A 288,358-nucleotide genomic window follows, 5' to 3' on the forward strand; every position below is an offset into this window, starting at 1 on the left:
GTGCATCGTGGGAGTCAAGAAGAGGTGATGAGTGCACTTTAGCTCCAAGCTTACGCGACTTATTTATTAAATCTAAGGGGGATTCATAGGATGGAAGACAACACAAAACGGATCCTTTGCTGAGAAGAGATTAGCATCTGCATCACAAACTGTTTCGTGGAATGAGACAAAAAGCAGTCAAAGTCAACATTACACTGAATGGTCATATTTTTTGTTATCATAAACCATGACAACGAAGCAGTTATCTCAAGATTTCTTTTGAGTCTTTGAATCCAAACAATTCCAATAATCTTGAGTTCTAAGTAGTAGGAGGTTATTCTTTTAGTGAATACAAAGTGCAGCAATGTTCCGAATTGCAGTACCTAGTAATTGTTTAGGCATTGAAACACTGTTAAGTGCACCCCACCATGTCCCCAATATCTATATGGATAATATAGCAATAATAGTACATACATAGAAGTGCATTTGCCTCACATTTGGTAGATGAATCCTCTGGGCAGAGCTTTTCGTAATGAATCTCAGTACAGTGGAGCCTCAAGTTACGAGTGTCCCTTTTTACGAACAACTCAGGTTAAGTAGAAGATGTTAATAGAAAAATTCCCTGCAAGTGCTATTTTCGATTGGCCTTGTCACGGACCAGCGGATGGAACCATGTTGTGTTTCTTCTCGTGCTGCGTAACCATTGGCAACGTGCATAATGAACTGCTGTAAACTGAAAACTAATTTTGTACGTCCCCGGCGTAAGGCGGTGAACCGCAAATGTAGTTTCACCTCCGCATCCTTCATCATCCGATCACAAATCTTAGCGGTTGCGTTTGTGAATGATGTAGTGAAAGAAGTCTGGGAAAAAAACATTTCATCTTTGTCAAAATAAATAAATAAATGCACATTTACAGCGTGCATTTTTTTAAATATAGTGTCTCATTAAAGGGATACTTTACTTATTTAGCCATTTTTGGCAGTCAAACTAATATTTTGCCTATAATAAATTTGATATTTTCATTATTTTTCATGTACAATTAATACCTTTAAAAACACATTTTGCAACTTGCTGTTGACTGAAAATGACATCACAAGGGCTCAGGTAACCAATCACAGCTCAGCTTGTGAATGTCACATGACCAAACCTAGAAAACAGGTGAGCTGTGATTGGTTACTTGAGCCCTTCTGAGGTCATTTTCAGTCGACAGCAAGTTGCAAAATGTGTATTTAAAGGTAAAATTGTACGTGAAAAATAATGAAAGCATTGAATTAATTATCGACAAAATATTAAATTTATATTGCTATAATGGGCTAAATAAGTGAAGTATCCCTTTAATTTAGACAACAAACATTTAATGTCGATGTATCATCTCAAAATGACATAAAATTAATATAATAATTCAATTAATGACCACGACTAAATTATTTATCATTTCTTTTTTAAATTTTCTGCAAACATTTCACACCCGGCGCCATGACCAGGTATCGATCCAGCAGCAATGACATCATTGTTTTTCTCCCTCGCCTGAGATGCCAGATCAACAGAAAGTCAAATATTTATCTTTTGGAGTATATCTACTCCTGCTAAAACAAAGCGTACATTTTGTTGACTCACCTCTAATTGATTGAGACATAGCGACGCTATTCGGTGCCATTAAATTTCAAATAAAAGAGAAGAATAACATTCTGGAGGTGCACAAGCCCAATTTTCAAAGTACTTATTTTAGGAATGGCACAAAATTGCTTTTCTTTTGTTATCTTTTATTTCAGTTCTTGATAACACTTTTCACCACCCAAATGGCAACTTAGCAATTACATGCAATTTTAATATGACTGCTCCTTTCAGAGAAAATGTTACATTTGTACTCCAATGTCATCATGCATTCACTGGCTCGTTAAATCACCATCAGCGTCTGTGTGATTAAACAGTTGGCTGACATATTGGACTGCAGGGCATGTCATTAGATTGACATGCGGCTACTGTATCAAGCGGATAATATACTTTTTCAGTCAGCTAAAGCTTTTCAAATAAGAACTGACGTGTCATCTACCACTCGCCTTCATCCCGCGAGGCATTCTAGTTATTATTTATTGTAAGGACAAAGAGGGCATCCGCTGCATTTATGGGAGACGCCGAGCGATTCTTATTTATCCAAATAACTTTCAAAAGGGTAAAAAGCATTACGTTCGGGTTGTTTTATCTCAGCAGCTCCTGCGGAGAATGACTCATGCAAAAAAAAAAATAATAATAATAATAATAGTAATAAAAAAGTGGGAAAAATTTACAGCAAGTAAATGCATGACGCATGTTTTATTTATGATAAATGGTACTTCATTTATATAGCGCTTTTCCACCTTAAAGGCTCTCAAAGCGCTTTACAGCCGACTCCCTATTCACCTACAGAAGCAACTGGGGGTTCAGTATCTTGCTCAAGAATACTTCGACGTGGTCACATTGCATGGGATCGAACCCGCAACCTCTGAATTGGAAGACAACCACCATAACACTGAGCCACATCGCACCGCAATTTATGTGGGCATTTGTTCTTCAAATGTGACATTTTATGCCCTTGTCAAAAACAATAATAATCATCATCATCGTCATCATCATCATCGGGTGTACCTAATGTTGTGACTCATAAGTGCTGGTGTTTTTTTCAAAGTCTCCAGTAAGTTTGCAAGTCTTCAACTTTTACAGACTTCCTGCCACGGCAGATTCGTTACTGTTTTGTTCCAACTCGACATGACTGAACTACAAAATAGCTCAAGATGTCTCAGAACAGACCCAAGGAGGGTGATGTTAAAAAAAAAAAGTAGAAACTTGTGCTTTCTTTGGGATTGCAAAGTGGGATATAAAAAAAAAAAAAAAGAAAAGAAAAAAAAACACCAAAAAGAACTCCTTCCATTTCAACTTTAGGTTCAGCCCGTACGAATGGTACGACGCCCACCCCTGCAACCCGGGATCAGACGTGGTGGAGAACAACTTCACGCTGCTGAACAGCTTCTGGTTCGGAGTGGGCTCCTTGATGCAACAAGGTACGGCGTCGCACCCTTCGCTGTCAAAAACAATCCCATCACGCCGCCGTCCCGCCCTCTGTCTCCACTCTGGTAGCTTCCACTTCCTGCCTCACAACTGACAAGCCGCTGGATTTTTTTTTTCTCCCCCGCCCCATTCTGCGATTGTTTTTCGGCGAGATGTTCACCCGTCAGGAACGAGCGGCAAGCGGTGCTCCGTCTTACATGACATAGCAGGGTGCTTGTCACCCACCTGCTGTTTCAAAAAGAAAAAAAAAAAAAACTGAAGGAAGCGGGAAGCTTGTCACGCATTGTCAGCCGAGGCTAGATATTGTTGCGGCGTTTATTTCCCGCCATAAAGCTCGTCGCTGACCCTGAAAAAACGTCTTGAGGGTGCTGGGGACGAGAAAAAGGATTTGTTGAGGGACGCGTTTGACAAATGCCGGCTGTCACCCATGCTGCAACTGGCAGGTGTGATGGATTCAGAGAGGCTTAATTGCACTTAGAGTGACCCGCTGTAAAATTTCCGTATATCTCACTTGTAGTTACAATGTCTGACAATGTCATGGCGTCTGATGCTAATGCTTTGATTGACTACAAGTCTGTGTAGTTTGTCAGTTGATCCGGTCATTGGAATTGAGGAAACTGGACTCTTGAAGATGTTTCACCTTTCGTCCAAAAGGCTCTTCAGTTCTAAATTTTAGGTCTGGAGCACCCCTATTAACTGTATGTCTCTGATGGGAGTGACAATAGGTTTGTTGTTGTTGTCCTAAACTTCTCCATCTGTACGTTGGCAAGACGAAACAACCCTTATACAAACATGTGGCACAACAAAGGAGAGCAGTTTATTTGTGTCCATAGTCAGCAGTTCATCTGCATCTCAAAAAGCAGCTCCTCTGTGGACAGTGATCAAAACGGGGTCCAAATTCAGGATCGGGAGGATGCTCTAGAAGCCATCTCACCTTGTCTAAACCAAGGAGGTTTTGCGCCATCAACTATCGTCTGCATCCAACAATGTCCTGACATCTTTCATTCCGCTGGAAGAGTTGCCACTAATGAGCTGTTTTGCCACCAGGCAGCTAAGCGCCCGGTTGGTATGCAGGACGGTTCTTCACCAGCTGGCGAAAACTATAAGAACACTAGTGTGACCACCCCTCGAGAACACACCCAGCAGAGATATAAATAGGGAGACTTTACACGTAAAATTGTAGAATTGAAGAAGCCTCTCAGATTAAAGTCACAAGAACAGTCTAGGGCTATGCAGCTTATAAAATATTTTATCACCCTTGGCTGGTGTTATAGCCTTTATTGACTCCTGCTTTAATATAGTACATGTAGTAGTGTAACTTTTAGTAGAGGCAATTATAAACATTTCATGGTGTGCTCAGTCCCTATTACATTTACTGTATATATACACCTTTCGTGACATTTTTGTTTGGAGGCTTGCCGTGAGATTTTTCTAATGTCAAATATCTGCCTTGGCTCTACAAAGGTCAGGAAACACGGCTATGAAGTATTTCAATGACTGCCTTTTATAGGGGTGAAGTTGGACGAAATTAAGACTTTTTCTGGGAATTAATTTAAATGAGCCAAAAGAATTTAAGTCATTTCAAGGGAAAGGTAAGCAAATTGTGAAATCAATATCATACAGACAAAAAATACTCGAGAATGTTCAAGTAGTAGCAACACGAATGAAGGAGGCTTTAGTCAGACTCTGCAGTTGTGCTTTTCCCCGCCGGGGCAGTAAATGCATTCTGCTATTCATTAGGAATGTCTGGTCGGCGGTGGTGAAATGGCACGGGGGTTCTGCCAATTTGCTGGCGCAGGCACCGGGAGGGCTTCGAACGCATCGCCGGAGAAAGCCACGGCCAAATGAGCTAGTTAGACGCCAGTATTATGAAACTAAGCATGCCTGAACTCACCACTATGATTTGTGGTAAAGGCACAATGCTTTTCAGATGCGATGAATCGCATACTGATGCATGATGAGGTATGTAGCAATACTATGTGCGGCAATAGCGCCGTCTAGCAAACCAACCCTCTGATGTCATTTAACCAAGGCAGAGCAATGAAGAAAAGATCATAAATGGTTGAAATAATTAATGTACACTTCTTACGTACTAACATAGTTTCAAATTGTCAGTCAAAAAGACATGATGTGACCTAAGTTGCTTGAAAGGGAGGTGGAATGCCAACTGTAAATTACATTTCAATGGGTAATTTGATAAAGAATTGACGTGGTGGAAATTCAGACAGTGAACATGATCATTGAGGGACTGGCTAATTAACTAGCCTTCCTGTTACTCGGATTAATGGCACATATGTGCTCAGATAAATTAGATTTGTAGTGATAAGAAAGAAAAAAAAAAAGTGCCGGTATTCACTGTGAGGTGTAGTTCGTTGATGTCTCAAGTAAGCTTCTTCACTGCGCTCGTCTGCCAACCTCGGTGACAGCAGCTGAGACGGACGACATTTCCTTGACGTGTTTAAAATGCAAATGACTGTGTTTAAGTGGAGGGAGAAGTTTTGTTTTTTGTTTTTTTTTTAAAGAAAAGAAAACTAGCAGCTTGTCTGTGGGAGTGAGGTGTCACAGACAACACAAAGAACACAGAAGACGATGAGGTGCAAAAGCAACAAAGCGCTCGAAATGTGGTCGGCACCAGACAACAAACATATGTGTGATCATTTCCTGCTACCTTGACTCCATGTTGGAAAATGCATCTCAAATGATGTTTGTTACTTAAGCTATTTTATTTCAAATTAAGGAATTAATTTTTAATTTTAATTAATTGTAAAGACGCGGTGCTAAAAAACTATTTCTTTGTTATTATACTAGTCATTAGCATTGTTTTTAGCATTAGCATTCTGTTCATAGATGATGGAAAAGTCTTGGCCGTCTTGTTTTTTTCATCAGAATTTAAACACAACAAGAAGACTTTGGTAGAACAACAACAACCCTAATAAAAAGTGGTCGCACTTCAAGATTTGTAGCTCTGATGTTTCTAAAATCATACAGTCTATGCCAGGCTTTTGATATGTTACCTTTTCTTAAACAAATGTAGCTTTCCACATGGTAGTTAAGAACCACTTTGTTTCTGAGAAAGTCTGCAGAAATTATTGAGCTAATACTAGAAAATTAACGTCTCGTAAAGTAAACAGTAGCTTTAGCTATGTTAGCTTAATTTTCTCTCAAACAAGTTTGGCTTTAAATGTAGTGGCTAACCAGCTTAGCCTATTCGCTCACTAGTAAAGGAAACTAGACCTTACCATTTATTCTCTGCTACTTACTAACCTGATAGCAGAAAATTATCCTAGTTCACTAACATAAAAAATAAAGACAGCAAAGCATGCTCGAACCGTGTGTGCACATATTTAGATTTCTGTTGCCCCTTTTATGCCCCAATGTACAGCTTGACAGAGTGTATAATGATTTTTCCATAACAATCCACATAAATTACTCAACTAATATCAGAAAATTACACAAACACAGGTCAAGGCCCATTTCTTTAAAATAAAGAAAAGCCTGTTTCCCCAGGTTTTCATGAGCGTTAGCATGTGTTATGCTCTCGAAGGAATTTAGCAATGGACACAATCTTTCAAAGACAGTCCACACTAGTTACTAAGCTAATACCATAACATTTTCCAAGCTTAGCATATACTGTACATTTGGCACCCCTCGTTTATTAACTTAAGCAGCTAGTTATCATTATCATAGCTTGCAAGTTTGCTTTCTATCCCTGTGAATGTAGTAGCAGTCATAGCATATTGCACATCCTGAAACAGCAACAGTTCCCCTTGTAAGAACAAACATCAACATTTTTATAAACCTGCCACCACTTGACTGATCTACTTTTTGCATTTATTCGAGAGTTCCAATGCACCTCTACACACACTGTATACCTTCCCCGCGGTGCTGACAGCAGCTTTTTACAGCGTGGAATTTAATCCCGCCGCTTCTAGCGGTTTTCAGCACAACCGCGCAAAGACACGCTGCTCGTCCCTCCCTGCAGTCACAGTGAATTAAGGGATGGCACCGTCGCTCCCTTGTTTGTAACCACATCGAGCCTCCGTCAAGCCACAAAGGACGAATGCAATCAAATTTGGTGGAAGAGGTTAAAGAGCGGAGCACTCGGCCCACCCCCTTCATTCTCTATCCCACCTTCCTCCCTCCTCCCTCCTACACGGGCTTGTTACTCTTCAGAATTGCTGTCATAAATCTTCTCAGGAAAGTAACACAGTGTACACGGACCGCAAGGGTATTTTAAAGGTTGTCAGAGATGAGATATAAAGTAACTTTAGCATCAGTCAGTGGGCCATTGCTGAAGCTGAATTGCTCAGCGGAGGAGATGCGGCGGTTTACGGTCCATATGCTTGGATATTGGAAATGACTTACTATATACAGTACCGTAGTCTTGGAATACAACTCATGGAAGCACATATAGGAATGATACCTGAATAAACGTCTGCAATGATTTTGAGTACATACATTCCATTATTTAGTTTTATATCCTCATCCTCATTAGTGCCCCGGGTGAGCTAGACCTAACTTTGGCTGAGAGGACTGTTTTCCCGTCAATCGCAATGTATATGAAGACAAACAAACTTGTATTGAGCACAGAGACCAGCGCTAACGTTAGCATCACGACTTCTACAACGAGCAAGGCTAGTTTGTCAGAAAGAGGAACAGAAATTAAGCCTGAAAGTTGATTTAATTGTACTTAATTACATGTTATTGAGAACATGTATGTCAAGATCATTGAAGACTCTAAATTGAATGGTGGCGATAGACTGGGCTCGACTCGAGCTTACCAGTGATCCTAATGAGGTCAAGCGGGATAGAAAATTGATGCTTTATTACAAAGCGGCAGCACATTTCAGTCACAATGTGCTTGCCTACTGCTTTCTCCCACATTAAAAAAACAAACAAAGAAAAATGCTTCATTGGAAACTCTAAATTACGCATATAGGTGTGAATGTTTGTCTGTTAGCAGTGACTGAGCAAATTCAGTTGAGAAAGACACGGGCTCATCTGGGACAAAGGAGAAAATGAATGAATGGATAATTAAATAACTTTTATGTAGTAAGACCCAACTCTCGTCAAAATCACTAAATCACTTCATGCAGTATTAGAACACCCTTAGTGTAGACTGAATGCGATGCACAGGTAGATGATACACATTTATGACTGCCATTTAATTCTACAGGATTCCCAGGAACTACATAAAGGCTTTTATTCCTCGTGTAAATCTCCGCATGCGATACAGTTTTACAACCGTGACCTGCTTGTTCTGCTAAACATCTCCCTCACATTCATTTTTTCCTGGAACACCGCACAATTACTCGTGCCTGCTAATTAACAAACACGGAGGAGATTGTCCTTGGTCAGACGAGTCTCTTTAGAGATTAAAAGGCTCGAACAGCATCTGGCTTGTGCACAGGCTCCGAGCTGATGCCCAAGGCCCTGTCGACCAGGATCATCGGCGGCATCTGGTGGTTCTTCACGCTCATCATCATATCATCCTACACGGCCAACTTGGCGGCGTTCCTCACCGTGGAAAGGATGGACTCGCCGGTGGACTCGGCTGACGACATCGCAAAGCAGACCAAGATCGAGTACGGGGTGGTCCGCGACGGGGCCACTATGACTTTCTTCAAGGTACGCGAAGATTGATTTAGGCTGTTTTAATTACGTCATAGTGTATAATCAATCTATTTGTTCCAGTCTAAGCTCCTAATGACCATTCGAAAAAACAAATGTGCACGCCGAACTACTACAAATGCAAAGGAAGCAAAGTTACTCTTCCCAACCTTAGCTTTAAGCAAAATAAAAAGTCTGATATGATTGTAATTATGCCAATAATTGAAAATGAGTCATTAAAGTATGACTTATTCCCTTCTTAAATTCTGACATGAATATCATAAATTCTGAGTAGCTCCCTAGACCAGGGGTGTCAAACTCATATTAGCTCAGGGGCCGCATGAAGGAAAATATATTACTAAGTGGGCCGAATCGGTAAAATAATGGTATATAATAGGGATGCACGATATTGGAAAAACATGCGATATGCGATATACTTGCTGAACATAGCGATATTGATATTATTGCGATATTTAACATGTACCTAAAGAAATTACATTTTTATTACCTAATGAAAGAAAAACATTTTTCATGTGGCAAAATAAGCAACCTTAATGTAATCTTAGTTAATTAAGTGTAATTATGTCTTGATAATTTTCAACTATTGAATGGCGATGCACATTTTAGTTAGCGTCTGACTGGTCAAATTCAGATAAAAAGCATAAAATTTCATATAAAACTTATTGCATGCCTTTGCGATATGCATATTGCAAGGGCCAATATAGCGATATCGATATTTTTTCGATATATTGTGCAGCCCTAGTATATAACTTAAAAACAATTGCCGTCAATTATACACATATTTTTGTTATTTTTGGGCCATCCCTAAATTACGGAGCTTAACTGTAATCTATTGTTTAAAAAAATAACACAAAAGCAAGTGAAATGCGGCAACACTTTGCCTGTATGAGTTCCGCACGTGTTAAATCTACCTGTTTTGCAAATATATAGTTCCCAGAATGCATTGTGTGGCACAGTTAATGAATTTATAAGGACGTTAATCCTTGTCATATGTATTTGTGTTACCAGTAATTGAATGTGTCGTATTTAACACTTTTATGTTGGTCTACGATTCAAAAAACAACAAACTTTTTTTAAACAAACCATAACTTTAAGTTGTGTGTAAAATAATGACTCACAGGGTGATTCCGTGTACAAGTTACAGTACTCATATGAGGACTGCTTGTGAAATTACAAATTTATATATTTGATTGCGGCTGGCTGATTAATTGGTCCGACATTACAATTTTGTTTTCACTTTATAAAGTCGTCTCACGGGCCGGATTGAACCCCTTTGCGGGCCTGATCCGGCCCGCGGGCCGTATGTTTGACACCCCTGCCCAAGACCAAAAAGTTTGACAATTCTTGACACAAAGACTTGATTACATCCGCAAAATTGTCTCTTCATTGAAATTTTATGAGCTAATTACTCCAATCAACATCTGGTGAAAAAGTCACATTGGTGAGTTTTATTCCTGTTAAACTGCTGTGATACTTGCAGATGCTTCTTTGTCCAAAGTTTGTTTGTTTTTTGCCTGCTGGGTCTTATAACTTTATTTTATTGTTTCGAGCTTTGGCTTTCAATGTTGCTCTTGAGTAACACGTGCCAAAGTTCCTGTATAAAGTCTGTCCAAGTTGAAAAAACAGCCAAACTCCATTTTATTAGTTTGTTAGGAAGCCAATTTTAAAGCGACATCTTTTTTTTTTTTGTAATGTTATTCTTAATCTTATGAGGCAGTGGTTCTCAAACTTTAAAAATCACTGTTTTTCATCTCAAGCATTTGTCCATCAGTTGCATTTTCCAGTGGATTTTTAAAAAATCCTCACCAATTATTGCTGAATCATTGTCCCGTATGTAAGCAAGAACACTGTTGGTTTAATAAGCCATAATCCTTGTCACCTGTCTGTAAAGTTCTCATTGCCAAACATTCTTCGAGCGTTGAGGGATGATTGCCAGAGTCACATTACTCGCTTCGTCTCTGCCAAGTTTGCCTTTCTAACGTCTCGAATGAACACGTACGATTAAAAACTCATTAAACTTTGCGCCTCAGCTGCCACTTGGCATCGCTCGCCGTATCTCCAAAGTGTCACTTTTACGTCCAAATATCAACATTCTCGTTTTAAGCAAACAGGAGGGCTCTTTTTAACGCTCATCTCTGGCAATTTGAAATGGCTCTCAGTCGTTAAGACGGCAATTATCCTGGATTAGACACGGCATAAATGTGACCCTGGTATAAAACGGCATGAAATACTACAGGACGGCCGCCTGGCAGGATGCAAGACTAATGGAGTGGCTGCTTATTCTTGCTCGAGTAGCACTTATGAGGATAAATGTGTGTGGTGCTTCAGTACAATGTGTTCTATAATCCTGTGACAAAGCGAATAGAATCATGTTCATTGGTGGCTTTAACGGATAAGGAACAAGATGGTGGTCAGTAAATATGCTCAATACAATCTTTACCTAAGGGAACAGGATTATATAAGTTTTGGATTTTTCTTTACACTTAGTGGTACAGTCATTTTCTACGTCAGGTCTTCTCACTTGGTTGTTGTCATTTCTGCTCCTACTAGAAATCAAAGGTTTCCACTTTTGAGAAGATGTGGGCCTTCATGAGCAGCAAACCGAGCACGTCGCTGGTCAAGTCCATTGAAGACGGCATCCAGCGGGTGCTCAAGTCCGACTACGCCCTCATCATGGAGTCCACCACTATCGATTACATCACCAAACACAACTGCAACCTGACGCAGGTGGGGGGCCTCATCGACAGCAAAGGCTACGGAATCGGCACTCCCCTCGGTAAGACCCGAAAATGATCAGAGGTTATTGTCGCTGTTTGATGACGACCATGTATGTCCAGTTACCGGTTTTCAGCAATAAAAAGGTTTAGGAATGGTTGGAATCTCCAGTTTATGTTTGTCTCAACTTGCAATCATGTTACTAGTGGTTGGGGGGAAAAAAAAAAAATCGGAAAATCAGTTTTGATTTACAAGAAGCGAGTGCATCGAATCAAACTGAATCAAATCATTCCATATCAAGATGTGGATGAATCTGATTTTATTGGCGCCATATGTCTTTGAAGGAAAGTGCTTCTACTCAACCGGCAGGTCAACTATCTTGAGTAGAAGCACCTGTGGCTAAAGACAAACTGTGTCAGGGTGTATACTGTCTGGACCTGGATAGCCCATCTCTGTCGGTGTCTGCTGAAAGTAATTAATAAAGTAAATAATAAAGAATTTTATTAAGAAAATAATAAAGAAATTTGTAATGTTAGTGACTTTTAACTCATTTGCTCCCAAAGACGTATTAATATGTTGTATTTTAAATATTATCAGTGTTACAAAAACATATTTATACTTTTATTTTTATGTTTATTTTTATGAGGCTAGAGCATACAGAAGGCTCGCAACCAGTTCAGAGTGTACCCCACCTACTGCCCAAAGTGAGCTGGGATAGGCTCCAGCACCGCCGCGACCCTAGTGAGGAAAAGCAGTTAAGAAAATGGATGGATGGTATACAGAAGGCTTTGATGTAGCCTCTAAACTGAAGAGAACGGCTGAAGAAATGGTAGTTATTACAAAAACGGCCAGCAGGTGGCAGCAGAGTATAAGAGATCCACCAGGACCATATTGAAACAAGCTGTTTCCCCCACAGTTTTATTAAACAGATTTGTGAATAATGGTGAAACTTAGCTATATTCTATAATGCTAATTGCTGCAAAACGTAAACAGATAAAAGAAGAAATTCTCTTTTTGTAGGTTCCATGTTTTTATAGCAATAGAACACAATATTCTGTGGGCCTTGCATAATCTGTCAAAATCCAGTAAAACAGCCGGGAGCGAAGGGCGTGCTTCTGCGAAAATGGCTGGGAGTGAATGAGTTAAAATCAAGTAATCAGTTACATTACTAAATTACTTTTAAAATCAAGTAATCAATTAGGTAACTAAGTTACTTTTTCAAGGTAACTATGGCAACACTGCACTTGCAGCTGAAGGAAACTCATCATAAACCGAGTAACCCCTGTACATGTTTTTTTTTTTAATTTTTTTTATTGTACAGCGCTGAATTTGAAGTGGAATCTTATGAAAGCCTTCCCTTTTGAGAACGATGGACAGTTACTTAGCTGCATGAGACCTTTTTTTTAGCCGCCGCATGTGTACGGAGCTCATTATCGCGCCATCCATCTGGCGCGCCATGCAAAGAAGTCAAAGCGGCCTTATGCGTGTTTCCTTCCAGGCTCGCCGTACAGGGACAAAATCTCCATAGCCATCCTCAACATCATGGAGGACGGTCGCCTACACATGCTAAAGGAGAAGTGGTGGAGCGGGAGCAGCTGCTTGGACGACGAGCGTCGAGAGACGGGCCCCATGGGAATCCAGAACCTGGGCGGCATATTCATCGTGCTGGCGTCTGGCCTGGTGCTGTCGGTCTTCGTGGCCATCGGCGAGTTTGTCTACAAACTGAGGAAGACGGCGGAGCGGGAGCAGGTATGTGTCCCTGTGAAACTCGCCCTCCTCGAGTTCATTAGCGCGTCATTTTTTTTTTTTTTACAAAAGGTTTGTTGCGATAGCGAAGCGCACATCGCCAACAGCGGCGCGCTCGTCACGGCATTTAGTTCAAACATGATCTAAAAGGATTTGCATGCCCCCGGCTAATCTAATTCCTGCTTGGCCACAATATTTACTTATTTTAATAGGCATGAATGCAAATTAGAGCAAAGAGAATTAATCCATTACTAGATGCCGCAGATGACCCCTTTCCTGTTTTAAGGCGCTCATTTGAGTCTTAAGCGAAGTATGTGGCATGCTCGAGTACACAACTCATTCACAGCGGCGCTAATGACTCGAGGTGTCACTTGACACATACTCGCACACGCACACACGCTGCCAACGTTATGCACTTTTTATACGCATTAGCCGCATGCTACATATTTATGCTCCACATGCAAGCTTGCGAAGACATGCATGCTGACACAAACAAACACAAGTCGACTTCTCACATGTTCACTGTAGACCTAAAAAATTGATCAGCTGGGATTTCAAAATTCGGACACATGGACTTTTCTATGTCTTTTCCAGCTGGGCTTCGTTTGACTTTTTGTGGGTCAACTCGTGATAAACATGCTGACCAAATTTCATGTTGCAAACTGAAATTGGCTTCAGGGTCTGAATTTCAAGGGACTCGAGTTTGTTCATTGTTTTTATTTATTTATTTATTTATTTATTTATTTCAGCGAGCCATGGCAAAAATTCTTGGTAATTTAGTCACCTGTCTGTCTCATATAATTAGTTCAAATGTGATAGGAATGGGATATAAATCTGTAAGGCAAGTTCTTTGAAGCTAAATGGCCAAATATAACCATAACATATCCAAAACTGCAAACCAAAATGGCAGATTCCCTCCATCTTTTCAGGCATTGGTTCTTAAGACTGTTTTGTACGTCTAGTCATGATAGACCAAATTTCATGTTTCATGCTAATTGTCAGATAAAAGGGAACCTAATTTGCTTGTGAAGCGATCAATGTGTGCTTGCATTACCAAGTAAGTGCCTCTATATTGTTATGAGAGATTGTAGGTGGTTTATATGCATTGATGTTATGTACAAAATCACAATATTGTTGTTTTTAGTATGAGCTCTCTTTTTTACAATATTGTGATCTTTTTTAAATATCTTCAAAGCCCCCACAATATCGTGATAATTATCGTATCGTGACCTTCATATCGTGCTAATATCGTATCGTGATGTTTGGATATTGTTACATCCCTAGAAATGACAACTGTGAAACCGAATCAAAATGGCAGACTTTTTGTTCTTCTCGAGACTTTTTTTGTGGGTCTGTTCATGGTCAACATGCCTACCAAATGCATGACACACACACACACAAGATGCATGCTCCACACAACATGAATGTGACATTTGAATGCATTTTGTGGACACTCTGTGCTGTCAGAACAAATTAAAGCTAAGGCCTTTACCCGCCCGTCCCTCCCCCCCCTTCTGCCCATCTCTCCCGGCTCGTCTCCCCCCTCGCGCTCCTCCTCCCTTTTTGCCCAGAGGTCTTTGTGCAGCGCCATGGTGGACGAGATCAGACTGTCGTTCACCTGCGAGAGGCGGCTGAAACACAAGCCGCAGCCGCCAGCCGCGGCGGCCAAGACGGATGCGGTGATCAACATGCACGCCTACAACGACCGCCGTCTCCCCGGAAAGGACAACCTGAGCTGCAGCGCTGGGATGACCCCCGTGTTCCCGTGACCCTGCGCTCCCCGCAGGGCAAGAGCCTCCTGAGCAACGTGTCAGGGGCGCTGCCCGAGACCAGAGACAACGGCATCGACGGGCTCCTCCGGTTCACCATGAACCACAGCGACATGGGGACGCTGACCAAACACGGACAACTCAAAATGGCGGCGTCGGCCACGCAGGTATGACATCACGGATACGACAAAACAAACAAACAAACAAAAACAAAAAAAGACATCATCCTGAAGAAAGTATCTTTTCGTTCTGTTCCTCGGAGAAGAAGTCATCGGTCCGACGTTTATGTGTGCGACACAAAAACACAAATCAACACGCAACAAATCAGCTGAAAGACTGGACTGGGAAAAAAAAAAAAAAAAAAGAAGGCAATAAATACCAGATGTACTACCAATTATGGTTGTCGTAACGTTTTCTCAAACAGACTGTTGAGTACCGAACCACAAGATGGAAAGACGAGTCATCCTGTGCCCACATTTTGAGGTTGTGTCATTTCATAACGACATTTCGACGCAAGCAATTAAATCACCGCCTTTGTCGCGATGTCGTTACGGGATTGAAGCCCAAGTAGGCCTCACGCGAACATGACTTTGTACACGAGTGGACTGTTTATCTCTTCAAAAAAAAAAAAAAAAAGTTTCTTGCCAAAGATGTGACCTTTCAACAGACGACCAGCGCGCAAACTTGGGTTTAATTCAAATGGATCGTGAACGTGCAGCTTTTGACGGCTAGAAATAGATCATTCGGATTTACACTGCAGGTGGAAATAGACAATTTCAATTTCATGCCTCTATCAGATTTTTATCAAGTGACAGCTTTCCCTATTATGATTTATACTTACTGTAGTAACGTGACAAGGGGCTGCCATCTTTGCGGAGTTTTCAAAAAAAAAAATGGAATGAGCACTTCCAATTCTTCTAAAATCCTCCAGCACAAACTAAATCACAAAAATATCAATTAAGTGCGTGACCTACACGTATTCTACTGCTCTTTTCACCAATAAACTTACATTTGCGTTCGTTAAGTCGAGTTTTTAAGAGCAAGTGTCGGCATTTGACCTGGTGACGTCTCAGAATTTTGACCTGCCTGCGCAATTGGTGGATATTTTGAATTGAAACTTATCAGCCAATTGGAGGTGGGTTCGAGGAAAATGCTAACAAATAATTCATTTTACTTTAATTTGAAGGTATTTATTTGACCAGTTTTATCTGTATTTCTTTAGGTGGTTCTCCAAAAAGCCCCCCATTTTCCGATTTTCAAAATTCTTGGTGCATTGGACCTATGCTGCATTCACACCAAAAGCTGGGGAAGGCGTTTCTGCGGCGCGTTTGCATTGTAGTCAATGGACCGAAACGCGCACCGGAACGAAAGTGTGTGGGGCGGCGCGGAGGACGCGTTTGGCGCGCTGTGACGCGGAGCGCAGCAGTGAAAATCCGCACATTCGTGACGAAAATCCGCACGTTCACATATTCGCCAAAGTTAAAAAAAATTGAACTTTTTTCGCATTTCGTCTCGCGCTAGCCAATCGGCTTCGAGTACGGGCTACGTCACACACAGCGTCCTCTCTATTGTCAGCCCGAGCTCAACAACACGGCCAGCCGGGACAGAATGGTGAGCAAGGAAGTAGCATACAAGTGCTGGTAAGTCTATTTAGTTGCTATTTAACTGTACCGAGTTAGCAGCAGTGTATCATCCATGCCAAAAGCTATTTTTAGCGCAACTGCCGGCCGCCAGATTGCAACTAACAAAGCAAAAGTGATATCACGTACTTCAAAAAAGGAGAAAATAGTGCCACGGCTGTTCAGTCCCAGGAAAGAAGTTGAAGTGGAACTTTTTGTTGATTCGCTAAAGTGCTCCACGGTCGTTGTTCACCAAGGGACACGCCTCCTCGAAAACACGTATGAGCGGCAATCGTTCTAAACAACTCTACGCGGTGAAACGCTCGCGAAGGAAGCGTTTCAGATCGCCTTTTCGGTTTTGGTGTGAACTCAGCATTAGGTTGAAGTGGGCATTCCAATCATCATTTTTGGGAACTCTTGATACGTTGCTACTCACAGTACATACAAAACAATTTGCAGATGCCCAAATTGCACTCCAACTCCACAAGCGGAATTGCTTTTAGTTGACTTCTTTGTTGTTATTTTGGGGGATGCTTGAACAGATGAATGGCTTTTCTATTCATTTCAATAGGGAAAGATTATTTGAGATACACGTTTTTTGATACGTCATGGAGCTAATTAAATTTAACATTTAATTATATATGTTTTCACAGTTGTCTTTACGAGATAGTTTTCAATTGATTTACACAGTTTTTATTTATTTTTACATTTTTACAGGTGTTGTTTGGGCAAATGCGGGTTTTTATACGTTACTGATCGTGTATTTCAATGTATCACCGATCTCCGTGTCAATGGTACACTGGGACACATCAGATTTTCCATGCATTTGAAAGCGGCCTGATTCTGATCTGAAGTTGGATGGTCGGGGAAGAAATGGAATCATGCAGTGTAAATCCGGTTTAATATTCCACGTTCACTTTTTGAGCTAAACTTTTGATCGGGTGAAAATCTGTCAGTCCGTTCCAGAAAGGGAAGAAAAGTCGGAATATTGTGTTAAGAGGCCTTTGTGTCAAAATCAATTAAATGATCGTGCAGAATTGATTGTTGATGAAGGAGGAAAAAAAAAAAAAAAAGTCCACGACTTGTTAGCGACTAGCTAAGGCGTTGCTGATTCTCTGTCACGTAGTTTGGTGTCTAAAGGAGGTGAGTCGGCCGCAATGGGTCCTTCATTTGCGGAGGAGTTCGAAATTTGTACACAAGTCAGAACGCGCCAAAGTTATTTCATAATTACAGTAAATAATTGTCATTAAATAAACATTTCAAGGCCATATATAAAAAACAAATGAAAATGAGTTAACTGAGCGTACATACGTATTCTTAAGTACGGTTGGTAACTTTGGAAACCTCGTATCTGGATGTCGTCTTAAACCGCCGACGCCATATACGTACCAAACAAGAAAGTTCCAATCATCACGTCCTGGCGCGTGTGCAAGTGGACCTATGGGCAAGTATCGCCTCAACACGTGCGCGAACCTCTGTGAGGTTTGCAAAATACGTCAATATAAGAATAAAAATGTTTAAAAAAAAAAAAATCTATCTTATATGAGTGTGTAAACTTTAGCATTGGTCGAGTTAGAGACCCGTTGTATAATTGTTTATCTGATCCCTTCTGCAAAGTAGAGTGTGTAGATAAGATGAGCAGGAGACAAATGTATTTTGCTAAAATTTATAATTGTTATAAAGGAACTCACAGTCAAAGTGTCATAGATGCTATTTATTTCAATAGAGAGCGCTCACTTGAACCTACTTCCTCACTTTGTCCCACATCCACAGAGCCCTCAATCATATTTATTATTGAAAGCAAATATTATGGTTATATTATGGTTTGCCGTCAGTCAGGTGGGAAAAAATGTTAATGTTTTTTTTCTTTTGTTTTTTATGTTACTTGGTTGGGTCCGACCAATACAGTTTTTTTCTAGGCTCATGCCATTTACGATATTTGAAGGAGTAAAATTCTGATATCCGATTAATCGGCCGATTCATTATATAACATTATGTAATAATTAAGGTGAATTACATGCAGAACATTCAACTGTTTTACAGTACTTTGTCCTATTATTTAACTTTTCAACAGAGGAGAAAAAAAAATAAAAAATCGGCCAATTCTTTTTGGTGCTTTATTTATTTATTTATCTGTGAGTATTTGAACATCATTACCTTTTCTTATGCTGTAATGCATTATCATTTTGGCTGATTTTTGCCCATTTTTAAAAAGCTAATATCGGCCGATTTAATCGGTTGGTCTATTAATCGGTCGGGCCCTACTATTTGATATATTTCTAAGGAAAAATGTAAGATGGAAACATTGAGCTTCCCTCTGAGAGAAGAGTATATTTCTCGGGTTTGAGCTTGTCTATGGTTTACTACATATGGATTTTCATGCAGATGATCAAAAGACTGTCAGCATAATTACCTCCACCAAGGAATTTACATTTTTGTTATCGTTACTTAATAGTTAGCAATATTACCTTCAAATGTTTTTGTTTTTTGTGAGTCAAGGAACATATGAGTGAGCCCAATTGTAAATAAATAAATTGGCTGCTAAAATAACTTAGTTTTAACAAAAAAATATCCCAGAGCTTGTTAAAATTTCAAGTCAGCAAAACAATAACAGTGGTTCTGAGTCTGAAACCACTTCTAGTTTTTCACCCTACGAACTGAAATGTAATAAAATGTTGCCTTTACCGTAGTTTTTGTAATTTTGCAGTTTTAAAAAAAATATAGTTTCGGGGAAAGCCCTGCTTCACACTTTGATACTGTTGCTTAAATAGATTTCTTGGTAGAGGTAATTCACTCATTTATTTGATTTACATTTCTGTTTGAATGAGTGTCAATAATAATATCATCATTCTACATGAAACTGTACGAAATGTGAGGGAAGTTTTGTTTTGTTTTATTCTTTTTTTGGGGGAGGGGGGTTTTCTGGGTGGGTACAGTCACAATGCTTTTCCTTTTTGAGTTGTGCTGCTTCTAGCATTTGTCAGAAAAAAAATGAGAAGAAGAAAAAAACATGTTGGTGCCAACCAGGGTTTTCTTTGTGGACATTGAGAATTTCTATGAATATAGATTTTGTAAGGGTTTTGTACAAATAAAATAAATACAAAATAACGGGTGAAAGAATTTACTAGTAACTGTATGTGTTAAGAGAAGATTAGAATTACCAACATGCAAGTAAAACACTGGGACTTTCAGCTACATAGCATCAAGATAAGGGAAGTTATTGAAATACTGTATTTTCTTTTTAACACACTGTGAATTATTCAAATTGTACAGTTTGCTGTATGGGTTATATGACGTTTTAAATAATAAAAAAAAAAACATGACCAACTGTATCTTTTTGTGAAAATGTTTACATGGGCATGGTTGGAGAAACCTGAACAATTAAAAAAATAAAATAAAATAAAAAAGAATTCTTTAATTAAATGGTGCAAAAACAAAAAATAAAATAATAATAATAATAATGATGATGTGATTATATTATTATTATTATTATTATTATTATTATTATTATTATTATTATTTGTAGCACAAGGGAAACATCTAAAAATCCTTTATGAAATAAAATAAAATGTCAGCATCAGAAAGAAAATTTCTGAAAAATAATCCAGATTATTCATAAAAAAAAAATGTTAAAAAATTGTCATTGATGACTGATGTCCAATCGCTGGCTATGAGGAGGGATTAACCCTGCTGCTGTCGTATGTTTAAGATGGCGAGGAGAGAGGGAAAAAAAAGAAAAAAGAAAATCACATTATAAAGGCAGGAAAATCCCCAGCTGTTTGGTGTGATGTTAAGCAGCAGCAGCAAGCGCATAATGAGCGATGATTTATTATCTCTTCACTATCAATTAATCCCCTCGGACCGAGCGGGGCCGGCGGGAGTGCATGAGGAGTGCGTAAAAAGAGCACCAGGGTCGGCGCAGGAATAGCAAACGAGCCATGCTGGGAGAATCATAAAACTTAAGGAGAGTCCATTTGACCGCAAGCGACTTTGCACACATTTAACGGTGATTTACGGCATATAACATATTTTGACATTTACATGACTGAAAAGCTTTTCGAAAAAAAAAAATCTCCCTCATGGTTGGGGGGGGGGGGGGGGGGCGGGGGGGCTGATGCTTAGACTGACAAATCCCGACTACTGCCATCGCATGTTGATGAGCAACGACGCGAGTCCAACAACACACGAGTACCTGTTGACGCTATTGTTTAGTTTAACACCTCACCTGCCTTGCCTCTGGGTTTGCCATCTTTTGGACTTAATCCCACAACAGACTAGTGCAAACAGTCTGGTGGCTATAATTTTCTATAACAGTAAATGTTTGAAAACGTAATAAGTGGTGCAGGTTTAACTGTTTACAAGGTATTTCGATTGGCCGAGCAGCTATAAGGATGATCATGATCGTACTTTACGAAATTACGTTTGGTTGGTTGGTTGGTTGGTTGGTTGGTTGGTTGGTTGGGTAATGAAACTTAGTGGAGGGGACAAAGAAAGAAGCCAATTACTGCGGACCTCACAAACGCAGAGACCTCTATAAGGAACTACCAGAGAGTTCTAACCCTAATTAGCCATCCCGGTTGGGCCAGGTGGTTCCCATGATTCTATACAGCACAAGATCAGATGAAGGGAAAGTGGGGCAACCCCGGTGCTTAAGGCCACTTGGATTGGGGCTGCTGAAACAGGACGACCAGTTACCTGCCACAGTGTCCGCCCACCCAGGCCAGCTATCTGCCTCCCCAAGGAACAAAGGGCCAATTGGCACTAGATGACAAAATGAGTGCCTGGGAGTGAGGGACCAGAGCAGCTCAAGGACACATCTACTCCAACATTGCCAATATCTCCAAATCTCCTCTATTACTTCCCAGCATTTGGCTTTTCATGGGGAAACGTTTTGGTTATAAGATTTCATTCACATCTAGGAAGTGATGAGGTTCAGGGTCGAAATATTGGCTTTACAAGTGCAGATTTTGCCTGTGTGGGTTTCCTTTCCGAAAACATGCATGTTTGGTTCATTCCAGGCTCTAAAATGTGAGTTTGAATGGTTGTTTTTCTTTATTTGTCCTGCGATTGACTGGCGATGATTCTGTGTACCCTTCCTGTCACCCATAGTCAGTTAGGCTTCACTCTAATGAGAAGACATAGCTTAGAAAACTGGTGGAGTTCATCCCAAATTTAAGAACTGTGGTAAAGCAAACCAATAAAAAAAAATACCTCTCAGTGGAGTCACCAAACTACAAGAATACTCGTGGAATAACTGCTAGCACAAGCTCAGCATTTATACCCAGGCCATGTATCTTCAAATAAATTGAATTGTCAGTCTTTTGTCATTGTCCATCACTGGGAAATCAGTGCTAACTCAAAAACACAAATACAGAGCAGCACCATTTTCCGGTCCACTTTTGTTAAGAGTTTGGCCGGGGCGAAGGTCCACAGTTAAGTGGTTTTCTGATGACCGAGTGAAATCCAGAGTGCTTTTCATCTCCTAAAAAGGAACCTCTCATTGACCTTGGTGGAAATCTATGAACTCAAAGGAGTCGTGGCCTGGTTCCAACGCTTATCACATTGATGTGGTGATGTGATATATGATCAAGAGTGTTCATCTTGAAAAGCGCTCTAATGATATGCACTTGCTGGCTTGTTTGAGCTGCTTTTTGTGGAGTAGACTCTTTGTATAACATGACAGAAAAGCACTTGGGAGCTTTTGGTTGCATTGAGGAATCTAAAAGGTTGAAGTCACGCTCTGCTTTCGGTACAGTAGTCCAGAACAAAGCTATTTTGGATCCTACATACAATCCTGGTTCAGTTAGCGTTCACACAATCACCGGGCCAAAAGTTACCCTGCAACACTGTTTGGAAAACTTTGTGGGGCACCTCAAGTTCACTTTCTCTTGTCTGAATGAACAAAAAACTCCAAATAATCAACAAAAAGAATAAAAGCCTCTATAATATAATACACAATTTAAATGTTTATTTGCATCGACCGACCTCCATTGTGCTACACCGGCGCTAATTTTTGCGACAATGCCGCTCTAATGTTAATGCAAATGTATGCCCCCTGTTTGGAACTGATTGTCAGTTGAGTATTCACGAGAAAGGCCAACTTGAAGTTGCGTGTTGCGTGTAATTATGCCACATTGTTGTTCAATGAGGCTTTGTTCACGCATATAACGGTGCTTCTACTCTTCGCGGGACGACAGCAACATGGCGCAAGTGTGCTCATATTTTGTACTGGTTGCTAAGCGACCAAACAGGGTAGCCCGGTGCCTTTTCCTGCCAGTTTGGAGATGAAGCAGGTCGCAGTTCATCCAATTCTAATGGCATAGCACGATGTAGGAGAGTTTAGGCTCATCCATGAACTACTCAAAGACTGCTTCGAGGTTCTTATGGGTTAACTTGAAGAAAGAGGTATTTCTTTATTTCCACGTCATGGTACGGCCGGAGTTCAGAACGCTAGGACATAGCATTAATAACTCTTTCCTCTATATTCTCCATAGGGATGCAACGATAAGGGCAATATCGTGATATCGTGATATTAAAACTGCCACAATATCGTCGTCGTCATGTTCACAATATTTAAAAGGAACACATCTGTTAAAAAAAAGTCAGGCTGATTTCCATTTGTTCAGTTCTAGCACCCTCTAGTGGCTATTTTATTAGTGCAATTTAATTTTCATTATGGATGTTTTGGCCTTCTATGTTTAAAATCTATGCTAATTGTCATATGAAGGGGAATGTAATTTGCTTGTGAAGCAAAAACTGTGTGCTTGCATTAGCAAATAAGTGCCTCAATATTGTTATTAGAGATTGTAGGTGGTTTATATGCATTGCTGTGATGTACAAAAGCACAATATTGTTTTGTTTTTTTAAATATTGTGATCTTTTTTAAAATATCGCCAAGCCCCCCACAATATCGTGATAATTATCGTATCGTGACCTTCATATCGTGATAATATCGTATCGTGATGTTTGGATATCGTTACGTCCCTAATTCTCCATGCTGTTTTCAGCTACTCCATAAAATTCTCTTGCAGTTGTCAATCTCAAATCATTCCACCACCATCTTGCCTCTGTCCAGATGTCATCACAGCACGCTGCTGCATGAATTGTACATTTTTCAAAACGGGCACGCCAACCATGGTGGCTGGCGCCCATGTCATGTGCACACATGCTGTGGTTTGGTCGACACACTGCACTCTTCTAAGTACAATGTGAAAAGGCTTTCAAATCACAAGATCTCAATCAAAAAAGATCTCAACTGTGAATCTGTAGAGGATTGGTGGGGAGGGGTTTGGTGGGCTGTTTTTACGGTAATGAGGAGAATTTACATGATGGTTTTCAAATTTAAGGAGCAAAAGTAAAATGACATCAGAAAAATACAAAACTCAAGTACAGATACCAAAATAAAAAATAAAATCTACCTAGATACTACAAAAAAAAAAGTCAGCATCTATGGCCCAGCATGAAATTGACAATATTGCTACCTCGGATTGATTAAGTGAAGAGGGGATAGAAATATTCCCCAAAAGCTTGACCATTAGGAAGCGTCACTTGGCACTAGTTGACTACTTTGCCGGTTTGGAGTCAAATACGAGGAAGTCGTTCAAAAGGCACGGCACCACTGGGGGGCCACGGGCTGCATTCTAATGAGGTCATCAATAACGGCCGACTGCCGCCACGAGAAAGAGAGCTCATCTGTTGAGCCGCGGTCTACCGGTGGCTTCGCCTCTGACCGGAAAATAATGACACTATTGTGCGCTAATGGTGAAAACTGCTGTGGCTGTGCACGCTTTAGCGATTTAAAAAAAACTGTCAGTTTTTCAACATGAAATAACTTCCAGAGTGAAAGGAAGCTGGCTACCTAAAACACAAGGCAATTACAAATAATTCTGGAAATAATTTAGTGTTAACTAGTCGCAGTGGGAGGGAAGTAAAAATAAATACTCGGTTACTGTGCTTAAGTAGATTTTTCAGGCATCTGGTCTTTACTTAAGTATACACTTTTCTGGTGACATTTCCTATTCTTTCTACTAGTACACTTTGTCAAAATAGGTGTGTTACTGTTTTCAACCGTCACAGATGATGGCACGACGTAAAAAGGATGGAAATGGAGCAAGATTAAACTAAGCTAAGCTAAAACTGTCCTAACTATACTAGCCTTTGTTCCATCATTGCTAACCTGGGTTAAGTCATTTGCTAACTCCCCTTACCTGTGTACTAACTTCACTAGCCTGGGTAAACTCATGCGCTAACTCCATTAGCCCATCTTCTAACTTCGCTAGCTTTGGTAAACGCATGCACTAACTTCACTACCCTCAGGAAGAGTCATGTGTTAATTTCGTACGCCTTTGTGGTAAGCTTGTGAAACTAGTAATGTGTTAACTTTACCAGCCTGGGTAAACTAATGAGCTATGTTCTCTTATCTTTGCGCTAAGTTTGCTACCCTGCATAAATTCCTGTGCTAGCTTCAATTGCCTGCGTGCTAGTCTGGTCAAACTTCACTAGCTATAGCCTAGGACGTAGGTGAAGTCCTGTCCTAACATCACTTGCTTTCATGCTAGTTTTGCTAACCTGTGTAAACACATGGATAAGATCACTAACCTGTTTGCTATCCCAGGTTAGCAAGGTTGGTAAGGATAGCAAGCTTGTTTTGTTTTGTTTTTTTACAGTGACTGCATTTGAATCCAGACCTGGTTTAAAAACCCACATGATAATGTTTTAATGTTAATTCCAAATAAAGCATTCACTTGAGTCAAAGGTTTGCGACATTAATTTATTAAATGAACCGTCAGTACATCGATCAGCCGCACAGTTGACGGCTTTAGTAGTGCTGATAAAACAGTGGTGGCGCAATAAATTCTCCATTCATGAGGATTATAATGTTTTGCATTTATTAAAAATCTCCCTGGGAGAGGTGTTTTCATTTATTTTTAACGTTCAGGCCGGAGGCTATAATTTAGCGTTCCTAATTCTCCCTGCTAGAATATTAGACTCTCAGTGTGATGCATTTCTTTCTACAAGCACAACAATAAACATTATTAATATGAAGCAATTATATTTCCACAGGAAATATTGGACATCAGTTCATGGGTCAAACTATCACCATCATAAAATCTTTAATGGTACAGTGAAAGCAATTTTAAGCAACATTTTCACACTGTTTAACATTATACGAGGATAAAAATAAGCTAACCACTGTCAACAGTACAACAGGGGGGAAAACAACAAAGAACAGTAACCAAAAAATGTTTGATAGAACACAGGATCCCATTATACTGTATAGGTGTACCTAATAAAGTGGTCATTACATTTATAATGCGGTCTATAGTCTACTAATACAAGTTTACAGCGAATAATGTTATTTTTCTTTACAATAAACCTTTAAAGTCCACACCACGTTTTCATCTCCTCTTTCATCCTGCTACTTTTAAGTCACGACTTTAGCTTTCTCCTTGAAGGCCGAGACTCAGGGGCGACAATGTGAATACAACTCGTGATAAGCCGCTTTTTCTTTGTACCGCAGCCAAGATGGCTGCCACGCAGCGAGCGAGTGGGAAAGCTGGCGGAAGGATTATCGGGAGGTCGGAAGTGAGGCGGCCGCTCCAAAGGGGTTCCGGGCCACGTCATACATACTTTACATACTCAGTACGCAAAAAAATTAAAAACAAAACAAAACAATAATACAATATAAAAATGTATATATACACAATATAATTGGGCATAAAGATACACAAAGAAGAGTTTCACAACTAACTCAATAAGCAATATATAGTCGCAAAGAATCTAGAACTGTGAGTATTGCTATATTTTGTACAAATGTTGCTATTCAAGTGCTACAAAAAAAAAAGAGGAAAAAAAAGTTCAAATCATATTCATAATTAAAAGTTATAGGCCTTTCTAAATAAAAGTGTTTACAGACCTGATTTAAAAGAGTCAAGGCTCCGGGTGGCTCTCAACTGGGTTAGGAGGCTGTTCGATCATTGAATCATACGATAAATCCATTAAAAAGGGAATCCTACTGTTAAATTCCTTCCTATTTAATTCCAAATTTACGTTTGTGTTCTCATTTGCATCTAATTGGTAGAAACTAGCACAGCTTCCTTTTTTGGTGCCAGAGAATCATGGGAAATGTAGTCCTACTGCTGCCATCGCAGATGGTCAACGCGGGACCGGTGCGAGAAAATTTACAGACCAAGAAAAAAAAGGTTGGATAATGGTGAGTGCATTGTTTTTTTGTAGCATTTTAGCATTAAACTGTCTATCAAAATAGCATATAGCATTAGCTAAAGTAATAACTCCTGCCTTAGATGAAATCGAGTCAACCTCGATATGAGTGACCCAGCTTACGAGTTTACTGGATAATATTTTTACAGCAAGTTTTTCATGAGAGCTTCCAAGTTGAGACATTGTGCGCCAGATGAGACAGAAGAGAATGGAACAGGCAGTCTGACCTCTCCTTGTCCTCACTATTACTTGGCCAATAGTTAACATCATATTGCCACTATTTATGGCCCGCCGTTAAATAAGGCAATATCTCACCATCGATTTTGCGGCCGCTCCGGCTCCCCTTTGGCAATTTCTTCCCGAGACACGTTGGATTTGATAACTCAAGACCCATTGATTTTTCCATAAGGAAAAAAATAGTCTGTGCACTGAAATAAACAAAATATATCGAACATGTCCACATGTTTTCTTCGTTTAGAGATCAATATTTGAAAGTTATTTGGTTGGACTGTGTTTTGACATTCACATTCATGCATGAGAGAAATAAAAAAAAAACAAATGCCAGATATCAAAGCTGCAGGCATGTATCCTTTCGCTGTGCTGTGACTCAGGTTTCTGTTTTCTCCTTCCCACTTAAATCTAAAAACTCCTCAGTTATTAGTATTGATGGAGTCAATAACCACCTTATATCAATCATTACCGGCAGAGCAATTTGTTGGTTGGTTCTGCCAATGTCTTTTTTTTGTTTTTTTTTGTTTTTTTTAAGCCATTTAGCCTACATACTAATGGATACATGTAGCTACACCAAGCTAGCATCCGAAATGTACATTAAGTGGGACCAAAAACAGAAAATAAACCAAACAAGATGCCTTTTTTTTCCCCTTTTTTTTTTAAAAGCGGGAACTCAAAGAGACGGGGCCCCAAAAATATTCCTGGATCCGATTGCGATCTTGCTTCTTGAGCCGTGGAGGAAAAAAAGTGACAGAGACTAATGGGTTTGTGTGGCTGCTGTGATTAAGAGGCCGTGCTAAACCTGAGATAATAGGCCTGATATCCGCCGGGAGCCGCTTGATGCTGGCTGATGGCAATCAGGAAATGACGGCGGAGAAAAACAGCCGTCACCTCTCCGACGCGCTCGGGGTACGACTGCTGAAAGACACTCCTACCCCCAGTCGGTAAAATCAATCGTGTTCGCAAACATTCAATAAGAAAACGGGCTGATTTATAATTAAACATTGGAACTTGTGTACAATAAAGTGTAATTGTTTCACAATTCAGTTGTTTGTTTACATTCAGCCATCAAACTATTGTGACATCATGCATGATGTGATTGCGAGATTACAAATTCGGCATCTCAGCGCCCTCATACTGGTCAGTGGAGACTACAATCATGTTCCTCTTTCTTATCTACTAACAACATCACACAAAATGTAGATTGTGCAACAAAGAGAGGAATACAAATCTAAAATAGCGGTCTGTATGCCAATTTAGCACACCTCTCTTCTTTTCTTCTCTGGGGAATCTGGCCACAGCTTAATACACCTTGATACCACCAACAGGTTGATGATGGAACAGCAGGCAGCCAACAACTGCAGGAGAGTTTGACGTCGCTGACTTTTTTTTTTAGGAATATTCTTATTAAATAGTACCTATTTCTATCTATCTAGCTAGCTAGCTAGCTAGCTATAACACGGGAAGTAATTTTTGCACCAGCTATCGCCTTCAACCTGGCTGTAAGAGAGTTGGCGCTGTTGTTGGAGATCGAGACAAACAACACAAAGTTTCTCCAAGTAAACACAAGCGTTGGTGCATTAAATATTGACGGCGGTCTCGGGCATCCTCCGGCCTGGCCTCACTGTACTCTCGGTTGCGCCTTTTTAATTTTAATCAATGTTCTGCGGCCTAATGAGAACACTGGTTCTTACACGCTTGTTGACCTGCCAGATGAGGATGTACCAAATGTGATCAGAGGCTCATTAGCCAAGGGGTGGGACCGCGAGCCTCCAACGCCGAAGCGGCCAACCCCCGCAGCGCTAGCTCCCGCCAAGGCAGCGCTCACCGCGCCGTCTTTGATGAGCCAGGATGTCAAATTAAGAAGGCTACAAAAGCCGCGAGTGGGCCTCCGGAGGGGCATCAGCGGAAATGCGACGCTCGTCAATTCATTCCGAGCCGCCGTTACTACTTGGACTGGTCCGACGGGAATGTGTTTACTGCGGAATAATGCGTCAGTGTTTTGCAGCCAGCATATGTGGCGAGGCCTCCCTTGGGGAAGATGCTTCCAGCTGCCGGTGTTGTTGTCAGTTACAGGCTGAAGCAAGCTGACAGCTACATGTATCTACCAAGACGGATTGGGACGAGATAGCATACTGTCGATAAGTGCCAGTCTGATCACCCCTGCGTGAGCATCAATTGCAGGTAGGTTTACCAAAGCGGACCCTAGAAGTTCAATATAATACCACAATATTTTTTGGATGTCAAATTGACAGGAAAATTCATGCTAGAAGAAGTGGTGAATGACATCTGTGCCTCCTTTTTCATGGTAAATCCATAAAATGATCATCATACTTAGACATTATAAGATTCATAATTCATTGTCAAATATATGTAGAATGTGTGGTTTTGGGATTGAATTCCCTAGTGGGGGTTCGCCAAAGTACAAGTTCTGGAATTCATTAAAATCATGAGTATTCGGACACTAGAGGGTGACGAAGATGAGCCACCACTGTCAGGAACTTTTACTACAGGCTTCACTATTTTATCCATTGTTACATATTAAATTGTAAATATCGTATTTTTGCAAAGCAAAATATATACTGTATATATGACTTTTTTTCTGTATAGCCACACATTAATACCGAAATATTTTACATAAACCCTGAAAATTAATGCATGAAATTCATTTATAAAGATGACAATTAAAGACATTTTATCTATAATTGTTACGTTTTCATTTAGTTTTTTTTTTTAAACACTCGTTTTTATTTAATTTCACTATCGAAAATGCTTTTTCAATTTTAGTTGTCGTTATTTATCTATCCATCCATCCATCTATTTTCTTGACCGCTTACTCCTCACAAGGGTCACGGTGGGCAGTGGGCGAGGTGCACCCTGAACTGGTCGCCAGCCAACTGCAGGGCACACAGAGACGAACGACCGTCCACACTCACAATCACACCTAGGGACAATTCAGAGTGTTCAATTAACCTGCCAAACATGTCTTTGGAATGTTGGAGGAGACCAGAGTACCCGGAGAAGACCCACGCAGGCACGGGGAGAACATGCAAACTCCACCTGGGACGGCTGAAGCTTGGACTTGAACTTGCGTCCTCAGTACTGGGAGGCGGACGTGCTAACCACTCATTCATCGTGCTGCCCTAGTTATTTATTATTATTACGGGTATTATTATTATTATTTATTAATTAATTTATTTATTTTTTATAACCTTGGCATCCCGTTATGACAGACACAGTTCCTTGTGGATCGGTGAAACTAGCCACCGGTTGTGTTCAGGACCCCTAAAATACAACTTTTTTACTTCCATATACGATAATAAAAATAATTTCCAACTAAACAATAAAAAAAAAAAAACTTTGAATACATTATCAAAACAGTGGAAACAAGTTACATATTGACTCATATAACATATCTATTGATGATGCAAAGCTCCTCCCGTTGGCGTGACCGCCGTTGTGGATAAGAGCTGCTGCGACTGACCTCCGATTACTCAATGATGTGTCACGCACGCGTGTACACCCAACTGCCTTTTCCGCCCATTTAATAGTGATTTGTATGCGTCGGCTGTTTAATCATCTCATGATTAGACTCTATATTGCCACTGTCAGCGGCGTTATTGGTGTCATACGTTATACATTATACTGACGGCTCGTCGGCACGGCAAATGTTTGAACGGGTTGACCTCAATTTCCAGGGGAACACTTCACTTGGATCGGGACGTGCTTCTAGAGGATAATGTTTAGCCTGGTCCAGGGTTTCTCTCGGAAGTAAAGGAGTTCATAAAATAGTCAGAAATAACTGTTCCAACATCGAACTGGATCAAAAGCAAGCCGTTTGTCTATGACACTCAAAAGAAAAACTAGCTTTTAGTTGTACGAGTACTCCATATCCCCGATAAGTGCTCTCGGGGCCTCCCCTTAGCGTATATGCTCGACAGTGGGATCTATTTATCCCGCGATGGCGTCTTAATTGAACGCGGCTGTAGTGTACTTAAATGCACGGCTCAGACGACGTGAACAATGCTTTTCGGGCGTAAATACGAGCAGACAGACACACTTTGTCAAAAGCGACGTCTGCAGTGGAGGAGAGTGTGCTATCGTTTGCAGTAGTCACAAAAAAAAATAGTAAACAAAGCAAATACGAGCGGCAGCCGGTGCTTAATGGACGTCCTCACAATATCAGTCACTGCTGGGCCCCCCTCGGCTCGGCAAGATTGAAGACGCCATATGTTCTCTTCCCCATTGGATGTGCCAACCGTTTTTTTTTTTTTTTTGTTTTTTTTTTGGCGCAACTCATTTTTGACACCTTTAAATATGGTGTTAAATCACTGCTTACAGCCATGTTGTGTATATTATATATACAGTTGTGCTTATAAGTTAGAAATTGTGAAATAGTATTTTTTTGGGCGGGGGGGTGATGACTGATCAGGTGGAAAACCTTTATTTTATTTAAAGAAAGTGGTCAAGTGAAGCTATTCATTGTTCCATAAACATGTGGCCATCATCCAAATAGTGCTGATTAAAAATTGACACACACCATCTGCATAGCAATAAGATGGAATCCAAGGGCAGCAGATAGAAACAGAAAAACAAGGGCACGAAAATTGATCCCTGAGGAACGCCACAACTTAAATCGGCGGAGCAGCGAGTAACTAAAAACTACCAAGGCTTATTCTGCTAGTTGAACTTTAGAATGTTCGGATTAAAGAAAGTAGTGTTCAAACTCTGATAAAGAAGTTAAAATGAGTGGTTCTATTCATACTGAGCCAACAAAGTACAAAAATTCTGCCATTTAATATGCATACAGGTTGATTTGAGCACAGTGTCGCGTCTGATGCTTTAAAACTTCTTCAATCACAGCCAATCACACGCAGTACATTTCTGCATCGCTGCTAAACTTGCAATGATTGTCCCTTGTCCCGCCTGAGCGGCTCTCCCCCGCCTCAGTCCCCTCTCCCGCTGCCCCGCTCTGCCATTTTTAGCGCCGGTAATTTCCTCTGCGGCGAGTTTGGTCAGGGAGGAAGACTTCTATTAAGCGGAATGTTGTACACGGAGGGAATTGCGGAGTCATAAAGCACCGTCTTGTCAGTCTCCCAGGTGAGCTGTAGCATGAAGAGCACAAGGCCTCAATTCCTCCCAACAGATTTTCACCAAAAGTTTTGTAGCCTGCGGAGGAAGCCAACAACTTTCTTCGTGGAGGGCTTGATTTGAAGAACAACTTCCTCAGTCTTTGTGTTCAAACTGCTGTCAACTTAGCTTATAAGAACTTCACACTATTAGGGGCAACTACATAATATAATCTATAGGTGTTTTTAAAATCAGTGATATGATTACTAAAAATGGTACAAAATGTGAGAAATACTAATCAATGGGGAAATATTGCATAACATGGTATAAATGATATAGTAACATTAATAATGGTGAAAAGTTTGTAAATGAGGAGCTTTTTTTTTTAATGGGAAAATGGTAGTAAAGGGGAAAAAAATATAGTCAATGGTGGATATTGTAGCAAATGGGGCAGCTTGTCAAAATGGATGAAAATAGATCATCTTTATTGTTACATATCAAAGACACTAATATTTTTGTAACAATGGGCACAGACGGGAAATAAAAAGCTTTGTTGTTGTATTTGTAGTATTAACTGAAAAGTCCTTAGCCGGTTTAGCCAATTTATGATAACCAACAGAATAAAAAACATCACAAACCTTGAAATGATCTTTTTTCACTTTGTATGCAGTCTTTCTTGAACTCAATGAAGCATTACGAGGCATCACAAGTCATTTTATTGCATATCAAACATCTAATGATGCGCTACTAACCGCAAATTCATCAATGTAGCAAATACTTTTCTCTATTAGCTCTGCTAGGCTACGACTGATGTTCTCTTCGATAATAATGAAAATAAATGATGTTGCCAGACAATAACAGCAGTGACCTTTTTGATTTGATTGCTGAACAATAATCCAGCAGTTTTATTTAGCTTACAATGCAACATTTTGTTTCCACGCACCTTTTTAAGTACTAAAGTCCGCAATACAAATAATTAAACATTTAATAAACACAATGATGGAAAACTGATACAATGAAGTGCTGACATTAATTAAATGGGGAAAGTACTATCTCAGCAGCAGGGTCTTGCTGAGCCAGGCTGGAACTTTGAGGGGGCGGGCTGCAATGACCACGGCTGATTGGTTGGTCAAATTTGGAGATGTGTTATTTTTGCATTGGCTGGACTAATCAATCACATACGTCATCAAACTCATGTGAATTAATTACCAAGAACTCTAACACGCTGCTGAACTTTTACAACTAAGAACTCCATTTACCCGGAACGCAAAGATCCTGGGCTTGCTGGTGGAAAAGCAGCTAATGGTGACCAATGGTAGTAAAATGTGGGAATATACTGTAGAAGGGGTATATATGCCACGCAAGAGGCGGGACTGTTTTTTGCACAACAGTTTGTTTCTGGTTCGGTTTGCGCGTTCGCAATCCGGACCGGAAATAAACTGATGTGCAAAATCATGTCCCGCCTCTTCTGTGGCATATACCCCATTGGGAAGCAACTGGTAGTGGATGGGAAATACTGTAGCGTAAATTGGAGAGGGAAGAAATGTGGGCAAATAGTAGTAAATGGAAAAAAATAGTAAATGAGACGAAACAGCAGTAAATAAGGAAAGATTTAACTCATTCAAAGTCTCTTCTTTCATCAGGAAAAAAAAAAGTATGTTTCCATCTGTTTCCGTTTTGCAGCAATTAGCATTAGAAGAGCGCTAAATTTCATCAGTTTTCACAAATCTACTTAAAATTTTAAGTAATTGAGCTTTTTTTCTAGATGGCCCTGGTTGATCTCCTTTGCTCTGCTGCCACCTGCTGGCCGTTTGTGTAATAACTACCATTTCTGCAACCGTTCTTTGCAGTTGAGAGGCGGCATCACAGCCTTTTGTTTCCTCTAGCATGAAAAAAATAAAATAAAACGTATAAATACGTCTTTGGGACACTTAAAACATTAAAAAAAACATATTTACACGTTATTGGGAGCAAATGAGTTAAGTATATTGTAAAACATTTTATTCAGGGTGTATAGTAAAGTTTTTTTTCCTCCCCACTGCCAGAGGCCCGTTTCCGCAAGTTTTTTTTTTTTTTTTTTTTTTTTTTTTTTTTTTTTTTACACACCATCATAATCCACCAGTGATTTTTTTTTTTTTTTTTTTTTGTGTAATTAGGAAAATGAACAAAAATAATTGCAATAAATGCTTACTGGATAGCAGAATTTATTGTCAATCGGGGAAATCTTAATAAATAAAGAAATTGTAGTAAATGCTATTAACTAGGGATACCGCCGGAGGAGCTGGTTGAAATGGCTGGGGAGAGGGAAGTCTGGGTTTCCCTCCTAAAGATGCTGCCCCCGTGACCCGACCTCGGATAAGCGGTCGAAGATGGATGGATGGATGGATGGATGGATGCATTGTGTTATTTTTTGCAAGTGCTTGGTAAAAAGCATAGGTTCTTTCTATTCATATCTATCTAACTAAGCAAGCTAAGTAGCATGTATTTTGCAACAAGAAGGTGAAATAGGCTACACTCAGCGAAGCTATCAAGGTGCAAAATTTAAATTTATCTTTGTCTTCCATATAAAAAGATAACAAGAGTGGTAACTAAACCCTTTCCTGAGCCTCACACCAAAATGCAGGAGAATAATGTGCATCCAATCTAACCAAGTTAACTGGATTTGCTTATTTGTCAAGTGCCTCGAGTCTTGCTTTTTGACCTAATCACATTAGTATTAAACCCAACTTGATCTTGGTGTCAAGTAACAGAATTATGCGGACGTATATTACATTATAGGATCAAGGCATGGTATTGATTTTCACTCTGACTTCCTTGAAATAAATATGATGCTTTATCCGTGTGAATAAAACAACACAAATGCTCTTGAATGTTCCTCTGCGGCCTTGACTGGGAAAAACGAGCCGGATGGAGATGCAAAGCCATTCCGCCCACGTAACGGCGCCGGCTCCTATAATTTGCTTGATAACCTCTCGTGCCACGCTGGCAGTATAACATCCCCAGCAAGCCGGCGACGTATTGTAAACAACGGTGATTAAAGGCCGTTATCTCGCCTGCCGTTTGACACTTGTATATCTGAGCTTTAAGAAGACACGACTTGTCGGGCAATAAATCTCGGTCGTTCGCCGAGGTGTTTACATTTAGATTCTCAGCTATCTGCTTTTGCAAACGATGTCAAACTTGATGTCAAAACATTTTTATTTTTTTTTTATTTCACTCCAGCTGGGATTTGGTAGATCGACTGTCAACAAAGCCCACAGGCGCCATCCGTTTGCAAGATGCAACACGGGTTTATACACCTTCTCAAAGATCATTTAATCTTCATGTTAACCCATTCGAAAGATGTTAAAAATGTAGAGGAAAATATATTTTTTTCATTTATTTTCTTCGATAAATATACAAAAAAAATGTTCAATGATGATGCTATCTAGGTATTGAGTTTCACCATGCTTATTTTTCAATCAGCTTACCTGTTGAAATGTAAATTATGCATTTGTGCCGTCTACCATAGAAATGATCTGCCTCACGTAGCATATTTGACTTCACACATTCAAACTAGAGAGGGAGAGAAGAAGGCTTAAATAAGCATTGAAGAAAATGTCTTCTAAGCAGGGAATTTTCAATATCGTTTTTTGTTTTTGTTTTGAGTTTTGTTTAGTAGGTTTGTTAGTTTTTATTAGTTTTAGTTTTTCTTAAAACAAAATCTTTGTTTTAGTTAATTTTGTTAGTTTTATTTATTTATTTTTAATTTGTGTATTTCTTGTGTGCAACATTTACAAAAAAAACAAAAAAACATCATGGTAAGTATTGTACAGTAAAAAAAAAAAAATCAACAAGAATTTTATTTTAAAAACATTTTAAAAACAACCAAACCAAAACAATTTAAAATCAAGACGATTCTTTGCTTTAATTAAAATGGCAGTACTCCATTTGTCCAGAAGTAACATGAAGCTGGTGATCAAATCTTATACCTTGGCTAAAGGTAAAAAAAAAAATCTCAGTTTGATACATACCTTGATTTTGAGGTCAAGGTTTGGTTCATTTAAAATGCTGACATAATTTTTTTTAGCTTTAATCTTTTTAGGAATTTAAAAATGTGTCTTAATAACTTTGACTCCATTTGAATATTTTCCATAAACCCAAAAACTATATCTCGAACAGAGACTGAGCTACACTGTGTTTAGACGCGTACTACCATAAAACCTTTGGATCAGGTATCTGCTTCTGTGAAATTTGTATTTCAACTTAGAAAAAGCGCGGCTTGGCCATCATCCATTTTATTTTCGGCTTCTGCTGCATGTCAGAAATCATTCAAATAATTTCTGGTTTATAATGGAACGTTTCAGCAAGAACAACAAGAACGCTCTACTCACTTGATGTCCTGTTATGAAATTGAGCCGTTTAATCTGAGTATATTACCATTATGACATACATATTGTACACGAGTTGCCTGTCACATTGCATTCAACTCCCCATCCTCTACCTTCCGCGGTCTGACGTGTGCTCATTCTGGAGATGCCGCCGAATCAATCAATCAAAAACTCCAGCGGCATCGATTCACTACCAGGAAATGGTGTTCATCATTCATCACCAACTCCAAGGACTGGGGACCGCGACGGACCACCGAGTCTCATGCATTGAGTTGTCCTCGTAAACCCACTGGAGTGTGAGCATGTTGAACTGCCTTTTCGTAATGGACTACCAGAGATTTCAACATCACAGCTGAATAGAAATAGAAGTATTGATCGTTCTCCTCTCCCACGAGTGGAATCCATAACCACGAGCACGGGAGCTGAATGCGTGGTGACCCACGCCTGATTTTGTGCCCAGGGTAAACACGGGAATCAGTGAGAAAGGGGAACCTCTCGAGACGGGACAAAACTCCGCAATGTATTTCTATCCTGGGATTTGTCATGTAAACAATAAGCACCCCATACAATGTTTTGTGTGTCTGTGTTTATGTTCCAGGGAGCTATACTGTTTGTTTTTTTTCTTGCAATTCTATAGCGGACAACAACACTTAGTAACTTTCTCCCTGTGCATTTTGGACTGTTTTGAACAGCTCCGTTTCTTCACCCTTATTTTACACTGAGCACTTTTTTTGTGTGTGGTTCTTCTGAGCATTTTGAACTATTGCAACATTGGCCTTGATATTTTTTTTAGTGGGGAATATTGGCTTTTTTGTTGTTGATTATGCCACAGCAGTTGTTGTTAAACATGAGTTGACTCGTGACTAATTACGAATGCACCAATCCAGCTTTTTCCGGACCAACGAATGCTATTGCTAACCAAAACAGCAGCACTTATCAGAAGGAGGTAAAACCGTGCTAGATGGCCTTGTCTTATGGCATTTTAATGGTGATTATGGCTCGAGTAGAGGAGGCAAAAAAATGTGTATTACCCCATTATAACCCCCCCCATTATAAACGCCACTTGACATTAACACAGTCCTTCTCAAACAGGCGGGCGTGGTCCAATGCTAGGTGAGCACACATCACCTGGGGAACACTATTTCCACATCCACTACATGAGGTGGCAGAGACCCTCATTTATTTTATTTTCAGGTAAATTGTGCATTTCAAATCTTAAAAAAATAAAAATAAAAAATAAAATCTTTTATATTATTATTCTTTGTAGTATTGTAAGTTAGTCTATATTTATTTCTCTTTTTTTTCCATTCAATATTAATATAGGCTTCGGTATACTTACGATTTTTTTTTTTCTTTCTCTTAATTTTTACTTGCTATTTGTTTATGTTTATATGTTATGTTTACATGTTCAATAAACTTCAAACTTAGAATAATTTTACAAACAAATGACACTTTACTGTATAGTCATGGTGGAAAGTTGTTGTTTTGTTTTGTTTTTGTTTTTTGGGTTTTTTTTGGGGGGGGGGGGCAAAATGTTTTCTTTTTCCTGAAGGGTTGTAACAGAAAATAATTGAGACATACATAATTAACAGCAATACACCCAAAATATTATTCATTAATATTATAATAAACTTATAACTGATCAAGGCTTAAAATATTTAATTGTGATCTTTCTTTTCCCCTTAATATTTTGCATGCCCTTTATTCTAGGTCTTTTTCCCATTGATTTTTTTTTTTTTTAAACGAGCACAAGTTATAAATTAAAATTTATCTAGACACCATATAAATAAATATGCATGCATATAAAAAGCCTACCATTTGACTGAAATGAAGCCTTTTTTTCCCAAAATTGCAACCTTTGGAATTTGAATATTGAATTATATTTTGCAATGCCGATTTGACTTTGATTAATTGCTCATCCCTACAATTAATTGACAAAAGAGAGACACAACACTCAGCCAGTGAGGCGAGCTGAGCGTTAAGTGTACACAAGACCTTTTTTGTGGGCTGACATGATGATGGAGGGAGTCCAGATGGGACCTTCCTACAGGGCATCGACCCGGCTGGAGGAAGTTGTCACTGTGTTGCCTGTTAAAACGGAGGCGAGGCAAGGACTTTAAAACAGAGTCGGTGAGGGGGATACCCTCAGGCGTGGAAGTAGTGCACCGGATGGACAAGCCTCGCTTTCAATGGAGCCCCTGCCAATTTGCCAGAGTTGGCTCGGGCGATTAACATTTGAACCGCGTCACATCCAGACGAAACCAGAGATTTTGGGGCAAGGAGGGACTTGCTGTACAATACTTCTAGCTGATTGGACAATGCGGCATTTTTTTTTTTTACCAATCAAGGCAACGGATGAAAATGTCTTCTGCCTCGTCGGGGGGTTAGATCGCATGAACATCTTCATTTTACCAGATAAAAATGCACGACGCGACTCTCGCGGTGAGTATTTCTGCGATAACAGAATTAATTTCAGGGTCTATTCTTCTGTTAGGTTTTTTTGTCCCCCCCCCCCCCCCCCGCCATCGGCGCTCGTTGGTTTTGTCCCGCCCTAAACAACTGCTGATTAGGTCCGACCTAAAAAGCCCCCACAAAAAATAAATAAATAAATAAATAAAAAACATCTCAGCAGGAGTGGTACAAGATGTATTCTCCGGAGTTTGTAAACTCACAATATACAATATCAATACAAAATCAGCTTGCTGCAAAGGTTAGCTCAGGGGTGTCAAACTCATGGATGATGCATGGAAGAAAATATATTACTAAGTGGGCCGGATAGGTAAAATAATGGTATATAACTTCAAAACAATTGCTGTCAATTATACGAAGATTTTTTCGATTTTTGGGCAAATTACGGAGCTCAACTGTAATCTATTGTTAAAAAAAAAATAACACAAATGCAAACGAAACACAGCAGCAGTTTGCCTGTATGAGTTCCGGACGTGTTAAATCTGTTTTGCATATATATAGTTCCCAGAATGCATTGTGTGGCACAGTTAATGAAGTTAATGAAGATGTTAATCCTTATCATATGTAATTGTGGTACCAGTAATGGAATTTGTGTCATATTTAAAACGTTTATGTTGGTCCATGATTAAAAAAAAATTTTTTTTTTTTTTTAAACAAACCACAACTTTAATTAAGTTGGATGTAAAATAATGACTTCCAGGGCGAGTCACTAAGTTACATTACTCATCTTAGGACTGCTTGTGAAATTACAAATTTATATATTTTATTGTGGCTGGCTGATTAATTGGTCCGACAATATTATTATTTATTTTTTTCTTCACTTTACAAAATTGTCTCGCGGGCCGTATTAAACCCCTTTGCGGGCCTGATCCGGCCCGCGGGCCGTATGTTTGACACCCCTGGGTTAGCCTTTGTTGACTTAATTGCTCTTCGGAGGCCCCCTAGTGGTCACAGGGTACTAAACAGGTGCTTATTTCGCTTATGCTTTGACTTGGCTCTGCATGGGGCTCACAAACAGCGAAAGTCTCGAAGTCTTGTTCACCAGTATGAGTGAGCCAAAGTCAACAACGTTGTTTGAAGTCGATCCTCCTGGCAAACAAAACACTCACAACCGAGATAAACAACAAGGATGGAGTGCGCGATAATCCCGACCTTTTGTGTCGAGGTCCGCGGCCTGATAGGCTGCAGTATGTCAACAACCTGTCCGCCTTCGCGCCGCTGTATTGCTCTTCTTTTGAGTCTTCTGCCATCTGTTTACTTGGCACCCTCGCATAGAAGAGGACTTTTTCACTTGAGAGCACTTTAAATTGCTCGTACGTGAAGTGGCGACAACAGCTGTTGACGGACGACACGGCGCTATCATCAAGACGCGTGTGAAGAACACAAGCTTAGATGGCTTCATTAAAAACATTCAGAAGGCTTTTTTTTGTGTTTATATGCTCAACAAATACAATCGATTGGATGTAAAATAAGTAATAATCCATTCATGGCAGTTCTTATTGTGTGAAACCCCACCCCACTACGAAAACACACACTGGCGTGATCCTTAGATAAAAGTGTAACCAAACTGCTTTTCAAATGAAACCAGAGTCATTTTGGCTCATATTCATCCACCTGCAATCTCTTCTCTTCTGCAAGTGCCATCTTATTTGATAGACACGTTTACTCAAGTTCTAGATGGAATTCATTAGGCACAATTAAATGTTTACTTGATCAGGATGGTATAAAAAAAAAAAAAAGATGATGTGAAGTCACATTTAAAAGGGAAAAGAGATTATCAAAAGCTGCCAGGCCATTTTAGGAGTGCATCCGCTCTAATCTAATATCTGCTAGCTCGTTATGTGTTAGTTAATGTCCAGAACAAGCGTAGATTTATGGCCGCTCTTTAGCAGGAGGAACCCTCCAGATGTTTTACTGCTAGATTGGCATATACTAGATTCAGATGCATCGTGGTAAAGATGGCAAGAATTTGGAGTCTGAAACTTAAGGTGAAATAATGCCTGGGCAAAAAACAAGTGTTATTGTTTTGTTTGTTTAGCAGAGCAGCACAATGTCTTATGAATTGAAGCAAAAAACAAAAAAAACAAAAAAACATGAAGTACAATATTATAAAGCGATAAATTTATTATCTGAAAAAGAACATTGACATTCTTGTTTTTATTTCAGGAAGGCTGGAATAGATTGACATTTCCATTCATTTCAATGGGAAAAGAACTTTTGAGAATTTTTGGAATCATTAAACTCTTATTTTATAGGAAATAGTATAGTAAATAATATGTTATAATAATCATGTCCAGGCTGCTTAGTAAAATATGACCAAGTCAAAAACAATAATGCAAATAAATAAATAAATAAATAAACAAATAAATAAATAAATAAATAAATAATAACAATAAATACTACAAATTACGAAAATATAATAATAGAAAAGCAAGTATAGGAATTTAGTCTCCATTTTGGCTCTAATATTATTAAAGTCAGAGTCTTCCGTTTTTCACTCAGGAAAATGCACTTTATAAATACAGGATGTATACCTATGAACTCCTTCTCAATCTACACCTCTGGGCTTCTGTTAATGTGTGGTGGTGATTTTTATCCTCTACATCTAAGCTAAGCTAAAAGGCTAATGTTGTTTTGAGCTATTAACCCTGTCAGCAATCGCTGAGTGCGGTCAGAGGGAGGGGGCGTGAACGTTGAGTTATGGAAGGGGTCCATTTTGAAACGAACAAGCAAACAAACAGAAACGGTCAAAACTCCGGACCTCATCTTTAACACCGTTGGAGTGGATTGTATTGATTTGTCATCTCCTATTGGTCAAAATGATTATTTGCATATTTCAGTTGTCTTTCTCTAGATGAACACGACCACATTTGCCATTTCCAGCGGCATCAGCATGTATCCCCACACACACATAATGCAATGTTTGCATGCTTGCCTAAACACACACCCACGCACACACTCCAGTGAGCAAACTACACCAGGCCATAACAACTCCCTGCATGTGGAGGGGAAATAATTAAGCTTGTACTTGAATATGTGCACATCCGAGTAAAGCTGTCGTGTTGCTGTAATTACAAACATGTAGCCAATCCACATCCAAGCCCAACGTGTTTACTGAAGCTCACACGTCGGACTTTCCCCTCTCAAAATTCTGCTGTTAGTGCATTTCTTTTTTTTTTTTCTTTTACCGAGGACAACAAACCCTGGAGAATTTTGCGCACATCTCAGCAAATGTGAGGAGTTGACATCAAGGGGGTAATGAAGTGGCTGAAATAATAGCACAGTACGGCCATGATGATGTTTTTATGATGCGTAATCTTCCTCGGGATGCTTTTTTTTTTTTTTTTTTTTTCTTCCAAACGTTTCATTTAGTTGTGACACACGTCTTTAGCACTACTGCCGATTTTTCTTGCTCCGTTGGACATTAAAGGCACGATACACTTGAACAAATGCCATTAACCCAAGACATGGATCACAATTCCACAATTTATTTTATTTTATAAATTTTTTGGGGGGTGGGGGAGGGGGTGGGAGTTGTTGATCCAACAGCCTCCTCATTCAGTGAGTAGAATGCTTATTTTAGCCTAATGTAATGTAGCACACAAACATATTATGCTTATATGATGAGTGTGACATTAACAGAGATGCTCTGGAGTTATTATTGCAACTATTTGTATCTGCTCCTGTTTATATTAAATTTCAAACAGTCATTGAGAGTCCTGGAATCAAGGGCCGGTCCGAATAATTGGTGCCATGACCCAGATACGGATATTTTTATGTGTCGGTGCAAACAGTGGTGATTTTTTCAAGTACCTTCAAGGCTTGTATTAAATTATAAACTCATTTCACAGCCAGCTGTTAGAATAAAATAACCTTGGTAGACTTCCATTCTTTAAAAGGGGCCAGTACAAACAATTGGTGCCATGACCCGGATATGGATACATAAAAGGGCTGGTCTGAACAGTAGTGATTCCTTCGAATAACACAAGTGGGAGCCGTTATAGACAATTTAGGACCATCATACTCTCTTTTGACCAGTAGATAATGGGCAGCCATCTAAAAAAAATATATAAATGTAATAAATCACGCTTCATAGTACATAAATCAATAAATGTGTCGTTTAAAGGCCTATTATGGTCTTCCGTGTGGCTGCGTAGCAGGATTAGGCGGCATTAAGTGTGCAGCGCTGCAGGGATACATGTCACGTTAGGTTAGGCGTGAACGGGAAAGCGCGTGGCTCGAGGTTGTCAGGCCCTGGCAAACATTTCATGAATTCTTTGCATGCGCGGCTGTGGCAGAAGCAGTAGGGTAAAACTCAAGAGAGCGCGCTGCCCTTCCAAATACCCCCCCCCCCCCCCACCCCCACCCCACTTCCCCTTCTTTCTCCATGAACCCCCCCCCGAGGCCCACCCACTGTCACTGTCACTCAGGATGCAAAGTGGGTGCGCCGCTTTGACGTCTGCACTCTTTTAAGATGACTTCTTGGAAAATATTAGATCATATAGGCGATGTCTTCATCTCAATATAAATACAGCAGCCTATTAGTACGTTCTTTTATTGCTTCAAGCAGTTGTAGCTTCAACGATACAATTGGAATAACATGGGGCGCCTGTAATCAGGGAAAGTCAAATTCCTCCGTGATCGCCTTCCGGTTGCCATGGCGACCGAGGAGTCCTACCAAGCGGAACAACGCTGTCACTCTAAATTACCAAAAGGAGGCTGATTATGAATCAAGGTGCTTGTGCGAGAGGAAGCGGCGCAGAGGCTGTGAAAACCCTGGGGGGGCAGGGGTGGGGTAATCAAATCCTCTGATTGCCCCCCCCCCATGCCTCCTCACTTTTGAACTCTGTCTTGCAGATCACCTGAAAATCGTGGTGAAAAATATTATAAATTTGGAGGCGATAGACGAGTGAGAAAATAAACTTGGTTGACAATTAAGTGAGTAGTTACTACAATCTATGAGTGTGGAGACATGAAACTAGATTAAATACTCATTTTCACTCGTGGTGACAGCACTTCATCACTGATCCAAGGAATTACACTGCATTAGCATGATAGAATAATTGCCTAAGTCAACTAAATGTTATACAATAAATAAACAATGTATTTACTGAAAATTGTTTTTTTTCTTGTTTTTCTAAAAATAATGCAAATGTGACCAAAAAAACAAAAACAAAAACGTGTTATTAAGCTAACTAGTCAATGGGCAATATGCCACGGAGGAGGCGGGACTTCCGACTTCCGTGATTTTGCACACACGTTTGGTTCCGGTCCGGGTTGCGAACGTGCACAAAGTCGGAAGCACAAGTATTTTGACGCAGCCCACACTTCGCAAACCGAACCGGAACCAAAGATGATGTGCAAAAACAGTCCCGCCTCTTCCGTGGCATATACCCCATTGGATCGGTAGATATGATAAAATTTAAAAAAAATTGTCACATTTTTTAGTTCAATTCAAAGGTCATGATGCTGCACCATCTGGTGTGCCATATGGATATACATTGAGACAGATGAGACAACCCCTCAGCAGTAATTTTAGTCATTCATCACAGAGGATAAAGAATATACGCCTATGAGTATTTATAGTTATTACATTCTCTGTCTACATGTGTCACTCCACAGTTTGTGTTCATTGCTTAAAGTGTTTTAATACCACAATCTATGGCCTTTCCTATTAACTCATTCACTCCCAGCCATTTTCACGGAAGCAATCCCGTTCGCTCCCGGCTGTTTTACTGAATTTTGACTGATTTTGCAAGGCCCCCAGAATATTATGTTCAATTGCTATGAAAGCATGGAACCTATCAAAAGAAAGATTAAAGTCTCTTCTTTCATCAGAAAAAAAAAGTATGTTTATATCCGTTTCCATTCTGCAGCAATTAGCATTAGAAGAGAGGTAAGTTTAATCAGTTTTCACAAATCTATTTAAAATTCAAAGTAATTTAGCTTTTTTTCTAGATGGCCCTAGTTGATCGCCTTTGCTCTGCTGCCACCTGCTGGCCGTTTGTGTAATAACTACCATTTCTGCAACCGTTCTTTGCAGTTGAGTGGCTGCATCAAAGCCTTCTGTATGCTCTAGCATAAAAAAACAAACAACCCCGCCCCCCCCCCCCCAAAAAAAAAAAAAAAAAAACGTATAAATATGTCTTTGGGACACTTAAAACATTTAAAAAAAACGTATTTACACATTATTGGGAGCAAAAAAGTGTTAGCATTAGCATTAAGCTAGCAGAATTAAAGGTGTAGGTATGTGGTTGTTTTGAATACACAATGTGTAATCGTCTTTGTTTTATATTCAGTTTGACAGTGAACTAACTGGGAATGGAAATCAACAGCTTTTAGTCTTGAAAAAAAAAAAAAAAAAAAAACTAATGCTGTTAAACTTTTCACCATGCAGCGCTCAATTAAAACTAACTAACTAAATAAATAAATAAATAAATGGCCAAAAGGTTCCATAATCTGGGACATTTAAGGTAAAGCATTTCATTGTTTTTTATATTTTATATTAGCAGTTAATTGATTTATTATGACATTGACATTTGGAAGAGATTAGTCGAACTGTCGTAGAGTTTCAACAAGTGAACGTGTCAGGGGAAAAGACGACGTCTAGTCACCCCAGCTCATTGGGGATCTGTCCCTCCTTCGCGGTGAGTGATGTGCGGCGACAACTAGCGGGGCTCTTTCACGAACCCTGCCGTCCTCTTTACGGGCGCCCACCTAACGACACCTGACACCTGACATGGAGCATGAGGCCCCAGCGGCGGACTGAGAGCGTCACGGCGCTCGGCGGTGGCCTCGAGGGCCCTCCCACTGAAGAACTCGATATAATCCCGCCGAGAAGAAGTGTTGGGCCCCGGCTAGCGCTGGCCCGAGACAAAAGCCTCGGGAGTTGCGGTGTCACATCTGCACACCTGATGTCCGGCCGAGCAGAAATGGCAGAGGGAGTGTGCTGACAGTGCACATGTCAGTCAGAGTCTTTGTCTGCGGCTAAGATGCTGCAACTTGTTCGGAGTTAAGATGGCGCCATTATGGATACTTTATTAACGGTACCTGTTGCATTTTAATGGTTCTACACCTGTTGTAGACTCATTTCACGGTTGTTAGAATAAAAGAACATGGGTGGACTTTGGCCAGTCTAAACAACGGATACGTAAAAGAGCCAGTCCGAACAGCAGTGATTCCTTTGAGTACCACAAGAGGGAGCCCACTTTGAGAATCACCATTGTCGAGGCTAGACACATACGCTAATACTGTAAGTGTGCTACAATAAAAAAAATGAATTTTCCAAAAATAATTTTTTCCCCAGTGACTGTCATGAATTGAAAGATACAAAGAAATAAAACAGATGACGCACGGGCAAATATCATCGGAAGAAGTCATTTTATACGAGTCCAATTTATCATTTCATGCGCAGCGCGGAGAGGTTAAAGCGACCTGCCGATATCATTGCGTGACGCTCTCATGACTCCCCCCGCCAGTCGCACCATGTCGCTTCAACTGCAGGAGAAAGAAAAGAGACGGGTGACTTTGTTCTTCAGCTTGTGATTGGCGCCAGTGAGATAAAGTGAATTGAGTGATGATAAAAGTGAGTGTTTTCTTTTTTTATTATTATTAATATTATTCACAGGTTTTGGGATGGACAAGGTCACTTTGCTCTTGAGAGCAATGGGAATTCCTGCACTGGCTGCTCTTGCGCAATAAATATTGGACGGAATAATACACGTCGACGATTTAGCAGCCTGCTGTTAATTTTTCTTTATTTACTGCAAATGAATAACATTTGGAGCAGTTTGTTTTAATTTTGTTTATTTTTTTATGTAGTTCTAATTGGTTTTTAAAGTGAATTTGTTAATTTTGTATTATTTATATTTTAAATGTTTCATTTTAGTTGAGCTTTTATTAGTTTTAGTATTAGTTTTTTTGGGTTTTTTTTTTTTTAAATATCTGCCAAATTCACAAGAATAACACCTTTCAACCATTATTATAGCCAAACAACATCACTACGATTAATTTTTGGCAGTCTTTGATTTTGCTGTCTCGATAAATCTCTGTCCGGAACTTCGACATTGCAAGTCATCCTTCTACAACCTAATTGGTTCCCCCCCTAGCTCAGCCCCTCCTCCCATGTTCACCTTGCAGCTGCGCACGTAGTCACTTTATGAGGTAGCACATAAATTCTGTGTCCGCGTGCGAGTTTGCGTCAGCAGGGTTGGGTTTTTTTTCTGGGAGTGCTAGCGCTGTCCACCTGCTCCGTCCGTGTGGCGGTCCATTCATCTGAGCCGCTTTAGGCAGGTGAGCTGTGGGGATGCATGAAGGTAATGCATCCTCATCAAGGCCGCGCTCTCCTAGCCAAAAACATTGTTTGTTAATTATGGCAACTTTTGACTGGCCCGCTCATTTATCATTACTTCCCGCTGTAAAGACCATAAGGTGTGAAGTTAGGTAGTGTGTAATACACCAACCTTCCACTTCTGCCATTCAAGGGTAAAAGTCTTCAGTGTCCCGCACTGTTATTTATAAAACGGTATAAAATATATTTCGGGGGAACATGATATTATGAATGTCGTTTAAATTCATGCTTGTAAAATGTCTTACGTATTGTCAATGCTGTGTAACTAAACAACTAATTATCGTAAGTATCACCACAAAGTTGTGGGTGAATCAGCTCGAACCAGCATTCTGGCACAGCTAAGCTAATGTTAGCATGTGTCTTTATCCACAAATATTACAATGACTAATCTGATTGCTATTTTTTTTATAATTGGAGACTGAAGGAATTTCAGTCAATTGGAAACTGTGGAGTACAATCAAGCAGCATCCAGTGCTAAGAAACAGCTAAGGTGATGTTAGCATGAGTGTTTGGCCTCAACTTTTAGAGTGACAGATCGGGCAACTCAGAGCAGCAAGGAAACAGGTTACCGGAATGAATTTCAGCCAAATAGACTTTGGAGTATAACCATGTAGCATCTGATGCTAAGGTGCACAGCTGATGCACAGCTAAGCTAGCATTAGCATGTCTCTAATTTTTCAATGACAAATCAAAATTTTACTCAGAAGGAGATTGAGGGCAACCAGGAAATTGCAGCCAAGTTTAGACTGCGGCACATAGTATCCGCATCTAAGGCACAGCTAAGCTAAGGCTAGCATATGTCCCTTTTAGCTAGTTCTTAGCGCTCATACAAAATTGAATGTATCATGAATCAATACAAATGATGTAAAATGTGATTATTTTGGTGATTGTAGGCAATATAAATTGACATATATGTAGTGGATGCACACCATTAATGTGTTATATGTTCTGCAGAGACAACAGGCGACACGGCGGGAGACGGGGAGTTAATCTACACAATATCCTGACAAGTTTCTTAGTCAACGAGAGTGTTCCGAATAAATTAACATAAACATTTCCCCCGAGGACCGTTCTAATCAGAGTATACTAGCATTTTCGGCTCCTGCTTAATGAATCATAGGAATTATAGTTGTATTATAAATGGCAAGTCTTTGCAGGGCTATTAGTTTGTTTCTTTAGGGGTCTAATGGAAGACATGCTTCATTTGGGGTGAGGGTGGGGGGGCTGGCGGGCTTCGCCGCGTCCCCGCAGCAACACGAAATGAATTACATTATTTCCAACAGCTGCCATTTTGCGATGATCTTATCAGCAGCGCGCCAACATAATGTGGCGGAGGAAGTTATTATTCCGCACCAGCCGCCTCACAAACCCGCCCCGCCCGCCGTAATAAGATTCATCGTTCCCGAGCAGGTCGCCCGCCATCCTCGTCGCGCTATTTTCCTCGCACATTCCTTGGTAATTACAAAAGATGGATTCCATCAGTAGATACATTCCCCGGTCGAGATTTATATTCAACAAGAGTTGCCCTTTAACTTTCATTTTAACGCCCGTGCTTTGTGCTTCATGAACTCCCTCCGCCCTCCCGGCGAGTCAATGGAGTTGGCTTGGAGGCGAGGCCGACGGAAAATAACTGTCTCATTCAGTGTGTTGATTAAATTTAGGGGTGCTTCTAAGAGAAGTGTCTGCGGAGATTTCTGGGACAAACAATATTCCCCTCCTCCGGGCTTCCTCGCAGTCATCACGGTACTGCATTGTCCTCGTTGCAGCTGATGGAGAAGAAAACAAGACGCCTTCAAGTGCACCTTTTACCGCCGGGCATCACGCCGTCCTAATCAGGCCCGCACTCGACACCCCGCTTTGCCTTTCCGGCTTGTTTGTCGAGACGCGCGGTTGTAGGTTTCCACTTCCCACCAGTCAAATGGACTTCTTCAGGGAGATAATGGGCAACTGTGAAACCTCTCAGGTGAAAGTTGCTCACATTACAAAACTTTTTTTTGACAGAAATACAGTGGCAATGAACAGCATGAAGTGTCTTTTGGAAGAATTGTACACTAGCTGTTGCTTGTTATGACGTGAGTTGAGTTAACTGTCACCATACAGCATTCATATCCAATTTTTTTTGTCAAAGTCAAAGCAAAGCTGAATAACGGCTTGTATGTCAAAAGTCAGGTGGCTTGTATCTCAAGGCACCATTATATTCACCATCGAAAAGAATTGGAATGTCAACCCGTTCCACACCGCAAAAAAATGTGTGTTGTTACATGTGTGCCTTTAAGGGGTGTGGCCTCATGGGTGATGTCATGAACATTGCTTGTTTGTCTGCATGTTTTAGTCAACTAAAGCTTCTAGCAAGTGTTCTAATTTTGTATTTTTCATTTGCATGGTTAACTGTTTGTCCTGTTCAAATAATGGCTGAACGAGAATTGGCGACTGTGGCAATATATATATATATTTTTTACATCACTCGGGGCATTTAAAGAAAAAGAATTACTACATCCAAAAAAAGGACAAAAATGTGATATGGTAGTGTTATGTACAAAAAAATAACGTATCATTCCCTTAAGAAGTCAAAATAAACTCGTCTCGTTTGTGGATCAAAGCAGCCAGTTGTGACAAGAGTGCAAGGGCATTACGCCATGATTAGTTTAATAAAACATGAGGAATCCGAATGAACATATTCCGAAAAGTGGCGTGTCACCCATGCGTGTAGCCCTAAAAGTGCTGATTAAAGTTGGCCCGTTTGGCATTTGAATAATGAACAAACACGGCACAGAAATGTCAGCCATTAACCTTTTAGCCCGTCGCCCCTTATTCTAAAGCCTTTGCCGATTTCTTATTTTCCACTTCATTAGCCCAACAAACACTGTTGCAAAAAAGTCAGCGGCCAGGTATAGCAAGGAAATTTCAAGTGTACCAGTTATAGGCTCCCCCTGCTGTCGTGGAGTGTAACTGATTTTTAAACCGATGCAAACATCAGTTAGCGCTAGGCTAATGTGACTGTACAAAATTCCACTCTTAAAAATGCGCGGTCAAAAAAGTAACCCAAATTGGGTGAAGTAGCTAACCCAGCAATTAGTGACTGTGCCAATGTTGGGTTATTTCTACCCAGTGTATTGGTTTGAGGGCATAAGCCAGTACTGTATATTGTTGCTCCAATAAGGGCTAAAAGCTATCCTTACTGATGAGCTAAAGCTACCAAGAAATAGGTCACCAGGTTATTACTATAACTTTTATTTACCAACCTTTTCTAAGATAAAACAATTTTTCTTTTTAAAGTTAATGTTTGGTTTTCGTGGGAATACAATACGAAGACCCCACATATGGCGCAAAGAGGATATTAGTTGCGTCAAACCATAATAGCGCGCTAAGAATAACATGCTAAGGCTGACAAATTACGCTCTTGTGTAGATAACAGAAGGCTTGAAGGAAAACCGTCAGATCTGGTGCAAGCGTTCAACATATGGTCGCGGCTAAAAATAAAAAAATACATGTTTGCAAACCGTGTGACGTTCCAACGTGGCGAGGTGTAAACTTTCCCTGAACAACAAAAAAGGCTGCCATCTGCGGGCTATATAATCGCATCAAAGATGATTAAATTAGTCGCTCTCCTTCAAGGTTCACCCTCCCGTGTTATTAGTCTTCCTCCAGCAAAATAATAAGAGCAGGAATCAAAGAGGAAGTTGGGGGGGAAAGTTGGAGGAACTACTGCGACTACGCTTCTTGGGGGGATGTTTTATGTCAAAAATAATTGGGATATTGCCCTGCAAAATGGTGTGCCCATTGTGTGGTTCGAAAGCAGTCAAGCCGCCTGCTCTGTGGCTTCTTCTTCGGCTACTTAGACAGGCAGTGAGAAAACTGCCCTCTAAAATACACTAAGCAAGAGGGAAAAAAATAAATAAATAAATCTAAGTTAAACAATGAGCTTCATTCGTAAAGTTCAAGTCGCGCAGCTCTTTTGTACAGAATTTACATTTTACATTTACATTGTTACCTGTAAATATTCTCCAGAAATCTCATGTATAAGGAATCCCAGTTGCATCTGGACACAAAGCAATCCGAATCTCGCCTCAATTGTCATGCTGACATGGAGGTTGTGATAAATAATGTCACAAACGTCGCATATGAGCTGCAGATCACAAGTGTACACGCTAAGAGCGCAAGAGCTATATTTACCACTCATGTTTGACTTTAGAGCGCAGTAATCCTATTTATGTTTGCTTCATATGCTCTCAAAGGTGATTCACACGACCATCTTTTCCCCCAGCATGCACAGATTGACTGAAAGGAAATCTACGGTATGATGTTTTTATGGACGTGGATTAAACCAGGGAACCTAAAAGTGGCACATGTACTGACGCGTTTATTTTAAAGCTGAAGAGTTATTGCTTTTGAATATAATCATTTCCTGATTTTTTCCAAGAGCCATGGCCAGATATTTGAAAGTTTAAAGACTGATTGGCATTGATGCTCGAGCGGCGAATAAAACATGTATTTGGCCTCCTCTATTTTGGACGGCATTCAAAATCAATACGATTGTTGTTTCGACAGAGAACAATACCTAAAAGTTTAAAGACTGTTTGAGTTGTGCTGCAACTCGAGTGTCGAATAGAATCATATCTTGAGCTGACCATGGATATTTCAGATATCATTCACAATCAATAATGCTTTCAAAGTTTAAAGATTGGTTGAAATGTGGTACTGCTCGAGTGCCGAATAGAAACATGCATTGTTTTGCCCTCTGCTACTTCGGCCAACATTCAAAATCAATTTTTTTCCTGGTTTGACCAAAAACAATATTCCCTGAAAGTTTAAATATTGATTGAAATACGTCGTTGCTTGAGTGCTGACTAGAAACGTGCACTGATCTGCCCACGGCTACTTCGGCCAAAAGTTTGAAATCAATGTTGTTCTATCTTAAACCGAGAGCAATAATCCAAGAGTTCAAAGATCAGTTGAAACCTTTTACTGCTCCAGCACCGAAACGTGCTAATCTGACCTCTGACATAATTTAAAATCAATATGAGTCCGCTTTTACCAAGAACATTAATGATCAATTGGAACGTGTTGCTGCTCAAGTGCCGAATAGAAACATCACACAAACTATTACGAAGCATTGTGATGGTTAAGAGGTCAACTTGTGAACAGTCTCGCTACAACCATGATTGTGTGGAAGCTTCAAGATCTGTTGCTGCTGCTCGAGTTCTGAAAAGAACTTCTTGATTGGATCATGATCTTTTTTTTTTTTTTTTTTGCACAGTCGGTTACAGTTATATCTTGAAGAAAAAGAAACTTGCTAATCACGGGACGTACTGTATACTGGAAGGAAACCCGGAGGTTATTTCTATTTTCATTTAAATCATTTTCTAATTTTGATGGCGCCGGCCCTTTGAGGATTTAATTGCTATGAATATTAATGTGGATTAGCGGCTGCGGCTTTGCTTAAAAAGCAGCAGTTCTGGCTGTTGTTCTTAGATAAAGAAAATAGTTAATATGTTTTATTATGTGAAAAAAATGAAAGTGGCAAATGAATGAGGGGGAACTTTGTGCCGTTACTGCAGGGCAGCTCTGGAAAACAACAGATAAAACTCACATTCTGACAGATAGGCCTGCCGTTTAAATGTCTTCATTGTTTGAGACAAGTTACTGTAATTGTTTTGCTTTTTTTCGTGGATGACTAAAAACACACAGCTTTTTTTTTTTTTTTTAATGACGCACAATGTTTTGGTTTTTGCCATTGCTTTTCTTGTGAAAGTTTCTTCTCAAAAACTTATACTTTCTGATAGTCATGACTTTGTTCCATACAATTAGGACATTTTTCTTGTACTATGCATTTTTTTCATAAAACAATACAGAACTATTATCCTTATATTTCAATACATTAACTGTTCTAAAGTTTTTCTTTTTAATCTTGAAAATGTTGACTTGTTTACTGGCGTAAATTCATGTACGTTGTATCAATTATTATATATATACAATGTGTCAATGGCAATACGCACATGATATACATTTTTGCAAAACTTGAAAATTTAGCCTTTCATTCCGATCTCAAATAAGCCTTCAATCTGTGTTAATCCCGTTTTATGATATAGGACGTTAAACACAACCAAGCAAACATCTCTCACTTTATCCGCCGCAGCCCTAAAATAGCGAGCGACTCGGGTTTAGCCTCGCGTGGAGTTCAAGCGATCGTCTGCGTCCAAATTTCCATCGTTGTCGTGATGAAGTCTCCAATACACACACGGAGAAGAAGTCCTCTTACATTATAAAAGATGATCGACTCCACTCTTGTCCGGCCATTGTTTCACGACGTGCACTCGTAAATGATCCCAAACCAATAAAAACCATCATTACCGCAAAGAACATTGGGCGCGGAATTCTTTTAGGGGGGACTTTATCGAAAACGCGGCGGCGCGGAATAGTGAGAAAGAGTGATGCATGTGAAGTCGGGTCTGCGGCCTTAATGGAAGCTATTACAAGAAGAGCCGTAAATGTCAAATCCAAGTTGGGTGACTTACTCACAGAGATGTTAGACTTCCTTAAAACTCCACATAACTCTTCATTTTGTTTTTAGGGACAAACTGCAATGAATAACTACACACTATATATCTATACTACAAAATCTTTTATCCCTACTTACAACATACAGTAGTTGAAATTACTTTGTGTTAATGAACCACGTTCATTTTTTTCAACTTTTCAAATAAACCTTGTGCTGACCAGACACCATACGACAAATGTCTGTGATTTTTATCTTATGCATAACACAACCAATAAATGGGCAAACTTGTTACTTTGTTTTAATTAACTAATGTTGAGAACCTTAAAATAAACGGTGCTCTTTCAAAAAAAAAAAATAAATAAAAAAAATCACTCCATAGTCATCCAAATGGATTAAACATGTACTTTGTGTTAAGCCAAGTGTGGATAATAATAATAATAATAATAATAATAATAATATTTTTTTTTAAATCTGTTTGAATTTGCACACCTTCAGGTGACACCGTCAGGAATCGGGCGGACTGTTGCTACTTTATTTTACTAAACTAACTAAGTGGTGCCAGTGTTGTTAAATGAACACTGTTTTGTTGGCAAGTTACCAGGATAATATTTCTCTCAACACTATCAAGATTGGAGCCAACTGATTTTACTTTGTGTTAATAAATCCAAGTATCAATAATCCAGGTATATCACAAATCACTCAGTGGTTCCCACTCCTGCTACCAGCACATTGATAGGGCAAATTATTACTTTGTTTTAATAAACGAAGTACAGACCAACTTGGAAAATGAATCTTGTGTTTTGTCTTAATTGCATTATTATTTTTATTTTTATTATTATTATTATTACAATTAGTCAGTGATTCCCAACTCTACTCACAAACCAAAAAAGACTGGGAAGACTATCATTACTTTGCTTTAATATACCAAGCATGCTTTGTTTCAATATACCAAGGGCAGACATTGACCAATTACCCTTAATATAATATTACTAATTATTTCATGAATTTTATGACCACATCAAGTCACCACAATAATATTGTATCGCAAATTACTCCGCAATTAGCACTGCTCATGAACATCTCTGAAGAATGGAACTGATTGCCCTTTCTTTGTGTGAATAAACCAAGTGTTGGCAAACTTGTAAACTGAATGTTTTAACTGGATTAGATAATTACTCAGCGATTCCCACCCCCAGCTAACAACACATCACGATTTAGGCAAACCGTTGTTACTTTGTTTTACCAAACGAACTGCAGACAACCGTGGAAATATGATCTTTTGTTTTTACTGACTGTATAGTCATCTTGGTCATATACTGCATCATTGTTAATTTGTGTTAATATACCAACTGCAGGCAATCTTGGAAAAGTAATGTTATGTTATAAAAGTTTTGTTTTCACTGCACTGAGTCACAAACTCAGGTGTACAGTATAAAGTACTCTTTCTTCCAAAATATCCCATAATTGCTGTATCGGAAAATTAGCGTTGCATTGTTGTACCGCAAATGACTTCATGATTCCCACCCTGAGTGCACAACAGGGGATGAAACTTCATCTTCAGGCTGTTTTTCCCTTTGTGTCAGCATCCCCGCACACTACACAGAGAAGCAGCCAACTGTTCCCCAGATGCTGAGTCAGTGCGAGCTCCTAATTGGACGCTACCTCATTCTCGACACAAACGGCCGGCGTCGGTGCTTCAAGTGTTGCCGTGTCGCTTTGTTGACGAGCTTATCAGTGGAAGTGTGCCTTTCAAACGCGGCTCTCATCTTTCACTTTTGGTTTCTCTGAAGTACACCGCCATTGAAATCAGCAGATATCCTTGTGAAGTCCTGAGAAAAAGTGCGAGTGAGTGGAAAGTTGCAGGTTTTCGAGCTACGGCGGTCGAGTCTTTTGTTGCACTGCGACAAACCAATTTCCTCAATCTATTGACTCATCATTGCGCTCATTCAGGCCCATTTAAGCACCGGCGCAACACGTCGGAGGCTCTTTTCAATGTGGTGATATTTCTTATTAAATAAATCAATTGTCAAATTCCTCACCTGCCCGGCGACAAACGGAGAGCGATCACAATACCGAGCAGAGTTGTTGTTTGCAGGATCGAAATTGAAAGATTCCATTAAGTTACGGGCGCCTCATCGGGTCTGAATGATAATCACATTTTGGGAGGCTTTCTCATGTGAAGTCTCTGTGTTGTAGTCAGCTACGGGGCTGAAATTGAATTTGCTTCATTTCCTTTTCAGGTATCTAATTCCTTTGTTACCAGAGCTAAAGTTCCACACGTGATGGTGGGTGTGGCCTGACTAGTTCTGTGGAAACTTGATATGGATTTGCACCTCTTCGAAGCAAGGTTACCTATGAGAATAGTTACAACTAAAATGTCCACAAAATAAAAAAATAAAAATAAATAAAATCTAACTGAAACTACTTTTGTTGATAAACAAGCTAAAAGTAACAATAATTACAGCTTAAATGTCTGTTTTCATCATTGTCAATTACTTTCATACATGAGTTTTGGACATTATTTAAATGTGTTTATTTCCATATTATTACTTAGCGTTGTAGGAGGAGGAAGTTTCAACATTGATTTGGTTTCTCTAAATATCAGCTTTACATATGCCACGTCAAACACACTCTTTAAACTCCACCCTAAACGTCAACACAAACTTCAGCTTGACAGATGCTGTATGGTAGCACCAGCCAAAACTCAGTGGCATCACATTGTTATTTTTAGCCAAAAATAAATCAACTGAATCTGCACTGCTTTTTTGTTCAAGTGGACTTTCCATTTGATGGTTTAGAGCAAGTAGTCCTCTCCGATTGTATTTTTGCAGGGCCCAGCATTTGCCGTCTGATTAGTCCTGTCAATAACGATCTCAGCGTGCATTTGAGGTGATCCCGCAAAGTCTTTAGTAGCACTTTGTTTTACATCTCTCCAAGGATGCACACAATCCATACTTGGAAAGAAGTACAGGCTTGCAGCTTCCTGTGGATATACAGTCAATTGATTACGAGCTATACAGCTCATTGACTTACTGTTTAAGGTGGGGGGGGGGTAAAGAATGGCTTCCCTCTTTAATCCGGATCGCGAAGAATTCATTTTGCTGCTTTCTCCAGTTTTTTTTGTCTTGAACATTTTCATTTATTTCATTAAATTATTTGTCAATTGAATCATTGAAAATAAGACAAAAAATAATACAGCTATAATTGATTAGAAAACTTTGTGATAAATATTATTCTATTAGTACAGAATAAAAAAAATGGATGCAAGTGATTAGATTTAGAAGGATATGGAATGATGTGAAATGATATGGGAATACATTAATGGTGTGGAATGGGAATGAATGGGGGAGTTTTATGTTGGACGTGAATATTTTTGGCATGTCAATACCAAGGTGAATTAAATGTGCTGAATATTTTGAATTTCAAATGGGAACAATGATGAGAAAGATCAGTTTTGTTGAATGTGCCATTGAGAATGAATAGGGAGTATTTTGTGGGACTTTAATGTTGAAAATATTGAATTATTGGTCAGTATGAATTTTTGGCAAGGTGCACTGAATGAGCTGATTATTTTGAATTTAAAATGTGAACTATGTGAATCTGTTATGTTGGATGTCTCATTAAAGAATGGGGAATTTTTGGTTGAAAATGTAGAATTTTGAGGAAACTGAGTTTTTGGAATGAAAAAATAATAATAGCCTGCAAGATGTGAATTTTTGGAATTTGTTGCAATTATGCGACTCGGATGAATTATGTGGAAGTAGATGGATGTCAAAACATTGGGCAGAAGAAAAATGTGAATAACATTAACATTCACACAATGAATGCTTTCAGCGTTCACAAAATTCATTGGTTAAACATTTTTAAATAAAGTGGTTCAAAATAAAAACAAATTTAAATTGATTGTGATGAATGATTAAATCCAACAATTTTACATACCCATGTATGTTTTTTAACCTCACATACAAAAGGCCATGGTCCATCTGTGCGTTTGATAAATGCAATGCAACCCGTTTAAGGACGTTGCCTTTGTTGTTTTCCACAAATACTACTTGGTGGTATTTCTAGAAAAATACCCCCTGTTGCTTTTCCTACAACCTTTTTTCATTTGTCATTGGGCTTTTGGGCGATGGCTGCTAAGGCGACATTAATTGGGTCATACCTGAAATGCAGCGAGGGACTTCTGGTGGTGAAAGCCCGACCTCCTGAGAGAGTGTGCTGAATTCCGATAAGCGCTCCCACCGCATGGATTCTCCATCTTATCTGGAACCAGAAATAGGAGCGGCAGATTGAGTAATTTGTGGGAAGGTTGAGGAGCAATAGCTCAAGTATACTATACACCGACCCACGAAAGCCAAATCTGAAAATGTTTTCTTTCGCTAATAAGCCAGTGAGCCGTGGAGAACAAAAGGGGGCTAACTCAGTTATTGTCACTTTACAGGACGGTAATTAAAGGTTTTAAGGCTGCCACTAAAGGTTTAGTACAGACTTAGGCAAACTTTATGTAAGATGGTTGACAACATCCATTAACCTATACAAACATCCAGATGCAATGTCTGGATTCAAAACAAAAAAACAAAACAAAAAAATGAGTCGTCATTTATTATTAAATTCATTGACATGGCATTAATTGCGTTATATTTGGCTTTTTCATTCTAATATATGGATAGATGGTGTATTAGACCACCAGCATTAGCCTCTAGTTGCTAGCTAAACAGCTTCCAACCAGGTGGCTGCTAAAGGTGCCTTCCAGCCTTCTACGTTTTGCATCTTTTACACTCCCACTCCAAGCACTTATTTGGAAGACGGACGACACAATTAAGGGCACACCCATGAAGTATCGAATCAGCAGGAGGTGCGAGGGTGCTTCAGCCGTGTACAGAAAGAACTGAGTCTTTTCTTTTCGGGACTCCTTCACAACTCCGCCGGACCACCTGCCGTCAAATCTGATTTAGCGCAGGGGGAAATATTTCCTCCCCAGAACCCCGGGCTTCAGTTTTAGAAGGCCAGGCGGCGTTTTGTGAAACGAAGTAGGCTGCCAAACTAAACGGGTTGTCATTTGCCCACGTGGCGTAGCTATTGATTTACTGCTGTTGGGTTCCTGGAGGGGGGGCTGTCACCTAGCGGAAAAAAAACTCAAGAAAACCTAAAAGAGAAAAAGTGTCCTCCATTCAAACCTTCAGGAAACTCCACCACTAAAGATTGACACCAACAGGAGAGAGATAAAGGACAAAAAGAAACAACAACTTTACCGTAATAAAAGGACTATAGCTATGGCTAGCATTTAGCGATTGTCTTCTGTGGGACTTGTTTGAAAATTTCATTAGATGAATTCTCTTTTTAAGTAGTACTAAACAGCTTCTAAATGTCTTATATACGTGAGTTAGGAACTCTACTTTTGTATTACAGGTCCATCTTAACACTTTCTAATCATGCTACCCTTGCTACATATCAGCAACACCATTTTTTTTTTAGCATGTTGGCAATTAAGTTATCAAGTCCCATTAGCCCGTTTAGTACCTGTGAAAAGGGCATGCAGTAAAATCCTCATCTAGTTGCCTGAGCACCTTCGGTACTTGGGTTGCTATCTTGCTATACTGTATGTTAGCATACCAACCTCTAGCATGTTAGCATTCTACATATCTATGCCTATCTAAGGCAGCAATCTCCTGCCCAGTGCATATGGGCTGTTCACTTCCACATCTGCAAGTATTCGAGTCGTTTGTTGGGTGTACATGTGGCTGTTTGCTGAGGTATTTTTTTTTTTTTTTTTTTTTTAATTCTATACTGTGCTTCTCTCTTACAGGAGTATAGTCTGGAGCTGTCCCCCCCACCCTTTTTTTTCTGTCTTTCATCTGAGAAATTGTGGCATCGTTTTGGCGAACCGTCAGGCTTCTGATTCTGTCTCCCCCTGTTCGCCATTGTTTTTTATATCTCTTGGCTGGGTTGTAAGTGTTACTCTGTCCTTCTGACATGTGCAATGAAAATAAATTTGATTCCATTCCATATAATATTAGGCTGTCCGTTAAGGCAGGAGCTGCTCCCATATTAAGACAATAAAAATTCAAATAAGGTGCAAGAACAGGATTTAATGGCATTTTGCAAAATCTAAAGGTGTTAGTGAAAAACAAGACATAAAGCAGTTTGAGATTTATAGACAGCTTTGTGTGACTAAAATTCCTCGTAATCGTAATCAAAAAGTGCAAGCCTGAAACAAGTTTTTTTTTTTTTAATATATCAATATGAAGTAGCAATTCATTATGATTCATCACAGAATTTCTTGAGAGGTGCTAATTAATCCGCGCAAAGGATTTAATAACGGCATCTTCATTCATTAGGCGTCCACACAGAATCATTTGTAGACGTCTCATTTTCCAAATAATAATATGTAACGCGTTAAATCTTTTTTCACATCAGGGGGATCGTAAAAACGAAAGTAGAGCACGGCCCGCCGAGACCCTCCGAAGGTGCATCACCTTCATTCATTTACCAGCCTCCAATTAGTGCCAAGGCGGCGGCATCATCATCAATTCACGCGCTAATTGTCCTGCGAGGCTCACGTACATGTACTCGCCATCTGTGCACATCCTCTGACTCTGGAGCTCTAGTTCCATTTAAAAGCGACAGTCAAAGAGCTAATAATGTCTTTAAAACATGACCACTCATTCATGGCCGAAAGGTAAACACGGTGTCCTTTTAAAGGCAATGAATTGAAGTATTTTTTTTTATTAATATAAAAAGGAATCAAATGAGATCTTTCTAGCAGTGACTTTCAGAAATCAAACGCTGACATTTCACATTTATCTTTGAATTTTTCCCTCAAAAGTCAGTGGAAAAAAAGGTTAGCTGTACCAGCTATCAAGAGGATGAAAGTTTATTTTGAGTTTTGAATAAGAAAAGGTCCATTAAACATGTTTCAAATGTTTCTGAATTTTAACATCTTAATCCTAATCTGTGCTCTTACAGCTATTATGGTATTTTGTGTACTCTAGATGTCAACACAGCAGGCTACACGTTAATATCTACAAAAACAGTCCTGAGCAGTGGCAGTTTGTGCTTCATGCACCCATATCCATTGTTCTGTTGCATTCTACATTGTTATTTTTATTTGTGAAATGTTGAGATTTTACTTGTAGCTGTTGAATTTTAAATCTGTTCCACTTCTCTAAAAAGAAAATATCTAATACAAACGATTAAATATAGGGTTCTTTATCAAAAACCTGATTAGATAAATTACAGTTAGGTGGAGTATTTCGAATCTGTTCCTGTTGTGCTTTGTTGGAGGTGAAGTGTCTTTTCCAGGATGTCACATATCAGCCCAGAATCCAGTCGAATCACGGGTCGTCCAATCCCTTCACTATGAAATAAATGATCTTTTCATTTCTTTCAATCGCATCTGTCCCGGGTCAGCCAACCCCATTTCAGGTTGTCCCCTCTTCAATCTTTACGGAAAATGTCTTCCCTCAGAAAAAAAGAAAAAAGAAAAGCACTCTCAAAAGAGAATAAATCCTTTGAATGTGTTGATTGTGTCAAAAGAGGATTAGGAACAATAATGACGAGGATTTTCGTAGACTTGTATTTTTGTTCCAAACATTCACTCGATCTCCGAGTCAATGGGAAGTGAAAGGTGCAAGGGCGATAGTCTGGTATTGTTCTCATCGACGTTTGTTGGTTGGCTAGTTGGCAGGATGACGCAAAACTGACACAAATTGCAAGAAGCATCCGGAATTCAAATCGTAGTCCTATTCTTGTAATCTTGTTGTCACTCTCTATGAACCAGAAAGTAGCCTGCAAACTAAAATGAGCCTTTACCAATTTTGAATATTTTGCCTTTCATCGGTAACAAATTAAGTGCTGAATGTCATCAAAAAGATAAAATACCCCCCCCCCCCCCACACACACACACACACACTTTTTATTTTGTCTTTTTGCCATTTATTCTCATTAATGCAAACATTTGTGTTGACTTTTTTGGTAAACCGCAAATGGATTACAGTATGCCCCTTTTTGCGGATGTTTTTTTGTAACAGCTATTACAGTACAGTAACTCTATTTTAGTCTTTCGTTTATATCAAGTCTAACTCTGGTATCGACCAACATATGGCAGCACACTAGTTTGTGGTGGTGTAAATTTGAAAGAACAACAAAAGAGGAAGTACTGTATTTAGTACAGCCTAGTTTTTGTAGAAAATTATTGAAAGTCATCTGCTGTAATCCTGCTTTTTATGCCTACAGACAGGTTACTTTATGTATCTTTCTCCTGCATGATTATTGATGTATATTGTAAGATGATTGTTTGGGGGGGGAGGGAACGGAATTTGTTTACTGTGTTTACAATGAGGGATAGTAGACCCTTAAAAAATATAAAAAATAAAAAATAAAAAAAAAAAATAAAAAAAATAAATAAATAAAAAATAAAAAAGTCCCGTAATATAAACATTCCTGGATGCAGGTGGGAATACTGTAAAGTAATTTCAATGGTGGCGTTCTCTCACTCTCTCTCTCACACACTCTCTCACACGCTCACTCTCACTCTTTCTCTCACACTCTCACTCACACTATCACACTCTCTCTCACACTCTCACTCACTCTCACACTCACTCTCACTCTCTCTCACACACTCTCTCACACTCTCTCACACTCTCACTCTCTCTCTCTCACTCACTCACTCACTACTTGTATTGTAATGACAACATAATATGCTGCACAGGAGTAAACTGCCCCCATCTACTGCTGCCTTGTTCCCACCAGAGTGGCCACTGCTAATTGCTGAAACATTGCAGTTGAACAAGCAAACAAAAAACACAGCACAATTTTAGTACAAGCTCGGGAGAGGTCTCTAATCTTCTACCCTCTGCAGCAGATAGCAGTTGGTTATGTGCGCATGATGCATTATTAAGTACTTTAAAAGATACGGCCTTCGAGTTTGAACTCAGCGAACGTTAGAGAGAGGAGACGGCTGATAAAAGTGGACATAAAAAAAAAAAAAAAAAAAAAAAAAACTCCTCCCGCTCGGATTCCGGTGACAAGCATTAGAGCAATAAGCAGCAATGTCTAAAGGATAATGCTCGCATTAGGACTTGATTCATTCACTGTCCCTATTCATAGCTTCGGGCCATAAACGAAGCTATCACTGGTTCGCATTACGTCCGCCCCGGCGGAAAGCCTTTCTGCAGCACACATAGCATAGCATACATCATCAAACAAAAAAAGGCCCTGATTATCATTATCCTTTGCATCCAATCACTGAGATTGGCTGCCTAATACAGATGGTGCTATTAACATCGGTACTGGCATGAATCATTTCCAGTGTTGGACTTTAAAAAAAAAAAAAAAAAAAGCAACAAAGTGACCAGAGGGGATCGTCTTGGGTCGATTTCCTCACGGTGAACGTGTGAGCCAGAGACAACGAACGGTGGGGCCGCACACGCGTCTCAAAGACAATTATGGACGCGAACTTAAGGGTAGCAGAGGCTAATCCTTTTACCAGCCTCCCTCTAGGTCCTGACGCAGAGATATTGACTCTCGCTACTCTCGCCCGGCCCCAAGATTACCTATTGATTTGGCCTTTTGACAGTTGTTTGTTGGAAACTTAATCACAGCGACCCGCATTGTCATATGGAATTCAGTGTTGTTCAGTACTATTTGACCTTTCTGCTGTTTCCATTGAAAAACAATTTTACCACCATTTTAAACAAAATGAAAGCATACTGTTATTCTTATTGACTGATATGTATTTAATAAATGTCCACTCTAAGACAATTATACTGAGTCATATCATGTCCACTTCCGAGGTGGACTCAAGGTGAGCTGAGAATTTTGTTCACCTGAGACCAATGACAACAAACTCAATTCTGAGGGTATGGGTGGCAACGTGACAAGGAAATCTCAAGGTTGTCTGTTCCAGAATGAATATGTTCAGGTTTCTCAACGGCTACAATGACCTTACAGTTAAGGACTGTAACGCCACGTGCTCCCTTGGTAGTGTTGTTCGTAGAAGAACAGTATCTGTTCTAGATACGACTGTTTGTGTGCCCATTGTTCTCTTCTGCCTCCTCCTGGTCACTCAACCATTCTTTCCTGTTTTATCGTATCTACCCTCTATGTCTTACGTGTCTCCATCTCAACCCAACCAGCAGAGGCAGGTTGGGGGTGGGGTCGGGGGAGGCCGGTTTTGGTTGTAGAAGTTGTTCTTCACCTGTTCAAGTTGGCTAGGGCACTCTGAGACCGTCTTCCACCCCGATTGTGCGCAAATCTGCGTAAATCTGTCTGCCTACGCTCTGATCAAACTCATCAAATTCGCATTACACTACCTGCGCCAATAGTTAGATGTGGTTCCAGCAGGAGTACAGTTTAGTCAACTTTAATCCACCAATTTGTCATGATGCACCGGTTTTCAGGCTTGGCTGCAGCTGTGCCGTCTCGGACATTACGGCCTTAGTATATCTTTAAAATTGCCTTGACTTTGGCATGTTCCTCACATCCTGGGTTTTCTCTGGGGATTGATGTTGATGGACAATTCGGGATCCTGGAGTTCGAAAAAAAAAAACTTGAAAGACCGTAAAAACGTGACCATCTCTTAAAGGAACAAATTGCTGCTCATTAAAAGTTTGTAACATGGCGTGTCGAGTATTCCGGCTCAACACCAAAACAACTTCGACTTTTTGACTTTTGTTGTTGTGCCAGCAGCTGCCAGACACAGAGGCTCCAATTCCCTCCCAAATATGAAAGAATCGAACTGGAGCGTTTGCATAGCTCGCGATGGGCCAGGTGCACACTGCTGGAATATTCATGTTTTCGACTTTGACAACTTTGTTGTAGAAACTGAAAAAGTTGAAAGAAAACTCACAGGGTCATGTTTGGGTTTTTAATGAGATGTCTGAAGCAAAGCAGCACCATCTGCATTGCAAGACGATAATGTTTCATGTTACTTACTGACTTAATGACATTTGTGTCTGTCATAGACAAAAATAGGCCTATGATTAGAGTGACACACATGGAATTGAACTCTTCCCGATCATTAAACGTGATTATTAAGTGCAATCAAGAGCCCCCTGCTAATCAATGACATTAGCATCCAAGCGTAAACGAACGTCTCGCACCTGCTCAAGAGAGCGCACCAACTCTGCAGGGAATTATTTTTATCGATCAACCAATCGGATAGATCATCTCCGTTAAAAAGCAAAAGTCCTTGACTGCTGCTCTACAACGTAGGAAGGTTAGAAAGATTTGTCATAAAGATTACTCCACCGATCAAAGCCTTCATTTAAAAAAAATATATATATATTTTTATAATCGACCAGAAAATGTACAGTCAATAATTCCCTCTGAGGAGAAAAAAACAGGAAGTGCAAATAAGAGTTCGTATTTTGGAAAATCTCTCATTCAATGTGCATAGTTTTTTGATAATGGGGGCATACAGTGTACCCTTTTGTGGTTAGGGGTAGCAATTAACATTATCCTCATTATTATTAGTATTAGTAGTATTAAGCTGGAGTAGTAGTAATATAAACATAATTAACATGTTATATAAAATATATTATCACATCGTGGTTATTGTTGTGATAATCATTATTGTTAGCAGTATCGTTGATTTTGTGGTAGTTGCTATTATCGCCGTTGTTTTATAGCTATTGTTTTTATTGTTATCGCTATTGTGTTGTCATTTTCCTTGTTAATAATGTTGATGTTGTAATTGTCATTGTTAGTTATTACTAGCGTTTTATTAGTGTTGAAACAATAAAATAAACTAATGTGGATTAGCCGTTTTGTAGCATCCCGAAAAATATTATTTTATGTGAATTCGTAGATTACAGTACAGGTGAATTTGTGAATACCAAATGGAAACTATGAAGGTGTCCAGTGTGCACATATCTATACAATAAACTCAAGCAACATGTACATGGCAAGTTTTGGCAAACTTCTACAGAAAGAAAACAAAGGAATAGCTACAGCAATGATACATTTTTCTCTAAATTGAAAGAAAGAAAAAAACTTAGTCCAAAGAAAGCAACAAAAAAAGATTTAATTATGATGGAAATAATATAACAAAACCAAACAAGTGAGAATATGTTTAATTTAGGCCTATTTGAAGTTCTCAAATGCAATCAAAAAAGGTGCCCATCACTCCCCGGAGGGCTCGTTTACTTCTAAATGCAGACGGGGTGTGCGGGGTGTAATGAAAAGTCAGTTTGGAGATATCTGTCCATCTCCTGCCTTGGAGATTACAGCCATGACAGGTGTTGTGGTGAAAGGGCTTATAACACCTGCGAAGAGATGGCAGGCGGATAAAATAAAGAACCTTCCCGACAGCCAACAGCGCAAAGAACATTATTTTTTATCGCTTTTTGGGTTGAGGCTAAAACTGACAGAGATTAAGAGGGATTGCGTTCTCCATTTACTCACAATAACAATTTAGCTTTAGCTTTATCTTTGCTGTCCGACCTTGTAAGTTCAAATTCTGCCAGTGTTTAGTTTTTTTTTCCTCCCACATAGTGTTGCCTCAATTGGCCTAGCTAGCACAAAAAAAAGGAATTGGCCAATAACTAGGAGTGCGCACTGTTTAAAGCTGTGAAAAAAAAGTTGACTTGATGATTCGACCACAAAAATATGTCGAAACTAATGTGTAAAAGCTTCCCCGGCACTATGTGACAGCATCCACATTTTCATACGGCTCCCAAATGTCTCATAAGAATCGTGATGCAAATGTTAGAAAAGAGGCCACTAAATGATGTGATGTGATGTGATGAGAGGCGAAGAAAAAAAAAGAAAAAAAGTAAGATGTGTTTCATTTGGTAGCAACGATATTCGACTTTGCACTGGTATCCTCATCATGTACAACCTGTGCTGAAAACTGCTGTGTTACATCATGATTTTGCTTATTTTTCTCCATGCTACTCTTTGCACGCTGCGTCTTTGGTGCCCAACTTTAAAGCAAACGACTTATCAGTGTTCTGCAGGTCCTCCACCTTCACTGGCGCCACTCCCATCATGGGGCCTCCAGATGATGAGAACGGGTGAAGGAAGCAAAAACCGGACAGCAAAAGGAAGAAGAACATAGGATGCAAACCGCAGTCCAAAATAGCACCGGCGCTGTAATTCTTTGATTGTGCGAATGACATCCGTATCACTGTATCACCAGCTTGTGGGATGTTTCATGTGTAACAGTGGAGCGAGCGAGTGGGGGTGGGGGGCAGGTATTAAGGGGCCACCCGCCATGCGAACTCATTGCCATTCATGACGCTCGGCAGAGCTTGCGACAGAAGGCTGGCAACCACGTGCCGCCCGTGTCTTGCCAGTCGCTCAACACAACATTTGTATCATTAACCAAAACTGGTGCCGGCTAATTGCCTTGCTGTCATGTGTTGGCTGCCATTGCAATGATGCACATTTGGGGCTGAAATGTGAATTTGGTCACACGCATGTTGCTGGGTGACTGCATGAATCGGAAAGAGCGTTGCTGGAAGGTGTTTGTTGTTGTGGCGTATTGTGACAGGATTCTTCATAATCCACTTGAATGAGATCCAGTGCAAAAGTTGCAATGGGAGTAAAACGGTAACTGTGCTCATTTTTTTTTAAAGATATCTGCATTAACTCGTGTTTAATTGATTTTCCCCATTGAAATGAATAGAAATACATTTAATCTATTCCAGCCACCCGAAAGATACCATTTTTTTGGTGAATGTGGGCATAAGGAGGCGTTTGCAACTTTGTGCCAGATGGTGGAATGGAATGCAGTCGACTCCCAGACAATTAAAGCGGCTCCCCTCATTCCAATTAAAATCAGGACAGTGGAAGCACATATTGAAAAATAATGTTTTAAATGAAAAACCATATTTTATTGAATCCATCCATCCATCCATTTTCTTGACCGCTTATTCCTCACAAGGTTCGCCGGGGGTGCTGGAGTCTATCTCAGCTGGCTTTGGGCAGTAGGCGGGGGACACCCTGGATTGGTTGCCAGCCAATCGCAGCATATTTTATTGAATAAAATATTTTTTGAATATTTTTATTATTTACTTCTATGAATTACTGTTAACATTTAATCTCGATTTTCAAAGCATTATAAAATTGTCTTTGTGTTTAAGAGAAAATATTTTGACATTTTAAACTGAATATTTTTATATATTTTTTTTTTCAATTTAAAAATAAATATTTTTAACATTCTTAATCTAAAATCTTCATTATTCACACTTTTTAAATGTTTGATGAAGAAAAATGAATCACTTTTTTTTTTATCTCATCTCTTAAAAAAAATAAAATAAAAAATTAAAAAACAGTTCACTTCTCAAAAATTTAATCTTAATTTGGGGACAATTTTATTTTTACTTGTAAGTATTTATATATTTTCGGCACATTTTAAAATGTTTTTTTTTTTTTTTTTTTTTTTTAAATCATCTTAAGAGTAGCTTTTAAATGTACCATAATAAATCTATGCCCTTCTTACTCATTATGTGTAGAAAAAAAACTAATGTTGCTCAATTTGTTTCTAGAACTATTCTTATGTCGTCCCATACAATGGCAGAAATGGGGCAAAGAAACCAGGAAAAGATGATCTAAATACTCAGAGGGAGGATATATTATTTAAATACATGAGAATGAATAAATAGATAAATAAATAAAATTGTATGTATTCGCTCAAACGGCAAATGAAGACATGCCACATGCCAAGTGAAGTGATGTGACAATTATAACGCAAGGTGGCTGGGACGTCAAAACGCCCGGCGGGGTTTTTGCCTGAATCAAAAAGATAATATGGGTCGCTGTTGGTGCGTTCTAAATTTGACGCCTCTCGGGGCGCAAATTAGCAAACGCACTCCCACAACGGCAAGATGCGCTGCTTCAACATGAAAACAATAATGAACTTGTTTCTTAAAGTTCATTTTTACAGTGTAGTTTGTAGAGAAGGAACAATACAGTCGCATAGTGGGATTCAATATACCGGTAGTTAGAGGTTATTTAAGGAAATAAGGTCTTCATGTGGGGAAATGTTTGTGCAGAATCAGGAAGGCAAATATTGTCATTATCATCCTTACCAATTATATCACTTTTGTAAAGGTACCCTATACTCCCAAAATTAATGTTTATTTTTTGTTTTTAAGTTGTACACTTCACATGTAATTTTTTTTGGCAGTTAAATTGCATATCTGTGCTTTCAATGTATCATAGTTGGACTATGCGTTCTGTTTTATGCCAGTGATTCTCAAAGTGAGGGAATCATTATGCATGTGCCAATAAAACAATAATAATCCAACATCATATTTAAGCACAGCATTAATATTACGGTGGCTTACAATAATATTAAATATACTTGTTTGGAAATTTTTATGACTTTTTTTTAGATTGTGTCTTATTGTGTAACATTTTATGAAGTGATGAAAGAGGTGCCTGTGGGCTGGCTGTTAATTCAGCTGTTATTCATTCAGCAGTCATACCGATTCAACATATCATTGTTCTCTTTTTTTTTTTTTTTCTGCGCGTGTGCGTTTGAGTTTGTGCTCTTTAATACAACTAAAACCTAATGAAAATCCCATACCCTTCACCTTAACCGGATACTTCAGAGTCCCGCCAGAGTTCTGAGGTTGTTCGGAGACCAGAGGAAGGATCAAAAGAAAGAATGATGAAGCAAAGTGAAATCCAGCACCACCAGACACCACCTGCCACCCAAAGGGTTACAAAACCAGAATCTTTCACCAACCGCAGAAACCGCTAAATTCCAACAGATTAGGGAGATCTCAAGAGACCAGAGGAAAAACTAAAGGAAGGAAGGATAGATAAAGCAGAGTGAGATCCACAGACACCAGCCCACTGATTCAGTAACCAGTGGGAGAAGAAAATTCTGTTTGAATTTCAGTAGATGCTGGTGTGGCGGATATGGCACACATGAGAACCTCTACCAAAGAAGGGAGCCGTCGACCCCGGTCCGAAAAGGCAAGCACAGATCCCTGCACCCTCTACTGGTCGTTTGAGGCTTCAAACTTGCTTCTGTCTCTCATCTACTGACAGCTTCAAGCAACAAGAGAGAAGAAACTTCCTAAACGCTAAATGGCAACATAAAGATTTTATGTTTAAATATAGCTGAAGTTGTTGACACCAGAAAAAGCTCCATTAGGACAGTACTGAATTATTTGTACTTTGTTACCTCCCACCGCTGGCCAGGAGTCAAGCTAACCTCAATGGATTAGTTTTTCTGCTGTGCTTTTGTGAATTTTTTTGGCTTAATATGAGCTGTGATTAGTGTCAAAATGCGGAAACAGCATCGCTATCAGGCCAGGTTTTTTTTGGTGCCGTACGGTTAATCTATAAGAGCAGCTCATGCCTATACGTCCCCCGCCTCGCCCCCTCCCGTTCAACAAAGGCTCAACGGATGGATCGCCGAGGCTTAATTTAACACCGCAAACAATGGCGAACGGCGACAAATAGCGGCGGCCGTCTCGCGAGCTTATCGGCCTGAGCGCGGATTACAAGGGAAATGAATCATTAACACTATTGCCACTCCAATGCGGCTAAAGCATGACTGGCAGCTCGGGGTTTTAGGGAAGGGCACGCAGGAAGGGGCGGAGCTGGGAGGTGGGCGGTTGGATGGGCTATTGATGCCATGGTATCAGATAAGAGCTGCAGGATAGTTTCTGAATACTCTGAAGGAACGAAAAGTGAAGGAAATAAAAAGGACAGACGCACCTCCAAGGGTACTTTAAAGAAAATAAATACTTTTTAATTATTTGTACAATCGCACACTATTTGTTGACATTTCACCAATTTTTTAAAACTGTTTCCTTTAAGTTTGAAACAAAAATACTAAAAAAATTAATACAATATAAAAAAAAACTTAAAAACAAATAATTTACATATTATTTGATTTTTTTTTTTTTTAAATGTGTGAAATTGTCTAAAAATGGCATTCTCTTCTTTAAAATGTTCGCTTCATAAACCGCCTCTCGAAACTCCTCGCAGTTTACTTTTGGATTTCAGAAATGAACACAACAACGTGACGACATTGCACCCCGCGACCCGTGTTGCCCTCTCCTAGTATGACACCGGGTCGATTTTAATGGCTTTATGGAAAATACTGCGGAAGGCACGCCGGTGAAGGGGAGGGGATCGCGGGTCACGGAGGGATTTGTTAAGTTATTACGGCGTCTGGAGCAAGGCCCTTATCGGCACCTGCCACGTCTTTGGCGGACCCGGTGGGATTGCGTTGACCCTGGTGGAAGTAATGGATATTAGAAAATCTTCCCTGTGTGAAGGTGGAGGGAAGGGGAGGACGGGGGAGATGGGTGACGGAGCACGGCGAAGGCAGCGAGGCGGGAGAAATGGATAGAAGCTCAAGGACACAAAGCTACATTGAGGCGGCACTCGAAACTGTGCAAAGATCTCCAACGCGGTGAAAAGGAGCTGAGGCCGAGATCTGACCTAGTATATAATGGTAGACCATAATTTTTAAATCCCAAGCATAAACATTGCCCAAACACCTTATGTCATTCAATTGTGTCCCATGGAATTTTTTTTACAATAATCCAGCGCCCTACACCAGTTTCACCTATTCACATAAGATGTACGAAAAATTTTCGGCTAGAGGACCTAAGCTCAAACTTATCAATTTGCTCAAACTCCAGGGGCTACAAACTTCGACGCGGGAATTTTCCCCAGTGGGTTTCAATCAGAAGCAGTAAATGTGACGCTAAGTTTAGGACCAAAGCACTATTGGGACAATAACATCGAGCGGTTCCTTCAATCAATTCCCCTTGAAAGTACCATCATAACCAGAAAGTCTCAAGAACCCAATGCTCAAAACTCTTCAGGATTTCAGCCATGTTGGGCAAATTCAAAGCACTTGTACAAGAAAATTTCCCTCACAGTGCCCCAAGTCAGAAGCCGTTACCTGAGACCTGAAACTTAATTGAGCCAAAATATATATTACAGAGGAAAAATCCCAAAGACCACCAAAAAAAAAGGTCACAAAAAGTATGTCTGTGAAGATCTCATCTCAATTTACTAAAAAATAACTTATTCAGTGTGAAATCTGGCCATGTTTATTTAAATGCAAGGTCATTATTTTGTTGTTTGAATGGAAACAGGTGGCGTTTCGCCATATTGTGGAAGAGTATTCAGATGTTCTGCCTGTCACTATATGTCACAGGCATTGATACAGCACATCAAATGATGTCTCACAGCTCCTTGGTTGGGAATTATTGACCTACAGTGGTGGGCAACACTAAATCCTAACGGGGTTTTTTGTGCCTGCAGGTCGACCATTTTGATTTGAAGCAGCCATTTTGGGCATAGTCCATGACTCGACAAACTCGGACTAGTGGTGGTTGCCCAAATGAACCAAAATCAGAAGCACCACCGGTTTCGATAAATGACACAAAAGTGAGTGGGCATTTCTCTCATACCAGGACAGGGGCATGGCTCAGTGGTAGAGTGGTCAACTCCCAAACGGGAAGTTGTGTGTTCGATCTTCAGCCCTTGTGTCCATGTCAAAGTGTCCTTGAGCAAGACACTAAATCCGTGTGAATGGATGAATGATAAAGCGCTATTTTAAAAGCAGTCCATTTCCCATTTAGGACACATTAGAAAATGTGAAGGACTCAAGCCCGAGTTTAAACAAGAAGCCAGACATTTTGGTTGACGTTTGTCCTGTCTGTTGTCCTGCACCTGCTGTGTCCACCCAAGCGACGGTCCAGGCTTAATGAAGATGGAACGTTTTGGTGTCTTACATTCATGCAGGCAGACGCGGAAGGCGCTGGCTTTCTGACAAGTGCTTTATAACCGCCAGAGTCGGCCTTCACAAGGTCAAAGCCACAAATATCGGAGCTCGTTTTCTCAGGAATGCACTTCGGTCATCTGCCCGAGCCGTTTTATTTTTCATACATCCTCACGCGAAGCAAATCAAAAGCAAACATAAATGTTTCACAGTGTCACATTTCCTGTTAGGAGTTCCGAACCTCGCCCCCACTCCGCCCGTTTTTATTTTTTAGCTTTTATGTTGATGATGCAGGCAAATTCGCAGTGACATCCAGCGCAAGAAGCGTCCGGGATGGAAGCAAGACTTGGCTAAAATAGAGCGAGAAGATGCGGCTTTCTTTATCAAGGAGGACATTTTAATGTTGCTTCTGTCATCACGCATCCCCACCCGAGAGGTTCAGACGTGAGACGCTGCAGCAACCGGCCTCAGCAAACACCCCACCACCACACCTCGCGTGTTATAACAGCCATGCTAACCCCCACAATGATCACTTATTGACTCTACGCTGAAGCTCAGGCTCGGGTGGAAGGTGGAAGGCTCACACTTTGGGGTGAAGGAGAGAAGAAAAATTATCCAACAGTAAATAGATGAGTTTGATAAAGCTCCCTAAGAATAAGTCTTATCGCTCGCTTTCAATTTGAAACAGCCGTGGAAGAAATAGGCCACTTGCCACTCAGGGTTTTAATTAAAAACCTTTGGCTGTGTGTGGGCGAGCTCGAAAAAAAAATTGTCACAGTTCATTTTGGCTTGAACAATGGTTTAACTTTTTTCTTTTTTTATTTAAATTTTGACACTTAAAAAAAACTGAGTATAAGTCACACTAATGAAGTTGATGTTACCAAATAATTTGCACTTCATTTGCCTTTTATTTTTTTTATATTTAAACATGTTTTAACTTAATTTTCACAAGTTCAAAAAATACATATAATATTCAGAATTAAACTGATTTGTTCATCTTTCCATTTTGGCAGTATTCTTTTTTAAATAAAAAAAAAAACACTTTAGGCAAAAGGTGCTTGTCTGATTGTGTCTAATCAATATTTGTGTTAAATGAAAAAAAAAGAAAGTATTTTTTACAATTAAAAAAAGTCAGACCTCGATGTTTAAAAAATGTAATTGCTCGGTTTTAGGTTGTTTTTTTTGTTTTTTGTTTTTTTAATTACTTTTTCCAAACAGCTTTAATGAAAGTGCAACTAAATAAAATTATTGAATTATTTTATATCCACACTACTTTTTAAAAATATTTATTTTTCAATTTTACAAAATAACACATTAATTTAAAAAATTTGTGGAAAGGACTGTGGGCTATTTTTACGTTTTGTTAAATAAATAAATACATAAATAAATACATAAATAAATAAAATACATAAATACATACATTTTCAAAATGTATTTTACTATTATTTTGTCACTTTTTAAACAACAACAAAAAAAGAACTAATTCACACTTTATTTTTGGCTCTTTGGCGTAACCCTGCTGGGGGATTTTCTTTTTTCTTTTTCTTTGTGACTTTCACCCATGTGTTTGCACTCATCATGGAGGTTTCACGGGTGAGTGTACAAGTGAGATGGAGACAGAGAGGGAACCGACTCGACCTGGTGTCTATTCATCAGCGCGGGGGCCCCGGCTCACGTCGGGCCCGAGCAGATAAGGCCGCCTGCTGTCACAGCGCTGGAAGTAATGACCAGGGGAGCTCTCGCTTTCTTGTCGGATCGCGACTCGTCCCAGGCGCCGAAAGAGACGAGAACTGGAAACAGAGCGGGGCTGTCGGGTCGCTGAGTGATAACGGCTTGAATGAGGACCAAATATTGACTCGGGCCATCTAGTGCTTATCTTGGAAAGTTAGTCTCGACATCGGAAAACAAGTAAAAATGTTCACTTGAATGCGGCAGCAGTAAATGGTAACATAACAGGGTTGATCTATTACAGGCTGCTGAACGTTCAAACACTTTCACAATCAAATGAAGGTAAAAATGGAACACTTTTCAGGACCACACATGGAAAAGTGATGCAACGGTGTTTTTATCAGTCAAAACCCAATGTTTTGATGTCAAGAAACATTTTACAATAGCATTATTGTAAGCAATTAGTGCTCAATCCCATTGAAAGTGGCTTGGGTGGGCTGTGAACAGGTAGTAAAAAATTGCATGTATTCAGATTTTTTCAGAACAGTACTGCGGTGTACCAAGTTCCCATACAGAACATACAATATTTATTAAATGTCAGGAAATGTTACTTAATTGTGCTTTAGTCACAAGCTACTCTGTAAAAAAATAAAGTGCAGCTCTGCGTTGGCTACCAAATGTTATAGTCAACAAAATGCTTTTGATTGTATGCCAAACTTTTTTGAAACTACTGCATATTTAAAAATGTAACATTTTGTGGGCTATATGTATTTTCAGTGCCTATTTTTAAAATTCTTTACTGTTCCTAACGCAAATGTGATTTAAAAAAATAAATAAATAAATAAATAAATAAATAAATAAATAAATACCACCAACACAGCTGTGTAAAACTCGAAATTGTCTGGCATTGTCCATGACTCCATTAAAAAAAATAAAAAATAAAAATAAAAAAATCCAACACAGATGTCTGTATCACAAAACATCAAGCAAGTAACCACTTGCAGTCATCGAGAAGTCCCCCATTCAAGCAAACTCATGCTAACACAATAGCAGCAGAAACGAGCAGCAATCAAGCGAGAGAATTTCAGGATTCACCTGCACCAAGACTGCAACATCGTGGACAAACACTCAAAGAGCATATAAGCGCGATGACAGCATAGAAAGCAGTCTTATTTGACAATGAGGCCAACAAAAGCGTCAAGCACAATGGTAGCTGCAAACAATGATGGCAGCAGGTACCCGGCAGCCATTCCAAATCCCTTAGCAAGAAGACAGCCAAGACTTGACTCACCTATTGTTCATGCAGTTCTCAGCCAAGGCTACTTGTGAATGTGTCACCGGTAAGGCCTTCAATGCAGAGACCTCCAATGTCCTGGTCCAAGAAGCCTTGTGTTCACAAAATGTCAGCGTACTTAGAACTTTTGAAGGGGCAGTTTGCTATTTAAAAAAAAAAACACACACAGTGTCAATTATTTGCCTGCATTCCTGGGTAGTTTAGTAGCCTTGCACTGACATTTTACCTTAGGCTTCAGGAGCTTTACCGAAGCTGTGATTGATATCCACCTTGAAAATGAAAAAATAAATCGTTTGCCAATATCTGGTCAATGGTCATAAGACTAGCAACAGAGGCAGAGTAAATATAGCCTACCTTGGCCTTTGAGAGGATTCACAATTAACAACATTTCCGCTCGGCAGATAAGTTAATCACTTCTTTTCGACTTTCAATTGATAAAAATAAAACTACAAATCAATAACAGTGAGTGTGAAAGTAACTCAATTTTGAATAACTCATGCTACCAATGTAGCAGCTGTGGCTAACATCATCTTCTTTACAGTGCTAATGCTTGCTAAGTCAGAAGTCGGACTCTTCCGAGTTCAAACCAGGAAGTGTGCATGGGAACGCCCCCTTGAACGCGGAAATCTCAATTTTTTTTCTTTTTTTTTTCAAACACACAGGAAAATAAACTTCTAATAAATATATATATATATATATATATATATATATATATATATATATATATATATATATATATATATATATATATATATATATGTATATATGCATATATATATATATATATATATTTATATATATATATATATATATATATATATATATTTATATATATATATATATATATATATTAGGGGTGTTAAAAAATCGATTCGGCAATATATCGCGATACTACATCGCGCAATCATCGAATCGATTCAATAGGCGGCTGAATCGATTTTTTTTTGATTTTTTTTTATTTATTTATTTTTTTTAAGAGCTCAGAATTGTTCATTCGGTAGTCTTACCGATTCAACGTCTTATCATCATTGCCTTTTATTTATTTATTTTTTTGTGTGTGAATCGATTTTTAAACTTCCATTTTTAATGGAAAAATATTCAACAAAACGTCTGACTTCGGGTTAGGATTCACACCTTGAGCATGGAAGAATGTTATATGAACGGAACATTAAGCCTTAATATTTTATTTTAATGCTGTTCAAACATGAAACAGATTACAACCTCTATAAGACTGAAATTTCAGATAAATAAATAATACATTTTCATATAAATCTTACACTCTACAAGCTTACTGATTAGTATTTTCTAAATTTGAATGAAAAAAAATCGCAACAATCGACTTATAAATTCGTATCGGGATTAATCGGTATCGAATCGAATCGTGACCTGTGAATCGTGATACGAATCGAATCGTCAGGTACTAGGCAATTCACACCCCTAATATATATATATATATATATATATATATATATATATATATATATATATATATATATATATATATATATATATATATATATATATATATATATCTGCGATTGGTTGGCAACCAGTCCAGGGTGTCCCCCGCCTACTGCCCAGAGCCAGCTGAGATAGGCTGAGATATATATATATATATATATATATATATATATATATATATATATATATATATATATATATATATATATATATATATTTATTTATTTATTTATTATAAAGCTCACATAAATATAAAGTTTTACTTGCTATCTTGAGGTGTTAGGGAACTGCAGCTACATTCAAATCTTGCTAGCAGTTAACATCAAAAACTCCGCCTTTCATTGACTGAAATGTATGTAAGTAAGTTGTACAAAATGAAATGACTCTTAATATTCATTTTGATAATGAATTAACCCCGCCAAAAATAATAGTATTAAATATAACATGTAATGTCTTATTTCACGGAGCAGATTCAATGACATAATTGATCGACGGAGAAAATTAAGACTTTACAGCCGATCACCGATGTTGCATAAAATGCTAAATATCATCCAATCCCCATCTAGCCGATCAGATTGATTTAAGTCTAGTTTTTAGGCTGACACAAAGCACAACACATTCGCCATAAATCATCACATCAAATAATTTTCTGAAATGATTCCATGGATGGGGAAAATCTCGAACCTGCAGGCCCCGTTTCTTATTGCGTTATCGTTCGCAGAGCCAGAAAAACAGAATGGTCCTATTTTGACAATGGAAATGTGGAGATCTCTTCAAATGTAAGGAGTGAAAGTAGAAAGTTGTCAGAAAAAAAAATACTCAAGATATTCATTTTTGAGTTACAGTACTTCATAAAAATCTTTAAATTTCAAGAATGTTATTTCAGCAATGTCAAATTAGGTCAAATTTGGAAACATTAATATACAGTATAAGGGCACCTAAGACTCTGTTGGAAATTGCGGCAAATTGCATATTATGCCTCCTTTTATCAATTTTAGCAGGAGAACCCAGAAAATGGGAAAGCGGAGTGTTATCAACGCCATTTTTGTGGTTTTTGTTTAAAGCATTTATCTTGGTACAATATGAACAAACGTCTCCAACGGGAGCACATTGCTTGTCTATTCTAAACTGGCGAGGTCGAATTCCCTCGCCAGCGATCGTATCACTTCCAGATTGAATTGGCTTCCCGCTTATAATGTACGCCTGGAGGGGGGGAGGTCCCGCGGACCCTGAGCCAAATCACATCAAGTCCTTTAGCTTCTTGTGGTCTTGGGAAAACAACATGCAACAAACAATTTTTCCCCAAGCCTTCAAGCCCACAAAAATATAACAGTGAACAAACTGCAAAGCCAATCTGAGTTTAATAACAAAATAAAAAATAAAAAAAAAAGAAACAAATCTAATCCCGCCAGTGTAGTTTTGCAGACTGGAATGAATCGTCTCCCATCTGTCTCGAATTGTTTGGATTGATGAGCACGGCTGTAATAGGCTCCAATGTTCATTTGTTTAGTATTGCAAAGTGCTTATTGTGTTTGTGCAGCTCTCAGGCGAGCCGCCATGGTAATCCGCGCCGCCTGGCAGACGAGCAACGTGGGACCTGTTTTTGTGTGTGCGCGAACGTGTGTGTGTGTCCATAGGAACATTGTAGATTTAATGAAGTGCTGTGACCATCAGCACACACTTTCCATCCCGCCGTAATTAATCGACATGGTCTTCGCCCGGTCACTTTGCGGGAGTAGTTTTGGCCTTGTGTTGCGTTGCGTCTATTTGCCAAATGGGATTTTCTTGTAAGGGAAAGGTTTGAAACTACGCCACACGCGCTTGCATTTTGATGCTTGGAGGGGAGCGGAGGTGGCGGGCCCTCACATGTCGACAGAGGGGGGAAAAAAATCATACACAAGGACGGTGATGACTTGAGATTCAACAACTGAGCCATGTTACATAATCAAAATGCCCCAGACAGAAGTGGATTGTACACATTATTGTCATGCAATCAATCATGAATAATCCACAATATCAAATATATACATGGTGAATTTGCACACTGCAGTACCGCATGAACTGTATCATGAAGTGGAAGAGCAACATCGAGCGGGCTAAATGTGACTCAAGCCTATTTCAGTGCCCTGCGTGGCACGTTTGCACGGACAAAATCAATGAGAAAACATTACACATTAATAGCTTTTCAACCTGGGGAAAATAACAGCACTCATTAATTCAATCTGACATGTCGCTGAGGCGTGTCGTTCGTTTTCATTTACTGATTACCTCCAGCAAGAAATGTTGCACAAAGACGCACGAGGAAAGTCTCGACAAATTGTCAAAGTACGAGCCCTGGAATTCAGCCAAAATGGCTGACTTCCTGTTCAATTCCAGAAACTGGTCTTTTTATGAGTCCTGCCATAATAGACACATCCACCAAATTTCAAAACAATCTGTCAAACTGGTGTCATGACCATTTTCCCCCAACTTTCCAGGGTACACTAATGTGTGAAATATTCCAACGTCATGTTCAGGTCACCTAAAATTTTCACTGCACTTGAATCGAACTGCATAAGATTGCCCTCCCCCGCATTTCCGATATCAGTCCACAAGGACGTCCAATGTCATGTTCACCTCTGTGCTACCAATATCCCAAACGCGCCCTCTAATCTCAGCGTGAAGAAATATGGGGTTCGGGGAAGCGATCCCCCTCATTATCGGCATGGAGAGCGCTGCTGAGCAAGCAGGCAAGGTCGCCGGCGCGGCGGGAAAATAGGCGCTCCTCCGCTTGCTTGCACTTTGCAGCCCGACCTTGTCAAAGTCAAGTGTTGAGTGGCTCCCAGCAAGGGCACAGGGCTGCCTAGCCGCCACGAGAAGCTTACCGCTAATTGCCCAAACTTGGCTGCCACGTCAACTTCCCAAATCTCTCTTTTTTTTTTCTTTTTTTTTTAAACAGTGTTTAGTGCTAAATCAAGCCACATCCAAATATTGTCAGAATCACTTTCTCCGTCCCCAAAGACTCTCCGCTGAAAACCAACCTTTAACCTTTAAATAGCGTTCTGCAACAAAAGCTACAAAAGTATGTAATTCTTTCGCCTTGAAATTTAATGCCTTTTGTTAAAATGACCAAAAATCACCAAAAAATTAATAATTTAAAATGTTAAATTTTGTATAATTGTAAATTGTAAACACCGAGGCTGCCTTTTTGATTGTACAACTGGTTTTCAGCCAAGCTAACTCATGGGCAGCTAGCTACAGCCTCATTAAAATGTATCATTTGTGTCCGTACAACTCGACTAGTTATAACATAATGTGTTTAATTTGGTCTCGTACCTGTCATGGTCTCATAACTTGTAACTATAAATAATCACTTTTTTTAAATAAATAAATAAATAAATAAATAATATTTGCTAGGTTTGCTAGCTAGCACATTGCTAGCCATGGCTGCCTTGAATCTAGATTTTCTGACACCAAAAGTCATGTGATTGTTCTTTTGCTTTTTTTTTTTTTTTTTTTTTTAAATAGAAATGTTATATGCGTATATGTAATGTAATTCATGTTCTTATTTTGCTTAACCACTAAGTTTTTTTTAGCGTACTATCAGCGTACAGTTTTTTACTAAGTTAAATGATGACTAACTGCATTTCCATCTTTTAGCTTTCTTCTGTTACAGTTTGTTTGTTTTTTTGTTTGTTTGTTTGTCCTTTTCAACCTTCAGGTTAGTGAACTGTATATGATGCCTAACCTGTAAGTTGAAGGGTTGAAAAGATACTTTCAATTTACTCTTTATTGGTATTTACTCTTTATTTAATTTACTCTTTATTTAAGTTTAATTAAATGATGACACTTAGGGTACACGTGATATATATATATTTTAGAGTCTCATAACATCTTGTAAAAATGTATGTTAGGTAGGCAAACAAGATTGCTGTGACACAGAAGTCATTTATTTCCCTGTGACATTCTGGTCCTTTCTTTTCTTACCAGCATCCCCCCCCACATTTTCATGACTTTTCCCAAAAATTTACATGCAGAATGTCGTGCAGTGCTCTGGCTCAGCTCCCCCATAAACCTCCCTGACGGATCGCATGCCGAATCATCGCCGTTGTGAGTCACGTACAGGAGAAACAAGGTGGGTGGTTGGATGCAGGGCACACGATAAAAAAAATAAATAAATAAAGAGTGGTTTATTTTAGTTATGGTGCTGTCTATGGACCAAATTGGCCTTGTAATCCACAAGCTAAACATCATTTTTGCAGAGAAACGCAATGAGGTTAAGTCTTTTTTGATATGTTAAAGAAATCCCAAGCGATGCGATATTAAAATTCAACAGAAACAGAGCCCACTGTGCCGTCTATCTGTCTGTCATTCTTCCATATAAATAGACATTGTCGTTGATTTAATGCAACTTGCCGTTCAAAGCGGGGTCCCCTCATGGGGTTGGTTTAGGGCGTCTTTCTTCAGTGTAAAAACTCCGGCTGGAGGAGGGCGCTCTGAGACTCTGAGGCAAGCTGATGTTTGTTGAAGGGTGTTTTCTAAGTCCCTGCGTGCACAGCAGGACTTTGCATGCTACCATTGTGAGCTTGTGCCTTTAATGTTGGTAAGTTTGCAAAAGAAAAACATCAAAAAGCCCCCTCCATCCATGCTGATGACTTCTATTTCTATTTCTACCCTATTGGATTTCCATATTCTACATCTACTTGATGTTGATACTTTGCAACATTATGACTCTAAAGTATTGGTTTAAAAGAGCTCAAAGTAGCCTAAACGGTCTCCAGTGCGCATTTAGCCGCAAGGACTGCTACCAAAAATGTTTACTAGAACATGAATTTTAATCCTGCAATATCACAAATTTTTAAGATATTTTTTTTAAATGGGTTTTTACATTATACAGGAAAGTGTGAATTTAGAGTTACATGTCTTAAGTGTGATATCATGTCGTGCCACATCACGCTCAGCAGCACTGAGCTCTAGATGTCGCATAAAAAAAGCAAGAAGAAGAGCAGAGAGCAACTTCTAGCTAAACTTGCTAATGAAGGTTGCATGAATAGATGTGTGTTTAAATCAAATTAAAAAAAACTATTTCCAAAAACTTTATTTCTTCCAGAATTTTGGGGATGTTTTGTGTTGTGGTATATGGTTAGCTGTTCACTGGCTACCTACACTCACTAAGAAAGCTAGCCAGGAAGTGATGAGTCATGTTTAAAGGGTATTTAAAATCCACCATGTTAATATTACTTTTATTGCCTATAATTTTGTTTTTCCCCAAATTTCTATTTTTTGCATGACTTGCATGTTTAAATAACATTTAGCTGACATTTAGCTGCCTATCTAAACATGCTAAGAAATGCATAATGTTTCAAGGCTTTTTTTAAAGTGTAGCTACAATGTTAGCTGCTTAGCATCAGACCTGCATGTGGTTAATTAAACTAAGACATACATTTCTTTTTATAATCAAGTGTTGTTTTTCTGGGGCTCAAACATTATTAGCTATGCTAACAGGGAGCATTTGTTCTCCTTTAATATTCTTGCTATTCTGTTAGCAGATGTTCCCCATTGTGCATGTTTTCTTTTTCCACAGTGGCTCGTCCCCAAAGTTCCAAATGCAAACTTGCACACTTTTTTTTTTCTTCATCCAAATCTCAAAGTTTGCCCTTTGAAGTTGGTTTCCTTGCGCTATCTCGCTTAATACTTTCATTCCGTGCTAACCCGAAAAAATAGGAGTTGACATTTGAAACAGGCGAAGAGAGCTTTGAAAATATTTAGCAAAGTAATTCTTTGAGAGGAGCGGGGAGTCGAGTGTATCTATGTGTGTGCATGTGTTCACCCCCACTCTTTGCCGCCGTTTCAAAGTCGCGATAAGATGTGACAGTCGATCAAACCTCGGCAAGGGTTTTGATGCCACCCATCTATGGCGCAGCTATCTAGCTGGCATTTTGCTGGCGATGTAACAGAGAATCAATTATGAGTACACAAAAATGTGAAAGATTTACTTGTCTAAAGACGCTTTTTGACAGTTTGATGATATGACAACACTAAATAAGCGCCATACTGTGTTTTTCCTCAGCTGAAAATAGGAACTTGCGACGTGACTGTGTGGATGCCGAGAGAGTAAATGCACAGAATACAGAGTACAAACATTTGGCTGTAAAAATTAATACAAACACACTTGGGGATGATGGGAAGATGTATTTTAATTCCATGAAAAAAAAATATAATTTTATTAAATCAATTTACTTGCGGGCTATATGATGATGCGTGAAATGACTGACAAGTAGAGCTGTCAAAATTAATCGATCAATTGACAATTGATTATCAAAATAATCGACAACTATTTTAATAATCTAGTGATCGTTTGGAGCTATTTTTTTTTTATTTTATTTAAAATTGTCCAAATTTTAGGATTTCTGTAGTCCTTCCTGAAAGAAGACTGATTATCTTCTATGTTTAATCAAAATAAGATATTTGCAAACATCTGCTTTTACTTTGGAAAACAATGACCGAACCGGTATAATAGTGCACCAGTAGTCACCAGTTTTTAATCACTATACAAATGCGAAGTATGAAATAAACACCAGTCACTGGTTAATAAACAGTAATCTGGGGAGTACTTTTGTAATACACTTTAATGCAAAATTAAAATGAATCTGATTAGTCGATTAATTGAGTCTAAAAATATTCTGTACTGACAGCACTACTAACAAGTACACTCTCCTATGACTGCATAAACAACAACCCTAAAAATACATAGCTAGAATTCATCTACAGTGGGTATATTTTATGTATCATGGTTTACATGTAGATTATCCGATGAATGCATGAACAATAACCCGAGTTAAACAGGACATCTTCTTTTCACCGCTGTCTTTTGCTTTCATCAAGGACAAATAGAAGAACAGGACCCCGGCAGAGGATGCGCCCCTCCACTTTCGTCCACGCCGGTGGTGACAAATGGGTAAGGACACGCATTAGGCCCTCCACGTAGTTCACGCAGCTTCCGAGACGTTAATGGATTCACCTCCGTGCCATCATCACCTTCGATTAGGAGCGGGACAGAATCAATAGTTCTCCAAATGCAGCGGAATCGGTCATCATAAGAGGCCTCTGCACTCATGTGAATCTCATCTACAATCCGCAAGCTCTGCTGGCTGCTTACACAATTTAAAGCCAACCAATATAAACAGCATGACATTAGCATGGGTTTTAGGTAATCGACTGTTAGATAAGTAGAGCGAGTTTTTAGATCTTTTTTTTTTTCTTTTTTTTTAAGTTTAGACATTCCGAATGAAGTACAATTCCTATTTATTGTTTAATTTTATAGATTCAATTTTATTGTAATTCCGAACATTCACCAAACATTGCAGCTAAACTAACAGTCAATTGTATTCCATCCAAAAGAGGTTGGCAGTAGTTTAGCTGCAACTAATTTGCTGCCTGACCAGACTGTAATATTCCAAGAGTCACCTTAGATTGTGTTGTATATTCGCTAGATCTTGAAACAATTAAGGCATGTTTCAATCAATACTTGGCCCCATCCAGAAGAGGGTGCTTGGCGTCTGCTAGTTTTATGCCTAAACAGGCTGTGGCATCTACAGTAACAATTGGCACCATTAGGATAACATTGCATGGAAGCTTTAATGCTGTAAATGCTGGACAACATTCAACAGAGGGTGCCTATTATCTTTGCCCAACCATCTTGCCACCTAAACGGGCTGTGACATCCAAAAATTCTAAGAAATTTCAGTCACTGAGATTAATGTTACATAACCGCTATGTTTTGAAGCAATACTGGCATGTACTGTAGCATTCAAAACCTGGGTGGCTTCTATTTTTGCTCAAGCACTTTGCCGCATGAACGGGTTGTAGTATGAGAAAAGTGAGGTTAAAAAAAAAATGGAGTCAGTGAAATGTGTGAAATGTTACATAGTTGACCCAATGTGGGAAAACAAGGACTGCCAATTAGTTTGAGCCAAATTAGTTTGCAGCCTAAACGGGCTGTGGAATCGCAAGATGGTCCAACAATGGTGGTTAATGAGATCATTGAAATATTTGCAATCTCGTGAAGCAATGGATTCATATTGCAGTTACTAGTACTGGGGCAACATCTAACAGAGGCCTAACTATATTGCTGCCTTGACGGGCTGTAGGATCCGAACAATAATCCAATAATCACAGCCCATGATATCACATGTTTGATAGTCGTTATCTTGAAGGAACGGAGGCCTATTGCATTCAGCACTTTGCAACTTCCAGCAAAGGATGACAGTATTTCAAGCCCAACTAGATTGCCGCCTAAACGGGCTGCGCTATCCTCAAATGTATCCTAATTGTGCTTTCATTTTGACTTGTGCACAATAGATGTGCTGTATGTCACACCATAAATCAGCAGCACTTGTGTGTTTTAAATATTACTCTTGTCATATTTCTTAGCACACGTTTGATGGATTACTTAGCATGGCATCAAGCAGCTGTCAAGTTAAGTCAAAGACTACGCTCTAATTCTTACACTCAGATCCGCCGTGGGAGCTGTGTGATGTGCTTCTACGTTCGGCCTTTATTCTGCCAGCGTTCTTGGGAGAGGCCGGGCACTGGCTGCTCAGACGTGATTAATTGCCGCAATAAAGCTCATTATGAAGATTAAGTAGGAGTTACAGGAGCATTATTGATCACTGTCCTTTAAATAACCTCAAAGTTGCTTGTTTGTGCACGATCGTATGGCGCCGGTCAATGCGGAGGGCAACATGGGAGCAATGAAATGTGGCTGCGAGACGTTTCGAAGATGACATCAAATCACTCCCGTTTGGCCGTTTGTGGCTTGTTGGCGACGTAAATTGTCTCATCATTGTTGTTGGACGCTGTAACAACTGAGGTCACATAAGACTATAAAAGTTAAGTGACACTTCCACGATCTGCCCTCTTTTCGATTCGTGTTAAGATTCATTTCTCTTGTCTGGCAACAATTGCTGCATAAGTTGTGGCTTTTGGAGATGCAGTATAGATATTGAGATTGATTTATGAGATAATCCTCCATCTTTAAGGAATGAAAAAATACTATGCAACATCAAACAGAGGGTAAGAAGTAATTTTCAGCCTAAATGGGTTGTGGTATTCAAAGACCTCACAATTTTTTTTGCATAGAGGCATATATTTTTTTCAATAGAGGAAGCGACTTAATTAGGCTAGAACTTGCGTGATACCGAAAGGAGCAAATTATAAATAGGTCCAACTAGCATCCTGCCTAAACGGGCTGTGGCATTCATAGCCTGATTTCACAATTATATTAATTGAACTGTATTACATAGTTGCTACAATCTTGAAGGAATTAAGGCATATTGGATTTCAGTACTAGCATTATCCAAGAGCAGACAATTAATCTAGGTCTAACGTGTGCAGCCTAAATGGGCTGTGTTGCAACGTTGCTTTATGTCTAAAAAAAAATTGAGGTATATAATGTATGAACAAGACTGTTGCATAATCACTATGTTTAAAATAAAAACCTGGTGATGCTGGATTCAGTATTTGGCAACATCTGCCATACGGAGTCACTAAAGTATGTGTATTTAGAAGTCTTAGGACTTATCGAATGATTATATCAATGATCAGTTCGACCGTAAGTCTTTTTCATGTGAAGCAATACTATAAATTCACAGAACAAATGTGAATGGTCAAACATGAATTCTACTATTCTTTCCACATCTTTTGTCAGCTAAATCCCCTTTTTATAACATCTTATCCCCGGACCCCATGTGTTCACAAAAGCATCTCAAAGGAACGCTTTTGTATTTCATTACCCCCAAATTAATTCCTCTACCACGAAATGACGACCCTCTAAATTCTACGTGCATGAATCTGCTCTTGAATGCTGTGTGTATAACATGGCTGAGGAAACACTCAAGTGGGCTGTTATATCCAAGGTATTTTTGAAGGTCACCACTTGGTTGAGGCTTAAAGGCTCATTAATGCCAGGGGGTGGGGGTAAAAAAAATAAATAAATAAAAACTTCAGTCGCCCGCTTAAGAAAATTTCCAGCTTTACGCAGTCGGGCTCGGGGATGTCGCACGCTTGGCAGCTTGCCTCTCTATTACAATCTGAACGTCACCGTTTATTTGTCAAGCGTCTGGCCAAGGACGAGTGCGGCGAGCTTTGAGCGGCACCGGGTGTCGTTATTTCTCAAGGCAAAAATCATATGGCAATCAGCGGAAGATAGAGGACATGCTGTTATGTTAGATAAATATGTCAAACTGTATCGTATAATGTAATTTTGAATAAAGATAGACGGTTTAGGATGAGCGTTCTCCGTTCTTTAAATTATGTTGCATAGTGGCGAAGCCATGGAACATTCAAATGCAAAGCAACATCTCGCAAAAGTGGCACTTAACTCATTCACTGCCAGTCATTATAGAAAATTTTTACATTTCCAATACTCACGTGATATTACATTCAATAATTATATATAAACCGAATCTACCAAATAACAGAATAGACTCCCTACTTTTTGTCCCGTCCCGTTCTTTTATAATTGACAGCAGAAAAATGTAGGTTTGCCAAAATACAGCCATTTCTCCCATGGACTCTGAAACTGTGTTTATTTCCTATAAAATGGGGCAATGATGTCATCTACCGGTGGTTGGGCATCAGTAAAGTTGTTTCCAAGTTTGATATTTACAGTGGAGCATGCTCAGATTCGCCCCCATTTAGCACCGCTCTAAAAAATACAATTGACAAGTATACTTGTCAAAGGCAGTGAATGAGTTTAAGTACTTGTTGCCTAGACAGGCTGCAGTATGTGAATTAATGAGATTCCGCCCCATGGTTGCAACATCTTGAAACACAAGAATTATATTTGTTTTCACAACTAGGCAGAAATGATATTCCTTTTGAGCCAATGAGCTTGCCGCCTAGACGGGCTGTGGCATCCAAACTGATTTCACAAAGCTCATGTTCCTTTGTCACTGCCTTAAAACATTTTTACTTTCAGTAGTATGCAATTTCCAGCTGGGATGAAGCCATTTATCCCAGTTTGTTATTTTGCCGCCTTAACGGGCTGTGGCACAGAAAGTTTGATCCCACCAGTGATATTATGGTGCTTTGTCACAATGTCTTGAAGAATATGTGTTTCCAATACCATGCAACATCCATCTGAGGGCTCAAGTCGGCCTAATGAATTAGTTTCCTGCCTAAACGGATGTGGCATTCGAAGTCTGTCCCCCACCATTGTATCCATGAGACTGCAATGCAAAGTGAAGCACTGGAAGCATTTTAAAGTTCAGTACTCAACTTCCAGTGGGCACTTGTGTGCCTCCCTGGTCTTGTCAAGCATTATGTCCACCTGTGTTTTGGCCTGCCCCTCCTAATGTGTCAACCAATCAGTATCCTCTGCCACTTGTGCCATGCCCAACTGTATCTCGTTGTGTCAATTAGTGTGTGTGTATTTAATCTCTTGTCTCCCCTCTGTCTGCGTTGATTCATTGTCATTTTCTTCATGTCCTGCTGCCGGTTTTGTTCCACGTCTTGTCTCGGTTTAACCTTTTGGACTTTTTGTTTCTTAGTTTGTAGCTCATTTTTGTTTATTAACCTTCTTTTTGACCCCGTTCTTTGCCTCACCCTGCTTACCTGCATTTCGGTCCACCACCACACCTCGGTCCTGACACACACAAATTAAACGTAAAACAGAAAACACATATATTGCACTACCTTATACTACATTATAATGACACAGAGGAAAGGATTCTCCAGGCAGTTAACATTTTGTTGTAAATATAATAAATGAGCGAACACAGAGATACACTTTCTATTGGCTCAACCAGGATCCAATCACTCTCCGGGGCCGTGATTGCGAATCAGCACCATATGCTGTCAAATGAGACAAACCAGGAGATCAGCACCTGCTCGCAGCGTGCAACGGATATGTGTCAACCCGCCACTCAGCTCTGCTCATCGCCACTGGCCTCACGTTTGCCTGTCAGGCTTAAAGCGCAGCCCCAGAGGTGAGAAACTCATTTGGAGTTCAGTTTTTCTGACCCAGAATAAAAGGGACCTCTCCCTATCAGGCTAAAAATGGCGGGCTGGGTTCTGGCACTGGGAGGGGGCGAGGGGGGGTTGTGTTGAGAGCATGTCGGCAAGATAAGGGACTAGCAAGGTGCCTGTTCGCATACCTTATCGGACTATTCCAGGAGTGCATTTAGCCTCCTTTTTTTCCTCCACAATAAAACAACCTCAATGACGCACAATTTGGATGTGATGCAGGTTTGCCAGAAAGGAGAGAGTGCAACAATGTTAAAAACAACTCAAGTGCATATTCAATCATGCAGTGGGAAATAAAATGATGTCCTGTAGCTCACTGGATTTAAATACTAGTCAACATTCAACACAGTGTGCCATTTGTTGAGGTCTAACTAGTTTGCTGCCTAAATGGGCCGTGGCATCCAAAGATTGAATTGAATTGAATTGTAGTCAGCGATATTATATTTCCAAATCGCTATTTCATGAAGCAGGGGAAGCCTACTGCAAGAACTTGGCAACATCCAGAAGAAGGCATTATTCATTTGAATCACCTAGCTTGTTGCCTAAATGGGATGTGGCATCCGAAGATGAATCTGACTACAGTCAGATTATGTTTTACAGTCTCTAGATTTTGAAGCAATGGAAGCATATTGGGTTTCAATACCAGGAAAAATCCAGCATATTGTGCTGGTCATTCAGTTCCAACTGGTTTGCTGCCTAAAAGGGGAGTGGAATTTTTTTCTTTTTAAATCCATCGACAGCATATTCCATAGTTGCTACATTGTCAATCATCAATACAAGGCAATAGCCAACAGAAAAAGCCATATAGGTTCAACTACATTAACGCCTAAATGGGTTGTGGTAATTTGAAGTTTGGTCTAACAATTGTATCAAACAATCTTCAAGCAAGGAATACATACTGGATTTCATTACTATGACACATCCAGCAGACTATATCAATCATCTGAGTCCAACTATTTTGCCGCCTAAATGGGCTGTAATTAATCTGACAGCTGCAGTCAATGAGATTATGTTGCATAGTTGCTACGGCACATCTTTAGGCAATGCAAGCATGTGAGAATTCAATACGGCAGAGACAGCCGCCTAAACAGGCTGTGGCATCCAAATATATAACTAACATTGAATTGAAGTCTCGTTGCAGAGTTAAATGTTGAAGCAATAGCTACATACTAAATTTCAGTACTATGCAAAATCCTACAGAGCTCATTCCATTCAGGTCTAACTAGTTCCCCGACTAAATGGGCTGTGTCATTTTGATGATTTATCTCAATTGTGGTCCAGATAATCAGATCGTGTTGGATAAGTGCTACATCTTGAAGCAAAGAAAGTATTCTTGTTTGTCTATTCTGGTCAAACTAGCTTTCCGCCTAAACGGGCTGTGGCATCCAACGATGAAACTAACAACTGCAATCAGATGAGTTTGTATAATAGCTCGATCTTGAGACAAAAATTTATTTCATATATGCACCAGAGGTTGCAATTCATTAATGCACAACTTGCTTGCTGCCTAAATGGGTTGTGGAATTTGAAGATGTATTAAACAAGTGCATCAGTCAAACAAGGTTGTGTATTTGTGATGCCATCCAACAATGAAGGCATTCTAGATTTCAAAACTCCACACTTCAAAAATCCACGAGAATGTGCCATCAAATTGTATTTATAGAAAATATGAATAGAAACTCTATACAGCAGTAAGTAGGAGAAGGGGGGGGGACGGACAAAAAACACATGCAGTACTGTATCTGTTTCCAGCGATAAGTTAAGAGCAACAATTTGAACCAGGGCCTTATTTATGTAGTGCTCCCGCATGCTCTCCAGCTCACTCTGTCTAATCTACAGGTGAGCAAGCAGGAGCTGCTGGACCGGACGTTTCCAGCAGATAAGCGCATTCATTGATGTGGGACACTTTGGCATCATTTCATTCCCACTCCTATTAAAGCGTATTGATCTCCACCTGTTCTCTAAGTCCCAAATAAGGCAGACGCTTCGACTCCAAATGCCTGCTAAAAGCCGGCCTCAACCCAACAACCCACCTCCACCCCCACATCCCTTCTCCAACAGCAGCTCAAACTTCATGTGCTACTATTTGAGGTTTTGGTTATTAAACTCCCCTCCGTGCTTATTAAATCAACGTTTGATCACCCTCGTGGCTGCAAATTGGGGAGTGGGAGGCAAATTGAGCCTCCCGGATGCAGATTAAACATTCAATAGTACAAAAAATAAATAAAAAAAACACCAAGGAATTTCTTTTGAGCTCAGTCATTTCAACAAAACACGTGTTTGGCTGATATTTAAAAAAAAAAAATGTTTGTGTATTCAACATAAACACTGGCTGTCATTTCAGAACACTCCCGGACGCTACACCAAAAGTGTGTCTTGCGTGAAATTAAAACAATGGGGCCTTGCACAGTTGAACAACTATTAAATGGAGGAAGAGAGGGTGGGGGAGAAGTAAAGGTAACCGCTGCATGAGAGTCGCTTTGTCATCAGGAGACAACAACAACAACACGAGAGCAATATCCGACGTGATCTCCAACGTTGCGGAATAATAGAATATTCAGAGATGATTTCAAGGGAAAACGAAACACAAAGTGAACCCACTTGGGGGCAATGATGGGGAATACAGTTATGTTAAACCAGAGGTGCCAAAGTACTCACACTAGTCTGTACTAAAGTAGAATTATGGTGTTTCAAGAAAAAAAATGGTGAGTTAAATAAAGTAAAATTACAGAGGCTGCTTAAGTACAAAATTAAAAATTTGTGTTTAAAAAAGGCGGGACATTCTGTACGATAATTTGAGCTGATTGGACGACGCGACATTCTACACGTTTGTTTTAACCAATCACGACGAACATCTTACCAGCTAGAAATGCACGAAGCGCCTCTCGCTGTTCAACATTCAACAAGGAACCGGTGAGTAATTCTGCGAGAACAGAATTAATTGTAGCGTCCATTTGTCCATGTTGGGTTTGTTTGTTAGCCCACAGTAGTCACAGTTGCATATCCCGCCCCCAAACACAATGTTGCTCTGTGATTCGTCCGAACCACCAGTGGTTCGGGAACGGTGCTTATCTGCGGGAGCGATACAAGATGTATTCTCCGGAGTTTGTGAACTCACAAATACCGCGAGAATTCATCTTCCGAGAGCAAGGTTAGTCAATTACTGTACAAAATCAAAAGCTAGCTAGCACCAAGCGGTAGCTAGCTTTAGCTCATTCATTTATGCTATCAAACCAACAAGTTTCCATGCTAATATGATTGCTAAATTGACTAATGATAATTGACAAATACACTTTACCTGTATGACAGAATTCTTGAATGCAGGAAGCTTGTGTTGTTAGGCTAGCATAAGTCACGTTCGCATTCACTTCAAAAGATTCTTGGAGTCAAATTAATTCTCTTAAATTACTGTCAGGCTAAAATGAAATGAATTATTGGTTGTCTATTTAAAACGATTGCATAAATTGGCCTGATGGAAGTTTGCTGGTTTAATGAGAACACACAATGCAAAATGCCATAGAAAAGCTACGAAAGTTATGGTTTAAAAAAAAAAAAAAAAAAAAAAAAGCTTACCAAGATGTGACTGTCATCTGGCCATGGCTTTATTAAACTTTCTGAAACACTCACTTCAAAGATGGATTATTGTTCAACATGTGCATAATGCTACAGTGACTTATTATAGACGGACTACTTGGTGTAAAAGGTATGAGAATGACTTATTTCTACATGAAACGTCTTCACCACAAACCGCAAAAAGCAGGCAGATGACGCGTGAATGCAGCAGTCTGCACGCGTGGATTTACACAATTTGCTTGCTTCCGTTCTATCTGCTTAGAATTTTTTTTTTTCTTCCTGGTTGCTGGTATTTTAACATTACAGAAGTGTGCGCTTGTCTTGTCATGCTATGGTTGAGCACTGCCATCTAAGGATTGTCTGTAATCGGATTCCATGCAGGCAGTCAGGGAAGAAGGAAGGCAGGCAAGACTTGATCCTGCTTTTCTTTGCCTCTCAAAATTGAAAGCACGTATTGAAATGCAATCGGGTGACATTCGAAGTTCATTTTTAACATGCTTTTTGACGTTGTGAAATCAACACAATCACAAGACTGCCACTCGCCAAATGATCAATTACTTCCTCCATGTGACATCTATGGCTAATGTACTATGGACAGCCCTGGAATTTATTAGCGTTCATCTTGCTTTTATTGCTACAAAGCTCAAAAATGTCTTTTTCTTTGGTCAGCTCGCATGGGGAAGTGATTGACGTGGACGTTAGCGCCACTTTCATCCTCAAGGCTGTTTTAAGTATCCGCAACCTTTATATTGGGCTTTTTTTTTGCTTTCCAGGGCCGCCGTTGGCTTGTGAATAATCCATCTGTGCACTCAGCCACTGCATGTCGAGAAGCTCTTGCGGTTTGCGCCAACACTGGTTTTCCATGTTTGGTGAGTCTGCGCTTCGGGGACGACCATCATTATTTTTCATGAACAATTAATGCCTTTAAAAACTAATATTTGCACTTGCTGTCGACTAAAGATGACATCACCTGTGCTCAGGGCCAGACTGGGAGTCATTTTCAGCCCTGAAGCTTCAAGGTTCAGACCGGCCCACTTTAGTTCAATTTTTAATGAACATATACAATTTTACACTTATTAGCGTATCAATGTAAAATAAATTAGCCTTCCCTCAGACGATATTTATGTTGTAGTTACAGTGTTACTGTTGCTATTTGTGGATTAAAGTTTTGCTAATTTTGGTATTAAATTATGTGACTTGGTAACAACCTTAGTAACGAAGACACACAGTCTGTGCTATATACTGTATAATACATTAGCCTACAGTGATAGTGCAGTTGTATGACGATGTCATCATAATGCAATTGCTCCATTTACCGATTTTAAATAAATATCGCCCTCTGGCGGCCCACTGGGAATTGTTCCACTCGTCCAGATGGCCCAGTCCGGGCCTGCCTGTGCTTGTGGAAGTAGGTAACGACCAATCAGGGCTCAGTTTGCTGACCAAACCCAGAAAACAGGTGAGCCATGATTAGTCATTAGCTACTTACAGCACAGGTGATGTCATCTTCAGTCAACAGCAAGTGGGGAAAAAAAATTGTTTTTAGAGGTATTAATTGTACACGAAAGATAATGAAGTTATCAAATTCATTCTGGACAAAATATGAACTTTTTTACTGCTGAAAATGGCTCAATGAGTCAAGTATCCCTTTAATTACCAGCAGAGAGAGAATGCTCTAATTGAAGAGAAATACAGGATAAAAATGTCCCCATTCAAATTGTTTTATTGCTTCTCTAATGACATGCACAAATAGTGCTTGGGTGGCGTTTATTTGAAGCTACGTATCTTGAACCAAGTCCATAATTTGTTTCAATACCCGAACGTGTTTTTGCACCGTCACAAGCAAAAGCCCTGTTGATTTGAATTGATTGCTGGGCTAACTGAGGTGAACTTCACATTCCTCATCAGACTAACCAAAATTATGATTGAAATAATTACAAAGCAACTCATTTAAAAAACTGTCAGGATGAAATTACAGCTAAAACTTGTCAAGTGACACGTAATTATTTGTGATGAAAGATCAGGTGTAAGTGTCAGCGAGTCATATCGCGGCGGCGCACGGGCGGTCTAATGGGGAGCAAAGCCACTTCTCCTGTCATAATCTCCGTCGTAAACACTTACCTCGCATCCGCCATTGATTGGCACGTCGCTCTCTCATCAATCATCAGTCATAGTCGCACAGCCTCGCCGCATGTTGATAATTATGACGTCTCAGTCAGGAGTGTGTTGATTAGAGGGAGGCGAAGGCTTGATGATGGCGGGCAGCAAAGTGTGACGGAACCCGCTGATGTTTCTATTATCGGTTGCTCTATTACCTGTTTGTACAGAAACGCTCTCCGGATGCTGACTGAAAGACAATCACTTTTGCAGACGGATTAGATTTAATGCATGTACAGAAAACAGAGAGAGGCAAAAAAGGAAAATATTTGTCTAAAACTGCAGCGTAATTGGTATTGGAATTCCCACACATATTACACGCACCTTTATGCACAACTTGGACAAAGCAAATCTAACATATAAAGGTTATCGTTGCTGACTAGTGGGATCACATAGAAACTGAAATTGTGCACAACTAACGTCACTAAGTTTCCGTATTGTTTATGTGGAAGAAATACACAAAACAGTTTGTCATAGAAGGAACTGGTGTTACCTATTTATGCCTGATAATATCTGGTTATCTGCATTCTCCACAGGCAAGGCTAAAATAAAATACAAGTAAATGAAAGGCTAAGAATTAATGATTCCAACTTACTACCATTTCTTCCCTAGTAATGAAAAAATCCCATCCTTTTTCTCAAAAAATGTCTCTAAGTGCACTTATGTGGCAAATATTAAAAATAAATTACGGGGCCATTCAGAGGTAAGTGGTTCCATAAGCGCAATTGATGACAGCAAGGAGTATCACGAAGAGTTCCGACATCACCTTGAGGGTCCTATCTACTTAATGATGTCACGTGGCACACGCTCATTTTTTTTTCCGAGGAATGGCAGCCATATTTTATTTATTTATTTATGTATTGCTTCAGGGTGCTGACACTTTGCGCAAACGTCCTTTTCCAGGCAGCACAGCGGCAGCACAAAAAGGAAGATGGACAAAAGATGTTGACGCATGCATGCGAACCCTCAAATTTAGTGACATGAACTTAAGTGACCTAAAATACACGAAAATAAGCCGATTTAAAAATGTTATGGTTATAGTTTGTTGTCAATTTACAGTTTAAACCATATGTGTCCAAACTATGGATCGGGGCCCCCGATACTGAAATAATCATTTGACACTACTTATACATTGGTTTACATACTGTAGAGCTTTTCTAGTTATGGGAAGACAAATTATTTATGACTAAAATAAAATTTCTTTTGGAAACATTGTACTGACTAGGTGTAATGCAATTTTAGACACACATTTTTTTTCTTCCACTTTGTGCTCGGTGTCAAGTTCTGATTTATTAACATTAATGATCCACGAGTACATTTGTCAAAAAATAGTCAGCTTACTACAGTTTATCATTGTTTTGGTTCTGAATGCAGAAATGGAATTGGGTTGCTGTTCAGTGCTGGAGTGGATCTAGCGTAGTGGGATAGAGGGCCGTGCCCACCACAAAATCTTAAAAATCCTTAATTATTTGCCTTATTGGCTGCACGGTGAGTGAGTGGTTAGCACGTCCGCTTCCCAGTACTGAGGACTCAGGTTCGAGTCCAGGCTCTGGCCTTCCTGGGTTTGCATATTCTCACCGTGCCTGCGTGGGTCTTCTCCGGGTACTCCGGTCTCCCCCCACATTCCAAAGACGTGCATGGCAGGTTAATTGGGCGCTCCGAATTGTCCCTACATGCGCTTGTGAGTGTGCATGGTTGTTCATCTCTGTGTGCCCTGCGATTGGCTGGCAACCAGTTCAGGGTGTACTGCCCAAAGCCAGTTGAGATAGGCTCCAGCACCCCCTGCTACCCTTGTGAGGAATAAGCGGTCAAGAAAATGGATGGATGGGTGGATATTTGCCTTATCACCTCTAACAGAAACTGTTACGTAGCAGTTTTTCAAAAATAACTATAAACAATGTAAAATTGCTTGCTTGATTGATTTCAGCGTGTTTAATAAATTCAAGTCAAAGAATTTCAAAGCGCATCCTTCCATTTGTCTTTTTGCCGCCCTCAAATGGAAAACCTCCGGTTTAAACGATGAAAACAGACAATCCTAAACAGCCATTTTTCATGGTTTGAGCCTTGGGGGATTTACTGTACAACATTAGCCAGGCTAACAGGCTAGCGGCTAACCTCATTGCCTGTTTATACACAAATTAGACCCCGTGGCCCGATAGAAGATTCTCGCTTACTACGTGAAAGAAGATTTGTGCGTGCATCCTACAGTATCTCCTCTGGCGTAATTAGAAAACAGCTTAGCCAGGTACTGATAATGGCCAGCTCATCTGTAATTATCAAGCAGACAAAGTGTGCTGCCCTCGCGCTCCAAAAGCAATTAGTTTGACCCCTCCCGAAAAAGCGCACGCATTTGCTTCACATTGATTTTATTCTTTTGTGTGAATATCAAGCTTTTCAGTCTTTTTCCCATTTCCCTCCCTCATGCGAGCTCGGATTCGTCGGGACCGCTGTTCCGCGCAGATAAACAGTATTTTGTTGTTGTTGTTGTTGTTGTTGTTTTGTTTGTGGCAATTATTGCCTGAGGATGGTTGGGAATGTGACTCGACTGTCAATGAGGAGGCAAGCAGGAGGGAGGGAGGTGGGGAGGAAGGTAAGGGAGGAATCAACTCGCGTGCGTTCTGTGGCAGCCCCAGGGAGCGTCTGCTTCGGATACAAGCCATGCATTTGTTATATTATGATTATCATACAGTATCAGCTTATTGTTTAACATTTTTGAAGGGTGGTTTAACTGCACAGTTTAAATGTCACCGTCTTCAGTAGCTCTTTCACAGTGAGATTGCATCCTGGAATAATACTTAATACTGATCGCTGTAGGCTAATTTGATTAATTGGCTCAAAGATAATTGTTTTGGATAGTGAACGTCTGTTTTTGCTTCTCTCCTGATGCAGCTACTAATAATTACTTTACCGTCATTTATTTAGCATTTTGTGTAAATACTAGTGTTAATTTCGTCAACGAAAACTAAACAAAAATAATTTGATCAACACACATTTTTCACCGGACTCGACTCGACTAGACTAAAACCCACATTAATAAACAAAAACTGGGACTAAATCAGTATCCATTTTCATTGACTAATGAAGATGAGATGAAAATGTACTTCACTTAATATAAACTGCACGAAAATCTACGGGCATTTTAGTTCATGAACAAAAACCAGATGAAAACGATATAATTTTGTAAAATCTTTGCTCTGCTAATCTGTCACTGTCACGCTGTCATGTGACACACCCCCTTTCAAATCGGCAGCTCGTGAATGAAACATGAACAAACGCATTGGACAGACAGGAGGTGGATTCACAGTGAAAGGTTAAAAAAAAAAGAGAAAAAAAAGAAAGTAAATTATAGTTGTAACGTAACATTAACCCAACGGCTATAACGTTCCAACAATAATGGTAATCCGACCGCTAACTAATGCTGGCTAATTTGCTAGCTCATAGCATTGAGCTATAGTCGCCACTTGTTGATATACTGAAATTGTGTGTGAAATTGTTTTTCATCAAAAAGATGAGAAAATGTTTTCTGTGAAATAGTTTTGGATCCGAAATGTTCAACATTATCTGCTGACAAAAAAAAAAATATACAGACGTAAAATGATTATCTTGACTAAAACGTTGACAGTTTTGTGTTGACTAAAACTAGACGCATAAAATTACGTTTTCTTGGACGAAAATAAAGACTAAAATGCTAGATTTATAGTCGACTAAATGGTGGCTAAATAAAAACGGGATGGGGTTGACTATCTATGATAAAAACTAACAAGCGTGTGTGAAACTGGACTAAAATTGAGACTAAATTTACAAATGGCGCATAAATTAACATTAGTAATAGCAAAAGGTGACTTATATAATTTGTTTAAAATGCTAGTGCACATATTTATTTTAGCTCGTTGTTTCAGTTAGAGAGCTAATAGGCGTCATGTGAAGATGATTTGTTTGTGTTAATAATTGAACTACGGAATAACAGTTATTTGTGTAACATGGATTTGTGATTGCGTACGTGCTAGATGATGATTATTTGTTGTCCATGCATAATATATACATTAATCTAAACATGTGAATTCATGGAGATGTCCCGTTTTTATGACCCTCTCCAATTGAAGTGCTTTGTTGTGATTTTTGTTTCACTTTAGGCAATTACAACCCCCCTTTTGGGAGTGGGTTTCAGATTTGTGCACTCTGTATAGTGGCAGCGCTTGCTGCCTGTCGCACAAAATTAGTGAGATAGGTTCACTGTAGGTATCACGCAATTCCTCCGCACTAAACAGGCAGAGGTGGGCAAGCCTTTGTTCTCAAGGATTTCTATTGGGGTCAGATAGGGAATGTTAAAAAAAACAGAAAAGTTCAAATGGGCACGTAAGAAGCTTATATAGAAATGGTCATTTTAATAGAATAATCATTTTTTACATATATTAATGAAATTGATTCATTTAAGCAGGAACAATTCCATCATCAAATACAGTTAAGCAAATTTTACCGGATTAAAGAACATAGTGGAATCAAATGTTGCCTGTGAGCCACACTTTTGCCTATTTTAAAAGGATAACACATAACGCCAAAGTCATCCTTGTGATTTTAATCGTAATATGTGGCATATTCTCCATAAAAGCTGCATTATTGCTATTGCCCTTCCCCTCTTTAAGAGTGACCTCTTTTTTTGGAGACGCCATTACATGAGACAGTTGCCCTCGCTTACGTCACACGGTTATTTTTAATAAATGCGTAGCGCGTGATGCTTGCATGCGAACATTGGTGACCTCGTCAAGGTCATATGAGAAAGACTTTGCCTGCAGACAGAGCCGCTTGCATTTGCATGCATTAGCTCCAGCATGTGAGCAAGCGGTTGGACCTCAATAACGACTTTTTCTATTTTGTTTTGTTTTGTGTTGAAAGTAAATATTTGGTTATTTGACTTAAGAGTGAGTTATTTTCTAATCTTGGGTCTGAAGAATGTGAGTGCTAAGAAGAAGAATCAGATTGTGTCTATTCTGCCTTCTCTGAGTGTACAGTTTGGCATTCAGGACAGTTGATTTCATTTGTGAGTGATCTGAGTTGAGCATGCTCACAGAATGTATTCAACTTGTAATCCAAGGTACCATGATACTGACTTTTTTAGTAAATGCAATTAGTTGGCCTTTTCCGCTTCTTTGTATCTTTCCCCATTAATTGGACCTGCACAGGTCGTTCATCACCTCAAACGGCCTGACCCGGATCGAATGATGCACCACTCTCAGCTGATGCATGCTGCTTTCTTTTGTGCACTTCCTTCGCCAAAGTGGATTGTGGTGGTTTGCTCCATTCAGAGATACAAAAGAGTTACAAAGGAGAAAACGGATGCTACAAGAATAAAGCTTTTAAATTACAAGATGCAGTGGCAAAAACAATGTTGAAATATTAGATGGATTTTTTTTCTTAAAATACAATGCCGATACCACACTGTGCAGTTTTCCACATGGCAGACAATATTTTAAAAAGAGTCCACCTGTGTTTGTTTTGTTTTTGATACTCTCAGTTGAGATTTACTGCAAAATTAACAAAATAAAAAGAATTACGTGCTATTACATGTTATTATATATTAATTACATTACATTTAAAAGACACATTGTACAAAAGTCTGTTAGCATAAAGCTTACGTATCATATGACCCACCATAAACAGGCTAACAAAATTAGCATCAACTTTGGGGTATAAACCTATAAATTATTAGTACAGAAACATAATAAAATAATACTCAGAGGAATATATTATTTCTACTACAATTCGCCTTTTCATCAAATCTACACAAATCTAGTGCATACGTGCACTACACTGCCCCCTGGAGGCCAAACAATCGAAGCAACGTTTGTCCGCTCATGTTCAATACCAATTTGTGTTTTCTAAAATACATTATCATCACATTCGCAAGGCGTAATGTCAATTCCAAGTATGTAAATTCATGTATTCGGTCTGAGAAAAAAGTGGCATCAGTGCTAACCTAATAAATCTGCAAACGTGAGAATTTTTAGCTGTTAAACCAACCATAACACTTTTATAACAGATTCTGTGTGTCATACAGTATTCTGTAAGTCCATTTAGGACTACAAAGTGTCTGTCCAAGTGGTCCCTTTAAGGAAGTACAGCAGCACATGCTAGTTGTCACTTGAAGTGGTCGTCAGGAGAGCTCTTTACATGAGGAAAGGAAATTACTTCTTTTATATAACATTTTTTACCTGCCCGAGTCCATTCGCTGGAGCCAGGGGGCTTGTTTGTCTCCGCCGTGGAGACAAGGGCGGGTTTGCATTACGAGATGCTTTTCACTTTACTTGTTTCCACGAGAGAGAGAGGGAGAGAGACAAAAAACATGAGCGGCTTGTCAAAGTCACCGTAGTGAATCGTTGCAGTGTCTTTTGGGACAAAGCTCAGCAGGGGTGGCTGCAGAGTGCACTTCATCACCCGAGGGGAGAGAATCACTTAGCGTCGGCCTTTCGAGATGCGATAAAGCCAACGTGGGGACTTCATAATACTAAAGCAGGGTAACACGTACCGATTTTTAACATCCTAACAGATTTTTTTTTTTTTTTTAGGAGGGTGACATGTGACACAGGAACAAGTGAACTTATTGAAAAGGTTTTTACTATCTAAAAGCACTGTCAGTCCCAACCATTTTCTAAGCAGATCGGAGGAAAAAAATCACTATTTACATCACCCACGATAATCATTCAGAGGCATACGATAATCTGCTAATTTTGCTCACAAGTCTCACAAGTGAGGGAAAATGCTCCAATTTGGACCGATTATTGGTATGTGTGTACCCTCACTTTACAATTATCTGCCCGACTGAGAGCTGAGCCGATCAGAGATTTAAAATCACTCCTCATTCCTCCCTCACCACAGGATAATCGCTTATCCGCTAATCAGGCCTTTTCTGACTTAGATCACAAGGGAGGGAAAAGGCTCCAATCCGGACTGATAATCGCATGTACTGCACCTTACAATTGTCAGCCAGATCATGGACCCCACCCCGCAGGATAATCTTTCAGACATCCGATAATTGGGCCTTTGCTGACTTTGATCGCAAAAGAGGGAAAATATTCAAATTGGGCCAAATTGCAGGTCCGTGTTTAGTTACACCCACTTTACTTTACAATTGTCTGTTTTCCAGCCAGAACTTGAGACAAAGTCATGAACACACCGCACACCACAGGATAATCACTCATGAGAAAACATCTGATAATTGGTCTGTCTTTATCCCAAGTCATTTATCAATATCGGTATGTGAGCACAAATTCGAGAAGAAAATCCACTCTTAATATACCCCACACAACTGGCTACAGGATAATCCTTGTGGAGATGTCCGATAATTAAGCCTTCGATGACTGCATTGCATTGATTGCAAGAGAGGAAAAATGTTCAAATTCAGCCTGATTTTCATTATGTTTGTACCCCGCCTTGTATTTGCATCTCTCGATATATCTCAAGACATCATTTGCCTTCTAATTGCAGGCTCTTTAGCAGCTAAAAGGTTCAAATGACATCAGCTGAATCCGCAAGGCAGCCGGAAGATGCAACAAAGCACTTTTTTCCCTTTCGTTAAAAGTCATTACGCTTAAGGAATAGAGGACAAATTCCGGGAAAAGCATTTAGCAATTAGACATCCAGCGCCCGTCATGCTTTGTAATTATGGCCAATGCGTGTGATTAGGGTAAGAGGTTCAATAAATTACACTAACATACTTTTAGAATCGCAGAAGGAACCGTCTATGAGGACCCTAAAAGAGGCAGAATGCAACTATTGATTTCCCTTCTTGCCCTCCAAGGAAATTTATTTGGTGGCTGCTGAGCAACGAGGCCCACAGCAACCTGGCCTTTTCAAGACAAATTCTTCTGGAAAAAGAATTTGCATGTCAGAAATCTTTGTTTTTAAATCATCTGATATCCATCTACCATTGATACTTAATTGTTTCAAGTTCAGGTTTAAAATTAGGCTCTAACGACAGAGTTAGGGATTTTAGTAAAGGTTGACGACAAAGTTTCAAAGAAGGGCCCAATCTGGTTTACAAGCCATGGTTAAATTGTGGAATTAGAGTTTCAAGCCAGGGTTAGGGTTTCAAACAAGAGTAACACATAGAAATGGGTTTTACAGCCAATGATACATTTTTAAAGTTGGGTTTTAAAATTGGATTTGGGTTTCAAATACGGTTTAATGCCAGGGTTATCATTTTAAAGTAGGGTTTCAAGCCAGGGTTGGGGTTTAGTTAGGGGCCCCAAAAAGGCTTTAAATCTGGAGTTGTGTTTTAAATTAGGGCTGTAAACCAAGGTTAGGGCTTCAAGGCTGGGCAAAGGCTTCAAGTCAGGGTTTTGTTTTTAAAAATGGGCTTCAAGTCAGGATTAGGGCTTCCAATTACAATATCAAGCCTTCACAAATGGATTTCAAAGTCGGTCTTCAAGTTTTGAATTGGGGTTAAAGGCCTGGTTAAGGTAAACCAGTGTTAGGGTTTCGATGTTGTGCATGTTTAGTGTAAATTAGGCATGGAAGTAGAATTTTAAACCACGGTTAAGGTTAAGGTTTCAATCTAGGGTTAGGGATTTTCAAAGTAGAGATTTAAAACAGGATTATGGTTTGAAGGTGGGGAGGTTTCAAATTAGGGTTTTTAAGACAGGGTGATTGATGGTTGCAAGCCAGGTTTAGAGTTTCAAAGTCAGGATTCAACACAGGCATCTAAAACATCCTCTCATGGTGATTTTTGAAGATGATGAGACATGCTACTTTTTGAGATTTTTGTTTTTAAATTAGAATCAACTGGCTACAATATAGCTGATGGAGTAAAGAGCCCAAAGTGATAACTTCTATATGCCATGTAAAAACTGCCACTTTGTTTACATGGCAGCACCTGAATCGCAGCTGTTGGCTTTAATCGACTTTTCGGAACAGGGAAGATTTCCCAGTCCCAGGGACGCGCGCCTTCAAATCGGCTCTGAAGGTTCGTTGGCCGGCGAGGAAGCGCAGGGAGGCCCGCCGTCGTCTCGGCGGTCAAAAATGCCACCTTTCAAGCTCCGTCTGCTTGCCGGGAAAAAGGTGCTGGCGCTCTTTCAGAAGAAACGGATTGCGCAAGACATCTCCCAACCCGGCGGCCCTGGCGGCTGTCCACACCTTTTTCCCTTGAGCGGGCTTACAGGAGCGCATCACTTGTCAGGGATTCTTGCTGGAAGTGCAGAACCAAGGCTTTTTTTTTTCTCTCTCTTTCTTTTTGTTCCTCTTCCAGTTTCTCTTACAAACTTCTTGCCACTGCATACGTTCAAGTTTTTCTTTTACACTTTTTTTTTTTTTTAATGGCTCTTTCTATAATTATGTTTGTTAAATTTGATCTTTTATGTATTCTGGTGATGGCCAGAATGCAAACATAGATTATCTAATTTGCAAGCATAATTCTATATGGAAATTGTTCTATTGTTAAACTGTAACAGTTTTCTAGTTATACTATCATACTGAATAGCTGTATGATGTACTTGTTGCATTTGCTGGCCTTGTACAGAATTTATTTGCTCGCATAATCGCACTTAAACCTTAAAACTAATATCTAGCCAATTAGTATAGTTTCGTTTACGACGGTAGAATTTTGAACAATAATACCTCAAGTGGATTGTGATTTCAGCATGACTAATTTGTTCCTTAGCTACACAGCATAGTATCGCTTAAGTTTACGGTAGTTTGGGTACGGTATAATTTTATATGATAAACCCAGATCTGGATCATGGTTTCGGGATGACCAATTAGAGTCTGCTACGTAAATAGCATAAATATATATTTGTCTGATTAGGACTTACATTGCACTTTTGTAGTAGTTGCGAAAGCTATGTAGCCAATAGCATGACGTCATAGCCGCATGTCAAAATATAAAACTGGACCTACACTCTAAAATGTCAAGGCGATATTAAATGGGATTATTTTATTGTCTTTAATGGGGGTTTGTGTCTCGAACCGTCGCACGCTGTCAAACAAATCAAAGGATAATGTTTCAACCATCTGTGTATTCTTAACGCTACTGCCCCAGACAACGCTTACAGTCACGTAACGTACTTCACGAAAACTCTGAAAACATATTTCTCAAAGTCAGTAGGAGGCGCTGAGACGCGTCTTAACAATTAGATGCAACACAAGACATTAAATCATCTCCTCACCCTCACATTCATCAAACTGTCAGCTAGCAGCGTGTGCCGTCAAACGCATTTATAATGTAGATGTCACGCACTCGCATGAGCTAAACCACCTGCCATGCGTACATACACAAACTTTTTCGGAGGCTTGACCTCTAGTATATTTGCACAACTGTGAAAACTTATTATTGAAGAACTGCTCTACGTCACAATGAGAACTGTACCTAATATCTTGACCGTCACTTGTAGATTATATTACAAATGCCTTTGTGTGGATAGATTGTTGCCGGTTGTACTTTTGAGCAGCAAACGGTGATTCAATTTTAATGATTTCCTCAATTTTGCACTCTTGACTGGCTTGCAGCTCTAGTTACAACAACATGACCTCATATCAGTGGATTGTGTGGGAAGATAGCATTATGTCCTCCATCCCGAGCCACGGGGATGGTTTGCGGGGCTTTGTGGGAGTAATGCCTGCAGGCTGAATATCAAGCTACTGGTGCTACTGGTGGCAACAACAAGCTAAAAAACAAACAAACACAACAACAACTCGGGTTTGGTTCGCAGAGGCCTGTGAGCGGCTATAGAAGCAAGAGAGCGAGAGAGAGAGAGGGTGAGCTAAAGGCTGGCATGAAAAATCTATCACTTCACGCTTTGCAAGGCGTGTCATGCAGAAATTGCTTGAGGTCAGGAAATTGTGGGTTGCATCTCCATCTTCTTCTCCTTTTCGGCTGCTTCGCTCTGTTTGGCTCCTGCCTTCTTCTTCTTCTTCCCCTTCTTCTTTTTCTTCATCTTCTATCTTCACCACTGTTCAAATGGCAGGTTTTTGTGATATAAAAAATGAGTCCAAGATAAATCATTTCAAAACTTTTTCATCAATAAATGTGACCTACAGCCTGTACCACTCAATTGAAAAAAATCTATATTTTAAGAGGCTAAGTAAAAATAGACATTGATAATATGGTTGCACACCTCCTTAGAACTGCGGATGTATCATGTGGCTGCTTCTGATTAACCACTGTTAATCAATTTGAAATAATGTTCTGTTTTTGAATAAAGAGATGAAAATTTCTTTAATCCGATTAATCGATGAAGAAAACAACCGACATATTAATCGATTATTAAAATAATGATTAGTTGCAGCCCTAAGTGATATATAGTCAAGTTTCCAGGCGTTGCGTAGCTCCGCTAGTTCATACCGTGCTGTGCTAGGTTACGCCGACCCACAAATAAAATCTCCCGTCTACTCCTTGAGCGGAGTATTCCTCCAGTGTGGCTAGAAGCACAATAGCAATTCTTTGCTTTCAACACTTCACCGCCAAAGACGAGGTGGATTCGGCACCACTGAGCTGCCTTGATTGCATCAGCGGAGAAGCGATGAAATCCAATCAGAGCAGTCAGTGAAGGGAGAGGAGTCGAGACGACGTCGGCCGTTTGGAAAGAGTGCGGAGACTCGACGGGAACGGGCTCGCAAAGAGACAATTGGGAGAGGAGAGTGATTGGGGGCAGGATGTAGACGGAGAAAGGTCACCTGACCAATCCTGAACCGTTATTCGCTTGGGCGTCAGTGTCCAATCTTATTAGGCTCGGAAAGTTGGATTGAACAAACGCACTAGTCCTTCTATTCCGCGTGGTAACACCTTCGCTGCAGCGGGTAGACCTAATGAGATCTATTACAAGAGCTGTGTCAAATAGGAAGCAGAAAAGCACCCGGTAGAGCGAAGATCATCCAATCACAAATCACACTCCAACACCTTCACAGCCTCACAGACAGTTGGCGAATATGTCTATGATAGAGGTCGTGTGCTTCCATTTGGGGGCTGAAGGCAAATAGTTGATCAAGTAAAAAATATCAAGTATGTCATCGATAGTGTTGACTACAAACAATCTGAAGTCATTCACGAAACATGAATATGAGCAAACCCTCTTCTTCAGTGAAACATTATTTGTTATTGCTTTCCTACTTTATGTTTACGGTACATTGTGTAGCCTAATCGCACAGTTGGCTAAGTGGTTCTCAAGCTTTTTGCAGTAAGTACTACATGAAAAATACCCATACACAACAATGACCAGCATAGTACTGTATGCCCAAGTATCATAACAAGAAGTATGCCTATATTTTCAGTAATACTATTGTAAACAGCTCTAACATTAGCATTAACACTGACTGACTGATTAATGTGTTGGCCGTTTTATTTGGACGATATTAATGGTTTTAAAATTGTCAATAACTAGCTGACTTTTTTGCAAAGTTTAGATTTTTTTCCAACACATTAGCACTCATTTTATTCTGCCATATATTGGAATCGGCATTGACCCGGAAAGAAAAACAACAATTAAATAATAATAATAATAATAATAATAATAATAATAACATTAAATAATAATAACAATAATAATATAATACTAGTAATAATAATAATAATAATAATGAGTCAATTAAACTGTGTTGCACATAAAAATTAATTTAAAAATGTCTAGTTAAGTGTTTGAAAAGAATCATTTCTAAAATATTGCAAATGCAAATGTATTGTACTTCAAAGTTAAATAAACCTGAACTGTAGTGGAATAATACATGCCTTAGCCACTTAAAGATTATGCAAATTGAATTATTATTATTATTTTTTATTTATTTATTTTTTGCATACTACATTTTGCATCCTTAGGAGAATCTCTGGCCTAAATTATATTTGATAATTTTCTGAAAATAACATTAAAAATTATACTTTATAAAAGAGGGAGAAATAAGAAAAGATTATTAACATATTTATATAGTTTTTCTCATTGAAATTTTGTTGAATACTGTTGTCTTCGAGTAGTAGTTATTGTTGAAGTCCACTTGCATTAGAGATTTAAAAAAAGAAACTGCACTTTGTAATGTGCATTACTGCCACCTACAGACCTGGAGTGGAACAGTACCACCTGTCACCTTGTGATTTTGCAGTTAACCAGCCATTTGGTGCATCCACAACATTTTATAGTTTGTTAGTTTATTTGCACCGCAGCCCGATGAGTCACCAGGCATGTTATCAGAAGCCATTTGCATTGCCGAATGGCTTTATCTCAGCACACTGCTCCACAAACACAATGACCGGATGGCAGAACACCGCATGAGCAGAAATAATGACCCTCTTGCCGTACCCTCCTGCCAAAGCGCACTTTTAAAAATTCATGTTTATGATCTAATATTCATGTCCAAACAGAGGATTTAATCCACATTACTGGCGCAGGAGAAAAAAAAAAAAAATGACGCTTGGCGTGTGTAATTCTGGTTGTTAAGCCGAGGCTGCTCGTTTTGTGCCTCACATGTCACATTCACAGCATGCTCACACCATGCTGACACCAACGCCTGCACCTCCTAACATTGTTAAAATGTGACAATATTATGTCTGGAAGCATATGCTTACTTTTTCCTCCCCCCACCAGTGCTGGCAAGCCCGCCTACTTATTTATCAACACATCATTGTATAGTTAGTGGAAAGCAACCAAAATTGCTGTGATTTTTTTTTTTTTTTGTAACATTAACAACCTGCACCCATTAGCTAGCTTTTATAAATGGCGTCACTTTACTTTTTTTCATGCCAACTCATTAAAAAAAAAAAGCTCATAGCTCTGTGCTGAAGAAATATTCCCCGATAGAATACCAATTTATTCAAGGGACAGTGTGTAGGATTTAGTGCCATCTAGTGCTGAACTAATCATTCATTCATAAAAAACAAAACAAAAACAAAAACTAAAAAAACAGTATTAATTCAAATATGCAAAAAAGTTTTCTCACATAACCATATATGTTTTTGTATAATCGTAGGTCTAGTAATTGCTAATTATATTAGACAGGTTGTGCCACGCTATAAAGGAGGCTGATATGTTTCGCCGCTGTCTTTCTGCTACGGATACCTGAGGGAGACAAACTAAGCGAATGTAGTAATTGTTGCAAAGTGTGGTCTCTCTGAGCCACCGTAGTGTGCGTTTTGCAAAATTGTTACATTTTGTTATTTCACCACTAGATGGCAATAAATCCCTTTTAATTTATTAATTTATTTATGAATTAATTTATTAAGGTGTACAATTAATTAGATTAAGTACTGTTTTTGGAGTCATTTATTTCTGATTTTGTTTATGACTTTGTTTGTGCCGACTCTCCTTATCCATTACAAGTGAAAATACAAGACAGGACATAGAGAAAAAATTAGCAATTCCATTGGTTAATATAACTCATATTATGCTATGTTTTATATCTATAAACAATAAAATGGTATTTCTTAAAAGTGTGTAATAAAAACAATTGTGGTTTTTGGAGGCCTGGAACGGATTAATGGCATTCCAATTTATTTCAATGGGCAAAATTGATTCGATGTACATTGGTACCTTGAGATATGACATTCAGCCGTTTTGGTTGTTTGTGTTTTGTTTTGCTTTGACTTGTGAGCAAAAAATTTGAGATGTGAGCACTGTATGGTTCCAGTGAACTCCTCTAAACTCACTTCACAACAAACAGCAGATTGGCAGATACATGTTAGCTTAATGCTAAGTCATAAAACAAAGAACAACTGATACATTACAAAAGCAGCTTACTGAAGAGCTGTTACTGTCGCTATGCACACTGCAATGCAAAACATTTCGCTATGCACACTGCAATGCAAAACATTTCTTCAACTCAGACCTCAAGGCGCCATTGTACAAGAAAATTATAAGTCAAAGTACCACTATACTGTAGTTTATCTGGTAAGTGTAGCCTAACTTAGTGATTGAAGGCCCATCCATTTTTGCATGCTAGCTCAACAACTATATTCAAGTTATGTGCAATCTTAAAGCTGTGGAAAGTATTTAGCAAATGCGTGGTGACAAGACTCCTGGAATTTGATTAGAAAATCAATTCGCCACCTGTGGAGAAGACGTCATCCGTCGATATTCACGTCTGCGGATGAACGCGCCGTTTTTCTTGCCGCGCCGCCACCTGTGTCGATGACCAAACAGGCTCACCTTGTCTTTTTTTTTTACCGCCTCGAGAGGTCGATGGGGAAAACAGCATGTGGATCTGTATCCGTGAATGTGGGGGTTCTTTACAACCCCCCGCCTCATCAATACCACTACCAAACAGGTATTTGTATGCGTGATTGTGTGACAGTCCCCGTAATGACTTGCGCTTTCCTTCTGCACTTCTTTTCCCTCACACACCGCCTGACGGAACATCTCAAAGGCGGCGAAGAGAGCAAAATCAATAATCTATTCTATTTAGTGTGCTGCCGTGTCGGAGTGGATGAGGTGCGAGCAGGTGGAGCTGTAGCGGGGAAAATCTGGAATTTCGAGGTCCAGTAAGTGTGGTTACATATGGCGGCTTTGTACTACTGGCAGGGGGGGAGGGGGTTACGTTGTAGTTCAATTAAGAGGTTATTTAGTTAAGTTTGACTAACAAAACAAGCATTCCCAATAGTGTGCATGAAAGCCTTTTTAGCTTTGATGCCAGTCAACGAGCCCTTCGGTCCTTCGCTACTCTACTTTCTCCACCCACTCGCCTCGCGATCGACTGCTAAATTAATCTCTGTGATTAAACCGTGCGGGAAAGCTTGACACTTACGTCGCTTGTACTACAAACGCTAAGATTTAGCCTCTCCACGTTTTCGTGTCTGTATATTTATGTCGCTTGAACTTGGCAAGCGACATTGGCTTTGTGCTCAACTAGACCTGTGTCGGAAAACGTCTAATGAAAACAAACGTCGGCGGCCTTTGAATTGATTCAGTGTGACACGAGGTCCAATTGACAAACTATTAAGTGCCGTGCCCAAACTGAGGACAAATCAGCTGAGGAACAGGAAGTGTAACTGTCCGTTGCTGTAGCCTTACGTCGACTGCATACACAAACACAGAGCAGCGCATCCTTTGACTCTGGGACACCAAGGTTAGTTATTATGGAGGAACAAAACTGCCAAAATTCAAAATAAATAATTGACTAAAGAAATAAATGACTAAAAGTGAAAATAAAAATAGATATTAAAATGGTCCGTGTACTTTTCGGCCATTCGTTTTTCCTTCTGAAGCAAGGACACGGAAAACGGGAAACAAACTGATTTCCGTTTTTTTGTTTTGATGTATATAAACAAATAGAGAAACGAGTAGTCTCCCGTTTTTGTTGGAATAAAAATGAAAATGAAAAACAGGAAACGAGCCTTATCCGATGTTCTATTAGGTGTTTATTTAGCACAAATCGGGAAATGAAATGTGGCCGTAAACCGTTTTTCGTAAGCTGGTTTCTCCTTGACCCGGAAGCCGTTCATCCTTTGCTGCGCGTCACTGCTGCTGCTGAAGTGGCAGCTTGCTGCCCCCTAGTGTCTATTTCGAGGCCTTTAGATGGCTATCACAACCTGATAGTGGAAATGAAAAATAACGGCATGACATGACGTCTAGTGAAATCGCTGCACATCTGTGTAGCCAATTTGGCCCTATAAGAGGACTTTCGGAGAGAAATGTCCGAGGGTGGCTTCTCAGATCATTGTCTGTCAGAGGCCTCGAAATAGACACTAGGTGGCAGCAAGCTTTACTGCAGCAGCCACAGTGACGCCGCAAAAGATGAACTAATGCAAATGTTTAAAGTGAAACTATTAAGCGTTGTCCGTCATCCATGGCAAGCGCATCAGAATATTCCAAAAAGTCCCCATTACTATTCACCGCCATACATCACCAGAGAATACAGTATGTGTCGCCATAGATCGAGCAGGGCAGATAGGCGAGGGGGAAGGCACAGGTGGAATGAAGAGTAGGCGACGGCTTGTGAATGCGGAAGTAATCATGTGTTAAAAAGGGATCAAGCAAAACAAATTATGCTTCTTTTTTTTTTTCACAATTTAAACAAGTTCCCAGCTGTTTTGAACAACACACCAGTGACTTGGTTTCATCAAAATACTGCAAAAGATCAAGTTTCAAACAAGATGTCATTTCTTGTCTCTGCTTTTATTCTCTTGTTTTCGTTTGAGTGGTGTCCTGTACTGCAGTGCTTGGATGCAATTTTCTCAATCTGGTTTCTGATTGCGAACGTTGGGCCTTTGTGGACATCTGCACGAAACTGACTTCCATTCCATTTAATTATAGTGTGCTTCAAAAAGTTTATATTGTCAAGTATTTTTGTTTTCGTCCTTTACTCTCAAGAAACTTTCTGCATTTATGTGAATTTTAGTGTATTGGAGTAGTTTCTGCGATGTTTGTTTCCATAGTAAAATATTAATTTCTGTCAAAATGCCAACTTTTCATCACTTGTAGAGCTTTTACACGCCGTCAATGTTATGAACTCCGAGTAAACAAGAAAGTGATGACAGTAAGCATCAGTTCCCGGATATGAAACGTATTTAAATATGGTCCTCAGAGAACTCCGCTTCAAAGCGTTATGCGAGGTCTTTTCCTTGCCAAATATATTAATTCAGTTTCTTAGAAATAACATTTTAAAAGGGGAGAATCCCACTTCCATCATTCTCTCGAGCTGACATTTAAAGCTTGCTTCAAAGCTTGGGGGAGCCATGAAGGACGTCATTGTGCTATTTAATTAAAATGACACATTTTACAAAAAAGAATACTTTGAACGTATTTGGAGACTAAGGGCTTTTTTTTTTATGTTTAACGGTTTGAACAACACTGCTCTACTCTATTTCTATCATTTTAATTCCAGCAATCCAACCAACATGGTGAAAACGAATGTTCCCTCCAAATGCTTCTTACAGCAGATGGAATCAGTGTGGTTGTCATGGTGACATGATGGACGGCCTATCCACGACGATAGAACGCACTTTGTCCATCCATCTGCCAATAGTGTGGTCACGCTATCTGTCACATCTACATTTAGTGGTGAAAAAACAAGCAAAGGACGTGAGCGTTGTAACCGAGGTTGTTGGGACTCCATTTCCCATAATCCTCCACTTTGGCTCAACATGTATGCCTCACTCAAAGCTCAGGAAGCATAACTGGATCTTAAATTTCAGTTGTATTTTTCCCCTTGTTATAGGTTATTACTTGTATCTATTGTTGTAAATTATTAGTTTTTTGAAACAATTTTATACTAAATCCATCATTGTATGATTAAAGCAAGAAGCAAAAATTACCTTTTCATTTTTATTATATACAGCAATATATATTATATGTGATAATGAATTTGCATTCATTATTACTTGTGTGTTGTTTTTTTAAACTTATTTACATATTATATTTTTTTATTTCATTACATTATACCAAACCACAACCTATTCTTTTATTTTTTTAAATGTAATTTTAAAATACATTTTTACATCAATTATTTTGATTGATATGGTTATTTGCAAGGACCAATATTTACAATGTTACTATGTTTTTATGTAATTTAACTTTCAATCGTTTTTGGTATGAATGTATTATTCTGTTTTTTTTTGTAATTTCACTTTTTTGGGGGGATGTGCATATTTAGCTAATTTAGTTACAATTATTATTCCATTGTAATTAAATACTATTTTTTAAAATATGTTATTTATTTATCTTATTAAATTGTACACCTATTTTTATGACATATAATTTATTTCTTAAGCTATTTTTTTAGTCTTCTGTAGTCAGTAATTGCTTTATTAATGACCTTTTATCAGGATGTATGATTTATTTATTTTTTGTACTGCAACTGTTTGCTTTTGCTCTGCTCAAGTGTTGCTCCAACCAGGGCACATGGGCCACAATATTTCATTTTACATTTAAAAAATGTGCACCATTCATTCTGGTTCATCCTAATACATCTAATCATAGTCAGAGGCGGGCCTCCCCATGTCAGGCGACGGCTTAACCCGCCATTATGTGACGATGACACACTCTCCTTCCCGATCGGCTGCAGTCCTTCAAGTCTCGTCTTCTCCTCTCTTGGGGTGACAACGAGCTATTATGCGCCACATAATTGCACTTGGTCACGCCGCACATTGGCCCAGTAGGGAGAATTGCAGTTATTACTAAGGTGGATATAACATCCAGTCAAATCAATCCATCTTTCTCTACCTGTAGTACTACTATGAATATATTTCATAGCTATTATTTTTTCAGCTGGCATAATCGGAAAAGTGTAGTCTCCGGGGGAGGCTAATTATCTGCAAAACTCATTATCATCTGTACATACAGTAAACGAGCCATGTGGACTGATGAGCGGCTGAGCGCTGGCCTCCCACCACCAGGGGGCTCTCAGCAGGGGAGGGGGTGGCTTTCTATCCCATCCAAGGTCATGTTTTGCTATTATTGCCATTTCCTCCAGAAAGGTAATCAGTGCAGTTGATTTGTGGTTAACTTTGCAAACGATGTTTACATCGTCACTGTGCATCTCCAAAATCAGCCATTTTCGATGCCATCAGTTACTACATTGGTATTATACCTTATATTACTATTCGGTTGCGTACTACCGTCACCATAACACCAAATCAAAATCATGTTCAATGGGAAATTTAATATGAAAAAAATTTTACTTTTTGAATACGGTGCCAGCGCCAGCCATCCACGTCAAAGTCTGCGATCATGCACACCACATGGACCAGAGAAAAGGGCTTTAATACAATACATACGCAAACAAACAACCGTGGTTACATAATTTTCCAAAACTCTTTTTCAAATGTCTTAGAGCCATGAGTAATGTAATGCATTAAACAATGATCTTATAGGCATTGTAAAAGTAGGAAATGTAATAGTATGCAGTAAAAGTAACTGTCGATTCGATTGTGTGCTACCTTCTGCACCGACCAACTATCCAATTTTAACAAAGAAGATTTACTCCAGTGTATCTTAAACTCACACTTTCAATCTTGGGGCAACATAATGCCACACGGCTCCTATGGAGTGAGGAAAAGTAGCTTGTTTTAAGGGGCAGGGCTTGTCTAATGAAAGACAGAGACTGGACACTCTTCACAGGACGATATTACGTCAGGGTCACCAATTGTGGATAAACCGTAAGCGTCATTTACCGCCTCTCAACAATTCTAATACTGGTTGTTGTATCCATTATGCTGTCGTCCCTCTCTCAATCATTCAACACATCTATCCGAATTTCTCTTTCTATCTACCCTCCCTCTGTCCTGCTCCTCTCTCTCCATCTCAACCCAACCGGCCGAGGCAGAAAATCGCCCACAGATTCAAACCCAGAACCTCAGAACTGAGAGACAAATGTGGTCACCACTCGGCATACCGTGCTGCCCACAAAATCCTTCAAAGTACATTGTTTCAAACATACTTGACTCCCTTGCCCTCTGTTTGACTTTTCACTACCCTTCTTTTGTATTTTTTTACATGTATTTTTTCCCTGTCTCTTCTGCTTAAGTGACATTTACAAATGAGGGTAAAATCGGGAAGGCAGCGGATCTGAAATTGGAAAAAAGCACCGGAGTGAAGATAATGCCACGGGCTGCTGCATGATATCAAACCAAAACGATATGAAATGTCAAAAGATGTGACGTCGTCGCGCTGATGAATTTGATGCGCCCGCCTTCATCAAAGGGACTTTTTTTTTTTTTTTTTAATCCCCCTCAGGACTTGTAATCAAATTTACAAGCTAGTTCATTCGAGGCCAATCAGGGGATTTTTATTGTAATGTTACACCGTGTTTTGTTTTGTTTTTTCAAGAAAATGATGGTTGGATTTGGTTAGGTTAGGTTAGGTTAGGTTAGGTTAGGACCAACACAGCATCCAACACGCATAAAAGACCTTCACTGACAATCTGAAGTCTCCTCCCTGTTGTAGTACCAAGACGAACCTCTGGAGGCAGCGTGGTGTCACAGAGCAGAAACGTAGTAGTAGAAGAAGCGAGTCTGATAGTTACATTGCATTACACAACGGGGTATATGCCACGGAAGAGGCGGGACTGTTTTTTGCACAACAGTTTGTTTCCGGTTCGGTTTGCGACAAAAATACTTGTGGTTCCGACTTTGTGCCCCGTTCGCAACCCGGACCGGAAATAAACTGATGTGCAAAATCACGTCCCGCCTCTTCCGTGGCATATACCCCATTTTGTTTCACGTCAAGTGGATTAGATTTGTGTTTGTAAATACTGAAAAGGTTTAACATTTACGATTTCAGATTGCGAAAGATTTTTTTTTAAATAATGAATGAATGTTTCCTAAATCACTCTTCACCTCAACACTAAATAATAGATCAACATAATCGTCTCGAGACTTTTGACAATCTGGTCTTTGTTGACTCTGATCACAGGTGAAATTTGGCCTGATTATCGGTATGTGTATACCCCGCATTACGATTGTAGCCCCCACCATTTTCTGAGCAGATCGGAGAAGATAATATTCACTCATCATACTACACACTACAGAATATCCCTCAAAATAATCCTTCAGAGATCTCCGACAACCTAGTGTTGCGGACCTTGATCGGCAAGGTGTAAAAATTTTCCAAATCAGTCCGATTATCAATACGATACACCATTATATGTATTATTCCGCTTTTTTACATCGTAGCTCACTTTGTTCGCGCAAAGCCTTCTCAATTGCAGCTTTTTCATCATTGGCTCCCCGAGGTCGGTAGCGGCAGTTAATTTGCAGTAATTTGTGAGACGGGGGGGACGAGGGGGAGCAGGATGAAGGGCCCGGGTCATTGTTTAACGCGAGCAGTCAATTACGCCGGTTCTAATGAGATCAAAGTGATGGAGGCCATCAGGATGGAACATAAAGCCTCATCATTTGGGCAGATTAATCGAGTCGGGCCGGAGCCTTCCGGATCCTTGACTTTAAATGAAGTTTGAGCTCTGGCAAACAATCTACGGGTCAGTCTATTAACCTTCTGAATCACGTCGCGGATTAATGATATGTAATCCGTACAGGAACTCTGAAAGGGAGCATTGTATGGACTTCAAGCTAATTAAAACTTGATACCAACATGGATTATTTTTCTTTTAGCTTTCTTGTACGCTGAACCTATAAATCCTTTTGCAAACATTCACAGTGTCACAGTGTCATGACTGACTGACATTTCCTTGCTATCACCATCCTCCAGTCGGATTTTCATGTAAAATAGTAAAATAAATAAGAGCTGCCATTTAGTTCCCCAAACATTTCTACACTAAGTGAAATGGTGCCTTTCTTGTTTGTGTCGTGCATACTTTAACCAGATGTGCAGGTTTTGTGTTACGAAGCAAGTGCGGACGTGTAGTTGTACTTTATGTGTGACCCTGAGGCAAATGAGCAGATGCTTTCCTTACCCTCTGCAGGTTTATATGGAAAGAAAAGTATGGGGGAGGATCAGAGCTCTCCTATAGAAACAGAACAAGAACACGGTGGTACCTTCACTTTCGAGTGATCTGAGTTTTTTTGTTATTGTTGTTTTTTTAAGATACAAGCCATTGTTAAACCGATTTTTTTTTTTTGTCTTGAGAATAAATTGGGAGCAAAATATGAAAATTACCTCATCTTTCTTGAGGTTTTTTTTTTTAATCATCAAATCTACGTGTAGTACAGTATATTGCCCCCTGGTGGCCTTTGGTGATGCACAAGCTTTCTAATTCTTGGGATGTTTGGTAGCTTTTTTTTTTTTTTTTTTTTTTTTTATTAACCGATACCAGTACAAGTATTCCCTCTTTGAGAACCGATATATAAAATTTCATTTAACTTTAAATTGTGAACAACCTTTGTTTCTAAGGCAGATGATGATTTGCATAGTATAGTGTTCACATGACGTCATGTGACCCACATTGGGTGCTGTTCAGGATGCAGAGAATGTTGAATGTGAACGAACAAAGGAGTGGCCAGAGAAGAAACACATGGATTACGATAAAGATTTCCAACCGACAAAATCGACCAAAGGGTGTTCTGACCATTTTGTTTAAGGTACGTATTATTGTAAGGTTGTTCAAATTTTACCGTATTTTACCGTAATGCAATCGTCTTATATGTAACCCATGACGTCAGTGAATACCATCTATAGCAGGGGTCTCCAAGTTCAGTCATCGAGAGCCCCTATCCAGCCTGTTTTCCATGTTTCTCTCCACTAACACACCTGATTCATGATCGGGATTGTTATCAGGCTTCTGCAAAGTTTGCTGATTAGCTGATCATTACGTTCAGCTGTGCTGAAGGACGGAGACATGGAAAACAGGCTGGATAGGGGCTCTCGAGGACCGAACTTGGAGACCCCTGATCAAAAGTGTCAACTACTGTCACGGAGGATTTACTAATTTTTTTTATTTTATTTTTTTTGCCTAAAGTATCGGCACATAGTATCGGCAGCTTCCACAAGTACCCGATACCTTAAAATAAGTCCGTATCGGCCCAACACTGATACCTTCTACAGTGTCTATTTAAATTCTTTACATTATATGAAAGCATGTTATTGTTTTCGTTGTTTAGTTAAACTATGCAATATTGGTGGGAGTTTAGCGTTGAAAACAGCTGGCAGTAATTGGCTTTATTCATTCCGGTACCCCAAAAAAACACCAACAAAAACTGCAATGTTTTTTTTTTTTTTTTTTTTTTTAAAGAAAAGTAGAAATACAGAGGAGACCTACAGTTAAAGAATTATTTGTTCTTCATTACTATTCATCACTGGCACTATATTGTCAATGTTACTATATGTATGTTGAAAAATGAGACCTATAGTATCAAATATGACAAAGTCTTAATGTGGGAAAAAGTCCAACAGAACCCCCCTGAAAGCTGACAGTGCGATAGAGCGATTTTAATCCCTCCGCGTTTGTCCTTTGAACCAAAAAGTCCAAAGAGATGTCATCCCAAAGGTGCGCAGCAGGACTTTGGAGAGACCAGATGGAAGATTATAAAAAAAAAAGCACTTTTTCATCCAGATATGGCACATAAGTGGGCGCTTTATGACCCCGGTGAGGATGGTGTGATGAATGGGATGCAGCCTGAACACTTTCACAGGGGAGCCGCTATTAACGGGAGCAGAAGTGCGAACATATAAAAAGTCGAGTTTTTTTTGGTGTTGATTTTTCTCGTCCTCCTCTTGCTGTTTTGAAGGTGCAGTGTCAGCTTACCTCTCTTTTATTTTTTATTTTTTTGTTGCTTACAGCACCAGAAAGGCCGGGTCAGTCGGCAGGGGTTGTGGCTAATGCGAAGATTGGTGCCGGGTTGCGTAGCGACCGCTTTCAATGTCATTCAGGCACTGCTTCTTTTTTTTCTTCCCTTCAAAAACTTGTAAACAAGACTTTCCGGTGATGGCCCGGAGGAGGGAAAGTGAATCTTTTAATGCTATCTCATGAACTCTGAACCCTGACACTCAAGCCGCTCTGGTTAACTGCGGTGATTTTTATTCATTTAACGTGGAAAAAGTCATGTCAGGGTATTATTGGGTCACCAGGCCATCGTGCCTACGGGATAAATTAAAGAAAATAAAACACCAATTCAACTGTGACTTTTTTGAAGAGTTCAAACGTTAGCACATCTGTGCTCAGTTCTGAGTTTTGGGTTTTGAATATGGACTGTTAGAGGGGTATAGAGGGCTTTAAAACAACCACTGCTGTTTTCTTAAGATGGAACCCAGAGGCAGCAGACACAATGAAAACAGCAGAGGCTCCAGAATTGAACCCTGTGAAACACCATACTTTTCGTAATACATGTGAATTCATATTGTACATATCCGTCTGATCAATTTCTTTGTTTGAACCTTAAATTATGAAAACATATCTGGATCGGTATCCATATATATTTTTTTAACAATACAAAATTAATAGCCTTCTCTCCCTATAACAGCTGTCATGAGAACAAACATGTCCTTGAGTCTAGGCCAGCTGAAACCAACCAGTAGTTTAAAAAAAAGGACCATCTTTAAGGTTGACACTTAATAGAGTGAAGTTAATCTCCACCACAGGCACTGTGGCAATGATTCATTTATTCATTTATAGATTAAAAAGAAAAAAAGTCCAAAGCCGGATTGGCTGCAGCTGCTCCAAGACATTAATTACCACTTTGCACTGTCTTTATCATTAAAGAAGCATATTTATGAGAACATTCTCTAATTGACTTGACAAATAGTAACCTGAGGGGGAGAGGGTGGAGGGTCTTCATCAAACCAGCCGCCCACACCTTTTTTTTCTCCCCCCTAAACAATTATGCTGAGACAACAGCTATTATGGCCTGTTGTCCTTTATGATTGGTTTCTCCAGTGCACCGCCACTTGTTAATAACTGTGCCGAGGGCATAGGAAGGACACCTGCTCACTCCCATCAGCTTCACTGTCAATGAATGTCGGTCCCCACGGCCAGGAGACTGGAGGGGGAAATAGTTCACTCTGCCGCAAAGGAGTGCAGCTAGCTTTTGACATAAGGAGGCTGCGACTAAAATATGGGACAGAGGGTCAGTCTTTAGAAAGCAAACATTCTGTAATTAGAGCACAATTTAGCACCAACACTTTTGAGAAACTGACAACTTATTTGTTCTCTTTATATCTAAATTGGATTTGATTCAATTTGAATTTTAGTATTTATGTAATTAGTGTAACTAAATCAATGATAATGTTGGAGTTTTAGCTCCAGAGTAGGCTGTATGCTATCACTGTTAGCTGCTCTGCTAATTGGTCACGAACAAACTTAGCTAATAGCGATATAGCAAAATAGAGCCTTCATATCATGATGTCTTTTACGGATAATATGAGTAACATATGGAGATTTATCTCCAGAGTAGCCTATGTGCTAGCACTATTAGCTGCTGTGCTAATTGGTCACGAACAAACTTAGCTAATAGCGATGTAGCAAAATAGAACTTTCATATCAAGATGTCTTTCACGGATAATATGACTAAGATTGGTTCGAGTGAAGCACTCCGTTATTCTATCTGAAAAATAGAATAGAGGATTTACCTTGGGTCTACCCACGATCTGAACAATTAGCTTGATGATGTCATTTCTGCTGAGTCATGCAGCTCACTTCTAGAGCGCTAAAGAAAGGTTTTAGTAATAGGATTGAGTGATGATGGAGAAATATTCTCATTATGGTTTATATAGTCTTGAATTACTTTTAAAAAATGTAAAAAGCTCTTAACCAGTGGATGATAATCAGTGTTTGAAATTGTGCTTTTTTTACACCTTGATATTATGTCCCATTTTACTTAAGACATGGAAAAATGACAGTCATGTTGATTTTGATCATCTCAAACTGTTTCAAGATTTTGCCCATGTCCTTTCAAAGACCTTTCAAAGTGCATGTATTTTGGATCTCTTTAGATAAATTAATTATATGTCATGGTGAAAGAGTGTTTTCATTGTTCACAATTGTCTAAACGGGTCAAATTTTATCCTGAAAGTATGTAAGGGTTCATCTTTGCTCTTTATTAAACATAAAATTCCCATATGTGCCTGTTACGACTTGTCCAAGCTACATAAAGCGTCCCCGTCTTATCCATGGGTAACTACTCATTCCCGTGTGTCCCTTCACATTGGCAGTGAACTCCAGGCAACGACAGTCGGGTTAAAAAAAAAAGAAAAAAGTCTCTGCGCTGCTTTTGAGCCTCAAGCTTGACAGTTTATTGATCCCCCTCTCGTCTAATCAGTAGCCTTGTCACATTATAACAAAGGGGAGCCGGGGCCAAAATGAAAGCAATTTATTTCAGCTCAGCCAAGATTGCAGGAATGGCTTGGCCGCGTTTGGTTTTCCAGGGCCTTTTCGTAGACAATCTGAGAGGGGGAGCAGACTGGCTGGAATCAAAAACAACGGCGCGGCTTATTCCGACCGATGCCGGGGGCAAACAAACACTCCAACTGACTCGTCGCCTGTATGACTGCTCTCATTCCGGCTGCCCAGATGAACGCTGAATCGATAACGAAAGGAAGTAAATGTGACTTTACAAGTATACAAACAATTAAGTATTCAGCCAGGTATGGGAGATCTCTTGGTGGAGGATGTAACAGTTGTTCTGCATCTGCTGCAAACATAAATAAGGCTTGCCATTACCATTTAGATTGTGGAGGCCGGCCCGCGGGCTCGAAACGCTTAATAGAATGAGCACTTTGCACTGTATAGGAGAAAACCTGCTTGCAAACACTCGGCAACTCCAATTTCTGCTAGCTGCCAGACGTGGCGAAACCCTCAATTAAGTCACACAGGTGCCTGAGACCCTCTGGTTTATCGCCACAGGCGCTGTCCGACTGTTACTATGGGCAAAAGACACACCTGGCCCCGGTTGTTCACAACGCGGCTATATCTTTAACCACTGGTTAATTATTATTCTGATGAAGAATTACGCATGCCATTAATACAATGCCAAGTCGAAGACGAGTTCTAAAAATGCACGGGGAGGGGGGCTTGCCCAACATTTAGTGGGAGGTGATTCCAAAGAGAGGTTACCTGTGATGTTTCTTGTTTGCTTTCACGTCAATCAGACACTGTGAATAGTGGCTTATTTTTTAATTACATTTAAGTGGGGTGTTAAAAAAAAAAAAAACGATTCGGCAATATATCGTGATATTACAGCTCGCAATTCTCAAATCAGCCGAATCGATTTTTAAACATCCATTTTTGATGGAAAAATATTCAACAAAACGTATTAAGGTTAGGATTCACACTTTAAGCATGGAAGAATATTATATTAATGGAACATTAAGCCTTAATATTTTATTTCAATGCCGTTCAAACATGAAACAGATTACAACCCGTTTGTTAAATGCAGTGGCTCACAGTTATAAGACTGAAGTTTCAGATAACTGAATAATACATTTTCATACAAATCTTACAGTGTACATGTACAAGTTTCCTGAATAGTATTTTCTAAATTTGAGTAAAGAAATCGCAACAATCGACTTATAAATTTGTATCGGGATTAATCGGTATCGAATCGAATTGTGACCTATGAATCGTGATATGAATCGAATCGTCAGGCACTAGGCAATTCACGCCCCTATATTTAAATATAATATAATAATAATAATTAATTAATGTGTTTTTTTTATTAATTTTAATTTAAAACAGTAATTACAAATATTAGCAATACTTACAAAAAATAGATGAAAAATACACACAGAGATGTAAATACAAAAACAAGATTCAAAACTATTCTGCCAAAATATTACACAAAAAATACAAATCAGGCAAAAATGCAAGTATGTTATACAAAAAAACAAAAAAAAACATTTGACAAAAATACGAGCAAAACCATACAAAAACATGCAGTATATGCATCAAAAATATTGGCAAAAATAAAAAAATATATTTCACAAAATATTCACTGAAATACACATTCTAATGAATAAAAAAATAAATAAATAAAATGATTTCACAAAAACTCATAGATTGCTTCAAGCATTGATTGAATAACGTTTTATTCGTCAGCAGAAAAGTTCCTGCTTCTTTTTTTTTTTTTTTTCAGCGAATGCCAGAAGTTGTTTGGATAGTATACACTTTTGCCGACCCGGAAGTAAACAAAGAGGAATTGTAGGATATATAACCAGTGACGTAAATGGCACGGTTAACTTTGACGGTGCCGTTAATTAACAGCGTGACTAACCATGTTTTGAACAACACATATTTAACGGACGGTTAGTTAATGGTGGGTTAGGAATTTAACTCGCGGTTACGTGTTAAACATTGCTTAAAATAACCGAAAATTGAACAACCGGGCCCTGGTTGGTTGATTCGTGATTTGTTGGTTGGTTGGTTGGTTGGTTGGTTAGAGCATGTTGCTTTGTTAGATAAGTCATTTGGTTGGTTGCAGAAATGAGTCTCTTACAAGGTATTTGGATTCAACTTGGTCACCCAGCGAGGGACGATGAAGAATGCCTCCTTTTTGTCTCCTATACATTCCCGATCCATCATTCCAGAAGAAAGCCTTGGGCAACACCTTCACCCCAGAGTGACGACATCTCACAGCTGACCTGAGAATAACTCCTATCCTATTCAATGGAACTGGAGGCGGGAAGTCTGGGCATCCCTGCTCAGACTGCCGGCCCCCACACTCTATGAATGGATGGATCTATAACCTCTGTATTCACAACAAAACTAAAGAAGGTGGTGAAGGATGGAGATCCCTCCTAAGACTGCTTCTGAGGATGGAATGAATGGAGGTTTTATTGTTAATACGGTGCAGATCCTTTTGGTTCTTTTCTGCAAAGACAAACACTGTAAACCCCAGACAGACATCATTAGAAATGTGAAACATTTTATCATCTGTCATGCCTGACACATTGTGTGGTGTTCTCCTTTTCTGTATTAACAGAATTATCGGCGGACTTACAGTAACAAATTGGTGTAATCGTTTAAAAAGTGTTTTGTTTAGATTTTTTTCCCCCCCTCCACCATACAGCAAGGAGGGAATGGTGGCGAACAAGGACTGTGGAGGCACGATAAGGTGCAGAGTCTCTTTGGCTGTCTTATCTGTTTCCTCCGCCGTCTTAGTGCCGCCACCGCTCCGTCGGGAACTAACAATAAAAAGCAATTCTTTTTTTCGTCTGCAGATGGATTTGTGGGATGTTGAAGTGTGAAAGCCGCTGCCAAGTCTCGCTATTGAATGCTAGCCCGCCTCATTTAGTCAGAGAGAACTCCCAGGATTGCGTTCGCTCATCTTTACAGGTGCTGTTGACACCGGCACACTGCGAGGACCTCGGCTATTTCAATTAGCTTCCACTTTGCCTAGTTGATGAAAAATCTATATGATCATAGGTCGATTTCTATAATTGTAAGTGTCACACTTTGATGTGCTGGTGAGCGTGCCTGGCCTGCTACAAATACCGTATTTTAGTTTTCTAATTAACCGTATTGACCAATAGTAGTGTAACTAATAGTGAAATATAAAATGTAATACAATATTGTGTAGTATATTGTTGTTTGCTGAAAGCTAATTTATGCATGTTTTTGTTGGAGTACAGAATAGCCGTTTCAACATATTTGTTTCTATGTCAGTGCTTGTTGCACCACCATTTTGTTCCCACATAAAAACAACCGTTCTATTTGTTCTATTTTGCTATTGACCCGATGACCGGACAATTCACAAAACGCGAATGGCTGTGAGAAGGCAGTGAACGTGAGGGGGCACGGGCGCTGGTGGGGGGGTGTCGAGGCATTCAAACACCCCCGTAATGCAGCATGAGTGACGTCCCCTCCAAACGGCTGCGCAGTGCCATCTAGAGGGGCCTTGGCCTTCAGAAATAGGATGGGGAAATCATATTTCTGCAAGTGTGCATTGCAGGTACAAAATAGGCTAATCTGATTTTGTTCCCCCCACATATTGAAGCCAGTCCTTCTCAGTCCGATGTAGCTGTGAGCATTCTATCCACTGACAAAAAGGGAAAAAAACAAACACTCACCGCCTGCAGCTAGAACACCCTCATCGCTTTTCCTGCCCACTGAACTTGCTCTGCTCATGTTTTCGATGCTCACTTGTCAGTAAAGTGAAACGTCACGTGTTTTGGCAAAGATTTTGAACAAGTGACAACATGAACAGTAGCCTTTGAAAGGCTCGGGTCACTTCAAGCTTTGTTGTCATTTTGACACAGTAGATGCACAAGAATAAATGCATATAACTGTAGAATCTTACGCTCACAAAAAGCAAAACAAAAATAATTTGTCACGTTTTAATAAATAAATAAAAAATAAGTACTGTAGTGTATACAATCATAATAAAAAGTCATTTTAAAAAACAATGTCAAAATTGTGTATTTACTGTTTATTCTCTAGTATTAGTGACTTGGATGCGTGCTTTTTAGGACTGTGAGTGAGGTCCCACCAGGGCGTCAGGGCATAAAAGTAGCTGCTAAGCTAACAAGCAATTGATCAAAAAATACATTTAAAAAAAAAAAAAGGGGGGAAATAATTTGACAATGTAGAATATTTTAAGATTGGCGGGCTAAAATTTCAAATTTTCCAAAAATTGTCTCCAGACCTTGATGCCATGCTCCACCCATATTAGCCGGCATATACAAAAAAGCATCACCATTTAACATCACCTGCCCATCTGGCTCCTTCCAAATGGGTCACATTCGAGCGAACTAGTCAGAGTTTTTCCAAGTTTGAGCCCTGATATTCACCAAAAATGGTTGACTTCCTGGTCAGTTTCTGGCATGGGATCCTTGACAACGCAATGATCGAAACCTGATTCTAACGTTCCAAAAAGTAAATTGGAAATCCATACATTCTCAGCAGTATTAAGAGGGGGGGCTATTGGATCAGTTTGCGCATTTTAAGAGAGGGGAAAATAGGACAAGTGTGGAGCGAGCAGTGTCCCAGTGAGAATTAATTGGTGGCAATTTTAAAGCAAACCTCATTTTCACCAGTGCGTAATGACAGAGGTCAAAACTCCTGCAGCTGTCCTTGCTTCTTATCTCAAGAAGAGGAAATGTTCCTTCTGGGCTACTTTTGACTTTTTAGCAATGTCACAATTGAATTCAGATTTTTCTCAGGCTGACCTGGAATAATTACTCAAAAATATTTTAAACAGATTTTATGTTGTAGATTCAAATAATTATGACCTTGCGGTACCATACTGAAGGACCCATTTCAAAAATTGACAGGAAGTCAGCCGTTTTTGTTTGAAGCAGCCATTTTGGGTGAATTCCAGGTTTTGTACTTTAAAGAACTCGTACTACAGAAAGTGACAAACTGGGTAGACCACATGTCTATCTAAATACGGACGCATGAGTAAGCATCAGGGAACCATGTCTGAAATTCAACTGGGAGTCGGCCATTTTGATTTGATGCAAACATTTTAGGGCTCATACTTGCATACATACAAACTCCAACCAGGGAATTCTCCCAAATAAGCGGCAATAGGAAGGAGGTATCCTAAACTGATGGGCAACGTAATTGTGAAGTGCTGGATTTCACTTTGTTTCATATTTCTTTTTTTTTATCCTTCCTCTGGTCTCCTGACAACTTCACGACTCTGACAGGACTCTGCAGTATTCGGTTAAGGTGAAGGGTATGGGATTTTTAACAGGTTTCAGGTGAATTAATGAGCACAAACTCACACACACGTGCACACACGCAAGTGTATACATGATATGCTGAGTCTTTATGATACACAAATATACGTAGCATGAGTGAAGTTCATTGACAGAGCGCTGCAGGCCATTCCTGAAGGGAAGACACTGCCCTGTTCTCCATCTCCCTCGTGGACATTTCAGCATCATATCGTTCCGCCTGGCAAATCCCCCACGCGGGCTCTTCCCCCTGCAGAGTGCCGTGTGGCAGATGTTGCTCGCTAGCAGCATGTTAATCTTGTCAGGTAGAAGGAAAACTACACTGCTCCCGTGAAACTGTCGCTGGGGATGGGCTGAAAAATCACCACGCGGAATTTTGTCTTGTTGGGGATTTTGTCAAGCTGCCGTTCGTGTGTTTTGTTGTCGACGTGAAGCATGGGAAGCAAAATGAGGGGTGCACGTAGTCTAAACTAGTTTGCTGACTAAAACACGAATAGAATAGCAACAAAGCTGCCAGGCACTGTTACGCTCAGGCAACAGTACTTTGTATGGATAGCTCAGCTAGCATTAAGTCACTTGGTTAGCGTTGCCTTGCTCGGATAACAGAACAGTACTTCGTATGAATCGCAGTACATTGCTAAGCTAGCATATCGTCGCTAAGTTGGTTAGCATCGCTTTGCTCGGATAGTGGTACATTGCTTAGCTAGCTTTACATCTCTTGGTTAGTATTGCTTTGCCCGAATAATGGTACTTTTAGTATAACAATACTGTACTTTACTCAGGTCGCATCACACTTCTTAGATGGTAGCACGTTATTTGGAGTACCATTGTAGCATTATGTTCAACAAAAAACATTCTGTAGCAAGTGAACCGTGCTGCCCACATATTTATCCCCAAAAAACCTGAATTAAGATGAGTTCTGTTCTCAATTTTCACAGAAGCGACACTTAACTCATCATATAGCCTAATATTATGTTGCTGGATACAAAAAAAAAAATACAAAAAAAAAAAAACACCCTGGGCAGTTTTCTGCAATGGGGATTTGTTTGAAATATGTGGAGGGAGAAGCGAGACGAAGGATTCGGCAGATGTTTCCTCGGGAGGTGCCGCCATCGCCCCTCCCGCGGCACGACAACAAAGACACGAGGAAAAGAAGTTCACTGAATCATGAAGTTGTCACCTCTCCCTCGGCGTGTGTGTGTCGCTGATATTCAACTGCTTGCTTCACTTCAATACATTTCGTTGAGCAGCCAAAGCCAGTCCGTTCTGACGCATGGCATAACTGTTTGATATTTCAGTACTTTTTTACACAACTTGCTGTTCTCTGACGAACGGCAAAATCCACAACAGCCTAGAAAAGTTATAGTCTTCATCATCCTAAAATCTCACCCAAAAGCCGAATATGCCAAACTTTTTGTGAGTACTGTGTCAGAAAGGGGCCCTCTGTAGGACGCCGTTTGAGCCACTTTTTGCACCTTTTGTGCAATCAACCTCTATACAGGCACAGCATCAAAAGACGGTAACTGTGTCGAAAAGAAGCACCTGAAACCTCAGAGTCGCCGGCTGAATAGAAGCTGATGAGTGGGGGGTGGCATTTAGCAACGCCAGGTGCTGCCGCTCTCGCTGATGCTCTTTCAACCCACAATGGTGTTCTAACCATAACACCGTTGTCAACCTCGCTCTCCTGCTGTCCTGTTTTTTTTTTCCCCTTCGCTTTTGCCACGTGACGCATCACGTAAGTCATCGGTTAGTGACATGGTGGACTGTATACTCTATATGCAGAGATTACATCGATAAATATTATTGGCCTGACTGGATGGATTTTTTTAGGCTTCCAAAAACTGATTAATTGGATGCTTGAATTATACAATAACTATTTTTTGGTACCTTTATGCTTACAACAATAAATATATGAATTACAGGTAAAACATTTGACTGTTTTACAATACATTGTCCTTTAACATTTGTTTAACATGGCAACAGAGAAGGGGGACTGCCTCAATGTTATTATTTTTGTCTTATTGAATATGTTTTTTTTTTTGTTTTTTTTTGGTTTTTTTAAATGGCAAAAATTCAGCCAATCTCAAAAGAGCTTATATCGGCCAATTAAATATGCTGGCAGGCCCCAATAAATTGTGCCTTTTTATTAAGAGAAATGAATTTAGACCAGTGCGTGCAAAAAACAACAAAAACCTTAAAAATTGTCAGTCACTTGTTGCTAGTCAGAAATACTACCCAACGCATGCTAAGCTAGGCAAAGATTTGCTCTTATGCGTTATGCCATGCTATATTATGCTACATTAAGCTATATTGTTCTGAAATGTGATGCGCTACTATACTAGCTAGGCTATGTTAATAATTATGCAACACTTTCATACACCATGCTAGGCTATGCTTTGCCATGGTATGTTGTACAATATGTTATAATGCTTTGCTATGCTGTTTTAAACATCATGTGACTGTTCCTGAACCAGAACAGACAAATAACACATTAAAAGTAAAACTTCTCAATGACAGAAACACTCGGGTAGAGGTAAAAAAGAAAAGACAAAAAGTACGTTTTGTTAAAACTACTTTGTGAAGTACAAATAAGCAAAAAGTTACTTATGTAAATGTAATGGAGTAAACTTAGCGTGATGCTAACCATCTCAGGGATTACTAACTATTCTATTTTGCCATATATTGATCAACCAAAAAGGTTGTTTTTCTGGTCTTTGCCTTTCTGGTTAGCAAATCAGAATAACAATTTCTTCTTTCATCCCCTTCTGTAAATCTTCTCTGTCCTTTTTTGACAGTTTTATTCGACCCATGAAAAAACAGGCGTCGGAAAAGCGCGGCGAGTTAAAGGCTGCTTGGCGAGGACGACAAATGAGGGGCACGGCGGGACAACACGGACGAGACATGATAGGACAGGACAATCTGGGACGTGACCAGGAAGTTAGCGGTAAGTTTTATGTGCTTGTTTACTCGGAATGACGAGAGAGGACGCTGACGGTCGACGTTAGGTCGCCGTGACAAGCGCGGGGTCAGGACGCACGCCTCTCGAAATGAACGCGACTGCCGGGAGGTAAAGGCCGACAGAAATGCTTTGCTAGGGGATATTGTGTTCTTACAGAGCTAATTAATGGCGCGTTTAATGTCAGCTAGTAGCTTCGGTGCTAATAGACAAATAAACCGCTCACCTCAATAGATAATACTGTATTCTCAAATATGTGGTCTTTTCTTTTTTCTTAATTTCATTTTCATCTCTTCGTCTTCTTTTCTTTGTCTTTTTTCTTCCTCTTTTCTGCTTTTTATAAAAATATCTAAAAATCAGTTAGGTTCTTTCCAAATGACAACACTCCATAAAAGTTTGATGAAGAAATCTCACCCTAACTTTGATTCAAATTAGAATTCTATCAGCAAGAAGCAGCAAATGATGATACGGGAGGCTTTTCAAGTGGACCACAATGCGAAGGAGGATTGTTGTTCTTCTTCTCTGTCACCTGCTGCTAGCTGTTGCGCGTTCAAGCGCGCTGCCACATAGTAAACACGTTGATGAAGAGCCCTGGCTGTTAGCGATCACAAAAAAAGCGGGGGAAATGAGTTTGCCTGCCGATGAATACTCATATCAGGATCAATTAATGCCGCTAGTATTAATTAACTCACAAACAGCGAGGAGATGAATACATGATGATGATGCAATCAGTCGCTTTAGTTGATGCGAAATGGAAGTTTGAACTTCTTCATGGCTGAGACGTCAGTCATATTCCCCCTAAGGGATGATCAACTTTCAAGGCATAGCATTGCTTGACAACAGAAGCATATTGCATTCACTTGAAAATAATTGAGCTTTTTTTTTTTTTTTTTTTTTCTCTGTTTTATGGATTTTCTTGTTTCAAGTGCATCATTGTTTACCCATTGTGTATGGCATATCTGTCCAACTGATTCTGGCTGGACAAGCATTGCTGTATCGAGCAGATCTGAATGATTGTTCCTCTTGAACAAATCAAAATCCTCAGGTGTCTCTGTAAAGTTGGCAAACTAACAATACCATCCACGTGATTCAAAGACAGGGCTCCCAGTATCTTACACCCAAAAGAAAACTCCATTCAACTAAATAAGGTCACGTTTGCTTCTGAAGGACAAAGATTTTTGTATCAGAAAAAAAATATCCCCCCAAAAAAGAAAAAAAAAATCTGAAAAAAAGAAAAAAAAAAATTAAGTGGGAGGAAAAAATCTATTCAGGGAAAACGGAAAACAAATATTTAGAAATATAGAAAAAAAATTCTGGAAAAACAGAAAAAATATTGGGGAAAACATGGGGAAAATAGAAAAATAGGGAAAAAAAATATATTCAGAAAAAGGAGGGGAAAGTTCTAAAAAGTGATGGTTTGGGGGTTTCGGTATCCAAAAGACAGAAAATTCCTGGTTGGCTTGTTTCAACCCGATTTAGCACTCCAGGGAAGACAGCTAGCTTACAGGCAGGAACAAAGCAAAGAGGTCGAGTTTATCTATAAACAATATGTTGTATGGAAACAGTATGTCTGGTGACATGTATTTTATTTAAAGTTGTCATGTTGTAGAGATTTGTAGTTGATTGGCGATCAAGGTGGTTGTTTGAAGATAAAGGATAATGCTGTTTCTTGCTTTTAATAATGTTATTCATCAAAACTGGGGTAGATGCCACGGACGTCCGGCTTCCGAGACAAACAGTAACCGGAAACAAAGCTGATGTGTGAAACCCGGAAGTTAAGTCCCGCCTCCTCCATGGCATATATCCCGTACTAATACCATAGCTTCGATAAGCATAGCATATCATCTTGTTGCTAAGCATGCGGGAAAGTGGCCTAGAATTGATGTTTTATCATGCAGAAGTTGACATTTTGTTTTGAAAATATCTTTATGAGTACATTTGAGTAAATCATTTCAATATTTGTCAGATTTTTTTGTTTTATTGTATCAGTGTTTTCTTAAATCCACATAGATACTTTGAGGTGTTTCTGAGCCGACAGTTGCAGACGTAACACGCAGTGACAGAGGCCTTGATTAAAACATGCGCTGGAGAATGAAATATGAAGCGACACCGAGCTCACAAAGCGGGAGGGACACAATGAAGGCGCCGTGTTTTTCCCGCCCGCTCCAGCGCCCCAGCTCAAAGTCCCGCTCTGCCCACCTGCTCGCCACGCGCTCTCCGGAGAAAGGCTTCCCGTTGCACGCAACTCCATGATTTATGAGCCATCTGTCGCGTCTGATGTTCCTCTGGCCCAAGACAGGATGTTCCCGGCTGGCGCCACGCGCCTCCCCGGCGTTGGCCCTGCCGGCGCATGCCAAGGTCCACGGTAATTAAATTAAAGAAGTGATTGTCAAACTGTGGTACAGGTATGCATGTGCCCTCTAGTGGTACGCGAAAGAATCACTGCCAAAATATAGTTTGGTTTCCTTTCACTCTCAAGTTTAATCTTTAAGAACCTTTGTTTTCTAAACATTTACTTACGGTAGGTACAATTTTTCCCGATTGAAAACTAACTTCTGAATTGCTTGGTACCACCTTTCTAAACATCGCTTCTAAACGAGCTCAGCCAATCACAGCTAAACTAGGGGTGCACCGATCACAATTTTCCGGCCGATCACCGATCTTTTAAAAAGTCTGACCTGCCGATCCCGATTTTTGCCGATACCGATTTTATTTTTTTTATTTTTTTTCCATTCCAAGCAGGATATACCTTCAGTGTTCCAATCTTGTTTTATTGGAAAACATTGAACAATATCAGCGAAATAATACAAATGGGTTGTTTTCACTGCACATGAAGTAGTTCTCTCAAATAAAAATGAAAATCCTATTAGTCATCTCAGCAGAAGAGGACAGTGGCTGACTTTTTCAGACCTCTGAGGAGGGAGATGAGATTGGTGGAAAAGATCGGTTTATTTTTAAGGGATCGGCCGATCACCGATCTTCTAAAATTAAGGAAATTGGGGCCGATAAATCGGCCAGCCGATCGATCGGTACACCCCTATACTAAACAGTATCCATGGAACACTAATTTTTCAAACATTTCATTTTGTTAGTTCTAAACTATGTCCATATTTTCTATAATTCAAATTATTTTATTAACTTGCAAATTTTTGCATATTTTTCCAATCCTTTTTTAAATTAATTTTCAAATCCATCGTTCATTATTGCACAGATTTGATTTATGTTACCTGTTATTAACTTTCATGAAGAATTTCCTCTCGATAATGTTTCAGAAAAATATTTTCATTCATTTTTGTTCGTATTTTATTAATAAATTAATGTATTTTTATTTTAAATAGTTTTATTTTTTAAAATGTTTTCTATTTTTCATTTTTTCTTTGCAATTAATTTTAAATCATCCATTTTTTTTAGAAATTATTTTTTGTGATTAATTTTTTTACTATCAATATTTTTGATTTTTTTTTAATGATTATGTACTATTGTTTCAGGTATGTTATATTTGTTTCATCTTTAAATATTTTTCCTTTCATTTTGCCTTTTTTTGGTGTATTTGAAATAAATTTATATTTTTATTAATAATTTTTTATTTTATTTTATTTTTTTATTACATAGTTGGATTTCAATGAATACATTTATGTCCAAGTAAGAATTTGTCTCAGGAGAATTTTCCCAAACGGCAACAGGCTTTAAAGTTCACAATGAATAACTTTCTGACTTGCTAATGCTAAGAGAATAAAAAGAAAAAAAAAATGTAACTCCATACAAAATACTGTGACGGAGGATAGTAAATAAATAACATTTAAGAGCCGCTGGCAACAAAGCAGCATATATATTACCATCATTTGTATTCCATCTGATGATAAATACGCTGATTGCACCTTTAAGTAAACGCTTCGTGAATATGTATGAAGCTGCGCATGTTAATTATCACTGGGTCAAACAGCATTTGCATCTCATTTGTGTTTTTTTGTGGTTTGAACTTGCACTGAATGCAAACTGACACTTTCTTTCCAGACTTCACTAAATTGTCATTAAGCAAGGAATAAATTAGAACATCTTGAAAACTGGGCACCGTTGTTCGATTGCATGTGGTGATTTTATAGCATAAAATGCACGAAAAGGAAATAAACAACACAATGCTGATTGAGCTTAGATTTTGTTAGGAATTTTTACTTGTTTAATGAAAAAAATACTCTACATTTTATTAAACAACTAAATTAAGAATAAAGTCTACCTGAGTTATGTTTTCAGCTCAACTTTAAATTGGGAAAAAAAGTTTAAAAAAAAAATACTAAACATAAAGCAAATGACTCCGTAAGGCAAAAATTAAACAAAAAATTAGACCCACAATCTCAGATTTTGTCTGAATTTATAAAAGAAAACTTGAAATTGAATTCGTAAAAAATATTTTAAAGAAAAAACTACAACATTTTAAAAATCTAATATCCATTGAGAATTTGTCAGGACCATTTATTTCAAGAGCAAATATGAATTAAATGAAATCATTTTAAAGAACAAATTACCGTACACATGATTAAAAAATAAAATTAAAATAAAAACAGTCTCTTGTTTACTTTCACAAACAGGCAGCCACAAATGTCTTCTTTTTTTCAATGCTTTTAGAGCTGAGGCAATTTTGCAGAATGTGTGGGTTTGTGACGGCAGTTTTTCAGGTGAGCTCATTAGGATCGGAATTAATGTCACACTCTGTGCTACGTTAATGAAAACCCATGCATGGACAGCATATACAGTCGGCTTAATCACACCATAATATGTGCGCTTTCGCAGGAAAAAGTGCACCAAACACAACATACTGATGTTACTGCTTTCAGCAACGGGACTGTAAAAATGTTTATACTGTTTAATCTGTTACACCCCCCCCCCACACACACACACACACACACACACAAAAAGAGTAAGCCGGAGTCCACCAAATGGAGGCTTTGCACAGGGCTCCATTCAAGCTAGAACCGCATCTTTCAATTTTTTATTTTTTTTTATTCTCATAAAAACTTAATGAGAAGAATACGTTCCCATCATGAACAAATGCGGGTTGATGAAAAACAATACAGCAGCCAGTAAACCGGGAGTTACACACACAGTTTTACACGTACTGTACAAATACAATGCAAGAATTACAGCATCGCGTTCGATCGGCCCATAGTTTGTTGCTCCCCACGTGGCGAATGAATATTGCGTATTTGCGGGCTTTCGGGTCTCACTGCAGAGCGGCTGGCCAATTACGCGGCCCGAAATGTGTTATTCAGCAAAAGCAAATGGCTGTTGACTGCTGTGAGGCAGCACGCTGGGAGCCAGCGCCTCTAAAAAAATAAATAACTGAGAAAAGCTCTGAGAAAGTGTAGGGCTTTCATTTCTGATGTTTTTTTTTTTTTAATGTGGAAAAAAAAATGACGGGGCAACAACCACTTAGCTAGACGGCATACTGTAGCAGCCTAGTCCTACTTTGACAGAATTTGGGAACTTTGTCTTATTAGTTAAGTCCAATGAGGGTGAACGTAAATGTATGAAAAGTTGAAAACTAACTTCAGACAAACAAACATTTATTTTTATTTATTATTACTTTTTGGCTAAGTGTTTGGGGGCTTTTTGTCAATGTTTAACAGAATTGTATTAACTAAATGTTAACTCCACCTCTTTTTGACTCCATGAGAGCCTTGCAGAAATATGTTGCCTAAAAATTCGTTATTTTTTAATTATTATTTTTATTATTAGCTAAATATGAGTGAAACTAGCTAGGTTAGATACATTTATATATGCCTGGTTTGTTAAATTGATAGCTGTGATGATTCCTTGCAGAAGGAAGCCCTTCAGGCCTTAAAGGAAGTTTGCATGCAGATTAATTTCACATAAACACAGTGCACAGTCAACATGAAGACGTACACTGCAGGATCTTAATATTGTTGGTAGGTTATTACCGGTATAAGATTTGTAGAAGTATGGAGAAAAGAAGTGGCTCTAATGTTGACCCCTGGGGTACTCCTTTATGGATAAATGAAAAGATTGTATTTTCTTAGAAGACAACCAGGTCTTGTCAGGTTTGGTAGCCTTCTGAAAAGGCTTAAATATGTAAGAAAAGCTAGCGACTATACTAATTAGTGATAATTAATTTTATTTATTTTTAGATTGTATTATGTATTTATAAGAGTACAGTCCAGTTGTGATTGATTCTTTACCCCGACTGGAATACATCCATTCATTCATATTTAAGTAAAATATGTTGCCAGATCCATGAAGTGGGAGGCAATCAAGGTGATGCTGACGTGTGGCGCACACACCCGAATCCCGATAGAGTGGTGGCAACAAGCCAAGTCCTTGCCATGTCTGAGGGCAGGCCCCCAAAGCCCCCACAAATGACACCAACATATGGAGCATATGTTGAAAAGTCACCTCCATCCACCATCCTCTTTTCCAGCTATTGTAAGCAGGATGCTAAATATTAGCCTAGCTCACATTATTCAAAGACACACGGAGTTTTGTTTGCTCATGTGCAAAAGAATCTTGAAACTGGGAATGCAAGCGCCTGGGATGCATGTTGCTTTCGGCTCAATCAATATAACAGCGGTGTGCGCACCCCCACCCGGCATCTTAATGAGGCGAAGACCAATCACCGACATCCTGCACACCTTCCTTATCTACAAAGCCAAAAGGAGAACAACGGGAGGCGTGACCTTCATTTGCCTCACTTTTTTCCTGCCATTTTTTTTCCGCCTGAAAAATTTAATGAAATCATTATGAAAAATGAGGACTACTGTGGTTAAAATTAAAATGCTTTTAGGCTAAACAACGTAATGTCTATCAACGTGTTTTTGAGGGAGTACATTTTTTTTTATCTGGTTTAGATGGCATATTTTAATTTTTAAAATTTGTTAAGATGTATGGGGAAGAGAAGTGGTTCTAATGTTGACCCCTGGGGCATACCCATATATATATGTTGAATGAACTGATTGGATTTGTTGACGTGCTGTTTGCTGTTATGCAAAACATCAAACCAGGCGATTATAACATTGTTTGTTCATCTTTAAATTATTATTTACTGATTTACTTTTCTCCCAAGCCTGCTTATTTTTCATTCCCTTCATTTGTCCAAAAAATTCTCTTGAACTTTCCCGCCCCTGCCGTTCCCGCTGTGGGATGCGTCCAGATGTGCAGCATTATCCGCCAGGCACCTGCAGACATCACCCAGCTTATTCACAGAATGTCACAGCCTGACTTTTTTTTTTTTTTTTTTGGCACATCCTTTCCAGAGCCTCCAAAGCCAATGAAGGTCTACAAAAGTTGAACTTCTCTCTCTAATCCCTCAATCTCGTCTAAATTCTAAACAGCATGATTGTTGTGATAAGGACTGGAGGAGTTTTCCACGCCAAAGTTGTCACTCTGTTGCTAGCAAACTTGGCTAAAGTGTTTGTGGCCTGTTTTGAAATCAATCACGTCGTTTTTTTAACTTGTGCTGACAAACATGTATAGAAAAAAATTGAAGAGAAACTCATTTACATCCCGTTTGACAGACACAACATAGGCGACTATAACAGGAAAGATGTTAGCCCCGGAATTGTTTCTGAGATCCAACATGTCACAATTTCGCTCGGCATCGCAAGACGTACGATGGTAGCTTTTGCCTAGATTGCAAAAAGGAGAACATTTTAGCTGACATAATTGTTGATTCATCATTACATTATTTTCAACTTGGCTCTCAGGCTACGTGAAAGTAGCTAATTACTGCGCAGGGGGAGACATTCGGGACAGCGCAGTGAAAAATGGAACCCGCCATCGTCAGAACGAGGCCTGACAGGTGCCCGCATCCCCGTCGTGATCCACCGCTAGCGACCGCTCGGGCCGTCCGCTCGGCGCGTCGCAAACAATATTTGCTGACTTCTCTTCCCCTCTAATTGGTGTGCAATTTAAAAAAAGGAACACAGAGGCGGCGGCATTGTAAATTAGACTGCAGGGCGCTTTTTCGCATATTCGTCTTCCTTCTCGAAAAGCCGGGAGGGAGCCGCAAACACAAGTCTGTTAGTTAAATGACGACAAAGACAGGCTCCAAATTAATTGTTTGTCCCAGACTGCCGGCTCAGCATGATCTGTGCGTGTGAAGCCATTATGTTGACTGCAGCATGAACGGGAGTGTTGCTAATTGTGGAACAACATGCTATAGTTCTTTAGAAAGAAAAAAAAAAGTTGGATTGGGAAGTTGTGAAGGTTTCTGATTTTATTCATACCGTCTCAGCAATTTGATGCCCCCTATGTGGTACGAATCATAAGACATACTACAGTCTTTTACCACTCAACAAAATCACCACCACTCGATGAACACAATGCAGACAATTGGAAACGCCCTGCAGAGAATTGGAAAAAGAAAAAAGAAAAAGTTTATATATACCGATATTACTAGTTATGTTGTGGGTCAAAGTATGTTCGAACTTACTTACAAATACGCTCAAATGTATTTGCCAGTCAAAAATGCTTACTCCACATTGGGAGTTCCACTGTTCCGTAATTATCCACTTTCACGTGACGATAACTACTCAACTCAACTTTATTAATAAAGCGCTTTAAGAACAGGCATTGCTGTATACAAAGTGCTGTACATAAAACATAAATCAGTTGTGCAGTAAAGAATAATGCAACAAAACAAGAACAAAGCAAACATTTTGAAGTGCGTATACAAGTTTTTTGTTGTTGTTGTTGTTTTTTACAAGTAAATACATTTTACATCAGTAAATTAATAAGAAGTAGGTGAATGAATGAATAAATAAATAAATGCATAAATAAGTAGACTAAACATCAAATTCATACACACCAGAAAACACCAAAAACAAGTCACATGGTGCGCCAAAAGCCAAAGAATACAGATGTGTTTTAAAAGAGGATAAAGAGGGGGATTGCCTAATATTTTGTGGAACGTCGTTCCAAAGGGAGGAACCGGCAACAGCAAATCCTCGATTTCCTCTAAGCCTCCGCTTTGCCGTCGGTATCTCCAATTGAGTCTGGTCTGCAGACCTGAGGCACCGGGCAGGTGTGTAGGGGTGCAAGAGCTCAGCGAGATAAGGTGGGGCAAGACCATTTCGAGATTTGAAAACAAATAGAAGAATCTTAAAGTGGACTCTAAATTTCACGGGCACTCAGTGAAGAGAGGCCAGGATATGTGTTCTCTCTTACGGGCACCAGTAAGGAGACGAGCAGCAGCATTTTGGACAAGCTGTAGACGCTTGAGGGAGGACTGGCTGATTCCAAAGTAAAGTGCATTACAGTAATCCAGCCGAGATGTAACAAAGGCATAGATTACCATTTCTAAGTGCTGCTGAGATAGGAGATTATTATTATTTTTTTACCTTAGCCAGCTGCCTAAAAACCTGGATTTGACAACAGCGGCAATTTGTCGGTCCAGGTTAACGTCACTGTACATCTTGACACCCCGGTTTGAGGCTGTTGGCTTTAGATAGTGTGCCAGAGGACCCACGTCGGCAGGATGAGAAGAGCCGCTGGGGCCAAAGACCATAACTTCTGTTTTCTTCTCATTTAAGTTCAAGAAATTTAAAGCCATCCAGGCTTTGATTTCCTCCAGACAGGACAAAAGAGGCCTCAATGAGAAAGCGTCCTTTTTACTAAGCGGGACCTAGATCTGACTGTCATCCGCATAGCAGTGAAAAGAGATCCCATATTTTCTTAAGATGGAGTCCAAGGGCAGTACATATAGTGAGAACAGTAGGGGTCCCAATACAGAACCTTGTGGAACACCATATGACAGTGGGGCTGTGCGGGACTTGGAGCACCCAAGGCGAACACAGAACATTCTGTCGGCCAAATAATAATTTTTAATAATGGAAGTCACTTCACCCAACAGTTGTGTGAGTACAACACCCCCAAATTATAGTTCTTGTGTTTTAGCAAGTGTTTTAGACAAGCACTTTTCAAGTAAATCAAATGTTCCCTAAAAATGCAGCATGAAAATACCAAAATGGCATAAAGATTCAAGGCTGCGTGATTATTTAGCTCACTTATGACTCGGATAAAGAATTACACAAATATGCGCGCGCACACATGGCAAGACATTTGTGCAAATGTTATTCAATGATATGCGGTTTGGTTTGAAGAGTGCTTAATGCAGAAGTTTTCAATGTGTATTATGTGCTCACACGAATGCTCTGAGGATGCTGTATTATTGGGACTAATTGATTCCAATTCCTGTTTACACCACTTTGGAACAAGAGCCCACGGTAAATGTGTGTGGAGTTTCATCATGAATCTAGAAGCAAGCAGCGCTCCTTTTGTTGTGATTGTTTTTGGCTTACATGGTCATTACCAGAAGAGCGCGCAAACCAGGGTCAAAGTTCGGCGTGAACCCTGCTGCTCGTTGTAAATGAGCCCCATGGGGAGCTTGTGGGCTTGACCAGACCTTTGAGTTCAAAGGAAGTGATGCCTGGAGGCTGTCGCTCACCTTCGGAGGCGGCGTTCTCTGCGGCAAACTGACTAAAATTCCTAAAAGATTACTGGATGCACTAAAAGGTTAATTTAAAATTAAATTGAATATTGTTGTGCATAAATAGCCAACTTGTAAATGGCCAGTGCTCAAGAATTAACAGACGTGTGTAGCGATGTCAATCAGATAAAACATATTCCCGATGTGTAATATAAATGTGTAAAAATAAAATAATATAAAACTCACAAAAACTTATGATATGCAAAATTCATATTGGCAACAAAACCGGCCAAATTAAAAATATTTAGAAATTAAAAATATTTCATTAAGCTACTATTTGAAACACCAAATCCCATTAACTACATTAAAGTACAAGCCACCGCCGATCACTTCATACAGGTAATGGTTGCTTGTAATTAAAATGGCCGACTTCCTGTTCAATTCCCAGCATGGGTCCTTGAGACATTTGTTGTTATGACAGACACGTCCACCCACTTTCAGTCGATTTATAAAACTGGTGTTGGGGGGGCTAATTTGTTTCTGACTTGTAACACACCCTCAGTTCAATATTATTTACTCCCATAGAGAAAACACTCAAGCTTCAAGGTCACAAGCAGCTAGTGAGGTAAGACATCATATCATGGTGCACACATTCAGCCGTCTACTCAGAAAATGAGCAAGTATACTTTCCATTTTGTGTGGCTTTTCTTCTCTTTTTCTGTGTGACAATCTGCAATTGAAGCTGCTGTAGCAGTTTCACCTGTGGAACAAACAAGCTCTTGAATACCAAACCTACAAATGGTCATCATTGCCATCATTCTGGCTTCTATGTCATGGAGGCTTGTGTGTGAATGTGCGTGGTACTAGAGTGCCATCTGTTGGCTCTCTTGAAGGCACTTATTTTTTATTTATTTTTTTGGCTCATGGTCTTGATCACAGGTGCTGTTTGACAGAAGGTCAAACCTTGGACAAATCCCGGAATCTGTTCACAAGCTGTTGTTTTCTGCTACTACTAGCATTGATGCTAATTTCCTCCCTGTTGCCTTTTTAATGGTGGCATGTGTTTGGGAGGATTTATTCCAATTTATGAACTGGATTTGAAAGTTAATTGAAGACACAAATTCAGGGATCAAGTGGACAGGTGTATTCAATACTTTTGTTGTCACTGATAAAGAGCCCAAGAAAAAACTGACACCCGTGAAAAATGTAATTCACAGGACTTCACAATACAATTAAAAAGAATAAAAATCCATTTTACTATATACTAAACTAAAATTGAAGTGTCTCCATATTCTGACATTTAGTTTTATCGAGACAAACCTTTTTCTGGTTTAAAAAAACAAAAAAAACATGTTTGAGGTAAATATACATAAATATTGTGAATGTGGAGTTAGAACTATCCACTTAGACATCAATCTCGACATCTGCCTCAAAGCATAAATCTTATATGTCTGTTCAATGTTACAATGTTCACACATTAAAAAATAATCATAATAATAATATTGCAGCAATGTTCAGCTAATAAGACGAAAAAACGCCATGAGGGAAATATTTTGGTGCCCCAATAGGGTGCACAGATTGTTAGTCTAGCATATTCATGCCCGGATTTTGTATCTACAGTTCACACTGCCCACCTGTTTACGGTGCATTGTGGGCATTGTATATGATGTACATTGTATAATTTTGGACAGTGCCGGAACACTTTATGAGCACTTTGCATTGTGCATGAGGTTATCCAAGTGCTCATTTTCCCTGACATTGCTCAGCTGGGCTGTGAGTCGACGCTTCCGTCGAGCTCGCCTGGAAACGACTCACGTTGGTGGTCAGGAATGAGACGACGGAACAATGGCTATTCAGGGGAAAGAGGCTTATAAAACAATGATCGGGGAGAATAATGGAGCTCTGCTGGCTGTTTACCGCAGCTACATGGCGCAACAATGAGCGGTCGGCGGCAGCAAATGATGATGAGCAGCACAATACAAGACTCGACACTCACTCACTCGCATGGTGTTTTGTTTAACATGCTGCATGGGATTCCCATTATAAAATGTACAACTCACGCATATGCATGGAAAGCTACAGAATAATCTGGACACAATTGTGGATATAGCTCTTTTTTAAAACTTGGGTGAAAATAAAAACAAAATAATGGTTATATTTTCATATTTTGTCACTTTATCTAAATACTTTAAGAGAAGGTAAACACAGCATAAAATGGCTGTTTCGTAACAGTGGGGTTAATAGGCGTGATCAGTTAGGTTGGGCAAAGAATTCTACAAATGACATTAGTTCACTCTAAAAAGGAACATCAAATTGTGAATTATTTGTCAAATTATGCGGCTCTGCCATCACAAATAACTGCAGATTTAGCCGTTAGCGACATGTTAGCTTCAGTATACTGTAGACCATTGACAATCAAAGCAAATGAAAAATTAGGCAATTAGTCCACTTGACGTCAAGTCGCATCACGCTATGACGTCATTTAGTGGGCCACGACTAGCAAAATTTGCGCAAAAATAGTCTGAAAATGCAAAATTAAGCTAATTGAAGAGACGACGATCGACCGTACACTCATCGGCCAAGTTAGTATGTTGGTCGACGACAATTTAATCGCATAAGCACACTTGGAAGCTTAAGTAGACATCTCTGGACTGATCTCCTTACTTTCATCTTCATCTCACAATCATTCATTCAAAAGTGACATTACGGGTGCAGTAGAATTAGCTTATCATATCGCGCAATCTGCAGTTTAAAATAAAACAAAAAAACAAAAACAAAAACTTTTTTTTGTTAATTTATTCATTTAAAATTATATAGTATCTATGTAAGGAAAACAAATCACAATTAAATCGCTTGGCCCTAGTGTGAATGACTCTTCGTTGAATCAAATTGTTCGGTCGGACTAACTAACTAATGTACCTATTATGCACATAATAACCACATTAAAAGAAAATTATCATTTCCGTGGCTTTTTTTTTTTTTTTTTTTTTTATTGTGGCAAGGTATGCCAGAGGCCATCTATGCCATTGGCAAGCTATGCCATTAGATACAAGCACACCTCACTTACAACTTTTTAGAGGTATACGAGTCAATGTTCAACAGATGTTTTTCTTTGTTATTTTATTTTTTTATTTTTTTGCTTCACTTGCAAGTAACAAATTCAGACATGATCGAGTGCTTCAAACTGTTTCTTGGCATGACAATTAAAGTTTTCTGTCGCTGTGTTATAACCCGTTTATCCTCTACAAATATTACTCCAATTTACTTACGTAGGATGTGACTGCCATCTCGATTTCTATACCAATTTCCTCCAAGCAGCCAAGGCACACAAACAAGAAGCAGCAGCATTGAAATTAAGTGTAGCAAAAACTTACATTCTATTCAACGATATCTTTACTCTGTCTTTAGAAAGTATAATATTATAGAGTGCTATTTTTCTTTAAAAAAAACACATTACAAACATCTTTGTTGTTGACTAAGTCAGCTACAAAATGGCCGCAAACCTTCCTGGCTTGTAACTGCTTGTTTTTTTTTTTCCTTCTTCTTCTTCCACTATGTTGTAAGAACAGAAGCAACACTCAGCGTCTCCACACCTCCCTCTGCGTGCGGTTAACAGCGACGTGCGTGTGTGCGTGTCGCCATAGCCGTGTATTTCCCTCCCCTCAAAGCATCGCCACACTCGGCCACAAGTGACCTGCGTCACGGGGGTGGAAATCAATAGGCAATTCCATTTTGCCGCTTTAGCGTGCGACAGGTAGTAGATAGAAGCACATTGGGTGCATGTTTGGAGCACGAGTGCAAGTCCAAACTTGACTGACCCCCGATCCCTTCCTACCTCTGCCTTGAAATCCATGCGGAGGAACAAAGCGCCTCTTCAAGTGTGAACGTCCAATATGACAGATAACTCAAGACTCCGGACAAGCATGTCAAAATAAGTTTATAATTGACATATTTTGATTGGCATTGTCAAGGAGGTATTATTTCAACTTTAGATGCTCGCTAAGCTGAAGTTTCACAAGATTTTTGAGGATTGTTTGCGCTATAATCAAATGTGTATACAATTAATTAAATGAACTCTTGTACTGCCACACGTGATCCAAACAACAACCCCAATGGTGCCAGACAATTTCGAGCATTTTAACTCATCTTTCAAGGCAAACAGAATATTGTGTGCTTTTACTACATAAACATGGTGGATACCACATGAAAGATCGCATTCCATTCTTTCATTAGAAAAATAAAGTACATTTCAGCCTTTTCCCGTTCTTTAGTAATCACCATTTGAAAATAGGTAATTTGAGTGACAATCAAGTGAAAATAGAAAAAACTAAGTAGAAAACGAGCTTTTTGTGGAAAGATACATTTTCTCCAAAACAGTGACTTTGACACTAATATTTTTTTGTTTAGTTACGCTCTGTGAATTACATTTAATGTGACAAAGGCTTTGATCATTCACGTCATCCTTGAAAACGTTCTATTTCATCAGATTTGTCATGTTTCATTGTAATTTCATACACCTGTTTTTGATTTCACTACCCAATTGACCAAGCAGCGCTCCACCAGACATTGCACTTCCCATTGAAAAAACAAACAAACAAACAAACAAACAAACAAACAAACGGTTGACGAAAATGGTTGACGTCAATTAACGTTCATGGCGGCATTCATCATGGTTTTAGGAATCGTTATTTAACGTGTTTGACGATAAAAGAGATAAAAACTAAAACTCCTTTTTAATTAAATAAATCACAACAGCAAACGACATTCAGAAACAGAGAAAAAAAAATCACATTACTTTAAATAAATATTTAATAATAAATAAATAAATATATTAAATAAATAAATACATTTAAAACATTTTAAAATAAAGAAATGAATGTAGGTTTCTAAAATAACTAAAAGACTACTATGAAATTGATTTAATTCTTTAAAACTTAATTAAAGGTATGTGGGGGGGGGGGAAGCAAAGTTTTTAACTTGGATTTAAAAGCATCTACAGTTGGGACTGACTGCAGCATAACAATGAAATGCTGCTTCACCATGTTTGCTTTGAATCATTGTTTTTAATATTGTAATTATTTTTATTTGTTTCTGTCAGAATCTGTTGATTGGCACACTGTGGCGCACATTTCGTGTTGACAGGTAGATGCTTCAAATCATGAAAACACGTTGCTGCATGTATTCCGATGCCGATCAGTCTACATGCTTTGCAAAGCACTAACCGTGTTTCATTTTACCGCTGCCCGCGTAGGCGACAAAAACTTATTGGCGACAAAATGAAGCGTTCTTGCTGTCACGTATTTTAATATATTGACGATTACAAACCATTTATTAGATTTTACATAACGAACAGAATTACTCTACAATTATGCCAGGTGTTATTACCACAACAATATATATTTCATCAGAAGACATCAAAAATAAAGTCACGTGAATTAATACTAATTCCAAATGTCCTATGAGACCGTGTGTTTGCGTGTCCACGCATGCTAATAATAACACATGAGAGAAGAGGAACAGAAAGTCATTCACATGCACTCTGCGCATTGCCAAATTTCAGCACAATATGGTTGCTCCATCTGCGACTTTAAGCACATCTGCATTTTAACAGCAGGCGACACGTCACTTTGAAGACAACGTTCAAATTTAATGTTTAATGCAGGAAGGTGGACAACAACGAGAGGATGCTACGGCAAAATGAAAGGATGGTAAACAAGTCACAGGAGTACACAAAAAGAATAGGCAGTAAAAAGCTCATGATGGGAACTATAGTAACATTTTATGTAGGCCTAATGTTGTGGGGGGGTTTTTTTAAAATCTATTGAACATGTAAAATATGTAAAGCTATTTGTAACGGAAAGTAGAAGAAATGAACATCAACACAAAATCGTTCAGCACAGTTGTCGTACCTCCTTTCGCTATACATTTTTGTCTTGTCATTTTAATACAAACATATAATAATCATAAGAATATAATACAAAATAATAAATAGATATATCTATTACTATTATTATCTACGTATGTATACATCTGTCTGGCTATAGATAGACAGACAGATGTATACATACGTAAAACATTGTTACACTCAAGCTAACATCCAAAAATTCCAACATTTCTGAAGTTTCGCAAATTTGTACAGGATTTATATTGTTTTTAGTAATTGATTTTTAACACAGCAAGTGATTGACACCATTTTATGTAACATATTTCATCACTTACATTTACCAGTTCCAAAGGTTGGCCCCAGTTATGCACCAAAGCCCAGTTTTTGTTTCAAAATGCCAACTGGTATGTGCTAACAATGATAACAATTGATTTGCCAACATAGCAAATATAGCAACAACTTTAAATAAGTAAAATGATAACAGTTGTTTGCTAGCAGAAACAGAATGGCAGCCTAAGTAGAAAAGATGTTACGGCAGATTTATAAGGGTTTACATTGTGCCTGTGGTTGGGTACTATTTCAAATTAGAATCGAACAAATACTAACATATTAATAGTTGATATGCTAACATAAAACAAGATAGCAGTTTGAGTACCGAAGGGACTGCGACAGAATATTTCACATTCTGCCCAGTGGTAGGGCACAAGTTCTAACAAGAATAGCTAAAAAGCTAACATGCTAACATTTGGTATGATCAAATACACCAAGAAATCTTGATGAGGATTTTGCCCTGTAGTCAGGTACTTTTTCTAATGAACATTGATGAAATGCTAATCGTTGTTTGGCTGACATCGTTAAATAAATAGCAATCTGACTACAGAAAGCACTCTGGAAATTTTACATTGATTTCATATCTTCCTCTGTCGTCGGGTTCAAATAAGAATTTACAACATGCTAACAGTTGGTATGCTAATATAAAGAAATAGAGAAACCTCACATGGTTTATTTACAAGAGTAACATAATTCTGCATCCGCACTTGACTCATTATGAACTCCAGATTGTACCACTCTTGAGGGCGTTTGACATTGGAGGTTCAACTCGGGCCTTCACTTGAGCATTAGCATCAGCGATTAGCCGCCGCCGTGATTACGACAGACCCGATTGCGGTTAACGACTGTGTAATGTCAGGCTACGAGGCCATCTTTCCAGCCGCGTGACTAATGTGAGCTCAGTCACGTCTGCAAAGAGGAGGAGGCCGGCGTCTTATTAAGTGCGGTAACAAGCGCGCTAATCAAAAACGGCGGTGGCGCTTCATCACTTAGCTTCGGGGGCTAATTTCTCACGCTCGCTGAAATGTAGCATGTAATGCCCGGCGGACGGCGGCGTGCGTGTCTTCCATTACTAACGATTAGCAAAGAGGAGCCAGCAAAGTATGCCCTCGTGTGCTGACTAGTTAATCTACAGTGGGAATAAAGAGTTTACACACCCTTGTTCAAATGCCAGGTTTTTGTGATGTACAAAATGAGGCCACAATTTTCAAGATCTTTTCCACCATTAATGTGACCTAATCTGTATTACTCCATTAAAAAGAGATGTTTTCCCAATTTTAATATCATACGCGCAACGCATAAGCTAATCAAAGCTAGCACACTAATGTGTCGCATGCCATCAGATGTTTAATTATGATTATTCTGACTGCAACTAACACTTTCTTTTTTATATAAGCACACTAACAACTATTGTCGATTAATCGATGGATTTTTTTTTATTGTTTTATTTTCCATCCTTTTATTAAAAGCAGAACATTGTCAGTTTGACATGAATACATGACATAAATGAATTAGTCAACATGGTGATACAAGTACAGTATTAAGAAAAAATCTCAGCAAACCTGGTGAGAACTAGGAACAAAAGTATCAACAAAAGATCATAAACTGCAGATAAAAACTCACTTAAGATGCCAAGAAACAAAAAGGCATGGACTCTGTAGCATGGGTTGGTTCTGTAGCGGGACATGGCAAGATATAAAACAATCTGAAAAAAGACAGGAATAGACGCAAACTTTTTATACACGAGGAATGGGCCGCAGTTATGGGGACAGGCTCTTAGCAATGTACATCTAATGTCCATCCATAGCTCAGTTCATCCCTGTCCTTGCTCTGTTGGGGAATGGAAAATACACTTCATCTCCTCTCAGGAGCTTAGCTTTGTCAAGTGCGTTCAACTTCACTCTGTGGACAGCTGCTGTTGTTTGGGGATCTGGTAAAGATGGTGCCAAAAGAGGCTACTTTGATCCAACCCATTGAATGGAAAGAAGTGTTTACCCGAATTCAACTGGAAATCTAAATTTGATCATATGGCGAATTTGAACATGTTTTTAGAAAGAAAGAAAAAAAAAAAAGTGCAAGACCGCAGAGGCTCCCCACAGAGGAAGACGGCGTGGGAGAACGTTGCTGCTCGGGTTCTCAGGTCAATTAGTAAATTTAAATGTAGTCCTTTGCAATACAATAATATTACAGGGAAAACCTGTTGAATGGTAGTTCATTAATTCATTTCATTTAGGTGCAATCCTGCGGGGGAGAAGTGCACTTGACTTAAGATGAAATATAAAAACATTATTCAAATGGTTATCAGAAAAAAGCGAGCGCAACACGCGATGTGAGTGCATATGACTACGGCTGGTAATGTTGCAAATGTAAGGACGAATTAAATTGTGCATGTAGATGATGGACTGTAATGTGAAACTGTGCCGCTCAAAAAGATAACTGTCCGGAATGATAACAATCTCACGACGACAATTTAATTCCCTGCGCAATAATGCAAATTGGGTCATCGACAATCGGACATGCCATGTTCATGACAAAAGTGGACTTTATGCTCTAGACCAGGTTAGGTTCATGGACACTGTTACTACGGTAACTGACCAAGATCTTAAATGACCTCTTTTTATGAAACAGGCTGGAGTTACCTCTTTTCCCCTGGTTTCAGTTACCTCCCTTTCTGAAATATAAAATGCAGAGTTTCCCCACAGAGTTTCAGGCTTTCTTGGCCCAGGTTAATCACTAAACCTGCTTTGTGAAATAGACCCCAGATCACATTTGACAATTTATGCAGAAACCAGGTCATTCCAAAGGGTTCATATATGCTTGTAATTGTTTTGTCCACATTGAACAACCTCCCCTTGTTTTTGTTTCTTTCTTCCTCCTCCCTGACAGTCCGTCAGTCAAGGGCCATTTCCTGGAAAGCTGCACTCCACTTTCAAAACAAAGTCACACGTGAAGGGAGCATAAAGCTACTCGGATCCTCGTGCGGCGTGATCCTGTCACCTGTGGTGAGTGGACGTTCTCAAGCTCTCTGATGGCACTTTCAATACACTTGATGCTCCTTTTCCTTCCTAAACCACATGTACAGCTTTTCGTGGATGGATGGACACACAGACACACATTTATACATATATACAGTTTTTTGGCAATCATAGGTTATCAACGGTATGCCAATATTGAAGATTTCCAAGTGCAAAATATTTTTCTTCTATGTCGGCATTTGGGAATGTTTTCCCTATGGCATGATCGGCGGCGATCATATCATAGACTGTTCGAATTTGGGAAGGTTTTTCATGACATACTTGTATGGTCATACTAGTACCACAATTATACTTCTTACATCTATTTATTAAAAAGTATTATTAACTGTTGTTCTCCCCAGGTTATAAAATTTGACTTTGATTTTAGCCTTTGGCGAATTTTTAACACACTTCACACTTATTAAAGAGATTTGCCCATGTTGGCATTTGTGAAAGTTTTCCTTACAATACAAATAACGTATTGCATGAGTCAGCTTTACATTCTTTCTATTGCTTTAAAAAAAAAAAAAGAAAAGAAAAGAAAAAAATGTAAAACAACACATTTATTCATTTTTTTTTTTCCTTTCGGACACATTACAGTTTACATCAATCACATCACATCATTTGCAACATTGACGTCCGAAAGAAGGGCTGACGGGTAGAAGCCGAAGCCGAACATTTCTCCGTGTGTCGTTATTAACAATTCCCAAGTGCTAACATTTTTGTTTGATTTGGCATTTGGAATGTTTTCCTCATTGCATTGCGTTAGCGCTAACGCTTTTTCCATCTAGTCATTTAAAAGATGATGAGAAACAGGTCTTTTCTCTTTAAAACAAAAAAAATATTAGACAGTGTTAACTGTGTTCTTATACAAAACTCTCAAATGGTCCCATGTTTCTTTGATGTTAGCATTTGGGAATATTTTCCTTGCTGTATAGGTTTAGCATTGAATGTTCACGTTCTGTCTATTCATTTAAAAGAGGATGTGAAACGGCTCTTTCAGCTTGAAAAAAAATCTCATACACTTTTATTATCGTTAACGATTCCCAAATGATCCCATGTCATGTTTCTTTGATGTTAGTAATTGGGAATATCTTCCACGCGGTATGAGCGTACCGTAGTAGTGTGTACGTGACACAATCACGTATACTCTTTCCATCCATTTATTGAAAAGAGGATGTGAAACAACTATTGTTCCTCATTATTAAAACATGTCGGACAAAATTAATTCTAATCACATTTTTTTTATGTTAGCATTTGGGAACGTTTTCTGCGCCTCAAATTCAAATATGCTGCCGTATCACCTATTTAAAGTGACAGCATTTGGGAATGAACTGTGCTTTTAGCATCGCGTGAGCTCCTCCATGTTTGTACATTTATCATCCATTTAACTCGTTCACTGCCATTGACGTTTATAGACGTCAAAGAGCTATTTCAACTGGGCTGGCAATTTGTTTTTAATAATAATAATGAGAGTATGTGAAGCAGCTAGCTTTCCTCTTACAAAAAAATGTGTGATTTTAATGCCTGCTGAATTAAAGGTCATTAGTCAAAAAGATTCAAGCACATAAAGTTATATTCTTATCTATTCATTCCCTCTTCAGTGTGGCCTTGTCGTGAGAAATAGGTCCACAAAATGAGGAAGTGGTGCCGAGTGTGTAATTGTACTTTGTGTCAAGGATGTTGCTAAATGGTGAAAGTGTTGCAATAAACCTCCTCCCCGTCCTCGAACATCAGCAGCGGGAAAGGAAACATATGGCGGCTGTAGTACAATCATTGCAACACAATTGCATATGCATTCGCACCACTTACTGCCAAGTGGAAATGCCACACAGTAAGTGTCTGGAATATTTTTCACATTGGCTTGCTTGGAAAATGAGGTTGAAAGAAAAAAATATACATACTACAAAATAAATCACATTTTACCAGTAAATATTGTGTATTTATGACCAACTAAAGTTTTTTTTGTTTTTGTTTGTTTCTTTTTTTAGTCAGAATATTGTGAGATGGAAGTTGTGTTTTCCCGGGTATAAGAGTAATATTACAAAATTGGAGTCATAAGCTCTTTTTTTTTTTTTTTTTTTTAAGAAATACTGTATGTCATAACATGAGATTGAATTGGGGGAAAAAAGCTCACTTGATTCAAGTATTAAGATAAATTGTCTAATGTTCCTAGATTAAACTCGCTTTTTTTCCACAGAAAATCAGCCTCTATCAAGTTGTTTAAAAAAAAAAAAAAAAAAAAAAAAAAAAAAAAAAAAAAAAAAAAGAGAGAAAAAACAAGTCATTATTTTTTAAGGTCTTATTCTAACAGGAACTAAGTTTTCTAGAACTATATGTAATTTAATGAGATTTTACACAAATGATTTATTGGGGGAAAAAATCCTATAACAGACATGTCATATTTTAGTAAAAATAAAACAAAATCCTATAACAGACATGTCATATTTTAGTAAAAATAAAACAAAATCCTATAACAGACATGTCATATTTTAGTAAAAATAAAACAATATACAATATTGTGACATTGGTCTATTCTTCACAGAAAATTTATGATATTATGAGGATAAAGTTGTATTAAATTATGTTTTTCAAAAAAAAATGTAATATTAGAATACTGATGTCATATTTTTTCATGAAAAAAAATTAAAATAAAATAGAAAAATTAAAAACACACTGTCACAGGAAAGTTTTTTTCAAGAATGAAAGTTAAAGTTAAAGTAATATTTGATTTAAAAAAAAAAAAAAGTCACTGTACTATGAGAATTATTTTTTCCAAAAAAATAATTTACCAGATTGAAGTAATTATTTTCATTTTTAAAAAGTCTCAATATTACAACAACAAAGTTGTATTTTTCCAGAAAATAAAGTCATATTATGACATTTTTGTTTGTTTGTTTGTTCGTTTCTAAAAATTGACGTCACCTTTTAAAAAAAGATGACAGTATAACATTATTAGTGCTTTTTTCCAAGTCACAAAAAAGACAAACGATAAGGGGTGGAACGCGGTCTTCAAGTGTGCATCCACTTGGCATCATCATCATCAAGTGGAGATCTTCGTACAGTTCCTTTTAAATATATTTTGCACATGACGATCTCCTGCATCTACATGTCATGTCAAGCACACGGCTCTCTCTCCCTGCGTTGAATTTAAATGGAATAACGAGAGCCCCGTCGGTTGGCTGGGAGTCAGCTGCGTTCCCTCCCATGATGGCGGACTTCTACCTACGATTGTCAAGAGCAAGAAAACTACACCCATGCACAGTTGCACTACATACAACTGTGCTTGGCACGAAATATGGCCCTTAATATTCAAGTTGTAAAAGTTGTATTAGTCGCACAAAATAATGTTACATCCAATACAAGCATGAAAGCAAACGTATGCCTGCTGAAGTGCAATCATTGTGACGCAACAACATAATTGCATGCCATGTGTAAATGAAACCTAATAAATGTCCGTCTTTATCAAATTTTCTTGGTGGCAAAACCAAATAGACTTTTTAGAGCCTCCGGCAAACCACCTGCTGGGACTAATCAGGCATTCTCAAATGGAAAAAGCGAAAGGGATTTGGAGGTCTTTATGTGAGCGTCTGATAAGAAATGAAAATTGTTCTCACATCTTCAACAAAGAAGAGAGAAGCAAACAAATGACTTCATTCGTCTTCACAGGCTGAATTTGCGATTGTGATTGCCCAACTACGATTTAATGGCGCTATCAAAAACAAAAAAAAACAAAAAAACAAAACAAAAAAAAACAAAAAAAAGGATTGCTTTGGCCTCTTGGTGCCAAGGAAGTTGAAGTGAGTTCAGGGATTTCACGTAGACAGAGGTAGTGCTTTTCCGCCATCTTGTTGCATCGAGAAGCATGCCTAAACACGCCGCTATGTAGGCAAGGCAAGGCAAGGCAAGTTTATTTGTATAGCACATTTCATACACAAGGCAACTCAATGTGCTTTACACGAGGAAAGACAACACATAAGCATCAAGAAACAGTAGTTAACATTCAGAGGGAAAAACAAACAAACAAACACTTAATTAAAGCTGTTTAAAAGTCCCTAATCAAAGGTATAAGAAAAAAGCAAAGTTTTTAACCTGGATTTGAAAGCATTTACACTCGGGGCTGACTTCACTTCTGTTGGCAGCCTATTCCATCTGTGTGCAGCATAATAGCTAAATGCAGCTTCACCATGTTTGCTTCGAACTCTGGGTTCCACTAGTTGGCCCAAGTCTGTAGGGTTTAGTTGCCCGAAAAGCAAAAATTGAAATTACTGTATCACAATTAGAATCTCTTTAATAATAAAATTATGTATTTTTTTGCAAAAAAAAAAAAAAGTAATATCAGCGCATTCAGCAAGCACGCCCACAAAGAACAATGTGATTTTCCACAAATTTGAAGAAGAATTTTACATACTTACCAATTTTTTTCAATCATTCAAACTTCATAGGAATATTAATAACAGTCTTGTCTATGGTACCGTATTTCAAATTTAAAGGACATTTATTTTCATTTCACATGGACTTTAAATGTTATGTCATGGCCCGAAAAAATCAAAACAGTGTAATTGGGCCACTTGAAACCCCGCTATAGTGTGACTTTCTGGTAATGTTGACATCAATTCGACTTCTCAGCATTGTGTTGAAAAACAAAAACTGAGGGAAGTTTCCTCACACTCTCTTCCAATTATGTCCCAGTGTTTGTGTGTATGAGGAAATGTATTGTGCATGATGACAACATGTGCATATTTGTGTTTGGCATTTTTGGTATGGCACAGAGATGTGCCAACATCTCACAGGGAACACATTCGGCAACAATATCTTTTACTTGAGTATTTTGTTTAGAAGACACATTGCTTTTACTTGGCTACTAATTAATTACATTGTGCGTGTTTCCTTTTTAGCTTCAATCCAGTGCAGACCAGCAAAATCCAGACTTCAGTGGCGGTTTCATGAGTGTGGAATGGTGAGTAGTTCAAAGCTTTCGTTTTTCAATCGAAGAAGCAGCAGCAGCTTGACATTACAGCTGCACTTTAGAAGAATCACTCCCATCTGCTATTTTTTTTATCCCTCATCCATAGCCTTCATAACTTAATTCCAGTAACTTAAAAATAAACGAGACGTCTCGGCAATGTGACATCCAGTGATTGTTTTTCGGCTCCCTGACAGGTTTTGCCGTCATGGCGGCCGCGTGGATGTTGGTGCTTGTCATGCTGGCGGCAGTCAACGGGGCGGAATTCGGTAAGTGTCGCCGTCAGGGGGAACGTGACAATGGAAAATTGTGAAACCGAGACGATGATTCCGCTTGTCGTGGCGTTGGTGTTGCTAGGCTGTCAAAAACTTTGGGAGGTATCACGGCATTTAATTAATTAGCTGCAGAAAAATTTTGGTCATATACTGTAGAAAACTACATAGGAGTGTTTGGGCCACACAGAAAAGACAAAAATATACAATGAAAATGATAATAACTTTGTCAAATAAGTTTTAATGTATACAAAAAAATCTTCATCAAGAAAGAAGTTATTTTGTAAGATTAAATTCAACATTATGAAAATTAAGTATGTGTAATAATTAGGGATGTAACAATATCCAAACATTTATGATACGATATCACGATATGAAGGCCACGATACGATAATTATCACTATTGTTGGGAGGCTGGCGATATATATATATATATATATATATAAATAAAGGCACAATATTGTAAAAAAAAAAAAAAAAGAAAGAAAAGAAAAGAAATGAACTCATACAAAAAATATTGTGCCTCTACAGCAAAGGAAAATATTATAAAAATATTATCATATATAAAAAAAAATATAAATATATGTATTGAGGCACCTACTCCAAATACTGACTCAGTTCACAAGAATGTTACTTTCCCCTTCATCTGACCATTAGCGTGGATTTTAAACGTATAAGGGCCAAAACATGCCTTGTGAAAATTAAACTGCACAAAAAAAAAAATAGCCACCAGGGGGTGCTAGAACTGCACAAATGGAAATCAACCTGACTTTTTTTAACAGATGTGCTGCTTTTAATATTGTGTCATAACGCCGACGATATATTGTGGATAGATTGAACATTGCGATATCACTATATTGCCGGTATTGTTACATCCCTAGTAATAATGCAAGATTGACATATTTTTACGAGACAAAAGGTAATATAACTAAACTGATGTTGTATTTCCTCCCCCTGAAAAAAATCACAGCTTTGTGATATTGTATTAAAAAAAAAAACAATAACTTTGATGTAAATAAATACATGAGAAACACATTTGTGTTTTTGTCAGAATAAAATATGTAAATATGTGTTGAATATTTATTTACATTATTTATTTATTTATTTGGGGAAAAAAGGCCCACTATGAGTTTTCAATGTATTTCTTGTATTTGCAAGTCTTATTTTTTATTGTATTTTTTTCCCCGCAAAAGTCACAACATTACAACCAAAATGACAAAGTAGTCTTAAGTAGAATGCGTAGTGGGACATAGATCTGACTCTCATCCACATAGCAGTGGAAGGAAATGTCATGCTTTCTTAAGATGGAACCCAGGGGCAGCAAATAGAAAGAAAACAACAGATGCACAAAAGTGAACCCTGTGGAACACCACAGGACCACGTAGGATCTAAACCACTAATGCCCACAAGACACAAACACAGTCTCTAGTGTCATTAACCAGAAGGATGCCATTAAAAACTCGTAACAGGGCTGACACTTTGCTATGCAGTATCTTAAAACCTGACTGGAAAACCTCCATGACATAGCAAAGAGACTTGAGGCTGCATCGCCGCTGCCCAAATGACAATACCGCATTCTTCTATTCTATCCATTATTAGAGCATGACAGGGGACCGTGCAGTTTTGTCCACGCGTCCAGCTCGGTGGTGATCATGGACTCGCCCGTCACGGCCACCTGCGTCATCAACGACGACTGCCCCGCGCTCGCCGGACACGAAGTCGAATGGCGACTTGGTGATCGGGTCCTTCCCGGCGTGGTTCGCACAGCCAATGGGAGCAGCAGCGCGTACCGAGTGGTGATCCCCTCTTTCAACCACAGCCGGGCCACCCTCACCTGTCGACTCCGAGATACGCCAAGCCAAGTCATTGGAGGGGTGGTCATCCGAGCTGGATGTAAGAAAATGTTGTATAATATGGAAAATGTTTGTGTTTCACTATGGCGGGTCCATTAACGTGATATGCACAATATATAATATGTGTTGCATGTATTTCCCTTTGATTTAGATCCCCCTTCAATGCCACAGAACCTGAGCTGTCAGGCCAACCTCTCCACCCATGAAAGCCTGACCTGTAATTGGGAAGCGAGCCTGCCGGACTCCCACCTACCCACGAATTATACCCTCCACACGCACATACGGTAAGTATTCCAATGTCGTTCTCTAAAGCTGAGTAAATTTCACTTTCTGAAAGTGTCAAATATTCCTTTGTGTTGTTTATTTCAGGGATTTAAAATGGAGCCACACATACAAGGTTCCGCCGGGGGTCCGCAGCTATGCCATCCCTCGCTCCGGCTTCGTCCTCTTCTCAGAAATGGAAATATACGTGAAGGCTGTGAATCCGTTAGGAGAGACGAGCTCAGCGCGCCTCGCTTTGGAACCTGTCAGCTCAGGTAGTCGATGTGGGGAAGGTGGATGATTTCATGCTTGGGTCTTCCTCCAAAAATGTAGATAGAATAATAGAAGCTGCTTCACTGGGATATCCATTTTATTCATATCATTAGTCTAGTAGCATAGTTGCCCACAGTTGTGTGCTGACCCCCATTTATTTAACATTATTTTGAATGTGATTAGTTATTCTGAAAACAGCTGCATCCAAAGTTATGAGGGTGTGCACACTTATGCAGCCACATGTCAGTTGTTTTACTTCACCTCTTTTTTTTATTTTAACTCATTCACTCCCAGGCATTTTCACTGAAGCAACCCCCTTTGTTCCCGGCTGTTTTACTGGATTTCGACTGATTTTGCAAGGCCCACATAATATTGTGTTCTATTGCTATAAAAACGTGGAACATGCCAAAAGCAAGATTAAAGTCTCTGCTTTCAGGAAGAAAAAAAAAGTATATTTTTATCTGTTTTAGTTTTGCCGTAATTAACATTAGAATATAGCTAAGTTTTATCATTATTCACAAATCTTTTTAAAACAATTTTGCTGCCACGTACTGGCCGTTTTTGTAATAACTACCTTCAAGCATTCTCTTCAGTTCAGAGGCTGCATCAAAGCCTTCTTTATGCTGTAGCATTAAAAAAAAAAAAAAAAAAACATTAAAAAAAAAAAAACATAAAAAAAAAAAAAGTATAAATACGTCTTTGGGAGCATGGTAATATTTAAAATAGAACGTATTTATATGTTTTTGGGAGTAAATGAGTTAATTAAATATAGGTCACATTAAAGGTGGAAAACATTTTGCGATAAACCATGCATTTGAACAGGGGTGTGTAGACTTTTGTCTGGAAAACAACAGTAAAATCAAGACCAAACAAACCAGCTTTTGTGCTTGGTGGAGGTAATTAACTAACTTGCTGGATTTATTGTTTTATTCCAGCTAAATTTGACCCGCCGAAGATTGTGAAGCTACTAGCGTTGGGTCTCGGCTGCCTCATGCTAAAATGGGACTTTGCCCCGAACCAGGACTGGATGAAGGAATTTGTCACTCTTGAAGTCCGACTCAAGACGGAGGCGAGCAGCTTGTGGAACGAGCAACCAGTAAGTACGCCATGTGACTCGTTTATTACAATGCACGGAGAACTCTATCGGAGCACCCTGATTTAGGATTTCATTTGTTCCATGACCAAGTTTTGATCTCAAGTTATCCTTTTTGAATAGGTTTCTGATGAAGCAAGAAACTTTCTCATTCGGGTGAGCTTACTAGGATGCGAAAGTTTCTCATTTGTGCGCGAAAGTTTTTCGTTAGGATGATAAAGTAGTCCATTGCATGCTTCCTGGTATTGGTACTCATCCATCCCTAATTTACAGTCCATTATTTCCTATTAGAGATTTTGCTTGAGTTTCCATGTGATTTGGTTTAAGTCAGACTTTAGGCACGGAATAATCACTGGTTCCAGTGCCAATTTCGCATTTTGGCTTTGTGCCTGTTTCGATAAAAACAGCTGAAAGCGCATTCATAACTGTGGTTCTCATTTTTTTCTCCCACTTCACATGAGAATCACATGAGTTGGTCCAGGTAATGCTGTCGTTTCATCCTAGATGACGTTTCAGATCCTGGCCCAGGCGAAGCCCACGAGGGCTGTGCACCGGTGTGGCCTGCTGCACGCGACACAGTACGTTGTCCAGGTCAGAGTCAGATACCAGAAAAGCCCCTGGAGTGAATGGAGCAGCAGCCAATCTGCAGTCACCATGGAGACTGGTAGGCTCCAACTCACCAATTAGAGTGATTGTGAGAGAGTTAAAAGGAGAAGTAAACCCCATTTATATATTTATTTCAATATCTGAAGGCGGCCATTTTGCCCCTTGCTGTCGACTGAAGATGACATCACAGTTGCTCAGAACTCAGGCAATGACCAATCACAGCTCACCTGCTTTCTGAAGCTGAACTGTGATTGGTTGTTACCTGAGACCTGAGCAACCCCCTGAGATGGATAAAAATGGCTGGATTTTGCTTCATAACTGATATTTCCCAAATGTAATATTAATTAGAATGTCATGTTTAGACTTGTGAGGTCACATATAACATGTTATTGTCAAGAAATGTTTTAAGGTTGACTTCCACCTTAAAGAAAGATTAAAAGAGTCTCTTGTTTCAGGGGGGGAAAAAAGTATGCTTTTATCTGTTACCGTTTTGCAGCAATTAACATTAGAATATAGCAAAATGTCATCATTATTCACAAATCTGTTTAGAATTGTGAGGAAACAGCTTGTTCTCAAAATGGCCCTGGTTGATCTCTTATACTCTGCTGCCACCTTCTGGCCATTTTTGTAATGATACCATTGCTTCACCCGTTGTCTGCAGTTGAGGGGCTGCATCAAAGCCTTCTGTATGTGCTAGTATAGAAAAAAAAAAACATAAAAAAACGTATAAATACATATTTGGAACACTTAAAACATTTAAAATAGAACACGTATACGTTTTTGGGAGCAAATCAGTTAATACTGTTTTGTTTTCATATTTTCCTCACAATAATACTTTGGAAGTATTATATTGAGTACTGTAGTTATCCTGTTTATGATAAAGTGTTTACATTTTCCAGCGCCCACTGGAGCCCTCGACACATGGATGAGAGTTACTGGGAATCTCCTGCACAACCAACTCAAAATGCTCTTGTTTTGGAAGGTACACACTTATTGCCTGCACACAATCTGCTACATGTTTGGAGTACAGTAGCTTTGTTGACAGTTCGTGTTGTTTTTTTCCCTCCCCTCAGCCGTCAGAACGATTCCGAGCCAACAGCCGGAACGTGTCTTTTGTGGTCTCTGTGCAAAAAGCATTGAGTAAGAGGGCGATACTGTGCGCCACGGCCGGGAATCACTGCACCTTCCATGTTCCCAAGAAAGCCAAGAAAGTGTATGTCATCGCCCTGAACGCAGCGGGGAAGTCCAACCCTACGCCAGTCCGAATCTACCATCCCATAGGTACAATTGCAAACAGTACTTGAGTTCAGAAAATGACTCCTTTACGACAATGTCCGTTCTGTAACCTGCAGCTGGCGAGGTGATGTCGGATGTTAGCGCCACGTCTGCTGGTAACAGTTCCCTGCTGGTCCGGTGGGGAAACATGGCTTCACCCACGCTCATTGATTACATAGTGGAATGGAGACCTCTGTTAAACAACGACCTGTCGCTTGTTCACTTTGAGACTGCAAGGCGGAATCTTTCGAGTCTTGTCATAACAGGTATCTTTCAGGATTAAATATGAGTCTCATAAATGGAGATAATGCCTGAGATATGCGATATAAATCCGCTTTTTCATTTAACATCCCATCCGTTGTTATGTTACTCATTATCGGTTCTCACTCCCCAAGAATTCCCTCGCCCATGACCTTACTTTTACGCCCTGTTAGGGGCTTACGGATGCACTCGCTCTCATCCACAGGCAGCTTTGAGCCGTACAAGCCCTACGGGATCTCCGTCTATCCCAGATTTAAGGAGGGCATCGGCCCGCCCCGGACTGTTAATGCCTACACGCTGCAAAAGGGTGAGTAACTAAAGCTGGCTGAGGCAGGTGGAACAAAAAGCAGGACAGGACATGCAGACATTGAGCATTATGGTGTGGAGGAGCTCTTGTGTTATGTAACAGTGTCCTCCTGTGGCTGGAAAAGAAACTGTTGGCCTAGACTCGAGTTTTTTAGTGTAACCCCAAATTAAATAAATATGCAGTCGAGGAAATAGATACATAAAATATGCATTAATTGTGCTTTTTAAAATTGGTTCATGGAAACTAATAAATGTAATATTATATTACCTTTACTTGTTTTATTTTTGATCATGAATTAATTACATTCTGAATTAATGAGTATGTTCAATTTAACTGTTTCAGATTGTATTTCACAGTTTAATGAATTCATATATTAATTAAACATGAACCAAATGTTCAGATTTCAAAAAACGATTTCATGCTTCAATTAGTTATTTAAATTATAAATTTAGTTGGTTTCATGTTTATTTTCACCATAGAAATGACCAATTAATTTAATTGCTCATGGAATAAATAATTATTGCCTCGATTAAATTTAATTAATTATTCCTGATTATCTTTTGCATTTTATTCCCAGTTAATGGATACATGAACATGTTTTTTTACATTTTCATAAATTATCACTTTTACAGAAAAAATGTTTCCAATTGCAATTATTCAGTGTCAAAATTCTGTATTTAATTGTTTTCTTCATTTCATTTCAGCAAATATTAAATACAGGTAATTGGTCAGTCAATAAATAATAAATAGATTTGACATAATTATTTTAGATCGTATTTCACAATTAAAAATAGTCATAATTAACTTTTGACATTTTAAATACATTATTTTACATTACGGTATGTTATTTTACATTTTAATGAAACATTTTTATTAAAATAAAAAACAGATGTTTATATTAATATATTAGAGTAATCTAATGAATTGGCTTTGTTTAATTTGGGTTCAAAATACATTAGAATTTCAAAGCCAATAAGATTTTTCTTATGATGGTCATGTTTATTGCTGATTGAGCGAGAAGAAATAATTTTCTTGCATTACAAATAAAACTATATTTGGAAGACTATAATCGTCGCCCACTCTCTCTTTTAAAGCTCCAGATGTGGTTCCAGGCATAAATATTAAAAAGAATTGGCAGTACCATGTGGAACTCACCTGGGATGAAATACCTTTCGCCAATCGGAACGGGATCATTCAAAGCTACAAATTGTTTTACTGGGATGAGACAAAAAGAGTACACGGTAGGCAAATTTGATTTCAAACCAATACTTTGTGTAGTGGATACAATGTCATGTACGTATGCATTACTGTCATTTCAGTGGCAACAGGAGATCTGGAAGAGCGTAAAGTGGTCCTGACGGGCCTCAGCTCCTTGTCTGCTTACGTTGCCGTGTTGATGGTTAGCACGCAAGGCGGAAGTCGGAACGGGTCCATGGTTCATATTGACATCAAAGAAAAGGGTTTGTTCGTTTGCACTTGTTTAGATACGTTTTAATTCATTTTGTAAATGATTAGCAGCAAGATACTTGTGGGTTCATCAACTGAAAGCAATGGCAAAAACTTGTGTTTGGGATTGTGCTGCCAGATTGTACCTCAAAATGATTTATTTATTTATTTTTCATTTAATTTGGGAAAAAAATTTTTTTTTTAATTTTCATGTGCTCTTTGTTTGTTTTTTTCCATCTCAGATGCTGTCATTGCCATAATAATTGTGGTGGCCACTTGTACTTGTTTGTGTTTTTTGATCATTTTTATTGGCAAGACTTGTTCATCCAAACATAATTGGTAAGTAAGATAGTTGCTCCATTCAAGTTGTGACTGTGTTCCATGTAATTCATTCTAATCTGTATGGTCATTTTTTCCCACCCAGGTTGAAAGTCCGTTTTTGGCCCAATGTTCCAGATCCGGCAAACAGCAGCATCAATAGTTGGACCTCTGAATCCACACAGGTGACACGTCAACATTGTCTGATAGTCGTGTAGCTCGTGTCAATTACAAATAAATGCTCACTCCTATCCACAGTCCACTATCAATATCCAACCGCACTACATTGATTAAATGTCCACTTTTTTTTTTCTTTTTTTCTTGCAGGACTTCAGAGCTTCGTGGGACTTTGAGGAGCCAAATCCGATATATCTGTCCCACCTGAGCTTCCTGGAGATTCCCCAGAAGTCCAATAAGAAAGAAGATGTCAAAGCTTGGCTGAACAATGTGGAGGACACCAGCGAACTGGGAGAGTCCATCTGCGGTTCCCCTTTCATCCCCGGCTTCTCCTCGTCCAACAGCGACTCGGTGCCCTACTCCACCGTCATCTTCCCCGCCCCGCACCCTCACGAGTACCTGCGCTCCGAGTCCACGCAGCCCCTCCTGGAGTCGGAGGAGTTTCAGAGTCCCAAGCGTTACCAGAACGTGGGCGCTTCCGAAGACACGCAGTGCTTTTTTGGACCGTGCGGGCCCGAAGAGGAGGCCAACGCGACCGCCATCCAGTGGGAGGATTTTCCTTTTCTCAGCACGTTAGCCATGAATGACAATCAGTGATTTCAAGTGTTTGATTTGACTTGTACAGTAATGCGAAGTGCCTTAGCTTACAAGTTGAATTCATAATGTGATCACAGTCAGAAATCGAAACACGTCAAACTCCCCCAAAAACACATTTCTGTGATTTTTTTTTTTTTTTTTTTTTTTTTTTAAATAAAGTACACATCTGTAATCATGCCCATTGCCCACCCCAACCACTGCAGATATTAGAACGTTTGCCCCAATATTTTGGATTTTATGGACGTTGAACATTTTCCTCTCTATATGCGCTCACTACAGAAGTGTAATAATGTCCATAAAATCCAAAATATCATATCAATATCATAAAATCCAAAATATCACGATCTTTATGATATTTCCAGGAGTTGAAGTGGGTTTAAGTTCTGATGTCCAATTTAATTTTGGTAACGACAGATCACAGTTTTCTGAAATTAAGCAATATCGCATCCAGCACTTTTACTCTTCTCTGGAGAGAAAAAGGCGTAACAGCATTGTAATACTAAATTTTGCTGTGACATTTTCCGGCATTGAAGTGGGAATAAGTAGAGATGTCCACATTAAACAGTTTGTGCATCATAATTCCAAGCTTGTGTGCTCACACTGGGCCACCAGGAGGCAGTATAATACATACAGACAAAAGCCAGAAATGTAATAATCACACAAAAGAAAACCTTCAGAACCCCTGTAGATTTTTTCAGTATGTATGTTTGATCTGCATGTATTTACTTTTTACTGTGTTCAAATATAACTTGTTTAAAGGTACAGCAATGTTACTTTACGCTAGCCTATCAATTTTGTGGGAAAATATTGGTGCACATGTTTTTAAGTAATAAAGTTGTTTCTTTTTTTTAATGAAATTTGTCACATTTGTATCTGTATTAAAAATGTCACTAAACTGTCACTCCATGTTTAATTAACCATAAATGCAATTACATTTTCAAAAATATGTATAAAAATATACATAAACGTAAATTAAAAAAAATCATTCGAATGAATTACATATTCGGTTAATTTTTAGCACGATTGAGTACATATTTTTTTACTTATTTTATTTATTTATTTTTATTGTTTTCAGTTGTGCTCCTTTGGGGGGTGTTTTTTTTCTTTTCTCCCAACCCCAATCGATGTGCTCTGCGTTCGTTTAGCATGGCTCGATCGAGGAAAGACGTTTTTTGGTTACGTCTGAACAATATGGCGCAGTACATCTAGCGGTCGAGGGTTGTTATTCTCCTTCGCTTTGAGCGAGTTATCGAGTTCGTGAATTCAAACGAAAGTCATGTTTTCGAATATAGCTCTAAGGGCCGTTCTAAAGTATTCGGTGGGAGCTTTGAGGGAAGGCGTCGCCACTCCATGGACGTGCTGTTCGGCGTTGCTGTCGGGAACCCGATTCAGCGGCGGTAAAAACACAACACAGAGACAATAACAAAAATGGAAGTTGGACGTATATATCGTGTGCTATTAAAATCTACAAAATGTCTCGAATTGTAAGGTTAACTTAATGCATTAACAAGTCGCATCATTAGCTCATAGCTAAATAGAGTGCTTGTTGCGACGAACTGCGCATGCGTGGACGACACTGGCTGGCACGGGTACACTGAATCTGAAATAAAATGTTGAAATACGCATTTCAAAGTGTAAAATATATCATTAGTTTTAATTATATTAACAGATAATTATGTGTTAAATAAGTAAAACCCTTGTATTTATAGTAAGGAAACGGTTGTGTATTTTATGTAATGAAAATGAAAGTAATTTATATATATTTGTTTAAATAAAAAAGATGGAATGTCATCTGTAATGTTTATTTTATATTAAAGCATTTTTCAAGATTGTTTAAGGCTTCATAAAATGCTAAAGTTTTTTATACTTATTTTCCAGGCCTGTTTTTCATTATTTGTCTTTTTCCTAAAACATTGTTACACACACAGTTTTCTTTGCTCTTGGTATCTGTACTCTGTAGCATATTTTTCTAAATATTTTAAATAAAAGAAAAACATTGTCCCTCTCAATACAACACTGGAATGGCAACAAGAGTTAAGAATGGGAACATTTGCTCACCCCTTTAAATATAACTGTAGCAATGAATGTTTCTTGTCTCTCTTCAGCGTCAGGAAGCTTTGCACTTCCAGCGCCAGTCCGACATTATGCCCGCACTGTGAAGAAAAAGGTTGCAGGTATGTCATTTAAAGTGACATGGGTACAGCTCTGGGAAAGAAAAGAAGGAGAAAAAAAAAACTCACTTTGAATCTGTTGCTATTTTGTTTCTTCTGCCTTCCAGGTCCTGAGAGCCAACTCAATGACCTCCCTCCGACCATGCTAAAACTAGATTACGCCGCCGTGCCACTTGCTCAAACGTAAACACTACACATAAGACTCTTGAATTGTGAAAAAATGCATGCTATGTCCCCTTTAATTGAATCCCGCATGACTCTCTACATTTTGCTGTATACTTGGGTTTGTCTGCCCACATTTGTAATGATCAAAATGTGATTTATTGTTCCAATAGCTACTTTGCCTTCTGCTGTCACTAGTGCAGTGTTTCTCAATTCCGGTCCTCAGGCCCCCCTAGCCAGCCTGTTTTCCATGTCTCCCAATTCCCAATGCAGCTGATTCCAATGACAGCTAATCAGCCAGCTCTGGAGAAGCCTGATAACGATCCTCACCTGCGTTGCAATTGGGAGACATTGAAAACAGGCTGGCTAGGGGGGCCTGAGGACCTGAATTGAAAAACACTGCACTTGTGTGTGTGTGTGTGTGTGTGTGTGTGTGTGTGTGTGTGTGTGTGTGTGTGTGTGTGTGTGTGTGTGTGTGTGTGTGTGTGTGTGTGTGTGTGTGTGTGTGTGTGTGTGTGTGTGTGTGTGTGTGTGTGTGTTTGTCACTACAGGACAGACGATGTTGTGCAAAGACTTCTTTCGCTGGAGTTGGCGAGTCATGTAAGTAATTTAAATGTCTCGTTACATCGTATCATTGATTGTTTGATTGTGTGCGCCTGTTTGTGTGTGTGTGTGTGTGTGTGTCCTCAGAGTGAAAAGCTGGCACTGAAAAAGGAGCAGCTGATTGCCATGGTGCAGCGAGAGGAGAGCGACCGCAACTCAGTGGAAGTTAAAGGTGAGTTTGTCTTCACTGCCACACACAAACACAGACACAAACATGATTTTTGTGAATCTTGTGGGTGTTGAATGTTTTTTTTGGTTTGTGTGTTACAGTGGCCATTTTGACGTCGAGGATCCGCAACTTTCAGGAGCACTTGCACAAACATCACAAGGTGAGCCGAGAGAGTTCATGACGTGGTAATGAGGCTCATCAGAACTTTAAAGTGTCAATGCGTTTCCTTCCTGTAGCGTCACACACACGCATTCAAACATACTACAGGATATCCTGTGTCAATCACACGCACACAAGATGGTCGTGGTCAGAAAATTTCCACCTTTGCAACACAATCAGGCTGTTGTTTCCTCTGCATTTACGTTTGTTGTTGGGGGTTTTTTTCCATCCAAGTGTGTCCCCATTTGCGTTTTACAGGACAAAGCCAACAAGAGACGCATGCTGATGGCGATCGACAAGAGGAAAAAGTTGCTGAAGAACCTGCGGCTGGAGCGCTACGAAGCCTTTGAAAATGTGTGCCAGCAGCTGGGCATCACTTACACCTTCCCGCCAGAGTACTACAGGAGGGCCACGCGACGCTGGCTGGCCAAGAAGGCCTTCTGCATCAAGGTAGCAAACACAAGTCACCAACGGTCAGGCAGCATCACTGAAGTCGCCCCCCTGTTGGTTGTCGTCAAGTCAAAAGTCATGGATGCCATCTTTTCATCAAAATTTGGCAAAACAATCATAGTTATTGATTTTTATTTGTATTTTTTTTATACATACAATTATTTTTAATATTCCCTTTATTTAATTTTCTTTTTTTTTAACATGCACAAATTTTTCATAAAATGTTATAAATTATAATTATATAGTTTGTTTATTTCAGAATTATAATACATTATTTTCACTTTTTTTTTTTAAATCAAAAATACAATTAAAAATGCTGAAATTATAAACGTTTTATATAATTTGTCAAATTTAAATTATTTTAATGTTGAAAATTACAATAATGAATAAGTTACATTTATATCAAATAATGATTTTTTATTAATAATATAATAGCTAGCTATGCATATTTATTTTCAACATAAAAATTATTTACAATAATTATTGAATTTAAGTTAATGTTGGCAGTTTGTGGTATTTTGTTTGCAATTGTACATTTGAATCTAAAAGTAATTTATTATAGCGACGCCTACTTAAAATAATCTCCGCAGAAATTTTTCAGGAAACACGAAAAAATTAACCATTTGCATCATGAGGGGATGATTTAGGCAAACAAAAATGCTTGCAAAAAAAAAAAAATGACTTAGGCAATTATTTTAAGAGGGTGACGATGGTATACAAATAAAATAATAAAATCATCGCTATTAGAGGGGGATAGGAACAAATAATATCTGCATCAGAAATGTGTTTTTGGGGGAATAAAATTAAACCCCACATTTTTTTTAAAAAAGGAGTAAAAGAAACCTTCAATCAGTGTTTTCCACAAAAACAGTGTTGAGACCCTCTAAAAATAAATCCAAAAATATTGGAATCAAATCTGCATACTGATTAATCCACAGGTGCTCAGTCCGAGTATGCTCGGGGCCACTCCGTATAACAGTAATGTATTAAATGGAGTTATATATGCATTACAAATGAATGCATTGTTTTAATTAGCACACAGGAACCACAGCTGAGCACATACTCATCCATCCTGTTTTGACATTTGACTTAGTAACTCAAGTATGCTTCCATTGTTTCCTTACTTGGTGCCTCTGATGGGCTTCAGAGTTCATAAATGGGAAGAAAAATACGACAAAAGCACAGTGTTTGCAGTAACGTGTTCACCACATACGAATTGACATGAGAGCAGTTTTACGCATGCCGCCACAATGGCCTGCTTTCTGTTTCAGTTTGTTTCCTCTGACATCCGTCTGGTCGCCCCCGCAGGTCTTTGAGGAGGTGCAGAAGAAGAAGAAAGCCGAGAAGCTGAAACTGAAGCAGAGCGCGGAAGCGGCTAAGATGCAAACGACGAGTCCGTAGATGTCATCACTCGGCCCCTCAGCGTCATTTCTTTTCTACCACGTCACCCACGAGTGGCCGAACTACATTACTACGCCGTTTGCAGTCTGCTGTCTGTTTTTAGCAGCCCACGCCATTTCCTTTTAGTCATGTTCCACTGAATGCTGAATCCACGGCCACAGCTGTGATGTGATGTGATGATTGTGCAGGATCTCTGTGTGGGAGAATAATGAGGTCTGGAAACACAATGTCCATCTGTTTTCTATACCAATACTCAAGATAATAAAATGAGTAATTAGGATCAAATATTTGAATGCCGACTTGTTTGACACATCGTTAGCCTAATATCATGATTATGGCCTCAGTCACATTTGAAGTGTTCAGAAAGGGAACAAAAACAGTTGTCTCAATTCAAACTTTACAGATTGCCCTAGCCGGGATCACTAATCTGTACAGACGTAAAGAAATAAACATTTGCAGTAAGCTTTTGTTGTTGCTGTTTTGAAGTATGCTACTAGGCCAATAATATGCATTATTTCCCAATTTAAAACAGTTCTCATGTGTCTTAGGAAAACATGACATGCTTTCCTCAAACAATCACAAGGATCAAGAATTACAGTACACTTTGCACACCCTATTTCTTGTCCTGTTGAAATTGGCCAATTTCTGGGGCCCAGACCACTTGTGAATGAAGAGCCCTGATTTGGATATGAACAGCCTAAATCTAGCATCCATAAAAAAAATTAAAAAAAATCAGGAAGGCAGCACTTCTTACAGCACAGTGTGTGTAAGGGGCACAAATGGTCACATGACCAAACCAAGCCACAATCTACACCCTCCGTGTCCACAACTTCACAGAGAAATCAAGTATTGTTATGCGCCGCTTTTCAGAAGCTGGCTCTAATCTGTGCATCTAACAAAACTCAATGCAGCTCTGCTTACCTTTTTAGGTTTAACCCAATAACACCTGTAAGGAATTTGGGTGTTTCGACATGAAGTTGTTTCATACTGTCTGGCTGTGGCTCTGGATATTCACCCAGCCTGGCTGATCATGCGTGTGTGGAGGTTATCAGGTAAATCTGCCAACAACAGTTGTCAAGCTTTTTACTTTGTTAATTGCCCTCTTGATAGGTGGCAAGGCACTCCTGAAACACAACTATGTGCATGCAAGTCCTTCAAAAGTCAAGTATGTTTAATTTATTTAACCTCCGATGTAATAACCTTATTTATTGATTGATTGAATTATTTTTTATTTTATCTGTTCTTATTGCTGCTGGAAATGTAAATTTCCCAGAGGGAGCCAACCCAAAGGGATCAATAAAGTCAAGTCTAAGTCTAAGTGGACTATGCACACGATACAAGAAAGAAAAACCTGCACCGTTTCATCTGAGTATCACCACAAAGATCTCGCCATCCTTTTAGCCGTTTAGTTACACCAGTAAACGTTTCTCAACATGAACCCCAAACTTCCTGTGTGTTGTCAAACTCGACAGTTTGATCGGGACCAGCACACGCTCACACACTCCTTCTGGTAAGTCGCATGCTGTTTTTTGATTGCCATGCAAAATATCAAACTGATGCTTAAATTGAAAGATAATACATGTAAACTATGTTTGCAATTCATCCATATAGTTGACTCAAGCATACTTGGCATAATCATGCATGTTTCTCCAAAGTAGTTTTTTATTGCCTCTAAAACGGGATTAACAACCTCTTACAATGACAGAAAATCCAAGTTTCAATGTTGCACTTGTCTAAATTTGTGCAGTATTTAGCTTTTATTGTTAATGAAGGAAAATCCTGTTAGGTCTGAGTAGGGGAATGACATTTAGGGCCATAAAAATACTCAAACTGGTGCATTGTTCATCTATTCTTACAGTGGGAGTATTTTATTTATTTAGTTAGTTTTGGATTTTTTTTAACAGAACAACTCATACATGCTGATATTTTCAGTTTTATTTATTTTTTATATATATATATTTTTATTCCAAATGTATTACACATTATGTTGACACTAAAGAAATGTGAAATAGTATACACAGTATTTCTAATTATTGTGCATTTTTCCATATATGTATATTTCAATAGAATTCTAATGATATAAAAAACATTTTTAAAACAAAAAGGCTACACATTGCTATTATGAATAGCGATGTATTTTTTTTATTTTATTTTTTTATAAATGTAAATTTCTTTCATGGGGAAATGAAAAAATGGAAAATTTGTGTGTTTTTTTATTATTTATATAAAGAAAGTTGTTTAGCATGCTAGTGTTTAAAAAAAATAGTTTATATTTAGATTGGATTTTTAATGCTTTATTTTTAATTATTTTATGTTAATAAAGTTTTAAAAACCTACATTTCCCTCTGGGCATTTGAAATTGGCCCCAGAATGGAAACATGGCCCCATCTTGTGTCTCACAATACAATAAGGGTGAAGTAAGGGCATCTTAATGTGAGTGCTCACCTGCTGACTGCACAAATAACACCAGACTTCATCTTTTAGGCTTATTATTCAACCAGTAAAGTGGAAATAACAAGCAGAGCACAACATGTGGCAGGATTCAGATTCAGGTCATTTTTTTTTTTTTTCTCCTGCCCAACAAAAAAAAAAATAAATGTAGAGGTAGTCAATACCACATTGTTTTCTGCAATGATAAAATATGTCGGACTCTGCACATGTATCAGAACCTGTGGCCCAAATGTCAAACCCAGTGGTAACCAGTCAACCGGGCGCCGGCGGCTATGGCACCAACGTCCAAACGGGACAGTGGAGCACGGGCCTCTGCTCCTGCTGCAGTGATTTATTGATTTGTGAGTATCCATATTTGTTTTAATTATTCAATGATCATCAATGGTAATCCATCTTTCTTCCACCAGGTGCATTCGGCTGCCTCTGCCCATCCGTCCTGGCCTGCTACACGGCGGACAAATATGGGGAAAACTGCTGCTTGGGCTGCGTGCCGGGCGGCTTGACAGCTATGAGAACCCACATGAGGCTCACGTACGGCATCCAGGTATGTGCAAGTCAACGCTTGGCAGAGAAGAAGTGCTTTGATTTCGCTAGCAGCTTGCACAAGGGCGGAAATGTTGCTCATTGGGTTGCAATTGAGAAAGTCCACCGTGGCACTTAATAGGTGCAAGTTACAAGTAAGTCTTATAGAGCCAAGTCAAAAGTTTTCTTTGCACTATTTTCTTTGTGATCCCACTAATCTAAATGTCACATTCTGATTCAATTATTTTGTTTGTGGAATAAGAATTAGTCAGATAAATTGAGGAGCTGAAATTCCGAGGATTTGTTCAGTTTTAAATTAAAAAAAAAAAAAAAAAGGTATCCAAGCGATTAATCAATTACCAAACCTAATTGTCGATTAATTTGATAATCGGTTAGTTATTGATTACCAGTAATCGTTGCGCCTCAAGTGTCATGGCTTGGATATTTGCTAGTTTCTTTGTACTCAAGAAAAAAATAACAATATTGGATGATTTGGTGCCATCTAGTGGCATCCTGAAACCAAGGAAACCTTTGGTTTTATTAATTTGCCGCCATCTTGTGGTATCTATAGGTAATTACAAACTGACATTGAAGACAGATTTTTTCTATCCGCAGCAGGGCTCGTCCCTTTTCACTGATTACTGCACAAGCCATTAAAAACTCACTTTTCCATTGCGTGTGCGTGTTTTTCACAGGGGACAATTTGCAACGACGCCCTCATGTCCTTTTTCTGCGGCATCTGTGAGGTCTGCAGAATGGCCAGAGAGATTCGCATCCGGAATGGAGAAACTACACCGTAATAGCTACAAAACCAAAGGAGCTGGTCATTCCCCCAAATCATTATACAAAATATGGTCCGCAGGATTTAGGTTCCCCACTTCTTTTTTTCTTTTTGCTCGTCAAACAGGAGAGGAGCATGTAAAGAATTCTGCTGTCTCCTATTGAATAAAGATTCATGCAAACGGAATTTATTTGCCCTGAAATTTAGCAATGCATTTTGTTAACGTGATCATGAAGAAACTTTTGTGTATCTAATTGAAATCCAATTAAGTACCAGATTTGGGGGTGGGGGTTGACTTCCATCACATATTCTAATAATACTCTGTTTTTTGTTTGTTTTTTGCTTGTTTTTTAAATTGTTTGTGTGGTTATAACATTATTGTGGGAGTGTGTAAAATATTCAAATATGTGATAAGTCAGATTCAGATTCGGTTTATTGTCATTACAAGTGCAACGAAACAGTATAGTGCAATCCCATTCAGTGCAAAGAAAAACAAGAGTTTCATAACTATAATAATAAAAAAAAAAATAATATAAATAGATAAAAAGAGCAGCAAAACAGCATTAAAATTGGAATAAAAAAGAGGGCACATCATAAAACATAAAACACAGACTAAAACAACTACCGGTATCTACATAAAGTGCACATGAAATAGGTATTATATATTACATGGTATATTATTGCACATATTAGAGAGAGTTATTGAGTGCTCTTACCTCAGTTGGATAAAAGCTGTTGTTCAGTCTGTTTGTCCTACTTTTAATAGCCCTGTGCCGTCTGCCTGACGGCAGTAGTTCAGACCTATAAAGACCTAAATTCATCTAAAAATAGATTAATATACATAATACACATTTTATGCAATTAAAAATAATATATGATATATAAATGAAATATTAATAAAAAATAAAAAATTATAGTATACATTAAATTAGCATGAAGGTATTAAATTTGTAATTGAAATGTGTAATAAAAGATAAATACTTCTTACAAGTTAAATAATGTTATAGTAATGTAATAGACCTTTAAATTTACGTTCCATTGTTTTTTAACATTCAGAATACGTACTGTAATTGAATACACGCATACTCGCGCAACTTCCTGTTTTGATGACGTTTCTTCCTCCGATTGGCTACTTCCTCCGTGGCCTGGCAACCGGTGGCGGAGGCATTAGCAACCAATCTCCTCGTCAAGAATGAGCTAGCCGCAACTGCTAGTTGTCTGTCTTTTTCGAACGGAGTTTTGTTGTTCAACGTTTTTACAGGTTCCACCATGGCGTCGAGGACTCTCCCGCTGCTCTTCATCAATCTCGGCGGAGAAATGCTTTATATTCTAGACCAGCGGCTACGAGCACAAAATATCCCCCCCGACAAGGCTAAGAAAGGTGGTTACATTTGGCTATACGATATCAAACAACCGCTAAGATAAGAACACAACACACTGAATAGTGTCGTTTATCTATCTTTTCACTATTTGTAAAATATAATTACCTCTTGGTTTTAGCATGTTGGATAGATGATGATAAAATGTTTGATTACGACAATGGTATATGACGTGTAAAAGTCGCGGTGTCCCTTGAATATGCATAAATAACAGAAAATTTTAAATTGATGGCTTCAAAGTGTCTATGGATCTTCACCCAGCCTATTAGATCAAGTTAAGGACTGAAAAACTTGGAGATGTTGACTGCTACTGCTTCTCTTAACCCCCCCCCAAAATGTCAGCTTTACAGATGCCACATCTGTTTTCCCAATATTGTATGAGTCAACCGTGAAATATGGTGGTATTAGATGTCACAATAAAGGACTCAATAACCTGCTTTTTTTCCGCCTGGAAGTGTTTATTTGAGTTGTGGCAATTAATTGAGGCATAGGTTTATAGAGTGGCGGCCACTGTGTGAGGAAATACAGTATTTTATTCCTGTGTGATATAAATAGAGTTGCAAAATTTCCGGAATTTTTCTACAAAGTAGGTTAAATTATCTAGATTACTCACCTGCCATCTCCTCAGACATCAGTCTGACATTATGTACATTACCTAAAACTTCCCGCTTTTTCCCTTTATCCCCGACTAGTCATGAATGACATAATCACCACCATGTTCAACAAGAAGTTCCTGGAGGAGCTTTTCAAGCCACAGGAGCTGTATTCCAAGAAAGCGCTGCGCACCGTATTCGACAGATTGGCCCACGCCTCCATCATGAGGCTCAATCAAGCGAGCATGGACAAGGTTAGCGTGATCATAGCATGTTGCACTGTGCTATGTTCCTTGATTTTTTTTTTTTTTTTTTTTTTTTTTTTTTTTGTGCATACATTCATGTAATATTGTGTAATTGTCCTGCACCTAAAAGAAAATGCTGAGTTGGATTTTTCAATTTGAATTCTTTGAATTAGAAATTTTCATTCAAACTCCCACTTGTACTAAATGTGTACTATGGATCAAGTTGAGTTTGCATTCCAGCTGTACGACTTGATGACCATGGCCTTCAAGTACCAGGTTCTCCTTTGCCCTCGGCCCCGCGACCTCCTCCTGGTCTCCTTCAACCACATGGACGCCATCAAGGAGTTTGTCAAGGACACACCTTGCATTTTGGGTCAGGTGGACGAGACGTATCAACAGCTCATCGAGGTGCACCAACACTTTGTACGGTGGGAATGTGGATTGTTTTCAATTGAAGCGAATGCCGTTTCTTCTTTTCAGATGTATATTCCATTGCCAAGCGGTGAATTGCAGCTAATTAGACAAACTCTTCTTATCTTCTTTCAGGACATGCACATAAGGGTAAGTTCATTCTCCTCAGGATTTTTTTTGTATACCATACAGTAAATACATTTTGTCATACACGAAACAATCACTGAATTAATTTAAGTATGTATTTGCTTTTAATCTTAAAGTGCATTTTATTGCTAAACATTAGTTAGTTACAGTTTTAATTTTTTATGTACAATACATTTGAGTTAAATTATTTAATTAGTATTTACTTTCATAAATGTAGGTGCAATGTTAATGTTGCATTCATAATAATATGCAAATGTTAAGTATTTTTGAGGTGATACTTGGTGTAAATAAAGCTTGTCAATTTATTTCAACATAGTTCCTTGGCACGTAAATGCCACAGGATGATGTAAAAGCTATGATGTTTGTAGCTTTGGCCTGAGCCCAACAATGCAGAGGTTGATTCTACATCCAGTAATTCTCATTGTTTTCCTGTTTTATATGCCAGGTATCCATTTTCCTTAAGGATAAAGTGCAAAACTCCAATGGTCGATTTGTGCTGCCCATCAGCGGTCCTGTGCCCTACGGGACACAAATTCCCAGCATTATAAGGTGACAACTACCCAAGCTTTGATGAACTTGATGATGAGCTTTGATTGAAAGTGGCTCTGCATTTTGGCCCGTCCTTGCTAGCAAGTTGTCAGTGGAGAAATTTAATGTGAGGGCTGTTGTATGTGAATTAGTCCAATTGTGACGGTTGAATTCAAAGCGTCTTCCTCACAGATACATTTTAACAGCTTTAAAAAAAAAAAAAAAAAAATCAATGTTTAATTTCACACTTGTTGATTGGCCAAAAAAAAACTATTTGCACTCTATATGAGTGTCTATAATATGTCTCCTTTTAGAATGATGAAGATGATGAAACTTCACTGTTACTTTTCCATATTCGTCGTTGTGATTCTAACCTCATGCTGTAACATCAAGCTTAAGTAGGCCCACGTGCAGCTAATTGCATTACTCTTCGTTCTTGGTCTTTGCATTCTAACTTTAGACAAGTTGTGTGTTTTGATTGTGTTGCTCAATGGTTATACACATGGACACATCAATCAAAATGAAGCTCAAGAATTTGTTTCGGTAGACAGGCCAGAGAGAAAATGCAATTAATCATGAAATTGAAAGAAGTAAATGGCATTTCTGATCGTCTATCACTCTATACTAGTTAAATACACAAACTATAATGTACATGTATACTGTTGAAAAACATCTGTCTTCAACAGAAAAAAATAATGTTTTTTTTGTTGTTGTTTTGTTTTGTTTTTCAGGATAAATCAATCAATCAAAAACATGCTTTTTTATCTAGCAGTATGTAATCAGATGTAAACAAAAAAAATAAATAATATGAAAATGCATTGATTTAATTCCCTTCAATATTTCAAGTAGCAAGAACAAGCCAATCAAAAATTATAATGAAAATATGTTCTCACATAAATTAAAAAGGTTTAAATGTATATATCCATCCATCCATCCATTTTCTTGACCGCTTATTCCTCACAAGGGTCGCGGGGGTTGCTGGCGCCTATCTCAGCTGGCTCTGGGCAGTAGGCGGGGGACACCCTGGACTGGTTGCCAACCAATCGCAGGGCACACAGAGACGAACAACCATCCACACTCACACGCACACCTAGGGACAATTCGGAGCGCCCAATTAACCTGCCATGCATGTCTTTGGAATGTGGGAGGAGACCGGAGTACCCGGAGAAGACCCACGCAGGCACGGGGAGAACATGCAAACTCCACCCAGGAAGGTCCGAGCCTGGACTCGAACCGGAGACCTCAGAACTGGGAAGCGGACGTGCTAACCACGAGACTACCGTGCCGCCCTAAATGTATATATATTTATTATTAAAAAAACAAAAATTTGTTTTAATCTTTAAAAAAATTAACATTTGTTTTAGTCTTTGAAAAAAGGTAAGTATATTATCCATAAAGTAATATTGTTAAAGTACAATAATTGTTTTTACATGTTACTATAGCTTAATGTTTATTTTCTATGTTATTAAGACTTTGAAGAGCACACAAATTGAAAATAATAATCACTATGTTATAAAATGTAGAAGGTTTTCATTTTATAAATTAATAAATAAATAAATAAATACACTACAATGTTCCCAAAAAGTTTGTTTCCTTCGGATGCCACAAGATGGCGGCAAATTGCTACTTTGGTTTGATAAAGCGCCCCAACTCATTTGAAATGGTTCCTTGGCACCAAAAAACAACACGCACACAAAGAGGAATACATATTTTGATATATTTTTTCATTTCAAACGCAAGCAAATCAAGAAGTTAAATCTTTCACAGTAAATATACGTCTATTAATATTTTTGTTTTTAACGTGTAAATGTGGCTATTCTAGGATTTACAGCTGCACTGGCGAGGAAACGAGCAGGGTGCAGTTCAATAATGGCGGAAACTACACTGCTGCACTCTGCGAAGGATCCTTTGAGCTTTTCGGCGACAGGGTGACCAAACTTGGCACTAACATGTAAGACTTTCTCAACACAACACACAAAAATATTTTTAAAAAAGTTTCAAGGACCTATGTTGCCATAATGATTTTCACTAACAGGCTGACTATATGAATTTTCATTGTACTGACAAAGCTTGGAACATTCCTCTGATGTGGCCTCACAGGTACAGCGTGTGCCGGCCGGTGGAAACTCACATGTCGGGAACCTCCAAACATTCAACTCAGCACACTAAGGTTTAAAAAATGTTTTGTTCTTATTTGCACGCATATAGTATCTTGACGCTCGGGTGAATTTGTGTTATCAACAGGTCAACCTGGCTCCCAACCCTCTGGCAAAAGAGGAGCTCAACCTCTTAGCCAAACTGATGGGAGGCTTGGAAGTCCAAAGGGCTGGGAATGCAGAGTGTGGCTTCCGGGTGAACTTGTTCGCAACCGATGAGGAGGAAGAGTGGGTACCTTCTCTCCAAATCTTATTTATTGTATCTAAAAGTAACATTTGGGATTTTTTTTTTCCCCCACAGAGAGGCATTCATGTCCAGACCGGATGAGCTGTCGTATGGATTTATAAACATCCAAGCTACAAAGGTACTGCTTTACTTGTTATGACAACCACGTCACTCACCAAACTAGTGCCCAGCCTTTTAAATCCAGACACACTCAAAGTCCAGACACTACAGTAGAATGTGAGGATGGCAACCCCCAAGAGGACAAAAAATAGTACCCACACCTCACATGCACATGCTATTTTGTTGAGTAATGCATGCCCATGTCATGGTAATAAGCGTTTCTTCCGGGCAACTCCGTCCCACAGGACCAATCTGCCAACGCCGAGCTGGCCAAGATCATGGGTGAGTTCAGTGAGTCTCGGGAGTCGCCCGATCAATCCCCGAGTGCCAGCAGCAAAGGAGATGACCTCCTGGCCATGATGGACGGTCTGTGACGCCATCGGATTCCCCCGAGGGATGGACCGCAAAACGTTGTCTGAACCAGCAAAACTGATGCTGCAACATGTGCACAGAAAACCTTCAGGTGCTTTTTCCTCTCTCTATGTAGGGAGGGATTGTGCGTGTTTCGGGGAAAATGACCCACAGCAAATTTGTATCCACAGTGTACACAGGGTTTCCCAAGCCTACTAAAATACGTCATGCAGGACATTTCAGAATTAGAGGATAATTTAAGCACCAACATTTTTTTAAAAGGACCTTTAATTTAATACTTTAAAATAATACATAAATTTATTCATCCAGCTCAATAAATAAGTGAAATATTTAATTTGTCATATATTTTCCAACCCTGTTACAGGTACGCGGGCAATTAAAAACACATTTCAAAAATATTTCTGAATAAAGCCTTAAACATTAAATAAGCTATAATAATATTTAAATAGCACGGTAGATGACTGGTTAGCACGTCCGCCTCCCAGTACTGAGGACTCGGGTTCGAGTCCAGGCTCCGGCCTTCCTGGGTGGAGTTTGCATGTTCTCCACGTGCCTGCGTGGGTCTTCTCCGGGTACTCTGGTCCCCTCCCACATTCCAAAGACATGCATAGCAGGTTAATTGGGCGCTTCGAATTGTCCCCAGGTGTGCTTGTGTGCGTGTGGATGGTTGTTTGTCTCTGTGTGTCCCCTGCCTACTGCCCAGAGCCAGCTGAGATAGGCGCCAGCACCCCCCCGCGACCCTTGTGAGGAGCAAGCGGTTCAGAAAATGGATGGATGGATGGATGGATATTTAAATAATATACTGTAATTACAAGTAAGAAATTTGTAGAGCAATTAATCTAATCATGTTAAGCGTTTTTGCTAGCACATGCTAGTTGTGGTAGCTGCTACGTTCACTGGTCTTTGCTACAGTATGTGGTAAAAAGAAATAGTGATATTTATATTAATTTTCTCATAGTATAGTTTCTGAATTGTGTTAAGTGTCACATTCCATGATGACATATGAAAAGAGAACCATGCTTGATGTCATTTCTGCTGAGTCATGTAGCACACTTTTGGCTCCAAAAAAAAAAAAAAAAAAAAAAGGTGGTGTGTCTGTTGAAACACTTAAATTACTGCTCTTTAAAATATGTCTATATATATTTTTAAAATTACAAGTTAGACATGCTAACAAAGTTATACAGAAATAACGTTAATTTGGATTTTAAGTTGGACATCAAGAGGAAGGAAGGAAGAGGAACATTTTGTGACCAAGTTGCTGAATTAAGCTTAAAAAAAAAAGATGTTAGAAACCCAATTATTTGGATACAGTGTAAGAAAATTAAAATGTACTTTTACATAGTATGTCTCCTTTAATAATAAAGAACACAACCTGCGATCTATTTGGGAAACCCTAAAAAAAAAAAAAAAAAAAAGGGGAAAAAAAAACAACACATTTTCACAGTCGTAGCTATGAATGGCTCTAGTTTGGAGTGCAGACCCAATGCCGCATCATCCTACTTTGGATCAGTACCATCATAGACGAAGATGACCACCTCCTTCATAAACTGTGTCTCACCGGAGTGACTACATCCCTCACATTTTGTTACAGTATGTATTTTATTCTGTCGTTTCCTTTTCATAGGACAACACTAAAGTAAGACGTTGGCTGTGTGTTGAATCGTTTTGAAGGAACTATAAATTTACAGTGTGACAAGCTTTAAGCTGACTATGACTTTATATTGCAGCAAAATGTCATTTCTTCACCATTGTTCCATGATGTTTTTTTGTTGTTGTTGTTTTTTTAAATTTGTACTTGCTTTTGTGAGATACTGTATATGAGTGTAATTTCAAGATCCATGCATTGGTCACTTCGAAAACAAGAAAATGTAGTTTACATCATGCATACGATACATCATTTCAGGTTTTTTCTTCAGGTCCCCAGTAAATTTCACATAAGACACAATTACCAATAGGGAAATTGCTTACCTCTTCTGTATTTGAAAGGATGTGGTGCAGGGAACCTGCGAAAACCCAAGTGCTCTTTTCTAGACCCGATTGCAACCTGATTTCAATGCTGTGATTAAAAGTCAACATTATGATACTCACTATAGAGTGGAGAATATCATTTTACATGATGTTATGGAGCTCCAGGCCAGAAATGAAAGAGAACTTGTTGGTGACTAATTGCATTGTCAAACTGTGTAAATATGTGTATTTGATAGTTTTCTTTATTTGATTTATATACTGTTTTCTGTGAATAGATGTGCATATGTCTGAAATTTAGCAGTTGCAGAAATAATAAATTTACGTTTTGCAGATGTGGTTTGATTTATTTTTTTTAAGGTTAGTGGTTAAGTATTAATAAATAGTTGCCAATAGAGGGCGCTATTGCAATTGTTTATTGTCTGATAATGACGGCAAACATTTATCCTATTTATTCTGTTCTCTTAGTCTCAGTGGTGTCCTCAAAAAGTCTTAAATGTGATTTTCTAATTCATCTAGTGTATTTTACCATTTATTCACAACATTTAAGAGGCCATACCTCCATTTCATCCACAACTGACAACACTATCAAGGGGACAGATAATTAGAACGCGGTTATCAGCATGCAAAAGGGAGCTACTAAGCTATGCATGCATTACCGTGAAAGTAAAACAAAGCTGGACCATTCCCAGATTGGATATTGGACATATACGCCCAGCTCATCCTTGTGACCTTGACAAAGAAGAAGAGAAACCACAACCTACAGTCATTCTATTTGCGCCATGAATTAATCATTTCTGTTTTAAATAAAAGTGTGGTGCAGTAATGACTCTAAACATTTTCAATGTGGCCTGGGGCCAATGCACCGCTGATTCACAGTGACTTAAATAAGCCCTCTTCTATCTGGGGGTGCCCTTTTGTTGTGGTTTGTGGTTGGAATCAAGACTTTGATTTGCTTCGCCTGTTAGTCACTATCATTCAAAACCGAGTCATTCAGTAACTAAAAGTGACCTTTTTTTAATTACAGAATTGAATTGTTAAGTGTATCACCCTGTCTAAATATACAGTATGTCGTGAAACACATTACAATAAAATATTCCACGATTTTTTTTTTCTACAGGTGGGCTGAGAAAATACTTTGCAATAAAACACTTTATCATGTTTGTTTTGTAATGGTAAAGAAATATACATAAAAAAGATGTAAAAATAAAATTCCGAATTTATTGTGTCCCCTGCTTTCAATATAACAAGGAAAAAGTTCGGGGAAAATTATTTTTATTTATTTATTTTTACTCAGCAGTATTCAAGATTATGCGAGTAAAATAACAAAATGTTTTAGCCAGTGTATACAAGCCATCTGTGTGTGAAATAGTCTGCTTTGTTGTCCATACAATGGCACCCCCCCCACACACCCCCCACCCCCCGCCCCACCCACACAAACCCCCAGTTTGTAATCGTTTTACAAGATGATGTAATCCCATCCTGTTCCATTACGCAAATTGAAAAAAATGTCATCATCGGCGAGAGGCGCGCCTGTGATTGGTCGAGCCGGCCTGTCAATCTTGTAAAAAAGCGTGTGCGTCACTTCCGTTGTCAGGTGGCGCTGTCGCTGTGGAAAGATGCGATCAGCGGCGAGCGAGCAGGCTTTTCTTCCTTAATCGCTGCTTTTTCGGCGACCGCAACGAGGCTTCAAGCGACCACCCGACCCGCGGTGGTCCGTCCGGAGCCGTCGACAAGCAGAGAAATCCCCTCCAGCGAGAAATGTCGACGTTGTGAGGGCGGAGGACGACGCCAGACTTTTTTTTTTTTTTTTTCTTTTTTTTTTTTTTTTAAACCCGGCGGTATCGGCTCGAGGTGAGCTAGCGAGTTAGCTTCGTGCTAGCCAGCTGTAACATTTCCTACTTTGTTTAAATGGCCTCTCTCCCCGGCTTGACGCTCGTCATTTGAACCTTTTCGAACCCCGAAAAATAGAATAAACTTGGTAAATGAACCCTCCTTTCACGCCAACTAAGTAGTTTGCACGGAAAACTTGCTTGTGTCGCGTGCCCTCTTTGTGTGTGTGTTTGCCTGCCTCTGTTGGAGGCTCCAACCTAAGGAATTCTAAACTTTTATTCCACCCGAATTTTAGCTAAATGTTTCTATAACTCCAACCAACGCCGTGGGTAGTAAACTGCATGTGAAGGGATATTAGTGCACAGTAAAATGACTCCTTATCGATTGTTGCAGGTTAAATATTCGTGGGGCACTTCATTAGGTACAGCTACATCATCTGAAGTCCATAAACCAATACAGCTTTATGTTTATATTGTGCATACACACGTAAGTGTTGCTCCCTTTTGTTTTTTGTTTTTTTTGTTTTTGTTTTTTTAGCTAAACCCATACAGTGCAACAGAGTTGGGTAGAGAAGCCCAAATTGTACTCTAGAGTACTGTACTTACTTTGCAGTTATAATGTGCTAATTGAAGTGAAACGTATCCTTCCAAATAATTACTCGAATCAGTAAAAGAGGACTCACTTCTAACTTCTGACTCATTTTTTTCCCCCAATTGGAGCATGAAGGTCAAACACACAAGAATATAAAATTAGGAATGCGCCACTTTGAGAAAAACTGGCAAATTAAATCTTTACAGAACATGTTTGTAGGCAAATTCAGACATAAGGAATGGTTTCGTTGTGTACAATTGTAAAAGTGTAGCAGGTTTTCTCAAGTTCAAAGTAGTGTCCTTGTTGGCGTAAAGGTGACGACAACACATGGTATAGCTATTCTTTTCTGTGATCGTTCCATTCATTTTCTATTCCGTTTATCCTTACTAGGGGTGCAGATGTGCTTCATCTCGTCTGATGTGTGTATTATGGGGAAAAGCCAAGTTTAGCTTGGGTTGTTAGTGGACGTTACGCACAGTCTTTGCTCCCGGTGATGATGATGATGATGATGATGATGATGATGATTATTATTATTATTATTCAAGTACTCTGTACACCTTTTTATTTTAAAGGGCAAAGCAAGATTAGCTTGAAATGATATTAAAGCATTTTAGGATAATAGGTTGTGGAACAGCCAGGTCCCTAAATATTGGGACATTGACAGTTGTCATCTTTATGTAATTAACCACCACTCCAATGGGCTTGCATTGAATTGAAACGAGCAATGTTGGCTGTTTCAGGGGTACCTAATATTGTGGCTGAACTGCGGATTAGTTGTTTTAAAGTAGCATCCATGTTAATTTTAACCGGTGGTAAGGTGACACCGTACAAATGCACCGGGAAATGGGATCCTCCATGTGTGATTGTTATTATAAGACTCTTTCGCACCAAGTCGGGAGACGTGAGCTTCAGGGTTATGGTTGCACACCCCACTGTGGAATCGGCTTGAGTACAGGTGTTAACTCACTTCTGGAGTTAGAAAGTTGCTGGATGATGGCAACCGTCCAGATTTGGAGCATTTGGACAGAAACTGCTTTCAGAATTGGAGAATTTTCTTGTGCACATGTGTGAATTTGACCTTTTTTTGCCTAAGATTCTGTTTGAATTAGCTTTCCGTGTCGGACAGGAGCAACTGCTTTCAACACAACAGGGCGGCAAAAATGATTGTCTTGTGTTTAAACTTCACCTGAGAAGGTGGAAAATTGCTGAGTCAACTTGGTGACCCATTTCGCGTCTGACGGTAACTACAGGGCAGCAATGGTGTGCTAATTTCACACCATTATCCCGGCATTGAGGAATTATTTGACATACGGGTATCCACTCACCTTTTTTGTGGCGGAGATTCGACCTCTAATGGGGGAGAATTGCCGCATTGTCAAGATGTGGTGAGAAGGCCAGGTTCAAAATAAAATCTTTTCAAATACAGTAATACATGGACATTGATGCTTTGCAATGCCTTTTTTTTTTTTTTTTAAGTTGTTCGTGGCAGCGCATGGTGGAGTGGCAGCCGACTTGACTCGTCTTTCCGGCTGGAAACACTCGATAGCTGGAGGTCCAGTTGACATTGCCATCACTAACTTTTGCCACCAACATCAACACAAGATTATGCTTGAATCCGACCTGTTTAATTGCCAATTTAATAAAGGTGAAAAGCCTCTTTAATTACACTGACATTTTCTATGTCACCTGTTGCCCGCTATTGCGGCTGGCAGCTAACCGCTGCGCGAGTGCCCCGCATAGGCTGTTCTAAATTCTGATCCATTTTTAGCAAAACAAGCTTACCCACGTGTGGTTTTAGCCAGCAAAATGTGATTGTTGTTCTGACGTCAAATCGTCATCTTTCTAGAAGGGAAAATGCAGGTTGTTGCTTGTTCTAGATTGTTAATTATATATAAATGAATAGAAATCAGTTATTTTCCCTTCGGTATTCATAATTGTTCTTTAATCAAGCAACGATATACATATACCGGTATATTTTTTTTATTTTATGACATTAGTCGATTATTTGATAGACTTTTGAGTAAGATATCCATCCATCCAATTTCAGCTTATCTGAATACCAAGATTTTAAATAGCTGCAGCTATAGTGCAGTTTGATTGATTTTGTATTCCAATTTCTTACCCCTCCTCGTTTCGTGTTAGTGCTATTTATACAAGGCCGTGATGTGGGGTGAAATTATTTAGAAAAATTGTGGCTTTTACAAACTGGAATGCAGCATGACCTTGTATCCCCCGGGCAATCAAGGACATTGCCAATGTGGTGTTAGTTTCTGCAGCTGTTGGTTGGTCTTCATTTTGTTTTAGGCTCCAGCAAGTTTGCGTTCATTCATTCATTCATCTTGTTTAATTTTTTTTATTTTTTTTTATTTTTTTTTTACATCCGGGCTGGCATATTCCTCCACAAAGAAGTCCAGTGGGCGTATCTAATCTAGCTCGACACATTATGTTCTTCATTCAATTCTATTTAAGGGACCCGGCGTGTCCCATGGGCTCCGCCAACATCACGCCTCTCTCGATTGCTCTCTACCCGTCTATCTCCCGCTTTCGCTGCAACATGATCTACAAGACTTGTTTGTGTTGTCTGTACGAAAAGAGATCACCGGGTGCCGCCACCGCGCTGATGTCATCTAGGTCGTCGCGCATTCGGCGGCGGTGCTGACCTTTGCTTTTTACATGCGAAGGAAGCGGGGTTGTCTGGTATTTAGTAGCTACATGTGCTGCCTTGAGGAGCTGGTTGCCTTCTTGTGCGGTAGCTCCTCCCGGTGAATCATTTACACTGCCCCCAGGTGCATGGATGATAATAGTGCTCAAGTTTTGTTGTTTAGTGAACTCCTGCCTGTTTGCAATTTGCCACAAATTCGCTTGACACATTCTGGTGCATTTTATTTTCTTTTTAATTCAGAATATCTGCAAGCCGTTTAATGTAGGATGAGTTTGAAATACAGACCAGCACATGATAGATCTTGATACCAAAATGATATCAGGACTATGCAGTCTAGGAACACCGACTGATCTGGTACTAAAAATAGCACCTCGCAGCACCTGGTCTTTAGCCAGTGGTCAAGTTGTATCAACAATCACAATAACGGGGTCCTCGGTTCAGGTTGCGTCTGCACCAAAGGAACAAAACCCCACCGTACACGTGTAACTAAGGTATTATTCGAGTACCTGGTCAGTTGGTTCAGAGCATTCTATAACCTTACTGGTCATTTTTTGGTCAATTAGAACGCGCACAGTCTAGTCTATCACTCATACAGTAGTAATGTCATAATGACAAATATTTATATGAAAAATACTTGTACACCGTAAATATGTATTTTTTTTTCTTTTTTCTTTTTTAAATACAATCCAATTAAGTATTTAGGTAACTTATCATGCCTTTTGTGCCACGTGACCTTGTATTCTTGCGTCACTGCAACTAGCTCATTGTGCGCTGTTTGTAACCTCGAATCCTCAAATGTCAATAACATAAACAGGAGAACCTTTTTCTCCTCTACTATTGTTTACTAGTATCTTCTTGGGACTGATTTGTTCAATGCAACTTGTTTATTGTAGTTAACATTCCCACAGTTTCTCAAATAACCTTATAGCTTGTAGTGTGGCTCATTGCAGTTGTGCAACCACAATGATAAACACGTTAATCAGTTCATACCTCTAACAGCAGGGCATTAGTGTCAGTGTTTAACAGGAAATAGTCTAATCTAATAGATTTTGCGCAATCTACTAATTAAAGTAGTTTGAAATGGTTGAATTTTTTTTTTTTTTTTTTTTTTTTTTTTTTTGCTTGCTTGCTTGCTTGCTCAAGTCGACGTGATGGCCTCTTCGTCAGCGTGACTTACTGTCACGGGCGGTTTGCGCCATCGAGGCTGTCTGTCAGAAAGCCTCGGCTCATCAGACTCGCTGGGCGATGACTAGCGGGGATGGGGACAGATGGGCGAGAGACATGACGATGACACGGTCTGCTGTCTGGGATCACAAAAAAAAAAAAAAGCCTGACGGAAGTGAGAATTCGCAGCGGCTGCCAACTGTCCTGCCTGCGCTTGGGCCCAAAGTGCCAACTGGAGAGTGCCGCACGATCCATTTATTTGAAAGGAGAACATTGCTTGCATGATTATAAAACCAACAAGTTTCTTTATTTCACTCAGGCTCACAAAAATCCCGGCATGCTGTTGAATCTGTTTTTTATTACAATGCTTGGATTCTACTTGTGTGAGTCACCCTTCCTCCAGAGCTTGAACCTCGAATGTGCACTGAATTACAATTTTTTTTATTTTATTTTTTATTTTGTTTACAGTGAACCCCAATGGGGTGTATGTTACATATGCACCTGCAATAGGTGGAAATCCACAAAATTGACCACGAAAAAAAAACAGTTTTTGAAGTAGTTTTACTGTTCCCGTACGTTTTAAATGCAGTTGAGCACACGGAAAATAAATTGCCAGCGAACAGAAAGTAGTGTACATGCATGTGTCTTTAAAATGCAGGCTACGGGGCCCTCACTTTTATTTTCAAATCGTGGCCTCAATTCTAATAGAATTAGATGCCGTGCTGCATTTTACAGTAAATGTAAAATAAATTGGTAAGTTTGGTACACTGTGCCCTGACCATGATCTTGTTTCATGTGTAGAAATATTAACTGCTAAAATGTGGCAAAAAAATATTAATGGACTCAAAACTCAGACTTGTTTGCTCATCTGCTTTTGTCTGTACTGCCACTCCAGCAGGTGCATCTTTCTTTCTTCATGCGTAACTTAATTAGTGAGCATTTTCCGTTCTCCGGCCGTACTGCTATTCACAGGTACAAGGATGAAAATGGGACGCAAATAGAAACTGTTAATTTGAACACCTTCCTTTAATTATAGTGTAGAGTAAGCTTTTATGAGCCCTACAATTATGATTTATTTATTTATTTTTTAAGCATAGCAGGCTATGACAATAAAAAGAATCAAACATGAGGCAAGGACACAAAAGGCTGGATTTATACAGCACTGTTAAAGGATAATATACTCAATTATTATTATTTTTTTTTTGCTCTCAATTGTAAAAACTTGGGACATGCATCATGTCAGTTGGACACAACTAAACACTATAACGTTTATATTATTTATCTAATATTGTTTACTTCAGTTCATTGTTGTTACTATCAGGCCATTGTTTACACTCATGTATTTAATTCACTTTGGGTGTTACCGGTACTTGAAATGAATGCAAGCAGATGAAAAATTTGTTATATATACATTAAATGTGAATTGGACACTTTCAACATGGAATGTAAAGTCAGCATTAGACATTCCCACCAAATTCCATGTTGCTATACTAGACCAGTGTTGCCCAACCTTTTGGGTGAGGGAAATGGTGGTCACACCAAGTACTGACTGGTGTAAATCCAGTAGAATCAGACTGGAGGTTTCTACACTGGATTGTGCATCTATACATTCTTTAAATACAACAGTAAGAATATTTACTGATTATTGTATATAGCTCTATTCGTACAAATGTGCTTTACAACTAATAGATACCTGGTATACAAACATCCTTGCTCACGAAATGTGAAGTAGTTTTCTCAGTCATGGGCATGTTGTCCCGAACAACCCCATTTCTCCACACGCATACACAGATATGCCTTTTTTTTTTTTTTTTTTTTTTTTTTTCTTCATGCTTTCAACCTTCCAGAGCTGGTTTGACAGGCGCGTCACACGCTCGGGGGTGCATTTCGTCCTCTTTGGTGTCATCACCTGAGCATTTAAACGCATATCTCCGTCCAACGGCGCTGGAAGTCGAAAGCGGTGAGTCACTGCTCCGGCTCTAGGCAGTACTTACTTCCCTGTTACGGGAAGTTAGTAGTTTCATGGCACAGGAACGCGCTAAACAAAGCATACCTCTCCATGCGTGCCTGCTGCAGGTTGGAGTCACACTGTCGCAGGCTTTTCTGGCATAGTCGAGTGCCTTGTCAGCCTTGTCGCTACATGCATGATGTCGCGTCATGTGGAGGTCTGCACAGATAAGCCGGCAGATTTTCAGATAAAATGCGCAGATTAAGAGCGAAAGGATCAGGAATGAGTTGAGATACAATTAAAGAAAAGAAAAAAGGGTGAGGGTGGTGGACTGCATGTGTGTGTTTACTAAGTGAATTGGGAGATTGTCAGTGGGGATCGAAGCTAGGGTGTCGTCCTCGACACCGGCAGCCGTTATTGTGAATGGAGCTGAAATGGTCTCACATTGGCACCGAGGTGTTGGTAAACGTGTGGGAGGGACATTTTAAATAGGTCGGGAGGAGCTGCCCTGTGTTTTACCTCCTTTCACTTGTCTCCACGCGCTCTGCCAAGCAGGACTTGCTCGTTCTCAGCTCTCGGTATTGTCTCTCATCTTCACCAAAGCTGTAGCAATGTGATTTGTTATTTATAGCATGGTGTGCCAGCCTTCAGCTGGCGTTGCTCATCCTAATGTGATTTTCTTTTTCTTTTTTCCTTCCCCTGCAGAGCTCCAGTATGTCCAAGCGGCGCGTGTCGGAGAGAGGGGCCGGCGAGACATCGGGCAGGGCCGGCAAGCTGCAGTGTACAGTGTACAGTGGGATATCTGGCAGCAACGCCAAGCGAGCTGGGCCGTTCATCCTGGGTAAGGAACAAGTGCATTGAGTGGGTCTAGGCTCAAACTTTTACTCATAAAACCTGTATTTTCCTACGATGTTCTACTATGTAGAATATATGCACATGTGGAGCCAGATGGCATGCTCAGTAATTGTTGTACTTGGCGTTTTTTCCATTGTATTTTTTTTCTGTTTATGTATTGGGTAACTATTTATGACTTGATGTAGCATAGGTAAGTGATAGACTTCGCTCCATTCCAAGTTTATTTAAGTACAAAAAAATCTGTTCAGTTGCACCCATAGGAATGGAGTTTTGTTGTAAACCAAACTGTCAATGTTTTAAAGCCTGTATTTTCCATGCAAGTAATAGTCAAAGTGTTAAACAACACCTAAATAAAGGGCATTTCCGTGCTGATAAGCACTGACTCTGGCTGTCAGTGAGGGACGATATAAAACTACGGCACTCACCCTTGGACAACACCGAGAGACTATGAACTTGCTAGCCTTTTCTAGGTATTTCTAGAATTACTTAGCAGTAGATATATTTACATTTAGCTTGGTAAATGTAATTGTTGTTGTTGTTGTTGTTGTTGTTATTTTTTAATGTACTGTAGCCTTCCACTGTCAAATTCCATTTAATCGGAAAGTTAGGAAAACCACACAAACCAGAGGAAGTGTTTGTTTGGTGCATTTGACTATGCAGCCAGGACAGTCTGTCTTCTTTCGCTATAGCTCCTGCTATGGCAAAGTCAATTCTGTTATGGATTCATCATCACTAGTATCCTTCTGTGTTGGAATCACCAAAATAAAAGCATAGAAAAAGAGACACGGAGATGTCATTGTTATTTGCTCGATTTTGAAGTTTTTGCCTGACTTTTTGAGGCGGCGTATTTTCCTGCAAGATTGTAGTTGAACTTGAGCTTGGATCTAGTCATTTGTTTTCATGTCTAGGTGCCAGGGTAGCGCGTGTGTGCGTGCTTGTGTGTCTGTGTATCAAAGAGTCTCAGGGTGTCTGTGTGTACGCGCGCCTGAGACAAGAATGCAAAGAATTTTGCTGATCGGCATGACACAGACCGGAGAGGTCTGTGTTGACGCAAGCGTATGGAAGATGTGCTTTCTTCTCACTCCCGGGGCCCTCCTGACACGTCTCGTTTACTCTATGAGCCATCTGCAAAGCGCCAAACTAAACATCACACCCGGGGTGTTAATGGCCATGTGCAGACTTCTTTTTTTCTAATGAGCACACGCCAGTATGTTGCCGACCTTTTGGTCATGCAGCTGTTGTGTGTTTTTTGTAGGGCCTCGTCTGGGCAACTCACCAGTGCCCAGCATAGTGCAGTGTCTGGCCAGGAAAGATGGCAGCGACGATTTCTACCAGCTCAAAGTAAGTGTCGTATAACTTGAAGATCAAATATTAGTCAGTGAGCACGTGAACTCTTCACCTTACTTTTTGCTCTTGTTCACTTTATGACCTGGCACGAACAAACTAGTCTGTGTGCTCCATAATTCTTGGAGTTCACCAATATGTTACACAAGCGAGGGGCTTGCAAAAGTGGGTGGAAGGTAGCTGGAATGTACACTTCTAACCCCCTCATCCAGAGTCGCCATGTCCTGAGTCAAAGCTTGCCAAGGGGCGGGGTACACCCTGAACTAGTCGCCAGCCAATCACAGGGCACATGTAGGCAAATTATTATTCAAACCTATGGACAAATAATCTTTCAATTAACCTAACTGATTTTGGAATGCGGGAGGAATCCAGAGTAGCTGGAGGGGGGTGCGGAGTGACAAAAACAAGAGCAGGGGGTTTGTTTCGGGGAGACGCAAACAATAGGAGGGGGAATGTGCAAAAACTATACAGGAAGGCCCCAAGATGAGGTTCAAACTCTGGACCTGCACTGTGAAGCAGACATGCTAATAACAGCATGGAATGCTAATCACTACTACACCTTGCTGTGCTTACAGGAAGTGACAGTCACCACCATAAAAACTCTTAACTGTACAGGCAATCTTTTATGTAGAATTTTAATCCAAGTGTAAAAACTAAAAATAAAGTTAAACTACTCACTCACCCTTTGACATGTACTGGAGGTGCTGTGTTTACAAAAATAGAAATGGATGTTGATAAGCAGACTTCATGCATTGCACTTTTCAATATTCTGCCATACGACCACTATCAATTAAACGGGTGTACAAGTGTTTTAAAAAAAAAAAAATCTTTACAATATGTTCTATGACGCCCCACTAATCTTAACACAGTATTTAGATTAGTATTTCATTTGTGGAATGTGAATTAAGCAGCAACAGCCATGTTTTTAACCCATCTTGGGGGGGCGGCCATTTTGCCACTTGGTGCCAACTGAAACTGACATCACAGTTCCTAAGGGCTCAGGTAATGGCCAATCACGGCACACCTGTTTTCTGGGTTTGGACGTTTACAAGCCGCGTTGCCTTGGTGATCAGTTTCAGGCGACTGTCTGGCTTCGTGGGTCAACCGGCTCAAGTTGGCGTCCTAAGGATCGTCTTCAACTGGCAGTAAACTGTCAAAGCTGCCCCCGCAGTCTGACCCCAAAATGTCCTCTGATGTTTTTCTCCCTCTTCTGTTTTTCACAGATCCTGACACTAGAGGAGCGAGTGGACTCTGCCGGCGAGACGCAGGAGGAAAGGCAGGGGAAGATGCTGCTGCACACAGAGTATTCCCTCTTGTCTCTGCTGCACAACCAGGACGGGGTGGTCCACCATCACGGCCTCTTCCAGGTATTTTTTGGTCAAACTATGATCTAGCTCAGTGGTCTAGTGGGTAGTAGTATGTATGCCTCTGAGGTTCAGGTTTGAAACTCAGCTCGGGCCATCTTATTGACTAAATTCTATTTATTGACAAAGTGAAAAATCAAACGTAACGTAATGCAACTGAACAGTCTCCACACTCCAATTCATCTGAGTTTTTTTTTTTTTTCTGTCTTAGTTGGTGTTTAATAAATAATATAGGTCAGACAGGCTCAGCAGTTTCTTTACTCTCTGTATGTAAACAACAGTGATAATTACAACCATTACATGTTCTTCTTTTCCTGACGGGAATTGGTAGGCGTCCATTTAAGGTTGCTGTTTAATTTTTGTAAGTGAATGACACACCTGAGTAGTAATGGAGGAATGGTGTCTACTCAGCGGACGCCCACTATTCGAGGAAAGCCGGTTTGATTGATAGACACCAACAGCCAGCTTTCTGTTTATTCCTTCAAAGTGTTTTTCTTCAATACGAGTGAGCTCACCCATAAGACAAGAGCCTTCTTTATCCGCTGTCATTCACTCTTCATAGCCTCATCCATTCACACTATTCCCCTCGCCTCCTCCCTCACCTGCCCTTCCCGTCGGCCTCCCTCTTAACTTTGTTATTGTTCCATCTTCCCGTCTTCTCAGAACGGCGACGGCGGTCCGACCTGCGCTGATTCATTTACGTCTGCCGTATTGATCAGATTAGGCTTGCATCCACACCGGGAGATCAAGATGATAGAAGCTTTCAGAAGTGCCGGCTAGAGCTGAAGGAAAAAAACAAAACAAAACAAAACACACATACAGACGTAAGAAAGAAATCAATGAGAGCTCTGCTTTTAGAGAAGGCGGGACGGGAAGTTGAAACATTACACTTGGACTCTATGGATCAACGTACTGTTTTTTTTTTTTTTTTTGTTTTTTTAAATGTGACAGACCCCACACATAATGGGGGGAAAAAAAGCTCTTGCATACTTGAGATAACAGCATACCACACACAGCTGATGTCATCTAATTACCGGTATGTGGTTGTGGGATGATGTGTTGCTGTTAGTTTGTCTCTTTGCAAAGGCGGTTAAATGCTGTCTCTTCCGCTAACGCACCTCCTCAACTATTTCACGGGATATCTGTGCCAGAGAGTGCTCGCTCCTCCCGCATCATTTCAACTTGTGCATTGCAGGACCGGGCCTATGAAATCGTGGAAGACCCGGAGGCCAACAAGTTGCGCAAGATGAAGAAGCGCATCTGCCTGGTGCTGGACTGCCTGTGCGCGCACGACTTCAGCGACAAGACGGCCGACCTCATTAACCTGCAGCACTACGTCATCAAGGAGAAGAGGCTGGGAGAACGCGAGGCCATCATCATCTTCTACGACGTGGTGCGTGTGGTGGAGGCCCTTCACAAGGTGAGGTTCTGTCAGCTTTTGAATTTGTTTTTTCCACATAGGAAATATTCTAGTATTACACATACACACACCATGAGCTGACAGCCCTTTCCTTTCTGTGTATTTCCTGCCTGCAGAAGAACATCGTGCACCGAGACCTCAAGCTGGGAAACATGGTGCTGAACAAACGGTAAGACTTAAAAATAAGCTGCCGACTTTTGCCAGTAAGTCATTTTCTCCGGTTGGTGCCGAGCCCCATGTGTCGCACGGCAGTCGACTCGACACCCGAGCAGAGGCCCACATTCTTATCCTGACAGCGGGATCAGTCATAGGAAGACTCATTGGCCGACTTCCTGTCTGCGGGTTGAGTAACTGAGCTGTTTGGTTTGCTCTGTACAGCACGGCACTGTTTAGATCTGCAACCACGTTGGAGCCATAGTCGAATCACGCACATGCATGTGTTGCTCTGCATGTGAGTTTATTATTGTCGCATATTGACTAAGTTTGCAAAGGGGTGGAACATTTACATATTGGAAACTTGTCATGGAAATTAACTGGGAATTGAGGGTTTTATGCAAAGGTGTCATATTCAAGCATAAATCGACATTTTGTTTTGTCATAAGCAGACATCCACGCAAAATGAAAAAAAATACAGTAGGTCTCCTTGGTCACATGCAAGGGCATTACAGTGCGTTATTTGCTCAATCCTCCAGATTCAGTCGAAAAAGAACACGTCAACAATCGTCAAAACTTATATGGACAACTCTGCTCTAATTGGCTGACTCCCACATCGCACATCAGACCAGGCTCCACTTTTAAAAGCTTCACTCAAAATCCCACCTGTGGAGCTTGATGATGCTGACTACTTCTGGATAACAACAATACATGCACATTTGCGCGGGTTTATTAATGCTATCATTTTTTAAATCAGATTACTCGTTTAATCAGTGGGATGAACAATTTTTGATTTAAACAAAAAAAAATTGATAGTTACTTGCACAAAAATGTTTGACTTGCATGGAATGTGATTGTTTAGGTCTGGTTTATGCTAAAATATTTTCCCCAGCTGTTTAGATTCTGTAATTTCTGTGTATTATCATAAATTCATTTGAATTCCTATGTAAAGTGTTCAACTTAACAAAACAAAAAAGTGCAATTTTGAAGTTCTGGCATTGATAAGTCTGTATCGGATACATCAGACCCCATTGACCCCCCCCCAAGTTGCAGTGATGTTCAAACAGTGGAGTGCTTTAGTCAGGAAGGTGGCGCGATGGAACAGTACGTCCCTGCTAGAGACAAAGGAGAGGCCTGCCAAAAGGGCCCATAGCTCACAGCTGACTCATGCTGCAATGCACATACACGCATGCACGCGCGCGCCCCCCCACACACACACACACACACACACACACACATTGTCATAATTTATTTACCCTCCTCCTGCTGCACCCCCCCCCCATTTCCTGCTTCCATTGTCCACGCGGTTTGTCTCCTTTTGTCATATCCTTTTTCACTTTTCCCGTCATGTCCGCACTGTCCCTCCACCCCAATTCAAAGTCCTCCCTCCTCTCGCTTTTTTTTGCAATCCATTGACATGCTCAGCAGTTGGTGTACTCGAAGCGTCGTTTCCTGATGCTGCCACCATTACAGCAGGATATCGTGAATCAATTTTTCCCCCAACGTGGCTGATGACACTCGGCGCACGATTGACTTTCTGCATTTTTAATGTATTCTCAAATGTCTGCAACCATTCATAGATGCACACTGCACATGAATGCTGATTCTGTTACTCGCGGGTTTGCATTAGCAGTATTGTTGTCTGACAGGTGCTCCCCAATGAGATATAGAGTCAGCGATACATGTTTTTGGCTATACCACTACTGCTCACTGGACCAAATTATTACCCCTATGTTGACTAAATTAAAACACACAGTGGTCGCAGAAATGACTTGAATCTGACAAAAGTAATACTTTTTTTTATTTATTTTTTTATGAATAATAATATTAACCACTGAAGATCAGATATTGCTTTTGAATTGTGGTTCAACTGAATTATTAAAAAAAAGAAAAGAAAAAGATGGTTCCACTTCAAAAGATTGAAACTAATTTGACCATTAGTACATGTTCAACCAAGGTGTGTCCTCTAATTAGCATAACCGGTGTCTTCAAACTTGTAATCAGTCAGTCTGCCTTTTTAAAGTATGACAACTAGTCACTCACTGTGCTGTTTGTTGACATGGTGTTGTTTACCACACTAAATGTTGACCAGAGGAAGGAGAGAGTGGTCTCAGGAATTTAGGAAGAAAATTATACAGAAACACGTTGAAGGTTAACACCTGAAGACTAAGCAGCTTTATATTACATTGATTTAATTACCGTTGTACATACTACTCGGTAATTTAAGATCCATGGGACTGTAGCCAACCTCACTGGAAGTCGGCTGCAGGAGGAAGATTAATGACGAATTGTAATACAAATGGCACGATTTCTGCTACCACTACCACCACCTCTACTGCTTCATTACCATTTTCTTTTTAGATCACATGACCAAAGTCTTCAGAGACCCTTGGCCCACTCATGAGCCAAACATGCAATTTCACCAAGCCCATCTCCGGCATGAGAATGGCAACGTCATGATGCGCGAGGACAAAAGAGCGGAGCTCGCCTCAAAGGACGCGTTTATGCCGAGAGCGTCCTTGAATCGCCGCTTTTGGCCTTCCTTTTGTGCACATCGCAGGGGCCGCTGTATGATCCGAATGTAACACCCTTGAAGGCCTGAACAGCAAATAGCTGCTAGGGAGAAAAAAACGGAGGGTTAGACGGACGGGAACTGGCTGGAACAAAAGTGTGTGTGGGGTGTGAAAGTGAGAAATAAGAGGGGGAAGCTGGTGACCTTTTTTTAGAAAGCACGTGTTTGGAGAAAGGTTTCACATATGTAGCGTGGGTACACGAGAAAGTTGCGTGTCTGTGTAAATTTTTTGCCTGTTTTCCAGCTTTATAAATACAAAGCCGCTTGCCAGCTCATCGCCATGCAGGCTTTGGTAATCAACAATCATCCTCAGCCACAAGTTGACTCATATGTTTGTCCAAAGTGTTCTGTTTTTTTTTTTCCCTTCTTTTTCCTTTCTTTCGTTTTCACTCCCCCAACTGAACACAAAGCCCCAATCTCTCATGTAGTGCAACCTTGTCTCTCTATTAACGATAATAATCACACTGTGCTGAGTGTAATTTGCACTCATTAGTTTTTCCTCATGCTGCATTTCTTCAATGATTTCTCATAGAAGCCATATATTAAAAGCATGAAGGTACTATACATGGCTCCTAGCTTTACTTCGCTATCATTCTGTCTGATTTGGGACTCCAATGACATATTAGTAACAGGTTTTATTCTCTGGTGGTTTTAGTTAATTTGCTGTTATTTGTGTGTGTGTGTGTGTGTGTTGTTGCAGGACGCACCGAATCACCATCACCAACTTCTGCTTAGGAAAACACCTTGTTAGTGAGGACGACCTGCTCAAAGATCAGCGAGGAAGTCCCGCCTACATCAGCCCAGATGTACTAAGCGGTGAGTGTCACGATAAATGGCATCTTAGATGTTATCCGCGTTAAAAAAAAAAAAAAAAAAAAAAGTTGCATTAGGGTTCTGTTGCGTAACGCTTATCATCCAAGTTGGTTGTTTTTCATCCTAGGACCGGAGTTGTTTTGCAATACGGGACTAAGGAAATCATGAATTAGTATGTTCTCATCACTGCATGTGCAGGGGAAGCTGCTTTATCTTTCGTGGGAACTCTTTGACTATGAAAAGAAGAAGTCAGCATGCAATTGCTCGGCCTTACAATGGGAAAGTAAATGTTGACTGCTCGTCTCCGCTGCTTGACTGACGCTGTGTGCTAACAAAATGCGGGAAAGCTGTACATGAACATCAATGTGTGTGCGTGCGTCTGAATATGTCAACATAACGTGTCTGGCATGCAATTAAAAGCAAGCGTCAGTGACTCACGCACTGATGACTCATTGGAGAGAAACTACTCCCATATACCCCCCCACTACTGTACTTGAGTGTGTTTGCGTAAATGCATGTGTGTTTGTGCATGTTTGCCTCACTATGTGTGAGAATTTGTCTTATGTGCATACACATTTCTTTTGTCTCTTGCTTTCTCCGTATGTTCACAAGTGTTCATGTGCCTCTTTGTGTCTGCATTGTGTGTGTGCGCGCGCTATTACCAAATTGCCTGTTGCTGTTGCTGTGACATTGCCCATATATGGTGTGATGTACCCCTTCTCACTAGTGTCAGCTGATTGGACGGCTCAGAATATTAATTGTAACGGCTTTGTGTTAATGTGGAAATTTTGCGGAGATGTAAACGCACACGGACTCGACTTGTTTGCCTTTGCTCATCCTGTTAATCATTACACCTGCCGCCTTGACAGGAACTTGCTTATCACCCTGAGTCACCAAGGGTCAAAGTTGTCCTTGTGCTAAGCAAAATGTTTGGTTGAGTGTTAATGTTGGCAGTACATTAGCTTTTATAGGGCCACATACTGTCACAAAAAGCTGCTAATGTTGCATGAAGAAAGTTACAAGAATGATCATAAATGCCAACTCTGATAAGAAATTTGGTCTGTGTATGTTAGGTCAGAAGCTTTAATATCAGACAAGTGTTTATCCTATTTTGATCCGCATTTGAACCACAATTCAAATGGAAAATCCCATTGTGTTTAAAAGCTTATAGCTTTGTGAAATACAATCGGGGTTATATCCTAATTAGTTTGTGTATGTAGCAAATATTTATTAAAAAAAACCAAAAAAAAAAACCTGTGTTTTTTCCAAAGGTCGCCCGTACCGGGGCAAGCCCAGCGACATGTGGGCTCTCGGCGTGGTCCTATTCACCATGCTGTACGGCCAGTTTCCCTTCTACGACAGCATACCTCAAGAGCTCTTTCGCAAGATCAAGGCCGCTGAGTACTCTATCCCAGAGTGAGTCCCTGTTGGGGGATCTCGCGATGGTCCGCCACAGTATGCAATAGTTGCAAAAATATGTTTGGCTTTCATATGAAATTCCAGGATGATATTAGAATGTGCTACAAAAGAACTTAATTTGACCTCTTAACATTCGAATGCACATGTGCACTTCAATTTCTTTTTGTGACTTTATGATGTCAAAAAAATGTAAATGTGCCCCGCAGAGATGGCCGCGTGTCGGAGAACACAGTGTGTCTGATCCGAAAACTGCTGGTGCTCGACCCTCAGCACAGGCTGACCGCTGGTGAGGTGCTGGAATCCCTTGGTGACATCATTGCCTCTTGGTAAGTACGCCATGGGAGCCTACTAATTTTTATATACATACAAAGTCATGTTACAGTTTGAACGCAACTCTCTTCTAAACCGAGATTCCCATCATGTCAACCAGAGTGTAAAGATCACTGTTGTTACACTACAGGCAGTCAGTTTCGTCACTAAGCGGTCCGCTGCAGGTGGTTCCGGATATTGACGATCAGGTCAACCACCCAGAGCATCTACAAGAGGTAAAAGAATTTACATGGACTGATCAGTTCCTTTACTCAAGGCTGGCTTAACACTCAATGACTCAAGTTGAAAAACAAAACAAGCCAAAAGGAAAAATTCAAGTGGATTTATTTTCTTCCAGGCCAAAGTGACGGAGGAGTCGTCGCAGTACGAGTTTGAGAACTACATGCGTCAGCAGCTGCTGCTGGCTGAGGAGAAGAACACGTTCCACGAGGCCAAGAGCTTCCTCAAGCGTCACTTCAACAGTCTGCCGCCGGTGCGGCGGCTGGGCCACGACGCCCAGCCCGTGAGCCCACTGGACGCCGCCATCCTGGCGCAGCGCTTCCTCCGCAAGTAGACCCCCAAACAGAACTCGCATCCATTTTGTAAGGTAGGCCTTGGGCCAGGGCGGGTGAAACTGGGGCAGAACTGCACAAGAAAAGCCCTTGCTTCACCTTTGAGTCACTGTGCAACCCTCCATCCGCATTCTCGCCGTGTATTACGGAGCTCCTGAGCAATACAGGACCACCATCATGTAGCAGCACCTCCACCTTTCCCATCATGCCTCCTTCCTTCTACTGTTGTCCTGTTTTGGAAAACCTTCAAATCAATCTACCTCTCCGTCTTTTCTTCTGTGTTGGTAAACCACGCTCACTGTTCTACGATGTCACCGGTGACATTTGTGCTTTTCCCGTCACGCTACGGGGAAGGAAACGACAAACCCTCTTGAGTGGTTTTCCGCGAGGGGGGTAAAATGGAATAAGCTTTTTTTTTTTTCTTTTTTTTTTTTTCTTTTTTTTTTTTTTTTTCTAAAATCATAATGACTTTGGAGTAGCATTTTTCATATTCTATTGAAGACAGACATTATGGAAGCGCGCTTTGGTACTGGTCGTCTCGTCCCTGTGGAGATCTCTTTCCTAGCATCAGGCAGCTAGCGTGCGGAAACCCTGGAAGTCACAACGCCAAGACCACCGATGAGGCCCAAATGTTGGACGCCGCCACGTTATCCTCCTCGGTGCCACAACCAAAAATGACACACACAAAAAAACTTTGGAAACGCCACGGAACTGGTACCCAACATCTCATTCGGAATTTAAATGACTTCCAGGTAGTCCGACGAAAGACGGATGAAAAGTGTGTTTTTTGTTTCCGGTATGAATGTGAATGACACTTTGACATTTTGCATAGCCATGCGAGTGTGTGTGCGTGTGTCTCTCAAGCCAGGGCCCGCCGAGCCGTCCACCTCGGCAGCCATCTTTAAGCTATCCTCCAGTCTTTTGACGCTTTCCCACGGCGCAGTACTGGCTTGGCTCAGCTTGGCAAACCGCAAAATCCATGCAGCATTGAACACATCAGCCACGGAAAGGGAGACAAATTTAATGCAAGGCCGCCGATGAAACTGGGCACTGCAGCCAATAGGAGACTGGAGTATGGAGTGTCAGGTACAGAAGTTAACAATGGTTCTTCTTCTTTTTTTCCCCTCACTGTTTGTATCACCTGGTTAGACTATTATGATCTCAGTATCGTGACTTATAGAGGTTATGTTCACATTTCACAACTATTTATTTATTTTTTTCTCCTGATGGGCTTTGCTTTTATTTCATTGTTCATAGTTCTGACATGATGCAAGAGGAATCTTTTGCGTAGCACTTGGAAACATAACGTATAAGAGAATTTAGTATTGCTTTCTTACTGATGAAATAGACTTGTAGCACTTCTTCCAGACTTACTGGTAAACAATACACCACATACTGTGGAGACAGAACATAATGTGCCACAGAGAAATCAGTGTATTTGATTTGGGTGCACTTAGCGGGCGCCACCAGCTTCTCCTTGCTACAGTGAGTAAGTGGCATTAGCAGTCCTGGTTTCTAGGCCTTCCAGTTAGCATGTTAATTTTCTGACATTAGATTTATGAGATGTATTTATATTTAGAATAATATCCCAGCTGCGCTAACATTTTTCCACCATTTCTAGCAGTCTCCTTGAACCACAACGTCTGTGTGTAGGAGAAGGTGCAGTAATATCCTCCATAGTCTCCACTTGGCTGCAGTGGCCCGTTTTCTTGCTGCCCTCAAGTCTCCTCTCGGATAAAAGGTGCCTCCTTCCCATGGCTGATTTGGCGTTTGTGTTCCCTGCCATACAAAACCACAAACTGCAAGTGGGCGCACTCGTTTTATCTGACTGCAAAGCAGCATTAAGCTAACATTAGCACGTTTAATTTTTGTCATTTGTAGCGCCTCACCCTGCAGGCCACGTCATCCGTATTGTGCTTGGAACTCCAGCCGACCAGAAATTGTACCTCCTCGTAGTGCATAGCGAGTAGAGCCAAGTGGGTACCATGTGGTGGAAAAGCGTCTAAATAGTGTTTATTATCTGGCACACTGTGAAAAGCAGACCAACACCGAGCTAGCTCTTGCTTGTTGTGTATTAGCAGCCCCCTCATGTACATGCATGTATTATTCCACTTGTAGGTGCTTGGTGATCCATACTGTAACATTTCTTATTATTTTATTCCTTTTTTTCCCTGGTTGCCTTGGATTGCGGTGACTAATTAATCAAGGTTATTTTTTGAGGCAAAGCTAAGCACTAGCGACTTTGCTGCGGGCTCAATTAGACTTTCTATTTATGTTTGCATCCCAACCTCATTCACTTGTAATTTTCAAGATGGATTTATTTATTGTTCTCTCAAATATTTTTTGCTCTACATTATCAGCTACAATCATGAAAAAGTAGCTTCTTTTTTTCCCCCCTTTTTCTTTCTTTCTTCTCCACCATCTCGACCCTGAACTTAATAATGTACTTCCCATAAACCATATGTCTAGCCATATTGCCACCATTTAAGCTGCTCTGATTTATGCCTAGCTTTAATTATTTTTTTTAATATATAAAACTCCCAAGGTTTTCTTCCTTCTCCAGAATCAGTTCATAAAAAAAAAAAAAAAAAAAAAAAAAATCCCCATAAAGAAAATGAGTGGGATTTCCATATCAATGTTCTATTAGTTAAACAAAATGTGAAATGATAATGGGCCACAGGATGGTAATTAGAGGTAGAATATACATACGAAATGTGAATGTCATCATGTCCCCCGCCACTTTCTTGACGTGTTAGTTTCACTTGCAGCTGTGTTTCTACTGTGGTTTTGAAAAGCATGAAACTAATGCGTAATGTAGAACTGAAATGCATGATGTTGCCACAGTTCTCCAGCCACTTATTTAGTAACAAAAGTGTTTTTGTATATATTTTTTCTTTCTGTTGCTCCCACTAATTTTATTTAAGAGCAAAAAACAAAAAAATGTATCATATTTCCAACAAGTTGCTTTTGATTTTTTTTGTTTTTAAGATTTCCACTGGTTTCCTTCCACTGAAAAAATTACTTTTCCCAAAAATAGTGACTCATTTTAATTTATAAAATTGCATCTATTTTTCAAAAAATTTATTTAATCTTTAAATGTTCCCCTAGGCTAGCTCCATAATTTTTTATAGCAATTGAAGTCTTGATATATTATTGACTACACAAAGAAAAAGAATGAAACTGTACCAATATCTCCCTTCTTTTTCCTCCCACTAAATTCCGGGGGGGTGGGGGGGGGGGGGGGGGGGGGCAATATGTAAAAATGTTTTCCCTGTTTTTCAATTTTAATTTCAATTGTAGCAAGAATTGTTTGACTATTTTTACAGAGTGAAAATTTACACCCAACAACAAAAGAAAATATTTAATCTCCAATCCCTCAATTAGTTCAATGGCTAAAACTCGGAGTAACCTAAGATTTCCCCTTGGTTGAATGTATTAATTTTATTTGCAAAAAAAAAAAATATATATATATATCCAATTTTATATATATATATATATATATATATATATATATATATATATATATATATATATATATATCCAATTTACAATTTAAAAAAATGTTTCCGACTTGGTTTCATACACAGCGCTGTTTTCTACCCTCCAATCACTCTAATCTGCTTCCATTTTCGGGGTTGGACTTTAGTAGCAAAACTGCATTATTTTTCCACACCAAATTATCTTCTCCTCCCAAAACATTTCACCTTTTTCCTCCACCGGCTTAATAGCAAAACCTAATTTACTTTTACTTTTTTTTTTTTTTTTTTTTTTTTTTTTTTTTTTTTTTTTAAATTACAAAATGTCTACAACCGCTTTGAAGTACTGTAGTTGGGTATATTTTGGACTTATTGCTGAGATGTTTAAAGCGATCATATGACAAGGCTGATGTGCTTTGGTCGTCGTCTTCGTAAGCTGCTTGGTCATCTTTGGGGGCATCTAGAGACACAATGACATTATTGTACAGATGGAAAATCAGCTTTGTATTAAAAAAAACAAAAAAACATATTTTTGTACTTCATCAAAAACTACATGCATGTCAGCAATAAACTTTGATATGGAAACTGAGTCTTGTGTGTTTTTGGTGATTGCAAAACTTACTTTTGACCAGCAGGTGGCGAAGTTTCTTATATTATGAACTAGGCCAACAGATTGTTGGAATATTCTTGCCTTATCATTTGTTGAATAAATGCAATGTTTTGAGTTATTTTAATGTTATGCTTTAATCGAATTTGCATAAATATGTACCACAGCTGTCAGACTAGAAAAGTCTCATAGTGGTTAGATGTGGTTCATTATACACATTATGGTGTTGTATTATATACATATTTTTTAGTGGTGTTTTAGTTCTCAATTTCTGTATTTTTTTCCCCCAGTGTTTAACATTAAATTTAATATTATTGCTATATACCACCACCAGCATTGTTAAAGTGCTTGCATTTGATGTACCGGTACTTTTGTGATAAATATGTTTAATTTAGATATTGAGTTTATTTTATATTGTATTTTGCCTGCATTTTAATTTTTTTAATTTAGTATTAGATATAAATAAGTGGTTTAAAAAGTCTCAAAATTAATAATCAAATATATATTGATTCTGTGACTACATACAAGATCCAAAATGTTCGTAAACCAGGGTAAGGTTTCCCATTGAAATGAATTTAAATGCAGATAATCCGTTCCAGCCCCTGACTGAAGTTACATTTACTATTATCAGCGTGTGTTTAAACACAAATATTGTACAATATAGAAATAAGTGGCAATGGAGTGCATGAAGAAATTACCCTGTGTTTTCTAGCAAATCTGTAGATTTTGCCAAAACCAGTAATATCACAAACAGGAACACCATTCTCGTTTAGCCATTCCTTCTTCTTTGAACATGTTTACTGTAGGTTTCATAACACGTTTGCTAGCAGTTTTAACTCTTTGGAGCCATACAGTGTCTAGTTTATTGCCAATAATGATACCTGCAATGTGTTTACACTGCATGAGAAACAGCACAACTGATCCTTCAGCAGCCGTTCCAACTATTATTGAACTATAAATATTGTGTAGAAAAAAAGGTTTCTTTGTGTTTGAAAATGTTCATAAACTGTAGTTTGACCTTTTTTCCACATTTTTTTTTTTTTTTTTTTTTTTTTTCAGTGCTCATGCTTAGTCCCCAAATGTGATTGGTGATGTTAACACCGAGCAGCTGGGGTTGAGGATAACCATCTTTGGAGCCAACGGACAACTACAGTACGTCACACATCTGCAATGTTGTTGCTTAATCCCCCTGGAGAGCTTATTGTGCATTTTGGTGACAGACATCCAGCTGAATGACAAAAAATAAATAAAAAATCCAAGCAGACCCAAGATCAGACCAAACAAGGAAATCCATAGCTATAGTTCCACAATTAGGCTACAATACTATCCATCCAATTTTATTCTAAAGTTTGTCCTCATTCGGGTCACGGGTGAGTTGGACTCTTTCCTAACTGACTTTGGGCCAGTCAATCACAGTCATGTGCTTTAATTTTAGAATTAGAAACTTCTTTGGGGACACTGATTGTTGTCTCTATAGTCTCAAAACAAAAATAATTTTATGAGTACAATAGCCTATATGAATTGTAGCTGTTTATTCCTTAAAAATGAGATAAACAGCTTGGTGAGTTGCACTAAAACACATATTGTCGACATGTAATATCCATTAGAATTCCATTCCTTTGTGGCCATGAGAATTCACTTCAAAACAGTCTCAAAATGTCAGGAAAAAAAATCCCTACATTTATAGTTGATATGCTAAATATGAATTATTGTTGCCTGGGTCCTGAAAGATGAGAATCGCAGCATAGTGAGTTGCACTCGAATACATGCTGGCGACATGTCATGGTTGCCACTAACGTGCACACTGACTCAACAAGGAGCGAAGCAGAAAAAACAAAAAAACATCTGTTTTGACAATAATAATAATTCGGGGCTCATTTTGCATTTTGACTACCCTGGCTCTTCATTTTTGCCTGATGTTCTTACCGATGACAAAGAAAGTTGATGTGAAAATCACCTACAGGCACTTTAATATGAAGTTAATCAACAGATCCTCGGTTTTTGTTGGTTTTTGCACTTTTAGGAAGTCATGGAAAATATCTGTTGGCATCATGAACCTTTATTAATTTAAATGAATGGAAAATCAATAGTTATTTAAAATAAAAAGTCTTGGATGGATGGAGCATTCTGTTGATTGTATGGCTTGAGGAGGTTTTTGGGTGGGAGGATAGTGGTGGAGATGGGTGAGGGGTTTGTATTTTTTTATTAAATTTTATTTTAATTTTTTTTTGGACCATGGGCATTAAAGGTTTTGTTTTAAAGAAATCCTGGTGAATGGAGGTTTTTTTTTTGTTGTTGTTTTTTTGGCAGAGGACCCTCAAGTTTTTGGGGGGGTTGGTGGTGGACCCGAGAAAACGAAGTGGGGGTTGAATGTCTGGATTTGGGTTTTTTATTGGAGAGGGACCTAGAGATTGGAGAGCGTTGTTTTGTTTTTTTAGTAGATTACGTTAATGGACTCTTTCTTTCTTTCTTTTTCTTTCTTTCTTTCTTTCTTTCTTTCTTTCTTTCTTTCTTTCTTTCTTTCTTTCTTTCTTTCTTTCTTTCTTCCTGATGAATTGAGCTATTTCACGCTGGAGGAAATGACTACTTTTTTGTCCATTTTCCCTTCACTATCTGCTAAACAGGAGCAAAAGAAGACCCCCCCACCCCCAGAGAAAAAAAAAAAAAAAAAAACACACACACACACACACATCAGGATGGCTGTGCCCGCTAACCTTGAACATCTGCTCCTGTGGCCAGGAGGGCGACCCCGTCAAATTTGTCAATGGGAGCTCTTGTTTGGCGTGTCAGCGACCCGTTGCTAGGTGAACAAGGAGATGTGTGTGCATGTGGGTAGCCCGACCAGTTCCGACAGGACTGGACTGATGGTTGGCAGGCGTTGATATGGTAGAGCTGCTGATGTTTTTCTTCAGTCTGCCGTGCGATGAAACAGAGCAGCTGTGTTTTCTCCCAAAATGGGATTTTGATTTCCTGTTCTTTGATTGCAAATATTCTGAACATTCCACGATATTAGAGATGTCAGAGCCTGAATGCAGTTCACTTGAACTCCCATTCAGAAAAGAAATGATGCTTGACGTTGTTCTGTATCCTTCTATGGTGTTCCAAATGTTCCTACTGTATACACTTCCATTTTTCTATTTTGCCTCAGATATTATTCTGACACATTTACAGCTTAGGTTTTGCAGGTTTTGTAAGCATATCATTTCCTTGCCCACATCTTGTGCAAGCAGTGTTACAATAGTGCCACCTGGCATGAAGTTTGTCAGTTCCTGACAGGTCAAATGCCAGTTTGAGAAGCTTTATGATCATCACATTGCGATGGCGCGCCAGTCACTCCTCCAGAAGTAAACAGCAGCACAGTCAGCAGGAAAAAAAAAACTTGGAATCAAAGGAAATTCTAGCACCTGTCCATCACCAACAGTTTTCCAGCTAACCCACGTGCTTTTGTCGACTTAAATAGTTTAAACAGAATGAATCTGAGGCTGGCGTCGCAGGTACGGGGGATGTTTCCATGGGGGATGTGTTGGAAATTGACTCCGATGATGCTGAACGTCTTCCAAAGCTTATTGGCAGCAGATAGCTGTCGTCTTCATGTCCAAAAAAGGTCGCAATAGTTGTTCTGGAGTTTCCATTTTTGTTTTCTGTTGTCTTCGCTAAAGCGAATTTGTGTGAAAGAAAGTTTTGACCAAGTACTTTTTGTGTTGCCTTTAAAGTCAAAGGACCCCAAGAAAGCAAAACCATTTTATTTTCAAGGTCCCCTCGGTTTCAGGTGCATCTCAAATTTTGAAAAAATGTGTTTATTTTTTAATTGTGTGACTTAAGCACTTAATTTCCTTTGAACGTCTGGACAAATTGTGAATCACATGACCTCGATGGCCATGGCCATGGCTTAAAAGGTTTCATTTAGATGAAAGGAGCATTCCGGACGTGGTCTCATAAAAATGAATGAAAACCAATGACAGTGTGTGATGTGGGGGAAAGCCCCACATCTATCTTTGGGGAGATCCCATAAACTTAAAAAAAACAAAACAATCTCCTTGGGGGTAGAGAGGTTGGCGGAGGAAGCCAGCAGACAGTCTTCAATACAAGTAGAATCTTGCGCTTAGTTGTAATTAATGTCGCCTTTGAACCCTACTGACAAGAATGTCGTAGGCGCTTTCAAACAACCTGATAGTTTTGTTTCATGTAGATCAAGGTTTCAGTATGATTGGTAAGGATTTTTCATTAGGTTTAGTTTTGATTTTTGTTATTCAAATGTAGCCAAATTATAATTAGTTGTAAAAGAAGTTTTGCAAGATTTGATTTTTCGAAAATGCTGTTATTGTTTGGACTTTTAGTAGTTTTAGTTTTGTCTAATAAAAACTTCACATCAGACATTAATATTGTTATTATTGGATTCTTCAGTCGTGATAATGAATCGCCCTTCCCTACATGCAAATTACACACTGGGCGTAGAGTCCCATTCTTCATGGGGGGTGTAAAATTTTTGACAGCCACACGATGAGCTTCAATTATGTGGCTACCTTGTACTCTATTATGCAATGGATGAATGACTTAACAGTACATAAATCAACTGATGGGCCTTGACGTTTATTACGCTGCTGAATACATTTGAGTTAGCAAGAACAACACGCACGCGACTCCCACTTCTGAGTCCAGTATCTGTTGATGGCAAACAGCCGCCAAATGCCCTTTGGCGTGGGCGATCTGCTGCTCGAGTAAATATTTTCTCTAATCAGAGTGAGTTTCCACGTCCCTTCTAATCTCACATCTCAGATTGTCTCTGCAATTTGTGGTCTCCAAAACCCTGACGTTTCCCTTCTGATTACCTGGGAACGACTTTGATGCGGCACACTGCCAGCGATGGTTTAATTGCCGTTTACGCTTTGTGTAATAATAACAACACGACTGAAACAGCAGAAGCGGCAACAAGCCGCAACCTGCAATCCAGACTGAAATGTCTATTTTTGCATTCCAACCATGTGGCCAGGATGCACTTGAGACGTGGTCATTAAAAGCTTCTCGAGCCAATCCCGACTGCTTCTCGTGTCCACTGTGGCGACGATCCGGTCAGAATGAGGCTGGTACGCGCTGAGGCGACAAACACCCCATGTAGGGTGTAATTCTTGTGGTCTGGCAATGGGTGGGGTGCCACTTACCGTACTTGGAGCCAACCATGGCTCCCCCAGTGGTGCCAAGAATCTACACGTCTGGACCAAACTACTGGTTAACGTGAATTCCTCTGGGCTCGGGCTTGGGCGATGTCCCAGTCGGGTTTCTGGTTTGGTTAGCTGTTTCATATTTGTGTGTGTGTGGGGGGCTTTGACAAGAAAAGCATACTGGAAGTCAGTATATAACGTGTCCTAGTCCGGGGGTACAGTATTTTGTATTCTTCTGCTTCCAATTGCGAGTTGTCTGGTTGTTCTTTCGTATGCTTTTATTTACAGTCTAAAAGCCATAAAAGGCTGACATTGTGAAGGTGCCTGGAAAACTTATCAGTGACCCACAGACTCATCAGAAGGCTATCTTGGAAAATCAGGACCTCACAAAGGCCAAAGCCATATTGGTCTGGGAAGGACATCCCATTCACCACTGCTTTGAGGTCCTTCCCTCAAGCCAAAGATTTAGAGTCTGCTTGTACAGGACAAATAGGACCGGAGAGGCCTTTGTCCCCAAAGAAAAATAGCTACTACATTTACGCATCTCCAGTAGAGCAACCTGTGTTTTATATGGTGTACTTTTTCTTAAATAGTATTAACTTTCTTAAAATGTATTTTTAGTGTCCTATCTTTGTATCTTGTCTGAAAGACGGGTTTCAACATTTTTTTTCCCCTATACTGTATCTACATTTACACATTAGTGTTAAGTCCAAAACCTCTGCCTCTTTTTTTTTTTTTTTTTTTTTTTTGGTGAACGCCAGTGTATTTTATCAAATGTTGATCATGATGTTGCTACTTGGCGAGCCAGGTACTGTTTTGAGGTGGTACTTGCGAACCACTGGTCTATTACCAAGAACCCAATCGGAGCTGATAAGAAAAGCTAATAGATGTCGTAAAGCAGTTGTGATAAGGCCGCACATACTTTGGGTTCCTCAGATATGCTTTGTTTATGTTCCGCAGCTGCTGTATTAAAATCCGCCGCCTGCGTTCGCACTCCGCTATCAGTCTTTGTGCTAATGTTGACAAAATGTACGGTGTAGCTAATAAGAAGCATGTGGTGCATAAAAAAAAAGTCTGGTTTGACAGTGATGCTTTACTGCAAAGTACCAAGTTTGAACCCTGCCTTTGAGCATTCACACGGCCGCCTCCAAAAAGCAGCAGTGGCAAGATGCCTGACAGGCTACCATTTTCCTCCAGATAATGATTGGGGGAAAATGCACACAGACAAAAAGAAAAAATACTGTATGTCATTTTATTTTCCCTGGTACTGACGCATGGCGTTGTGTGCTGAAACAACATGGATAAAAAAATAAATAAATAAAAAGTCGTTTCAAGTCTGAATATTACAGATAGCATCTCTTCCTGTCTTAATTGAGTTCAGACACCAAAGAGCTGGTTGGACCTTGAAAAATAAGTCTTGAGACAATGAGTCAAGATTGGTGGGGGAAAAAACTACACATATACAGTATATTGCTATTGAAGTGTACATTTAAAACACACACACACACACACACCAAATTAAACAGTAAAAAAAAAAATTGCAGTCAGCGGATTTTATCCTTTGTGATGCAAGCAAAAATTTGACTTACAAAGAAGAGCTTTTTTTTTTTTTTTCTAAACATGATGACTATTCTCCTCATTTGTACCGATCAACAAATTGAACCATGTTCGAAGATGGGATGCTTGCAACTAGTAAAATGTTTTCTGTTAGCGATGTTTATGCAGCTGAAATCCAAAGTGTCCACTGTGTTTACCCTCCGACATGCTGCTCCCTCGAGTCATGTTTATTGTTCTCCGTACACACTTGAACATGTAATCTTTTTAAGTCGCACACATTAAATCCAAAGTCTTTGAGATCCTCCACTGGTTTGTTTTCTCCTTGGCTACGTCCTAGCGTGAACTTGTTCACTGGGGCGCCAGCACAAACATCAGCCGCTATACCAAACATGAGCAAAGTCTATTTCTGGGTGCTGGGTGACAGAACCATGAGTTATTCTGACTGAAAAATGCAGATAGGACAATTCGTTTAGTCTTAACCATTTTCAATTTAGAGACTTTTTAATACAGTATTCAGGAAAAGATGGAGTTTTTGAAAACTGATGTAGCACAACTTCATCAATTTGGAGAAGACATTTGTATCGTAAAGTTCTATGTTAATAGCCGCTGAAATGGTGCATCACTGCCATCTACTGATAAGTTTGCATCAATAAAGTTGCTTCCAAGCTTGAAATTTACAGTGGAGCAGCCTCAGAACATCCCGCCTCCATCCTTGTTGAAAAACAAAACATTGATTTATCATTATGACTTCCCAGTAGTCTTGAACACGGTATTAAATCAACATTAAACTGCATTTAATTTCCCTTGGAACCTCCACCAAGGAATGTTCGGTGCACTTTCCAATTGTTGCATTTAATTTCCCATTTTAAACACCTGCGTCATCCTCATGTTTCAGGCCTTGCGACCCAGGGGTGCGAGAAAGACGTCCCCGTCCGGCCCCGTGTGGAACCAATCCCGCCACAGCTGCAGCGATGGAATGTCAATCTCTTCGAGTCGGTGTTAAACAATTCTCAGCATTTCTCAGCAATCCTTCAAGTGAGTAAATCCACGCATGTCGTCTTTCTTTAACGTCAGCCGAGGGTGTCCGGCTGCTGTAGGGCACAGTAGTAATACCGCAGATCTTATCAAAGTGTGGCCACACTAAGCAGATTTTTTTTTTTTTTTTTTTTTTCTTTGCACATCTGGAGGCTTGTGCTGGAAACCGATCGGTGGCGTTGTCCCATCTACTCTGTCAAGCGTATGGCAGTGGGGTGACCAGGGTGCGAGTAGAGGTCACTTTGGGGTGGCACATAAACATAATGTAATAACCATCTATATAATAAGGCAATAATTAAGTCAGCCACACACTATAACTCGATATAAATCAGTCTGTAGTAGGATTATCAAGCTCAATGTATCAGTTTCTTGCAATTAAGGTAACAAGGGTATAAAAAGGTTAAATTAACAAATTGTGTGGTATACTATCGCCATGTAAACACCCTGATATGGCAAAAGGCGATAGGTAACATGCAAGTCAGTTGAGGGAAGGCAGGCTTGTGTTCGCCTCCAGTCCAGCATCACAGGAGGGCTGATGAATGTGAAGTAAGCTTCTCATCGTGCCTGTGAAAAACATTTTGGTTTATGCTCCAAGTGCCAAATGTGTGTTTTATAAATCGCAGAGGTTCACATTTGAGCCGTGACTATTACTCCCAGCAATGCTGATGTCTGTAGATCATCTTGCTCGCCAACCACTGTCTTGTAAAAAATCACATCCCAAGTCGTCCATGCAAGAGAATTCTCCATTTCATTTTATTGAAACTTAACAGCATGTTGATTAAGAGCAGACCAGGAAATCAGATCAGCAAAATACAAACTGAGAGATCACGTTTGGGTCAAAATATATATATGCGTTTTTTCATGTGAAACCAATTTGCTCGGTTTTGCATGGCGAAGTCAGAAAAAGACAGGAAAAGTACCTTTTTTTTTTCTTTTTTTTTCCCTCTCTACAGGCAGTGTTAAAATGCTCTGGGACTTTACAATCTGGAAAAATACACCACACAAAAAACTGAAAGGTCGACGAGCGTTCTGGAATCCATTTGGTTGAACATTGTAAGCTCTACTGTATCTGAGTATGACACAATGGCACAATAATCCTTTTATGTTCAATTATAATGCTTTTATGATCGTGAGAAGCCAAAATTGAAATCATGATTGATTGCCCAGCCCTATTAGCTTTAGGTTACAAAGTTTGGGGGGCATTTCAACATGGAATGTAGGATGACGCCATAGTAGCCTACCTAGAGAAAAACAGAAGTACAGGGGAAAACATGCAAACACAGCACAGGAAGGCCGGACTCCTGATTTTAACCCACAACCTCAGAATTGTCAGACGTATATGCTCACCACACAACCACAGTGCCAACTGACATCTCAAACTTTCTGTACAAAAACATTTCTGCTTCATCTTGGCTATGCAACAAGTTAGGTCATGATCTTATACTGTAAGTCCACAGAGTCAGAGTGAACAATGAGCCTGACAGACTTTGGCACTAATGTCCATGTTGAAGATTATAATCATCGCATTTCACTATAATTTCTGTATTCAAGATACATAGGAGTACAATTAGATTTGACAGATAAACCCTAAAGGCATAATTATGGGAATTCAATTCAACGTAACTGTTTATACTTTTACCATGGCCAAAAAAAAGTGAAGATCTGCCCCGAAGCTATCAAAGTCAAGGTTGTGATAGCCTTGTATGTTTTTTGCCCAATGCCAATACATTGTAGCCTTAATGTGACTCCAACTGGCATAACAGTCTTTCTGTGGAACAGAACTCTGTGTAGATATAAATCGCACCGCTATCCACCACTAACATGCTAAAATCAAAATGTATTCAATGAATCACCGTCACACAAGCTCTCCGTTTCAATGGTGTAAATATATCACCTAGCTGCGCCGGGGGAAACATTAGCTCACCATACTCTGGAAAAGATGAGAAGCGTCCCGTGCGAGTTAGCTCTTGCTCCCGCTCCTCACAGGAGAGAGGCGTAAATCATTAACTGGTTTGAACCTGGAAAAGGGTTCTGGTCGTGTCTGAAGATGGAGACGGTGACAGACAAAAAGTGTTTGAAAAGTACATGTAGCCTGACAAAGCTGAACTCGCACTGTTTTCCCGTTTAAAGGGGTAGTCAACCTTCACCCCCCCCCACCCCCCCCCAAAAAAATCTTGACAATAAAAAAACGAATGTTTGAATTTATCACGACACCCTGGCAACCCGACTTTTTTCCAGGAGATGTTGTGGAAACATCTGTGCAACCAGTTGTCATAAGGTCGGCAACTAGTCAGTAAGATAGGTGGCCCTTGACAAGCTGTTTTTGTTATTTGTTTTTTTAATATTCGTGAATACAAATAGTCTCTCTCATGCTTTTTTCCCCCACTTTGTCACAAGTTCGGACAGACTCTTCTGACTCACTCACACGAGTGTGATTCTTGTCTCTCGAGCTTGTTTCGCCAGTTTGTTGTCACAAGTGTGGATACTTGTAGAGCACAACCGCAGCAGTATGTTCCGTTGCACGGGCCGGGGCGCAGCAGTCGCCGCCGTGCAGATGGACGCCTGCGAACCCAGAGTGTTGTTTCACTTGGCCACGAGTCAACAATTCCCATGCAACGGAGGGAGGGGAAGAAGGAGCGGGTTGGCAGGGTGGCGACAGGAAGTCGGCAAGTGTTGAACGATTACATGGAGCTTAAGCTTCAGGGGGGCAGGAAGCAGAAGCCTGTTGGAATAAGTCAACACAAAATGCTTGTATTTATTGTGCTCTTTGTGGGCGTTTTTGTGCCTCGACTACCATACAATATTAAAACCCCTTCATGCACAAATTATGATAACCTACATCAGGATTTTTTTTCCTGTTTTTATTCATCTTTACGCATGAAAAAATAAGTTGAGTTGGTGACATGTCCACTAGGGTGGACAAAGTGCATTTGAGCAACTGATGAAATATGTTTGTAAGAAAAGAATAAATAACAAAAACATAACGTAAAGTTGTAAACACTAGAGAAAATGTTTGATTTTTAACATTGTGTTCACATATTTTAAACATATTTCAAAGCGACTACATGTACTGTATTCCAAAAACATTTACCCAAAGAAAAATGAACTTTTTATGAAGTGCATAGTAATTTTCTTTTCTTCTGGAAGCCATTCATCATTACTGCCGCTGTCATCATCCCCGCTTGAGGCAGATGGTATATGGTCAACAATCCTGTAGGTTTTGCTAGCATGTTCTGCGCCTGACCACTACAAAACATAAAGACCAGGATCCTTACCATCATATGAGGACTAAAATCCATAAAATATTGCTCTAATAAAAATTAAAGATGATTTCAAGCAAAAACAAAAAAATGCAGATTAAGTATTTTCAAAAGCAACAAAGTGACAGCAACACTAAGTTGTAGTCCAAAGTCCAATGTAGTGGATTTATGATCAATCGTCATTTCCTCAAATTACAAAATCAATACGTGGATATTATATTACTCCTTAGTAGTTGCTTGATGTCTCAAATATGTTTTTTACTTGCAAGGGCCTCCTGGAATAGACACTTTCTTCTTTGCACGTCACATCTGAGCTTCTTCTTCTTCTTTCTTTTTTTGTTTTGTTTTTGCACTTACAAACGTTGACCACTGGATGGCAGTGTATGTCTAGACTACACTAGTGTCCACTGGAGTGGCTAATGGTCAACTGTGGCAAAAAGATCCATTTATATTGGAGAAAACGTTTTAATAGCTGTGCACGGTAGTAACCACTGTCCGTGAAAGGGTTAAGACTTGAGTTGAGTATTTACAATTATACTTGGAGCAACCATATGCTTTTTTTTTTCTTTTTTTTTTTTTCTTTTTTTTTTTTTTTTAACGGCCAACGGGATGGATTTTGACAGTCAAGGTCCCTTTCACTGCCCCTCCAAATGTTCCGCTTTACACACCTGAAACTCACATCTGGTTCCCCTGGAGCTCCCGCCGGCCGGCCTGTCGGTTCCTGTCCTCCAGAGAATGCGCTGTCAGGTAAAACCTGCACTTTGACACACGGTCGGTCGCCGCTGACTGGCAACCGGGGCTCGGCTCGGCAGTCCGCATCAGCTGCTGTGCGTGCAAGCGTGCAATTAAATCCGATTACTGCCCTCATGCACGCTCCTGCATTTTGAAAGGCAGGGGCGAAAAAACAGGCCCATTTCTCTTAGTCTTGATGATGTCTCTGTGTCATTAAGAAAATGCTGCAGTTCACTTCAATTTGTCTCTCAGCACTCATAAATAGCAGCTTTTATTTTTAGTGCAAGTGTGTGGGAGAGTGGATGCTCATTTCACTTGGTCTGGATGCGTTTATGCTGATTGCAGGAGCTTGGGAACGTCAAAAGGACCCAGGGTGTACATTATGGTTCTCTAGACACTCTCTGGGATATAAGTGTTTCCCCACGTTCAGTTCTTACTTTGTGATTTTCTGTGCACTTTGTGAACCCCTACGTGTGATGCGAATAGGGGAAAAACTTCTTTTTTTCAGCCGGAGAAAGACAATCACGAGATGCTCTCAGCGATCAGACATTTGCCAGAAAACAGCTCTCAGGCCTGAGGCACGAGGCAGAGGGTTCCGTTCCAACAAGTGACTCCTTTACAGTACAAAAAAAAAAAAAACAGAGAAAAAGAGGGCAAGATTCCGATGTGGCAATAAACGTTGATTAAAGTGTGACAATTGGGACGAGAACACGAGGTTGGTGAAACAAGCAACAAAGGCATTGCAGTCACTGATGAGATCATGGTGTTTGATTCTCATCTCTTGCCGTGCGTCAACATTTGCCTGTTTATCGTTTTTAAGAGTAACTGTAAGATCACCCCGTCTGACTGTAAAACATCTCCTTCATTCATCTTGTTCAGGGGCGGCATTACTCAGTGGTAGAGTGGTCCTCTCTCATTGTGGGTTTGATCCTCACCCCTGCTGACCATGTCGAAGTGTCCGTGAGCAAGACACTGAACCCTGATTTGCTACCAGTGGACGTGGCAGTGACCTGCATGGCAGCAGCCGACCACTGGTGTGTATTTGTGTGAGTGAATGGGTGAATGTGAGGCATTGGAAAGCACTTTGGGCACCATATGGTGCAGATAAAGCATTATATAAAAAGACAGTCCATTTACCATTTACTGTCAGTCTTAGTCAAAGTAGAGTTCCTCCAGAATTTTAGACTGATCTTTCACCAACGTACCAGCAGAATCGACTCATATTCGTCGAGTACGTTTAGCAACAGTTAGCCGTGGAAGTGGCTCTCACCTAGCTTGTCTGTGAACAGGGTTTGTAAACATCTGTAATGATAGAAATAAACTTAACAGGTGGTGGGTTCCATCGCTTTGGATTTGAAATCGGAGCAACTTTTGAGCAGAAGATAAAAGACTTAGACTTGGGTAAATCTCAGCTTATTACATCAATAATAAAGGAAATAAATGTTGTAAATTGAGTTTGAAATGATATTAAACTGTTTTGGTATCATTGTTTACGGTATACTTAGAGTTTAAACAATCCATTGTAGGAAATGCTAACCATTTTTAGGGGCGGCGAGTTTTTTGAATTATTCACTGGAGATCGTAATCCTTTTCCAAAAATAAGTTTATATTCTATTGCCAATTGTTCATGTGTAAATCCGTGAAAAGCTTCAAGGCACTGCCAATTTTGTATTCGTATGTGTGGTGTGCCACAAGGTTCTGGTGCGAGGCCCTTGAATTCTTTGTTAAATGCCTTCAATAAATTTAGATTCTGTTGCGAGTCTTGCATGACAAATTAGCACGTGTCTGTGTGTTTGTGTTTTCTATTAGACTGCTAGACAAGACCAGACTCCAAACAAAGGACTCTACGTCTGCGGCCAAAGATGCAGATTAGTCTAAATATGCTCGCTAAAACCAAAGGACACGCGGCAGCTGCTAGCCTATCGGCCTCCCTCAGTGTTTATGTGCGTTTCTCTCAGCTCACACAAACAAAAAGTTGCTAGCTCCAGCTCGCTTCTGGGAGCCGTGCCGCCATCAAACCATAATTGCTAGCCTGGCTGTTCTTACGGTGTCTTGCCTCCAATTTGACACAATGTACGTGTTCGCGGCGGTGGCGGACGGCCCTGTAATATTCTCTCCATGCAAGCGTTCCAAACACGCCAGTTGGCAGCGCCACTTTCATTTCACGCGCGGCCAACATGACCACTTAAAGCTCTTTATGTGTCATTTGAAATGTTTGTGCAAAAGGGAGCTGCTGAATGCTTGATAGCATTTGATGTGATTCTTAAATTTCCACATAAATAGTCTTTTGTTACGATGTCTGCCAAATATGGCGGAAAATTTATGCATGTTTTTTTTTTTTTTTAACTTGTCATCCTAAAATAGAAACTAGCCGCTCCGCCGTTTTCTGCATTTCTAAGAAGGAAACCATAAACACAGTTGTTCTTGATTATTCTTGGATGTGTGTTTGATGGTATATTATACTGTGTATTATTATGTGTGATATGGGGAACGCATGCTTTTTGGTCAGTGGGTACGTGATCCTATAGATTCACACAGAAGTACATTTCTTTAAATCCATACATCATCATGAAGAGACATTCTGTTTGGATGGCAACATTCTTTCATCCATCCATTTGACCATCCACCCATCTGACCATTCCACCATTTATTCATCAAATCATTCATCCATCTACCTGTCCAATCATCCATTCATTTATCCAGCCATCTGTTTATCAAATTCATCCATCCATCTGATCATTTTTGCATCCAAATACTATCTTCCATCCATCCGTCCATCCATCCAAACCAGCCATCCATCCACCCAGCCATCCATCCAGCCATCTGACCATTCCAACATTTATTCATCAAATCATCCATCCATCTATCGGTCCAATCATCCATTCATTTATCCAGCCATCTGTTCTTTTTTGCATCCATCCATCCATCTGTCATCCATCCGTCTGTCCGTCCGTCCATCCGTCTAATCATCCATTCATTTATCCAGCCATCTGTTTCATCAATCATTCATCCATCCATCTGAACATTGTTGCATTCAACTACTAACATCCATACATCCATCCATCATGTCTGCCATCCATCCATTAATTCTTCCATCCTCCATCCATCCATCCAACTAATCATTCTTGCCACATCCATTCTTCCATCCATTCTTTGATACATCTCTCTTCATCCATCTAATAATTAATTCTTCCATCCCCTTGTTCATCAAACATCTAATCATCCATCTTTTCTTCCACTCACTAATCCATCTGTCCATCCGCCCAGTCACTTTCCAGCTAATTACTTTTCTAAATCCAATCCATTGATCTACATGAAGAGATCACGCAATCTCTGACCCACCCGTCGTCCATTCCATTCATTCACCTATCTTTTATTCCATCCATCCATACTCCAGCTTGATCAAGAAAATTCCATTTGAAGTTCTCCCATCATGATGATAAAGAATGAAAACTGTTGAGACACGTTTGAGAAGACATCATGGCACACGTGTGTGTCCCGACAGAGACGTCGCCGCAGAATGTTATTGATAGGCTGGGGAACATTCAAGTAATATTCCCACTTCCCAAAGAATGTTGAGCTTTTTAAACACATGCTGAGCAGCAAGAATGTGACACTTCCAAAGCTTTTGTGTTTTGAGGCTTCATGACAAGCGGCTGTCATAATGCGAGGAAAACAACTGAGGGAGATGTGTTAAAAAATAAATAAATCTGCATTTGAGTTTTGATTGACGCCATGTTTGTGGGCTCATGTGATGGATCGTCCCTACATGCAGATGGAGAAGAGTTTATGATTGCAAAACAGATTCCGTGCACGGGAGTTCCCTGCTCTCAAATCCCATCTCTCCCATAAAACGGCCTGGCAGATGCCTCCTCTATACTTTTTGTTTTGTTTTCTTGCACTGGCGTGGAGGTGAGATTCACAGACAACTTTTTCCGAGGACCTTTTCCTGTTTGTTGGTGCAAGGTGAAAGAAACATTTTGTTCTCTTTTTTTTCCCTTGTCACTCCCCGTTAATGTGCTCATAACTTAATAGTCACTTGATGCAAGCCAAGGTTGTCCAGCAACACGTGTTTGCAGTTTGATAGCCGCAGCGTGTGTTTTTCATTCAACATAGTTTGGACCCTTCTCTCAGGGGAGCCGTCGTCACGTTCTTAGGACTGAGTGAGGAGTTTTGCTGGCGCAACTGCTGGACATAAAAAGGGGGTTTTAAGCGTGTGAAGAATGTGAGATTTTACTAAATGGTTTACTGGCACTCCAATACATTGTTGGACACTTTTACGACTGGCACCTCTTCTTTTTTTTCCCCCCCTTCAAATTTACACCAAGAAATTACAAAAATTACACATTTTTTTAGCAACTTCAGCAGTGTTGCTATTCCATCCATCCATCCATCAAGCCACCCACCCAAATCCACCCATCCATCTGGATAATCAATGTTCCAACCTTTCAGCTAATTATTGTTCCATTTATTAATCCATCCAGGTAATCAATGTTCCATCCATCCATCCATCCATCCATCCATCCAGCTAATTTCATCCGTCTGCCTGTCCATTCGTCCATCTAATACAACTTATTTATCCTGGTGTCCGTTTCTCCACTAGTTATCCAGCCTAATTGGTCCTTCATCAATCATCATTTATTCATTTATCCAGCTAATAAATGTTCCATCCTGGAATCCATCCATTCACTTTCTTTCATCTTGTATTGTTCAATTCTTCCAGCCATACCTACATTAAATCCCCTAATCATCCATTCATCGGCCTATTCTTCAATCCGTTCAATCATTTTCCCAACATTCATCCATTATTCAGGTATCATTCCATTTACTTATTGTTCAGCCATACATCCAGCTAATTATTGTTCCATTTGTGTTCATGACAGCCCGTCGTCCAGGCATCCTTCTGTTAGATCCACCTATTTTTTTTTGTCCATCCAGTTAGTTGTTGTTCCCTTACCGCTATGCAGCCATTTCTCTGTTAAATCCACCTAATCATTTGACCATCAGTCTTTTTCTTCCATTCGTCCATCTTATCTTTCAGCCCAACCGCTCACCCATTCACCCGTCATGCAGCTATCAGCCCATCTATCAATGACACATGTTTGTGGATGATAGCAGGAGCAGTGTGTTTTTGATTAAAGACAGATCGAGGTCATTCTCTCGGGGAGCCTTTCCGCACATTCTCAGCACAGATGCGTCATGCACGGATGGGAGTTTTTTCAACCTCACGAGCATTTCATTTCCTCTCAATCATCTCAACGTGTCATTGCGCTTCATCTCGGGCATTCGAGCCCACCTTTTGTCGGGGCTTTCGTCGCTCCCTCGGATGCAGATTATCAAGCAAAGCTGCGTGTTTGTGAAATGAGTGGGCGACTCATAAATGCCCAGCAAATATTATCACGGATTAAATGTGGCTGCCTTTTGTTCCTCGTGAGCGAGCCTCGTATCTTGTTTAAATCTACCACCTGCGCACAGACCCTCCGCATTTGTTGGCTCCTTCCTGCACCCCCACGCTCACGCTTATCAGGGTGGGGTGATAAGTCTTTACGCTAAACGGCAAGCTCTTTTGTCTGGAATCATCCAGGAAAAGTCTCTGGGTTCCCTGTAATTAGACCGCTCTCATTGCTCGTGAATTCCGTCTCACCTCCTCATCCTGGTGGGAACTTCCTTTCTTCTCTCTTGTATATCCGCCCTCCTTCAGCTCAACCACGGTTATAAATCTCCCCCAGGGACAATTGGGATAGTAATCACAGAATGACTCACAATACTATAGTTTTACCATTTTAACAATCGAAACAATAGTATTACGGATCTCCCCCCGAAAAAAAAATCAGTCCGTCTGTAAAGAATAAGTTAACAGCTAACTTTTAACACTGTGGGTTAACTCTCAAGGTGGCGTCTGTTGCTAACGCTGCCTTCATGATGCAAGTTCAGTGCAGGAAAGAGGCTGTGTTCGAGAAGAAGGATTTTAAATTCCATTCTAAATAAGCACCTCTGTTACGTGTCAGTGAGGCTGTAAAAAAGATTTACTTGGTTGTTTAATGTAACACTTGATGTTTGTATACAAGCCATTAAAAGTACATTTTCCGTACTATGTCCCCAATAACCCAAAATTAAAAGTTTGTAGCTCCCCTAAGAAGTTGCTTTTCTATATCCGCAAGCATATGGCTTCAATACAAGTCCTCATCACACTTTGTCAGATTTACAGCTGAGATGGCACAAAATGGAGAGCGTAATGTATCCCACTTCCATGTCATCAGTTTGTACTAGCGCTAGTTTTGTAGCGTAGAACATCATGTTGGAGCGTGTAAAAAGAAAGCCTCAATCTTGTGATTCACATCATATCAAACTGCGAATGAAGCCAACTAAATTGAAACCGTCAGACGGTTCAAGGGAAGCTCTGGATTATTTTAACGCAGTGAGTTATTACACCAGGCTGCTTGTTGAAGCGGAATTCATGTTAATCATCCCCATTCATTCATTACATTTCTATTTTCATCTTTTCAAGAGCTTATGAAACATGGCTCACCAAAGACGTCATGTGTTAGTGACGAATGGGGAAAAAAGTATTGGGAGAGGTGGTTACATGGATTGTTTGTTTTAAAAGCATACATTATTGAATCACTGAAAAGTCCTTTACTTCAAAGAAACTCTTCTTGATGGTGCATTTCCCAGTAGGGATGTAACGATAACGACAATATCATGATATCGCCGTATCGTTGTGTCACGATATTACAAGCAGCACATCTGTTCACAAAGTCAGGTTAATTTCCATTTGTGCAGTTCTAGCACACTCTGGTGGTTAGTTTTTAGTGCAGTTTAATTTTTACAAGGCATGTTTTGGCCCTACTATGTTTAAAATCCAGGCTAATGGTCAGATGAAGGGGAACGTAATATGCTTATGAACCGCGTGAATGTGGAGGAACTGTGTGCGTGCATTAGCAACTAAGTGCCTCAATATTAAGTCTTATTAGAGATTGTAGGTTGTTTATATGCATTGCTGTTATGTACAAAAGCACAATATTTTTTTTTTTTATTTGAGTATGAGCTCATGTTTTAAAAAATATTGTGACCTTTTTTTATATCACCAACCTTCCCACAATATCGTGATAACTAATAATATTGTATTGTGATGTTTGGATATCGTTACATCCCTTTTTCCCAGTTCACGGTGCAGATGAGAAACCTAGTTAGCAGTAGTAAACCAAACCGCTTTAACTGTGGGCTGAAATCGGAGTGCGCCTTGAGCACAGAGATACTTTCTTACACTATGAGAAAACAACACAACTTGAATACAGAGGGAAGTTCCGGAGAAGTCCTGTACATTTTCTCCTTCCACCTGGCTTCTAAAAAAAAAAAAAAAAAAAAAAAAAATCATCAGTCAGCATGCTCTCTTCCATCTCACCATGGCTTGCATTTCTGCTTCCGATTCCCAGAGGTTCTAAACTGTGCAGGCTTTGGCCAGCTTTTGAGTAACTATTCAATCATTGGACTATTCTACATGTCAGCACTACTCCTGTTTGGTCACTCAAAATGTGTTAATCATTACTTGCCTGTGCTTGTTTCTTTGTTGCTAAAACACAGCAAATATCCTGTAGCTTATACCTCCATCAAACAATGCCCACACGCTACCCCCCTGATTTGCTTGACCATTTTAGGCTGTTCCTCGTTTTCCCCCCCAGCTTGAGTGTAATGTGTGTGTGCGTGGGATAGCATGACAGCTTTTTCCTGCTCCGAGTGCACTGGAGCCAGGAGAGAGGAGGAGAGAGAGCTCTTGTTAGTCAGCCTCCAACTTGGAGAGGAAGTTACCACCTCTTCCCAGACTACACACACACTTTTTAGTACTTGAACCACAGCAGCAAAGCGAGCCGGGAAAACAGTCAGTGCTGCTTGTTTGTGATGTTTTCCACAAAGTTTTTTTGGAGGGAATGATGAGTTTGTGCAGCGTTCCTGAAGCTCTCTGGAGCCTTTGACCGGGACATGATTGATCTCTACACACTGGTGAGTACTAGTCCACCTCCATACAACTGCTCACTGAGTGATTAATAATAGTAGACTAGAATAATAGTAGTATGAGTGTAGTTTGGAAATGTAGTTGCCAGGTCAGCTTGTATAGATTTCTTCCAACATGAACCAAAGATTCTTCCCAGTTTGTTTTGATGACGAACAAAAAGTGTTTTTCTATACAATCCCCCAATTTCACTTTCATTATTTCTGCTGAGTGTGCACAGCCGACTCGACCGCTGTCTGGTCATTGCTAAGTTTATGTTGTGACCACGCGTGGTGTGAACTAGAGCTGAGGAAGCGTTTATGTTTTGAGCCCGGGTTCGGCTTTTTCCTGTGCAGCTGCACGCTGTTGGTGAAGCTCGTTGCGGTGAATGATGACTTGTCATTTGGAATGCAAACAAAAAGCTGACACCTCCTCGTGCCAAAGCCACGAAAATTGAATCATATGCGATAGAGGAGGTATACTGCAGTTCTTTTTTTTTTTGTGTGTGTGTCAGTGTCCATCCATTATTGGGACCCTTGTGTTTGATACTGCAGAAAATTAATATAATAAGCTTTTATATGTCTTATTGGGGAAATTTCAATTTTATAGGATCAAAACAGTGTTTAAAAAAAATCTTGAGCATGTGGCAACTCTGATCAAAATACTGTAGATGGGAGCAAGAATAGTACTTAGCAACATTGTTTTGATCAAAATAAAGCTGTAGTGTACATAAATTAATATGTATGTGTATATAAGCAGTTGAGAATGACAACCATACATGACTAAAATACACAATAATGAATGTGAACAGCAGCAAGATTGGTCAGAAAAAAAATCGAGATAAATGTCTACATGAGAATGAAATTAACACCAGCAATAGCTCAATCTCTCAGGGTCCCCTTTAATTGAGTGCACTCTCGCTCCTCCAGTCAATCAGATAACGCTGATAAAATAGGAACGAGTGTCAATGCTTGTTTAGCTGACCCCCTCCGAGGCTGCTTGGCAATGGTTGACCCTTGTGCGACCTCTCTAAACTCTTCAGATCCCACAGCAACCTCCCCCTACATCAATCAATCCAAATCCTCGTCAACCCATTCATCAGTTTTGTCTTCATCTGTCCCGAGGATGCTTGTTAGCGCTGCAATTTTTTTTTTTTTTAGCCCAAGGGTCATGTACTGATTGGGGATGCTTGTTTAAATTCCCACGGTGCCAGTCTGGGAAGTCGTACGAGTTTCAAGACAGAAATGAATCACAGGGAGGTATCGGTGACAATCAAAAGTGACAGGATGCTGATAGTTTTTCATTATTGAACAAAGGAATCTTTGGAGATTCCCTTCCACCCCGATCATCGTACGTGTCCTAATTGAAAGATTTGCAAATTGTAGCTCTCCTAAAAATGTTTGTCATTTCTTTTTACGTCTTCTAGACAGTACTCGTGGGAATGTTAGTCTAAGATGCTTTGCATTTCATTCTTGGATTCAGCAACATGATTTTGTGCCCTCAGCGTTTCCCCATATTAAATTACATTGCTTGACATTCTTGATTGTTGCATTGATGAGCGTCTTAATGTGTCCCTGCTGTGACAATATGGAGCCTACTTAACAGCGCCCCTCAAAATCTTTTCCCCAGCTTTATCCTGTGTGAAAGGTACAGAGATGGCGTTGGAGAATTGAAGTTGATTTGTGGTTTGTTTGCTGCATCGGCGCTGTAACTGTTGAGTTGGCAATTATCCATCTTGGCCTTTTACACTGAACCCAGTAAAGGGATCATATTGCCGTAACTGTGTGGTTTCACACAGAGACCAGCCCTCCCATAATTAGGTAACATCGACTAGTCTCAATCCTACTAATTCCTACTAATCCCATTTAAAGAGCCACCATTGTTTACACCTTTGATGCTACCTAAGAAGTATTGAAATTTCCAGGTTGATTTTAACACCCTATTCCACGTCAGTGCCTTTCACACAGAATAGCAAACTGGGGGAGGCCAACATTGATGGGCAGTGTGAAAGGGACTTCAGTGCCAATTATATTCTTTCACACAGCTCTCGTGCAAAAATTGACTCATCAAAGCTGTAACGGAAGATCCAACAAATAACTACCTAAGCATAGAATCCAGTAAACCAAGATATTGCCGGAAATATTTGTGCTTTCACACCACAACACGGCATCACACAGTCAGATAATCGGAAATACCTTGTCGAAAACAATGCTATCAACACCAGAAGATGGAAGGTGTAATTGCCAGTAGTTAAAACGCCTCGCCATTCCTGGCACAGCAGAATAGTCTTTAAAAACATGAGGCAGTCATCCCACCTCTCTTATGGTTCTGATACTACCTCCAAAGGGGGAAAGTTGCTGAGTCGACTTCCTCCACAACAGCAACACAGGAACAAAATGTGGGAAATTGTGTGGGTTTTTTTTAAACAGCAGTACAAAAGGCATTACTAATTTCCTTCTGCTCACAAGGCATCCTTTTGGAGAAAACGTCATCCTCAAAATCTTGTGGGCGAAACCTCGAGGAGACGGCATGCGGCAACGCCTCGAGACCCAATCACGGAAAAAGGCAAACACGTGTTGTGTGTCACAGGCTAATAGGCGGCGGCGGCGGCCGTGTAATTGCTGGACGGCGTCCAAGATCGATGTAACGGGTGAGATCATGGGTTGATTATCTGAAGCCTGCGTTGATTTCACAACAGGAGAGGTATCAGGGATCCATCACATACACAACAGTCCTGTCAAAAAACATGTGAGGACTTTGGCGGGTGTTTTAGTGTCAGTGCTACTCTATCCTCAATAGCAGGCGCTAAATTTCGGCTACTTCTATAAAAGGTCTGAAGTGATGGCATCGGAAGTGTGAGTGGAAGATAAACTGTTCGAGAAAAGAAATCTTTCGCCCCAATGATTTTTGGGAAGTGTAAAAGCAGTGTTATGTTTGATTTAACTCTTCCCAAGTGCGTGTACATGAGTTTTGTCATCAGTGTGAAAGGGCATGACTCCTTCTTGTGATTTGGCTCCAAGTCAGCTAATCTTTTTTGTTTCTGGCATTTCAAAAATGTTTACACAAGCAGAAAAGATCTGTTCTCGCTTTGGTCACTCATTTTTCCTGCTCACAATCATTGTCACAGTAACCGCAGTCATGGGCATGCACAAAAGTACCGGTTCGCACCAAACTTTCAGACATGGGATTCAAAGATGCAAAATCAGCCACCATAATTCGTCTCAGATCTGATTAATCACATTGCGCATGGTAAATTAAAAAAAATGAACTGTGTACGTTTGGTTAGTTGATCAGCTTCCTCATCTGTTTGCTTGAGAAATAAAATTTGCGCCCGGTTTTGCATGTGCGGACGTGTAGTAAAACAGACCCTTTGTGATTTACATATGAAAGCAATGTGGCTCTGTTTCGCATCAGGAGCACATCTGGCGGCTATTAAGCACTTGCCCTAACCCCCAGCGCCATCGCATATCTCCATTACCCTCCCATTACCTGCCAGTGCTCGCAGAACATACTCTCCGCAGGACAAGCGCTGCTCTGTGGTTCTAAAACCCCTGACCTCCTTCCCCCGCCACATGAGGATACGCAGAGGATTGATTCAGGACTCTGAAACAAGCCGGCCTCACGCTGGCGTCTTAATTTACAAGACTACGTTTTATTGAAATGTTTCACGTCTCCAAATCCATGTTTACTTGTTTTTGCCCTTGAGTGCAAAGGTGTCGCTCGTCGAGTGCATGTCAAATGCGTGACTAAACCACAACGTGTTCTGTTTAGATTGAATATCAAACATAAAGGATTGGAGTGGATCATGTCAAAGTCTGTGAGCTGAGCAAACATGCAGGCTTTAATTCACACCCACTCATCGGGAATTTAGCACAAGTTATGTTTTGCTTACACGCCAGCTTTTGGACTCTGCAGCTGGGAACTGAAACAGGGCTTTACCTATGAATAGAAACATATGACGAATACTGTAGTCATTGTACAGAGTATTGGAGCAAAGCCAGATGTGACGGTTGGAAAGTGTATCTGAGCAATTTATTACTGGCATCAAACCAGGACAGCCAGTACACTGTGGAACCTCGAAGGTTGGTTTGTTTGTATATGGGAAGACTTCTTCCCATGTCAACTGTCGCCATTGGAAAACCTTTATTGGCAATGTTTTCAACTAAAATCGCATTTTTATCATTTTCGGTTCATGTTCCACTCAGTAACAGTGTGAACATATATCTATATGTGCCATGTGATTGACTGGCGACCAGTTTAGGGTACAGTCTGCTTTTTTCCCCAAAGTCAGTTGGAATAGGTGGTTACATTGCAAATTCAACAACCTCAATAGTGTTTGACTTTAGCAATTACACTGTTTTTGTTTTTTTGTTTTTTTGTTTTTTTGTGTGTATGCCATGTAGTCTCTTTATCTCTCTGTGGTATGCTTAAGCATATATATGTTGTTGTTTCAAAATATTTAGCCAAAGGTCAACTCTCTGTCACTAAATCAAAGCATAAGTTTGTTTGAAAGTCCTCCGTGACCTATGTCTGGTTCGGGGGCTGAGGGTCAACCACATGCCTGTCTCGTATCCAAATGCAACAGCCCTGAAGGTCTTGGCCTGGAAGAGGCTGCTTTCTCCACAATGGGCCAAAGATTCTTGGGTGTGCTTGTGGTTGTTTGTTGTCGCTTCCATAAGATGTTACGTTTACCTTGTGGAAACTGAATACTGTCACAGAGATGCTGAATCAGTTGTGTCCTAGTTTTAGATTTGGACTCTAATATTAGAATTAGGACTGATTGCGTTGTTCAGCATAAAGGTGAGCAGAGTTTAATTTGGGGGTTCAAATCACAGGAATTGGTAAAGACTGTGGGAGAAAACATCCGTCCAAAAATGATTATGATGAATATTATTTTCCATCTGCATGTTTTGTTACCATTTGTGTTCAAATATAAGTTGTTAAAATGTTTATAAGTACTGCAACATTGATTCTAGGTTTGTTATTCGTCTGTGTTTTGCATTGGGCATTAGACATTAAGCTAGCAGGCTAATTCTCTTGTCTTTGTTAAAAACAACATATACAGATAATTCTCCTTCGTTTAGATTTGGCTTTCCAATTAACTTTGACTGAAATTTTACTTCCAACTCAAACGAGAAATCGTCAGTGACAAATTGTATCTCGAAAACTCGTGAGACAGGTCGCACATAAATTGAAGTAACACTGTTTTTAGGCAGCACAGTGTATTAGTGGTTAGCACTTCTGCCACACAGTTGTGAGGTTCTAGGTTCAAATCTTGGCTCTGGCCTTCCTGTGTGGAGTTTCCCACAATCCATAAACATTCATGTTCATTTCATTGATTGAAGATTTGAAATTATCCTTAGCTGTACATGAGCGTGTGAATGCTTGATCTATATGTGCCCTGTCATTGACTGGCAACCAGGCTGGGCTGAACCCCATCTGTTGCCCAAAGTCAGCTAAGATAGGCTCCAGCATACCCATGACCCAAATGAGGTCTTGTAGTTTTGAATATGGAAAATGATGGATTGATGCACTTGTCAAGCTTTAAAATGTTCAACGTTGCATTTAAAAGGCTGTTCTGGATCCGGAATTTTCTTTGGTGGTTGCCGCAGAATCAAAGCAGGAACTTTTTAATGAACGAGGGCGAAGACACAGGATGCTGTAAATTTTAACGTCAGCTTCCACAATCCGACATGCCAGTTAGGAGGCCGTGGATAAATCATTCCTCTCAGCAGACTTTCTAAGCTTACTAGACTCAACGTGATGTTGAAGGAAGTCCTGGATGACAGAGTTATTGTTGTTTTAGGATGATAACAAAAATCTGGAATGGTCATCCTGACGATCCGTGATAGCAAACAATGCCCGGACAAAAATAGTCTTTCCCGTTTTCCTTGCGCCTAAACACAACATATTGTGAAGTCATGCGATGTCTTCTTGCAAGTTGAATTCAGATGAAATGTAGATACCAGTTTTATTTAGGCCGTCAACACCGGCTGACATGACCCTTAGAAAGAACCGGAAAAGGATGCGTGAGTGTTTCACCTCAGGATATGAAGTTCGGAAAGACGAACCGATAAGCCAGCGGGGACCAAAAATAGGAGCAGATATTAATGGCATGAGAGAGCTGACCAAACACCAAGAATAATTGGAAAATCTCATTATGACCGTCTCATATCCTCTGTTCCGGTCTGCAAATGAAAACACTAAACGTCTGGGAAACGCTGCTATCAAAGCAAAATTATTAGACCCTTTGAAACATGTCTGTAAACGGCGCCATTTTCTCCCATTCAATACAAACAGCACTGACACTGAAGACTTGCATGCACACCTTCGGACAATGTAGATTCTTCAATGAGCATGCATATTTCTGGAATGATAGGAAGAAGCCAGGGTATTTAGATTCAAACCCAGAATTTCTCATCTTTGAGGCAGATGTGCTAACCGCTAGTGCACCATGCTGCCTAAAGGTCATATTATTATGGTACGATTATAGTCCATTCTCTGGATTTTACCACCAGCATTTTAAAATTGTCAGTGAACATACATTCTTCCACTTGGTCCAGGCTTCTGCTTCAGTCCTCACCTTCAAGGCAGGGAAGAATGGGAAGAACATTCAAACTCCAAACAAGTGAAAGAGGTCACTGTTGGGACCTTCCCAAAATCCCACAGCCTTTTTTTTTTTTTCTCTTCCGCACAGCACTTCTGCAGCACTCAGCACTCTGCAACAATGCAGGCTATAGAGTGTGCGCTAAAGGCTTTACTGCTCTTATAACGACGGCATTGTTGTAAACCGGCCAGAGTTTGTAATAGCAAGGCAAACTTGGCACGCACACTTGACCGTAAGTAGAGATTAGGGCGGTCCGGGCCTGTTAATAATTTACCTTGCAGTAAAAATCAAAAGACAACAAAACAACATGGTGGTGTAATTAGTAATGAGATGGGCTTGAAGCGGATCCCCTGTGGTCTTTTAACGCCTTGGAGTCTTGACGAAGCTCAAATTGTGGACATTCCAGTGAAAGTGTGCAATCGTAAACTTTGACCTTGAAGAATCGTGTAGTCATTTATTTTATTACCCTTGAGACAAAAGCAATGATCTCAGCTCAAGGACGCATGCGTTCTTCGTTTCCATTTGGTTAACAGAGGGTGGATTAGTAGCGGGGCATTTATCTGCGTAGGGGGAGTTGGAGAACTTTAATTAAAAAGCCTAGAAGGACACTCTGGACAAAATTAAGAAACCGCTGCAAAATTATCTTTGAACATCTATATTACTGTGACATAAACGCAGCAAGCAACTTTGGCTCCAAAGTCAGCCCTTGATTTATTTTTTAAATTTTTTTTTAAGTCCTCCCATTTTTCTTTTGTGTAATTGTTTAATATCTGAGTCAGGCGCTCTCTTCTGACCATAGGACCCACTGCCAGTCAAAAATGTTCACCCTAGAAACTTTGCTCTAATAACTCAACTGACAGCTGTGCCCCCAAACACAGCAGAATAAGTTGTAACAGGTCACAGTTCAGCATTTTTCACAGCTCACCCATCAAGTTGTGACCAACACGTCGAGATCTTATATACGGTCAATGTTTTTTTTGGGGGGGAACACGTTTTTGGTATTTCATCCATGAATAAATGGTTCCGGCATTAAGCTCTTGTTGGTCGTAATCAAGGTCATTGGTATTACAGTTTAAGTGTTTCTACCGCTGCCAAGTTTAACAGCCTGTCGTTGCAATATTTGGAGTTCCTTTGGGCCAAATGTGACAGGTTGTTAAAGTCTACTGGCGAGAAATGAAAGTAGACTTCCTTTACTGTTTGGAAGAGCTTTCGCTTTTCTAAGCAAATTTTTAACCCATGTTAACTTTAAACTGAATGGTAAAGCTATTCTTGGAACTACAGTGGGCCTAAGTTACAAATTGTTCTTTGGGACAAATGTGTTATGTTCCTAACTGGGTCACTAAAACCTGCTACCTGAAAATCCTTCCATCTGTCATTCAGAGCTCTTTAAGCACTCTCCAATGAAGATTTTTTCTTGAAAAAAACAAAAAACAAAAAAAACAAAATAACTTTTAAATAACTAATTCCGCACAATTCTCAAAACCTCACACTGATCTGGCATTGCTTTCATTTTGGGATTACACAGAATTCCACGTCTACAGGTTTTTCTGCTTTAGATGTCTCGATCAGGTTTTAAGGGTTCCTTCTCCAGACTGTAAGTTTCAGATCCTTCGCAAATGTTCAAAGGTTTGGATTAGACCTCTTCCGAATAGTCTCATATTTTGTTCTTAGCCATCAATGCTCTTCCGAATAGTCTTTTTTGGTCTTGTCCATTTATGGATTTTTAGCTGTGACTTTCAGGTGTTTATCTTGTTGGAGAACCTGCGACCTACAGCTGAGACAAGGCGTTGATTGTCTCGAGTTTCTCCACAAATTCAAAACACATTGTGCCGCATAGAGCAAAGTGACCCCACAATATGACTTAGCCCCCTTCATGTCGCAAGCTTTTTGACAATATACCCTGCACAGATTCAAAACAAAAAGCACAAAACCAGAGTTTCCTTCATGTTTTACGGTTGATGATCTTTTCTTTGGAGGCAAGACTATACTGCCTACAACTTTTAACTCAAAAATGCCCTTCCATTGATTCAAAAAGCCCTCACGAGGACAGCAAGCAGAGATTAGGCTATCACAACTTTGAAAAGCAAAAGTCATTAACCGACAACTTTTTCGTGGAGTGGCTCTGAAACAAAAGTGCTCCCTCTGGTCTCTCGCTGGACCGTGAACATTGCAGTCTGCCTACTGTTGTTTGCGCTGCAGACGCGTCAGTGACTCTGGATCTAATGTGGCTTGACGTCTGTGTGTGCGTGTCTGCGTGTGTGTGTTTGCTCTTGTCTCAGGGTGGCCAAATGAACTGTTTAGCCTGAGGACCAAAGATCACAAGCTCGCTCCAGCAGCGAAGCACAAAAGGAGGATCCGAAAATCTTTTCACATCTCCGAATCTTCTAACACGATGAGCTGCGAGTGAAGACCGGCTCGGCCATTTGATTTAAGTGGTAAGTGCTTCATCTGTGTTCTGTTTACTTCTGTGCCTCACCAGCCACATGACATATGGTATACACGTGTGAATTTGATGCTCGGATTTCCCTCCCCCAAAATGTGTCAAATAAGGCACACATCACATTTGACATTGACATAGAGATCTTTCACTGAGGTCACAAGCAGGTGACATTTGGAGGTTAACGCAGACATAAACATGCAGTTAGTGCAATTTAAAGTGGTCCATGTTACCTATGTAAGGCCCTGTGCCATGTGGTTCAACTTACGCAGGTTAGAGCGGGACGCCATGCGCGATGCGTCATCATTTGTGTTGGTTTGTCCACTGCCGGCCACAAGTTGGTGCTAACATGAGCTGGGAGAATTGCGGGCACCTCCTGTTATTTACAATAGCTTCATGTTTTCATCTGATTTCCATCATCATCATCATGTCATCGGGCCGAGGAAGTGGTATGTTAAGAAGTGGCTTTAAGGCGGAGGAAGCTGGATCTGGGAAAGATTAAAGTAGAAAATACAAGCCCTCTGTCACACTGCCTGTTATAAGCTGGCGTTTTCCCACCTTTTCTCCGTGTCTATACCATTTACCACAGAACAGTGACATGGGGAAAAAACGCCAGGGAAAGGCCAGTTTTTGTTGTCCTATTCCAGTGCACAAATGAAAATACCACAAAGGCCATAGATGACCAGACAGTGTAAGAATGGCACCAACATTGAATGGAGGTGATGAAGTCAACACCGTTGGCATCTTCTTAGGTTGTACGAGTCGAGTACCGAACCCTAAACCTTCCGCTTAAGCTAACCTTTATATCATAGCCGTAACAGAGGCATAGCGTAGCAATGTGGAACAAAGGCATGACTGCACATTGTAGAGCTTAAAAAACATTACAGGAGGCCATCGAGTTCCATTTCTATGCTGGCAACATAACCAGAATTTGTACATAAGTAGGAACGTTGAAGGCTTAGTTGATCACGAACCTACTGTAATGCAAGTCACAATTCTGTTCATATTTGTATGAAAAAGCCTTTGTGACCATTAATGCAAAACGATCACATGAAAAAAGTTCATCCATTGCAAACTTTGAAACATATGTCGGGACCCTGCTGATTTCGTCAGACAGGAGGAAGTCCTCTGCGACCACTCACAAAACTGACCCTTAACCTTTACTCTCGGGTTGTGTCATGCCCAAGTGGGTAAGGCGGTGCGCCATGTGCCAGATGCATTACTACAAGCCAAAAAGTGCACAGTGGAGCTTTTGTTTGACCCTTGTGGGCGTCATGCTGCCCACCCGCAGGCTCGCAACGAATCTCCGCTGTGTTTCGTGGGTTTGACGTGGAATGCTCGGCGTCGACTCTGATTCCTGCCATGCCGTTCAAAGTCAGATTCAATATGTTGCATGTCTACCTGACGTATCTGTTCCAGCTTTGAAGAAGCCACCATGGACGTGAAGAAGAAGGAAATGGATCTCCTGAGCAACAGCATAGCTGCTTACGCACACATTAAGGGTAAGTCGCATTCTCGTAGGCAATAACTCATCCATCCATTTTATATTGAGTTAATTCTCAGGTGAGTTGGAGCCTATCTCAGTTGACCTTTGGCGGGAGATGGGGCGCACCCTGGATTGGTTGCCAGGGCACATGTGCTGTAGATCAGTGGTGTCCAAACTATGGCACGGGGGCCATTTGTGGCCCGCCAACCATTTTTCAGTGGCCCCGACATATGATAAAAAACTCTATTTGTACAGTTGTACCATTACTAGTATTTAATTCATTTTATATTTTCTATGAAAAAATATAATTGAACTATTTACAAGAAAAATGGGAACATTTATCTGCCTAACACTGAGGTGAATAGCTGGTAATTCATTTTTAGATGCAAAAATTGTTTCCCCGAATTGTGAACCTATTAGACGAATTAATTAACTGCTTTAAAAATGTTTAAAATATTTATTTCATCTCATTTTACAATATGTTTTTTCAAACTAACTTGTAATATATAAACAATAGACAATTGCTTGACTGATTATGATGCAATTTAATGAACTAAAGTTGAAAACTTTTAAAGCGGCCCTTCCATCCTTCGATTTTTCTGGATGTGGCCCTTAGAGGAAAAAGTTTGGACACCCCTGCTGTAGATAAACAAGCATTCACATTCACAACAACAAAGATGTTAGTCTTAAGTAGTGAAGCTAATATGCTAACAGTAAGCTTTTATGCCAGATGAAATTCCGAATTATAAAACTTTATTAGACATATATATATATATATATATATATATATATATATATATATATATATATATATATATATATATTATTTTTTTTTTTAAAGTGGGGGAGGCAATATTCCGACAGAAAAATTTGAAAATTTGCCACTTTATAATGTCACAATTTTGCCAGAAAAGAACTTGTAAATTTGCGACTTATTTGTGAGTTTATAAAGTGGCAAATTTGTGAGTTTTTTGTGAGGAATATTAATGAAAAAAAAACATATTTATACGTGGCCCTAATACACTGTCGTACAACTTGTCAGAGGATTCGACTTCCATTTAAATGTTCATTTAAACTATTTTCCCTTGCCTGTCTTCCCCCCAGCCAACCCGGAGAGCTTTGGCCTGTACTTTGTGCTCGGCGTCTGCTTCGGCCTGGTTCTGACTCTTTGCTTGCTGGTCATCCGCATCTCCTGCAAGCCGCGCTTCCAAACCGCCACCGCCGGGACCGCCTCGTCCACACCCGAGAAAAAAACACCGCGGGACGACGAGGACCAGGAAAGCGACAACGAGGAAGACGACGACGACAGGGACGACGTCGAGGCGCCCTCCCCACTGCTCGCCGCCACCACCTCCACAGTCACCACGGAGATCCCCGTGGCCAATCACAGCAACCACTCGGACGGGACTCTGAACGTGTTCACGTCGGCCGAGGAACTGGAGAGGGCGCAGCGGCTGGAAGAGCGGGAGCGAATCATACGGGAAATCTGGAGGAACGGACAGCCGGACCTCCTGGGATCGGGAACGGGGACCATCGGGAGAGTGCATTACTACTAACGGACGCCAGGCCCCTGAAACTTAAAGGCTTGTGGTGCAATGTTACAATACCAAGAAGTGTCTTGTTAACAGACTAATGAATCCATTTTGAAAAAACAATGCAGTATGAATGGAGCTGATGACACTTGAACTATGGCGCTTAATGACATGAAATGCACACAACAATGTTACAGGTAATGAGCTTTCGGGTGTACTACAGTATGGTTCATCATTTGAACCATGTGAGCTTTGCAATTCCCTATAGAAGCCACAAGTTGGCGGCAAAGCACTATTTACAGTATTTCTAAATTGTTTCCCTCAATTCACTTCACTTCAACAGACTATAAAGTTGAACTGAGCAAAGCATCAACACCATGCATCTAGAATCGTACACAGAAATGAACCCATGCTACATAAACAACTGCATTCAGTTTGGTAAATTAATCAACAAATACAAACAACCTAGCCTAAACTGACATGACCTCACACACAGGCAAACATTCATATGCACTAGCACTTTACACAAACAGGATAAGCCATTAAACTTGGCTTTCAATTATGCACAGTAATAAATTTAATTCATACACGCAAATGATGGCAAAGTGCACTACACCGTCGAGAAGCAAAAACAATAGGCAAATTCTCTTTCCCTTGCATTTGGGAAAGGAGAGTCGCATTGTCTGATACTTTCCAGCTCATTTAAGCCACAATTTCACCCCAAAGCTCAATATCCCTCCCTTTTTCTGAGTCGTGTCTGAACAGTTTCTCTGGTGGGTAGAGACTTATGTACGCCGTGAAGGTTCTTGTGTGTTTCTGGTGAACAGCCACAGAAGGACAATAAAGGAAATTACATTGTTTGAACACAAACATATCACAACCTGGGGGCTAGATAATGTTACATGCAGTCAAATTAAGGTTAAAATGAAAAGGAAATTAAAACATTAAGAAAATCATTTGCAGATGGTGCCTTTGGGGCAAATAGATTTATTTAAAAAAAATGTTGGCAGGGTGTCATCTTTAGTCATTTTCTCTGTACTGTATGTGCCTTATTTTGAATGGAAACATAATTGTAATAAAATCTGTGGGACCAACAACACAAAACAACCCTTGTGTGAGAAAAATGTTTTTACAGGGCTGCTAAAGGGAAGTTGCCTAATATGGTGGGATTGTTGAAAATTAAAGCAATTTCCTTCTAAATTGAAGACAGGACAGTGTAATGGTGCCACAAGCACACTTTTTTTTAATGCCTTTTTTTTGTAGCACAATCACTGTCCTATAGTTATGTACACACGTGCTGGACAGAAATGTTTAATATTGATACCCGTTTATGTTGTGCTCGACATGCCCTCGCTAACCGATAGCAAGCCAGCGTTGTTTTTGTGCCGAATGCTGACCAATCAGCTTGTAGCTCTCATTGACCTGGCTACTTTTTTCTGTCGTTAATTAATCTGCATTCACTTTTTACTAGGCGAATTGTTGGTCTAGATATAACACAAATACTTATCTTAATTTGGTTTCAAATAAACATATATAATAGTGACCGAAACGTGTATCAAAACTCCTCATCACCAGCCAATAGGAAGACAGCTTGTTGTTCTACTGGCTAATCAGTGCTCAGATCTTATTGATTTGGCAGTTAAGTGCTTTTTCGTTCTTGGTAAGTCACAGTTTACACGTGTCCATTCATAGGTGTTTATCTATTTATTTTTGTTACTATACGACTTGATAGTATAGTACACACATGCTGTTATGTTTCAGCAATTTGTCGTAGTGGCGCCCTCAGCAAAAATAATGGAAGGTGGCGGTCATGACACCGTAGAAGGGCGGAAGTGGACACCTTTACAAGTAAGATAGCGAACCTGATTTTCTGTGAAATTTAGTCTATACTGTCAATATTTTTCCACATTCAACAATTAAATGCTTAATAAACGTTGCTTTTATGAGGCAGTTGGCGTTGTTAGTATGTATCTCAACGCTAAGGCTAGCTGGAATGCTAACTGTGTTTCACACTAGTGTACTATATTTTGAGTCGTAACCGCTCGTTTTCTTTGCTTTTATTTGTGATAAATGTTTTCAGTAAGAGTATTTTGTAGTTGTATCAACATAGGTTTTGCCAATGTTAGGCAGTAAACTACTGTGTGGAGCATAACAGTTATTTTCATGTAACATACTCTAGAGTCGCTTCTGTTCGCATGCTACTTGTTAATTGTGAAGTTTGTGATGACAACGTGGAAAACATGATGTGGTAGCCATACAAACAGAAATGTAACTCATTGTGACACAGGTAAGGTTCTGGCCACAGAACACAATCTCGACCCAGGCTAACTTCCAAGTCATGAGAGGCGAAACTCAAGAGGGCGGTTCTCTCTCTTGTAAATGAGACACTGCAATCCCTCAGAAGACATACAAATTAAAAGCATACATTATGTTTTCACTCGTGGAGGCAGCACTTTGGCGAAAAGGACTCAATTATCATTGTCAATTTGTGTAGTAGAGCCTCTCATTTGGAGCATGCGGCACAAAGAAATAACCCATCGAACTACATGGATTGAAGAGTAATTTTCTTTGGCAACAAGTGGTATCCAAATGGGCCTTCCACCGTATCAACTCAAGTAAAACCATAATGGTGGTTCTGTGGCGGCTCAAACATACATTTAAATTACATTTTGTGCCCTGAATGCCCCCCAGCGGCGTACAGTAATGGCCTGAAGTCAATTTCCATGAAATCCCACACGATAGGCTTTCTGTGACAAACTTCTCTTTGTCCGTTAGAACGCTCTCTGTCATTCTCTTTCTTTCTTTCTTTCTTTCTTTCTTTCTTTTTTTTTTTTTTATCTTTCAAGCCCCCCCCCCCCGAACTCACCCACATTCTTCATTCTTCCTTCATCACAAGACGACTTATGTTCAATGTGGTGAGAGAGACAGAGGCCATTCATTTTCATATCTGTGAACCATTGGTGAAATTTATGGCGTGACCCCTTTCCACCCCTCTGAGTCCCAGAGGAAACGCGCCTCTGATTTAAAAATAGAATGTTCGTTCCCATAGCAGTTGTACGGATGGGATCGTTTCTAGATGTTACCCAGATGTGCGCCAACTCTAGACTATGTTTGTTGAGCTCTGACACGTTTGATATTACCATTGGTCGGACAAACACTCTAAATGTAATCATTCATCATCTACAATTTTGAGAGACCATTTAAAAACCACTCCCTCATGCTTTAAACACATTTAAAAGTACAAAAACAAATTATAAACAAACAATTTACAAGCATAAAATTTGTAGAAAATTCTGTACAGTATTGATAAGTGCTGCTGTGTGTATAGAATATAACAATTATGAAGTTCCATATGTTGAGAGGCAACGTAAATGGCAACGTTCTCGATACAATGCCAGCAAACTGTAACTCAGTCCTTCCTAAAGCATATCCAGTAGTTATTACTATATCTTCTGAATAGTCAGTATGGTCCTTTGGCGCTGAAGCTCACTAGCAGAAGCCTTATCCGAACAATGGTCTGGGGAAAAATGCAGAAAATTCCCAGCTTCAATTGCTGTTCATTGCATTTGAAGTGAGTCTCAACTCAACTCAACTCAACTTTATTTATAAAGCGCTTTAAGAACAGGTGTTGTACGTTCAAAACCCGTTCCAACTTTCCGCTCTTCCCTTCTACACAGCTGCCGTTACACCTTAGTACTATTTCCGAGGCTGGAAAATTTGTGAGACGACCTCTTCATACTGTGTCAGAAAAGTGACCCAGGTGGGTTGCCGCTTCTTACAGGTAGTGTGAAAGGGCCTTTTGTGACACTAGACTAGTCCATTTACGACACTGTTCCTTTCTAAGATGCTGGTTGACTAAAGAGTTGTTCTCATTTTTATCCCCATGGGAAATAATAGCAAATATGAATTTTTCAACACCCAAACCGTTTTGACTTGATTTATGATTTGACTTGAGGTCACATCCACAAAAGCAGCAGTCACAAAAAAATGTGATCTTTAATAACCCAATGTCTCCCCCATGTGGATATTAGGAGAATAGCATGCTTGTGCAAATGGAAACAACATTATTAAAGTATGCAGAAAATACATTTACTCCTATACAGCTGCATACATATTAGATTATATCAGTAAATATACAATAAAACCCAGGAAAAATAGATGATAAAAAGAAACTGTTTATCCCCCTTTTGTAATTGTTCCTTACCAACAATGGTCATGGGTCAATATGACCCAATATACACATAATCATAAAAAAAATTATAAAAGTGCAAATTCCATTCATGTTGATTATCGAAACACGCGCACACAAAAAAGTAAAAACAGTAGTAAGCCCAGCAGAATAAATGTATCATCTTTTTTTTTTTTTTTTTAAACCCCCTCTAGATTTCCGTACGGGTCAATCTGACCCGCACCACAACAAGGGGGTTTAACCTAGTCCTTGCTTGTGAGCTTGTTTGCAGTCCACGGGAATGCTGCATGGTCCATCATGTTTTGAGATTAATGTTTAATTTTCAACAATTTTACTTCTTCCTGCATGGAAAAATATACACATACACAATTAGTATTGTTTTATATATATATATATATATATATATATATATATATATATATATATATATATATATATATATTTTTTGTAATATCAATATCAATCATTGTGGTTATGCTTGCAAAAAGCCGAGCTGGTCTGACCTGCAGTGTCAGTCGTTTGTTTCTCTCTTCCCGTAGTTCTTCCTTAACTTCCTGCATGTCGTGGCTGAGCAAATACACATACATACACATTTAGTAATTAATAGTATATTTTGTGGACTGTATATATATATATATATATATATATATATATATATATATATATATATATATATATATATATATATATATATATATACACATATATATAAAATATATTTATATATATATATATATATATATATATATATATATATATATATATATATATACACATATATATAAAATATATTTATATATATATATATATATATATATATATATATATATATATATATATATATATATATATATATATATATATATATATATATATATATATAAAATAGATTTATATATATATAATATATATATTTATATATATTATTATTTATATTATTTTGTGGACAAAGTATGACAAGTCAAGAGCAGGACATCTTGTGGAAAAGAATGCAACCAATGCACATCATTGAGGACATATTATGGGCATGTAGCTTTTTAAATGCTTGTGTATAAATAGTTGAATCTATGGCGTGTCTGTGTGAAATAAAACAACTATTTTCTTATTTGCCTCTTTCCAAAAGTGATTCTGTGAACGAATTGAGTTTCTCTGCCTGTGACTTGAAAGCTAGGCTGGGTGAAGATCTGATCAATATCCGAGCAAAGCCTGGTTCTCATGATAATGAAACTCTTTTCTTTGTTTTTTTTCGCCATTTGAGTTGACACGGAAAATCGTTTTTCTGTTTTAATGTTAACACAGACTAAATGACTACATTCTTCACAGAACACGAGACGTCCTGAAAACTTCACTGAAATATGTGTCGTATGATGGTATCATCCACGACAGCTGCCAGGAAAGGACAAAGGCTTCAAACTACTATTTGCCAATCTATGAAGGTAACTTTCAAATTCAAGTTTGATGTTAGCTGCGCACTAGTTTGTTGATGTTACCTAGATAGCTAGCCAATGTCTTGAATTCTAATCTTACATTAATATCTGTTTCAAACAAGGACTCAATAGGGATTACCATTATTGACCTGACTGACTGCTCAGGGCGATGAGGGGAAGAAAAAAACATCTCTCCAAAGTCTAGCGTGAGGGAAATTCTAGCAGGTTTGGTTGAAACACATTGCCCTGGAAGGGACAGCTCCTCTTTTTAGCAATTACTGTTCTGTCTCTGTCCTCAAATAGTGTTTAAAGAAAATAAAAAATCAAACAAAATGCTCAAGGGATGATGAAACCCGTAAATAGTTGGACTGGTTGAGATATACAGCAGTTCTTCAGTCAAGCGTTGTTATTGAGGCAGTTAGTTGATTTTCTTTGGGAGAAACATTTGTAGAAAATTTGAATCAATCCAAGCTGATTGCATTGGATTTCAATAAAAAGTACTTTAGAAATGGTATTTGACTTGAATTTTCTTGATTAACAATGAGGGAAATGAATAACACTCCTCTAGTATATCACAGACCGTCTGAATTTATATAACTCTACCAATAATCCATGCGAGGCAGTGAAGGTGTCTGAATGTGATTGGATGAGTAACAGACAGTAAGTCTACGTATATTTAGAGGCTGAATGCAAACAATTATGCAGATAGCAATTTGACAACTTAGGAAAATATAAATGACGTCATCGATTAGCCGAGATCGACTAAACTGTCATCGCCTCCAAACAAATCTGAAGTTGCACAACTTCTAGTACATGGCACTCACTCGTGTCGCGCCTGCAGAATCTCCAGAGCTAGCCGTAGATCCTTCACTTCTGCCTGCAGGCTCTCCAGCGTCACCTCAGCTTTTTGAGCCACGTTTCGGACTTCCGCCGGCACCCGAGGAGGTGCCGGTCGCGCCGGAGGCGGCGTCTTGGGTCGGTAGTCTACCTTTGAAAGTTGTGGCTTGAGATGCTCTGCACCCTGATTTCAAATAAAACATTAAAACTTATTCACTTTGGTCTTATATAAATAATGACATAAATAGCCTGTCACACCTTTTGTAAACCAGGCAGTTTATCGGTTTGGCCCTTCTTGGTCAGTTCTGGTTCAGAGTCACTTGGAGTCTGTAGAGAATATTTTGCAATTAGTGACCCGTTCTTTCATTGACTGGAAGATTTACTGTTAGCAGTTTACAGTTTTTCTAATAACGTTATGTTTACAGTTAAAAAGGTTTTCTGATGGCAGCAGCGTTAATTCGGAAGCAGACATATCATCGCAAAAATGTTTTACCTTGTCCATGAACCGGTTTAATTCAGTTTGTGCTTCCACTGTTTATCTGAAGTACAATCAGGCCTAAGTAAAACGAAAGCGTCTCCTCATTGTCGCCACGATTAACTTCGAGGTTGAGCAGTGACTCGGCATTCAAACACTCATTCAAAAGCTCGGGGAAGCACCGTGGCTAAGATGGCCGTTCTTTTGTTTTTAAAAAAAAAAATTCTACCTGCACTCCGATGGCTGCGCCAGATGGGGGTCTCCTCTGTGGGGGCTTGGCTCGGTTGGCTGTCGGGTGGTTCAGCTTGTCGCTGTCCGGGTCCACGCCGTCAAAATGGTCGCCGTTTTTCTGCTCAGGCGATTTTGGCGAGTGTGGAGACATGTCGCCGTTGGCTCTGCAAGAGGAAAATTGGTATTGTCTTGTTTTCGAAATGGTGCACTGAGACTTAGTTCTTCAAAAAAAAAGGTCTTCAATGGGAAGCATGGTTGAATAGTCAGCTTGAATCATAATGAAGACTGAACGCTGTATAAAATAAAATAAATGGGTGGGCGTTATGTGTTGTTTTGTACCAAATGTATATGCTTAGAAACAACCTTCAGAAACGCTTTAAAGATGGCTTTGTTTTGGTTTTCTGAGTCTGCTTGCACGTTCACATAGGAAACAGGAAGAAGGCCGGTTGTGCGTGATCAGGCCCAATCTGACTCATCCTAGACTTTCCACTGTTTGCCGCTAAAGGTCGGGCATCCTGGCATTCTTCTTTTCGAAGGACACCGTGGCAACCAAAACCTTGACTTTGTATAAACCTCGCTTCTCTGCGCCAAGTAGGCATTTTTCCCTTGTGACCTTTACTTACCTTTTTTTAAGGAAGCTTGACAATTATTAAAAAAAATTGCTATGGTGGGAGTGAAAATAGCAATTGTGAATGTCTCACTTGGGTAAACCCTTGTTGGTTTTGTCTTTGAGTTGAGGCGGGCTGAGTTTGTTGATGCTCGGAAGCTTGACTTTGGTTGGAGGATTGCTTCGCAAGTCCTTAAGCTCGGGTTTTTCTTCTGCGAAGGAACAAAACCATTTTACTCCAATGTAAACTTGTTCTTTGGACTCAGTGTGTTACCAGTTCTACCTTTTGTTTTTGTCGGGGCAACTTTGTCCATGGTTGGGCCCTCTGTTTTGTCTGGAAAATACAAAAGAAAATAAATGTGCATACTAAATAGGATTGTTTAGCAACATTGTAGGTACGTCTGTTAATTTTACTTCAAAGAAGAATGATTGGTACTGTTCCATGGTTTCAAAAACAGTTTCAAAAACTCAAATTTTATTTAGCAAAACAAAAAAAAAAACTTTTATGTTTAATGCATAGATAGAAGAATAAAAGAAGAGAAAAACTTGTTGAAGTATTCAAGTAAACAACAAAAATGTTTTTCGTGTTCCAAAAAAAATTACAATTTAGAAATGCAATGAATAAAAACACTTTTTCTTCATGCTCAGAAAAAAAATCCCACCAAAACAACAAAAATTACTTAATTGAAAAGAAAAATGTGGAGAAAATATGTATTGGGGCGAAAAAAAGAGGAAAAAAAACATACAAGCAACAAAAATTACTTTTCTTATTGTATCTAAAACAAAATAAAACATGTGGCGATAGTAAAAAATAAATAAATATAATAAATAAATAATAAAAATAAATAAATATTAGCAAAAGAAAATGACAAACTTTTGTGACACAAACATGGTTTTTGTTTTTTTTAAAAAAAGCCGATTTTTCTGTATTTTTTGTAAAAGGAAATAATAATAATAATAATAATAATTGTATTTATTTATTTTTTGTTTTGTTTTTTAAGTGACCATTAATGGAGTAATAATAGCCAGTGAAATGCCTCCATCTTTTTCATACAGTTCACTGAGTCAATGAACAGAGCAGTAAAACCACAAGCTGAAAACAAAGTTAAAAATCTAGCTGGCTGTATTTCTATTCAAACGTCAAAGAGGAGAAGCTGATTAGGCACAAGCCTGGTTTTAGCTGTAACCAACTGAACTGCAGTCAGAGCTCCCAAGGGTCACAACAGCGTATAAGAGACAATTAAGTGTTGAGCCCTGGGACTAAGGTCAGCGTCCAATCCAATCAGTGTACTATTTGCCATACAAGTCCCGAGTCCCAACCAGTTTGAACCCAAATGTCATCAAAAACCAGCCACTTACATGTAGCGTACAGCAGAGTCAACGATGTGGCAGCAGCACAGGAGGCCCACCTTGGGTATTCACATTTCCTCTCAAGCGTACACCCACACTCACAGAGCAGTATAGCTCAGATGTGTGCCACTTGTAGAAATGTCTTGTGTGGCCGCCTTCCTCAACTCCCCACCCTCTCATTTCCTTGCAAGACTCCCAAACAATGTCACATGACCTCTTGCTCAGCACCTCCCCAATGCTTGGGACACTTCCTGAGTAAAAAAAACAATACTAATTGTGGCGTCAGTCCACCATCAACCAAAATAATTTGGATTCTAAAAAACCCTTGCCCTAACCTAGCCTTAACATCTTGGTATAACCTTTACCCCGTTTACTTGTGCAATTTCCTGGGGAGAGTAACATGGACCTGTTGTGACCGTCAGTCTAAAGTTTGCATTCCAAAAATCCTAGTCCACTTAAAGTGGATATTTCAGCATATTTAGGACAGGCCTCAGCGACCGATATTTCTTAAAAAAAAAAAAAAAAAAAAAGTTTTTCTTCTTCTGTCCTCTTGAATGAAATGACTACTCCCATTTGCTGCCTCTAAATTTAAACCGTGATCACCCAAAACCCTGAATCTTAGGCATTGAGAAGGTTTTTGTTGTTCTCGACGGCGGTGCAACTGTTGGCTAAATCAGTCAAAACGCTCTCCTCAGCAAAAATTTCACCACAAACCACAAGCTCCCAAATGTGTTGATTTCTGTCTCCAGAATAAAAGGCAAACTTAATCCAAAAACAGCAAATATATCATTTTAGATAAAACAAGTCTTCAATCACAATTATCACTATTAGTTTTTTTTTTGTTTTTTTTTAGGGTTATAGTTATGGTTATATGTGCCTTAAAGAGGCGGTTCCTTCTGACGCATGACAGCAAGTCTGCTTGTGAGTATCAAGGCCCAACAGCAGCTCCTGCCTTACAGTAAGTGTACTGTAAAAAAACACAAAACACTTAAGAAAAATCTCTCTTATAGAGCTGGCGCGAATGATCAATCGCAGTTTTGTGGCGAAAATTCCATGTTGAAATCTGGCACAGAGAAGGCCACAAACCCTCTTTATACCTCTCCACATGCAAATACATATCAGAAATACAGACAATTTTATGCTTACCAGATACTGCCAGGTTTTGAGGAGCCTCAATGTAATCTAATTAAACCAAGTGTTACCCCGGATTTACTAAGGGTAAACAATAAATTGTACAAGATACACAAGACGATTCCAGCCACTAGCAACTACCTGTTACCCTCAGATGGTTTCCAGTCCATCACAGGAACCCACTGTCATGACTTTGAGAGTAAAACTTTCCCACTGCTGCTCTGTTTAATCATGTCAGTATTCCATAACGTACCGGAGACTGTCTTGTTGATGTTCCGAGCGGGCGGTTGTCCCTTGTTGTCAGCCTGGAGAAAAGAGCGCAGAATAAAAAAGCAAACCTCAAGTTAGCCACAGTGAGTCCTTTTGTGTATTCAAGACACCTTTTTTTATTTATTTATTAATTTTTTTTATTTTATTTTTTTTAAACGCGATCTTTCCACTGAGGGAGTTTTCAGGGTGAGTAATTCCCAATACACAGAAAAAAACTCTGAGTCACTGCATCCTGGCAGCGAGTCAGATATAAGCAAGTTTTTCGGGACAAATACAATAAATTACTTTAAAGGAGACATGGAAAATTTCAAGTACTTCCCAGGTGTCTTAAGCACAGGTCTATGACATTCTTTGGTCAAAATACGTAAAAGATACATCCTTGAAGCACATTTGGCATCTCTTATTTTTTGGGGGTATTCTGGTGCATGCAAATTAGCCACTGCTAATCTCGCCTCTAGGTTTTCATTACCATGACGACTGGGAGTAGAGCTAGAACATTGCAATTAGGTTAGCACTTATCACCAAGTTGCTGACTTTCTCTTGTCAAATAAGTTTGCATGTAGCACACATCACCAAACACAAATACATGCTGGCTGTCAGACGCTAATACAATAATCCACTGACTGCTGCCAGTTAGTGTGGGATAGGGATCGAGACCTACCTGTAATTGTGAAAAAACTGAGTAAATTAGTCCCCGCCAAAATGTAATCATTGTATTAATATTTGAAACCATAACAATTAGGGGTGTGCCAAAAATCGATTCATAAAAGAATCAAGATTCTCATTTATTAAGATTCACAATCGATGTTTAATATCCAAAAATCAATTTTATTTAAATTAGAAATGAAGAAGAAGGTGAAAAGGCAGTTGTAGCCCATATGCTGTTTTTGTGGAAATAAAATTAATAAATGTTTAAACAAAAAAAGACACTTTAATGTCTCAATTTGTCATTTTGTCTTGCAAAGCAGACTGGAGTAGAGCATGACAATTTTTTTTGCATATCTATAAATTGAAGCAGAAATCATTTGTCAGTCAAATAATTTTGAATCGAAAATCTATTCTGAATCGAATCATAGACCCAAAAATTGTAATCGAATCGAATCGTGAGACAGTCAAAGATTCCCAGCCCTAATAACAATACCACACAAACTATGATCCCAAATGACTTTAATATAATGTCAAACTTATCTTACAACATTACTATTAACATTGAGTACGTATGAATGGGGGATTTTTCAGCAAATAACGGAATAGATTTAAACAATAAATGGGTATAGGTGAATTTTCAAATAAGCTAGTCAAGGAATAGGGGTCATTGTACTGAATATGCTACTAGTTAATGCTATTTGGTGCAAACACTTCAACTCTTACTTTTTGGCTTTGACATGATGGTGTTTCTTTGGAGCCATTGCATATGGCAGAGCTTGGCCATCTTGTCTGCCAAGTAATGAATGGCCATAGAAGCTTGTGTGGGGGCCGTGTTATGTAAATCAGCCTGACTGCGTATTATGTCACGATCTGGCAAAATTCAAACTGCTCACTTACAGACACATTTTATGTTGTTTAATTTCACAATCCTGCAATTGGCTGGCAGCCAGTCCAGGGTGTCCCCCGCCTACTGCCCAGAGCCAGCTGAGATAGGCGCCAGCACCCCCCGCGACCCTTGTGAGGAATAAGTGGTCAAGAAAATGGATGGATGGATGGATAATTTCACAATCAGTGGGGGGCAGTCACTCCTCCTGAGACCCAACTATTTGGTGTACAACGCAATTAGAAAATATCACCTTGAAAACACATCCACGGGTTCAGTATAGTTTTCTTGATTCACTCACCGTAAGACTGTCCATTGGCGGTATCACCATAACAAAGTTATCAGGGAAGAATCCGCAGCGTCCGTTGAGCTCGCCCTCCCACCAGCCGTCATCTTCCGTGTCCTTTAGATACAGATGAAAGACTTAGTTACCTCAAAAGAACCCCCAAGCTTCTTTTTAGACATCTAATTGCTTTCTCGAAAAGCTCAAAACGTAAACATAGCCAAACCCCCGTTAGCAGTTATTAATAAATTCATGTCTAAATACTTTTCTGACATTTCACATTCATGATTGGCTCATTCATCAAAACATTCACACGCCTTGTGGCACGTGATTTATTATTTTTTTTTCTGGAGAGAGAGGTTTGACTGGTTCGGCTGGTTTTTAACAAAATGACAAATGCGGCATTAAAAGATAAGAAAAGGTAACTGGAGGTAAGCACAATGTCATCTGCCAAGAATCTCTGGGAAAACATAATAGAAATGTTCTTGAACCTTTCTCAGTATGACAACGACGTCCCCGAACTTCAAATCCAGTTCGTCCTCTGCTTTGGCCTTGTAGTCGAACATGACTTGACAACACTCCACCACTGAGGAAAGATGACAGATAATATGGTTACACATTGCTTATGCTACTAATTAAATGGGATGTTAACTACATTGGATTCAACTTGTCTTCAAGCATACAGTTGTTTTTCAATAACCTAGCATGTGAACGACTTGTATTTTTTTCAGTAGTTCAATCCCCCACCAAAAAATTACTGTATATACACAGTGTTTGAAAAATAATTGTGCCCTTTTTTTATTGACAAATTTCACAATACAAGAGGTACATACTATATTCTAGATTAATTGATTGTTAATAAAAAAAGAAGTGCACAGTGACTTTCCGAATATTCTGAGTATTTGTTTTTTTCCCCCCACATAAACATTATTGTGCACATTCTCAGATTCAGAGAATTCCTTGTCAAATTTGAATACAGCTGCGATTTTTTTTTTTTTTTTTTTTCAGTTATTGTTAGCTAATTTAGTATTTTCTTTAGTTTGTTCACGTTAGCAAAGCTGAGGGGCCATCTTGTTTTGGTTGCATAAAACCCTGAGCCAATCCCAGTTTGTTTTTGTTTTTTTAAATTTATTTTATTTGTATTTATTTTTTTTTTTACTTCTCACTATGAGCACTACGATGAAAGATGGAAATTATTCTGTGTGCACAGAAGTTATTTTGTTTGTTTTCCAATTGTTTTTACTTTCGTACTTTAGTACACTCCAGTGCCTACACTTTTTTACTTTTTGCTTGCAGTAAACAAAGGTATTGCGTGCGTTGTTTGTTTTGTAGTCTTTACACAAGTTACCTGTATTTCTACTGAAGTACAATACAAAGTTATTTTTGCCACCTCTGCTGCTTATCAGTGACTCCATTACAGAGAAAAAACAACTGCCAAAGCCTATTTGTCGTCAAGGGTGTCAAAAATATCCACTAAGGATTATTAAACTTTCAAGTAATGTGAGCTTAACACTGGAAAATCCCTGATGCCTCACAATGAACATACAAAGATAAGCGAGCCTACGAAATACATTACTCATATATTATAGCTGACCTCACCCACAACAAACACAGTTCCGGAATTTTCGCTTGTGTCTTGTTGACTGGGTGTGATGCTAAGAATAGACCTGTCTATCTTCTTTTTGAAACCATATATGGTGTTCCTGAAGTGCGAACGGCAACCACCTGAACATCACTTAAGTATTGTTTTTGCAACCTACCATTTTTTGCTTTGTTGCGAACTGTTGCTCTCTGAGACATCTGTAAAATGAACAAAAACGTGATCAATAGAGTGATCACAGTGGCGTGTTGGACGATCATTTCAGTATTGTACCTCTTTACTGAAGACTGCATCACTTAGCTTCGGTCTGGCCTTGCTGTCATTGTGTTTGCCATCTAACAAGACAAAATCGTTAATCTGTTAATCAGTTTAGCATGTTCAGATTCATGTTGTGAAACTAAGAAAGGCAGGACAAATGTACTTTTAAAAATGTGTATATACTTGCTTTTTGATTGGGGCTCAATTTGGATGAATTCCTGAATAGGAGTTTATCACAGTACGTACACCCCTTAGAATTTGCCCCAAAATGGTTGCTTCAAACCAAAATTGCTCAGACTTTGATTGCCTTTGAGACTTTTGCATATTGTTATGATAGACATGTTCACCCAATTTTACGTCGATTAGTGAGAATGGTGTTACCAATTCAGCACTGCCCATCTGTGTAGGACACCTGGTTCAATTGGAGCTCATTTGGTCTAATTCCTTGCTAAGAGTTTGTCAAAGTATTAACCAAACAAACCCAAATGCTGATGTGCTGTTCGATTTCGAGCATGGGTCCTTCAGCCATTTTGCTCCATTCTTTTATGATAGATGCCCACCCAATTTCACATCGATCAGTGAAACTGGTGTTGAATGCTAATTTTTTTCAAACTTTTTCAAGTTTACAATCATTGATGATGTTTCGGGCATTTTAAGGACCCAATAAAATTGGTGATTTTTTTTTTTTTTTTTTTTTATTTTTTAATTAGAAAGAATAATAATGAGCATGATTCCAAGAGGGCCTTCGTATTGCTTGGTTGTCAGGCCCTAAAAGAAGTTATTGGACGCACCTTTAGGGACGACGAAGATCTCTCTGACAAAGTTGGACGGAAACGCTCCCACTCTGCCGTTTTTGATGCCCATCCACCATCCATCTTCAATCTATCACGTTGGAGACAGCAAGCACTTAAACACACTGCAGTTGTCTAACAACCTGAAACTTAACCCATCCCTCAGATTACAGTGTGTCGATTGCCTCATTGTACCTGCTCACATGTCACAAAAACAAACAAACACAAAAAAAAACCCTCAGGGATTAATTTCTGTCACCTGGCACTGAGACGTTCGACAGAATAGCTTTGACCAAACAGTAACTCTCACCTGAGCAAACTTAAGTGTATTCCCCTGATTTATTTATTCAGCTCACAGGTTTTTGGGGCTGTCAAATGACTAAAAACTCACCTCGCTGATGATTTCCACCTTCTCCCCGACGACCAACGGCAGTTCATCCTCGTTCACGGGGGTGTAGGCAAACACCACCTCACATGTCCTTACTTGTTTCACCCTCTTCGCTGGAGAAATTGAAGACTATTTTAAGCTAACAAGTACTCTGGATAGACCAAAGATTTAGATGCATACTTGTTCGGATGCTTCTTGGTTCCCGCTTCCTATCACCCATCAAAGAAACAGGCACTTCCTGCAAACAATTAAAAAAAAAAAAAAAAAAAAAAAAAAGTGGGTAAACTTAGTAGTAGTGTAGTGTAGTGCTTCTAATAGTGGAGCAGACCTTGACAAAGTTGGCCGGGAAGATGCCCCTCTTCCCTCGCACCTCGCCCTCCAGCCAGCCTTCCTCGCTGGCCTTTGTAACATTTTTGACCACGTCTCCCATCCGCACCGTAATCTCATCCGCCATGGTGCCCTCGAAGTTGATCAGCACCAGAACCTCTGCGGCACATTCGGAAAGTGGGGCAGATAGATTCTTTTGGCTTGTCTTGGTGACATTCAGACATTGCATTGTTGGAGACCAACTTTTTTTTTATGTGATGGATCCTTGCAGGGTATGTGTGTAATTATCGGCAATTATCGACCAATTTGACGTCATACAGATGAACTAGATAATAATAATAATTTGTATCCAAGTTAATTTTGCAAGCAATTATCTGCTTATCGGTTATCAACATCGGCATTTTCTACTTTATTAGTTTATCGGTATTGGTTGAAAATAGCATGATGGTGCATCCCTATAGCGTACTGAGAATAGAGAGAATAGATAACGCACGTAGTCCAGCTAGAATCTAGATTTTTCATAGCAAATTCTTTTAACTTAGCAGTTAGTACCTGTGTCTTGATCCCTGATTCGTAGCTAACCAAATTAAAAGCAGATTTCATATCACTAAAACAAGCAGTATGATAGCCTTACCCATTGTACCCGACTTTGTGTTCCTCAGCCCGATGTGTGTGTCAGAGAATATGCTATCGTCGTCTGCGACCTCCTTCTTACTTGTCAAACATTAACATTCAGCATTTCCTGAGGCTTGTCATTGCAAGTCGAAAGATAGGAGGAAGGAGGGTGGAGTGAGAACTGGAAGGAAGGAAGGAGGGAGGGCGGGAGGCTACAGGCTGAGGAAAAACAGGTGGGGCAGGTTTATATTGACACAGCTAAGCCAAGTCACCTTACAAGTGTTTACCACCTTGTTCACAAGGAGATGTGCATTGACATAAACATTTAGCTCTGAAAAATGTGGCCATAAAATCCTCTGCTGTATATCACCATAAGTCTCTGTCGTGCGTTTCTGGGAGGAGTTAGTGCATGTTGTTTTGTAGCAAAAAAAAAAAAAAAAAAAGCAGAACTGGAAAATGTGAGACAGAATGACCTAATTGTCACATGGTAAAGAAGATGGTGGGCAACTGAAATACCATGAAGTTGATATCACAAAGGAAGATAAACTTGTTTAATTGCTATGCATCAGCATCTATTGTGAGGCTAAGGCTTACGTCTTTCCATGTGACTTAGTCCTACAATAGGGTCACTTCAAAAATACAGTCTGTCATTGGAATCTGGAACCTTGACGCATAGACATGCACTTCCATTACCTAGCTACAAGTCACTACTACAGTAAAACATTTTGTTGATGTTTTGAAGGCCCAAGTATTGTGTTCACTTCCGGTTGCCATGATGCAGTTTTGATTTAAAAAAAAAAAAAAAAAAAAAAAAAAAAAGGCATTGTACTATGACTGGATTCACACTGCATGGCTAAATAGACACAATTACGATATTTTTTTCCCCTCTTCGTGGAACAATTACAATTATTCGGTGTCATATCATGATACATGGTGAAAACTCGCACAGGCAAGTGTACAGTATATATTTAGATAGGATTCAGGCCTCATCCAAACACAAAGAAGAATCCAATGAGTATTGGATATTTTCCAATGCAAGTACAGCGTAAATGTGCAGATTGGATATACTATGTCAATGCCAGCTAGATGTCATTGAAATACATCGATCGGTGATGTGTCTACACCCCAACTGTCCCACCAAGCCAAATAAACACATTATAAACAGCCATTATAAATCCAAGTCACAGCGAAAGCATAGAAAATGTACATGGACAGAGTCAATAAAATCACATACAGGCATGGAATTGAAATCAGGTGCATGGACTTGCACTTTCAATCCATCCTAAAAAAAAAAAAAAAGTTTGAATGACCATGGGAAAATTTGTTTTTGTGTTATTCATGTGATGGGAGAATTGCTCTATGATGTTATGAATTCCTGTTTTATTGCCATTTCTACCTAGAAGAGTTGCCATATCAGGAGTTTGCGTGGTTGTAGCTGAACTTGTCACTGTTTTCTTTAGACAACAAACTAGCTGAAAGTGAATCAGCAGCAACGCATTGTGCATTCAGTGGCTTTAGATTTGATTAATCAACAATCGATTTGACACAACCAAATTGATTGATAACTGCAACAGTCCTCCAGCCATATCTGACTTGTTTTCAGGGGATACGGGCTGGACACCACTCAAATGGTACCGAAATGAAAGCGTTCCAAAGATTGTATTGGATAGTATGGACCAGTTAATTTTGTTATCCTACACAACTTTGAGAATTAGAAACACAAAGAAAATCTGTATCTTACCAACATTTCCATGGACTTTTCTTGTGGTTCAAAGAAACAATGTAATTAAGAGACATTAAATTGAGCTTCATTGTCATCAGTGTCATTTAATAAAACCGTCAAAAAAGCTAACACCCGTGTTAACAGAGATTATTATAGAGCCAGTGAGTTCCAGCATAACACAAACAGGCACACCAGGTGAACACAAATTCTACTGATTGTCACTTTTACACATCAGAGACAATTCATCACAACTTTTGAAACTTAATTATAGTTCTTATAAATATAACCCAAATTTCATATAAACAACCCTTGGAAGCCAGAGGCTGCTTGTGTAAGCAAGCAGACATAAACAAATTCTTTTAATCCTTTTAAGATACTTTGGCAAACAAAAATGCTAAATTCTTATTGAATGCTCTTACAGTTTCTCGTGTAAAAAATGCTTGACATTTTGTCTCGACTCTTGAGAAATGTTGATTCAAATTATAACAATGCAAATCATGCTTAATGAACACAAAACTCCAATTGTACATATAAATGTAAAAGAGCGTAGTTATAGCTAAAGCTCCTCCTGTGAACAACAGAATTTCAAAATGTGAAGAGTGTTCTAAATGTCCAAATAGTTTGCTTTATGCTGAAGCACTGTAAATCTGATCGATGACCTGACTTCTTGATGACCCTTTGCAGTTTGGTCCCTTTGTCAGATTCAGGCCAACAGTGTCCCTAAGTACCCTCAAATCCATATGTGACACAACTGTATAGCTTCAAAAAGCATGAAGTGTCTTACTATTTAAAAGTTTAAGGCATAAATGTGTTTTTTAATTTGAAACCCCAACTGTAACTTTTCCTCATAGCTCGTGCAGTCTTTTGATTTTAAAAGCCTTGTAAATTTTAAAACTTCAAGGCATGAGCATTTTTTTTTTTTTTTTTTATGCTCACATGCAAAAAACTCCGCCAGTCATTTTGTAAAGTGTGACTATAACAGGAGAAGGTATGTGAAACAGTAATTACCGTGTAATGACTGTCAAGTAACAGTGAGTCATCTTGTAAGAAGTTACATCCGATCTAAAAGCTCTGGAATCTCTGTTTGTCAAATATTCCAGTGGATACAAATCGGATCCCATAAGAAAACGGTCTCTTAAGATGCTGACGCTCAGGTATTTCCGTCTTTATGATCCTGTTCTGTATGGTCTTCAAGCATGCCATTTTTCTCTCCGTTGACCAGGAGCTTATCTTGGCCCCATGTGATGTTTGGCCCTCCACCGTTGGCTTTTCGTATGATAAACCTTGCCCGTCCACATGAAAATCCACCTCCGCCGCGTCCTTGCCCTTCTCGGTTGTCCATCCACTTGCTGGTTTCTACTTTGACATCTCTGTCATCGTGCTAGGTCAACAGACGGAAATACACAACAGTTGTTAAATTGTCAAGACAATTAAGATGACTGTGTGAAGAAATGTCCTACCAAGTAGTATGCTCTGCTCTTTTGGGGACATTCCTGATCCCAGTCTTGGTTTTTGGGTTCTCCTACCATGTCTGGATTGCAGTCTCCCTGGTAGTTGTCCCTTTTCCAGCCCCTTCCACGAAACCGTACTTGCTACAATAGAATTGCAGTTGCTCAAGCCCCAAGTTGCGGGGTTTTCGTTAGGGCTGGGTGATGAATTGATTATTGATTACTGTGTATCCGTGCTATAATACGGTTCAGGTTGTTAAAACTTGCCTGTCCCCAGTCCTGGCATTGCAGAATTCCCTTAGACACTTGAGCCTTGAGGGAAGCTGATAGAAAACTGTTTTTCTTTTTTTCTTTTTTTTTCTTTTTTTTTACAAATCAAATCCCAAAAGGGCAACAAAAAAAAAAAAAAAAAAACCCAAAACAAAAAGCAAAACATGGTTTGAATAATGTCACTGTCATTTGATTTGGATACGTGAATAAAAAAGAAATAAATAAAAAAAATAATAAAATATTTTGCTTTTTAAAATGTAGTTTACATATTGCCCAGCCCTAGTTATCACAGTAGGAAATAAACAAATGAAACTTACAAATTCTCTCCACTGTGTTTCTTTCTCCGCAGGTGTCTCAGTCGGCGCAAGCCGAGCCCTGCTGAAGCCATCATTTTTTACTTCGGACTTGGATACATCATCCACATGGGACTTGGAGGAGGACGATGAGGAAGACGACCTGGAGCGAGAGCACTTGCTCTCACTGATCCTACAAGCGGAAATGGTACGTGCACATTCCAGCAATATTCCACAGTTTTATTGGAAAATCTCAAAAGGATGAGGCTGTCACATACTTTGATTTCTTGGAGAACATTTCCTGAGATTTCTCTCGAATAGTGTCTGGGGAATCTCCAACCCCGTCCCGATTGTAATCTCTTTCGCGACTGGAGTATTTTTTACGCCGTTCAATATCCAAGCGCAGGTCCATCGTGTCACCCTTTGTTTTTTCCCCAACATCCTGAGCAATGTAAAACAGAACACACTGTCTAAGGCAATAAGAGCTAGGTAAGTGTGAATACAACTAAACTGTATAGTAAAATTAGTCATCAGTTTAGTTTTTTTTTGGTAGTGCAATTGCATTGATGGTCTTTATTCAAAGCTTTGCAAGGTCAGGATTCTTTTAAAACATGATTCATTCAGGTGCTCATGGACAGAAATTAGACTACTCAACAGCACTGCATGGACATGTACTATCCGCAGATCTCTTTACAGGTTGGGGTCATAATATACTCTCTTGAAGGACTGTCATGTGTTATACAATTCAAACAAGACACTTAGGATTGACTAGATTTACTTTATTTTAAGTTGTAAACAATATCTATGCATTGGTATAAAATAATTTAAGTGTTAAAATTAGAGTTGCAATTTCTTTCTCTTTTTGTATATTTCCATTGTTTTGATACTTACAAAGACAATTAGTCCCTTGGACAGCTTGGGCACAGCGGCATCCACGTTTTGACTTTTATCTTATTGATTAGCCTCAGGTTAGGCTCGTGCCAACAAAATAACCAACTCACAACAGAAAGTCAAAATGCCACATTGTCATTCATTCATGGGAGGGCGAGCACTCTAAAGGCATATGGCTTGTTCACTGGTTTGCCATTTTGTTTGCCCCGTTTATACGTCATAGTGCAAAATATTCAGTCACCTTGTTAGTGCCATCCTCTGAGCTTTTCATTGCCTCAAAAATGTGTGAGTGTTTCTTAAAAGCACTTGGTGATACGTCAATTCTCCTGCAAGGGATGACACAACAAATCCATTAAGAACCCATGCACTGACCTATGGAGACAACACCCGACAGGACAATGAAGAATGAAGAACTGACCTCCAACCAAAAAGAAAAAAAACAACCGTTCAGGTAGGACAGTGGAGAGAAATACCTGAAGGCTGCTTTTAAAATAGGAGGTGAAGCCACAGCACACTTGAAGGGTGAGAGTTGTTCACTCACGAGGGTGACTCTACCTGTGAATCTCTGGGCTTTTTCTCAGCTTCATGGTCTCCCTCTCTGCAGCTTGTCTTTGGTATATGGTGAATCGCTCGTTAAGAGTCATTCGGGAAGACACAAAGTGCTGAGCTGCGTAAAGAGTGAAGGCATTATTCTTCATCCTTTAACGTTCTGCATAAAATATAGAACACTACCGCGTCAGTTTTTCTGGAATAAGTGAAGCAAGTTAGCAACCATTTTTGTTTTGCATTTAACTTTCTGGTAAGACTTCACAGAGGAGCATAGGCCTAGAAGCAATCTCTTTTATACTGGATACATGGATCCTTGATTTTCAACTAACATGGAAGTCTGGAAATTTGTGGGTTCATTTCATTTCATTTCATTTCAACTATCAAGTACAGTATGTGTAACTTTCATAAACAACAGCAAGAGCAAAAAGATGGCTTTGACAGGCACTGTGAAAAAGTATCTTTGACTTCCAGATTGTGTTTTTGCAAACAATCCTTGAATGTAAACGCAATGGCTTAAACGTCTATCCTCCCAGGACCCATCGGAACTCACCTCTGATGTGGTGCAGGATGGCCACAATGTGCTGAGCAAACAGCTCAGACGGAGCTCTCTGCATCGGAGCAGTCTGAACGTGTTGAAAGATGGAGCGGAACTCTTGGCCCCTCTTTGAGGATTGCACCAGGTCCTGAGACAATTGTCGCTCCTGAGCTAAAATCTCTGAAGTGCTGAGCACAGTAGAAACTATTGTGTTAGTCATATCAATGATGCAGCGGAGGGTTTATAGCCAAGTGTCCGAATAAGACCATATCTTACCCTATCAAGCTGTCTCCAAGGAAATCCATTCTGACATTGATCTTGGTCTCAGGTTTTCTCAAGGACAGCAGTGATGAGTTCTCCTCTCTCATCATAAACATCTCCCTGTCAGAGTTCCACCTCAACAGTGGCGTGAGACATGGCGTGGTTGGAGATTTAGATATGTTGGATTTGCAACCCAGCTCTTCAAATGTTCCCAACATTTCCCGTTGAGAAATGGCAGCAGATTTAGGAGTGGTGTACCTCTCCTCTCCTCGGGCGTCGGGTTCACAGTCGGCTCCCTGTGAGGAGGCCACACTTTGCCATTTATCAAAGCACATATCAAATGTCTCTCTGGATGAATGAACAACCTTTGGATTAGAGTTGTCGATGTCCCCATTGTGCCTGTCTTTGTTTAGAGACTTAGAGTGCGGCTTGAAGAGTATCTCTTCGTCCGCCTCATCAGATGGAGAAGGAGAATCATTTAGCAAATGATTTAAAGGCACTTTGCCATTCATGTCTTCTTTGTAGCGCTTTGAGGGTGGGTCAGTGACACCTGCATGTGTTGGACCATTTATATTGGCTTGATCCTCATCTACAGTATTTGCATCTGTGCTATTGTTTTCCCAAGTAGATTTGTTTTTTTTATTGTGCTCCTTTAGAAACCTAAACAGATGTAACAAAAAAGAGAGAGACACAATTAACGCAACTCATACAACAACTTCATACAATAACTCTGTGTCCATGAAAGAACTGATGATTATCAATAATGTAAGAATAAACTTCTTACTTTCTGAAAGCAATGGACATGGCTGTTTTATCTCCATCTGGGAATTCCTCGCTCTTGAATATGTCAAGGCTGGAAAGCATTTGGTTTAGCGCTTCCTGTGACAAAATCTTTGTGGAGGGTGCAGTACACACCGTCTGCCAAGAGGCGGCACCATTGTTGGTGTCATTTGGGTTCTGGGATGAGGTACCAGCCTGGTTTGAGTTTTGGCTGTTCTGAACATTGAAAGCAGGATTTTCTGGGCTCGCTTTCTTTGGACTGCTGTTGCCTTCTGTCAGGACTTGCCAGCCCCCCTCAGTTGACCCACCGCTTTGACCTTCTTGGGCATCTCTCGCCTCTAATTGCTCCCCATCTTCGCCTTCTTTCTGGGTCTCCTTGGAGGCCAAGAGCTCCTCTTTTGCATTGTTGGAACTCTGATTTGCCACCAAGAGGGCTTTGGGAGGCGAGCCGTGAGAGGATGCATTAGAATGCTGAGATTGACGGGATAATGGAGAAAGGGATCGGTCAGAGTGGCGAGAGTATTCGGGAGGCGGGGAGCTTCCGGAGAATTTCTGGAAGTAGGCTCGCCCTCTGGACTGATTTTGGTGCTGCTGCTTTTGCTGCTTCTGGGGGTGCTGCTTGTAATTTTTCCAGTTGTTACGAAAATTATTGTTGTTGTTGTTGTTGTTGTTGTTGTTGTTGTTGTTGTTGTAGTAGCCTCTCCCGCCTCCTCCACCACCACCACGCTGAGATCGTCCACGTGAGAAATAGCCCCGTCCTCTGCCTCGGAAGTTGTATGGCCTCCGGAAGCCGCGGTGGTAACCCCGGAACTCACGGCTGTTCTGGTATTTCTTGTCGCGGTTATAAAATGGTGATAGAGATCTTGACCGTGATCGAGACCTTGACCTAGAGCTAGAAGAACAAGAAAATCACATTTAAAGGCTGGTTATGGTCTCTAGATCTGGCATGGTATGCGGAATAGTCATATGTCCATTTAATGGGCTTTGGAAGTAATGTTGCTTTTTCAGGTATCTGTGCTTTGAGTATTAATTTTTCTGATGATATATACTAATATATGTATATATATATATATATATATATATATGTATATATATGTATATATATATATGTATATATATATATGTAATATGTATATATATATATATGTATGTATGTATATATATGTGTATATATATATATATATATATATATATGTATGTATATATATGTATATATATGTATGTATATATGTGTATATATATGTATGTATATATGTACTAATATATATTAAATTTTACTCACTGCGTTTAAGAACCTTCTAATCCTTACTTTGTCACAATAGGCTCCTTATAGTTTTTTAACCTTTTTGGATGATGATGTAATGTCTTAAAAACAAAGAGATTATTGTTATTATTATTATTATTATTATTAAGAAAGATGTTCCTGTTTCTGTCCTTACTGGTCCAGCCCCTCAAGTGCAAACAAGATGGACTTTCAGAATACCAATGTGTGGTGACACAATAGTCCACTTGGTGGCTCTGGTGTATTTCTTATGTACACCGCTCTACCCTCAACATAAAATATACAGTAGTCTGCAATTTGTCGCCATGATCTTAAAGTATATCTCGATAGTATGCGTGCACGAAATACGTTTTGGAAACGCTCCACTGGTACATTTGATGTTATGGATGTTTCACATCTGGTGCAGACATTAACATCTTAAATTTCAAGCTTTTTGCGTAGATACCAATACATGAAATGTTTTCAGAGTTTCCCCCCATATTTTTCAATGAATGGTATTGTACTCATTTCCACCACTAATAGAAATGTGATATGACTGAACTCTACTCTAAGTATGCCAAAATGAACAGATGCAGCCAACCAGCGGCAACATAAACGACATAAAGGAGATATTGAAGATCGGTAAAATGCAAAAAAAAAAAAAAAAAAAACTCACCACGTCCTTTTTTTCATTGGAATGCCGAGTGATTCACAAGGCAGCACACTGAGCTGCTCTGCACACTTAATGCCAGTGAGTTGCGCTTATTACACTCTAGCTGTGTCACATGGGCCAAACAGAGGAGGAGTGCTCTACTCAAATCCTGTTTGACTCTATGCTTGCCGGTAATGTGGGCTAAACAATCAGTGGACAGTTGATTAATGGCAAGATCAATTCGGAAAAGCTATAAAATGTTATCACCCTAAGGAAGAAATGCAACAAAACAACTTTTGACAAATAATGCAAATAGGTGACATTTACCTGTAACGATGTCTCCTGGAGCGGGATCGTGAGTGACTTTTTCGAGACTGCAAGGTGGACCGGGATCTAGAGCGCGATCGGGACCGGGATCTCGAATGGCTACGAGACCGAGAGGCTGATCTTGTGACTCTGGACATCCCCACTGGCAGGCCAGGCACCTCAAACTTTCATAAAACAATAAAATATTCCATTCCAGTCAGGAGTTTTTCAAAAAAGGTTTAAATGCACAAAACTAGTAAGACAGTGGGTAGTAGAACATCTTGAATGGGTTCATTGGTATTCTAGGGTTAAATTTAGGTGAGATAAGATAAGAGCACAAAACCATCCCTGAAACAAACTTCCAACTGAGTAAATGAAACTGCTGAAAGAAAAAAGTAAAGGAGCAGCCTCGAAAGGCGGTGGAAGGCAATGCGTAGTGTCAGGCATCAAACACATGCTGTTTTTATTTAGCCACTCCTCATTTGCGTAGAGGGCGGATTTCCCGTGGTCACCTGACTGCCATTCTACCGCACACCATTGTCTATGCTGCAGAAAATTGCACAGTAATTTACACCAAGTCTAAAAACTGAAGTTGGTCTTTGCGCAACCGATCATTCTAGTCTATACTTTCTTTGTCATACATAAATCTGAAGATGTGAATTCTCGAGCCCCAAAACACAGACTTGCCTGGACATTGTGAAGTTAATACCAGATCAGCCTAACATGAGAATATTTGCTTGCATTTATTACACGTAACAACGGTATTCATTTTAACCAAGTCCAGAATAAACACAGTGCTGTCAAATGTGTTTTTTAAACGCCATATTAAACTAGTATAACACAATGACATCTGCTATTGTGGTCTGACTTGAGCTTTCCAAACACAACAGAACACTCAAACAACACAAAACTATAGATTTCTGGCAGAGTGCTGAAATACGCAAGGGAGCAAATCACCAAGGTCATCTTCATGGACTTCGGGTAGAACGAATACTACCGACTGCGTACGACTGTTATTTCAAAAGTTCTGCGCCCTATCACAGAGTAGGTGTGCGTTTGTCTATATGTTTATTAGAAATGATTGGAATGAATTTGAAAAGACCCCAGGAAGATTAGCTCCTGAGATGTCATATTGGGGCTCTTAATAAACGAAACGAAACGACACATTGGTGGTCTCAGTGTATATCCTTGCTACTATTTTGGAAAGTATCGAAACTGATCTGTCCACCCCCCCACCCCTCCCACCCCCCCAATCCCTCTCCCCAACCCCACCCGCCTTTACCCCCTCGTTTTACCCGCCTTCATTAGCGCTACGAGCACGCTGCTCTCTGTTCGTGGCACTTTGTTGTCATTGGCTTTCAGGGTGCAATTTCCTGAAGGCTCCAGCCTCAACTGAGCATCCACTAAGCTTAGCCTGCATATTCCAAGAGCGTGGCATTCACATGTGCTCCTTTCAGTAGTAAAATGGTGGACTGTTTTTCTACTTTACATATCACAGCCCCCTTGGAGATGTTCATTTGCATGACAGTAGTTGTCTTGGAACATCTGGACCATATTGAAAAGAAAGTGTAAAACAGGAGGACAATAAGCTTCCTCTGCAAACTGCAATAGAACCCTTTCTTCCGTACGCCACATATAGCAGCAGTTGGCACTGTCGCCTCACAGCAATAAAGTTATGGGTTCATGGGTTCAAATCTGTCAGCTCTGGTCTTTCTGTCTCCAGGTACTATGGCAGCTTCTACCTCCCGAGAACATGCACATTTCGTTGTGAGCCATGGTATCAGCTCTCACATCTGTACACGGTGTAGCCTTTTAAATTGCTTGGGAATGTTATCATTTTCTGGGTTTTCTCTGTTTTTGTACAGACACAGAATGTGTCTGTGTGAGGGGAATCATACCATCCATATATTCCCACATGTATGCAGTAATCCATCTTCAGCAGTAGTGTTATAACAGAAATGATGGCCTGTGTCCCATTACACTATATTTTCTGTGTCTATTCCACCAACTGAAGTTATAACCAAGCAGTAACAGAGGCTGGAAAGTGCCTGTGTGCTGTGCACGGGAGCAACACAGTCCTGGACCTGGGGTTTCTTACTTCTTTCCTGTCCTGTCTGTCCTGATCCATCTGGAGTGACTCATTTGCATTTGCATTATTATTATTTTTTTAATCTGACTGTAAAAACTGGCATTTCACATGTCTTTCTGGTGTTGTGTTTCAACAGCACTGACATGTAATAGGAGGATAAAATCATTGAGGATTGTCATACCACCTTCAGAGGTCAAATCAGAGGCGAGATTGTGCATATCTGTAAGGAAATCCGATAACATGGGTGCGACGCTTCTTACTTTGTGCTAGTGTCTGATCCATACAGAGTGTACCATTTGCCCCTTTTACGCTGCCAGTCCATGTGTGTATTTTTTGGGGGGTGTTCTGTATAAATGGCACTAACACAAAGTAAGGCCAAATGTCAGATCTTCTTTTACAGCTCAGATGTGTCAATTTGGGCAGGAGACTATTGACTCCTCTCACCCTATGACGACTAGGATTGGCCCCTGGTCCTTCAGGTCCCTTGACCCCAACATTGCTTATTTATAGCCTTCACAAAACATCATGGCAACTGACTGGTATATCATTAAACTTCAGATTCACCAGCTTCTTGCAACTTTCTTCTTGTGGCCACATATTGTTTATGCAAGTTAAAGTACAAAGTAAGATTTAAATCTTTGCATTATGTGTACCATATATACCCAAAACATAGTTTCTTCCTTGTCACATTGTTAAAAGCTCACTTCCAGAGTTGCAATGTCTGATTCACTGGTCTCAATTGATAACCATGTGCAGCTGTTCCTCTGGCTTCACAACATACTGTCGGCAGCCTAATCACAGAGATTTTAGCCTCTTAAGGGAGCCTATGTCATGTTTGGCCTTTTAATCAGTCAACTCTGGATTTGCTCTCAAACGCGTACCGCTACAACTCTTGTGAGGACCTTTTAATGGATTTGCAACTGTAGAACTGATTATGTTAAAGACCTCACATTTGATAACTTGATGACAGTCACAGTAGCGTGAGTAATGAGCGATAAACTCCAGTGAAGAAAATGTTCGTGGGTAGGTACTAGGTACCTTTTAAAATGATGAAAATAGAATCTACATATTTTGTAAACATGGTCCGAATTAACATATAAGATGATACGTCGGTCTTGGTCACTCAATACAGTAGCACCTAGACTTATGATTCTCCTAACTTGCTAGGAGCTGCTGTTTGATTAGTGTATAGGTCCAGCGTTTTACACCTCGGAAAATATATTTTTTTAAGGTGTTTTTGAGAGGTGTTCTTATATCTATTCCTATCCGTCCAGGACCTCCACTGGAAAAGAATTTCATTGGACTAAGACATTGCAGATCAAAATGGTCTTTACATAGAAAGGCACCCTAACAGCTGTAGTTTAATTTCATGTAATCAACAATGGACCTGCAACTTGATACGCAGCTCTAAGTGCTCAAGAACAAATAGTCCACTCCATTCAAGGACTCGATCATTATGCCCGGGATGCCACGACAGGCAGCTGGAATCACATTTGCCATCTTAATATGCACCGAGCTGCCTCTTGCCCGCAATGTCATAGAAACAATCTACTGCAAATGTCCAGTAGAGCGATGTGTAGTTTATTGAAATGCAACAAGCCTTCCACTGCCCTGTCAAGACGCGCTGAGGCGGTTAGGATGGACAACAGGGCCTCAGAGAAGATAAGCCATGCGGCTTCCTCCTCGCCTTATTAAATGAAAACAACTGCTTCGCTTCAGTCTGACCCTTTGATGAATTCTGCTGAGAACTCAGAGGAGGTCCTGTGTCGCAACATACTTCTTTGCTGGACCTGAATTCAATGCCAGTACCGTCGTAAACTGAGGAGCCCTGGACAAATAAAATGTCAATGACAGTGAATCCCTGCCAATTAGCGTATCGCTATTCATAAATTTACCTCTGAGTTCCTTTTTTTTTTTTTTTTTTTTTTTTTTGTGGAGCCCATCCTCAGCTCTTCTCTGAAAACCTCACCTGTGTTCTTTCTGTAACACTCAAAGATCCTGCCAAAGCCTGCCTTAACAGGATACGGCGACGTAACCCGTATTTATAAGTGCCGTAGTCGATCGATATCTAACATATAGTATTCATATAACAATGAAACAAAAAACAGTATTGTGGTAACCTCAAAACGTCATATTCCTTGACAGTCGTTGACTGTGATTTTTCATTCCCTTCAATTCAAAACTTCCTCCATCTGCATAATGACTCTGTTTTTAGTGGCAAACCGTCATCCTTGCGTTGACTCACTTCCCGTCGTATCTGTTGTCGCCGTGTTCGCACACAAGAAGGACACCATCAGCTGAAGTCACTCCTCTCTATTTTGGTCTGCCGGCAACAGGCCGGCGATGAGTTATAGCTTTATACTTGCAAAATATGCACAGTTGCCATTTGTGTTTCCCTTTGGGCCTTGTACTCTGCATGGAGATAAGATGCTGTTCACCCAAAGGGTCGGGGGGAGGCCGTCTTTAAAACTCATTTTGGTTACACTTAAAGAACAACAACCTAGCAAAAATGATGGCGTTTCTTTGACAACTTTGTCAAAATGATCCCCATTCTTATGTCTGAAAATGCTATACAGTAAACTTCGCGATTCAAATTCATCTCCACATTATTTTGTGCGAAACCTATCAGCTATTTGTTGAAAATCACATTTTTGTGTTCTCTATAATGATCGAGGATGCCACAAGATGGCACTAAAGTCCTGAAATGCCTTCTTCTTCTTGCTTTGACACTTGGTGACCACGTTAAACAAATGCCACTGACACCTATGGGATCTTCAGCGTAATAACAGCACCACAATTGCAGTGTGAGAAGCTCGATCATTACATTTAACTTTCTGTCAAGGCTGTTTTGTAATGTAGTGTGCTGTTAGTGTTGCCTCTCTCAAACAATGAGCTCAATGTTACAGACTTGCATTGGTTTTATGTTTATCATATGAGCAACCGCAACAGGATTCCGTAGCAAAATGAAAACACATTAATATACCACAAGTCTACCAGCATATGTAAATACAGACACTCCTTATCATGTGTGCGACTGTGCGTGTGTGTGTTCTCATGGACAGCTGCTGTTTATCAAAGACGATCAAATTGAATCCTGCAACAGGAAATTACATGAGTGGACCCCAAGTATAGATTTACATAAGCGCAAAACGTGAAGCATTTGGTTATATACATGAACTAAATTTCCATCCATCCATCTTCTTGACCGTTTATTCCTCACAAGGGTCGCGGGGGGTGCTGGCGCCTATCTCAGCTGGCTCTGGGCAGTAGGCAGGGGACACCCTGGACTGGTTGCCAACCAATCGCAGTGAACTAAATTTGATATATAAAAAAATTAATAATCCTTGGGATCCCTGTTTGACCATGTGACTGTTCTGTAGGTGGAGTGGGTAAGTTTGCAATCACAACTATCTGATAAAAATAACAGCCTGATAAAACAAAGTTGAAGCAGTCCACTGAGTTGAAACTTTTTTTTTCTTTAATTTTCCGCATTTTTTCCCACTTCATTGTCAATAATTAAAAATAGTCAAAGTTAAAATTAAAATTTCCCCTAAAAAATATGTCATTTGAGAATTGATGACATTATAAATGCAAATTACTAAAATGAAAACTAAGTTGAAATAAAAAAAATTAATAAATTTGAAAAAAAAACAGCACAAATTAAAAATGACTTTTTTTTCTAAAAACACAACCTCTAAGAGTGCAAATAAAAAAAATTAAAATGCAGTCTAAATCTCAAAAAGGAAAGAAAAAATGCATTGAAAAATATATGTACCGTACATAGTTTTTAAGCAATTATTGATACGTATAGAATTTAAATGTGTAATGAATTTGAAAAGTGATACGCCAATTGAATACCAAAAAAATGAGAAACAAAATTTAATAAAGACATGGGATGCGCATAAAATACTAATTTTCCTTTCTCTCCATGACCACCGAGACCAGGTCTGCGGACCGCTTTTAAACTCGCCGCCCACCTTTTGAGAATCACTGCAGTGAGTTTAATAATGTACTAACTTACTTGGAGCTCATCCTCACTGCGCTTTACCACAAAGGGAAAGTCATCCATCCTTCTTCATAAATCATTTCCCCTCTCCTCTAATTGCCCGCTCTCACGTCACTGCGCACGATCTCTTAATTGATCACAGCGTGCTGAATGTTATGGCATGTCAAAGTGATTACTGCTAAACGGAGAGAGAAGAAGAAGCCACTTACCGGTCAGCTTTTTTTGTTCAGCGTTGACGTTCATATTCGGTAGCATCTAAAAGCGTCAAAAGTCCACCCACTGTAGTGCTCCTTGCGTGAGTGTGTGTGCGAATGTGTGCGTGCGTGTGATCTGCAGATGCAACTGGCTCACTTATGGCTGCCCCCATGTGCGCGCGCACGTGTCAGTGGGCGTGTGTATGCATGCATGTGTGTATGCAACTGAGAAGGGGGCGTAGCCTGTGCGCTCCCGTTTGGTGTGCGTGTGTGTGGATACCGTCACTGCTTGAAAAGAGAGTGATTTAAAATATAGTGGAAGCATTTATGAAATTTATATACGTTGTAGATAAGTATATTTAAAAAAAAAATGGGGGGAAAAAATCATACTGTAAATGCCATGTTCCCTCGTTTATCGCTGGGGTTATGTTCCAAAAAATACCCGCAGTAGGTAAAATCTTCGAAGTAGTCAGCTTTATTTTCAACATATATATGTTTTTAAGGCTATAAAACCCCTCACCAATCACTGTATATACTTTTCTCAGACAGCATTGTTGCTGTCGTTGTTATTGTTACCAATGTTAGTAGTTTGTATAGTAATAGTATTTTTATTATTTGTTTTTGAACATCATCACTGTCTATTAAAAACGTCCAATTCCATGCATTTTTATCCCCAAAACAGCAAAAATATTTTGGAATGAAAAAAATAAACAATCGCTACATGCTGTGTAACATGCAAGCACAAATTTCAGACTTTAAAGGGATCGTTCGGATTTTTTGACATGAATCTCTATTTCATCCTCACCTCCAGTGTGTGCGATCATCACTGACTTACCCCTGACAGCGTTCTGTGACACGAGTTCTTTAAAATACAGTGGAACCTCTACTTACGAACGTCTCTTCATATGAAATTTTCGAGTTACGAAACGCCTCAACGGGAAAATTTTGCCTCTTGTTACGAAAGAAATTTCTAGATACGAAAGGTAAAAATGCATTACCGAACGCAACATACTTTCGGCTATGGCTATTTCCTACCATAGGTACCTACGAGCGTAAATACTAGATCGGTGTTTGTGCATAGTTCTGGCATCCCATTGGCTAAGAGGAACCTTCTACCATAGGTATGAGCATATACTAGATCGGTGTTTGTGCATGTTTCTGGCATCCCATTGGCTTAGAGGAACCTCTACCATAGGTATCTATGAGCGTATACTAGATCGGTGTCTATACAGCGTCCTCATCATTCATCCCGCGGCCCATGAGGTGTTCCGATAGTTCTTCGTAAATGTATGAATTAACGGCCAACAAATTTGTGCAAAAATTCAAACAATTGGTGATTGATGAAGGCACAGTAAGTTTTTAATTGCGACGAGACGGGCCTTTTTTTTTCTTTTTTTTTTTTGAAAAAGATGCCTCGCCATACCGGAAGTTTCAGAATTTGTTTAAAAGAATCGCCCAGAAAAAGTGTTCACCAGTCGGGCGTTTGCTCACTAAGATGATGTTTGCCTTGGATATTTCCGAAGGATTGTTTTAAAAAAAATAAAATAAAATAAAAAACATCCATGGATCAGTTCTTTACAAAACACCAGGCAAAAAAAAAAAAAAAAAAAAGAACACTTCTAAGAGAGAGGAACATGAACCAAAGAGGGCAAAAAACGATGAGGACAGCAGTTAAAAAGGTAAATGACCATCATTTTTATTCTTTACTTTATTCTTTGTTTTTTTACATTATGCACAACTCTCATTTATTGTCACTAATCTAATTGTAACATGTATTTGTTACATGTTTTGATGCATTTTTATGCTTTATAAAACATTTATGTCTGAATTTTGGGAGGCTTGGAACGGATTAGGGCATTTACATGGAAAATGCGTCTCTACTTACAAAATTTTCTACTTAAGAACTTTCTTCCAGAACCAATTAATTTCGTAAGTAGAGGTACCACTGTATAACCGTTCTTGAATCTTATCACACCATATTTATTGAGATATGTATGTAATTGTCTTTTTTGGGGGGAGATGTACAACCCCTTGTGTTGGGTTCACTGAAGTCTATAAATTAGTGTGAATGTGAGTGTGACTGAAAGTCTTCGTTTTCTGTGATCGTCCGGCAACCAGTCCAGGGTGTACACCACTTGTCGCCAAAAGTCAGCTAGCATATACTCCAGCTCAACTGTGACCGTAATGAAGACACGTTTATAGAAAATGGATGGATGTTTGTAATTTTCCCATTCCTGGACGCCCTAACAACTGTATAAGGAAGCGGTGGTTTAAATTCTGACTTCAGTCATTCAAGACGTCTATTAAGGGATTTTCTAAATTGCCCAAAAAACATGGCCGTGTTTGTCATTAAACAGTCGCCATATTAATGCTGACAGGGGATTTGCTTTGTCGACACACATTCTTTTTATCGTGGCATGTTATATAAAGTGCGGAAGCTTATCAGTTGACATCTAAATGGAGACGGAGAACGCTTGCATTGTAATAGTGTTTAATACAGTCTGCGGTATAAACGTTTTGGTCGGCTTCTCATCTTGTCAACGTCTTGGCTCATTTGCTTCTATATTGGCCATTCAATGCAGTGCTTGGAGGTCGTGCACTCTCTGTGGAATGTTCTTCATATTGTGAGCTATTACGTCTGCACTTCGCAGTGGCTAACACCGTTCACTTAGGTTATTAAAGTTTTATTTGCCCACTAATTTAATTTTAGTGTTAAAGTAATTGCAGTAGCATGTTTATAAATCATGCTAATGTAAAAGGGTTTTTCTCAGGCCTACATGCTACCTCTGTTATAATAAATGTATAATATATGTAACAGGGTTTCATTCATTTATGAGGCACACTCCATTAAGACTGAAAACAAAGATAAAATACTAAAAATAGAAGAGAAAACCTACGGTTAATACAAATGTATATTGTTATACTGTTTTTACTGTTATTATGAGACCGCCCTAGCAGCAGCACTCCATCGTATAACCCCTGTAGAAACAAAGGATCAGGACATCTAATGATGGAACTCGACGAAGCCTGCTATGGCTCAAATGTTTTCCTTTGTTTAACTCATTCATTGACCCTAATGAGTACAAGTGGTATAGAAAATGGGTGGATTGATGCCTCATTTATTACAATTAATCACAACAAAGCCAGACAAAATTCCCAGACTGAATAAGAGACCACCGTGCTTGAAGCTTTAATTAGTCGTTACGTGTTGTGTTTATGCTGCCGGAAAGTCTCTGATATGTTGTGTTCAATGTGGCAAATGCTTGCACTCGTGTCTACACTCGAGGCTAATGTTTCATGGAGAACAAAAAAACGGCCACTGTGTGTATTTGCATTGGAAATGCCGCTGCTGACAGCTTGCGCCACATCCTGCCATCTTCCCTTCGTTTATAAAGTCCATCAACAAACAAAGAACTCTCCCATCATTCAGACATGATCAGATTTTACTGCAAATCGGACTGCCCACCTCTGTTCTGAACATGATAGGCAGTTGAGCAGATGGATGGATTTCAAAAGTCTTTTTTTCATTTCCTGAGCTTAGGTTATGTTTATACAAGTGCAATATCTTCAACAAAATTACAGTTTTTGTTTCTCAACCCTTTCACTTTTGACATGGAAAAGAATATCATTTGTTTTCCACCCTGAAGGTTAAGGGCTTGTCCTCAAAGGATTCAAAATACAATTCCCGGTCAAATTTTCGGGTTGTAAGAGGGTTGTTGCCTGCATGTAAACATACTCGGTGTTCAACAGGGATTTTCAAACAATCCAGATAACAGTCTGTGTTTCCACCTTGGTCTTGGAACGTTCATGGGGGAATGTCGAACCAGTGAAAGTCTAAAACAGGATAAGATTGATTATACACAGTACACTTACAGCAGACGACAGAAAAGACAGAACAGAAGACATACAGAGGTGAGAGGCTGCCTTGACCAAAAATTAAAATTGGTGTCTTATATCGGATTCGAGTCAAGTCATGTGACTCAACCCCCGCCCCCCCACCTCTACCTGTACTCCTTTAAACAATTTGACCCTTTAGTTAAGAATGTCATGTGTGGACATGAGTGTGCAACATTGACTCCATACAGCATCTGCAATCTTTGATCCATGTCAGTAACCTGCCTGCTGTCTGGACGGTGGTGACGCGGCGCCAGTCTCGGCTATTTTCAGCAAGTCCCCTTGACACCATCTCCGTCTCTCTCTCTTGTGTTTGGATAAACCAGTTGACAACACTGCACACCCTCCACTTTATCCTCGCCACCTGTTGGAGGTGTCTGTCTCCTTGCTAACAGTCTTTCAGCATTGCGCCTCATAACTCGACTCCTTTGAGGGACATTGTCTTGGGCAGTGGTGGGAAGTTCTGGACATTAGTTGTTTTTCTGTGGACGTTTTTTTTTTTTATGCATTACATTTGAAAATATATCTGTACTTTATACTCCTTACTTTTGCAAAACAGGCTTGTTAAAAGGGCATGCTTTAAAATTATTATTATTATTATTATTTTATTTTTTATTTTTTTACTTTTGTTGAAAAGTAAATTTCAAAGTACAGTATATACTTTTTTTTTTTTTATGTATTTTTTTTTTTTTTTACGAGAGTAAGTACAGGAGTTTAAAAACATACTTCTACTTTTTTACACCATTGTCTGTACTTATTAGTCCATAGTATGACTACTTCTGCTACCTTTTCCAAGAAGTTTTGCTACTGCTGTTGCAACAATAGAATGTTGTATAATCAGGTGAAGACTTGTACAGGGTCTCTGGGGAGCAGAAACAAACTGGCTGTGTGGTAAATCCTTCCCTTTTATGTAAAACTACCTCTGTTTTGGAGCATCTGGTTGTCATTACTGCTTGTAAATATCCAAGCGTCTCTTACTGGCTGTACCATGAATCATCGTTTAATCCGAAGAAAAGAGTCGATTGTTTCAAAAAGGTACTTTAATTGTTGGTGGTGCTTATGGGTATTTTTTTTTTAAAGCTTTGTTTAAATGGCAAAAGAGTAAACTTCCTTTTATTTTGGAATGTGCAACTGGTTTGTAGGGTACACGCATACCGATTTTCATACTTATTTTAAAAATGTGAGACTCCTCATATGACTTATGCTATTGTTTGTTGTGTATGCAAGAGGGCAGCCAAGCTAATTAAATTCAAATAAGAACTAGCATAAGCTACAGGTTGTTTCCCAATTGTCTGTTTTTCCGTAGCACGTCACAGTCACTGAGCTGTGGCTTGGACAAACTTGGTGTTAACCATACACAATGACTAGCAATCGTAACTATTGAGCAGGTTTAGCAAATACGATTTTTGAAGCAGATTGGGAAAGAAAAATCCCTCTTAAAACGACCCAAACATTTGTTTAGAGAGTGATACATGAAACGGTGCATAAGGAAAATCCAGTTAAGATAATTGTAGTATCAGATTACCGATTTAAGTTGATATTCATTCATTGCTGCCGAACCAACAAAGTGTTGACGGCCATTATATTTTTAAGTTTGTTGTCTTGTTGGCTTTGGCATTTCTATGCCAGTCAAGAGAATCCCTATCAAGGACTGCATTTGGAAAGTAATGAAAGACACTGGCCCATGCCTCCTTCATCTTCTTGAATCCACAACTACCGGATCATCTGACGCCTGTCAAAATAAGAGATGGATGTCTCTCGCTTGTCCTCATTGTTGTCATCGCAGTGGGCCTGGAAGGGGGTTAAGGAGATGAGCACGCATGCAAAAGACAGCTGCCCCGTGGCTCCAGGGGGGCCTCCGTGACCACACAACCCACACACACACACCATGGCCAAAGTCTATTATCGCCTTCTCCATATTTCGGCCAAGGGCTTGGATGGCACCCTCACTCGTTAAAACTCGCGCGTCAGCATGAAAAAATTGGGAAACTAAAGACAGCTCCCAACAAAGCTGCGATTATTAGCAAAGCCCACTTTGATTAGTGGGCAAATGAGGAGATAAAAGTAGATTGTGGCTTTATGAGTTGTGCAATTCCTTGGAACCAAATAGTGAGGACCCTCTATCCCAAACATGCTTTTGGCATGTCCAGTATCATTTGGACTTTTGCCTACAGTTCATGTTCATGAACGGGTGTCCTCATGATGAATCTATTATGCCAGTTTGAACTGAAGGAATTGGTTTCAATTACATTTTTATTAAAGAAGGTCAACTTATTTCCTACACCACAGTAATCAGTATAAGGATACTTGGTTTCTCAGACTAACTAATAAAAAAGCATAATGTATTAAAACATAATAATAATTGCATGTTGCATCACAAGTTTGAAGTTTGTTGATGTGATCCATCAAATCCATTTATTTTGTATTTGTCTATGTCAGGAGTCTCAAAGTACAGTCCTATCCAGCCTTTTTTTCCATGTCTCCCTCCTCCAACACACCTGAACCATATAATCAGGATTGCTATCAGGCTTCTGCAGAGCTTGCTGATGCGCTGATCATTTGATTCAGCTGTGTTGGAGGAAGGAGACATGGAAAACATGTTGGATAGGGGCTCATATATAGTAAACTAATTTTAATGTATTGCCAGTAACTCCCGGTTTTGGAGCTGGCTGGTCAGTGCGGAAGGGCCTAGACTGAAATACAGGTATGCTGTTGTCACTAACTGCATATGTAAATTTACATTGATGACCTGTGGATTTCATGGGGTACAGTTAAAATGGAATCTTATTCTCTTTCGTCATGGTGAAGCCGCATGTGCCCACATTAAGTTGTTGTACCCTCTGTTCTGAGTACCTCTTTTATGTTTATCACAAGGGACGTAGCATTTAGTCTAAGTGTGACAGTGAATGCCACGTTAGTCCGAAGCTCTTACATACTGCATTACGCCTGTTCTGTACAATCTCTCCTCTGTCTCCATGATGGCTGCAGTTGGTGTAGCTCCCCAAACGCCAAGTCCTTGCCAGAATATTCTCCGCACGGGAGAAATACTGCAATCCCTAGCTTTTCCCTCGGGATTGTTTTTCCTAACTGGCCTTGGTCTTCCTCTTTCAACTGAGTTTGAGTCCTAAGCCCCTACTTAAGTCTCTGCCAACAGTCCACATCTAAATCGAGTGTCACTGTGTGTCAGTCTCATAATACAAGGGCATGGGTCGTTAGTCAGAATACATCAAGTGGGAGAATTGTTTCCCAAAGATCCCCATAATGGAAGTTCTGTTGAATGTTGACCTTGGGGACTTGTCAATGGGAATAACTTAGCTTGCAGTGCAAAGCCAAATGTGTGACCCCGAGCCCACTGGAGCAAAAGGCCATGTTCGCGTTGCTGCCATTTTCCTCACAACGGCGTCAGATTTACGACCGACTCACCCGGACGCCAGGCGGCAGGTGCTACTGGTAGAGAACCTACCAATGCCACTCATCGTCTAACAAGTGACCCGCACTAAGTAGAGGTCATGTAGGCCACGCTACACCTTTTGCGGCATCTTTCCAAACATGTCCCGGGCCGTGCAACCAGATTCCGCTGGCTAGTGACTGCTTGTCATTTACAGCCTCTCAGGTTTGATATTTAATGAGGCCGCAGAGGAATGTAGAGCCTGGCTGTCTGGGCCTACTTTGGGTTAGGAGGTGATTATACCAATATTGCATTCATTGTATTTGGTAGAATTAGTTCAATCCAATGAAAACTTTATTAATTGTACAGACAAATTGACACTTAAAAGGATATGATGTTTGCTTTTAATGGGTTGTATACAAATAGTCTATACTTGTTTACTAATCAAGTATGATGTTAAACAAGAAGTAAAGCCTTTGTGACCTGCCTAGTCTGAAAATGTGTGCGAACATTTCAAGACTTGTGACATCATCCCTCCAGCCATCCACTTATTACGAATTATGAGAAAAAATGTAGGTGTTCAAAAATTGTGGTTCCTTTGTATTTCCCAAGTATTAATTGTTTTTGACTCTTGAACCAATCTCAAATGACGTTGGTAGTATTCAATGTATGTGGACATCGAACAGAAAACTCTGAAACTTGTCTTTGCTTGCGTATGTGATACGCTCACGGGAGTTGGTGATGCATGCGGAAAAACACTTATGCTCCCATCGCAGCTGTGCCAGACCGATGCCGAGAACAGGCTTCATGATGACAGCTGAGACTGCCACTCTGTTCCTTTGTAACACCAGTAAAAATATGAATCGAAAAAAGAAGCACCTATCCCCAGTTGTTTTTCTTCGTAAAGTGAAAAGACCCTTCTGATATACCAGCATGGGTTACATCAGGCGTAGTCCTTATCTGTGGTTTACCAAGGGTAAAATTAGATCCTTTGCAAATCCACTCAATCTTTGCTGTGGGACTGTCGGTAGTTTTACTTAGTGAGCCAAAGGCGGCAAAGGTACTCACTCTATGGACTTATGTAGGATAAATACTTTTGTGTAAAGATAATATTGAGTAGAAATAAAAGTAAACAGTACAGATTATATTTCTGTTTTGATAAGTCAACCTTCCACAGAACCTGAGAAGAAAACAAGGATATGAACATTGAACCGTAACAAAAATAGTAATGTTCCTTGCATCTGTCTTCATTTCCCCCCTCTAGCGGTCCGTAAGTTGTATATGTTCCGTTTCTGGTTGGTTCAAAACACATGCACGCACTAAAGTACATCTCGTCTGCCAAGATGATCTCTGCCAGCTAAATTAAAGAGGTGCTTAAACTTTTTATGTCCAAGCAGCTGTGGATTTCTGCAAGTTGACACTCTTCATTTATGTAGACATGAGCAGTCACACAGTGAACACGTCGCATTTAGACTTTTCATTTATTCACGCTAACTTGTAGAAATGTCATTGCTTGTCACGGTAATGAACAGACCACACTGGAAGATTAACTCTCGAATGCCTGAAAATTAAAGTTTGCTATAGGTAGCTTTGTTGCTTGAACTCCCAATTTTATAAGCTTTAAAGCAGTCGAGCAAAATGTTCACAGAGTGACAATGTGGACTGCTATGTCAGCTTCTCCCGCTAGCTTTCTTAAACTTGTATGACAATTTTAATTCTAACCCATAATAAAAAATAAGAATACAATATTATAATGCTATTCATATATATTATTATATAACGGATGATTGCAGTTGTTATGTTTTTATTGCGAGCACAGTAAAAGTTATGACTGAATTTCAAAGGGGAAGTTTCATGTCATGTAAATGTACTTTTATTTTTACAATGCTGTCTTTTGAGGTTCATCTTTCTTCAAACTTACTATCTAGCAATAAACATATACTATAGATTAGGCCTATTGGTGTCCTGGAGGTCATATATCCAAACAGTAATGTAGAAAATTAGTGCGTTAAAGCTTGAATGTGGCATACACTCATTTTATGTATCTGTCAAAAGCCTCAAAAGTATTATCACATTATAGACTATTTTATTGGGTCTGGTCATGAAATTTTGTAATACTAATTTTCAGCGAACAATACGCTTTTGTGAGCTGTAATTAATCTTTGCTTGTTTGTTCCCGTTGCTTCTCCTCCTTTTTAATCATTATGACCCTCTCGAAGGGATTGAAGTGAACCTTTTGTTCAGCTAAATGGAAGCAGACGTCTTCTGTGGAGGTTCATGTTGGGGCACACTACCATGACCATACCAAGGAAAAACAAAAGCAGAAAACAAACAACAATCAAACCCTCACTGCTGTATAAATAAAGTGGGAGGCAGGGTAGCCCAAAAATCTTTATTTGGCATACCGCAGTGAGTCACAAAACACATCAGTGTGCATTTTTATCCTCTGGCTAACATGTGCATGGCATCCTTCGAAACCAGTTGATACATGAAGATGTCTGTATGGGCCCCATTGCTATGGGAGCTATGATCAACTTTGGGACTTTATACCACCCGCTGATCGAGCTGGCTTTTATTTGGATAGACAACATGATCAGTCGGAAGGATGAAAAGGAGCACAGATCAAACGGAATCTCGCCATATTTTCTTTAAAAAGGGATATCACACAGTAACATATTATTCTTAAGCAAGGTTTCCTCCCCTACCAGTTGGGACTACGCGGTAATAAATGAAAGGCTGTCATTTGACAAAAACTCCATCACATCTTTTGATAGTCCTAATACAGTACATTGTTAGTGTGCCCAAGATATTTTTTTTCTGCTATCTGTGCTTGAAGTTTTATTTTTCTGAAAAGTGGTAAGAGTGCATTTTTCCCCCCAGTTATTAGCTAATTTAGCAGTGCACAATGTTAGCTTAGCTATGGACACACAAGGTTTTGATATCATAAACGCTTGAGCCAGCACACACTATTTTTTTTTTCTTAGTATGAGTACTATGAAAGTTAAGAGGGAAACTATTTTATTTAAAGAGAGAGTGAGGGAAACTATTTTTTTTGTATTTTTTAATTGTGCCAGTTAGCCAAATGGGATTGGTATATAACTGAGTAAAAATTCATTCATTTCATGGTCTACTACTCCCTGTCTGTCTTCACAAAAGTACAGTGTGTAAGTGCTTTTTCCACCTCTGCATATTTATCTTGCCAGTTCAGCATGCAAACACCACCACAAGAATTCAGTGTTTTTTCAGTCTCCAGTTGCCTGTTTCACTCGGTGCTGCTGCAACATTGGCATGAAAGCCTGCGATTTCTCCTCTGTTAATTTTTTGTGTTCTTAAAATTTTGGTCAACTGATGAAATTGACCATGTTCTCCCCATGCCTGCGTGGGTCTTCTTCGGGTACTCCGGTCTCCTCCCACATTCCTAAGACATGCTTGGCAGGTTAAGTCTGAATTGTCCCTAGGTGTGCGTGTGAGTGGTTGTTCGGCTCTGTGTGCCCTGTAATTGGCCGGCAACCAGTTCAGGGTGTACCCCGCCTACTGCCCGAAGCCAGCTGGGATAGGCTCCAGCACCCCCGCGACCCTTGTGAGAAATAAGTGGTTAAGAAAATGGATGGATGGATGATGAAATTAACAAAGAAAAAAAAAAGACTGCTGCGTTTGCTTCGCTGACTTACTAACTTGTATTTTCACTGGTTTGGAGGAACTCAAAACTCTTTTGGCCAGCAATTGAAGATGTAAACTGCTACGTTAGCTTCATGCGCTAGCCACCTCTCGCCTTCCCTCGCTGAAAATGTTGGTCCTACTAATAATGAAATATATCGTGCTAATTTAAATTATATAATTAATAGATTATACATTTCTTAACAAACAGTCCTTGAAAATATAACGCAAATGTTTAAACAAACCTTATCAGAACTGAATCCGTGTTTCTTTAATCTATGCGAACCACACTTTGAGAATTCAACACTAAGCCATTGAATGAAGTTTGACAACTTGACTGTTTTTTTCCATCTCAACACAAATCCTCCTGTTGGTCTGTCAACAAAAATTCCCAAATTCAAAACTTTCCTGTTTACGGTGTAATTTAGAACTCGTTGGCTGACTAACAAAAGACTTTCAGTGTTGCTCTTCCATTTGCTTTGGCTTTTGCGACCCGACGGCCGAACTGAGTCGCATTTGTTTCTGCATCTTCCTCCACATCCACTCGCTCTGTTTCTGCTTAGCCAAAGCAGTAAAGCTGGCGGCGTGAAGGCGTGTCAGTAGCTGCCGAATGAAAATCACTTCCTGTGCATGTGCAAAGAGTCACTGGAATCGAGTGGTCACAAGCCCCCAACCCCACTACTCCTCACACCGTGGGCCAAACAGGATGTTGTGTGATGTGCCAGAGTATAATGAGAAGTGTAACCTCACATACAGTAGACCCAGCTGACAGGAGCTGTTGACTGACTCGCCCTCACATTTACACACAGCCAGCTTTCCGTCTTTCTTTGTCTTTCTTCCAGGGTGGGATTGCATTGGAAGAACGGCGGAATATTAGGTGAATCATCCCAAATTAGAGCTGTTGATGTCAGCAGTTTTTTTTTTTTTTTTATCTGATTTATTCCTATGACTAATTGTAAGATACTGGAAGAGTCTGACAGACATTGCCAAGAGTGAGATGATGAAACAATCAAACGCTCATTTTAATGACAAAGGTGTAACGTGAAGTGAATCAGTGCAAAATGTAAAACAAAATCAGTAGCTGACAGAATAAATAGACCCCTCACATTTGTGTCAACTTTTAATGTGTTTACATTAAACAAAATAAATTAGACTTTTACAATGTAGGCAGTGAACAGCTTGTATAACAGTGTGTCTAACAAAAGCCAATTTACTGTCCCTTCAGAACAACACAACCTTTGTCTAAACCAGTGGCAACACAAGTGAGTACCGAATTATTATTATATTATTATTATATTGACTATACACATTGTTAAAAAATAAATACATAATTTGAGCCATTTCCTCTAATGAAATAATAATTTTTATATTTTTGAAATGCCATTATATTTGTTGTTTTTTAATCCGAGGTTTGGGTCTCAAGTCGCATAATTGAGTCAGACTTAAGTGCCAATTTTAGGACTTTTTGGGTTTTTTTTTTTTAGAACTAAAACGTATGAAAGCCCCTACTTGACTTTGACTTGATTTTCATGGGACTCGACTTAACTTGACAGGACTTGACATTTTAGTCTTGCCTGTTTCCATTTCAAAATCTCAAGTTCAAAAACTCAAGATTATGTGCATTAACTTAGTAACCCACCAGGATGCTATGACAATGCGTGCAAAGCGAGTATCATGAATCAAGGATTGTGTTTAAGGATGTCTTGATTCAAGTCTGAGTCCCATGTGTTTGAGTAGCAGCCGATCTTAATACATCGCCAATACATTGAGAATTTAGAGGCGTGTGAATGTACTGTATAATGATTGACAAGTTTTACTACAGCCTATAGAATTCTAATTGGCATCGTGACCGCCATGTGAAATGTTTTGACACCGGGCATCCACAGCAATCACGGCCTATCGTATTCCCCAGCATGGAATGGGGCTGTCATGGCTGCCAGGAACACAGTGTCAACATAGCCTTACATTCATTATGTGACCTACTCCACCCTCTGTTGTTAACAGAAATGATGTGTAGTTTGATATTAGCATTGTGTTCCCTTACTGAGCCGAACCGTGACCTTAAAACCAATGTACATGCCGAACCATGACTCGTGTTCCACCCCTTGCCAGGGTGTCTTTTGCCATTGGGGCATGGTGCAGTCAAACATGCGACAGTCCAGTGGCAACATAACCCATCAAAAGCAATGCGGTCAAGCCATGACAGCTTAATATCACCCAACATTAGCTGTGTTGTCTTGTAGTTTTATGGTCTGGTCAAAGTTCTGCCCGTCAGGCTCAGGTTTTTTTTTTTTTTTTTTTTTTTTTTTTAAGACGATGGTGGAAAAATACTTTCCTTTCTGTCTTCATTTAAATTTCTTCTGGCACTTCTGTGAGAGAAAAAAAATGATCTCATTTTAAAACCCATTGAGATGTTTGCCAGGGGAAAAAATGGTTAGGTTTGAATAGAACTACTGTTCTGCTGTGTTCTGTGTCCCACTAGACTGCTCTGCCGGTCCACTTCTGTGGGTGTTGGTTCCACTCCAGGTTTCGGTTAAGTGGCATTTCCCCTCCCAGATTTTTTTCTTTTTTTTTCCTCTCTGGTCTGCAGACACGTGCCCTGGGTGTGTTGATGCTCTTCCTGATGCAAGTAATGTAGAGGCGCCATGTTGTTGACCCACATGCTATATCTCTGAGTTCACATGCTCCTGGGGAGGGCTTCCTGCCAGAGTGAGAAAGTCAGCGTCGCATCCAAGACTTAAAGGGGCTCAGGGAGCTGTAAGCTTTCAGGAATAGCAAAAGTGACACTCTACACTGCTGTAAACTTGCTGGGTGCTCTGAAAGTCTTCCTTCTCATAATCAAGATTAAATCCTGGAATGTTGAAATCTAATCAGGGTCTGCATGTCATAGTTGGAGAATCTTGAGAACTTGATTAATTCCACAAAGTTTCCACTCTATACCTTAAGATTTTTCTCAAGTAATGATACCAAATGAGTCCAGGTGATGTTGAAGGTCACTGGTTAAAATCCAGTTCTCAAAGTCATAAAGCAAGACGAGGGATGCAAGTTCTTTAAGAATCTTGAAGAAGCCTCTTGTTATCATCAAGTTGTTTGGTCTGTACATAAGATTTTCCTGAGGGGCTTAAATACAGATTCTTCACATTCTTTTGGCCTCGATGTCACCTGCAAGAATGGCAGCTAAGATGCTCTTACTGACGAGGTTTGTCCAGTACAATAACCTGGACCCAAGATTCAGCAAATGTCACATAATCACTAAAGACAGTGGGTTTGCTGTACTTTTTATTTTTGTTTTCAGAAAGCTGTTGCAGTTTTTAGCGAGACTTTCGTCATGTAAACATGGCCTGATTCTTCTCGTCAGGGAAAGATTTGTTTCACCAAACAGACAAACAGGATTTTGGTTTTCAGTCCAGAGATTTTAACGATTCTTAAGAGGCTTGCACAAGTCGGACATTCAGTCGATACGGGGTCAGTCTTGTGTTTTTTATGACCAGTCCTGACCGGTGGGGATGCTACAATTAGAAGTCTGGACCTCTCCATCTGAGTTCCCCTCCAAAGGTTTCACTCTCTTCCCCGAGCACTCTTCTCTACACAATGCTGACTTAGTGCCATTTTCACACCAGATGAACAACATATGGGGATCTGCTCTTTCTCTTTTGCTGGGAACACAATATGTTTTTGTGCAAAAGTGGCGCAATAACTCAATTTTAATCAGATCACAAATAAACATCAGTGCTATGATTTAGGCTAATTTCAAGCTAGCATGGAAATGATTTTTTTTTTTTTTTTCTCATAGTCAGTGAAGCTCCTCTGACGGCACATCACTTGGTTATGATTAGACTTGAGCTGCAATGTTTACCTCTGTCAAAACTGAAATGAAAACACCATATGCTCCGTTCGTGTTTACCTGCAATTAAACTGAAGCTACTGGGACACATCTTTTGACTGAGCATTCGGAGAAAAGGGCAAGTCAGAAGACTGTTTTGAAAGTAATAGATTTTTTATTTTTTTTTATTTTCCCGAGAAGGGGAAATTTATGTTCCGAGAAAAAAAACGTATTTTTTGAGAGAAAGGTAGTTATTTTTAGTTATTTTACAAGAAAAATGTCACTTTTTAATTTTTTTTTTTTTTACAAAAGTGTTCTTTTTTCCTCCCAAGACAACAGTCTCCAAATAATGTAAAGAAAAAAGTTATAATATTACGAGCAAAAAAAATATATATATATATTTTAAGAAAAAGTTAGTTTTTTGTTGTTGTTTTTTTAAAGTGTTTTTATAGACAACAAGAGTCGTGATATATCCAGAAAACAGCTATCTCATGAGGAGGGGAAAAAAGCTTTTTTCAAGAAAATTACATTTTTTGAGTTTTTTTTTTTTTATGGATTATTTTTTTTTTCATTCCAAAACTAAAGCGCAAATATGTCAAGAAGAGTTGTAACATTACAAAAATAATGTCACAATTACATCCTGTTCAGTGCATCAGTCACCATGTTTTATATTTGGTATGACTCTCATTTGCTGTTCTGCATGTCAGTGAATTAAATCAAATCCAGAGCAACCATCTTGCACTTCTCCGAGCACATTTCCTGGTGCGTGCCAGCCGTCGCCAACTACTTCCTTATTTGGTGAGACGCAACTAAGTCAAGATGTGAGCCATTTGTTGTGATTTAAGTAACGTGAAACTTGACCTGAGGTCTTACCGTGCGAAACACAGCATGAAGGCTTTCGATATGATAATGCAGCGGAGATCTTCTTCTTCTTCTGCTGACTTTTAAGTATTGGGGGGGGGGGGGGGGGGGGATCATCTGCTAGTGAGGAATAAAACGCACCCAACATAAGAACGTGACAACATGGGAACAAGGGGACGGGCGCAGATTGATGAGACTGTGTTGAAGCCTGACTGCCTGATGTGGAGCTGCATGGGACTTCTACAAAGGACTCCAAAAAATCAATATTGCGTGTGAATGCTGTCCTGTGGAATTAATTGAAAATGTTGGAAGTTGCAATGTTACAAGAAAAAAGTTGGTGAGAATGAGAAAAACAAGTCTTTTTTTTTTTTTTTTTTTTTTTTTTTTTAATAAAAAAAAAAAAAAAATATATATATATATATATATATATATATATATATATATATATAAAGTTAGCGAAAAGTTTTTTTTTAATTCATAAAAAATTCTAAATTTTTCATGAAAGCGTTGTACTGTACTTTTGAAAATTTTTAAATTCAGGTTGTCCTGTAAACTACAAATTGCATGTGAATGCTATAGAATGTATTAAAAATGTAGAATATATAGAATGTGAGACTTGACACCCTAAAAAATAAAAGCTGAATTATAGGATGGAGGTAAATGTGTTAAAAGAGAAAATTTTAAAGAATTTCTCCAATTTATTTTTATTTATTTTTTTGTGTGGAATTTTTTTTGTGGGAGGTGTAGGAAAATATTTCCCATGTGGCCTTGAATTAGCAGAATATTTAAAGATCGGAATCGGTTGTGAATGTGGAAGTACACAGAGAAATGTTTTTCATCATTCGACCAATTAGGCAGAAGGATGCTTAGTACCGTTGAGATTTGAGTTCATCATCATCATCATTTTCATTTATTTCAGGCAATAGTGTACAGTTGAACACAGCAGCAACAAGACATACTGTACTTTCATAACATGAACAGAGAAAAAATAAGAGAAAAGAGAGGAAAAGTTGAGTTGATTAGTTAACCTCTAGTAACAAAAGACACTTTTATTCAACATGCTGTAGGACAATTTATAACATCATCCCAATGTTGTCTGGCAGAGACTCTGAGACCCGCCGCCACCCTCCACAGGAAATGCACTAAAGAAGATGGATGGCATTTAGAAGCTACAGTATTTCGTCTGCGGCCATGTGGTTATAATAACTATTAGACCTGCAAAGTCTTTGAGGTAGGCCAGACGGAGGATTCGTTCCAGTTTACAGAAATGAAAGGAAATCAGATCATCAGGTGCCAATGAATCTCTTTAGGACAAGGTCTTCATCAAGCTCAGACCTTGTGGAGCTAACTTCAAATTAGAGTTTATGTTTCATGGCGAGATATCAAACTTTGCCTTCATACTTTAGCCTCACGCAATGACAAAAACATAAAATCTTTGTCAATTTGTGTCAAGACTTTTTGTTCAGTATGATTAGTTCAAATGTGGTTGCAATCAGAGAAGTTTCTCTCATAAGGAACCCTGGAAATGGGGAAAATGACACTAAAACGGTCTTTGCAAACCAAAACGGCAGACTTCCTGTGGGTTTTCAGGCATGGCTTCTTGAAACCTTTTTGTAGGTCTGGTCATGATAGACACGCATGTATTGAATTTCACGTTACTAAGTTAAACTGGCTCTGACCTTGATGACTGAGAATTTTTGAAGAAGCCCTAGAAATAGCCAAAAATGATTGTAATTGGCCGCTTTAAACCAAAATGAAACACTGTGTCTTTCAGGCATGGTTTCTTGAAAGTTTTTTTTGGAGGTTTTCTCATTTTTGTCAGAGCGAATTTCATATTGTTAAACTGGCTCTGACCTTGTGGACCAGGTTAGTTTTTGAAGCACCCCTAGAAATGGCCATAAGCACCCCAAAACACTGTGTCTTTTCGGACATGGCTTTGGAGACTTTTTTTTTGTTTGTAGTTGGGATTAATCATAAAACATGCCTACCACATTTCATGCTGCTAAGGAAACCTGCTTTGGGCGCTGAATTATTCTGTCCATCTGCTTTTTAATACAACATACAGATGAGATCAGCGTTGCTCCAAGTGGATGCCTTCTCCAGAATTCCCTCCTTGTTTTTTTTTCTTTTTATTTTATTTTTTACCTTCCTGTAGACACGCTGTGAGCGGACACAGCGATGGCCCAGGGCTAGATTTAATGCACATTGCATCTGGAGCCAATTCCACGACAGCAAAACCTGCAAAGTCTAACAGTACCTTCTGGGATGCTTGGAGACATCCCATTTGTTCGGATTTAGTTGAGCTGAGTTTAAGTCTCATGAGATTTGCTCCAGTCGAGCAAGCCACAGTATGCGTTCCTTCCTTTCAACCAATTTGGTTTCAGCTTTGCTGCCTCACTTCCATTTTATATTATATTTATTTTTTTAACCATGTGTTCAGACACTGCCAGCAATCTGCCTACATTTTTGAACTGAAGCGCAGATCTGAGTTTAAAAAAAAAAAAAAAAAAAAAAAAAGTGCCCAGTCAGCACTGAAGCAAAAAAAAAAGACCCGGGCGGTCGTCTCACATCTGAGCGTGAATAAACTAGAAAGTGAAAAAAAAAAAAAAAAAAAAAGCCTCCTAAGGGTACTTTCCACTTGTCGGAGTGACAAGCAGCTGTGTGTGATGTTCCCATGGGGAAAACCTTTAACACTTAATCATCACCGTAATTTGTTTTTAGAAGACCGCTTGGTCATTTGTGTGGACACGCATCATTTTTTTTTTTTTTATGACTCAAAACAAGCTGAGCGAGAGCCAACATGGCGTCATTGGTGCTGGTCTGTCCAGATGCAGGTGTTGTTCATGCAGACGTTCTCACCTGGACCTTTTATGTAAATGTGTTTCTTTCAGTCTCACTTTCTGGATGAAACGTTCCCTCCGATCCATTTAGTTACATCTTTGCAGTTCAGCAGTACGCTTTACCGTGACCGCGTTGACGACTCGGGGTCTTGATGCTACTTTCAGCTTGATGCTACTTTCAACTCCCCCCCGCCCAACCCCCTCCACAACCCATCTTTGTCTCGATGAGAGATCATCTTGCCCTCCCCAGGGTCGCAGGACGGCTGTTGTCGTGTGTCATGCAAAGACGCACTGTATAAGGGCTGTGTCAAGTACACATTAGCAAAAGTCTTGTAATGTTTGTTTTCTGAGCAGTTATTTGTATTTATCACATTAATTTACAAGTTTGTTTTATTCTAACTTTTTAGAATTTGTTTTGTTAAACAGTTGGTTAATTAACTCATTCCGTAATTGCTGGCACCTGATTATAAGCCGCACCCAGGATATTTTTTAAAGGAAAAAGCATTTTGTACATGCATAAGCCGTACCTGACAATAAGCCACATTTGCCCACATTGAAACATGAGATATTTACAAAAAAAGATGGTACACGGAAAGAGTTTTCAAAGGTTTAATAATATACCTTAGCTTTTCTTTTCAAACAGTGCCTGTGACGCGGCAGTAACACAGCAACAATACGGTAGTAACTAACAGGGCTGGTTAAAATAACATACTGGTTAAAGTCACTGAGACTGAGACTTCTTGTATTTTCCATGATGAGGGTCTGTTCATGCTAATTTTATTCATGCACAAAGCACCAATTTACATTAAACTTGCGTCTTCCTCGACACATGCATTCCACTTGTCTCACTCTTACCTTTTCTGCTCAATCGCCCCTGGCGGCCGTCAGAAAAAATACATATATTAGCCGCATCATTGTATAAGCCGCAGGGTTGAAAGCGTGTGGAAAAAAGTCGCGGCTTCTCCAAATATTTTATTACCCACTGCTATTTTGTGTATTCAGTAGAAGTCTTAATTTTAAGTAGAAGTTTTAAAGGTGGGTTGATTTTTACATCACGTTAACCCAGTCAGTCATTGTAATCACGCAACAATCGATATAGTGGAAGAAAAACAAAAAAACGGTGATAATATTTCACAAATATCAATACGTGAGTGCTCAAGTCAGGACGAGACTGCCTTTGAAGGCCCCTGGGAAATTCTGAACACGAGCCCTAAAATGGCCGCTTCAAGCTAAACAAATCTCAGGCTTCCTGTTTTTTTTTGCGGGTTTATTCATGATAGACATGTCTATCAAATTTCATGTTTCTACGTGAAAGTGGCTTTAACCTTGTGGAGTGTTTTGAGTTGTGTGTTATGTGATGCGTCATCAAACTTACAAGTGAGAACCAGCTTTGAACCTCAGAACGCTAAGGCAGATGTGCTAAACACTAAAAACCCCACTGTGCTGCCCTAAATGAAAGCCATCTAAAAAAAAAAACAAAAGTGTAAAGACGCTGATTTATGGTTTGCAAATGTATCTGTTTTGTTGTTGTTGTTGTTGTTGCAAACATGAGTCTTCAAAGTCTCAGTCGCAACAGGAAACAGCCGAGTCACTTCGTCTTCATGTGGTCGCGAGACGCAAAACAAGGTGGCCTCAGTCCAAGAACAAAGAGAGAAAAAAAATTGTTGTCTCTCTGAATGACATCTGGAAGGCTCTCTCACAAACGGACAACTCGAGTTACTACAAGCAATCCCGTTTCCTGTCCTTGACTGGAACGAGTCCAAAAGCCTTGGACTGCTAGTTTAGCATTAGCGTGTAGCTTTAGCTTCATGGCGTATGCTTCTCCCGTGAGCTAAAAATAACCGCCTTTGTGTGACTGCAAAATCAAAGCTGCCTGTGATGCTGATCGGCGGCGACGTGTGACTCACTGCTGCGTCACCACTCAACCGATGGGAATTTCGTAGATGTGCTATTTAAATCGTTAAATGTGCACATTTGCTGACTTCTGGAGTTGACTTTCATTTCGGTGAGGTTCCCTTGGAAATCATTACCGTCCTGTTTGTTTTATGATAAGCTATCTGCTCAAGTATTCCCACTGTGCTCAGAAATAGCACCAACGCAGCGAAAACAAAACACAACAGAAAGTGTTACTAAAATTGGACTTTTTTTTTTTTTTTTTTAAATTAAGGCACTGCTAATCGAGTTTAGCCTTTATTTTAAACCGCACACCGTTTGCGCAGACTGAAGTGGATTTAAAATATTTGCTGTGGTGCGCATCCAACGCTTTAAAATCCATTTTTGGTCACGACATTAGCTTAACCCTGACCTTTATTTTTTATTTTTAAATAGCACGTAACAAAAGGAATCATAAGAGCCATTCATAAAACAAGTGTCGGCTAATCCAAATAAATCTGCTGCCGCGTCTTCCGAGCACGCTTTTGTTCAAGTGGCTCAACTCAGACGCCTGAAATGCGTGTCAGAAACACTCTCGGGAGTCATCACTCAGGTTGTGACAGTGTCCCGACCCCTGCCCCTCAGCTGCCCGTTTAGAGATAGTTCCAGGCACCCCTGACAGGTTTGGAGCCCACGCCCTCGCATAGGGTCGGTCCTCTTTTGATTGGAAATAGACCCCACGCTCGGACATCATGCAGCGTTCCCGTGACCTTTCATTAATGTACTGTCATCTGAGAGCAGTCCTGCCTGTTGCTGAGCAGATACACACACTCGTGTGTATCAGCGTGGGTGTGAGTGGTGGTCCGAGGGGGTCTGAGCATGAACACTGAGCAAGTTGGACACTAGACATTTGATGGCTATGACATCCTCACACACTCTGTCGGCGAACCCTCTTGTTAAAACTTGACTGACAGTCATCAACATGCGCACACATAAAGAAAAGACGTGACTAATTGTGGTCCAGTCTGAAGCCCCAAAGTTCTCATTTGCAGTTCAAAGAAATAATTCTTGAATTCATCTTAAAATAGTGTCTTCAAAATGGTCCTGCTTGGTTTGGTGCTTTGGCTTATAATCAGCAGATATGTAACTTCGGGTTCCTAGCTTAGCAACCTTGTGTTGCTTCAGTACTAGCTTCAATGCTAACATTAGCATTTCTCTCATCTAGTGGCGTATGATGCTTCAGGGCGTAGTGTTGGACAGATTCCAGGGTCAGAAACCTTTTAATAATTGGCATGTCATGAAAATGTATAATCTAAAAGGATTTTTATGGCCCAAGTGTTTGTGCCTTTTTTTTTTCATTTTATATTTTATTTTTAGCCCACACGTTGCGTTGTGTTAGCAGGAGTACTAACATTAGCATTTCTGTCATAGACTCTCTCAAGACTTTAATTTCAAACATTGACAAATTGAAACAGATTATGTAGTACAATATGTGATGTAGCATTCTCCGAGAGAGGCTATGTTATGAAAATGGGCTCTTTGGCATGTTTTGATACAAGAGATGCAATAATAAGTGAAGTTTTGTCAAACCATTTATTGATTCGCAATATCTGTTAGATTCACCTCATGAGTTGTGTTTGATGTATTGTCACAACAACACCCAATCAACA

At 39.5% G+C, this 288,358-nt stretch overlaps 10 protein-coding genes and 2 long non-coding RNA genes across 31 annotated transcripts in view; 8 read left to right on the forward strand and 4 right to left on the reverse strand.

Moving 5' to 3' along the window:
- grik3 (glutamate ionotropic receptor kainate type subunit 3) overlaps nt 1-17,649 on the forward strand; it is a 109,303-nt gene extending 91,654 nt beyond the window's left edge. Inside the window, exons 12-16 of one of the 2 annotated variants that reach the window (XM_077526147.1) lie at nt 2,900-3,018; nt 8,436-8,653; nt 11,207-11,432; nt 12,870-13,120; nt 14,691-17,649. In XM_077526147.1, coding sequence (XP_077382273.1) covers nt 2,900-3,018; nt 8,436-8,653; nt 11,207-11,432; nt 12,870-13,120; nt 14,691-15,059 — 1,183 coding nt within the window. In that variant the 3' untranslated portion in view covers nt 15,060-17,649. Of the gene's footprint in view, nt 1-2,899; nt 3,019-8,417; nt 8,654-11,206; nt 11,433-12,869; nt 13,121-14,690 lie in introns of both variants that reach the window. The other variant, XM_077526146.1, reaches the window with a different exon arrangement.
- The window catches only part of zc3h12aa (zinc finger CCCH-type containing 12Aa), a 315,343-nt gene extending 239,395 nt beyond the window's left edge, over nt 1-75,948 (reverse strand). The window contains exons 1-4 of the mRNA XM_077526148.1: nt 75,738-75,948; nt 75,610-75,652; nt 75,381-75,526; nt 57,878-57,978 (exon numbers count right to left, since the gene is read on the reverse strand). The gene's annotated coding sequence lies outside the window, so the exon portion shown is untranslated. The remainder of the gene's footprint in view (nt 1-57,877; nt 57,979-75,380; nt 75,527-75,609; nt 75,653-75,737) is intronic.
- Nucleotides 75,949-83,441: 7,493 nt separating this feature from the next.
- Nucleotides 83,442-165,484, reverse strand: LOC144022295 (uncharacterized). 3 transcript variants are annotated; one of them, XR_013284300.1, is made up of 3 exons: nt 165,118-165,484; nt 164,936-165,030; nt 83,442-83,861 (listed from the first exon to the last, which is right to left on the reverse strand). It is a non-coding gene; the product is annotated as an uncharacterized LOC144022295 (long non-coding RNA). The 3 variants fall into 3 exon arrangements; XR_013284299.1 differs by lacking the exon at nt 83,442-83,861 and adding an exon at nt 105,183-105,520; XR_013284301.1 differs by lacking the exon at nt 83,442-83,861 and adding an exon at nt 147,687-147,863.
- On the forward strand, nt 149,045-163,778 carry csf3r (colony stimulating factor 3 receptor). 2 transcript variants are annotated; one of them, XM_077526989.1, is made up of 17 exons: nt 149,045-149,160; nt 154,071-154,132; nt 154,336-154,407; nt 156,010-156,303; nt 156,415-156,547; nt 156,633-156,799; nt 157,733-157,893; nt 158,395-158,554; nt 159,396-159,478; nt 159,570-159,777; nt 159,849-160,037; nt 160,238-160,339; nt 161,434-161,580; nt 161,659-161,799; nt 162,028-162,124; nt 162,210-162,288; nt 162,431-163,778. In XM_077526989.1, the coding sequence occupies exons 3-17, from the start codon at nt 154,347-154,349 to the stop codon at nt 162,875-162,877; spliced, it is 2,469 nt and encodes an 822-aa protein (XP_077383115.1). In that variant the 5' UTR covers nt 149,045-149,160; nt 154,071-154,132; nt 154,336-154,346; the 3' UTR covers nt 162,878-163,778. The 2 variants fall into 2 exon arrangements, with proteins under 2 accessions (XP_077383115.1, XP_077383116.1); XM_077526990.1 differs by having other exon boundaries at nt 158,407-158,554.
- Nucleotides 164,016-168,454, forward strand: mrps15 (mitochondrial ribosomal protein S15). Its single transcript, XM_077526992.1, has 8 exons — nt 164,016-164,274; nt 164,983-165,051; nt 165,156-165,231; nt 165,762-165,810; nt 165,901-165,985; nt 166,084-166,142; nt 166,400-166,591; nt 167,900-168,454. Exons 1-8 carry the CDS (start codon nt 164,154-164,156, stop codon nt 167,990-167,992), a joined length of 744 nt encoding a protein of 247 aa, XP_077383118.1. The 5' UTR covers nt 164,016-164,153; the 3' UTR covers nt 167,993-168,454.
- Nucleotides 168,455-168,989: 535 nt separating this feature from the next.
- On the forward strand, nt 168,990-171,932 carry LOC144022294 (cornifelin homolog). 2 transcript variants are annotated; one of them, XM_077526993.1, is made up of 7 exons: nt 168,990-169,044; nt 169,103-169,157; nt 169,266-169,502; nt 170,477-170,544; nt 170,659-170,784; nt 170,851-170,987; nt 171,661-171,932. In XM_077526993.1, the coding sequence occupies exons 4-7, from the start codon at nt 170,523-170,525 to the stop codon at nt 171,763-171,765; spliced, it is 390 nt and encodes a 129-aa protein (XP_077383119.1). In that variant the 5' UTR covers nt 168,990-169,044; nt 169,103-169,157; nt 169,266-169,502; nt 170,477-170,522; the 3' UTR covers nt 171,766-171,932. The 2 variants fall into 2 exon arrangements, with proteins under 2 accessions (XP_077383119.1, XP_077383120.1); XM_077526994.1 differs by lacking the exon at nt 170,477-170,544 and having other exon boundaries at nt 168,996-169,157.
- A 930-nt stretch (nt 171,933-172,862) lies between these two features.
- On the forward strand, nt 172,863-180,223 carry oscp1b (organic solute carrier partner 1b). Of its 2 annotated transcripts, XM_077527941.1 has the most exons (10): nt 172,866-173,127; nt 173,818-173,972; nt 174,204-174,371; nt 174,444-174,524; nt 174,967-175,070; nt 176,872-177,000; nt 177,150-177,219; nt 177,294-177,433; nt 177,507-177,570; nt 177,797-180,223. In XM_077527941.1, exons 1-10 carry the CDS (start codon nt 173,016-173,018, stop codon nt 177,923-177,925), a joined length of 1,152 nt encoding a protein of 383 aa, XP_077384067.1. In that variant the 5' UTR covers nt 172,866-173,015; the 3' UTR covers nt 177,926-180,223. The 2 variants fall into 2 exon arrangements, with proteins under 2 accessions (XP_077384066.1, XP_077384067.1); XM_077527940.1 differs by having other exon boundaries at nt 172,863-173,127; nt 174,204-174,524.
- Nucleotides 180,224-181,493: 1,270 nt separating this feature from the next.
- stk40 (serine/threonine kinase 40) lies at nt 181,494-202,136 on the forward strand. 3 transcript variants are annotated; one of them, XM_077527640.1, is made up of 11 exons: nt 181,494-181,742; nt 188,792-188,927; nt 190,197-190,282; nt 191,509-191,652; nt 192,845-193,069; nt 193,186-193,238; nt 196,495-196,610; nt 197,879-198,023; nt 198,233-198,352; nt 198,487-198,571; nt 198,694-202,136. In XM_077527640.1, exons 2-11 carry the CDS (start codon nt 188,801-188,803, stop codon nt 198,907-198,909), a joined length of 1,317 nt encoding a protein of 438 aa, XP_077383766.1. In that variant the 5' UTR covers nt 181,494-181,742; nt 188,792-188,800; the 3' UTR covers nt 198,910-202,136. The 3 variants fall into 3 exon arrangements, with proteins under 3 accessions (XP_077383766.1, XP_077383768.1, XP_077383767.1); XM_077527642.1 differs by lacking the exon at nt 181,494-181,742 and adding an exon at nt 181,755-181,869; XM_077527641.1 differs by lacking the exon at nt 181,494-181,742 and adding an exon at nt 188,605-188,664.
- Nucleotides 202,137-222,571: 20,435 nt separating this feature from the next.
- Nucleotides 222,572-235,892, forward strand: eva1ba (eva-1 homolog Ba (C. elegans)). The gene is made up of 4 exons (XM_077525842.1): nt 222,572-222,734; nt 231,610-231,765; nt 233,187-233,269; nt 234,358-235,892. The coding sequence occupies exons 3-4, from the start codon at nt 233,203-233,205 to the stop codon at nt 234,807-234,809; spliced, it is 519 nt and encodes a 172-aa protein (XP_077381968.1). The 5' UTR covers nt 222,572-222,734; nt 231,610-231,765; nt 233,187-233,202; the 3' UTR covers nt 234,810-235,892.
- A 350-nt stretch (nt 235,893-236,242) lies between these two features.
- The window catches only part of LOC144021750 (uncharacterized), a 61,827-nt gene continuing 9,711 nt past the window's right edge, over nt 236,243-288,358 (forward strand). The window contains exons 1-7 of one of the 5 annotated variants that reach the window (XR_013284172.1): nt 236,452-236,633; nt 240,298-240,410; nt 254,886-255,037; nt 256,054-256,171; nt 278,135-278,169; nt 278,518-278,554; nt 283,080-283,128. This is a non-coding gene — a long non-coding RNA (uncharacterized LOC144021750). The other 4 variants (XR_013284170.1, XR_013284173.1, XR_013284169.1 and 1 more) reach the window with 4 other exon arrangements.
- Nucleotides 238,763-251,252, reverse strand: sh3d21 (SH3 domain containing 21). Its single transcript, XM_077525841.1, has 17 exons — nt 251,115-251,252; nt 250,482-250,639; nt 250,334-250,391; nt 250,157-250,266; nt 249,766-249,856; nt 248,990-249,051; nt 248,877-248,916; nt 247,608-247,702; nt 247,135-247,236; nt 245,286-245,337; nt 242,835-242,885; nt 242,646-242,763; nt 241,943-242,108; nt 241,497-241,565; nt 241,226-241,422; nt 239,478-239,541; nt 238,763-239,315 (listed from the first exon to the last, which is right to left on the reverse strand). The coding sequence occupies exons 1-17, from the start codon at nt 251,116-251,118 to the stop codon at nt 239,283-239,285; spliced, it is 1,470 nt and encodes a 489-aa protein (XP_077381967.1). The 5' UTR covers nt 251,119-251,252; the 3' UTR covers nt 238,763-239,282.
- thrap3a (thyroid hormone receptor associated protein 3a) lies at nt 252,934-266,506 on the reverse strand. Of its 8 annotated transcripts, XM_077525832.1 has the most exons (12): nt 266,369-266,506; nt 260,086-260,249; nt 257,850-258,737; nt 257,431-257,725; nt 257,081-257,361; nt 256,820-256,992; nt 256,276-256,387; nt 255,962-256,046; nt 255,108-255,271; nt 254,854-255,022; nt 254,279-254,410; nt 252,934-254,199 (listed from the first exon to the last, which is right to left on the reverse strand). In XM_077525832.1, exons 2-12 carry the CDS (start codon nt 260,220-260,222, stop codon nt 253,969-253,971), a joined length of 2,667 nt encoding a protein of 888 aa, XP_077381958.1. In that variant the 5' UTR covers nt 260,223-260,249; nt 266,369-266,506; the 3' UTR covers nt 252,934-253,968. The 8 variants fall into 8 exon arrangements, 6 of the variants coding, with proteins under 6 accessions (XP_077381958.1, XP_077381957.1, XP_077381954.1 ...); XM_077525831.1 differs by having other exon boundaries at nt 254,854-254,992; nt 257,081-257,725; XM_077525828.1 differs by having other exon boundaries at nt 257,081-257,725.

This window comes from Festucalex cinctus, chromosome 7, assembly GCF_051991245.1.
Source record: "Festucalex cinctus isolate MCC-2025b chromosome 7, RoL_Fcin_1.0, whole genome shotgun sequence".
Lineage (NCBI taxonomy): Eukaryota > Metazoa > Chordata > Actinopteri > Syngnathiformes > Syngnathidae > Festucalex > Festucalex cinctus.

Bases quoted from the DNA above. Each gene is read 5' to 3' on its own strand.
- mrps15 (XM_077526992.1), top strand. From the start codon at position 164,154: ATGTTTTCGAATATAGCTCTAAGGGCCGTTCTAAAGTATTCGGTGGGA. The intron at 165,232-165,761 runs GTAAACACTACA...TTGTCACTACAG, and splicing joins GCCGTGCCACTTGCTCAAAC to GACAGACGATGTTGTGCAAA. The intron at 165,811-165,900 runs GTAAGTAATTTA...GTGTGTCCTCAG, and splicing joins CGCTGGAGTTGGCGAGTCAT to AGTGAAAAGCTGGCACTGAA.
- stk40 (XM_077527640.1), top strand. From the start codon at position 188,801: ATGTCCAAGCGGCGCGTGTCGGAGAGAGGGGCCGGCGAGACATCGGGC. The intron at 193,239-196,494 runs GTAAGACTTAAA...GTGTTGTTGCAG, and splicing joins AACATGGTGCTGAACAAACG to GACGCACCGAATCACCATCA. The intron at 196,611-197,878 runs GTGAGTGTCACG...TTTTTTCCAAAG, and splicing joins CAGCCCAGATGTACTAAGCG to GTCGCCCGTACCGGGGCAAG.
- sh3d21 (XM_077525841.1), bottom strand. The intron at 249,052-249,765 runs GTGCGTCCAATA...TTGTCTTGTTAG, and splicing joins GATCTTCGTCGTCCCTAAAG to ATGGCAAACACAATGACAGC. The intron at 242,109-242,645 runs GTGAGACATTCA...TTCCTCTTGCAG, and splicing joins ACCAACAAGGGTTTACCCAA to AGCCAACGGCGACATGTCTC.
- csf3r (XM_077526989.1), top strand. From the start codon at position 154,347: ATGGCGGCCGCGTGGATGTTGGTGCTTGTCATGCTGGCGGCAGTCAAC. The intron at 154,408-156,009 runs GTAAGTGTCGCC...ATCCATTATTAG, and splicing joins AGTCAACGGGGCGGAATTCG to AGCATGACAGGGGACCGTGC. The intron at 162,289-162,430 runs GTGACACGTCAA...TTTTTCTTGCAG, and splicing joins GGACCTCTGAATCCACACAG to GACTTCAGAGCTTCGTGGGA.
- thrap3a (XM_077525828.1), bottom strand. From the start codon at position 260,222: ATGTCCAGAGTCACAAGATCAGCCTCTCGGTCTCGTAGCCATTCGAGA. The intron at 256,388-256,819 runs GTGAGTTCCGAT...CTCTTTACGCAG, and splicing joins CATCCTGCACCACATCAGAG to CTCAGCACTTTGTGTCTTCC. The intron at 255,272-255,961 runs GTGACTGAATAT...TACATTGCTCAG, and splicing joins CAGAGGATGGCACTAACAAG to GATGTTGGGGAAAAAACAAA.
- LOC144022294 (XM_077526993.1), top strand. From the start codon at position 170,523: ATGTGGCAGGATTCAGATTCAG. The intron at 170,545-170,658 runs GTCATTTTTTTT...CACATGTATCAG, and splicing joins GTGGCAGGATTCAGATTCAG to AACCTGTGGCCCAAATGTCA. The intron at 170,988-171,660 runs GTATGTGCAAGT...TGTTTTTCACAG, and splicing joins GGCTCACGTACGGCATCCAG to GGGACAATTTGCAACGACGC.
- oscp1b (XM_077527940.1), top strand. From the start codon at position 173,016: ATGGCGTCGAGGACTCTCCCGCTGCTCTTCATCAATCTCGGCGGAGAA. The intron at 173,128-173,817 runs GTGGTTACATTT...ATCCCCGACTAG, and splicing joins CCCCGACAAGGCTAAGAAAG to TCATGAATGACATAATCACC. The intron at 174,525-174,966 runs GTAAGTTCATTC...TTTATATGCCAG, and splicing joins TTCAGGACATGCACATAAGG to GTATCCATTTTCCTTAAGGA.
- eva1ba (XM_077525842.1), top strand. From the start codon at position 233,203: ATGGACGTGAAGAAGAAGGAAATGGATCTCCTGAGCAACAGCATAGCT. The intron at 233,270-234,357 runs GTAAGTCGCATT...TCTTCCCCCCAG, and splicing joins TGCTTACGCACACATTAAGG to CCAACCCGGAGAGCTTTGGC.